At 46.0% G+C, this 288,358-nt stretch overlaps 2 protein-coding genes and 1 long non-coding RNA gene across 6 annotated transcripts; all 3 read right to left on the reverse strand.

The window, feature by feature from the left end:
* Nucleotides 1-64,247: 64,247 nt before the first annotated feature.
* On the reverse strand, nt 64,248-94,573 carry CD101 (CD101 molecule). 3 transcript variants are annotated; one of them, XM_037906487.2, is made up of 10 exons: nt 93,481-94,573; nt 91,061-91,441; nt 89,368-89,781; nt 86,501-86,887; nt 83,798-84,178; nt 81,684-82,100; nt 70,671-71,084; nt 69,676-70,068; nt 68,880-69,287; nt 64,248-67,020 (listed from the first exon to the last, which is right to left on the reverse strand). In XM_037906487.2, exons 1-10 carry the CDS (start codon nt 93,524-93,526, stop codon nt 66,752-66,754), a joined length of 3,510 nt encoding a protein of 1,169 aa, XP_037762415.1. In that variant the 5' UTR covers nt 93,527-94,573; the 3' UTR covers nt 64,248-66,751. The 3 variants fall into 3 exon arrangements, with proteins under 3 accessions (XP_037762415.1, XP_027675842.2, XP_043394362.1); XM_027820041.3 differs by having other exon boundaries at nt 91,061-91,438; nt 93,481-94,572; XM_043538427.1 differs by lacking the exon at nt 68,880-69,287 and having other exon boundaries at nt 93,481-94,567.
* Nucleotides 94,574-103,987: 9,414 nt separating this feature from the next.
* PTGFRN (prostaglandin F2 receptor inhibitor) lies at nt 103,988-205,614 on the reverse strand. The gene is made up of 9 exons (XM_037906503.2): nt 205,364-205,614; nt 162,279-162,644; nt 160,742-161,161; nt 153,622-154,005; nt 148,194-148,619; nt 135,205-135,624; nt 123,466-123,573; nt 115,002-115,307; nt 103,988-109,045 (listed from the first exon to the last, which is right to left on the reverse strand). Exons 1-9 carry the CDS (start codon nt 205,407-205,409, stop codon nt 108,879-108,881), a joined length of 2,643 nt encoding a protein of 880 aa, XP_037762431.1. The 5' UTR covers nt 205,410-205,614; the 3' UTR covers nt 103,988-108,878.
* A 19,813-nt stretch (nt 205,615-225,427) lies between these two features.
* Nucleotides 225,428-256,404, reverse strand: LOC114018956. 2 transcript variants are annotated; one of them, XR_005226455.2, is made up of 4 exons: nt 256,270-256,404; nt 238,474-238,614; nt 228,070-228,239; nt 225,428-227,105 (listed from the first exon to the last, which is right to left on the reverse strand). It is a non-coding gene; the product is annotated as an uncharacterized LOC114018956 (long non-coding RNA). The 2 variants fall into 2 exon arrangements; XR_005226454.2 differs by lacking the exon at nt 256,270-256,404 and having other exon boundaries at nt 238,474-238,949.
* Nucleotides 256,405-288,358: the final 31,954 nt, after the last annotated feature.

The following is a 288,358-nucleotide window of genomic DNA, read 5'->3' on the forward strand; positions in this document are numbered from 1 at the left end:
CTCAAGAGGAGATTTGACCAATCAGGGTGAGTTCCGGGGCGGGGGTGTCCTCTCCAGAAGTGGGTCTTGTGACCCCTCTAACAACTCCTCCCCCCACCCTCTACCAATCAGGATGGGGTTTCGCCCTTGTAGGACTTCCCCCAAGAGGAGCTTTGACCAATCAGGGCGAGTTCCGGAGCAGGGGTGACCCATCCGGAAGTGGGTCTTGTGACCCCTCTAACGACTCCGCCCCCCAAACCCTCTACCAATCAAGAGGGGGTTTCGCCCCTGTAGGACCTCCCCAAGAGGAGATTTGACCAATCAGGATGAGTTCCAGGGTGGGGTGACCCGACCGGAAATGATTTGCGTGTGACCCCTCTAACGACTCCTCCCACCGACCTCTACCAATCAGGCAGCCAGGAGACCAGATTTGACCAAAATAGGGCACGTTCGGGGACGAGGTGAACCGCCCAGAAGAGGGGCGTGTGACCCCTCTGCCAATCAGAGTGCAGCACCATCACCCCATAAGTCCCAGCGTCGGGTGGAAGAGGCTGTCTTTTACCAAGAGCGCGTGTTTTACAAATCGTGGAAACATGGACTCCTTCACCACCCCCGTGAGAACTTCGGACTTTGTTTTAGCCCCGAGGACCTTTGGACTTGTGTGGAGAAAGCGCTACATCAGTGAGAGTTCTGAGGAGGACCCTTTGGCCCAGCCGTTGAGGGACACACCGGAAACCGACCCCGAAACCTGGCTGCTTGTGAGGCACCGCGATGAGCATGATGGCCTCTTGTTGTCCACCCCCCGAGAGGTGGAAGGTGATCATGGCTTGGGGGAGTTACGGGCGGACAAGGTGAATGAAAAAGACGTGGCTCAGGTAAATGAATGTTTAAGAAGTGATGGTGGGGGGTGGGGGTGTGTAATGCGGGGGGCTAGGAACCAGGGATTGTGTAAATCAAAAACCAAGCAGTGGGGTGCTTATGCTGTTTCTTTTTTTGAAAAAATCTCTCGACAGCTCGATGATGCCTTTCTGGAGGCCTTTGAGAACTTACACTCCCACTTACTGTGGGAGTAAATGTATCATGCATCAGCTGTTTTTGCTCATGTCTGAGACACAGATCTCAAGAGGAAAAGGACAAAATGGAAGAATGAACCAGCACAGACACCCTCATGTTAGGAGTCATGGCGTCCATTTTTACAGGTGGTTGTAAAAGGTTGTGTTAAACAAGGCGATTAATAAAACTCATTAAATGTGTTCAAATGAATGTTGTCCCCCACCCTCACTTGTGTTAGTAAAAGATGGTACCAGTAACAGTCATGTCTCCACAGGCGTCTCTGTTAAAGAAAATATATTACACCCCCGGGGAAGTTGGGAGCTTTGGCGGGGTAACCCTCTTTTTCAAGTGGCCAAAAAGCATAGTAAAACTTTAAATAGAAGACAAGTAACAGCTTGGCTTTCAGACCAGGATGCTTATACTTTACACAAACCGGCTCAAATATGTTTTAAAAGAAACAAGACCATTGTTTCGGATGTGGATGCTCAATGGCAGGCAGATTTGGTGGATATGCACCGGTTCTCCAAACACAACAGCAATTTTAAGTACATCTTAACAGTGGTAGACATTCTATCCAAATATGCCTGGGCCTTAGGCCTAAGGGACAAGACGAGCGGGGAGGTAACCAAGGCCTTTAAAGCTATTTTTAGTGAAGGGCGCGTGCCTCAAAAATTACAAACCGATCGGGGGAAAGAATTTTTAAAAAAACCCTTAAGCAGATTGTTTAAGCGGCACGGCGTTCACGATTTTGTTACTAATAATGAAGTCAAAGCAGGGGTCGTGGAGCGATTTAACAGAACTTTAAAAACTAGGATGTGGAGATATTTTACAGCCAATAACACCTTTCGCTACATCGATGTGTTACCTGACTTTATAAAGAGTTACAACCAGAGCTTTCACAGAACTATACATACCAGACCCGCTGATGTTAATCCTTCAAATTCTCTGAAGGTATGGAAAATGGTTTAATGGCAATGGTTTTAAAATAAAACCGGTTGTTGCCCCTTTTAGAAAAGGCGACCACATGAGACTATCTAAAACGAAAGGAGCTTTTGAAAAAGGTTATGAACAGACATTTACCAATGAGATATTCATAGTGGATGAAGCCTTAACCAGGGGTCAGAGACCTGTATACCGATTAAAAGACTATGAGGGGGAGACAGTTACTGGATCTTTTTACCCTGAAGAATTACAAAAAGTAAACCCCAAACGAGACAGGATTTACAGGATTGAAAAAGTTCTAGCGGAGAAAGGAAAAGGGAGAAAAAAGCAACTACTGGTGAAATGGTTGGTGTGGCCTGATAAGTTTAACAGCTGGGCAAAAGCTTCTCAACTCTGTGACATTTAGACGCAAACAAACAAAAGTTATTCCTCCCCGCAAAGACAGAGAAGATGAGCGACGGCGGGTTTTACATTACTTTGCCCAGCAACGCCAGCTCTGCAGTTTTTCCCCAAAACACCAGCTCGAACTTTACAATACGGCTAATTAAGCCCTTGGATCTCCGGGGTGCCTGGGAGGTGGGGTTAGTGGAAATACAATACCCGCACAGCTGGAACGCTATCAACGAAGACACCCCTTTTGAAGTCACCTTTGGAGATATGGCATGGAGTTTCATCCTACGACGAGGTTATTACGCGTCCATACCCGAATTACTGGATCATATGAACAGTATCATAGCTCGTCACCCCGGACCGCCTGAGATGGTCATGAACTACGACCCTGTGGGTAGAAAAATTAGACTTAAATCCGCCGCTTTTACTTATATGTTTTCTACCAGTGGGGAGCTAGCTAACATTCTGGGCTTGGGCCCCAAACACAGCATCCAAAAATTCCCTTTCTCGGCAGACATTACAGGGGGTTTTAATTCCTTGTATCTGTACACGGATATCGTAGAACATCAGTTTGTGGCGGACTTTTCTGTTCCCCTGTTACGTTGTGTCCCCGTCCAAGGAAGGAACAACGAGTTTGTCACCATCACCTACGATAAACCTCATTACGTCCCTATCAGTAAATACCACATTGACACCATTACCATTGAAATAAAGACAGATCAGAACAAAAGCGTCTCATTTTGCTTTGGCAAGGTGATCATCAAGCTACACCTGCGCCCCCGGAGAGAGCGAGTTTTCTAAAAAAGCAAAACAGTATTATGGCGATCCTAAAAAATTATGGCGACCCCAACGTCTACAGAAACTATTACAAAGCCCAGGCGGGATACGCCCTTCCCTGATATCATGGGGCCCCCGTGATGTATGGGGCAGGCGTGGGTGGAATATTCCATAGCCTCTTTCGAAAAGCCATACCACTTTTGAGGAGGGGGCTAGAGATTATTAAACCCCACGTAAAAACCGCCGCTCAAAACATAGCTAAAGACGTGGTAGGTCACGTCTCCGGTGCTGTTCTGGAGAAGGTGGGGAACACAGCTTCACAGGAAGGATCGGGGCTGATGTACATTAAAAGGAGGAAGAAGAGAAAGAGAAATGCGTCATACCTGCGACGCGCAGGTCCCCCGAAACCCTTTAAAAGAAGGGCTTTGACCTGCAGGGTCGGCCATAAGCGAAAGTCCAAGAGGAAGCCTGGGCGAAACACTCACCGGCTGATACGAGAGATATATTTTAATCAACATGGCTTTCGTTCACTGCGGGTCTGAAGAATGCACCAAATCCGAACTAGGCTTGTTCCAAATAGCCCCTACGCAGACCAGCATTGAGAAAAGCATATACATCAAGGTGCCGCCTCTGTCGGCCATTATGGAGTCTGCCCCCATTGACTTTTTTATAGCAGGGAATGGCGTAGATTATATGGATTTAAACAACAAACTGCTGTACCTGTGTTGCAAGATTGTAAAAGGAGACGGAACTGAACTCGACGCGGATGCCGAGGTGGGCCTGGTGAATTACCCAGTGGCCTCTATTTTTAGTCAGCTGGATGTCACGCTCGGAGACCGCCTTGTAAGCCAAAGCAACAACTGTTACCCTTACAGGGCCTTTATAGAATCGGTGCTCAATTACAGCAACGACACCCTTGCCACGCAATTTTCCACTGGCCTCTTTTACAAAGACACTGCCGGACAACAGGAAGACACAGACTTGGATGGCGAGAATCTAGGGTTTGTGAGGCGCGCAAAGCTGACTGCTCAAAGCAGAACAGTAGAGCTTCTGGGTCATCTACACAGCGACCTGTTTTTTCAAGAAAAACTATTGTTGAACGGAGTGGATGTGAAAATTAAACTGACGTGCACTAAAGATCCTTTCTGTTTAATGGGCAGCGGAAATGAAGGCTTTAAACTGCGCATTCTATCAGCATCCCTTTTTGTGAAGAAAGTACGGGTGGCCCTGAGCGTTCGTCTGGGGCACGCCAAGGCCCTGCTTACCGCTAATGCCAAATACCCCGTGGACTGTGTGGGAATGAAAGTGTTTAGCATCCCTGCGGGCAGCAGGGTCAGTAACCAGGAGAACCTGTTCTTGGGACAGTTACCCAAAATGCTTGTCCTGGGGTTCGTGGATAACGATGCCTTTAGCGGAAGTTACGCTAAAAATCCCTTTCATTTTAAGCATTACGATATTAATTTTGTGGCCTTGTATGTGGATGGTGAGCAGATACCGACCAAGCCTCTGCAACCAGACTTCGAGGCAGGACGCTGCGTGAGAGAATACATGAATCTGGTACAGACGGCTGGTAAACACATGAAAGATCGTTCTCTGTTAATCGACCGTGAGGAGTTTGCACAGGGTTACACCATGTTTGCCTTTGACCTGTCCCCCGACCAGGAATGCGCCGATCATCATTCCCTGATTAAAACCGGGAACCTGAGAGCAGAAATTTGTTTTGGGAAGGCTTTAACCATTACCGTCAATATGATCGTGTATGGGGTTTTTGACAACGTCATAGAGATAAATCAGAGGAGAAATGTTCTGTTTGACTACATGTGAACATGGACACCGTGCAGCTCTCACATGTCTTATCAACGGACCCTTACATGAAAAAGAATTTCTTAGACGTGTTTCCCTGCGATTGACTCCCTGGCGGCAAGCTGTCTCAGAGACCCCTAGGTTTGGTGGTCAACACGCATCCACACAACCGACCGGGTGAACACTGGCTTGCCGTGTATCTGGTGGAGCGTAACCTTGGAGAGGTTTTTGACTCATACGGGCATCCCCCAAACAGTGTGTTCTTTCCTAAAAGCATTATGAAATTTTTAAACAAAAATGCCACAGACATTGTGTTTCACAACAGACAATTACAAGACCCCAGCTCCGTCGCCTGCGGCTATCACTGCATGTTTTTCTTACACCATCGTAGCAAGGGTTTATCTTTTGACCGGATTTTAAAATTGTATTCTAATGACTTAGTGCAAAACGACCAGATGGTGATGAATTTTGTAAAAAATAAATTTAAATACTTGGCCATGCCCAGCCTTGCTCAAAGCATGTTTCAACAAGCCCAGACATGCGTATCTTGCAACGCTTTTCATAGTCATGTTACCCAATAAAGCACCCCTGGTGAGGGGTTTAAAGACAATCGATGTTTGGCGTGGTTTTTTTTTAAAAAACAAAACACAATGACCCAATTCAGAAATGTTTTATTTAAAGCAAAACATTACCAGTTAAAAAAAAAAAAATAGAACGTGAAAAAGATCACAAACTGAGCCATTCGGCTCTTTTAGCCAATTTTTGTTTTTTAGATGGCAAAAAATGGGTCACTGCTTCTTGGTCCACACCGGTGTCGGCGATTGAGGCCTTGAGGCGTTCCAAAAGATCTCTGTTGGTCGCTCTGCCCATGATGGAAGATGGTATGTTCAGTTCCGCCATGGCGTTCATAAACACATCCCATCCTTTAGGTACGTGTCTGCTAGGAACAGAGCGCATCTGGGTGACGGCCCTGATTAAGTGGAGCATGTTAGAACCATTAACCACAGAGCCTTTGTACACAAAAGACCCTTTATCGGTCCATGAAGAAATGTTTTTATCTTGGCCCAGCTTATTTAGCAATACTGGTGCATTTTTCTTATAACGCTTATTCACGTTATCCAACACCTCCTGATCAACAGACTCTGAGGTCTTTGGTGTTTCGGAGGGTTTGGCAGTCACACTCTGTTCCTGTTCTGGTAGAAACAGACTTATTTTTCTTTTGTCCACATCGCTCTGCTTCACGTACGTTAGGTACCTTTGAAGCACAGTGCTGTAAAGTTTAGCCTTTTCATATTCACCTAAGTCAGTTCTTTGAAGAACAGATTTCATTTTAGCATCCAGTAAGCGTGTTGCGGTCGTTCTGATATTTTCCTCTGCCGGAGGGGGAGCGCTTAATTGCTCCAACTGCCGGCTGGGCACCAGGTACATTTTTTCTGCATACTCCATTATCGATTAGTTAAAAGCCCCGTTATCAGAGGGATAGCAAAACTTAACTGCGGTCCGATAAACCCTCCAGACTGCTTCACCAGATGCTTCTTTCTTTTAAGTGAAACCCTTTTATTACACAAAGTTTTTATAAGCGTGTGTTTCTTTTTCAGCACACGCACTTGCGTCTGTGTTAAAGGTATGTTTCCTTTTAGGATGTTGAGCGCTATTTCTGAGATGGCTGCTACTAGATCGTCAGAGGCCGAGCACAGTATAGCCCTCCTTTGCTGCGGGGACGATTTGCTAAGTAATTTTAAAAGGCCCAGGTTTCTTTTTACGCAGCTAGACATGTTTTCAGTCAGCAACCCCGGCTGTTAAAAAGGGGCCTGCCAATAATTCATCTCTTTTTATACCGGGCTGTTGTTCTTTTTAAAGTATAAACTGCTGGCCAGTCTGGAGGGAAAAGACCAGTTCTTAGCCTGTAAGCTTCTGGGGTGGAAGCATTTAAATCCACCACCAGGTAGCCATAAGGCCTTTTGGTAGCATCCTCAAAAGCTTCTAGAAAGAACTGAGCTTTGCCGGGGTACATTTGCCGAGCGAGTGTAGCAATTTGTAATCTGTCCCTGGGGTTTTTGAACAGAACCATGTACTTTGTGTTTAGGTTAATAGTGCGACTCTTTTTTCCCTGGCAAAATACATTCTGAACTATATACATAATGCTCAGGTTCCTGTGATGCACGTACTTGGTAAAGGCTTTCTCGATTTCATCACTTTCACAAGCGGAGTTCATCAGATTGTCTATGATAATCATGTTCACTTTATTGGTAGGAAACAAACGGTCATCGTCAAAAGCATCAGGCAGACCCTCCACAAAATTGACAAAGGGGTATTTACAGAGCAGTTCTTTATACAGAGGTTGCCAACAACTGTAACACCACACAATATTTTCAGGTATAACAGACAATGTTTGTTTGGGATTATCCAATACATTTTTTATAAAGTAACTTTTCCCGCAGTTGCTAGGCCCCGCGAGAATTGCAGAAAAGGGGTGTTTCCACCTCGTATCCATTTTGCAAAAGCCGTAGGGCAGGGTTTTAAACCCTTCTCCTAGGACCCTCTTGTTGTAAACAACTTTCTGTGTTTTTTTAAGGGTTTTTGTCTCTATTTGCCACGGATTTTTGTTTCTTACAATAGAGGGTTGCTGCACCTCTATCTTTTTTGAGGGGTTTTCTCGCAGAGCCGTGCAATAGTCCAGGACTAAATCTTTCAAACTGTCAAAGTTGATCTTTTCACAGTTTGCTACGTTCAGGGTAATACCTTTGACCTTCATACAGGCCTTTCCTCCCGACAGTTTATACCCGTATGTTTTTGGGCCTGCCGACACAAACTCGGTGATGTGTTGATCTGGTGGGATCTCGCTCGTGAGGTCCCCTAAATAATCCCCCAGAGGGGGATTCCAGGCCCCCTCCCTTTTCACAAATATCACAGAGTCAGTGTCGTGGTACAGGCACCGCTCTTGCAATCCGTCTAGGAGGCTGTATAGTTCTAAGCGGGCATAAGCGGTGGTGAAACAGGCTATGAAAACATTGGTATTGCCAGAGACAGAATAACGGTCTTTTGCATGCTTCCAAGATACGCACGCTGTTTCATCGTCGATAAACTCACAGGATGAAACCTCGTAGTTGGGGGAAAATAGGTACTGAAAGAGTTCGTCAGGGTCTCTCACGATGCTGGTATTGGGTAGGTTGATTCTTTGGCCGAATTTACCCCACAGAGAATTTAAAAACAGTTTAGCAATTTGGTGTTTAGTGGGGTTTAGCCTGATCTTGTGTCGGCGTAAAAGCACGCCTGCTTTCTGGTAGAAATTGTTAACATACTTATTTTGTTTGTCTTCATCTGTGCACCAGCTGGGATACCCTGAAGCCTCTTGTTTCTGGCGGAGGTGTAATTTTATGTACTCCGAAAAGAGTTCATCAGATTTTTCATTAAAATGCCAGATTTCATAGATTTTAGCCACCACGTACCCCTTCGCTATGGCTGAGTTCAATTCCACTGTGCACCAAGTCCCCAGGATGGCCCTCTCCTTGTCAGTTTGGGTGCACGTCTCCCGCTGCTCGGTTTCCGCGCAGGTTCGGCATAGCGGGAACATAAGCTTGCCGCCCACTCTGACAGGTAACAATGGGAAAAAGAGGCCTCGTGGGGGGTACACTTTAACTTTTGCAATTCCAAAATAATTTGCAAGGGGTCCAAATTTGTCATAAACTATATCGGGGTGCCCAATAGGGTAGTCTTTGGTTTTGTTTACAAAAGGGTACAAGCTGGTAAAATCATAATAGTGGATTTCTTCGCCGGGCTTAGGTTTATAATATAGGTGGCGTTCGTCCTCCCCCCAAAAAGAGCATCCCTAGGCATGAGAGGCTGGGGTAACTGGGCTCGGTTTAAAAAGCTTGCAAGCTCCCTGTCTGTTTCTTTCATCACCACCCACTCGTGCTCCCAAAGAGTCCTCACTACAAAACCAAGCCGTTTTAGATAGCCAGTCTTGAGCTGCGTCTTGTAATAAAGAAATCCAAAAGTTGTACCCATCATAGGGTTTTGTGCTTTTTCACAATGACAGGCAACACAGCCGTGAAAAAAACACCCATTAAACTCAAAGGCTGTGGGTACCCTGTCAATATTGGCATAACCGTCTAAAAAGTAGGGGCCTACCTGTAGTTCCCCACCCTGTAAAGCGTGCCATATTTGTATATTTTCTTTTTGAGAGATATACAACAGCCACTGGATAGATGGTGTCGAATATCTCTTTTTCTGTCTGTGATAGTTGTCTGGAGGGAGAAGAGCTACCGTGTTAGGCTCTAAAAACATAAACCTGTACATAGCCATGCAGACGGATGCCAGCGTTATGTACCGGAACGGATCTATACGCAGTTTTATCTCCGTGAATTTACCGGGTTCTCTCTCTACTAGATCGATCTTCTCCGTCATATTCATAATTTCTTTTCTGTATAGGATACAAGCCTGTCTCAAAATTTTTACATCCTGCTGGCAGTAATACGCAAGCTCTTTCTGCAGGTCAAAAGTCTCAGAGCTGTGGTCTTGATACCAGACGAGAAACTCTGCTTTTTCACCGGGCATCATGCTTTCTACACTGTAGTGCTCCACACCGGGCACAGGCCCCACATAATTTTGATTTTCTAAAGTGTTAAAAATATGTGGAAAATACCCTTTGTAACCTTCAAACCCCATCGCCTGCGGGAGCTTGCTAAGCTTCATGGGCAAGAAGTTTAAAGAGTCTATAAAACAAATGCCAAGGGCCTTAACTTCCACGCACATTTATTTACTACCCTGAGCGATCAATTCTATGCACATCTTTTCCTTCAGTAACTGTCTAATGCAGAAATACGCATCATAACCTTTGGAATTGTGCGCTAGGAACGTGTAGTCCTGGAACTCTTTGCCAATAAAGGTCTTAACAAACATAGAAAGACATTCGTCACCCTTAAATTCCCAGGATTTTTCCGTCTTTAGGGACATCGCAAAAATGTAATTGGGAGTGTGCAACCCAGTCTCCTGCATGCATTCAAAATCATAAAAAATATACTTTTCTGATGATTCGGGCTTTCTAAGGCTGCCCATAAAACAGAGGTGAATGTCTACATCTCCAATGATCAAACCCTGACACTGCTTACAGTGCCTCCCTTTACACCTGTGCCGCTTGTCCACGTACGCCTGACACTTATCGCACAAAGTTTTAGACAGGCATTCAACTTGGTTTTTTGACGCACAGTTGACATGTCTGTCTAAACACTCTTTGGACCGACAATACAGTTTACAGCTAGGACACCTCCGCTGCACACCCACATTGTCAGAGCATGTTGCGCTCAAGCAGAGGCGGCAACGATACCTGCAAGAGTGGTCGTGACTGTACCCCGTGTGGCAAAACTCACAGTAATTTTTTGCTCCGAACAACTTTTTCACATCCAGAACCCCATAGTAATGTTCATCGTGCAACAGGATAAAATAAGTCTTAGGGTACACGGGGTCCCCCATTTTAAAAAAACCTCAGCCACCTTTCACCGCATACAACACCACCTGTATGTTAACTCCTAAATGCTGTTCAAACTTTGCTACGTCACTGAGCATAACCTTTTTTTGATCTGACCAACCCAGTTTCTCGTGCAACTTTCTCGCCTCTGCTAACAATTCCGCATCCGTAGGTTTATGACCGGCCATGACGGCCAAGAGCCCTCCCACAAAACAGATTGGTACCGGTGTAAGTCAGGTCTACTAAACATTGTCTCTTTTTATGAATAATCTGACTACTAAGGATAGAATTTAAAACTCTTCGAGCGCCCCCACCCCTATTTTTTACAACTGTCACAACGAGGCGCAACATACCATCGAGATGCAATCTCTGTTGCTCTGAAGCAGCTTTGAGGTCTGATTTAAGAAATCCTCAGCGGATAGCTCATCCCTAGTTCTTCTGACCGAAAACAAAGAGTTAGTTAAACAACGGCTCTCTAAACGTAACTGTACGTAATCATCAGGGCCTACCCTACCATTAACGTCATCAAGAATTAGCTGTATCCCTCTGTGTATGGCTTCAACAGCCTGTTGAGCTGAATTTATTTGCTCAAGATGGACAAAACGAAACTCCTCACAATACACCAACCCCCCAAATCTAGGTAATTCACGTTGCCAACTTCTCACTCTCTCCATATACACCTCTGCATTTTCAGGGTTACTTGGGGGTTCCTCTACGGAACCATCAATGGCATCTTCTACATCAGATACTAATTGAGAGTCAGACTCTGAGACGCCCCCGTGAGGGTCATTGGGAGTAGATGGGACCCCGTCTAGAGAGCCCTCTGGGGAATTTTCTAAACCAGAGTCTGATTTCGCCTCCCCATTTTCAGACATGCCAGTTTGAGAGCCTCTGTTAGGGGGCATCTCTTTTTGTTTTTTTTTCCCTCATTACCTCTTTAGCCCTTTTTTAAATTTTTACAGCTACCCTGGCCTGGAATTTTTTGGCAGCCATCTGTTTATCCCCCAAGCGCCGTCTGCCCTTTTGTTTACACATGAGCTGATGTGCACCCTTGAGGGTACCCCTTTCCACACCTAATCATGCCTGATCAGACCTACCCTTTCCAGCCCCCCTTTCTTTTAGGCCCCCTGAGGATTCAGTGTCCATCAGTTTTCTGAACAAAGCGTCGTATTTTTTCCAAATCTTTTTAGAATGCCATAGTTTTAGACCTCCCGAGGATAGAGCATCCATCAGTTTTCTGAATGAAGCATCAAACTCTTCCCAAATACTAGAATATGGGTAAGCACCCCACTGCTTGGTTTTTGATTTACACAATCCCTGGTTCCTAGCCCCCCCCCCATTACACCCCCCCACCATCACTTCTTAAACATTCATTTACCTGAGCCACGTCTTTTTCATTCACCTTGTCCGCCCGTAACTCCCCCAAGCCATGATCACCTTCCACCTCTCGGGGGGTGGACAACAAGAGGCCATCATGCTCATCGCGGTGCCTCACAAGCAGCCGGGTTTCGGGGTCGGTTTCCTGTGTGTCCATCAATGGCTGGGCCAAAGGGTCCTCCTCAGAACTCTTGCTGATGTAGCGCTTTCTCCACACAAGTCCAAAGGTCCTCGGGGCTAAAACAAAGTCCGAAGTTCTCACGGGGGTGGTGAAGGAGTCCATGTTTCCACGATTTGTAAATCACACGCTCTTGGTAAAAGACAGCCTCTTCCACCCGACGCTGGGACTTATGGGGTGATGGTGCTGCAATCTGATTGGCAGAGGGGTCACACACCCCTCTTCTGGGTGGTTCAACCCGTCCCCGAACATGCCCTATTTTGGTCAAATCTGGTCTCCTGGCTGCCTGATTGGTAGAGGTCGGTGGGAGGAGTTGTTAGAGGGGTCACACGCGAATTGTTTCCGGTCGGGTCACCCCACCCCGGAACTCATCCTGATTGGTCAAACCTCCTCTTGGGGAGGTTCTACAGGGGCGAAACCCCCCCTTGATTGGTAGAGGGTTGGGGGGGCAGAGTCATTAGAGGGGTCACAAGACCCACTTCCGGAGGGGTCACCCCCTACCCCGGAACTCGCCCTGATTGGTCAAAGCTCCTCTTGGGGGAAGTCCTACAGGGGTGAAACCTCTCCTGATTGGTAGAGGGCAGTGGGAGGAGTTGTTAGAGGGGGTCACATGACATACCTTGCTTCCGGTCACATGGCAGCCTTGACCCTGGAAGTAATACCCCAGATGGGGGGGGGGGGGAATTCCGGTCAAGGGGGCAGGGTCAAGGGGCGGGGTTAGGGTTTGATTGATGGTAGGGCCCCCTTGAGCTGGGGGCGGGGCTAAGGGGTCAAGGGGCTGGGTCAAGGGGCGGGTTAGGGTTTGATTGACGGTAGGGCCCTTACACTACTCATGTTAACTTATCTCCTTCTGAGCCTTTCCCCTGAAAGTGCCTCAATGCCCTCTCTTGGTGGCTACATTTGTATTTCCACAGTTGATTTCTCTACCTTTAGGAACAAGAAATCCTTCTCCCTATAGAGACTCAGAGTAAAAGGTTACTGCCTCTTTAATAATGTGTATGAGCTGGAACTAGAAGTGAGGTAGGTGTAAGGCCTGGCAAGAATCAGAGAGACAAGGATAAAAGTGCAGAGCAGTGATGTGGGGAGATGCAGGACTGTTTGCCGACAGCTGGTAGCTGAGTGGAAGCAAAGGGGGAAAATTGAGAGTTGGTTCTCCACTGCCTGGCACGTTGGGCAAGACATTTACACCTGTGCATAGTGGCTGTAAAATGCTACCATCCACAAATGGTAGCATTCCACCCACTTTGTCCAGGCTTCAAACACTGCAGCAAGTGAAAGGCAGTGGAGACCAAGTCCCTGGCTAAAGAGCACTGGGAACGGCAGCTGGAGGAACTTGGTGCAACAGGAAAGACGTTTGTACCCTGAATGTAAAGGAAGAGTTTTATCAGAGACTCATTTGCTGCTTCCCCCAGTAAAAAGGTGATGACTCACTGCCACATAGGCTTGCACCAACCCACTGCAAGGGTCCGCAGTATAATGTAATCAAAATGTCATGCTGCCAGAGCCAATGCCTTGTTATTGTCCAGACTGCTGCATCCCGGCACTTCAAGAATATAGCAAAGTTCCTTTTATGGCACTCCGTTTCCCCATAACATCTCTGAACAGAACTGGCTGGAAGCTGCCAGCAGACCTGTCTGTGAGAAGCATCAAAATCACTAGCCCTTTGTACTCCAAGATGTGGGGATATGACAATTCAGGGGTCACTTAGTTCATAGATTTCCTCTGCATTATAGATTTAGTTTACGGAAAACTGTGTAAACGTTCCATAGCATCTTCTTAATTGAGACTGGGTTAATTTGAGCAGAACCTAAGGTACCAAATAATTTGTATTAGCAGCACCACAACTTTCCTCTAGGTTGATGGGTTAAGGCAGGTGCTGTTAGCTAATTTAATCAATGGATATAGAAAGTTGCCATTTAATTAATAAAGAAGGCCCAAATGCAGAAGACAGGAGAAAAAAGAATGAAAGGGGGAAAAAAACCCTGTGTGTTAATAAAAGAGGATACAACTAAAAGTTCCATGGGTTATGATAGTGGTAGAAGGGAGCTATAGCTACCTCACAGCGGTGGGGGAGACCTTATTAATTAATATCAGTAAGGTTCTTTGAGAACTAAAGATAAAAGCTGCTACTGAAGTGCAACAAGTTATTAGCAAGCCATTGTTACTGACAATGCAACCACTACCAAGCGTTGTGCAAGTTGCAATATGCCCCTGGTGGCTAGACAGAGAACAAGACAACCCAGGGAATTACAGAACAGTCAGCTTAATTTCTGTGCCCAGAAAGATAATGCAGCAAATAATTAAGCAATCAATTTGCAAACATCTAGAAGATAATAAGGTGATAAGTAACAGTCAGCATGGATTTGTCAAGAAGTCAACGAATGGCTACGCAGGTAGTATCAGAGAGAAGGCTTTGGATTCTTTGACCATGGGATGGTGTTCCAAGAAGGAGGATTGCTAGGCAGAAAAGGACTCCACCTAACAAAGAGAGGGAAGAGCACCTTCGCAAGCAGGCTGGCTAATTTAGGGAGGAGGGCTTTAAACTAGGTTCACCGGGGGAAGGAAGACCAAAGCCCTGAGGTAAGTGGGGACGTGGGATACTGGGAAGAAGCACGAGCAGGAGAACGCGAAAGGGGAGGGCTCCTGCCTCATACTAAGAAAGCAGGACAAACAGCAAGTTATCTCAAGTGCCTATACACAAATGCAAGAAGCCTGGGAAACAAGCAGGGAGAACTGGAAGTCCTGGCACAGTCAAGGAATTATGATGTGATTGGAATAACAGAGACTTGGTGGGATAACTCACATGACGGGAGTACTGTCATGGATGGATATAAACCGTTCAGGAAGGACAAGCAGGACAGAAAAGGTGGGGGAGTTGCATTTTATGTAAGGGAGCAGTATGACTGCTCAGAGCTCAAGTATGAAACTGAAGAAAAACCTGAGAGTCTCTGGATTAAGTTTAGAAGTGTGAGCAACAAGGATGATGCCGTGGTGGCAGTCTGCTATAGACCACCGGTCCAGGGGATGAGGTGGACAAGGCTTTCTTCCGGCAACTAACGGAAGTTACTAGATCGCAGGCCCTGGTTCTCATGGGAGACTTCAATCACCCTGATATCTACTGGGAGAGCAATACAGCGGTGCACAGACAATGCAGGAAGTTTTTGGAAAGTGTAGGGGACAATTTCCTGGTGCAAGTGCTGGAGGAACCAACTAGGGGCAGAGCTCTTCTTGACCTGCTGCTCACAAACCGGGAAGAAGTAGGGGAAGCAAAAGTGGATGGGAACCTGGGAGGCAGTGACCATGAGATGGTCGAGTTCAGGATCCTGACACAAGGAAGAAAGGAGAGCAGCAGAATATGGACCCTGGACTTCAGAAAAGCAAGATTTTGACTCCCTCAGAGAACTGATGGGCAGGATCCTCTGGGAGAATAACATGGGGGGGAAAGGAGTCCAGGAGAGCTGGCTGTATTTTAAAGAATCCTTATTGAGGTTACAGGGACAAACCATCCCGATGTGTAGAAACAATAGTAAATGTGGCAGGCGACCAGCTTGGCTTAACAGTGAAATCCTTGCTGATCTTAAACACAAAAAAGAAGCTTACAAGAAGTGGAAGATTGGACAAATGACCAGGGAAGAGTATAAAAATATTGCTCGGGCATGCAGGAGTGAAATCAGGAAGGCCAAATCACACCTGGAGTTGCAGCTAGCAAGAGATGTTAAGAGTAACAAGAAGAGTTTCTTCAGGTATGTTAGCAACAAGAAGAAAGTCAAGGAAAATGTGGGCCCCTTACTGAATGCGGGAGACAACCTAGTGACAGAGGATGTGGAAAAAGCTAATGCACTCAATGCTTTTTTTGCCTCTGTCCTCACAAACAAGGTCAGCTCCCAGACGACTGCACTGGGCAGCACAGCGCAGCACAGCATGGGGAGGAGGTGACCAGCCCTTTGTGGAGAAAGAAGTGGTTCGGAACTATTTAGAAAAGCTGGACAAGCACAAGTCCGTGGGGCCAGATGCGCTGCATCCGAGAGTGCTAAAGGAGTTGGCGGATATGATTGCAGAGCCATTGGCCATTATCTTTGAAAACTCATGACGATCGGGGGAGGTCCCAGATGACTGGAAAAAGGCTAATGTAGTGCCCATCTTTAAAAAAAGGAATGAGGAGGATCCGGGGAACTACAGACCAGTCAGCCTCACCTCAGTCCCTGGAAAATCGTGGAGCAGGTCCTCAAGGAATCAATTCTGAAGCACTTAGAGGAGAGGAAAGTGATCAGGAACAGTCAGCATGGATTCACCAAGGGAAAGGCATGCCAGACAAATCTAATTGCCTTCTATGACGCGATAACTGGCTCTGTGGCTGAGAGGAAAGCAGTGGACGTGTTATTCCTTGACTTTAGCAAAGCTTTTGATACGGTCCCCCACAGTATTCTTGCCAGCAAGTTAAAGAAGTATGTGCTGGATGAATGGACAATAAGGTGGATAGAAAGCTGGCTAGATCGTCAGGCTCAATGGGTAGTGATCAATGGCTCCATGTCTAGTTGGCAGCTGGTATCAAGCGGAGTGCCCCAAGGGTCGGTCCTGGGGCCAGTTTTGTTAAATATCTTCATTAATGATCTGGAGGATGGCGTGGGCTGCAAATTTGCAGACGACACGAAACTGGGAGGAGAGGTAGATACGCTGGAGGGTAGGGATAGGATACAGAGGGACCTAGACAAATTAGAGGATTGGGCCAAAAGAAATCTGATGAGGTTCAACAAGGACAAGTGCAGAGTCCTGCACTTAGGACGGAAGAATCCCATGCACCGCTCCAGACTAGGGACCGAATGGCTAGGCAGCAGTTCTGCAGAAAAGGACCTAGGGGTTACAGTGGACGAGATGCTGGATATGAGTCAACAGTGTGCCCTTGTTGCCAAGAAGACTAATGGCATTTTGGGCTGCATAAGTAGGGGCATTGCCAACAGATCGAGGGACGTGATCATTCCCCTCTATTCGACATTGGTGAGGCCTCATCTGGAGTACTGTGTCCAGTTTTGGGCCTCACACTACAAGAAGGATGTGGAAAAATTGGAAAGCGTCCAGCGGAGGGCAACAAAAATGATTAGGGGACTGGAACACATGACTTATGAGGAGAGGCTGAGGGAACTGGGATTGTTTAGTCTGCAGAAGAGAAGAATGAGGGGAGATTTGATAGCTGCTTTCAACTACCTGAAAGGGGGTTCCAAAGAGGATGGATCTAGACTGTTCTCAGTGGTAGTAGATGGCAGAACAAGGAGTAATGGTCTCAAGTTGCAGTTTGGATATTAGGAAAAACTTTTTCACTAGGAGGGTTGTGAAGCACTAGAATGCATTACCTAGGGAGGTGGTGGAATCTCCTTCCTTTGAGGTTTTTAAGGTCAGGCTTGAAATAGTCCTGGCTGGGATGATTTAGTTGGGGATTGGTCCTGCTTTGAGCAGGGGGTTGGACTAGATGATCTCCTGAAGTCCCTTCCAACCCTGATATTCTATGATCTATGAAATCATGTCAAACCAACCTGATAGCTTTCTCTGGCAGGGTAACAAACCTTGTGGCTAAGGGGAAGCAGTAGACGTGGTATATCTTGACTTTAGTAAAGCTTTTGGTGCTGTTTCGCATGACCTTCTCATAAACAAACTAGGGAAATGCAACCTAGATGGGGCTAATATAAGGTGGGTGCAAAACTGGTTGGAAAACCATTCCAAGAGAGTAGTTATCAGTGCTTCAGAGTCATGCTGGAAGGGCATAACGAGTGGGGTCCTGCAGGGATCAGTTCTGGGTTTGGTTCTGTTCAATATCTTCATCAATGATTTGGATAATGGCGCAGGCCAAGGGACTTGCTGGCCACCCTTCCCGCAGCCCCCATTGGCCTGGAGCGGTGAACCGCAGCCAGTGGGAGCTGCGATCGCCCGAACCTGCGGACGGGGCAGGTAAACAAACTGGTCTGGCCCGCCAGGGGCTTTCCCTGAACAAGCGGTGGACCAGCTTTGAGAACCACTGGTCTATGTGACATCCATTAAACGGGCAAACAGTTCTGAGGCATGGATCCTGACTGCAGGGTACATTTAGTCAATGCATTTGCTTTTTATGGTGGAATGGTTGTAACATGATATCCTTGCTAGAATGTTAGTGGATGGATTTCGGTTTAAAAAGTAAATCTCCTGTTTAAAGCACCCTGCCACTCTTTAGTCTGCTTGTGTGGTTTGAATTAAGCTTCTTATTAACACAGTTAATTCTCCACTTTGCCTTCTGCCTCAATGTCTGTTACTCCAAATACCAACAGTAGCGAGTGACAATTGTTACCATCGGATGCTGGCCATTGGGTGTGTGTGGAAATGAGTTGTGGAGGAGGGGACTTGATGCAGGTCCAGTGGGCAAGCATCTTTGCAACACAACCATCCATCACAACTGGCTCTAGTTTTTGCCAAGGATAGCTGTCTCAGCAGAGCTCTAAATGGGCCATGAAGACTCCCCCTTAGAGGTGGCAGCTTCTCCAGAACAGAGCCAGGCAGTGCTGAGGTAGTCTTGCATTACCATGTCCTGGGTCCCTGATTACATGGACTGTAAACTCCCCCCATGTATTTTGTAAAGCACTGTGTGCACAAATGATTAATACCGAACAAAGCTTTCAGTCTCCAGGGCTTGACTGTTGCTACTGTTATGCTGGTGGAAAGTCCTGCAACACCTGTGAAGAAACTGCACTCCCCAGCTCCCTCCAAAATAAAATAAAGTTTCCCCACAGGATGTCAGCTCTCCCCGGCCTTTGTATAGCCTTAGCCTGGCCATGATGATGCAGAACAGAATCGTTTTATTGCTGTTTGGATGCTGTGCTGTTCGGTTAGGAAATGGCTTTGCCTTTTATAGCATGTGCAGTTTCCTCATAGTAAATCTGCCATTCCCAGGGGCAGAACACAGTAATTGCTGCATTTAATTTGGGCCTTCTGTGAAAGAAAAGGAGGAAAACACCAGGTTGGCAAGAAGGATGAGAAGAAATTGGGACCTCAGGCTTATTTGTAAACCATCTAACCTCTAGCAGGAGATTCTCCTGCACTCTGCACTCTCTCCAGCCTGTGTTTGGGGAAATAGCAGAAACTGCTGACTTGCCTAAGAGTCTCTAAACAACAGGACCTAGTGTAGCAGCTGAGGAATTGTCATGCTATTTCTCCATCCACCTCCTCCCCCCATACAAATGTCTCTCATTGCCTGAAGGTTCCTTATTCTCATGCTGCTGCTGCTGCTGATTAGACATACAGATGTGCTTTCTGACCAATATGTATGTAACCCTTCTTCCAGGTGTTGTCAGCAGCAACAAGGGCTGGGTTCAAATAGCCAGAGGTCCCCCTTAAAATTTACAGACACCACCATCTCAAGCCCCCACCAAGGATTTCTGGGATCACTAAATACCATCCCTGGGTACCCTGAATAGGCAATACCTCCCCGCTCACAAGCACTGAATCTGTGTATGAAACAAGGAGAACTTTAGTAGGGGTAAAGGGAACACAGCATCAACTTGACAAAACACAGCAACACTGTAGCTATATGAATAATAAATAAAATACTCTCCACACAGTAACTTTGACAATAGTCCATTAACTCTGTTCCCCACTCACCAATGTGAACAACCGCTAGTCAAATGTCTCTTCACCACATCACTTCAGTTGAGGAGAACCACTAGAGGAGAGGACCTTTGAGCAAAGCCTTTACCACTAGATACACTCCTTACCATAAGATAGGAATCTTTTCTTTACTCCTCAGTCTTTCAGTTCATTTAACTACCCACTATATTCTGAGTTTGTGTACAGTTATGGTGACACCCAAAGTGTCACTGGAGGAATTTTGGGTAGAAAACTTGTGCAAATGAAGGTCTTGCTGTAGCTATATATCCCCCTTATTTACCAATAGATGGGGGCAGAATGCTTCTTCCCCATTGGAGGGTCTGTGCATCTGGAATTCTGGGTTGCTAGCCTGTGCAAATGAAGCAGCTCAATGGCCACTCTTCCCCCTACTCACCAACAGCAAACCTTACCCTCTAGATCTTCAGGCCACAGGGCTTACATGTACATGTATTATCAATAGGCTTGGCAGAATTCAATTTTGATAATTTCAACAGATATTGGTCTTTATTTTTAAGCATTTCTTAAATTTTTTATCTATTTAAGCTTTCACAGTTCCAGAAAATTATGGTGATGTCAGACAATTATTTAATAACAGTAAAGCTTGTGATTCAAAAAGTTATAGCTTTGTAACTGTTAAAACACAAATCATCAATATCACGTGTCAAAATATACAAAGTAAATGTCCTTAAATCAAACTCAAATAAGTTCCTATGCAGCATTTTCCTTACTTTTCCTATCTGTAAGTTTCGATTATTATTGATGGAAATATTTTTTCAACAATTTGTGTGTACGCAGCGAAATCAATATTTACTGAAAAAAATCGAATCCTTCCAGCCCTCATTATAAAGCACACAGGGCACACAGCTTTTCCCCAGTCCTTTGTGGTGCCAGGTGGCACCAGCAATAGCTGCGTGGGGATCCAGGAAGCACAGACCATGCCCAATCCTTCTCACACACACCTTGCAATTGTAGGCTTGCAGTTTTAATTGTCTGGCTCTCTCCACATGTACACTGCTAACCCTTCCTGAGGCTCTTGTGATTTGGAAGCCAAAGGACAAACTGACCTGTTCTAAGCTGAGCTCCAGGCTAGTATATGGTGCCACTGCCCTGTGCTAAGAGGAGTGCCACACCAGTTACGGAGAGGGCATGCTTGTGTGTGTCAGAGTCTGTTGCCCACGAGAGGCTGGTGCGCAAAAAGAGGCTGTAAGCCCTAATATTATTTAGCCCTATTGGAGATCTGTAGTTCAAGAGGTAAAGACAAGTATTTTTGGAAACAAAGGCCCAGCCTGCTACCACCCATTGCACATGAGTGTGATTTAGGAGTTGATTAACTTTACTAGGCAGCTAAGGCTTGGTTACAACATGCAATCAATCAGTCTGTCGCCTTTTGCTTTTTCTCAAAGACATGACATGCAAAGAACTGCTTTAGTGTAACCATGACGCTGGCAGACCAGGTGCCAGCTCATGCCAAGGCCACTGGGCCTCACTGAACACTGACAAATGCATAGCTGGAAATCACTCTGGTTTGCCTGTGTGTTAGCTTTGTTGAAACAGATATTAGAGTTATGAGAGCATGTTTAGGCTTTATGAAACGGTGGTAGGATGCTGCATGTATTAAGCTTACTTATAATATCTGTATGTAATGTTTAAGTGTTTGCTCTGTAACTATAAAAATGTTTGCTCAGATTGTAAACCTCAGCCCCAGGCAGGGGAGAAGTATTACTAAGTGTGAAATCCTAGTTTACCACAAGAGGTGTTATCTCCTCCCCACAAAAAGAAGGCCTACAACTACCAGACAAGCCATTGTGGACCATCAGTGGACAAAAGACTGTTGCTTGCTTCCCCAGCACCCCAGAAGAGGGTATATGTGCAGGGCCATCCTTACCCATACACAAAGTATGTAGCTGCGTAGGGTGCCCTGTCCAGCTGCGTCCTGCTCCAGCCCCTGCCCTGCCTCTTCCCCAGGGCCCCCACCAGTGCTCCGCCCCAGCCCCGCCCCCACTCCACCCCTTCCCCAAAGCCCCCACCCTGCTCCGCCCCTTCCCCGCCTCTTCCCGCCCCTGAGGATTACAGCAGGGCTGGACCTGAAGTGGCCAGCAGCGGGAAGTGCAGCGACCTGGCCCCAGCCGCGCCGTCAATGAGTGCTGGGGGCGGTTCCCCCCTACCCCCCCAAGCCAGCCCTGCCCCCCCACGGAGGCCTGGGGCCCCACAATCCCGCACATACACACCCAGTGGTGCTGCATAGCGCCCCAGAATAGCTAGGGACAGCCCTGCGTATGTGCACAAGCCCTTGTTCCATTACAGCTTGAATGCTGGGGGAAGGGACTAAAACCCCCTGTTAAGGAGAATTTGTTAGCCCTATGCTGCTTGAACCCATAAAGGAGAAAATTTCTAAGCATAAGCAAGAGGTCCCCAGCTGTTAGCTTGGGTTAGCCCTAAAGGTCATATAAAACTTGCATATTATAGCAGCTACCATCATCTTTTGGAACCAAAGACTGTAACTCATTTGTGTGTGCATGTTTATCTGTTTTAACCTTGTCAATAACTCTCATTTCTTTTTCCTTTAGTTAGTTAATTATAGGACTGGCTACAAGTTGTCTTTGCTGAGAGATCTAGGGCGCACTTAACCTGGGGTAAGGACTGGTCCTTTGGGACTGGGAAAAATCAGAATATTGTTGTGATTTTTGGTGTAAGGAACCATCTATCACAAAGGCAGGCTTGCCTGGGAGGCGAGCTAGACCAGAGTGCCCCAGGGGACTGTCTGTGACTCCATGTTAAAGCTAGGTTTCAGAGTAACAGCCATGTTAGTTTGTATTCGCAAAAAGAAAAGGAGTACTTGTGGCACCTTAGAGACTAACCAATTTATTTGAGCATAAGCTTTCGTGAGCTACAGCTCACCTCAGCGGATGCATACTGTGGAAAGTACACAAGATCTTTTTATACTCACAAACCATGAAAAAATGGGTGTTTACCACTACAAAAGGTTTTCTCTCCCCCCAACCCACTCTCCTGCTGGTAATAGTTTATCTAAAGTGATCACTCTCCTTACAATGTGTATGATAGTCAAGTTGGGCCATTTCCAGCACAAATCCAGGTTTTCTCCCCACCCCCCTCACAAACCCACTCTCCTGTTGGTGATAGCTTATCTAAAGTGATCACTCTCCTTAAAATGTGTATGATAATCAAAGTGGGCCATTTCCAGCACAAATCCAGGGTTTAACAAGAACGTCGGGGGTGCGGGGGTAGGAAAAAACAAGGGGAAATAGGTTACCTTGCATAATGACTTAGCCACTCCCAGTCTCTATTCAAGCCTAAGTTAATTGTATCCAATTTGCAAATGAATTCCAATTCAACAGTCTCTCGCTGGAGTCTGGTTTTGAAGTTTTTCTGTTGTAATATCGCAACTTTCATGTCTGTAATCCCGTGACCAGAGAGATTGAAGTGTTCTCCAACTGGTTTATGAATGTTATAATTCTTGGCATCTGATTTGTGTCCATTTATTCTATTACGTAGAGACTGTCCAGTTTGACCAATGTACATGGCAGAGGGGCACTGCTGGCACATGATAGCAGATATCACATTGGTGGATGTGCAGGTGAACGAGCCTCTGATAGTGTGGCTGATGTTATTAGGCCCTGTGATGGTGTCCCCTGAAAAGATATATGGGCACAGTTGGCAACGGGCTTTGTTGCAAGGATAGGTTCCTGGGTTAGTGGTTCTGTTGTGTGGTATGTGGTTGCTGGTGAGTATTTGCTTCAGGTTGGGGGGCTGTCGGTAGGAAAGGATTGTCTGGCTATGTAGACTCCCTCCTCAGGCCCTACGCTACCAGTACTCCCAGCTACCTTCGAGACACCACTGACTTCCTGAGGAAACTACAATCCATCAGTGACCTTCCTGATAACACCATCCTGGCCACTATGGATGTAGAAGCCCTCGACACCAACATTCCACACAAAGATGGACTACAAGCCCTCAAGAACACTATCCCCGATAATGTCATGGCTAACCTGGTGGCTGAACTTTGTGACTTTATCCTTATCCATAACCATTTTACATTTGGGGACAATGTACACCTTCAAATCAGCGGCACTGCTATGGGTACCCGCATGGCCCCACAGTATGCCAACATTTTTATGGCTGACTTAGAACAACGCTTCCTCAGCTCTCGTCCCCTAATGCCCCTACTCTACTTGCGCTATATTGATGACATCTTCATCATCTGGACCCATGGAAAAGAAGCACTTGACGAATTCCACCATGATTTCAACAATTTCCATCCTACCATCAACTTCAGCCTGGTCCAGTCCACACAAGAGATCCACTTCCTGGACACTACAGTGCTAATAAACGATGGTCACATAAACACCACCCTATACCGGAAACCTACTGATCGCTATTCCTACCTACATGCCTCCAGCTTTCACCCTGACACCACACGATCCATTGTCTACAACCAAGCTCTGCGATACAACTGCATTTGCTCCAACCCCTCAGACAGAGACAAACACCTACAAGATCTCTATCAAGCATTCTTACAACTACAATACCCACCTGCGGAAGTGAAGAAACAGATTGATAGAGCCAGAAGAGTTCCCAGAAGTCACCTACTACAGGACAGGCCTAACAAAGAAAATAACAGAACGCCACTAGCCGTCACCTTCAGCCCCCAACTAAAACCCCTCCAACGCATTATTAAGGATCTACAACCTATCCTGAAGGATGACCCAACACTCTCACAAATCTTGGGAGACAGGCCAGTCCTTGCCTACAGACAGCCCCCCAACCTGAAGCAAATACTCACCAGCAACCACATACCACACAACAGAACCACTAACCCAGGAACCTATCCTTGCAATAAAGCCCGTTGCCAACTGTGCCCACATATCTATTCAGGGGACACCATCACAGGGCCTAATAACATCAGCCACACTATCAGAGGCTCGTTCACCTGCACATCCACCAATGTGATATATGCTATCATGTGCCAGCAATGCCCCTCTGCCATGTACATTGGTCAAACTGGACAGTCTCTACGTAATAGAATAAATGGACACAAATCAGATGCCAAGAATTATAACATTCATAAACCAGTTGGAGAACACTTCAATCTCTCTGGTCACGGGATTACAGACATGAAAGTTGCGATATTACAACAGAAAAACTTCAAAACCAGACTCTAGCGAGAGACTGTTGAATTGGAATTCATTTGCAAATTGGATACAATTAACTTAGGCTTGATTAGAGACTGGGAGTGGCTAAGTCATTATGCAAGGTAACCTATTTCCCCTTGTTTTTTCCTACCCCCGCACCCCCAACGTTCTTGTTAAACCCTGGATTTGTGCTGGAAATGGCCCACTTTGATTATCATACACATTTTAAGGAGAGTGATCACTTTAGATAAACTATTACCAGCAGGAGAGTGGGGTGGGGGGAGAGAAAACCTTTTGTAGTGTAAACACCCATTTTTTCATGGTTTGTGTGTATAAAAAGATCTTGTGTACTTTCCACAGTATGCATCCGCTGAAGTGAGCTGTAGCTCACGAAAGCTTATGCTCAAATAAATTGGTTAGTCTCTAAGGTGCCACAAGTACTCCTTTTCTTTTCATGTTAAAGCTGTGAATGTGCTTGAGGAGGTCACACTTGATACTTGGTTAGTGAAATCTAATTATGGAACGCACAACCAGTGTGGGGTTTGTGCCCTGGTTTGTAACAGTCTGCCCTGAGGTTGGCACTCATGATCATGGGCTACTCCAGACAGCAACATTACAGCTGCGATTCAAACAGCCCAAATTTCAAATGTAATTGAGCCATGGTGCCTAGTAACGTAACAGCAAATATGGAACTAGAGCCAGAGAGAAAAGGCCAGGTTCTCCAGTGTGGGGCAGCCAATTCTACCCAACCACTAGCAGGTGCAGGCCCCAAAGCTAGCATATCCAGCCCCAGAAGGATTGCCCCAGAGTTGGAGGAGCGTCTTCTGGTTTACCACTGGCATAGCTTCAGGTTGCTTTAATTTATGCAGGGAGAGTGGGCTAGTACATAGCTAACCCAGGAGATGGGGGAAACAAAGGTGAGGTTTATATCACCTTCATACCCATCACCCCAAACATGCCCTGTGTGTACCTCCACCATGGCTCTGGCCCAGAGGGAAGATAATTATGGGACATAGCTATTTTTATTTCTAAGATGTGGGTTTGAACTCTGCCTCAAACAACAGGCCCCCCCCCCCCCCGCACATGGGGTTAATGGTTTAGTCTCCCCACTTGGGATTACACATGGCCAGGAAAACTCCCTTACTGTTTGCCTGCTTATGCTGAACTATGACAAAGGCGAATATGAGAGTAAAGCAGGCATGGGACCACGTCTACCTCCCGACCACTGGTCTGTAGCAGAAAGAATTGGAGCTGCTTGTGTTTCAGTGGCTGGAGGGCTACAAGGAGAACAGAATTAAGCCCAGGTAATAGTTCAGCTAATCGAAATTCACCAGCTAGAGACCTGTGCTTTGGGGCAAAAAGGGATGAGTTCTATTTTTCTTTCTGTCACATGCTTTCAGTTTATCTGGTGGCTAGTGTGTGGGCGTCTCTCCAGGGCTCTTTTCACAGAGAGAGCTTATTAGGCAGCTGGCACAGTAACACTTTGGCTCAAGCATAACTGATGGAAGATTTATGTATTCATGGGGTGTGAAAAATAGTTTCTGGAGCCTGCCTGTTTTGATGCTAAGTCACAAACTAGAAGTGTTGGCCAGCTGCCGTGAAAAAGAGGGAGGGTAAGAACCCAAGTTCCGAAGTCCAAGGGGAGTCTCTATTTACAACTATATTCATGTGACTGTAGCCAGATCATGGGTAAAATCATTGGTCAGGCTTCCTCTAGGCATGATGCTGCAAAAGAGCTGGAGAGAGATGGAGCCTTTCACCTCGAGGCAGCTGTTCCAGCCTGCCCATATCGAACATTACCAGGGAACAATTTGTGAGTCTCAGCCCAGTTCCCGCTAGATATGTGTTCACATCTCAAAAACTGTCACAACTGATTGTGATCTCCTAAGTATTTCAGGGGTCTAGTACAGAGATTTTTAACCTCCACTTGACAAGATCACAGAGACCTTATGGACTGAATGGGCTCTAGAAACTGAACTGCCCTCTGATTTCTAGAAGTGCCCTCCAAAATAGGGCTGAGGCATGCTGGAGCAGGCATTACAGGGGAAGCTTGCACCAATCCAGTGCTGCACCATCGCTGTACAGAGAGGGGACTCCATTCTGGTAGCTCTTTCACCAGCACTACATTCAATGAAATTGAAGCTAAGAACAGAATCTGACTACAAAGCATCTAACCCCCACACGAGTTTTTCCCAGTCTCTTGTGAGTAATTGCAACAGCTGAGGATCAAACCTTCAGTGCAAGACTCTGACCCCATCCAGGCCTCCCAAATACTGGTGTACATTTTGCTTATATGGCACCCGTCATGTGAGGCTCTCTGAAGTTTTGCAAACATGAAATTCCCACAACACTCTCCTGAGACATGGGTAAGTATTGGACCCATTTTACAGAAGAGTAACTGAGGCTGAAACCACGGTCATAAAGTGAGTCAGTGGCAAAGCCAGAAAGCAGAAGCCTTGAATTCCCATCCATGCTTCTAGAAACACGGGGCCTCATTTTCCTTTGCTTTACAGCAGTTTAACACTGATGTAACTGCATTGATTTTAGGAGAGTTACTCACATCCATGGTTGTAAGAAGAAGAGAGTCCAGCCCACTGTTTCTATATACAAACCAAAGGGAACAATGTGTTACGTGTTTGAGCATATGCTTGAAGAGAAAGTTAGCAGCTACTGAATTTCAGACTGGACCCTCAGCTGGTCTAAATCACCCTAAATCCATTGGGATTCTGAAATCCTTTAAGGTGGCTACCAATGAAGTCAGTGCCGGAAAAAGCTTCCTTAGGCCAAGTAATCCCACTCGTCCAGCTGGTGGGGAGGAAGAGGAAATTTGATAACACACTTAAAAGTCAGCCAGGATCTGCTTCACAGCAAACAGCTGGTTGGGTTTTGTCCAGTGACAAAAAACTACAGCCATGGGTGTGGAGAGAGATTAGATACTACAGAAGCCTAGTGCTGACTACTGTACAGTCCTTTGTTCTGGGGAGAGATTGCTCCCAGATGCTGCTACACACCCAGCGCGGGAGGATTGTAGGCCATGGTAAACTAATGCTTTCTCCTGATTATCCTTCTCCAGCTACAGCCCAGAGAGCAGTGCAAGGTGTTGTTCTAAGGGCTATGCTGTAGAGCAGGGGTAGGCAACCTATGGCGGCATGCGTGCTGAAGGTGGCACGCGAGCTGATTTTCAGTGGCACTCACACTGCCCGGGTCCTGGCCACCAGGCCTGGGGGCTCTGCTGCCGGCCGGGGGTACCGGCCGCCAGCCCTGCTCAGCCCGCTGCCGGCCCCGGGTGCTGGCCACCGTTCCGGGGGGCTCTGCTGCTGGCCTGGGGTCCTGGCCGCCGGCCCGAGGCTCTGCAGCCGCCCCCAGCTGGTGCCCACTGGCCCCAGCCTGGAGCAGTGAGAGGTGCAGATAGAGGCAAGAGGGGGCACAGCTCAGCACCCTCACCTTAACAATTGCTCCAGCTCCACTGTACTGGGATATATAACCATAGCATCAAAGCCAACAACTCCAGGGTCCTACACTCTCCCCCTAATTCTGCAGGACATGAGAAATTCCCAGGGAGTCATTTATAGGCGCCGACTGCCTCTGTTCCCACGGGGGGGGGGCGTGTTCTCCACCCCCACTCCGACCCAGGCCCTGCCCCCACCTCTTCCTGCCCCTGCTCCACCCCAGGCCCCATCCCCCCCACTCCTTCCCCCAAGCCCCACCTCTTCCTGCCCCCACTCTTTCCCCAACCCCACAGTGCTTCCTGCACAATGCTGAACAGCTGATTGCGGTGGGTGGGGGGGAGAGGCGGAGCTGATCCACAGGGCTGTTGGTGGTGCTGAGCACCCACTATTTTTTTTCATGGGTGCTCCAGCCCTGGAGCACCCACGGAGTCAGCACCTATGGAGTCATTCATATCCTGGGTGGGGAGAATTGGGCTCTTGCACGGTTAGGCCCAAGCCCCACTGCAATGCAGGTTTGTCACAGGTTAGAGCCAAGCTCAGATTAACTGGTTATAAGAAACAGTTTACTTTTCATCTGCACAGTGGCTTTTGGGCATCACAACTGTCATGGACACACTTACAACTCCGGTTAGACAGCATGGTGGCAGTGCAGTCTGGGAAAATCTAGGCAGCTGCCCGACAGAGCTTCCACAGCAGACTGTGTCTGGAGGACAAGAGAAGAGATCTGGGCCAGCAGCAGCCCGTGGGACAATACTCTCTGGGAAGTCCTACTGCACAGAGTGGGGAGGAAGGACGACAGGCCAAACCAGTTACATTTTTAAAATTCCTTTCCCCTTTGTTTTCTCTTCTTTCTGTAGGTGGGATCCAGCTTGTCCAGACACTGTGTCATGCTGTGGTGCAGGCAGGAGCCATGAGCAGAGGGGACATGTGGTTTCAGAGCCAAGTGCTTTATCAATAACAACCTGGAAACAGAGTCTGGAAGCAGTGAGAGCTACAAGGAATGGCCAGATCTGCACAGGTCCTGAGCTACTGCTCTCATTGATTTCAGAAGGAATCATTGGTGCTCAGTACCTCTGAAAAATCAGGCCCTAATCCTTTCCCATGCTTTCCAGAACAAAGTAGAGTTTCTGCCATTGTCCCAGCAAAGCAGTAGCCTGCCATTCATTATTATTCAGCTACTCTGGATCCCTGCAAGACATCCCTCATGGATACCCCGATGGAGCATATGCCAAGTGGAATATACTCTGTGTTTGATCAGTAATACTGAGATGTGTACAAAGCTGGGCGTGTTATGGTTCTGCAAAAACAATAGCTGGCAGATTTGGGGCATTGTAAAACTAAGACATTGTCATTCAGATCTAGGTCCCATTTTATCCAACCCCCAGAGTTCAAGAGGGTCCAGAGAACGGTTTCTGGTTGTGCCCCTACATGGGTTTGCATATCAACTAACCACAACCAAACACGGGTTTGCATATCAACTATCCACTGCTCTCTCTCTTCAATATCCTAGCAGCTGAAATCAGGTGGGACACTGATGATGAAAGTCTTCTTGCTCTGGACTTGATGCGGTTCCCATCCAAGTCAATGAGAGATTTGCCATTGCCTTCTGGTGGATCCAGCATTCTGTGAAGATACTGAGCCTCCACAGACGCTCCTTCTGAAATCAATGGGAATTGTGAGCACGAAGTACCTCTCAGGCTTGGGCCCAGCGGGAAGGGCACTGGACACTCAATGGATGTCACTTTTCACTGTCCGATGCTATAGCAATGAGCTTTCCTGCCCCTCTCTCTTTTCCGATATTTCTCTTCCACTGCATGCGATTCTTCCTCCCTCCTTACAGAACTGATTTGCAAACCTTTTAGATTTGAGCTATGTCAGCTGAAAAGTGAAGCTGAAATGCTTTACATAGATGCGAGTTTTTTCTCCTCTGTATTAATTTTCTCTGGAATCTCCCAGGCCAATTGTTTGAGAGCATATTTTATAGTTGCACATGACAGTAAGCAGAGTGAATATGCTAATAAACTCTAAACAGCGAGAGGAAGAGAAACCCGGCGCCTTACTGCACAAGGCTTCAAAGAGCCAGCAGCCCAGTGCAGAAAATCAGCTTTGTGCATGCAAGGAGGGCAGCTCACATTCCCAGTTCTGTGCTATGGCATGCTAGGGAGAACCAGCCTCGTTTTTCCTATGGCCTCTCAAAACATGTGTGTTTCTCATTGAAAGGAAGGATGATTTTACGGTTAAGGTGTTGGACTGGGACATCTGGGTTCGATTCTCACTTCTGCCATAGCCCTGCTGTAGGACCTTGGCCAAGTCTTTTCATCTGTCTGTGCCAGCTGTAAAATGGGGACAACTGTGTTTCCTTTTCTCCCACCCTGTGTCTGTCTATTTAGATTGCAAGCTGTTTGGGGCAGGGACTGTCTCTCAGCATGTGTGAACAGTGCCTAGCACAGCAGGGTCCCAATCTTAATCTTTCATAATAGAAATAATAATTTAACACGATGGATGAAATTAGAGCCTTCTGTGATTCCAGGCTTTTCAAGGGATGAATTTAGCCCTATATATTTTAAAGGGCACTAAGTGGGCAGTTGGTCATATTTCAAGTCATTCTTTATATCTGGTTTTATATGCCCAGCCCTAGCATGCTGCAAACAGGAAATTGTTTCCTTACTGAAATACTTATCCTCCTTTGTACTGTCATTACTGCACAGGCCACCGAGGGGATGCCAGAGCTGCCGAGAATGGTTTCTGACTGCAGCATTGGGCTAGTGAGATTGGTTTGGTTTTAGAAAACCCAATGCGATAGCATTTGTTTTGAAAATATAATTACTAGTAAACTGCTAAATTACTAATAATGAACTTGAAGAAGAAATCAAAGAGCACTGTGGGGTTTCACTCTGATCAGGATGGGGCACTATGTGCTGTGATATGGGCGTCACAGGCCACACCTCCATCAGAGAGGAGAGTGGAGCAGGTCACACCTCCACATGCCCCTGTATTAGTTCCCCCTAGTCAGCAATGAGCATATTTCACAGTGGCCTGCAGCAAACCTGATTGCCTTGCTTGCATTAACCAGTGTTTCCCCCTGGCTTGGCTTAATGCACTGAGATCTCAGATTCCTAAGTGGTGTGCAGCTACCAGTCGGTTTTGCTCAATCTCTCTCACATTATGGGCCAAAATCAACTTATACATTGATTTATAAGCCAGTCCATTTGTGCAGACAATGCCACTGAGGCACAGCATTGCATCCTCTCTGGCTAGCTCCCTGCCCCCATTACAGTTACTAATAAGAATGAGCACATGGTGAATTAGCGATGTCTGCAGTCTATTATCTAGATGAGGTTAGGAGACCCTGCCAAAAGTAAAGAGAGAGACCCAAGAAGTGCGTAGTTTTTAACCACGGGTTCCTCCACTAGTCTCCATCTATTGCAGAACAAGGCAGTACATCAGGCAGTTTCTTATTAGACAATGGCAGAGATTCCCACACCCCGGTGATTAATACATGGGAGATTCCCTCCTCTTTTCTTCAAAGCGAGGACAAGAGTCTAATTCGAGGAGCTGGAGATGAAAAGGAACAATGACATATGTTTCTGCACCATTTTCTCCCACCCTCAGCTTGGTGTGGTTGATGCAAGCCCTCAGGGTAGGGGTGCACCTAGAGCCGAATTTGCTTACCTCAGCGTGTGTAGCTCTTCCAGTCTAGACCCTCCTTCCACAGCAGGGTAGCCCTGGGATAGGGAGACAAGGCATTTCTCCAGTGATAGGAACATTTTGGAGTTTATGCAGAAAGATGATTGGGAACAGACAGGTTAAGAGGGGTAGGAAGGACTTGCTAGCAGGATCCCAGTAGATGGCACTTCATTTGGACTAGGAAGAAGAGGTTAAGCACAGAATACAAGGGAAAGCAACACGAAGAGAAATAAGATTAACCAACCCCTTTCCGCAGGTGTGTTTGTCCATTTACACTCCAAACCAAGGGCTACAAGGATATTAGAATGAGAGCCTTGGTGGAGCTGGGTGAATCCACCATTCATCCCATCCTATGTGATTACTAGGTTCAGTGGAGCCCACCAAAATGATGGCAGGGCTGCCTCCTACCCTGAGGAGGGGGCCACCGAACCCAAACATCGACCACATATTTTGGTCATTTTAAATACTAGAAAACACCACATTTCTGACTAGAAATGGGCCAAGATCTGTAAAGCCCAGACTCAGATTTGAACTTCCTTTAAGTTCAGAGAAGGTCACGTTCAGGATTTTGCTTCAGGCCCAGCTCCACTTCTAGAGCTGGATGGCTCAGGGGACTGTTAATGAGATCTGGTGCTTGCTGGCTCTAGATCACCAGGTCACATGCAGCCCAGCCAGGTAGAGCGCCTAAGTTGCTGCCATGGGCTGGGCTAGTAGAAATGCATTTTGGGGCTCAGTCAAAGCACAAGATGTCCACAGCACATCGACTACCACCCCAACTCATTGGCCACCTTGTTGCCAGTCTCAGGAGGATGAAATGGGCCATGAAGCCCAAACTCTTTCTGGTCCCTGGAAGTCAGGATTGAGGCCCAATGATGTGGTTAGGAAGTTTGTATTGCTGGTACATGTACTCTGTATCTGCTCTCTGTAAATAGAGGCTGTCAATCTCCCAGGCTGTCAGCCTTTCACCAGGAATAAATTGACCTGAAAAGAGAAAACAATCAAGATGAAAATAAAAAAGGAAAGGATGCTCCCAGTGAATGGCAGGGAAAGCACTGTGTGATGTGCGCATGAAGGGATAAAATTAAGTGGACACACACTAATAAGTGGTATGACATGAACTGGGAGCCTTGTGTTCCTGGTGGGAAAGAACCATTAATCACTGGCAGTGGATAGCATGCTGCTCTCTTGGGGTCCCCCCATCTGATTCTCAACGGGTTTTAAATTTACCATAAGATATCCAGCAGATGGCACTGGACTGTCACACAGAAACCCTACTGTTTCCAACTGCCTATTTAAACAGCATTTTAGCACATCTGAAAATACCTTGAGCATTTGTGTCATGTCTTTCTCTTCCTGTTTGGGATGCATGGAAAGGAGGTGTTTTCTTCTATGACTTGTCCTTTTATTTTTAAAGCCCCTGAATTACTGAATCTAATAGCAGAGTATTAAACAATAGATTCAGAGAGATGAGAAAAACCAACTAGGTCATATTTAGCCGATCCCCCTCAGCTAGTGTGACCAGATGTCCTGATTTTATAGGGTCAGTCCCGATATTTGGGGCTTTTTCTTATATAGAGGCCTATTACCCCCCACCCCCCGTCCCGATTTTTCACTTGCTATCTGGTCATCCTATCCTCATCTAATATAGGACTGTTTCCAACAATATATGTTCCAGTATAGTACTGTGTCCCCCTGGCAATGGAGTTTCTACCATTTCTCTTCACAGACTGAACTGGGCAATTTCTCCCAATCTTCAGAGTAAGGTTCCTTTGAACCATTTCATCCCATTATGCCAGAATAATCAGGGACTATTTCCCTACCAAACATCAGCTGCAGAGCACCAGAAGGATGACCGTTTCAGTGCTGATAGCAAGTAAAAACAAGGTTAGAATAAAAACTATTCTTCACAATTAGAGAGGGAGCGATCCCGTTATAGAAACTATGCATCTCTCATCTACGGATCTCAAAGCACTTCGAAAATCTGAATTAACCCTCATAACATCACTTTGTTGTGAGGGTTTTGCCCGTTTTAGAGATGAGCAAACCAAGGAGCAGAGAGGTTAATGCCCAAAATGTCAATAGCTTGCACAAGCTCGAGAAGCTAGTGGAGTACCTGCTTATAGGCAGAAATCAGAATTGGGTTTACTTGGGGATTTGAGAGGCAGGCATGGGTATTAGCCAAGTTCCCTGCACATTCTGGATTGCCTGTGTTCCACGGGGATGGGGCTGAGGCCTGGCTTTTGGGGAGGAGTGTTCCATTAGCATTTTCAAAAGTCATCAGAGTGCAGAGAGGCTGCTTCGGGTGCCCCAAACTCAGGACTGGCTCTAGGCACCAGCAAAGCAAGCATGTGCTTGGGGTGGCACAATTCCAGGGGCGGCGTTCAGGTCACCCTTTTTTTTTTTTGCCTTGGGCAGTTGCGCTCTCGGAGCTTGGGGTGGCAAATTTTTTGCTTGGGGCGGCAAAAAGCCTCGAGATGGCCCTGCCCAAACTTAGCACTTGCCTCTTGCCTCAGTCGTGCCTCTGATTAGACTTAGGTATTCCAGCAGCAGCCCCTCACTGGCTGTGCACCCTGAAAATGCTCCAGGGGCAGACTGGATTCCCTTCACCACTGCCAACAAACAACTGAGCGCAGGTGAGCAAGGGACAGAGCCAGGTGTTGATAAGGGTCTGGGAGAGGCTGACAGGGACGGGGCACACACTGACTGGTGCAGGAGAAGAGGGAGTGTTGGGGGCGTGGACTTGGAGCTGGCAAAGCAGCTCGGGGAGTCCGGCAGTATTGCATCCAGCCACGCTGGGCTTCTATAGAACAAGGCATCTTAGGGAGAGGCAGAGGCTGCAAGAGAAACAATCAGAGGAGACACCTGGACCCTCCTCACAGCCGAAGCAGTGTTCAGCAGTGGTTTAGTTGTCAGCAGCACGTGCGTTGCTACATAGATCTAGATTCAAGGGCAGGGAAGGGTGGCGTCCTACTGTCTTGGGCCCACTAAATACAAAATGTCAGATCAACAGCTGGTGCCCCTGGAAGGTGCTGTATTAAGGGGGTCTCCGCACTTACCCCTACCAACCCTCCCTGGACCTGATTTACAGAGGTGATCTGTGCCCACAACTCCAGCTGAAGTCAGCGGGAGCGGAGGGTGCTCAGCAGCTTTGCAAGCAAGGCCACATTCACCCATGGCTGGGACCGCCGGACCGCCCAACACACAGGCGCAATACACGTGTGCCTTTCTCAGCTAGCGGAACGCTGTTGCCACCCGGCACAGAGCCAGCTGCTGGGTCTAGCAGCCAGAGACACGCCTGGGTTTCGTCTGGAGTGCAAGTCTTGGGGGCTCACTTCTGGCCAGGAGCCCGTGGGTCACGCTGGACACTGCTAGCAGCAGCGTCACCCCCCCTCCCCCCGCACCCTGTGGAGACTCCCAGGGCATCAAGTGGCTGTGCACACTGAAGATTTCTGACTCCACACACTGCTCTCAGATGGAGCCCTGTGTTCTGAAATTCCCTGGACAGTCCCCAGTCGCTACACCCTCTTCTGCTCAGCACCCCCCTTCCTCCCTCCCTCCCGGAGCATTGATCCAACGTGTCTCTCTACCTACATGCCATGGAGACACCGCTACCCCACACGTGAGTGCCACTCCCTGACATCGCCGTGGCACTGGCACGTCCGTAACCCTCTCGTTTGTTTGGCATTTCTGGGCCACGCGCCCGAGTCTGCATCTCCCTCTTGAGGTCTCTTGGCTCCTGCATCCGGGGGAGTCTTCTTCCCTTTGGCCCCTCTCCGCTGACACATCTCATCAAGGGCTCAGCTGTTGAAGCAGCCTCTCCGTGGTGTGCTGCACAGACCGTTTGTGCGTATTAGCGCACTCAGTCGGCTCACCGGCATTAATCTGGCAGCAAGCAGACAGCCCCAGCCAGCATGGCATGGATAGCACCCCAGCGGCGTCCACGAGGTGTTAACAGTCACCCCCATGATCCCTCATGGAGACGACCTGAGACATATGCTGCTCTCCGAGGAGAGCTGAGGGCACAGTGCTAAGCCTCTGCCGACATTCTGGCACGCTCAGAGCTCAGCATATGGGATCTCTCGACACGGAGCGATCCTCCAGCATAGGGACAGCTAGCAGACAGCCTTTCGCATGTCGAGCAGGCTTTGCTCTGGTCCCCCGACGTTTACCAGGGAACTGCCGCAAATTATTACCCGGCGTCACCTCTCCTTAGCACCTTCGAGTCACAGATCTCAAAGCACTTTACAAACATTAGCTAATCAAGTTGCACAACATCCCTACATGCCATTATTATGTATTGATTGTATCGCGGTAGCCCCTGGGAGTCTGTAAACGGGCACACCTGCCCTCTTGTGTTCCCTGCTGGCCAAGCATGGCTCTGCGACACCCTGTCTTAGTTTCCCCTCCACAGGAATAATCCACAGAGGCTTATGTTCAATAACTCCCCCTCCCTGGGGGCTGGTTTACTAACATGAAACAAACCCAAACCCAAAATCTTTTCTACCCCAGCTTCCCACGGCACAGAGCCCCTCCTCCCTGAGGTCTGTCTGGCTCCAAGCTCCTCTGCTAGACTCAGTTATTAACCCTTCCCAGGCTCTGCTCAGTCTTTCCCCTGTGGGCCAGGAGGTAGCACAGGCCCTGCTCTTGGGCATATGTTTGCTGGACTCAGGCCGCTCCTCCAGCAGCTTCCCCAGCTGCTTCCTTCCTCAGCCTTCTTGGCAGCTCTTCTCTCTCTTTATAAGGCCCAGGTGCCTTCCCTTAAGCCCAGTTGGGCAGCAGGTAGTCAGTGACAGGTGCACTGGGCCCTGCTCTTGACATTAAAGGGCCCATTTTGAACATGGGAGCATAAATTGCACCTCCAAAATAGTCCGTGTAGCCATGTGCTTGGCGTACCCATCAGATAACAGTATGCCCAACGGCGAACGTGTGCAGCTGCCCAGTCGGCATTCAAGTGCACGCTGCGTGAGCCCAGGGAACACGCACATTTCCTGGGAAGGCAAATTAGACCCCACATTTGAAAACTGGGATGATGGGGGCAATTTCTCAGCTGGTGGAAATTGGAGTGGGTCCATTAACTTCAACTGAGCGACATCAGGTTACACCGCCAGAGTGTCCGGCCCATAGCAATGGCGGTACCTGACTTTACACCCGAAATAGTTTCTCCGTAACATACATGCCAGGGACAGAATCCTGGATGGTGTGCTGGGGCACAGGGCTTAGTGACGTGTGCTTGGGAGGAGCTGCCTAACTCACTCATGGCTTCACCACTCCTGAGAAGTGCACCCGCCTCAAAGGCATGCCGCCAGTGAAGTCTTTATATCCCACACCAGGAGGGTGTCTGTGTACAACTTGACATTATCATAGAATCACAGAATGTCAGGGTTGGAAGGGACCTCAGGAGGTCATCTAGTCCAACCCCCTGCTCAAAGCAGGACCAATCCCCAATTTTTGCCCCAGATCCCAAATGGCCCCCTCAAGGATTGAACTCACAGCCCTGGGTTTAGCAGGCCAATGCTCAAACCACTGAGCTATCCCTCCCCCCATTATAAAATGAGCAGAGACTGTACTTAGCATCAAGATACACACAGAGACTACGTTAGGTCTCTATAGTCCAGATTTATAAGGAAGACACACAATCAATGTTGGCAAATATCTCTAACAGTTACAAGTGGTAAATATTTTCAATAACTAATTGTTCTTTCCCTATACCACCCTCCTCCCCTCCCCAACATACTCATTTCCTGGGACACGGGCCCTTCAAGATGTTCCTTTCCCAGAGTCTCTCCGAGTACCTTCTTTTTACTCAGTCATCCCATAATAATGCCCGACTTGCAGAGGTCAACAGAATCCCCAGCAAAGCCCTCTCAGCAGGCTGGCATTTAAACGAAGGTGTTTCAGTGCAGTTGGGAGTTTCACACAGGGTCTGATGCCAGCTTTTTCACACTCTGAACAGGATCCCTGGGGCTAGGTTTCATTTGTGTGAAATGAGCAAACGGGAAAAAAGGACATAAAGAAAACAGGCTTCAGCAAAACAAAAAAATAAAAATAAAGCAGGGACTCTAAGGCATTGACATAGAAGCAGAGACTGAGAGTAGTGCTATTGTAACCAGTTGTAACAGGGTTCACGCTGCGCCCCTGGGTATTCGGCCCCTGGGCCTCCCTCGTCAATGAGCCAGGGACACTTCAGTCTGGTGCAACACCCACGCTCTTTATTCTCAGAAGGTTTCCCACCACCAGTTCCCAACTAGATACAGGCTTCACAGCTACTTTGCCTATCACAGGCCTGGCCAGCAACAGACTAGGAGGCTCCCACTTCCTTCTGTGCCTGACCTTTCTCTTTCCCTCTCCCCACTTCTCTGGCTCCCCCCAGCCTTTACAGTTCCGGGCTAAGAAGACTGGCAGGTGCAGCCAGTTAGCAGGCAGGCACAGGGCTATTCACCCCACCCCAATCCATTCCCCTTGATTGGGGCTGGAGTGGCAGGAGCCGATTATGGGCTTCTCAGCCAGCACCCTGCCACACCAATCCATGCACTGAACATCTGTAATTGTCCTACCTGCCCTGGCGGCTCAGACCTTCATGCCAGTGGAATACAATTCAGGAGGGGAGAGGGGATCTAGTGCAGACGGAGTGAGAGGAGTCACAGACAAAGCAGGACAGCCTGCAGGTGCATTAGCTTTTCTGCAGATTTGCTCTGGGGTGTTTTGGGGTGAGAAACCAAGGCCCAGCACAGAGTATATCTGCTCTTCTGCTTCACGCGCTGTGCTGAGTAATGACCCCGTGGTATGATCCTTTAAGGTTGTGTCTACAATGAACACGTCCCTAAAATGTCCTCATTGCTGTCCCACAGGTGCCAGCTGGACAGCGCAAGACATGGCCAGCCACACCAGGCTGAATGAAGTGGGATAAAAATGCAGGCAGCTGCCAGTGTTGCAGCTGCACTCCCACCAGTGGGGCTACCACTGGAGGTGGGGCGGGGTGAAGAGTCCTAAAAAAATAATTCAGGGTAGATGCAGCATTGTGACCTCAGATTTTAGTTTGATCCTGGAATTGTGCAGCCTTCATCCCTCCCTTCCACCCACCCTACCAAAGTAATGGAGGCTTCTGCAGCCTGCAGACAATAACACTGCATCGGTTTATACTTGTTCACATCTGGAGGGTTTCCTTTGCCGTCGGTCATGAGAGCCACAAACCTGTCTTTTCTATCTCAATGAACACAGAGAGGTTATAGAATCTGACTGTGCTGGGTGGGCCACATAAATACATCCCCGCAGGCGTCTAACACCACTGTGCTACTGGGTCCTCTGCAACAGGCAGGAAAAGAGCGTAAGATGACATTTACAGCATGAGCACAGGAAGTACCCTGGGACAGGTCTGCCACGTCTGATAACGGTACGTCACAAAGCTACACCATCTTTCCTGAAGGACCTCCAAGCACTTGGACACACAGTTAGACTCAGCTCCCTTGGGAGGTGGGTATTTTTCGGTCAATTTTGCAGCAGTGTCAATTGAAGCAGAAAGGTTAATGGGTCAGATTTTCTTTGGGGCCTTTGGAAATTTTACACTAAATGACTTACCCAAGGTCATACTGAGTCAGTAGCAGAGCCAGGACCAGACACCCCCTCCCCCCAGCTCTGTACTCCCAGCTGCCTAGCCAAACCACTATACCACACAGCCTTTGTTTTTCTCAAAGTCCTTCTTATGGAACATTACCACAAGGTGGCAGCACAGCAACACTTATCTTCTCCTAAAGTCCCACACTCCATCAAGGCACAAGTGCTTCAACTTCATTCCTCTCCATGATCCTGCTCCCACTACAAATATCCAGAACAGACCGTGATCTTTTCAGAACCAAAGGGACTTCTCAAAGCACCAGGGTGGGAGGGGGCAGAGGGGAGGGAATTGATGGTGTCAGATAACAAACACACAATTGAATTCTTCTTCACAAGAGGGGGATGCTCTAAAAGCTGCCTCAACATTGGTGCAAAGTGAGGAAGCCCTGCCTCCCACCCCTGCTTGAGGGCTTTTATTTGTGTGAATTACAGAGTTGCTGTAGGTTTCAGAGTAGCAGCCGTGTTAGTCTGTATTCGCAAAAAGAAAAGGAGGACTGGTGGCCCCTTAGAGACTCACCAATTTAGTTGCTGTAGTAATTTGGATTCTCTGAGGTTGTTCTAGTTGCTCCAAGTAGAAGCGCTCCTTAATATAAATCCTCTGAGACTGACCCTGCTGAGGGGTGGTTTGGTTCATATATCTATATATGTATGTTTTGTTTTCAACCAGGGTCTGAAATATCCATCTCACAATGGCTCTGCTTAAGGCACGTCACATGCTCCAGACCTAGAGACTGGAGGTGGGTGAGGTAATATCTTTTATTGGACCAACTTCTGTTGGTGAGAGAGACAAGCCTTCATATTCCAGCAGCGGTAACACTGCATGCCCTGAAGTGAGTTGTCAACAGCAGGGATTGAACCAGGGATCTCTGCTTGAAGGGTCTACTGCCTGAGCTAAAAGACTCAGCCCTACTGCAGCCTTATTAACCACTATATGTGGCTCAGCCATGACTGGAGGGAGACAGAGCCACACTTGAGTTGCTACACAACCACCCCCCCTCCTGGCTGCTGAAAACCACTGAAGAACAACTATGGCTACTAGTAACAAAAATCAACCGCCCCCGCTGGGAAGCAAACCTGCCAGCCTCCCTGAGAAATGCAGTAGTCCACTCAATCCTCAAAAAGCCAACGCTCAATGCAGGAAAACGTACAGCTATTGCTCCATAATTTGGTTATTAGGCGCATGGATCTCCTAACTTTCTTGGTCTGGAGCTGTTTGGCTTGGTACCTCTTGAACCAAACCTTCCATAACTGGAATTACCCATGTTGTTAATATACACTACAAAGCAGCTGCAGTCACTGTTCCCCACCCCACGCCCCCAGTGATTATGTAAATAACACTCTTGGATGGGTCACTCACAGGGATGGAAACTAGAACACCTTGATCTAAGAGCATGAAATGCTGCCACTTGAGCTAAAAGGACTGGATCCATCAGCTTGGAGGCAGTAGCAGAATCATAAACCTCTTACATGGGCCAGCCACTAGAGGGGGACAAAGATCCGCACAGTGGCAGCATGGATTACCCTCGGAATAATCAACTACTAATAATCTAGTTTGGACAACGGCCCAATCAAGACCAAGTTTTAGATTCAGGGTATGGTGCAGCTAGTGTGCTACTGAGCACAGCCACCATTTTGAGCAACACTAAAAACCTCTCAAAAATAGACAAAATTCTAATCCAGACGTACAGCATTCCCCAACGTAAATGTTCATTCCCTTAAACTCTTCCCTCCCCCCAAAAAACCTGCTTTGACTCTTAGAGCTCAATGAGATTTACAGAACAAGTCACATTTAATATCTCTACATCCCTTGATATAGGGATTTGTTGTCCCCACATATGTGATTGAAACGTAAGGGAAAAAATAAGATTAGATCATGTCAAGAAAAATAATTAACTCTGCTTAAATTCTCCAGAACATAGGCTGAGACCAAGCATGGAAATTTTCAGCCAAAACTGAATTTGAGAAATTTACAAGCCACAGAAAAAGTGGAGTTGGAATGGAAATTGAAACTCAACCTTATATTTATTGCAGTCTGCCCCCGTACAGTGTAACACAGGACCCAGGAATCCTAAATCATACACATACAAAATGTAAAGCTAGAAAAAAACCAAAACCAGTTTAGTCACATGGAGATGAAATGCCAATAAAAGCAGTCAGGCTAGAAGAGGGGTAGCTGTTTAAATGCAGAAATGGGGAGGGAAAGGATTTCTCAAGGCTCCAACAGTGACACAGAAAACTCTGCTCACAGAAATAAATGCTCTTGCTATGGATTTTTGGGACAGCATGATGGCATACTCTACAGTATGTTCTTATAGTCTCACAGGTCAATAATCTGCATTTAACTAAGTCCCTTTGGTGTGTGATGGGCCATAACGCTTGCAAAACAGCTGCTACATGCTGAAATAATAATCAAGGACGCTGAGAGCAGAGCTGACAATTGACTGTGCTAATGTGCCAGTCGAGACGTTGAGTTATTGATCTGCTGCATTTTAACGGCTCAGTGAGAGCTCACAGGCTGCTTTTGGAATTATTCACTTCATCGTTACGGAGATTGGGATCGTCCCCACTTCAGATTTCCACCTGCTGCAGGTTTCTTTCTGCCCGGCTCCTTCAGCTAGAGTCCTTGAGGGCTACTAGTGCAAAGCAGCTCTCTAAGTCTCTCGTTCACGACTGCTGGTTTCCTTCACATCGACGCCTGGAGGGATGGGGGCTGAGCCTTAGAACACCAGGAAAAGCTACACTTTCTTGCAGTATATTCACCCCAAGAATTTACTTCATCCTCATTCCTTCCTCTCTTCCCCCAGCATAAGCCTCGATCCCCTTCAGACTATTGATCCCTCCCTTCTTCCCCCCTCAGCCTATATATAAATGAACCTTCTCACCTTTCTGACCTTCTACGGCTCCTCCTTTTTCCCCCCCGCAATCAAATCCTCTAGATTGGGAACTGATCGCAGGGGAGTGGGAATGTGGAGGTGTCCAAGCATCATGGAGGCTTTCTGGAGATGGGGACACAGGGACTCAGAGAAGATTTCTAATCTGTCCTTTGCCCCAACTGGCAGCTGTCCATCCCCACTTCCCTTCCCAACTTTCAGCCACCGTGGCATTTTTTCAGGCTCTTGATCATTCTCGTCACCCTTATCTTCTTAATTGCTCCCTTTTAACTACTGGTGATCTAGTGGACCCACTCATTCTTTTGCAGGCTTCCTGCTTCACATAGACTTAAAGAATCTGGTTTGGTTTTACACTTTTAGCTTTTTGCTCTTCAAAATCCATGTTGACCCTTCTGATTTCCCTTTTATATATTGCCTGCAGTAGTCAAAAAATGACTAAAAAAAGCCTTCCAGAGAGACTTCAAGAGCTCAGTCTATTTAGCGTATCAAAAAGATGGAGGGTGACTTGATGACAGTGTATAAGTACCTTCACCAGGAGAAAATACTGGGTTTCTAAAGGGCTCCTTGATCTAGAGGGAAAGGGCATCACAAGAACCAGTGACTGGAAGTTAAAGCCAGGCACATCCAAGTTACACGGTTTTAACAGTGAGTGTGACTGAGAACTGGAACAAACTACCAAAGGAAATGGCAGATTCTCCATCTCCTGGTGTTTTCATATCAAGACAGGGTGTCTTTCTGGAAGACGTGCTTTAGACGGGCAAATTTCTGGGCTCAATACAGTGGTAGCTGGGTGAAATTCTCTGGCCTCTGCTATACGGGAGGTCAACCTAAATGATCTAATGGTCCCCTAGCCTTAAAATCCATGAATTCCAAATGCAACCTCTACCCAACACACACCCATACTAACAAACAGCTGCTTCCGAGGTGTTACCCAAGTGGAGACTGTCTGGTATTCTAAGGATTAGTGTAGAAATGTGATCCCTGCATAGCATCTAGCTATCCTGAAACAGCGAGAATGTCCCTAACCCATATGCCTGAACTCATGATTAATCAAGCTTCACTGGGGTCACTCTTTTCATTGCCTCTGAATATCCAGCTGAAAGCGGGAGGCAATTCTCCACTGCTTCTCACTCTGTTATTGGTACAGCTACACAGCCAGCTTGAATTTGTGCTTATTGGAAGTAAACAATGAGGACAGGCGACTATATGGTTCTTTCAGTCTTGCGTACCAATCATCCGCCAGAGCTCCTTAGTGCTAGAGTTCAAAGAGGATGCGCCTGTGTTATGAGCAAAAATCTACACACCCACCCCTTCATGCTCATTCAACAGAAGGCACAGTAAGTACACACTTGCACACACATCGCCAACCCCAGCTTCCAAGCCAAAGGCAGAATCAGAGGGGAGGTTATTTTGTTACCCATAGTGTTGTTCCTTCATTTAATTGACAATAAAAAGCCAGGGAGACACTGGACACTTGCCTACTAGGAGACTATTAAGAGGTGAATAACAAAACCATGGCACGTTGCCGTGCGTCTGCTGACAGAAGCGGGGAAATAGTGGTGAATTTTTGAACAAGCGACATTTGGAAACCATGGCTCCGGCAAGTCAGGCTTTGTGGTGACTGCAGCTATTCATTGTCTCATGCAGTGGTTTCCTGCTCCAGACGCTACTTTGTGCCTCGATGTTAGCACACACGTCTGAGTGGCTGTGGTGGTTTTTCTGTTTGAAAAACACACTGCAGGCTTGATGAGAAAGTCAGCTCATTTGAAAGGTCACATGGTAAGAAGTTCTGATGTGACATGAATGTTGTACTGGGGTTGACATGAGAGATCTTAATGTAGCTGGGCTAGTCTAGAGATGCTGATTGGAGGCCACAATTAAATGGAAAAACTGACGTGTTTTGTGACAAGAGTAACACCGAGAGCAAGAAGACAAGTCTGCATCCTACAACTGCCATCTTGATGTCCTGAGATCTTGCCCAAAAGCGTATGTTAAGCAGGCTCAGATCTGGGCAAGACTTGGCTAGGAAAGTCCAGAAAGTGTGTGTGGCTCAGCAAGTGGTGCTTTCCCCTCTGAATCAACCCTGAGCCTGAGCCCCGCCTTTTCAATAAGACACAAGGTCAAGGTCCTGACCTATTATGCTTCTTAAAGACCCTGTGACACTTTTAGCAGGGGGAAGATGTGACGTTCCCTTCTGGTGTTACCTGGCCTGGTGATCTGCTAGGTCACTCCAATCCTTGACTCTGAGAGCCAGCCTTACCCTGCTCTGCTGTGAGAGCCCTCACTCCCGGGCTGTTCACACACAGCCTCTGGCAAGTAAGCTGCTCCTTGGATTGTGCAACTGAATGACACTAGACAATATCTCCAGTCCAGACACAACCCTAGGAACCTCTATCTTGCAGTGTCCAGTTATGCCCTCTGAATATACAAATAAAAGGAAGTTCTTCTTCACACAGCGCACAGTCAACCTGTGGAACTCCTTGCCTGAAGAGGTTGTGAAGGCTAGGACTATAACAGGGTTTAAAAGAGAACTGGATAAATTCATGGAGGTTAAGTCCATAAATGGAATGGTGTCCCTAGCCTCTGTTTGTTGGAGGGTGGAGATGGATGGCAGGAGAGAGATCACTTTATCATTTACTTGTTAGGTTCACTCCCTCTGAGGCACCTGGCATTGGCCACTGTTGGCAGACAGGATACTGGGCTTGATGGACCTTTGGTCTGACCCAGTATGGCCATTCTTATGTTCTTATTACCTCATCACAGCAAAGTTTGTCATGTTGGGTGTCTTTGGAAGGCTCGTGGTGTATTGACCATTGTTATGGTAGTATTATAGTAATCGCTGTTATAGTAATGTTATAGGTTGTAATTTCATGTATATATTGTTATGAGGCTGAAAATGTGTCCTCATGACTTAAAGCAAGCCCCGGCAAAAACCGTCAAGAAGCAGAGAGGCAGTTCACACCTCATCAGGGCATATATGGGACAAACCTAGCCCAGCCTCACAGGAACAAAGGACACTGGCCTAGGCTACAACAAAGGATCTGTTGGACTCTCAAGTGAATAACCTCCCTTCCTTTGGTCAGTTTGGGACTACAATCATATTATAAGGATGAACATGGGGGTGCTGGGAGTTCCCCCGAGGTACAGATCATCACAGAAAAGCATTAGCTTTGTTGTCTAGGCCAAACTTCAATACAGTTCAGTACATTCTGCTTCACTAGATTTCCCCTAAAGTTTCAGTTGGCTACATATTTATCTTCAATTCATTTTAAACAGAACTTAAAGTTAACCAGATACCTACGTCCCAGGACAGGGGTGCACAACAAGGTCCTGGCAGGGACAACACCATGGTTAGAAGCCCAGCCTCCTTTCCCATTCCTGGCTGTGGGGAGCTGGACCTCTGAGCCTTGTTTGAGGACTCCCTCTTTGTCACCCTCCTGTGGCTAGTAGGTGTCTGATCCTCTGAATCCACCCCATCTATCTGATGAAAAAGAGAAGGTGCTTCAGTCTCTTCTCTCCCCTCCACAACCCACTGGCTGCTACAAGATGGGTGGATTCTCCTTTCCACTACTCTAGCCCTGCCCCTTGCCTCAATTTTATTGGTTCGTCTCCCCAGTAGATAGCTCCAGTGCCAGATATTGCTCAGCTTCCTGAGTCTGCAGCCAAATAGCTCTAGTACCTGACTTTGCTGGTGCTCAGAGTTTTCACCAAAAAAAGTGCTGAAATTGCCATGGTTTTTGGCAGTGTCCCAGCTGCCCACAAGGATCTAGGTAGCTGCTAGTGAAACTGACCAGGCTCTTGTCAATTTCAGACTTCAGGGTTTGGAAAGATAATAAACAACTGGAAAGGCAGACCCTGGACTGGACTCAAGAAGATGACACTGTAAGGCTTGCTATGCAGTCATAAGGGATACATAATTGAGTCAGGGGGCGGGGGGGAATTAAAAAGAAAGCTTAAATTTTGAGGAAATGGATGGTTTAGGCCTCACACATTCTCTAGGGGAAACTTCTCAGATGCCACTGCCAGTTGGACAAATATTATTGTCCACCCCACTTCTAAATTTGCATAACACTGATGCATGCTAGTGTACCATTCCTATGTTTCCATCTAAAAGGTGGTTGCATTTCACAGAAGGGTGATGCAATTCTTGTTTATACTTGCATGTCAGATTCTCAGCTGCTGTAAACGACCATAGTTCTGCTGACTTCCACAGAGCTATGCCGATTTACACAAGCTGAGGATCTGGCCTACAATCTGTAACATAATGTGTTTTGAGCGCCTTTAGGTTGAAAAGTGCAATATACAACACGTATTTCAGTGGGCAGGGGTCTGCACCATCTCAGCACAGGCCTGTCCCAACAGCTAGTGGCAACACTGTGTCCTGTGCCACAAAAATGAAACACCATTTTGTCACACACAGTGTTTCACACCAGGCACACTTCTGCCAGTATTAAATATATGGGGGTCTGGATTTAAGATTCCTGAGCCCATTCCCAACAGCTGATACACCCTGAGACTGGAGGGAGAGCCCACAATGAGAGAATAACTCAGTGTGGACAAGAAACTACTTCGGCCTGAAAGGAGTACCGTTCCATTCTGGAGTAACAATCAGTGGAAGGTGGGTGAGAACAGGCAGCACTGACTACAAGCCCCAGGAGTGGTAAACCACAGCCAGACCAATGCTGCAGCATAAGGCCTGGGGCGCCGTCCAATCAACAAGCCAGTTCCTCAGTGCTGGAACCAGGGAGCCAGTTGCTGACTGCTGTCCTGACCACAAGCTTATGACACTTCCCTAAACTTGAAGGAACTTTCCAGTAAGAGTAGATTCACACATCTTGATACCCTCAGCTGCCTGGGTCAGGCAAGATTTTCCTGACTGATAGTGCGACTTACCTCATCCACTGTCTGAGTACAGCTGTGCCTCTGATTCCCTTCCCTGGCCACAGGCCAACCCCTGGCTAGTAGGCTGGCTGATTTAGCGCTCCAGCCAAACCAAAAACTCCTTGTGTTCAGCAAACAGAAGTCCAAATACACCTCAATGGCTTTTCACAATGGAATTAATCACCCTCTTTGGGCTACAACCCATTAGTCATGGCCCCCGTATGACCTCTCTCTCAGACAGTTCCTTGCTGCGTGACCATTTCCCCTCCAAGTCCTTGCCCTTGGTTGCAGGGGTTTCCATGCCACCAGTCAGTGGTGCTGTAGGGAAGCCCATTCCTTCCCTCTGCTACAGGCCCAGGGACCCTAAACAGCGAATCAGCTGCCCAGCCCAAACTCTAAGCCATTTTGCTTCCCTTTTCCCCAGGGCCACTTCCTCTGCCATACAGCGAAGCCCCTTTCAGACTCCTTCCTCAGCCCCTAATCAGCCGGGAAGGAGGGTGGCCTTGGTACAGACCCCTGGTCACAGCCATTGAGAAAGTGGCTTGACTTTTATCCTGGTTCCCACTTCCCAACAGGCCTTGCTTTCAGCCTACCCAGGGGAAATCAGGCACAGGTGAGAGCTGGGGCCTGAGCTCATTTAAAAGGCCCACTTCACTCTGCGGCACTGACTCTTGTCACGTGTGGGCAAAACTCCCTCTGCATGTTGTTATCCTCTATCAAAACCCTGTTCAACTGCCACATTTCTAAATCTCCTGTCTCTCATCATTCCCCATGGACCATCACCAAGCTTACAGGTCTGTAGAGAGATGCTGTCTCCTTTAGAACTGTCCTTTGCCTGTCTGATCCATTCTGTGGGGGACAGATCAGAGACAGAAAAGATCTCCCAGGACAACTGGCTCATTGGCTCCATTCAAAAACAACATTTCATGTTTGTATGGTCCCTTTCCTGTCTCACAAGAGCTTTGCATACCATATGCACATCATCTCTGACGTGGAGGGTAGCACCTAGCTGGTGCACAGCACAATGCAGAGAAAGAAATGCTGACCAAGGACACTGGATATTCTTCCAGTAGGGGCTGGGGAATCTCAGGCTACGGCTACACTGTTCTGCAGTCCACACTATGGGGGTGTTAATGGCAGAGTGCCCCAAAGTATTGTGCTGTCACTGCCCCATATGGGTGTTGCTGGCCCGGAGTAAAAGGTAACTAGTTCAGGTTAGTGTAGACCTCTTTCATTCAGGACTACATTAATAGGAACTAGCTATCTTGTAGTTCACACCAGCAACATCCACAGAGGGCAGTTACAGCACAACACTTTGGTGCGCTCTGCACTTCACACCCCCATAGTCTGCAGTGCAGTGTAGACACACCCCTAGTATCCACTCGGAGCAGACAAGAACTTGCCCTTTAGTATAATAATCCCCAGTGATTCAGTGCAAATGTAAATGTCTCAGCTGATGGGATTTGACATTTCCAGCCATGACAGCTGAAATTCCTGCTATTCCCACCCATTATTAGTGTTCTGTGATCATGTATGATCCTCAAGCCCATGTGGCTTTGATGCCCACAAGAATGGCTGCATTTTGGCACTGGGTACAGTGGTCATTTTGGTGGAATTGAGGATGCTCAGCACCTTCCAGGATTAAAAACGTGAAATCCAGGCTCAATATTTCCATAGAGACCTGAGCTTTGGTAGCTCAGTGGTTTGAGCATTGGCCTGCTAAACCCAGGGTTGTGAATTCAATCCCTGAGGGGGCCATTTAGGGATTGGGGGCAAAAATTGGGGATTGGTTCTGCTTTGAGCAGGGGGTTGGACTAGATGATCTCCTGAGGTCCCTTCCAACCCTGATATTCTATGATTCTAACTCTAAGGATTTATTGGGACACTGCAAGTAACAACTCCAGCACACACCGGTAAGATTCAGAGTTACTACAAAAAACCATTTTCCAACCATACAACATACAAGACAACACCACTAAAATAAAGATATAGCACCACCTGTTGGTGGAGTTGCTGCCTACGCTGATCATTACAATTTCCCCCCTCTAGTTAAATAAGAATTTAAAACAATAATGAAAGTTTTAATATTGTTGCAACTCCTAGGAATCCAGGCAGTCTGCCATCCACACAGGTTTCCATCTTGGTCTGCTTACTTAAGAACATAAGAAAGGCCATACTGGGTCAGACGAAAGGTCCATCCAGCCCAGTATCCTGTCTACCGACAGTGGCCAATGCCAGGTGCCCCAGAGGGAATGAACAGAACAGATAATCATCACGTGATCCATCCCCGTCGCCCATTCCCAGCTTCTGGCAAACAGAGGCTAGGGACACCATTCCTTACCCATCCTGGCTAATAATCATTTATGGACTTAACCTCCATGAATTTATCCAGTTCTCTTTTAAACCCTGTTATAGTCCTAGCCTTCACAACCTCCTCAGGCAAGGAGTTCCACAGGTTGACTGTGCGCTGAGTGAACAACGACTTCCTTTTATTTGTTTTAAACCTGCTGCCCCTTAATTTCATTTGGTGGCCCCTAGTTCTTATATTATGGGAACAAGTAAATAACTTTCCTTATTCACTTTCTCCACACCACTCATGATTTTATACACCTCTATCATATCCCCCCTTAGTCTCCTCCTTTCCAAGCTGAAAAGTCCTAGTCTCTTTAATCTCTCCTCATATGGGACCTGTTCCAAACCCCTAATCATTTTAGTTGCCCTTTTCTGAACCTTTTCTAATGCCAGTATATCTTTTTTGAGATGAGGGGACCACATCGGTACACAGTATTCGAGATATGGGTTTACCATGGATTTATATAAGGGCAATAAGATATTCTCCGTCTTATTCTCTATCCCTTTTTTAATGATTCCTAACATCCCGTTTGCTTTTTTGACGGCTGCTGCACACTGCCTGGACGTCTTCAGAGAACTATCCACAATGACTCCAAGATCTTTTTCCTGATTATTTTTAGCTAAATTAGCCCCCATCATACTGTATGTATACTTGGGGTTATTTTTTCCAATGTGCATTACTTTACATTTATCCACAGTAAATTTCATTTGCCATTTTGTTGCGCAATCACTTAGTTTTGTGAGATCTTTTTGAAGTTCTTCACAGTCTGCTTTGGTCTTAACTATCTTGAGCAGTTTAGTATCGTCTGCAAACTTTGCCACCTCACTGTTTACCCCTTTCTCCAGATCATTTATGAATAAGTCGAATAGGATTGGTCCTAGGACTGACCCTTGGGGAACACCACTAGTTACCCCTCTCCATTCTGAAAATTTACCATTTATTCCTACCCTTTGTTCCCTGTCTTTTAACCAGTTCTCAATCCATGAAAGGATCTTTCCTCTTATCCCATGACAACTTAATTTACGTAAGAGCCTTTGGTGAGGGACCTTGTCAAAGGCTTTCTGGAAATCTAAGTACACGATGTCCACTGGATCCCCCTTGTCCACATGTTTGTTGACCCCCTCAAAGAACTCTAATATAGTGTTTCCCAAACTTGTTCTGCCGCTTGTGCAGGGAAAGCCCCTGATGGGCAGGGCCGGTTTGTTTACCTGCCGCGACCTCAGGTTCGACCGATCGCAGCTCCCAGTGGCCTCGGTTCGCTGCTCCAGGCCAATGGGAGCTGCTGGAAGCGGCGTGGGCCGAGGGACATACTGGCCGCTGCTTCCCGCAGCCCCCATTGTCCTGGAGCAGCGAACGTGGCCAGTGGGAGTCGCGATCAGCCAAACCTGCGGACGTGGTAGGTAAACAAACCGGCGCAGCTCGCCAGGGGCTTTCCCTGCACCAGCAGCAGGATAAGTTTGGGAACTGCTGACCTAATAGATTAGTAAGACATGATCTCCCTTTACAAAAACCATGTTGACTTTTGCTCTACAATTTATGTTCTTCTATGTGTCCGACAATTTTACTTACTTGAGTCCTATATTCAGTTGTGGTGCTATCACTCATAGTTGGACCTAGATTATCAGTATATACAGGTTTCTTGTCCTCCAGGTTAGGCTTATCCAATTGTAGACAGACTTTCTGTTGAAGACTGCAGTGGGTTGAGGTACCAGCGACACACCAGCAATTCTTTGTCCACAACTGGTCTCCTACCATGAGCCACAGGATTCTGCTGGGGTAACTCCAAATCCTCCTCTGCATCCCCCGGGATAGCTGTTGAGCATGCTCAGTGGTTGCCCTCCCCTTTCTTTCAGTGGATCTGTGCACTAGTTCTCAATGCACCAGAAAGGGAGGAGCTCTTGCTTTTTATATCAGCAAGGATATATTGTTTGTTTTCTTAACTCTTTTGTAAGGTCCCCTCCAAAAAGGAGTAAGTATGGGATTTTTTTTTTTTAAACCAGGCTGCCTTTTCCAGTTACATAGCCACATCTTATTTCCTTCCTGGATGGGCACATAATTCTTGTTTTTCCTGGCTTCCAGTACCTGGCATACTTGCTTCCAGCTCATCTCTTGCTCCACCTTTTGGAATGCTCTCTTCAGGTCATCAATGTAAGACTCCACTGCATCACCCACCTCTGTAGGTACAGGAGGCCTAGCTGGTTCTTGCTTCCTGAAGATCAAGTCACAGGGAAGCATGGGTTTGCAGAGTCCAAAAATAATCTCACAGGGAAAGTAATGGAAGGCTGAGTGCCAGCTGGTGTTTATGTAAAAATTACAACAAAAGATGTATTCATAGAACTGTTTTGTTGGCCCTTGCTGACTAAGGGCTTGTGTACACTTGCAGCGCTCCATCGGAGTGGTTCCACCACCATAGCACTGGCTTGTCTGTACTACACAGCTTTGTTGACAAAAGTCAGCTTTTGTTGACAGAACAGTGGAGGTGTACACGCTGCAGAGCTCCTCCCGCCGATGTAACTCCCCTGCTCCACTGACATAATAAAACCACCTCAACGAGAGGCATAGGGCTTAGGCTGGTGTAGTTAGTTCCTTACATCGGCGGTTGGCTGTCATTCTTGTCAATTTCATGGCTCCAGTGAAGCTGGCTCCTGAGCTGGGCTGCTGCCCAGTCTCTGCTCCAGGCCAGGCTGCTGCCCAGGCTCCCCAGTCACGGCTCCCCAGTCACGGGGGTCACGGCTCCCCACCGGGAGCATGGCAGCCAACCGGACTCTGGGCTCACATCTCACCGCTGAAGGTGAGAAGCCCTGGGTGGCTGCCCCATGCTGGGAGTGTGGAGGCAAGAAACCCTAGGGGGCAGTAGGACTCCTGGTGGGGAGCTGCGTGGAGCTGAAAGCCTGGCTCTCCACCCCCCACACTGCCCCTCTTCAATGGGTGGAAGTTCTCCTGGTGAGGGCGCACGCCATGGACAGAAGGAAGGTAGTGTGGACATCAGCCACCGCACTAATGAATGCGGTGGCTGTAAGTCGACCTAACATAGGTTGACTTATCACTGTAGCATAGACATGAAGATGCTACCTATGCCAATGGCTGTATGCTGATGTAAGTTAGGTTGACATATGGTAATTTTATAGTGTAGACATGGCCTTGGACTCTAAACATGGAACCCCGCCCCTTTTAAAACATAGCTACCACTAACTAACACTATTTTCATCTAAAAAGAAAAGGAGTACTTGTGGCACCTTAGAGACTAACCAATTTATTTGAGGATAAGCTTTCGTGAGCTACAGCTCACTTCATGGAATGCATACTGTGGAAAGTATAGAAGATCTTTTTATACACATAAAGCATGAAAAAATGGGTGTTTACCACTACAAAAGGTTTTCTCTCCCCCACCCCACTCTCCTGCTGGTAATAGCTTATCTAAAGTGATCACTCTCCTTACATGGCCCAACTTGATTATCATACACATTGTAAGGAGAGTGATCACTTTAGATAAGCTATTACCAGCAGGAGAGTGGGGTGGGGGGAGAGAAAACCTTTTGTAGTGGTAAACACCCATTTTTTCATGCTTTGTGTGTATAAAAAGATCTTCTATACTTTCCACAGTATGCATCCGATGAAGTGAGCTGTAGCTCACGAAAGCTTATGCTCAAATAAATTGGTTAGTCTCTAAGGTGCCACAAGTACTCCTTTTCTTTTTGGGAATACAGACTAACACGGCTGTTACTCTGAAACCTATTTTCATCTATTCATTCGAAAAGTGAGAGTGCAGGAAATGAGAGCAAGACGGTGCTGAAGTATTCTGAAGGCAGGAAAACTGGAATCTAGGGACTGCTGTAGAGCAGGATCTTTTATAAGCTTGGGTCCCGCAACACTGAAATCCTAACTAGGCCCACGCTGTACTACTGGTCATGGCTCTGTGGCTCCCGTACATGGTATGAGACCACTACAATGCAGGTCTGCAGAGGCAATTCAGGATGGAGAAGGAAAGTGTTGAGTGACCGTCTGCAGGGTTGGTGAGCAGATGTGTCAGTTTATTAGGGTAAGCTGCTCTTATAAACCAAACAGCAAGTTAATAGCAATCTCATTTTAAAAGACGATACCCCTTAAGTGCACTGTTTTACTGTCCTGAGATTTAATACTGGCCACAAGACAATGTCACAGTTTCTGTAAGCGTCATGCATAAGAAAGATTGTCTATGAGACAAAGGAACTCAGAGGAAGGAAATTGCTGAGATCAGGGGTAGCTGGATCCTGAGTACATATAACCTTTTTCTACTCTTAGTATATTAAATTAAAATAAAACTGAGTCAGACCTTATTTTCCCTATTAATTCAGCTTGATATAAACAACATAACAGAGGGAAAAAACAGGTCCAACTAGCTGAAACAAAACAATTATATACAGGCACATAGTCATAATAAAAGCAATTAGCATGCACGATATTAAAAACCTATCCCATCTTAAAAAGTCTGTGGGCCATAAATAGAGATGCATGAAGGATAGATTAGGAGTAAATCTCGACCTCTTCTGCCATCAATTCTCAAGTTAATTATCTGATAATCACCACAGCGTACATTTGCAAAATAAACACCCCGTGTAAATTTAAATCTGCATGTAAATAGAGTAAGAGTTAATTAACGCAAGGATCAAAATACCCAGTGATGTGAGCACTCCAGTGACTCTACTCCCCATTAAAGGGGAGAGTCTATGAGAACTTTGTGCTCAACTCCCTGATTGAACTACTCAGGGCTGTAGGGTTAGCAGCAAAGCAGCAGGTAGCATCACAAGGAACAGGGCAGCAAGTTGATCAGTGATCAGGATTCTCAAGTAACTTTCGGCCCGGATTCAGCAAAGCATTTAAGCTCAGGCTTGGGTCTATCCCTATTCAGCAAAGCACTTTACATATATAGAAGTCACATGCTTACGTACTTTGTTGCATAGGTGTAGACATAAGCACGTGCTTCAGTGTTTTGAAGAAACAGGGGCCATAGGCTCCTGATTTTATATTAAAGCAATTAGCTTCCAGGATCAGACACTTCTTCCTAAATTCATGTTAGATGCAGCAGAGAGAGAGAGAGAGAGAGTCTATTTGGTTCTCCCTGCTATGGCAGAGCTTTTCTTCCTGCATCTTTCTTTTAAGGTCTTCTGTGGAGAGGAGGAGGGATTCCTAGGTTCTTTGTCTAACTCTGCCACTGACTCATGGGTCTTTGGCAAGTCACAGTGTCTCAGTTTCCCCATCTGAAAAATGGGGATAATATTCATGTGCCCCACCAGTGTACTGGGAAACTAAATAGCAGTTTGCAAAGCACCTTGAGATCCTTAAATGGAAGGTGCTATAGAACAGTGAAATATAAATCTCTCAGACCTTAACCTTGCCTAGTGACCCACAGACTAGGATTCCTTACCTTATGCAAATAGGATTCACATTCAAATGAAGCCTTTATGAAAGGGAGACAGCGGGAGCTGATACACCATTGCCTTACACCTTGTGTAGTTATTTATCCCCGTACAAATCCAGTGCAAAGTAGATGTAAAACGCTACCCCGACCTTACACAACAGCTCACAGGTCTGTTCAAGACATTGTGTACTGCTCTAAAAAGGAATTGTAGCCTGCTTCTACCTTAGAGCCCCTAACAGTGCAGAGTGTGGTATAAATGCCTAGCTAGGCTGTCTAATACTCTACAGTTCTGTCTTCACACAACTTGGACCTTCGCCTAAACAAACATCTCAAAAAGGTTTCACCAGCCCACCCTCTGACATGTGGCTGAAACTTATCATGCCCTCAGAGCCCTGCAAGTAGCTCTCTGTCTAGCTAGACATGCCAAACCCAGTCTGATGAGGCAGCAAAAATGACCTAGTAGCCACTGAATACCCCTGAAGCCTGGATAATCTGCAGTAATGCACACAGGCTTCCAACAACCAGACACAGCTGCTTTCACCTTGTTCACGATGCTACTGAAGTCCTAAGCCCCTGTTACCCTCCAGAAGTCTAATGAAGTGATCTAATTACAGTAAGACTGCACCAGCTGGCATTTGCTGCCCTCCAACTAGACTTAGACATTTGGGATCTCCTAACATTGGGACAATTTCAACCAAAATAGTATAAATTGAACAGAAGTCTCAAGACTGCCGCTTGGTGAATCCCCTACTGTTGAGGGCAAGGGACAAGGCAGCATCCAAACTGCCCACTCTCACCGTCACCAGAGCGTTACTCTACACCTTTCTTAATACGCTTAACAATCGAAGATCCATCCATTGGCAGAAGCTGACTCCACAGCATATCCCTACTAATACCAGGAAAAGCACCTTGAAGGTTTATGAAAAACCAATCCTACGTCCCAGATGCCCAGTGTCCTTATCAGCTAGAAACAGAAGGTGAAAGTGTTCTTGGCGGGTGAACAACACACCCTGCAAGCATGGCATGTCAGTCTCAGGTTAGGCAGCGTTGAGTGCTCAGTGCCATAGGGCACTTGTCTTTGGGGAGAGTCAGGCACCACGCAGGGGCAGCCCTGAGTACCAGATCTGTGAGAACTATGGAGGCAGGGACCTGGTTCACGAGGTGGCCGGCATCGCCTGTAATCCCCACGGTTGTTCCCTGAAACAAGGGGAAAATCTTGTTCCTCAGCCGGGACTGAATCCCCAGCCAGTCTCCTGCCAGCTAATCCACCCCACTGCAGGCAGGTTGAAATAGCGCTAAGCAGTGTTCATGCTCCGAGCCAGAAAAGCTGCATTGCCTCCCTCTGCCTACATATTGCAGCACAAACCAGTATCTGCATAATCAAGGATAAGGCAACAGGACCGTAAACTCTGAGATTCCCCTTTGGCACAATGGGATTGACTTGGTGCACAGGAGGGAATTTTCAGAATGGTGAGGGGGGGCGTCCGTGACACAGCCCACACTGATGCCAGTGAGAGCTACGCTGCAGAGTTCCCATCATTTCAGACCTTCAGTCGTTCCTCTCTGGATTTCCTGCCTCTCATAATGTTATCTGATTGAAGTGTACGTCCCACTTCGTTAAGTCCATAAGCCAGTGGCTGGATGGTATCTGACTGACAGCTGTTTGCAATTTAAAATGGGCATATGCCTCAGATCAAAGCAGCAGAAGCGGGAACAGCAATTAGAATATCTCAGTCTCTCTCACTCCACTTTCATTGCCACAGAGTGTCTCACTGAAGAAATGAAAAGTCTTACAGTTCAGCCTTTTAGCCCCTGGCCACTGCGTGAGGCATTCTTGCCACGTTTCACACTGATTGGTCATGGCCCTTCTCTTTCAAATTTGACAGCATGCCTCTTGTTGGCATTACCACCACATAAGGCGGACACAAAGAGTTGGTACCCCGGTTATCTTTCCATACCGCTCTTGGTATTCACGGATTCGTTCCCATGAGCTTTTTAAGAAATAATACAACTTTTTTTCCCCTGCCTGTCAGTTTTCATGCTCTATTGACACCAGTGGAAACGGCAGTGCTCACTCTATCTGCAGAACTGGTACAGAAAAGATAGTGCCGGCCCCATTCATCCACAGGACTCAGTCCTGACCTGTGAATTCAGGCTACCTGGTCCATTCAGTCTCCCTGGCGGCCCTGCTCCCTGGTCCTGCGGAGAGAGTGCTGACAAGTGTTCTAGATTAGCCTCAGATATGGTGCTGGTGTATTTCCTTGTTATAAGAAATCCTGCCCACTAAGAATTGGACAGAGCCCCACCAAATTCATTTCACAGGCCACTGAACAGCCATTAGATAATAACTTCTGGTCACTCACTACCACCCTGGGCCACATCCAAAACTCGGAATACTTGACGTTCTCTTCTCCCCTCCAGGCCTGCAGGCATCTGTGTTGAGCAAAATGGAAGCAGAGAAGCATTTTTTTCCTTCATAGTTTACAGTGGACATGGGATTGCTGTTTTCCTTTTGTAGAATTCTGAACGGAATTTGGTGTTCATGAAATTGAGGGGCTAACAAAACTCTGGCCAAATCAGGGCCTCACACACGTAGCTCCATCAATGCACCGCTATCCTGAACTACAACGCATGCTGCCAGAAGCTGGGCATGGACAACACTTGCTGATTGCCTGGTTCTGTTCATTCCCTCTGAAGCACCTCGACAGGATACTGGGCTAGATGGACCATTGGTCTGACCCAGTATGGCCGCTCTTATGTTCTTATGCTAGCCCAGGCCTTGGCCCTCACTCAGCTGTGCCAATGTCTCTCAGTAACTCTCACTAACCCAGGCCTGAGAATAATCATCACCCAGCCTTGTCAAGCGGACATCAGTCCAACCTCACAGTATTCTCTGCCCTTTGAGTTCTATCAAATTGTGCCAGCCAAAATACTGGGTTAGCTGGGTGATATTTGCAAATGAAGAGATTAGGGCGAGAGCACTAAACTCACTTCATGTGAACTGAGGCCTCCAGGGTGAAAGGAGAATATATAAGGCCCTTTGTGCCAGGAGCCCCTCCCCAAAACACTTTTCCTTTCGAAGCATCTCTGGCACAAAACCCGCTCCTGTAAGGTTACAGAAGTAACAAGCACATTGCCAATTATGAACACACACTTGCATTACTTTCAGTGAGGTTGCAAATGGCGGTGAATGTTTTGCAACTGTTTGTACTGCTTGCCAGCACTCTCATCATTCCAGGGCTTTTGGGAAGGAGCTGGTTTTATCTGGAAAGGACCTTTTCCTGCTGCAGTCATTTATAAACATGTAAATCTCTCTCACAATGTAAATGACAAGTGTTAGGATATAGATATTCAGGTCTGTCTGTAAAGGCCTATACTCTAAGAATTTAGGTGTATTCTTATCACTTGGCTAGTTATAGAGGTATAAAAGAAAGAATCAAAATCACTGTCTGCGGGTGTAAGGGCCTTCTCTTACTGTGATAGTCTGAGGCCTTGTTCTTAGGCTAAGGCCTTTGGCTAAGCAACAGGCAGCCATAAACTGGGAAGTGACCGGTCACATCCTCACATTCCAAACTAGTCACATTGAAAGAAGGTGCTATTGGGCTGTTAGGAATACAATCCTGTCCTGATAGTGCCTATCACCCACAGAGAAAGAGAAGGGCCTAGAAAATGTAAAAGGAAACTTAGTTTGATAGCATCCTGTCTGTCAAGAACTCACTTATCAATAGCTGGGATGTGAAATCCTCACTTCTGTATTGTTTCGTCATTACAGTTCCCACTTTGCTATTGTTTGTCTGTATAATCTCTGTCTGGTTCTGTGATTGTTCCTGTCTGCTGTATAATTAATTTTGCTGGGTGTAAACTAATTAAGGTTGTGGGATATAATTGGTTACATAATCATGTTACAATATGTTAGGATTGGTTAGTTAAATTTCAGGAAAATGATTGGTTAAGGTATAGCTAGGCAGAACTCAAGTTTTACTATATAGTCTGCAGTCAATCAGCAAATGAGTGGGTGGGGGAAATTGGAATCATGTTTTGCTAAAGGGGGAGATGGGAACAGGGAATGTGGGTAAGGAAATTGGAATCATGTTTTGCTAAAGAGAGGAAATGGGAACAGGGAATAGGGGTGGGGAAATTGGAATCATGTTTGGCTAAAAGGGGAAATGGGAACAGGGAATGGGGGTAAGGAAATTGGAATCATGTTTAGCTAAGGGCAGGAATGGGAACAGGGACACAGGCGTAAGGCTCTGTGGTGTCAGAGCTGGGAAGGGGGACACTAAGGAAGGAAACTGGAATCATGCTTGCTGGAAGTTCACCCCAATAAACATCGAATTGTTTGCACCTTTGGACTTCGGGTATTGTTGCTCTCTGTTCATGCGAGAAGGACCAGGGAAGTAGGTGGGTGAAGGAATAAGCTCCCTAACAACAAGGTGTAAAGCAACCATCTAAGTTGTGCAAAGTATAAATAGAAGCTTGTCCTCAAACTTCTCATTTGTGGTTTTGAGTTCCCTGCGTGGATTGCAGAAGCTTGTGCTATGTGGCGTCAGGGTGGCTTTCCTGTTTGCGTTTCTAGCTGGGAACCTTTGGGAGACTGAACTACTTGTGACACCTGTGAAGTGGTAGATTTTAGAATGTATTCGGTAGAGCGGGGGGGGCAAACTTTTTGGCCTGAGGGCCACATCTGGCTATGGAAATTGCATGGCGGGCCATGAATTCTCACGAAATTAAGGGATGTTACCGAGGTGTGGAGGAAGGACTCATGGGGTGTGGTGCAGGGGGGGTGCCCTATAAGGGATGTTACCAAGGTGCGGGAGGAGGAACTCGTGGGGCTGTGAATCGGGGGGCTCTACAGGAGCCGGCCCAGGGACTCCTAGGGGCTCTGCTGGCAGTGACAGCAAGGCGGCCATACTAGGCACCGCCATGGAAGGAGACACCCTAGCTGGGACAGGTATGGCCCCTGGGCAGTTTTGACAGTCTCGAGGGTGGGGCCGTAGGGGACTGGGAGGGTCTGGGCCACAGTGATTGGCTGATGAGGAACGAGGGGAGTCTCTTGGAGGAACGGTGCCTCAGGGATTGGTCGATGAAGGAGCTTGTGGTTCCTAATTGGACTCAATTAGGGGTGGCATCCTGCGATGCTGCTGGCCTTGATCATTGGCTAGTTTGGGTGGAAGCTGGCTCTTCGGGGATTGGGTGCGGTGCCGGGTAGGGGCGGGGTTCCGATCCCGAAAACAGCGCCGTGAAGTCTCAGTAAGTGGTGCCGGCGGTGCCTGCGCAGTGTGGCTCTGCGTGTAGGAAGATGGTGCTCACTGGGGGCTGGGGAGCACCAGGCAGGCAGAGTGGGGCAAGCCCCCAACCCCACTCCCTGGCAGGAGCTTGAGGGCTGGATTAAAAGATCTGATGAGCCTGCGGGCCATAGTTTGCCCACCCCTGAGTTAGAGGGCATTAGTCTAGAGATGCGGGGAGGGGCCAGAGGGTGGGGCAGAGCGAACGCCTTTTCTGGTTTGAGCTCCACCACCTTCCCACTGCCGGAAATCTTCCCAACCACAACTAGTGGCAGTGGCCCCTAACTCTGCTTATTTACGAATCTGAACGCTCCTCAAGGCAACTTTACTGCTTCCGAACCAATGCCTGGTCGTTCAGTAGGCCATGTCCTGATCTCAACAAGGCCAATGAAAGTTTTGCTACTGAGTTCAGTGAGACCAGCTAGTGCAGTGCCACCAGCTACCACAGGGAGAGAGGCAAACAGGAATGAAAACATTACTGCGCAAGTGTACTACCCAGCGCTTCTCAACGGCCAGTCCATGGACTGGTGCCAGTCCCCGAGATCTGCCTGCCACAGTTTAGGAAAGCAGCAAGCCAGTCTCTGGTATCTAAAGGTTGAGACATATTGTGTTAACCCACTCACACTGCTGCTTGCTGGTACTCAGGATGGTGCAAGGCAGGACAAAGGTCACTGGAAAACTGTCATTACCAAGCTGGCATATAAGGAAAGATCAAATCATGTTCTCAGCCTGGATGGACATGAATATCAAACCTCAGAAACGCATCACTTCTTTGACTGCCAATGTGCTCGCCCTAATCTATTGGGAATGCAGGAGGCTAGCAGCTGATCAAAATGCACCCAGTTATTTGGGCACTTCCAAACCCCGTCTTCGCCACCTGTGAGCCACAAGAGCAACTAGTACCACCAGCAGCGTTACCTGTTGGACCAGTGGGAGCCGGTATACCTGCATCAGGGCTGCTTTCAGGGCGGGTCTGGAGAACTACCAGCTGGAAAGGAGCCTAGGTCTTTGGTCAAGAGGGGGCACTCAGCAGCCTCGGAGGGGAAGCTAGGAGAGCTTGCTGTGGGGAGGGAAGATAAGGAGCTGTGGATTAGTATTCTCAGGGCTGTAACAGGAAAATCAATCAAAGGGGTAGGAGACAAAAATACCCCTTTCCCTCAGTTTTCCAGAGACCAGCGCTAGTGTGTATTGAAACGTCACAATGCTCCCATCAGGATTTCTTTGCCCTGTTCACCTGCCTTTTATTCATCTCAGAGAGACAGGTTCGCAGGGAGAGACCCAGAGCTCTATGTTACCAGCTTCCCGAAATAACTTCTCTCTGCTCAGGAGCACTTCTCAGCCCTCTCTGCCGAGGTGCAACACTATCACCACCTCATCCACTGGCAGGCATTTCTAGCCAATAGGCTCCAGTTAGCCCCCTGTGCACTATGGGAGATTATTTATTGGAATAAGACACATGGCCAGCAACATCACTGACAGCGTGGGAGCCTGAGCACAGCCACAGGGCAGTTATTTGCAGCTCGCTTAGCCGTCTTAGACTGTCACACTTGTGGCTGTGGCCTGTTCATGACTAGACAGTGTTCCTTGAGCCCCACAGGCATGGTCTCCTGACCTCTGTGTTGTTGACGCTCCACCTGACCATCAGCCTGAAAACCAGCAGTGGGAGGTAAGCCAGGCAGAACTGACCCTGGCTAGGTGGGTGGTGAGCTAGGACCTCCTGCGTGTTGTGCAAACACTAGGGTACCTTCCTGTCACTGCATCTTCTCCCCTCCTACCCTGTTTGTGTCCACCGGTTACATTGTGTCATAACCTAGATTGTGAGCTCGCAGGGGCAGAGACTGTCCTGTAACTGCATGTGCATAGAGTGCCCAGTGCAACGGGGCCCTGATCAGAGGAAAAACAAGAACATCAGGCGGATTCGTAGGGGGAAGTGACAGAGAGTTGAAATAGGTTCTTTCCAATTCTCCTCCAGCAGCAGGGAGGAAGGGATCAGCCTTTGCGAGGGGTTGAGGCACTTGCTTGGTGGCCAAGAGAGCGTTGGAGTCTCAGGAAAGAATCTACTTGCCTTGGTGCTCCAAGGTCTAATAAATGGAAGGACTCCCTGAACGACAGACCAGCGGGGGCTGAGGAAACCAAGCCCAGGATGTTGAAAGTCTGAGTAAGACCAAAGCAAACTCGAAAACATGCCCTTGTTTGTGACACTTTATCTGCAGTTTAAAACATTTCATCACAGGAACGAAAACAAACCCTATTTCAAAATACCTGGAGAGCTGATGGAAAGGAACCAAGAGACCATACTTGGCCTAGGAGCTGAGACAGGCCCAGAGGGACACACTACAAGGTGGGCAATAGGAAACCCCCTCGGCTGTTTCTGAGAAGTACCTGAAGGTTCAGCAGCTTTTCCAACAGCCCTGGATTTGGCACTGTCAGGAAGCATGCTGGTGATGTTTTCACTGTTTCCTGAATATGGCAGCAGTACTGGTGCTAGCCCACGGGGGGGCCCTAAGCAGGAATATTTTGCCTCCCCCCCATACTAAAACAGGGAAGTTCTTATAATAAAAAGTGAACGGGGGGGGGGTGGGCCTTGAGCTGCTTAAGGCCCTAAGCAATTGTTTAGAAATTATGCCTAGTGCCCGCTCTGTATGGCAGGGAAGCAAATACTGATCTATCAGCTCCAGGATGCACTACTTGCCTACCAACTCACCAACATGGCAAACTGCACCCAGTGCTGCCCCTGCTGAGAGCATAACCCTGCCCATCTACCTCCTCAGCTTTGCAGTCCAGGGCACCCCATGCCCCACAGCTCCTTTCTCACCCTCCGCAATCATCTGCCCCACCCCGAGAAAGAGCCATTGGGGTGGCAGCATGTAAAGCTGATCTCCATTGTAGCATTTCTGCTTCTCTCCAAAGCCAGCTTGCCACTAACAACTGCAACAAGGGAACGCAGCTTGCAAATCGCTAGCTGAACTTCAGGGCTGACAGCTGAAGGGCTGGGTCTGGTTGTTTGATTCAAACTGGCTCTCTCCTTCCCACTACCATTTCCACCTTGCTTCCTCGGACATCCACGCCCTCTTCCTCACACCCCATGAAAGAGAGCTTGGAAAACAGGGAATTGCTCACTGAAGAAAACCTTCCCTTGATTTCTTCTTTTTTGTGCCGACAGGCAAGTCGAGAGATAAGCTCATCAGAGCAAGATGGGAAGTGAGTGTATTTCTCTGGCAGCTTTCACAAACCTGACTAACAGCTCACTGATTTGTTTTGGCCGCACTCTCCATTGCCCTCTAACATCCCCACCGCTTTGCTGCTTTATGGTGTAAAAGGGCCATAAAGGCAGTAGATCGGCCCACCGTGTTACATCCCTAGCCCAGGGAATTCCCAAGGTGGGACAGAAAGCATGGAGGGGCAGAAGCACTGTTACACTTTCTTGATTATTCTTAGTTGCTGCAATGCTCCCTAGGGGGCAGGTGCAGCTCAACATAAGTGAGAGAAGCCTGGAGGCTAGTCTAAGTTACACCAGGGGCCAGAACAGGGGGATGCACAAAGTTGGCTCCTCCCCCATTTCCATTCCTGTGCTAAGTAGGGTTCTGGCAGCCCTCTGTCTCTTTCCTTCTCAGACAGTGCTGGGCAAAATGGTCTCTTTAAAAACAGGGAAGTTTTGGAGGTTTTTAGGAATGATAGGTCAGTTCACCCACGGAAGAAAATCAAATTTGTTAAAATAAAGTCAAAGGTTTGGCTAAAACGCAGCAAAACCAGGAAATTCAAACAGCAAGGTGTTGTGCTTCTCTAGCCCCATCTAATCAAGGCTCTCAGAGCACTTTACAAGCTTTAATTAAGCCTCCCAACCCAGGGATGAAGGAAGTGCTGTGAGGGTCGGCCTGTAGCTAGTCAGGCAAAGGCGAGGCGGCAATAAGAAGGGAATAATTCCCCCCACTGGAATAAACACGGATATACCAGGTGCAATCAGTTTTATTTTAGCAGATTTCAAAACATTTTCAACAAACATCGGACCACAGCAAAGAAGCCCACCCGGCCTGACTGTGGAATTCTCCAGGAAGCTACTGTGCCAATGGGATGTTAGGATCTGCTATTTAAATACCAGTAAGAATGCAACAAGCCCAGCGGTCACTGGGCCTCTAACGCCCTCACGTCGCTCCATTCAGAAACTGGAGATCGGAACCGGTTTGTCTATAACATAGGTATTAGCACGTGTAGCAGCAGGGCAAGCCACACCCAGTACAAGCTCCTGCTAATGTGCCTAGTCCACTGGGACCATGGCCCAGTACCAACCAAAGTTAATGCAAATTGTGATGAGGGGTTTGGGAAGCGGATGCACTTCTCCACTAACGATTGGGCTGAAAGCTCTCTCTCACACACACACATTTCATAAGACAAATCAGATGGCAGAGACTTTCAGTCAAGACCAAATGGATCTGGATTGGAGCCAGCAACCTAGAGAAAAAAGGCTCCATATTCCATTTGTACCGGTCCTCTGAGCCAGCCGGTCCTTATTTGGTTTTAATGCTGATTTGAGTGTATGGTGTGAAAAATGTAATTGTAAGGCAAATATAATAAAACCCTGTTTGTTCACTTTTAATAAGAATTAACACTAACTGTGGGGAATCAGGGCACAGGTGATATTGCAGGAGAATGAGAAATCAGCGATCACATATACGCGGGCAGTGTTCCAAGACTGTAGTTCTGCGGGTCCATCTGTCCATTTGGTGTAAAGAGCAGACAGACATTCTCTATATTTAGGTTAGAACCTCTGGGATCCCTCACTTTCTTGTGCTGCAGGGCTCTGAGGCATGCCTGACTGGCTCTGAATGCTGCTGTCCAAATAACCAGTGTAGCCTGGTGGGAGTAGCCATGTGGTAGCAGAATCACAGTTAAAACATTGCCAGATAGCTCCAGGATCTCCCGATTTGCCACTTATGTATTAATTATGTGCTCAGCCCCTGCCCTAAGCAGCTTACAGGCTAGTCTGGACACATACAGTGCATTGCATTGAAAGAACTGGAGATTAATTTTGCTGAAGTCATTGCTGAAAGGTGCTGCATCATCCCAGCCATCCTGCCAGCCATGGGGAGTTATATGCAGCTTTCTCCAGAGTCAACCAATAAAAGGATGGAAACAGAAAGTCTGGCACAGCAAAGTGATTACATGAGTGACACAGAGCTAGCCTGGCAGCTGTGGTTTCTTTCTGTGATCCCCAGCTCCATATAACTCCCTTGCTGGGACAGTAAGACCTTTTCTTGGACACCTTTCCAAGGTGCTGGGTGTTTTCCACATGGACATCTTTTCAGTCTCAGCCAGCCCTCACCTAATATAGAGCCTATCAGCTCTGTTCCGGGCCAGAGCTGGTACAACTGGAGTTTTAATTAGCAGATGGGGCAGGGCACTCAGGTCGTTTTGCACTGAGCGGCTAGCGGAAAGAGGGGTATTCATAGCATGCATTGGACAGAGGTGTTCCAGTGGGTGAGGTGGAATGGAATGGGAAATAGAGGGGATTTTTACATTTATGTTTTTGGAGTGAATTTAATGCTGGTGAAATACACTAGATGGACAGCGTTGGAGAGTGAAGGCCTCTACTTACGCACTGCAGAGGCCCAGCAATAGGAGCGACTCTAGATTTCCCCCCTACACACACACACTGTTCTGCCACTGTGCCTCCCTCCTGCCCTGAAGGGACCACTCTCTGAAAGGGGAGGGGAGTCCAGGCTCCAGGGCCCACTCAGATACGACTGCCAACAAGGAGGCCAACTGGTGGCAGCTGGAGCTGTGATTATTGATGCGAGGACTCCTTTCCCCTGAGAACTGGATTAAGACCCACCAACTCATCTCTCATAGACCATTCAAGCGTAAGTAGTTGGTAATGACTTTTGGCCCCTAGCCACTGACCACTGCACTAGAGCCAGCCAACGTAAGATGAAAATTGGTCTGGTGGCTAAGGCACTGGACTAGGACTTGGAAGATGTGAGTTCAGGTCGCAGCTCTACTACAGACCTCCTGTTGGACCTTGGTCAAGTCCCTTAGGCTGAGATTTTCAAAGTCGAATCTCGAATTTAGATGCCTTATTCCCATTAAAGTTAACAGGAATTAGATGTCCAAGTCCCTTTGAAATCTCAGCCTTGATCTCTCACTGTCTCAAGGCTCCATCTGTAAAATGGGCATCGTACCTTCCTTTTTCACAGGGCTTTTGTAAGGATAAATTGATTAATATTATGAAGGCCACAGAAACTACCATTATGGGAGGAGAGTCACATAAGCACCTATGCAAGTAGAGAGGCAAGAAAGCTCCAGTCCCAATTACCTTAGCCATCCAATCTGTCTCCTATCACTTTCTTACTTTGCTACATTAAGGTGACTGAAGGAAAATGCAAATTTTCAAGGTTCAGAGCATATGATACTGAACAGCAGCACACAGTCCCTTTCCCCCTGCATGCCACCTCAGCATTCAGTCCATTTTTTCCTCCTTCAGCTTATTCATCTCTTCCTCCAGATTACTGTGGTCAGAATAAGTGGGCTCAACATCTCCAGCCCCTTTCAAATCCACCCACAGCTCTTTTCCTTTCCTTTGATAGATCGATTCTTTGTGGGTCTGCCTGTTCTTGAAATACAAGTAGAGGAAAGCAGCTATCAGGCCAAGGAACAGAATCAGGGGGTAGATTAGGATGAAGTGGAGCAGTGACGGAGACGAACAGACCCTGGAAGAAATTGTTGACTCTGCAAAAAACAGAAAACAATTGAACACAGCAGCTAATTGTACTTACTCCTCCTGCTGTTCAATATTCATAGCACTAATGGGGGATTATAGCTAACAGCCCAGTGGTTATGGCACTCACCTGGAATGCACAAGACATGGGAGAACTACATTCATGTCCATGTTTTTCCTTATTCAGAGCAGGGGCTTGAATGTAGGTCTCCCACATCCCAGCTCAACCAATTGTGTGAGTCTCTCTTTCCCTCCCACACCCTTCACAATAAACTTTCAGGTTTGGCAAATCAGCAGTTTCCAACGATCTGCATAACACAGGCCATAGAAACGTCATCTCTGGCCTGCTTTAGCACAGACGGTCAGAATGGTCCCTTGGTGTATTCCTGGTATCTTTGTTTGTTTCCTTTAATTTTCCCCTTTATCCCATAAACACCCAGGCATGCTGCTATAGGGTTGTTCATGAGTTTGGGGCTGTACGTGTTGGTTTTTTGATCTAGGATTGTTCAGGAAGTGACTAGCCTGGAAGCCAATGTGGTCTAGAGAGTTAGGCAGGACCTAGGAGTCAAGCAACCTGATGTCTAGTCTTGGTGCTGACACTGACTTTCTGTGTTTCACTGGGAAAGTCACTTCATCACTCTGAGGCTCAATTCTCCCATCTGTAAAATGGGAGGAATTTACCCTACCCCATAAAAGTAAAAGTACTATATAAGAATTCTTCAGGCCAAGGAGTGTTAGCAGAGGGTCGAGAATTTAAGATATCATTCCTCTAGATCACAAATCCTGTGGGATGCATCCTCACCAGGACACACATATTTTTCGAGTGAGTGGCACTTCCAAGTTTGTGTGCTTCACTGTGAAAAACATCCAGTCTCCTGGAATTTTATGGAAATCAAAACACCAAGGATGCAAAACTACTTGGCAAAAATATATATGCAAATTCCATGGGAAATTTTCAGCAATTACTATTTCACTCAGCAACAACAACGAGGGTTAATAAATAATCCACACAAAGGAACAGCTAGTGAAAGAAACATCCCAGTACAACAGAAAGCTAGCATCCAGTTACGAGGATGACTGAGATCCTAACCGCAGATGGGTGATGACAAATCTTCAGCACCTCCCTAAACACACTAAATAAGTTTGAAATCTTTGGTTCTGTTTATTCAGTTTCATTGCTGCAGAATCCCTCTGCATTTCCGAATTTTGTCCAGGCCTTCAACACACCCCAGTTTACCCCCCAAAGGAAGGTTGTTCTCATAGTTGGCCCCCCTGGAAACAAACAGGACTGGAAGCATCACCAAGAAAGCCTATTCCCAGAGGATTTCCAGGGGCTTTCTGCAATCTCTAGAGATTCGGATGACCATCCAAGAGTTTATCCAAGCTGAATGAAAGCCCTGGTTTTTCTGAGTTTTTCCAAAAAAACTAAGCCTAATGAGAACACAGGTTCAAGCTCCAAGATTCAGGTTAGGACTGTGAGGGCTTGATCTCACAAGGCATTGAGTGCTCGGTCCCAATCCAGCAAAGCACTTAAGCACAAGAATAGTTCTTTGGAAGTCAGTGGGGTTGTTCACATGCTTAAAGCTCAGCATGTGCTTAAGTGTTTTGCTGGATCGGAGTCAGTGCTCAGCACCTTGCAGGCCAAACCCCAAAACCCCCTCCCCTCCAGAGTTTGAGGTACCCAGCTCCTGGGTCTGGCCCACTAGAGAGCTAAGGGACAGCTGTGGGACTGAGTTCGGATCCCCCCTTAGTAAATTCCAAAACATTCCGTTCCGGGGTTTGGTTTGGGCCCCATCTTCACTCCTTCCCCTGCAGGGCTGGAGGCAAGGGAGAGGTTTTGGAAGGACTTAGAAAGTTGCTCATTGGTTACCTGCTGGAAGAATCAGCACAGTGATGTTCCCTGAGTGCCTTACACTCCTCTGATACCAGCCGCGCCCAGGGCTGAACACCCACATCTCCCCATGGCACTGATAGTCCCCGCTGTCAGACGCCTCAGGCCTCAGCAGCGTCAATCTGTACTGCAGCTCCCCAGGCCTCTCAAACCGCAGCCGGTTCCTGACAGTGCTGGTGGTGGCAGGGCCGTACTGAAACACAGAGCTGTGTTTCACACTAAATAACTCTTCTCTGCCTCCCCCGGTCATTCTCCACCAGGTGACGGAGAAGGCGGTGCCGCTGGTGCCGGGCGATCCCAAGATGAAGTTGCAGTCTAGGTGGAGGTCCCCCTGGTTCTCTTGCAGCACAGCTGCTGAGCTTGCAACCTGCACCTGCAGGTCACCAGCTATCACCACAAGGAGAGAGAAGAGAGGCTTCAGGGAACTGGGTGGTTGTTGAACAAAAGCATCGTGAGGTATATTTTCTGCTGGCAGGCACTCCTCCCTTCTTTTCTATTCCCTGCATACCAACCAGCAGCACTCCATGCACTTCTGGCCCTCCCTCCCCAACATAGCTCTGCCTCCCTTCCCTGCAGCAGGCTATTCCTGCAACTGACAGCGCAGCTGAACCCTAACTTGCAGTCATCTCTGCTATTCCAGCTGTGCTCCCCTTTCCAGACCCTGCAGTGCCCCTCGACCCTGGCTGCATGGGAACATTGCAGAGACACAGCAGATGTTTGCTGGAGATGGGCAACGTCATATGCAGGGGAACTGGGAATGGCCCGGGAGCGTTACCTGGAGGCAGCGCAGTGAGCCTCGTGTACCCCGACACTTCCGACGCCCGTTGAACCCAAGTGCCACTGCTGTCCTGCTGCCACTCCTGCACCTGGCAGCAGTACAGCCCTGCGTCGCCCGGCTCCACGCTCCGCAGTATCAGGCTGAAGTCACCGAAGGATGGGCGGCGAAGGTGCAGCCTCCCCACCATCTCCTCGTCAGCATACTCCACCATGCCGTTGATGTGCACTTTCACCAGGGTTTTCATCCCAGAGTGCTCCAAACCATGGAACCAGATGGCAGAGAAGAGAGAGGCCGGTTGGGAAGGGCCCTGCAGGAGGCAGCTCATGGTCACGTCCTCGTTCTCAGTGGCTGTGATGTTGTGGTTTGTTTTTTCAACATGGAGTTTGTTTTCTGGTGTGGGAGGCAAGGGGAAGAGGCCTTCACTTAGGGACTGTGTTCCACAGCACAAAGAGACACACACAGGCTTGTTCGAGGCTGATCTGACTCTCCATACAGTATGTGTGGGGGGGGGGGTGGGAGGGCAGGGGGTCAGTGTGGATGGCCTGTTAAAGGGCCCCTGTTTAAGAACTGGAATCACATTCTTTTCAGGGTTGATGGGAAGTCATATGACTGGCTCCTGTGTGAGGCGCTCGGGGCTCCTTCTACCGCAAGTCCTAACTCCCACCCTTACGGCTCAGTCAGGGCTCTAGCCCCTGCCTCCACAGCCCCACCGGCTCACTTGGGCAGGTGACCCCCGCACCACAGTATTCAGAGGCTTCCTAATCACTCACTCAGGGCTCCGGGCTGCAGGACGCGCCAGGCCAGGGAGAGGACAAGATGGGGGTTGGAAGAAGCAATCCCTAAGGGACCATTCCAGCCTGCATAATTGATCAAGGAAGGCCTTCCACCACAGCTGTGTCTAGCATGAGCTCAGTGCAGCTGGAGATCCAGCCTTTGCTTCTTACGGACATCCATGCTGTGATAAAGGATCCCTTCTAGGACAGCATAGTTACCTGAAACCTTGAACTCCAGCATGGTCTTTCCTGATTCCTTCTTTCCAAGTTTGTACCAGCCACGGTCTGGTGACCACAGCCACTCCTCTACCAGGCAGTAGTACCTGCCACGGTCACCATGATTCACAGACTGAATACGCAGCCAGAACAGGTTGCTGGAGACCCTCTCACTGTGGAATTTCGATTTCTGTATAGCAGAGCTGAACTCTGAACCGTAGTCCAGGATATTGCTATAGTTGGCCCTCACGATTTGCAGTGGGGGAGCATCAGCTGGAGAAGGCGGTAAGAAGTACCAGGTAATGGCTAACTGAGAATCCCCCTGGGTCAGTGATGTGACTCTGCATTCGATTTCTGTGTCTGCGCCACCAGAGATCTCCAGGGATCTATCTTCTGTGTTTACTCTTAGCTTGCTCTCTAAATCAACAGGAAAAAAAAAAGAAGAATTTACTATGGTAGCTACCAGTACTAGAACACCAGCAGGAAAGGGATAGATTTCTTGAAATGATGGCTTACGAAGCCTTAGGAGAAGAGAAGCTGGAGGGAACAAGTCTGAAATTACACATAAAAGGTTCTGTTCAGGTGTTAGAAACCCCGCATTCTGAAGGATGCCCGGCCCCAATTTCAATCTCCTTTCTTTTAGGAGTCCTTGCAATGTTTCGGTAATTAAAAAAAAATCTTTGGACATGTTTTTCCTTTGCAGAGCCCCCATGAGCAATCCTACAATAACAAGATGTGTGTCCAACTCAGCCTTCACAAGCAACCCTACAAGAACAAGCCTGCGCACACACGTTCAAGCACTCAGGAGCAATCCTACAGCAAACCAATCTGCACAGACCTACCCATCCGACCACCAGGGCTAAAGGAATGCACCAGTGAGAATCACAGAGTCAGAGATAGAAGAACTCCATGGTCACTGTCAAAGGACTTGCCTGACTTGCAGCACCTCCTGCTGGCCAAGTGTGGCTCCGCAGCACCCTGCCTCTGTTCTTTCAGACCAGATCAGTCAGTTATCCAGACCACAGGAGTTCAAACATATACCACCTTTGTGGGGGCTAGTTTATTAACTCATTCTACAGAGGGTAACTTCTTTAGTTGCTGAAGTTCACAGCCACTCTGGGCCCATGAGTCCTGGGGCCAGTTTTCTTCCCTGCTCAGGAGGCTCTCACCCTCTTCCCAGAGCTGGCTTATACTTCAGACTCTCTCTCTCCTTAACACAGGAGCTAGAGTTATAATTTAGGCCAGCTGTAGCACCACAGCCAGCTTCCCCTCCAGCTGGCCCTTCCCCCAGTCAGTCCCTCCCCCCGCAGGCTAGGAGAGTTCAGCAGGCACTACCTTCTGCCCCTGGTAGAAACCGAACATATACAATCCTCTTCCCAGAGCGCGTCCCAATTCACTGGGAAAGCACAGAGCCCTGCCTCGCCCACTCTGTAAGGCTCCTGGTCCTAGGCCCTTAAAAAATGACAGCCTGGGTTTTCCCCAAGCCTTAACTATCGTCCCGGGACCATTTTCCTTCTCCCAACAGCTAGCTCTGTAGAGTGGATGAAGACCTAGGGAAGGCAAAGTCCCAGAACTTAAGGGTCACACCACTGAAGAGGTGTTGACTGACCACTACAGGCCCTACTACCCTTAAGGGGACGGTCACCCTGTTACAGTCACCCAGCCAACTCCCTGCCCAGGCAGGATTGTTCCTTTCCAGGCATATTTCCCATACTTTAATAACGCCAATACAGTTTAGTTTTAAATTTTCTCAAGCGACGGGGCTTCCAGTCCTTCCCTTGGGAGACTGTTCTGCTATCTCACTGTCTGAAAATTTCCCCAGCCAGTTAATCCCATTACTTCTAGTCAGACCCCTGTGTACCATCCCAAACAATTCATCTGCCTTCTTGAGGTTTACTCCCTTCACACAGCAGTAGGTGGGCCCTCCAAGCAGCATTACTGGCATGGGATTGATGCACGAGCTGATAATGGAGGGGGACAAACCGGGAATGAAGATCCCACTGGTGCCAGTCCTCTTCGGTGAAGCAATGGGGCAGGGAGGAGAAGATGAATTAACACAAAAGTGCAGCTTTGGAAAATGAACAATGAGGTCCTTTCATCTCAGACAAACTAAAGAGTCTGCGTGGGTTTCACTAACACTTCCTGCCTCATCTGTCTGCCTTGGTTAATAACTAGAAATGTGGTAATGTGTTTCTGAATGTCCCTAGTCATTATACCTGGTAATTGTTCAATTAAGTGCTGAATGGCTCTAGTGCCAACAAAAGAAACATCCTAATCCCTCTTCAATTCTGCAACCATCTCCCATTGGAATGATACTGAGGTGTATCCTGCTAATGCAGTCTCTGTTTATGGGGCTTAGTTCCGATTGCATCACCTGTTGCTAAATCGATTGGGAAAGCAATAAAAAGCATGTGAACATGCAGGTCTCTCACGTAATCCTCCCATCCCCCATGCATACATACCCCACATCCTGCTTTCTAAAGGCCCGTTTATTTTAGATGGAGAGACTAGCCACGAAGCAGGGAGATCACGTCTTTGGGGACTTTCCTCCTTCTCTTCTTTCCCTTTTCAGGCTCTCATTCACCCTCTTAGACAGCAGGTGCTGAGGATATAGAAAAACTATCCCATCCCAGAAGCTGCAGGGCTGGATGGGTTGGACTGGGGAGTTGTTGCCTTAGAGTTGGGATCTGATCATCATTTTGGGGTGGGATTGAGGAGCTGGCAAGGGAGAATCTTTTGTCCATATAGATGGTTCCTGCATCCTGTCCTAGAGGCCCCCCCTTATGCATTCAACTGGGACACTATTCTCTTTGCTGGCCACCATGGCAGAGAGAACTGAATGGCATTGCCATATACTGAACATACAGAGGACTGGGGAGGACAGAAATTAGCTCTGGGGTCTTTAATCCCAGCTATGATGGTCAGTGGGATCTCAGGAGAGGCAGAAGAAATTGCCTGTGAAGAGGTAGATGAGGTGCATGGCATTCAACATCCTGCCACCCTGGGAACAGGACAATTTTACAAACACACATGCATGCACTTCAGTGAGAGTCAGGAACGGTTGCATCAAGGAACTATTAATTCACGAGGTAAGAATTATGGCTCTGATCCTGTGAGGTACTGTGTCCCCTCAGCTCCCACTGATGTTACTGGGAGATGTGGGAGCTTGGCACCTTCCCCTATTCCTCAGGAGCAAGGCTTTTTGCCTCCTCCCTTCCTTCCCCACTGCCCTGAAGGCTCCTCTAACATCCCTCTCTACATCTGGTGTCCCCCACAGCCTATCTTCTCCCTAGAGGTCCCTCACTATTCAGAGCCCCCCCACATTTCCTCTTTCCTTTGGGTATCCCCTCAGTACCCCTATTCCTTCTCAGAACCTATGGACATTCCTTGTCTCCAGAGGGCCCCTCACGTATGCCAGCACCTCATGTTTCCCCTTCTCCTCTTCCTTCCCTCCGAGAGTTCCTCTGCACGTCTGCCAGTGCCCCCAAGAGCCTCACATTCCCCCCAGCCCCACTGTGTGCCTCCCCCTTCTAAACCTAGGTGTTACAGCCCCTCAATTCTCCGGCCAAAGACGAGTGTCTCCCTTCAGAGCTCATCGTTGCCGCTCCTCGACGCAGATAGCCTCCCTAACCCCTCTTGGGGCTTGAGTGGTGCCTTTGCCTCACTCTCACATCTGCTAGCCAAGTCTCTCTCGCCTTTATCCCTGTGTTCCTTTCCCTATTCAATGCATCTGCGTCCTCCCTTTCCCCCCCAACTCTATGTCTTACTCTCTATTTCTCACTCTCCCTCCCCCCCCCGCATCTCAAATCCCACTGGAGACATTAGAACATGTCGCTCTCAAATTGAAAACGCAATACACGGGGATCAGCCTCATAAATGTTTCAGGCAGGTGGAAAAGGCACGTTCCGCAGCCCGACTCTTTGCAGGCTGCTGCATCAGAGTGAGAACAGCAGCGAGGATTTGGGTCCTACTGTGACAAGAGTCACAAAGGGGCGATGGAAAGAAAAAAGACAGCTGCTTTAAATGGGGTGGCAGGATGCTTTGCTGCTCTGTATTTCCCAGCAGATGACATCTGTGCTTTGAAGCTGGGCTGTGAACGCAGGGACGGTTCTAGGGGCAGGCAAGCAGGGCAGCTTCTCTGGGGGCACTGACTTCCAGGGGGGTGCCATACCACTAGCCTTCCTCCCACCCCGCATTTTTTGCTCCACTCCGGCTGGCTGACCATTTTAACTCTGATTTTTTTGGCTCGACTGCTGAGGGGGAGAATTGCAGGGAGAGGAAAGAGGCATAGTTGCCAAAAAACATTTTCCACCCTGGCCAGCACAATAGCTAGGGCTGCTCCTGTGTGAATGCACAGAATGGCTAGGAAGCAAAGAGGAGCAAATGCATTTCTGTCTCAAGGGTCACCCACTTCAGTCATCTGTCCTGCTGCCATGCACCCCTCTGACTGTTCCATATCAGATCCCATGGGCTAAGCAGAGCTGAGCATGGGCAGGACTCGGATTTGACTTCATTTGTTTATTTCTCCATCCTTAAAATGGCACCCATCAGAGCCAGCTCTGGGTATTAGCACAAATCTAATGCAGCATAGATTAACTCTTCATAACCTAAAACGGATTCAACCCCAGAACCTAACTGCTAAATATAACTGAAATGTCACTTGCCCCCAGCCCAGATCCGGAAGTCTTATTCTGTGCCCTGAAGGCCAACGCAGACTCTGCCACCGTCTGACTAAAAGTGGAAGGAAATTCCAGGGTTAAGAGGCATCCACTGAGAATACCTTGCCAGCAGGCTTTTAAATCTAGACTTGAGCACCAGTGGATCTCAGCTCTTATGGCAGAGCAGAGGGAAGGTGTTGCTTCCTCAGGAAGCTAGGACCCAAACCATAGGGCTTTCAAAATTATGCCACCGTCAATGGCATGAGAACACCTGCATATCAGAGGAAGTGGTGTGATGGCTTAATAGAGGGTGCTGTTCAATACTGAGCTAATCGCCTTAATCTCAGAGGAATAGTGAGCCATTTCTTAGATGAGACAAAGGCAAAGGCCGTGATATCACTTGTGGTCATTAAAGATACTAGGCTTCCTTATTAGAATAGGGCTATGAATTCCAGACTCCTAGCCTATTTATACAATCACATTCTGATTCCATTTATTTCCACCCCACTTTCAAAGGGTTACACTATTCTTCTTCATTTCTTTTCCTGAAAGGCTGTGACTTTTGTATCCTGCTGGTCAGTGTGTCGTGTCCCCTTCTGTGTCTGATCCACAGAAGATACCATTCTCAGCTCGAGAGACAGGCTTTTTAGCTCAATGTATAACAACTCATGGTTAGCACTGAAAGTCCCTGGTTCAATCCCCTGCGATGGCCACCATAGCTGTGGTCTCATAAGAGTAGGCTCATCATCTGAGATTCAAACTCCTTGTGGGCTTCAGACATTTGGAATAATCTTCCTCTAGATGGCAGCCTTGAGCATGGTAAAACAGCTGCCTGTGACCCACACCAGAGTGGATGCTATTGCAGTAGTGGCAAATTGATTGTTGAATACAATTTGCAACGCACTCTGAGTCCTTTGGAGACAAAGAGCTATAGCAGGATCAATAATCTGAACTGAAAGAAGGGAAAAGATGGATCACACTGTAACACAGATTCAGGCTAACCTGCATGGTGGCCTCAATCATTGAACATCAGGGTTGGAAGGGACCTCAGGAGGTCATCTAGTCCAACCCTCTGCTCAGAGCAGATCAATCCCCAACTAAATCATCCCAGCCTGGGCTTTATTAAGCCTAACCTTAAAAAACCTCAAAGGAAGGAGATTCCACCACCTCCCTAGGTAACGCATTCCAGTGCTTCACAACCCTCCTAGTGAAAAAGTTTTTCCTAATATCCAACCTAAACCTCCCCCACTGCAACTTGAGACCATTGGTTCTTCTTCTGTCATCTGCTACCACTGAGAACAGTCTAGATCCATCCTCTTTGGAACCCCCTTTCAGGTAGTTGAAAGCAGCTATCAAATCCCCCCTCATTCTTCTCTTCTGCAGACTAAACAATCCCAGTTCCCTCAGCATCTCCTCATAAGTCATGTGTTCCAGTCCCCTAATCATTTTTGTTGCCCTCTGCTGGATGCTTTCCACATCCTTCTTGCAGTGTGGGGCCCAAAACCGGACACAGTACTCCAGATGAGGCCTCACTAATGTCAAATAGAGGGGAACGATCACATCCCTCAATCTGCTGGCAATGCCTCTACTTATACTTAGCCTTCTTGGCAACAGGGGCACACTGTTGACTCATATCCAGCTTCTTGTCCACTGTAACCCCTAGGTCCTTTTCTGCAGAACTGCTGCCTAGCCATTCGGTCCCTCGTCTGTAGCACTGCATGGGATTCTTCCGTCCTAAGTGCAGAACTCTGCACTTGGCTTTGTTGAACCTCATCAAATTTCTTTTGGCCTAATCCTCTAATTTGTCTTGGTCCCTCTGTATCCGATCCCTATCCTCCAGCGTATCTACCACTCCTCCCATTTTAGTGTCATCTGCAAACTTGCCGAGGGTGCAGTCCACGCCATCCTCCAGATCATTAATGAAGATATTAAACAAAACCGGCCCCAGGACCGACCCTTGGGGCACTCCGCTTGATACCAGCTGCCAACTAGACAAGGAGTCATTGATCACTACCCGTTGAGCCCGATGATCTAGGCAGCTTTCTATCCACCATTCATCCAGCCCATACTTCTTTAACTTGCTGGCAAGAATACTGTGGGAGACCATATCAAAAGCTTTGCTAAAGTCAAGGAATAACACATCCACTGCTTTCCCCTCATCCACAGAGCCAGTTATCGCGTTATAGAAGGCAATTAGATTTCTCTGGCATGCCTTTCCTTTGGTGAATCCATGCTGACTGTTCCTGATCACTTTCCTCTCCTCTAAGTGCTTCAGAATTGATTCCTTGAGGACCTGCTCCATGATTTTTCCAGGGACTGAGGTGAGGCTGACTGGCCTGTAGTTCCCCGGATCCTCCTCCTTCCCTTTTTTAAAGATGGGCACTACATTAGCCTTTCCAGTCGCCCAGGACCTCCCCTGATCTCCGTGAGTTTTCAAAGATAATGACCAATGGCTCTGCAATCACATCCGCCAACTCCTTGAGCACCCTCGGATGCAGCCCATCCGGCCCCATGGGATTCAAGATGAACTCATTGAAAACTGGGACCTTTCCAAAAAAAGTCAGGATGGGTTGTTAGTCCTAGCTAGTATTACAGCAGCCTGAGAGGGGGAGGGGACCTCACTTTAATGTGTGTGGCTTGGCAGTCTCCTCCCAGGAAATGTTCCAGAGAAACGGATGGGGGTTCAGCAGAGCTCACACAGGGAATTTGCTCACATAGCCTGCTATTAACAAGGGACACTTGATTCCCATGAGAGGAATTTTTGTTGCAACTCCTCTAAAGATCAACCCCAAGAGGCAGCAGAGTGCTTGCTAAAGCACCCCTTTTGCTTTAAGCTTCTGTCTCTCACCACCACATTGCTAAAGTTCAATTACTATAAAAAACAGACAGGCCGCTTCCCTCTATAGAAAGATGAGAATGCAAAAACAGAACCAATTTCAATTTAATTAACTAAGCAGAATCTCCCATTGACGGTCTCGTTTTTGAACCCTGTCTGCTGACAATGCGCTTTCTGCTCTGACAAGCTGGGGAACAGCTGGAGTATGCAAAAGAACCTACCTGCTCTCTCTCTCTCTCTCAGACAGACACACACACACACAGCAGCAGCACCAGAAGGGCATCTCTCGGGGTTCTGGAAGAATCCATTTGGGCAAGAGCTAGAAAGGAGCTTTATCCTTCTCTCCAGTAGAGTGTTAAGGTGCATTATGGGTAGATTTAAACTTCTTCTGAAGCAATGGGTATGGGCAACCCTAGGGAGGTAGGATGCTGAACTGTCAGGGCCTAAATTAGATATGGAAGTGATCTCTTGTTTTATAATCTAGCCTCCTCCTGCAAAGGAAGGATGGTTTCTTAGCCTTCGTTTTCAAGGGGATTTTGCCCAGTCTCCGTTTAAAGTGTCCCAAACAATGGGGCTCCCATCTCCCACCTGACAATATTATTTAGCCTAGTAGGTTTCATTGTAAAAGTTTTTCCTGATTTGCAGTCTCCTTCTTCCGTTACTCAGTTTCATTCCGTTATGCCTAGCTTAATTTCCCTTCCCCAAGCCCCTGTACTATCCTCTCTGGTACTTTTGTCCACCAGATAGAATCATAAGCCGATGACTTTCTTACCAAAGCAGTACACAGCTAGCTTTCCAATCAATCCCTCCATCCCCGTGATCATTTTTGTTGTTCTCCGCTCAACTTTAGTATCTTTCCAGTACTGCAGTTTCCAGGAAAGAACACAACATCCTGGGGGCATACAGAGCAAGCCAAGCCTCTTCCTGCTCCATGACCAAGATATGTCTGCATAAGTAACCTACAGCCTTCCACTGGTGTTTTTTGCAGCCATTTTAGATTAAAAAATTTAAGTTTGCTTCACTATCACCCCTTGTTCCCCTTCAGTGTTACTGTTTCCCTGGGTCCTCGTGCTCACTGAAAGTCTGTATTCCAGATGCAAACCAGAGAGTCACAATGGCCAAATCCTTGGGGAAAGGAAAGGGGCAGCAATGATGGATGGTGGGAGCACTAATAGCCTCAGTTTGCCAAGCTGGGAATGAGCAACAGGGATGGATCATTTGGTGATTACTTGTTCTGGTCATCCCCTCTGGGGCACCTAGTATTGGCCACTGTCAGAAGCAGAGCCGTCCCTTGGGTACGGCGAATCAGGGCAACTGCCCCAGGCCCTGCACTTTAGGGGAACCCGCGCTTCAGTAAAATCGTGAGGAGGCAGGCGGGGAGGTGAGGCAGGCGGGTGGGCGAGCGGGGTGGGGAGGTGAGTGGCAGGCAGACAGGCAGGAGGGGGATGAGGAGGCAGGCAGGCGGATAGCGAGGAGGAGAGCAGCAGTCGGGCAGGGGAGAGAGGAGATTGCCAGTGGTCACTGGCAGCCCCCCTACCAGAACCTCCTCCTCCCTCTCAGCACCTACCGCCTGCCACGGATCAGATGTTTTGTGGCATCAGGAGGTGCTGGGGGGAGGGGAGAGGAGCGAGGGCGCAGCGCGCTTGGGGGAGGGGGCAGAACTGGGTGGGAAAGAGGTGGAGCGGAAAGTAGTAGGGTGAGGGTGGGGCCTGGGCGGAGCACCCCACCCCCCTCAGATTAGACACTCGGCGCCTATGTCCTGGGCCCGGCAGTCCCGTAGGAAGCGCCCTGGTCGGAAGACAGGATACTGAGCTAAATGGACCTTTGGTCTGACCCAATATGGCTGTTCTTGTGTTCTAAGAAGTTATGGACCTATAGGGAATCATGGCAGTCGGGCTGAACAGGAGAGGACATATTAAAATACACTACAGCAAGCCCCTCACTTATGACCGCAGAAAGCTCAAGATTTCAGTTCATGGGACTGCATTCCCTATAAGCCAAAGGCCAGGTCTACGCTAAAAAGTGGATTGACCCAGCTATGTAGCTTAGGGGTATGAAAAATCTACACCCCTGAGGGACATAATTAAACTGACCCCACCTCCTGTGTAGACAGCGCAAGGTTGATCAAAGACGTCTTCCATCGACCTAGCTGCTGCCTCTCCAGGAGGTGGATTAACTATAGCCATGGGATAATCCCTCCTGTCCGCACTGAAGCGGTGCAGCTGCGATGTTGTGTAGCAGTTTAAGTGTAGACACAGCCTTAGGTTAAGTGGAAAAATTAGAAATAGTTCAAGCAAAAAAAGACTGATTTTTCGTGAACAGAACTGGTACTAGGAAATCCCCATGGCAACAGGGACACAGTCCTCGACTTGGGCTTCAATGGCCTAGTGGATCAGGCCTGGACAGTCACCATGTATTCTCAAGGGGCCAGATAATTAGCTGCTGTAAGTTGATGTAGCTCTATCCATTTCGATGGAGTTACACAGACCAGCTGAGGATCTGCACAAGGAATTAAATTCACTAACAACATTCAATGGTCCCATATGGGGAATTTCAGTCTGTGACTCCCTACAAGATACTGGGAGACTCTCGAGAGATAAGACACAGAGTACAGATCCCTATCAAAGTTCTGGTTACTGACAGAGAATCAGATATACAGATGCTGTTTAATCCAGGATGTACCATGCCTCAGAGGGATCCTTCCCAGCCACTGGAGTCAGAAGGGTAAAAAGTACAAAACACCCAGATCCACTCAGCTTCTTTTTCACAAGCCCTGACACCTTCCAAGTAGGCTATGTTGACCTCTAGTGTATATAGGCTGGTAAGAAGAGAAGAATGTGTTGTGGATACATTGGACAAGTGGAGACTGGAAGGCTCAAGGGACTGGTAGTAGGGAATGGAGCTTTTTACATCCAAGTCACTGGTTCCTGTCCAACCCAAAGCAGTAGTGACCATATGGTAGCCATTCGGGGGCCTAGTATAGATATGTAGCCTAGAAGAAACCTCAGTAGGTCATCTAGTCCAGTCTAAGTATTATCTAGTGAAATGAGGTGTTCATGTTTCAGAATCTCCTCCACTGGCCCCATTTTGTGACAGTGTGAGCAGAGAGGCCAAAGACTGAATAGGCCACGGAATGGACTCTCACTTTGCCTCAGAGGTTAGGTTTAAAGCCCACCAGCAAGGCTGTGTGTGTGTGTGTGTCTCTCTCTCTCTGTGTGTCGGGGGGGAAGGGTGGGGAGAATCTTCAACAGCCATTCCCCACATTGTACCCATTCTATGGATAACCAGAGGCTTGCACTCACCAGCACTAAGTTCACTTTAACATGCGTAACAGCCACACTGGATGAGGCAGAATTAATACAAGCAGCACCTGCTGCTGTGGCCTTGGTGTATGATCCAGCCCGGAGGAATTCTAGCAGCTTTAGGACCATGGAGACAAAGTAACTGCTAATTACATTTTTGGATTTATGCAAGTCGCACAGAAAGAAGCTGCTCTGGAGGAAAGCATTTGCTGCAGCTCACCTGGTGGATGGACCTTTATCTCCACAACGTTAGACTTCACAGCAGCAGCTGCTGCTATCGCTGGGTGTCGTGCTTGCTGGCAGCTTCTCCTCCAGACCTCCACCTCACACCTGTACCTGCCCGCATCCCGCTCTGTGGCACTGTGGATTAGAAGTTCGGAGGAAGATGCAGATTTTGTGACTCTGGTCTTCCTCTGAAAGTGAGGTTGGGCAGCCCCCCACTCGATGGTGCCACAGGGCATGATTTTGACCAGCTGTTGATAACCATTAGCCTCTGGGATGGTCTCGAATTGCCAAGTTACCGATATTGGCACTTGGGAGATGAGATGGGTGGCAGAGACCTGGCAGAACAGTTCAAAATCCTGAGTAAATTTGACATTTGCTGTTCGGCTTCTCAGTGTGGCTCTCAAATTCAGACCTGTTAACAAGGAAGCACATCATTGGTACTGGGTTTGTAAGATTATAACAGAGATTGTACAGTCATTCTCCCTGCTTTTATCCCTTCACATGCAGCACTGTCCTCCCCTGCCAGGAGCTGTTCCCACACTGATTGGGTGATTTGGGGTTTAGCTGTTTATTTTACAAGTGAACTTTGGGTTCGTGATACTGGGAAATTAATAGCTCTGTCCTGATCATTATGCAGGAAGCGTTGACCCAGCTTCCCTGCCATTCCACAGCTCTGATAACACACCTTGCTCCTTTCTTACCCCTCAATGCTATTTCAATCTGGGCTGCCCCTCGCTGTCAGTGTGCCTCCGTCATGACACAGAGCGCCCAGGCTATTCTGGATCATACAAACATTGCCAATACAATTCAATCCTGATTAAAGTCATCCATCCCCTGCTCTCCCATTCCTGTGCCCCTCAGTTCTCCGAATGCATCTCACTCCTGACGTGCACCTTGCTATTCCACTCCTGATCCCATGCGCAGCTCTGGCATTGTGCCTAAATCCTGAGCTGCAGCATCTCCTGCTATTCCCGACTCAGGCCTGAGCTACACTTTTATACAGGTAGAGTTGTGTGGATCAGGATGTGAAAAACCACATCCCTTAGTGACAGAGCTACATGGACAAACCCCCAGAGTAGACACAGCTACGTCAACAGAGGAAGGCTCCTGTCAGCACAACTACCGTAATAGGGAGATGGCATTCCTGCACTGGTAGAAAAACTCTGTCAGCATACACTGCATCTACACTAGGGGGCTCTGCCAGCACAGGCTCCTCAATGTAGATAAAGCCTTGGGTCCCCCATGCAGCTCTGCCAACACCATACTTCAATCCTGCCCTGCAGGACAGTCTGGAATTCCATCACAGCTCTGCTAACGGAAGGGTCCGTTTTTGAGTAATGATGAATGCTTCATTTTGCCAAGCACGCTTTCCCCACTGATCATCCGCAGTATTTATTTACATATTTATTTTGTTTTTTAAAATGCAATGGCCCATCCAGTGCTACAGGCACCTAGCCCATACTAGCCTGTAAACTAAAAGTCTAAACTAAACTAGCCCATAAACTAAAAGTCACCACATGGACAGAAAGAAAGGTGCCTAAATAGATGCACGTCAACCCAGACCCTCCTCAACAGCCAAACGGGAAAAAAGAAAAGGGGCTTGCCTGGAAAAGTTAACCAAACGAGGCTCTGGGGGGCAAAGAGTGTTCCAAAATCAAGGACCCCCCACCAAGAACTCTTGTCGTACAACTCAGCAAGGCCTTTTGTTCAGTTTCATTTCCATATACCATTGTGGCAATAGATTAATCCCTTCTCGTTTCAAGAAGCTGAGGATCCAAAAGGGTTCCTGCTGAGTAGTAATTGGTATTTACACAGTGCCTGGCATTCAGGGGTCTCAGAGCACGTTACCAGTGTTCATTGATAACCTCTCAAAACAGCTTGCATGGCCGGCAGGCAGGTAGGTTGTATCCCCCCCATTTTACAGGTGGGGAAACCAAGGCACACAACTGTTAAGTGATTTCTCTGCAGTCACATAGTATGTCAATGGCAGAGCTTGGAGCAGAACCCAGGTCTCTTCCTTCGCAGGCCCGTGTTTTAACCAGTAGACCACCCTACCTATGATAGAAGGTCATCCAACTGTAATGTAAGGAAGGGATTCTATCAACTTACTGAGAGGGCTAATGGCTACTGATGTTTCCTGTGCCTGTTTCCAGCTCCTGTCCATGGACCACTCTGTCACTTCACATTTGTAAGACCCTCCATCATCGGTGGCTGAAGTGTTGTAGATTGCCAGAGTGAACGTGGTGGAGTTCATCTTCTCTAGTCGGAGGTCCCTATTAGCGCTGCGTTCCTGGTAGGAGGGGCCTGGCCTCAGCATGCCGTCCTGTTCCATCCCAACTATGTGCTCCGGTTGATCTCCGTTCTTTCGCAGGTGCCACCAATTCACCGAGAGTGGGCTTGTTGCTCCGCTCACCTGACAGTGAAGGATCAAGGTGTCTCCTTCCACTATCTGACTTTCGCCGCTGAGCACAGACACGTGCATGTGGCTTTCTGTGAACAACAACAGCAGCAGTTATCTTTCCAAGCTAGTCAGGAGTATTCTCGTGCCAAGATAAATCTCAATGTAAAGGGTAGGGGGAGTTGTCCTGAAATTTGGAGCCATCTTTTCAGTACCCTGAAGTGCGTTTCTTTCTGCCCGTGGCATTCCTGGAGTGGTAGCATTAGGGCATGTGTCAATGAATACACTCAGTTGGCAGAGTCTTGCCTGTTGCATTGAGACAGGCAAATTCCGGGCTCCAGTGGGGACACATCGCGTCAGCTCTTCACAACTGAGCCAGATGCATTTAACTTTCATTTTAAAAGGGTTTTGTTTTTTTTTTAAGACACAAGAAGAGTTGTGACAAATATATTAAAGAAAACAAATTATTCTCTTCAGGTTCTTGTACTATGCCCATCACCCTGGCATTTGAGCACCTGTGGGTATTAAATAGAACGTATGAGCTGTCATGGCTACAAGAGGCCTGCAGTAAAACACCTACTCCACACGCCAGCTTTTACCTACATGTCACAGTGTGTGTAGCACCCTCTGAGGAGAGAGCAATTGCCTCTGTTTAAAGAGCATGGGTGAATTGGAACAGAAAGTGAGGTGTCCTCTGGAGAAGGAGCTGAGATAATAGGGAAGGACAAGTCGGACCAAGCCATGATGAGGGAAAAGTAGTCAATACTTGCAGACACACCGAAGGATGAAAAGGAGTAAAGGGTGCATCCCAAGCACGACTGGATGGTCAAAGCAAAATCAGTCAGTCAGATACCTCTTTTCACCTAGCACAGTTGCAAAATTCACACAAAAAGAAAAGGAGTACTTCTGGCACCTTAGAGACTAACAAATTTATTTGAGCATAAGCTTTCATGAGCTACAACTCACTTCATCAGATGCATCCGATGAAGTGAGCTGTAGCTCACGAAAGCTTATGCTTTGTTAGTCTCTAAGGTGCCACAAGTACTCCTTTTCTTTTTGCGAATACAGACTAACACGGCTGCTACTCTGAAACCAAAAATTCACACAGCATCATTGTATGAACAAAACCAAGTAATACAGAAACAGTAAGAACTTTTCTAGCTTGGATATTTTTCTAGAGTGGACTCCTGACTTATATGTGCATGACCTTCATTATTATTTGTGTTCCAGTAGTACTAGAAGCCTCAATTAAGACAGGGGCTTCATTGTGCTAGGCACTGTACGTACGTGTACGTACACACGCATACACACACGCACACAGACAGCATAAGAGACAGCCCCTTCCCCAAAGAGCTTCCAATCTAAACAGGCAAATGCAGGGTGGAAGAGAGTAGTATTATTGTCCCCATTTTACAGATAGAAAACTGAGGGACAGAGAGATTAAGTGACTTGCTTAAAGTCACTGTGGCAGAGCTGGGAATTGAATCCAGATCTCCTGAGCCCCAGTCCAATGTTGTAACCACCCCTGACAGTTTATTCACAGGGACACCATGGTGATGGTTGTCTCCTTTGCAATGTTGGGTAGAAGAGCATGCCATGGTAGGAGAAGTCATTGGGAGTGTCAGTAAAGCTCATTTAGCCATCCAGGCCTTAAAAAAAAAATACTGCAGTATTCTACAATAATAGCCCCAACACGGCAGTATTAATACTGGAAGCTGTCCGACTTTGGACCATTACCGCGTAGGCTATTGTAGCCAATGCTTAAAGTGGTCTGCGAAAAGTATGTGTATGGGGTGGGGGGAATGGGTTGGCTCAATCTGGGAGCAGGACCTTTGGTAAGACAGTGCTTAAAGTACATCTCTCAACAACCCAGCTTGACCTGAACTTTCTTTGGGGGGGGTGGGGGATTCTGCCTTCTCCCCCCACATCTCCCCACATTTTAAGCACTGACTGTACCATGCATAAGCATAGGCAATAAAAAAGGCAGTAAGTAGAGAGCCCTGATGAAACTGGGACTGATCCTACCAAATGTAGGATCTCAGTCACTCTGGGTGCACAGGCAGCTGCCTCAGAAGAGGTGGTGGAAACTGCAAGAGGGATTGTAGGTGAGAGGCAAAAGACTCTTATGCCTACTGGAGAGAGGAAGCAGGTCATCAGGACACTCTGTGGAGGTGACCCGGTGAATTGGTGCAGACAGTGAATTAGAGCGCACACTTCTCTTGCTACAGTAGAAGTGTTACGTGTGCCAGCGTGAATACCTTGGTTTCTATCACTGTACTGAGCACTATAGCCCACCTGCCCCTTTTAGGGGACAGCTTCCTTGTGCCAAGGCAGGAGGCCAAATAGCAGTGGAACCCAGACCAGGGACCTTTTTCAGATTTCACTTAGAAGAAAGGGCATTTAGTTTCACTGACCTATTGGCGTCACATTGACATCAATGTCTGACGATGTCTTGAACTGGGTGGTGGAAAAGCCTGTGGAAGCCTTCTCCATCTCTGAAACCTTACAGCTGTATGTGCCTTTGTCTTTTAACTCCACCTGGTATACTTTGAGGATATACAGCTCATTGCTTTTCTTCACCACTTGGAGATGTCCCAAGGCAGCTCTCTCTTCATACTCCTCCTTCAAGGCCAGTACCCCATGTGGGTCAATCCTAGCTACTTCTACTCCTTTGAAGAGCCAAACCACTTGGAACCATCGGTTTTGGCTATTCTGGGCTTTCACAGAGCAATTTACCTGCAAGGGCTCCCCTTCTGCAAGGGAACTTTCAACAGCAGCAATATTAGCTTGGAAATCTCTGTCTGTAGAAAAACAAAAGCAAGGTAAGTGTATGTCAAGAGGCCCTGTTCAATCATCCCTTCCTATTACTAGCTTCATTGGAGTCAGAAGGGACCTCTATCAAATGGGTCCTTTAGTCCATTTCCTTTGGATAAGATTCTCCCTTCTTGGAGGGCAAAGTATTTTTAGGTCTAGTACAACATAGACCAACTTCCACCCTTGCTGAGGCATCTCCCAGGAATTCTTAGATTTGAACCAAAGCCCCAAAAGGTGATTCAGAACAAGATTTTAATAGAAACTGGTCACTGCTGAGTGAGCAGGGAATAAGATCCCCTACCAAACTCCCATGCATGGAACTCATGAAATCAATGAGAATTCTGCGCAAAAATCAAACACAGAACATATCTCTGTCTGTATACAGGTCGCATTTTTACATGACCATTGCACTGACTACTTAGATCAATACTACACAGACAATACCTAGCTCCAAGGGAAATACCATATATTATCGTCCAAAGGTAAAAATTCAGTAACTCCTAAGATTTACAGCTGCTTTAAGTATTTATTGCAAATAAGTCATCCTACAGTTTTAAATGGTTGGTTCATAAACAATTCAAGAAGAAACATCCTGATTCCTGCACATATGCTTGGTATTCCCAAATATTGGCTGAATAGTTTATAGGCCTCCACGTTCAAACAATGGTGTAAACTGTTCAGATACCTCGGTGATGAGTATAATATACTAATCTAAGTAGAATAGAATTCTCAGCCTATAGGGAGTTTCAAAACTCTTTACTTTGACTAATCCCTATTCATGAATCATAGCATGTGATTGGTAATTGAAGTTACGTGGTATTGTTTCTGCTTTCTGATTGGATGACGAAACTTTAAACAGGAGAATAATGAAAAGCAAATATTCTTGTCTGCTATGAATGTTCATATGAACTGCAGCTGTTCTCCAAACAATGGTGCACACAAAAACCTCTCCTATGAATGGGAACGAGGGTTACAAACGTTGTCAAACCTGCCAGCCATTCCAAATTAAAATCTATGGCCATGAAGAGAGAGTTTTTGCAGTGTTTGACGGGTGCACAGCATGGAATCTTGCCCACAGCTTAATGAACTGTTCGAACCATTTAGCTCAGTGGGTTTCAACTTGTGGTCCACAGACCTCTGGGGTCCTCAGACTGTTTCTAAGGGGTCCGCAAAAGGTTGTTGTTACCATATAACAGTGGTTTTCAACCTGTGGTCCGTGGACCCCTGGTAATGGGTCCACACTTCCATTAGAAATTTTTTAGGTGTCTGCAAATGAAAAAAGGTTGAAAAACACTGATTTAGCTATTTGTTTCTTTGGTTTCCTGTTCTGAATCAGGGTCTTTACTAGATGCCAGCTTCCTTTACCACACACTCTAAAACCTGATCTTTCCTCTCCACCCAGGCCACTAACTTTGGCCCAAACCATGGTCATTTCTCACCTCAACCATCAACATCCTCCTTTCCTCTGGCCCCCTTACATCTCAAATCAGCCCCCCTTTCCCAAAATATTTCTGTGATAGCCTTCCTTGTGCACCGTTCCCACCACATCACTTCCTAGTCAGACCTCTTCACTGCATCCCCCAGCTCGCTCCAGCTCCTTGTCCTCGCCTTCCAGGGCCAGTATCCTCCATTAAGCTCCTTTCTCTCTCACTGCTTTAACTTCCCTACCCCACCCCAGGCCTAACCTTCTGCCTTTGCTCCCTTCCCACCTTCCTCCATGCTACCTCTGTGCTTGCCATAATCCCCTTTGTCTTGGTCACCAATGCCTCAATGCTGTACCCACTGCAGTCAATGGGAGTATTGCCTTCATTTGAATCTGGGAAGGTGTTCGTGTTGCCAACTCTCACAATTTTATGAAAAGTCTCACACTATTGGGTGTTTTTAATGGAGTCAGGTGATTATATGAGAATCTCAGTTTTCAATTAAAAAAAAAAAAAGTGTTTCTAGCCCTCATGGTTGCAGAGAAAAGCTTGAAAACTTGAACCCTAAAGGCTCAGATGCCCAAAGAAAAATAAGAACCCAAAATTTGTTTTAAAATGTCATGATTTCTAAGATGATCTTAAAATCTGTCAGGGATTAACTAATGATGGGAGAGTTGGGCCAGGCAATATTGAGTCATCCCTCCCTCAAGCACTTCTGATCATCAAACACAGGATTTGTGTACATCTGGAGCCATTCTGTCTCCTGTCTAGAGCCCCTGTCAGTCAAATGTGACAGGACCTACACCTTCAGAAATCTCATTCACATTAATGCTGTTGTATAAAATGACATTTTGTGCAGTGGCTTAATGACTGGGTGGATGAAGAGGCTTTAGAGACACACAACAAGCCTGACTCTCATTTACATAAAAGGCATCTTTGTAGAAAGGGTAAGCACATGAGTTAGGATCCCTCTGCAGCCCCTCAGATGGGAGCGGAGGTATTTTATAACGACAGTGCGTCTCACCAATGGGCTGTGTGCATCTTACCATGGCTTCTGATGGTCAGCGATGTCTTTTCCGTTTGTTTCCGAGCTATGTCTTTCCAAGTTCCACCAGGATCCTGAATCCACTCAACCGCCTCACAGTACACTTGGCCCTGGTCAGAGGGCTGCACTCTGCCAATAGATAGCTTGTATGTGGTGTCCCCAACCTTGTCCAACCGGACATCTGACAAAAACCTCTGCGTGTAGGAGGAGCCCGGAGTCAAGATGAAATCCTTGGACAGGGAAAGGATCACCATGGCCTGACCATCTCCTGATCCCTGGAGATGGTACCAGGCAACAGAAAGGTGGGTGTGTTGAGCTGTGGATTTTGACACCTCACAGGTGAGCTCTAGTGGATCTCCTTCCACTTGGATGAGGGCCTGCGGTGTCATGGTGGCGGAGAGGGTGTCAGGGATCACTAAACACAACAAAAACACAGCCATGCTGGTCACAAATGGAACAACTCTCTGTCTAGACATAGATACCCTGCTTATCAGCCACGCCCTCCTCCTGGTGCAGGGATTTCCACTCTGTGGCATTAGCAGCTTTCACTGCTGATTGCCACCGATACATAAAGGGGCTCAGCACCTGGGTGGGCAGAGTATGTCTCCTTTGCTGCAACGCTCTCTTGCGCCCTCTTCAGTCAACGTGAGCCAGTGTTAACTGACTCCAAAGAGAATCAGGTGTAGGCCAAAGAGTATGGGCTGGTACACCCCAAGGATAAAGGGAAAACATGTATGTAGGGGAGGGGGAGGTACCCCAGAGGCCCCACCAAAGTTACCACAGAGCATCTCCCTCTAGGGAATGCTGCACCGTCATTTACATAGGAGAGTTCAGAATAAGGCATTTTCCTTTGCCTCTCCCATCCGGTCATGCTTCCCCCTCCTAGCTCTCTCCCCCTTCCCAAAGATGTCTCTTAGGATGGTCACCCTTTCCGGAACATCTATGAGCATCCCACGTATGTCAGAGTGACCCTGTGTCCTATAGGCATGGCCTGAAGGATGCTGAGGGTCAGTTTTGAGGGCCTTTGTATCCATGGAGATATTCTGATGTGATCTGCTAGAGCTCTGTCATGACTAGGGATTCAAGAAATGAGGTGTGGAGAACACGGCTCCCCTTCCTCAACTAATAGCAGAGCGGCAGCTCCCCTTCCTTTCTCCTTTTCTGGCTGGGGGGGAAGCTCAGCTCCTCCTCCCTAGTGGAAGTGAGGATCCACCAGGAAAGGAACATGAAGTGGGAGCCGCTGGAGGGGTTTGTGACTGGCTGAGGGGCCCCCCGGGTGGAGCAGCAGCAAAAGCCCCAGATGGGGAAGAAGGAAAGGCCTAGCTAAGAGACCCTATTCACCTCCTCTCCCAATACCACACCATCTGCCCCTTCTCTTCAAGGAGGAAGACACCTGTCCCCGCCATCTCCCCATCCCCTGCCATCTACTCTGAGGAGGTGGGGAGAACAGCCATCTGATGTCTCTGTGCTTTTTAGACCCTGCACTTCACTGGCCTCTCCCTTTACTAAATGGGATGCTGACATACAGGGTTTCACTGCCAACTTGGGACCGCCACAGCTGGACAGCTTCAACAGCAAAAGAAAAGCAAAACCTGAACCGTCCTATCTCGCCACCCTCACCCAGTGCCTCAGAGCAGCTGATAGAAGGTGGCCGAATGGCAAGTGTGAGGCTAGCAACCTTCTCTAGCTCTTACCTGAGAGGTTCATCTTGGCGCTGTAACTCCCGAAGTACCTCTCGTCGGTGTTGGGTGTATGGCACTCATACTCGCCGGCGTCCCGATCCTGGAGCTCCCTGATGTGCAGCAGGGCAGAGTCCCCCTGTACCCTCTCTACATAGATCTCTCCACTCCGCACACGCTGGGTGTAGATGGCGTAAGGGAAAGAGGGATCCATGGTGCTGATAATCTGCACTTCCCGCTCTGGGGCAGATGGCAGGTAAATGGACCACTGGAAATTCTGCTCTGAGGGCCCCTGGTAGCCACTGACCTTGCACCAGATGGTGATGTGATAACCTCTAGCCCGGTAAAGACGTCCTTCCTGAACCAGCACTACTCTCTGGCCAACGCAGAGGCCTGCTTATAAATAATGAAACAGCAGTAGTGTTATGTGGCAATGCAAGTTCTTCTAGAGGCACATCCCAAAAGAGGGGATTTGGGATTTAAAAATACCTGGAATCTCAGTTGTAGAAGTGGGGTGCTTGCAGTCACAGGCTTAAGTCACTTGTGCATTTACCACAATTGTGAGAGCAAATCAAGTATCAGCGCAACTGCCATTTACAAGTGCGGATACCCAGGTGGCACATACAGCTGCAGTAACTGCATGTTCAAACCGAGAGCCTCACATTTTAAGGAGCGGCATCCTTTTAATGATTATTCTGCCCGCCTTGGTGCTGCTTAGATCTCTGTTTGGAGGGGAGAGCAGAGTGACATGGGGTTGAGATGGACGCCCCACAGTTCTAATGAGACCAAGCGGGGCCAGTTCAGAGGAGAGCACCAAAGAGGATAACAGGTTTCAGTAGGGTCCTATGAAGAGGTTAAGAGAACTGGGCGTGATTAGCCTGTAGATAACACAGCTGGGGTGAGTGGATATCCAAATTTCCTATCAGTATCATAAGGGATGTTAGAAAGAGGGCAGAAAAAACTGATCTCACCAGCCAGCATGCACATCTGATGGGCTGCAAGTGCAGTGGGGGATAAGGCTGGTTTGCCATTAGAAAAACAGTTATAGGAACATGTCAGGTGATGAGCTGTGCCAAAGGAGGCCTCATCAGAGCAGGCAGATAAGGACATCCCAGCAGAGGTGAATAGTCTGCAAGGGCGGTTCACCCCTCAGCTGTATGGCCCATCCTCCTTCTGTCTGCATGCGGCCTGAATGGAGTGGGAAAGGGAAGCAACAGGGTCGTCTACTCAGCTGGTAGTTTTTCTCCCCTCATTACAAGTGGAGTTCACAGAGCAAGTTGTTTTAATCTACATTTTATTTGAGAGTCCCAAAAAGGGCTTGTCTACACAGAGACATTGACCAGAATGACCATTAAGTAGATTACACTAACCCAGAGAAAGGCATTTGTATTCTGGAACACAGTGTCCACCTGGAGAGTTATATCAGTATAACTACAGCCCTTATAGTCACACCCTGCGCTATACTGGAATAGCTTCCCTTGGAGATAAGCCCTTAGTCTCCTGAGTAAAGTACAAACAACAACATAAGCAAAAGGACCAATAACAGCAGGTGCAGCTCCCTAGGGAGGCTGTGGGCCAAATTAAGTTGGGATGGAATTTATGGTGCAACACGCAGGTCCAGTGTAAGCTAGTGATAAATGGGGGTATGCAGTAAGGTGATGTAACGTGTGCCAGTCAGGCATTCAGCAGTTGTACAAAATGGAGTGAAACAGGCAGGAGTTTTTGCCGTTTATTTTGGAGAGATCATCATCATAGTAATCAAGGGCCAACGAGGAACAAGGCCCCATTGAGCTAGGCACTGTACAGAGAGAGTAGTAGGGGGTCTTGCCCTGGAGTGCTTCCAGTCCAAATAGCCAAGCCAGGGCAGGGGAAGGGCTGTCATACACAAGCAGCGTGAATGATGGGATGGCAACAAATGTCATGTCAGCGCCACAAGTTTTTGGTTTGGCTTTTTCAGTTGGGAGGGGACCAGGTAAATGGACAGAAAAGGGAAGGGAGCAGGAACATTGGAGGGGGAGATCAGGAGTAGCTCAGCCAGGGGAGCATAGCAAGAGGAAGCAAGTAAAAGGAGAGTGACAGAAAGCAGCCCCACCTGTCCATGCTAACATACCTCCACAGTGCTCTCAGCACCCCTATGGGCCATGCTAAGCCACTGAGAGGGGGGCATCTCTGTCCACGACTGAGCCCTAGCGCACCTCATTGCCAGCTCAGTGGCCAGAGTGACAGAGAACCCCAGACACACCCAGAACCCCAGGGGCCGAGTCCCCTCCCTGAGAGGAGCCAAAGGAGTGGGTGGCTTTGATGAAAATCAGCGAAGGGGGATGGATGGCTTGCACGTCTAAGCCCTCCCTTTGGTCTTTGCCTACTCTCCCTCCCACCCCCACCCCCTCAAGTGCTGAACGGAGAGGAAAGCCAACAAGCTCCACGACACTCACCGAGGACGAAGAGAAGCAAGGCGGCCGAGTGCTGGACGGACCCCATTACAAACAGGTGCAGACGGGTCCTTCCCCTGCAAGTGGCAGGAAGTTCTCCTCAGACAGCTGCAGCCACCAAGCCCTGCAAGAGCCACCGGATGGAAGGCAGCCGGCTCAGGCCGTGGTTTCCCTTTTTTCAAAGGAGGGGGCAGAAAGAGGCTGGCGAAGTGACTTATTTCAGAGCTGCAAAGGCAGGGTCCCAGTGCACAGACACAAAACCAAGATGTTACGTGTCAGATGCCCCCATTTCCTTGCCCTGCTTTGTGATGCATCTCACCCAGTGCTGAGGTGCAGCCTGCTTAGACTGTAAGCCTCTCATTGCAGGGACTGTGGTTTCTCTGCTGTCCATACAGCACCTAGCATGCAGCAAGTGCTCTGCAACGGATGATAGAGATCACTCCCCTCGTTTGTCACTGTGGCCACCATTAAAATGCTCACCATATAGCCCCATGTGCCCAACACTGGGGTTCACACCGCTGTGCTTCATTTTGTTATTAAACAAAAATCTAAAGAGACCCCCCAAACAAACCAACCAAAACAGACACACCCCCACACAGCAGAGGGAGAAGAGTTAGCAATTCCATAGGAGACCACTTCGGGATTTGGGTACTGCCCCCCTATTGTGCATGGAAGGTGCTGAGGAGCAATACAAAACCCTTACTTAGATCCACGGGGGTTCACATGATCACGTATGGCCAAGAACTTGGCATCACAACTTACACAACAGGCAGCGGGGCACCTCCATTACAGTGTTGGGGCACGGACTCCATACTAACTCCAATTAAGACCACGTTTGATTGAGTCACCAACACCCCTCTTGGCAACCACATTTTCCAGCGGGAGAAGAGAATCTCTCTCGTATCCAGATGCTGAGTAGGCCCAACCTGTGCGGCTTATTAGCGCTCACAGGATGACAGCCCCTTAGCGGGACAGCTGAAGGCCCGCTGATGTACTGAACTCCACCATCGGCCCCACTCTGCTTTAAATCTCAACACAGATGTCGTTGCATGTGTTCCGGGGCCTCATTGATGGAAGCCTCCCCTCCACTTATCTGCCCTGCAGCTGGAAAACAGCTGCCCACTTCCCCACCTCCACCCCGCCAGCTCCCTTTAACACCATGAGGTGGGTTAACGGGAGACCGGAGCACCTGCCCCACGGTTCTCTATGACCTTATTAGAGGCTGCGTGCCAAAAGCGGGCGTTTGCTTCAATTAACTTTTATGGCCAGGCATTGGAAAATCCCTGAACAGGCCTCCTGCTTCCAAAGCTTCTGGGATCCCTTTCTGCAGTTGCTGAGGAAATGGCAGCCACAGAGTAAAACGAGACCCCCCCCCCCGCCCCCAGCTCAGCAGTTTGCACACACCCACAAAATGCGGGTGAGCAAAGCAAGGCTGGTGGAAAGGCAGCCACGTGCAAGAGGCTCAGCAGCACCCAAGGCATCTGCAAACATTTGAGGAGACCCGGAGAGCACTGAGGCGGGTGGGGGGACTGCAGTGGAAATTGAGACTCCTGGTTTTTGGAGTTGCGGCAGCAGGGTCTGACACATAGCTACAGAGAAGAGCACTGCTGCTCCTCTTTCCTTCTGTGAGAGGCGAAGAGTTGCATCCTGGCTAGTGCTGCTTTCCCATTCATTTCAACGGGACAGTTTGGAACACCATGACCTCTCTGGCTTTCAGCTTCAAGCTGCCCCCTACAGGGCATCCTGGGGTCTGTCCACGCCATCTCTATGCACACCCGGAACCTGCAGGAGAGCAACACAGCCTGATGCACGGCCCAGCCAAGGGGAAATCCAGCCCCCCCCCCCCGGCATCTGGCTAATCCACAGAAAATGGTTTGAATTGGAGGGACTTTCTGAAAGGAGTTTTCCGTAGGAAGAATGTCGACACAACATGGTTAGTCGAGAGTTGTGCAGCTCCGCGCAGCACGGCTGGGGTAGCAGCTGAAACAGAGCACTGGTTCAGGGACGTGCCGTTGGAAGGCAGATTGTAGAACAAATGCTGTTAGCGTGAGCCCACCGGACTGGGAGAGGGAGCAAGGGGCATTTAAAGAACAAAACCAAACATCAGATCTCTATTTTCTCCTTTTAATCAACTGATTCACGTGACAGAGCCTGCAGGTCTGGGAAATAAAGACAGAGACTCGGTAGGTTATTCGCTCCTACTCAGGCTGCTTGTTAGCCTGCTTGAATGATTTCAGTACAGACAAGCAGCCCGAGCGACAGAGACCAGCCTCCATCCTTGGTGACACACACATCATACAGAGCTCCCCGCCAGGATGTTGCCTGTCTCCTATGTGCAACCATATAAAAACAGCATGTGCTTTCAGGGATCTGGGGGAGTACAGGGCCTAATTCTGCTCTCTGGTTCCACAAATGGCAGGAAGCAGAAAGTGGCTGATCATGGCAAGCAGCGGCGTGTCTCTCTATAGGTATATGTATATAGGGGAGGGAGTAAGCTCTGTGGGACCTTCCCCAATTGCCCTGCTCTGCAAAACTGCAAAAGCCCCTCATTGAGACAAAGCATCATGGGAGAGGACTGGCAAGGCGTGGGGGTCAAGCAAATGGCTGAAGCCCATGGCATTGTTCCTGGACTAAGTCAGTGCTTACCACATCTGCTTTAGCTTACTTTAGTTCCTCCTCCCCAGCATGAAACCCCCTTGGGCGGGGGTTAAGGAACATTCTGGGAGCGGTCTACTGTCATGGGCTCCCTGTGGATGACTCTGGCCTCTCCTACTTGAAGATCCCAGGTCAATCCCCCTACCAGGTCCATGGGAGAGTAAACTGCCATTGCTACCCCAACAGAGCAATGGAAAGGAAACACAGAGGTCAGACTCACTGAGTTTCCTACAGTCAGTGTGGAAACAATAACACTGGGACAATTTGGCTTTGAGTCTGTAAGTCAAATGATGTGTTAACTGACCTTTGCATTTGCAAAAGAAAAACTGGATACACTTGAAAAAAGAGGAGGACTTGTGGCACCTTAGAGACTAACCAATTTATTAGAGCATAAGCTTTCGTGAGCTACAGCTCACTTCATCGGATGCATGTAGTGGAAAATGCCACAAGTCCTCCTGTTCTTTTTGCGGATACAGACTAACACGGTGGCTCCTCTGAAAAGGATACACTTGCTTTATCCAGCCCCACAGGTGTGTGTATAGAGCTCTCTAAACAAAGAGAAACAACAACTCCCAGCCTGGAGGAATTTGCAGTCTTTAAAAACACTCCTCCTCCGAGGGAAAATGCTAAAACAAACATAGGGGAGGGCTAGCAAAGGCAGAAAGCAGAAAGAAGGGAAAGGATCAGAGTCCTTTACAAAGCTGGTTAAAAGTTGCCAATTCTGTTAAAAACCATTTCAGCAAAGCCAGATCAGTGGCTAGAGGTTTACCAATTCTATCTTTCAGGTACCTGGACAAAAAAAGGAGGGATGGGGAGGGGGAAGAGAAAGAGGAAAATGAAAAAAAATCAACTAAGACCAGGATAATATATAGACCCAGCTATGCACTAGCTCGCAGGGAATTGATTAGATGGAAATTAGAGCTGGAAAAAAAATTAGGGCACAAATAGACACTTACTTGTACCTTGAATGATGTGTTACGAGTGTTACTCTAGCACCCTCTGGGGGCAGATGTTGTTACCTCTCATCGCTTTCTCAGGGGAAGCTCGATCAATGTAAGAATTGGAAGAGTGGAGACTTTTTAAAATCTATAAATACCCCTGTAACACACACACTATGTTAAAACAACATTAAGGTTTCCTATTCTAACTTGAGTGCTTGACTTTGCCACAGTAAAAGCTGCCGCTACAATCTTCATTCAGCCCCTTTGCGCACATGCATTATGATACAGTTTTAATCACATGATCACACTCTCTTTTCCCTCCTCCTCTAGGCTCCCTGCCAATGCCTCTTCCTTATTCTCCTTCTTGGACATGGCCGAACCATTTTGGCTGAAATTTTCCAGAAAAAATGAGCCGGAGAGAAAGTTCAACGCGAACAGTTAAAGGTTGGTAAAGTTATAAGCAACTGAAAGTAGGGTCTGATAATGAGATGCATCAGGGCCACCTTAATATGTGGTGCTACCAGCTGGGCCTATAAATGTTAAACTTTCCAGAGGACAACTCATACAACACTCCGTTTAGGATCAACATTTTAAAAGCACTTTGGGACACTCATCCAAGCGGATGCCTTAATTGGCCTGAGAGAACAGGGGCCTCGCGTTTGTGGTGCCACGGGTGGCCAAGCAAGATGAGCCCATTCCACCATGACTGCACCGGGCGAGGCAGTGTTTGAGAGATAGGAAAAGCAGGGCTACATCTTTCAAAGGGTGAAAAAGAAGCCATTCAAGCCGAGGCAAGAGGATCTGTGTTCGATCACTGTTTTAAGGGGGCAGATTGATTTTTAAAGTTGAGTCATTGATTTCCACCCCCTTGCCTGGTATAGGCTCCTGGTTACATTAGAGAAGCCCTTGGCCAGGTGAGGATCTGTAATTGACAGCACCTGCCTATTCAGAGTACTGCCATTCTTCCTTGCCAACAGCTGACAGAGCTTTTGCTGGGGTGGTCCCCACTCCTTCTCAAACATCTAGCACAGCCTGTTCCTCCCAGCTTTTAAAAACCATGGGCAAATCCAACTTTTCCCAAGAAGTGTTTTCAGCTTCAATTCAGGGGACTCCCTACATAGGACTCACCCCTTTAAAAATAATGCTTCTAACCCTCTTGCCTTGTGTATGCAGCATAACTAATGACCTTGCTGCGTAGTACCTGGATTGATTATGGTGGGCGCTGTAGCTGCTATAGCAGCGAACCCTTAATCCTGACCTGCAGCACCTTTCTCCTTCCAGTCCTGGTCCTTCACACAGCTCCCCCAATGCACCACCACCCTGTTCAGATGCACTTCTTGCTGTTCTGCTGAGGAGTGAAGAATGCGGATGCCTTGAAGTTGGAGTCTCCAGCGTGAAGAGAGGAGCGAGGGAAGTGCCCCACTCCCACTTTGTTTGTTGGATGGCAGCAAACCCCATCTAATGTGTTTTTGTTAGGCAAGATGGTCCGGCAAGTAGGTCCCATCTCCTGCATCTCAGGGCTTGGTGCAGTTTGGGCTGAAAGGGGCAGTGAAGGCTTTTCGGTTGACAGCATTATCACGTTTAGCAGCTCTTAGAGGTATTTAATAATTGGCTGCAGCAGTGGCTGTTTAATTCTCTCTACCATTTCAAATGTAACCATTTAATTTAAAAAACCCTCGGCCACTGGAAATCCTGTAATCGAATCCAAGCCTCTGTCAATCTAATTAGTTTTGAAATACTGTATCTCCAGCACTTGGAGACCTAAATAAGCAGCTTAACATTAAAACCCAGCTTCTTTCCCAAACACTTACTGCTTATTTCTTTTAAATTCCAAAACAGAAGCCTCATGAAACAATAGTCAGCTGAAATTTTTATTTCCATTCCCCGCTTGGGACCCCCCGCCAACTCCCAGCATTTGCCTTAAGAGCTTAGGTCAGGAAGCTGGAAGGCAGGTGAGGCGCGATGTGCATCACCTCTGCCATTCTGTCCATCAGGCATTTTGAATCGTGCTGCACTATTGCTACAAAGAGGCTCGTGTGCCTTCACATCCCAGCGCAGACAAGGTTTAACCAGGTTATGTAACAATTTACAATGCCCTGCTGTAGCCTAGCTCAGCAGGACCAGCAACCAATGAGACCGAGGCTATCACCTGCTTTTCTCAGCCGTTTAGTAACGTGAGTAGGTCCCATCTGTGCCGGAATAGGGGTCACATTGCTATTTAAAAGAAATTAGGCTGCACTGTCCGGGGCCGGGCTGCTCTTCCTATGGGGCATGGCCAGGAATGGAGTTGTGAAGGGCTATCTGTGGGATTGCACCCTCTTGGCTGAGACAGCAGACCAATCCCATGCCCCATGTGTTCCAGCAGGGAAGAGAAGCAGGAGCTTTCTTTCTGCCCTCCCTGCTGCTGTTTTTGCTCTTCCCTTCTCTGCCCATCCCGGGCAGCAGAAGTGTGCTTCAAAGGGTCACGGGGTTGGATTAATGGTTCCCTGGAGCAAGGAAGTCCCAGAGCTGAAGGATGTGCAGGCAGGAAGGGGAAAGGGAGATGGCCCCCTGCACCACTAGGTCCATTCTCCACAAGTCCCTCAACCCACAATATATCCAAAAAGAACTGTGATCCAAATCCCATAGTCCTTTAGGATACACAGAGTCATGGAATAGGATTTCCCCCAGGCCCCAGCCATTTCATCAGTGGCAGACAAAAGGGTTGAGAGACTTGGTTAGTGGGACAGGGCACAGGGCGAGGAGACATGGGCTCTATTTTTGCCTTAGTCACATACAGTGTGACCTTAGGCAAGTCACTTAATCTCCCCATGTCTGTGCTTCCCCATATGTAAAACTGGCATAATGATACTTAACCTCCTTTCTGAAACAGCTTATGATCCAGAGGTCAATAATGCAGGGGCTTGATGGTGCCATTATTCACCATGGGTCCAGTCTGATTTGAACAGCGATTGACTTGATGCACACTATTCCCTAAATAACTTACTCAAGGAATAACAGCAAAACTGTGAACACGATTCATTGACTAACATCTGAGTAGCTCTATTTATTTTGGCTATCACAGCTTGCAGTCTAGGTCCAAGGAGGTGACAGCATCCCGCCCCCCCCCCCCCACACACCCCCGTCACTCGACGACTTTAATTTTAGTTTAAAAACCATGGGTTTTTAAGCTCGGGAATCAATAGCCTCCTTGCTGCACAAACCTAACCCTCACACACACCTTTCTGCTTTCAAAGCTACCCAGGTGGTTCATCACTACACCTCCCTTAACTGAACCCTTCTTCTTATCTGAAACCAAGTCACAGCCCAGGGGGGCATTAGACAAGTGAGGCTCAGATAACAGTGGCTGCACTCAGAGCTCCCTAGGCAGCTACATGCTGTAGGAGGAATGGCAGTTTCATTTCCCTTGCTTGGTACCTTCCCCCCCACACATCAAGTCAGGGCCAGATGGCTTCCCTAAGGCTGGCTGGCTCAGTGGCATTCGCTGCACAAGCCTTTATCCACTGAAATCTGACTTGACTCCATTAAAACAGCAGGAAAGAGCTTAAGCGACTACAGGCCAGCCGCTCTATTGAAGTTAATGGGGAGTTTGGGCCACGCAAGGACTGGAGGATTCAGATCTTTGCGCTCCAGAGTGAGCTTTCAGCACACGAATACATGCACGTGGGAGTGTAGCTGATCTGGCCAGCCTTAGGGCAGTCAGCCAGTCAGCTCGCTCTCTGTAATTAGAACTAACTGGCAGGCTTTGAAGTCTGCGATCAGGGCTGAGAAAACCTGACAGCAGACTTCAAAGTCTGCTGCGCCAGCTCGCCTGATTATCTGAAGGCTGCTAGTGTCCCCCAAGACTCTGAGATAATCGTGGTAGCGCTGCACTTTTCCCCTCCTCCCCTCCCCAAATTGCTAGGATTTGAACTCAGGATTATATTTCCTCTGCTCCTCTTGGTGTGTGAGAGCTGAATCCTCCCAGAGGAAATATGTGGGTTCTGCTGAAACATTTCAGTGAAGGGCTTGAGGAAGCTGGAAGTCTTGGAGTGAATTCACCACTAATTTTTGCTGCAGGTGCTGAAAGCCAGACAGGCCGACTGCAATCACAGCATGGAGTGCTGGGCCTTATTGTGCTGTGACTGACTGAGCTGACACCAGCTACTGAGATAAATGCTGACTCAAACCACACATTTTCAAACCTGGCTGCCTAAAAGTGGGCTCCTGCTCTCTACTGCCAGCCTAGTCACCCAAAACCCTGAGCTTTGTTGTCAAGAGAGCCCGGCTTGTAACCACAGAAGGTGGCTTGTTAGCAGGCACTGGCTGAGCAGCTCTGACACTGGGTGAGGCGCAATCGTGCAGCAGGGCTAAGCAACCAGGCTGCAGGGAGACAGCTGCTGGGCCACTGTATTTATAAAGCGCCCTGGCTCCGTGGAGGGATTGGGGTGCTGTACAGACACGCTGAAATGGACTGCAATGAAAACACCCTGCTAAGAACCAAGGGTTCAGCACTGGAATATCAGGGGATTGCACGTCCTCACCAAGAGGTACTGGCAGAGCTCTGGAGAGCTCACAGCTCCTGAACCCCAGGCTGGGGGTGACGCTACCCAGTCCTGTAGCGCCTCACTCTTGTCACCGTAACACGTACAATATACCCACCAGGAATGTCTTTGGGCATGGCCAGTGACACTCCACTCTAAACAGAAATTCTAAAGCGATTCTCTCTCTCCTCCCTCCCCACCCCCCATCCCCTTGAAATTGTGTATGTCAGACAGGCAGCATCCACAGAAGCTGCTCAGATTTCACAAGGTCCATTAGCAGAGTCAAAGTGGGTCCAGCTGAAAGCCTGGAGCTGCAAACTCTAGCTTACCGCAGGCTCCTAAAGCTTCCAACCTGCTTCATAGTGATTTATAGCTCCTCTGAAATGAATATAATCTGCAAACTCGGGATCATGCATGGCTCAGCAGAGCGTGGGGTGGGGGCAGAACCTTTCACTTCCAGTTTAAATACAGCACTGTTTGGCAGTAACTGAAGAGATACCAACTGATGGCTATTCTGCGGGCAGGGCGCAGGTGGTCTCTGCTCACCTGCTAGCAGACAGCTCTTCATATCAATACAATTGCTGCCCTCCCACCCCTTTGACAGTCTCAGCAAAACAGCCACAGACTATGTAGGCTGACCTGCTCTCCCCTGAAGAGATGGTCCCAGGAGATCAGATTGCAGGACAAGTGTAGGTAACACCTGTCCTGCTGCCGCCAATGCTCTGCCATTTGTATGGTGAGAGGCTGCTCCAGCATCTTTCACCGTTACTACATTTACTTGAAAAGAAACCCTCATTATGCCAAGTCAGACTTTGTTTCTTAAAAGCAGGTGGGGCTAAGTAAAGGGAACTTCTTAGACATGCCGTTTTTGTGACACAGATACATTCGTGCGGGTGCTGGATAAACCATATTCTACCTCGCCTCTCCTGTCGCACAGAGGAAGCAGTCACCCCTTTGTTATGCCAAGGGGTGCAAATGGTTCTAGAATGAGAAATGATTTGAAAAGTACCTGGATAAATGAGCCATCAGGACCAGCACTACAACATGGTGAGACCGATCTTACATTGACACAGCACCTTTCATCCAAAGGACCCCAAGCACTACGCCTATTGTACATACCCAAGGGAAACACCTTCCACTAAGGGAATGCAGCTCCCATTTGAGTGGGAAGTGGTGACAGTTTAACAGCACATGGCAGCACTACTCAACAGGACAGGACAGCACTACCCAACCTCACTGCGCTCAGACACTACCAACATTTATTTCAAAAGAGACCCTGCCCCAAAGATCTCATAACTTGGAATCTGGGAAATCATGAAAACTCCATACTGATTGTCATGATCTTTTCTTTCAGGCATGGCTGCCAGACCTGAGCTGGGGAGGGAAAGAAACCAAGGCATACACTTCAGTGGGAGCTGCCACACAAGCCACCACTCAGCAGTTCTACATGCTACCGTGAGGTGGCTTTGGTACTGCAATCAAGCAGGATAGCATGAGTGACCTGAAAGACTGACCTTGCCAAAGAACGAGTACAGGAGTTCCCAGAGGCTTTTGCACCAGCAGACTTAAATACCTACAGAAGGACAAATTACCACCCTTACTGCATCAGAGCAGGGAGGTGCATTCTTTACCCTGCTGTAGGGGTTGGTAATGTTACCAGCTGTGACAGGAAGAAAAAAAAAATCCCAGTCTGGGAGCACATCTTCACTGGCAGGGCTTTAACATGGCTTGAGTGGTCGTGGCAGAGCACTGGGAAAGAGCTCTTCCAGCGCTGTAAAAAAAATCACCTCCACAAGAGGCGTGGCTCTGGGGCACTGTCTACACTGGGGCTTTATAGCGCTGAAACTTGCTGTGCTCAGAGGCGTGTTTTTTCACACCCCTGAGCGAGAAAGTTGCAGGGCTGTAAACTGCCAGTGTGGACAAGCCCTCAGACGCCGGCAGATACAGTAGGCGAAACACAGATTTTCCGCTCCAGTACCACTGACTTTCCTGATGGCTGTTTGGCAGAGTCAGGAGAGCCAGCCAGCAGGCCTGATGCACTGGTTTCAGAGGATACAATAGGCATTAACTCATGGCCCTTGTGCAACCAACAGACTGGTTCAGGGTGGGCAGGAGGAGAAAGTTGCTGCTATCAAGAGTCCCTGTTGTATAGCGGGCAGAGCATGGAATCAAAGTTTAGACCTACCTCTGACAAGGATACACCATATAACCATAGACCAGTCATTTAACCTTTCCATAAAACCAGGAGAACACCTACTGAATTGGAGGGGGCGGGGGGAAGAGAGAAAAAAGGGCTGGAGGCTCAAATCTGATGTCTGTTTGAGAGGAGCTGTGAGTGCAAAGTCGATGGGAAGTGCTGCCTGCAGCGTGAACATTCTGACCAGAGAACAGTTACCAAAAGACTTGCTCTTTATTTTGAACATAAAAAGAAACATTACATAGCATCACTAGAACCGTTCAATTCCGACATTCCAGAATTGTGCCAAACACCTTATTCTGTACCTTCCACCAATTCCTGTCTATTTCATAAAGTCATTTTCAAGCAATGCCTGGTTCAGAGTCCAAGTAGAGAGGAATTTCCCAGCTGTAACCGAGTAGGAAACACATTGCAAAGTGAACAGAGTAAGATCAACAGGAGCCCTTAGCATACTTGGCTATTGGTTTCAATCCCAGGAGTTGCAGCTTAGATGGTACTGAACCCTTGCATCGCACCTCATGCAGCTTAATCCTTAATCTCCTCAGATACCAACCACTCCTAACACACACAAGTGGGCACAGGGAGTAAAAAAAAAATCATGGGAAAAGGAGTGACTAAGAGACACAGGTTCTTTAGTTAGAGACAAGATTCCCATTGTATAAAAAGAGGATAATACAAAATTGGCACACTTGGAAGACCTGCTGGGGAACTACTGCCCCAAGGATTTCAGCCTTTGAAAATACAGCAACAACAGGGAGTAAGGGGGAGGGAGCACCATCTCCCAAAGGGCTAGCAGCTGTGCGATGTAGTGGCCAACTCCTTTCACTTGGAACGGGAAGGAGATGTGTTATGGGCTATGATGGAAGAAGTGGTTACTCACCCTGTGCAGTAACTGTGGTTCTTTGAGATTTGTGCCCTTACAGGTGCTCCACCTAGGTGCACGTGTGCCCCAGAGGCCCTTGGAGATTTTCAGGAGCAGTGTCTGTTCAGCCCTTGCATGCATCATGGTTATCCTTGTGCCTGGCCCCAAGGCTGTATCAGGCTACATGGGTGAACTGTCCCCCCAGTGCCTTCTGCACCACTGAGTCTCAGAGGAAACTGAAACAGAGGGGAAGGAGCGTGGTGGAGCACCCACAGGGACACACATCTTGAAGAACCACACAGTTACTACACAGGGTAAGTAACCTCTTCTTCTTCTTCAAGTAGTGTCTGTATGGGTACTCCACTCTTGGAAACTCCTGAGCAGTATCCCCCCATAGGAGCAGGGAGCTTAGGATTGGAGTCCATCACAGAAGAGAGAACTGCATTGCCAACAGCCGCATCTGTGCCTAGAGAAGCTATGTATTGAAGACTATGTGACAGCTCTGCAGATTTCTGCAAAGGGAACATTAAGGAGAGCCATAGATGTAGATTGTGATCTAGTTGAGTGCACCAAAACACTGATAGTGGTGGAATGTCAACAGCCTAGTAGCAGGCTATAAAATACCCGGAAACGCATTTAGAGCGTGTCTCTAGGTAGAAATGGCAGAACTCTGTTTCAGTTGCAGACAGGTCAAAAACGTTCTAGTGGATTTATAAAATGGCTTAGCTCTGTCCAGATGAAAAGAGAATGCCCTCCTGACATCCAGAGCATGGAGAGCAGTCCCCAGGTTAGAAGAATGTGGCTTCGGAAAGAAAACTGGTCGGTATATGCTCTGATTCAGGTGAAATTCGTATGCTACTTTAGGAGAAACCGGAGACATAGCCGTAAGGGCACCTTATCCTTGTGGAATGTTGTGAAAGGAGGGTTAGCCGTTAAGACCCTGATCTCTCTGACTCTGCAGGCTGAGGCAATAGTAGTTACTAGGAAGGCCGTTTTCCTCAATAAAGTCAATAAGGAGCAGGTCGCCATTGGTTCAAAAGGGGGCTTTGTGAGGCTTTTGGGAACTAGGTTCAGGTCCTACACAATTACCTGTGGGAAGGTCTTTGTGTGGGAGAAGAGGGTCCCCAGGCTTTTTATGAATCACATGGGTGTGGGGTGAGCAAACAGAAAAGTCTTTGATCTAAGACTGGACTCCACCCTCTATAATCAAAAAAAAAATTCTTTTTCTTTTAAACAAATACTAATCTAACTACTAACAACTAAACTAAACTAGCTAACTAGGAGAAACTCTGTAACTACCGAGGTAGGCAAGAGGCGGACATGCTAACTCCATTGTGCCGACGCAGCCTGATATAGCCTCGGCCGGGGCACAAGGATACCAACGCGCAAGTGCAGGTTGAATAGACGTTGCTAATGAAAATCTCCGATTGAGGGCATGTGGGGTGCACACGCACCCAGAGGGACACTACTCGAAAAATAAGGTTGACGTTAGCTAAGGGCATTGGGACCCTTCACTAATGGGTAAGGAGCCCCCACAGCCAAAATAACCCTGAGTTTCTTTCTGCAGGGAGAAAATGCCAGCATGCAGTGTGCGCTTAGGAAGAGCTGCCATTCCATATTACTGCATTCCAAGCTTGGTTCTGTTTCCCCCAAACGTAACGGACAGCAACAGAGATGAGGGTTAAACCTGCAAGGAGAGCGAGTGACTTGTGCTTTGGATAACTAATCCCCACCCCACCCAACAGAGAGACATGCTAGGAACATTTTTAAAAGAACATCAATGATGTGAGGAAAGCAAATATTAAAGCAGGAAAGAGAAGAGTCGTTTAGCTGTGTGTGGGAAAGAGGACATCAATGCAAACTCAGTGCCCTGCAAGACCAGCAAGCGAGTGCCTCAGTGTGGTAAGGCAGCGCAGGAGAGGACAACAAACATTCTGTGCTGGTTCTGGAAGAGGATGACATCCTGCTCTAGCAAATCAACTCCTATGCTTTCCTCTTTTTGGAGAGTATAGATGCAAGTTCTTCCACTTTAACACGGGGAACTCAGGTGTGCCATGATGGCTATGCATTCCTCCCCCACCAGCTTCTTGCTGTGTCCACCTGCAGATTCAGGAAGGGCACTGAAACACGAGGCTCGGCTTCAGGAAAAGCTAGCAATAGGGGAAGGCTGCCGAGAAGACGCAGGTCAAGATTTTCCAGCTGTGACGAGTGATTTTGGGTGCCTCCATTTCTGGATGGCCCACATGAGACACCTTAAAGGGGCCAAAGTACAAAAAATGACGCTCAGCACCCCCTCTGAAAAATCAGGCTGCTTTTGAAATGCACACATCCAAAATAGTCACGCGAAAAATCTTAGCCCCAGTTCCCTTTCAGGGACAAAGTCGTGTGCCAGTGCTGGGGAAAATATCAGGACAAAAGTAACTGAACACTGAGCATCTCAAATAAATGCCGTCTGTAGCGGTTACAATACAATGGCGTTAAAGACTTCACTAGCTCAGCTGTGAAATGAAGTCATGTTAATAAAAGGAGGTTAGATCCTGCAGTACCCTGGAGGGTACGTGCGAATGGACTACTAGTCACAGAGAAGGCCTAGAATGTAATGAAAGTCTCGAGACGGTTAACAATACAGCAGGGCCTCTAGCTTTTGCAGATGGTCTCATCTGTCATTGGTTCTTTATTCCTAAAGCATAATGGAGAAGGATGGACCAATGGTGGTAACTCAATTTCCTATCTTTGTTGATTTTAGCCAAACCCAACATGCGATATCAGTGTACTTCTTTTGTACACAATGTCTGACTTTTATTGCTTAAAAACACCAGCTGTGCTAGAAGACAGAGCTGCCCGGATAACTGAGAGCAGCTCCTTAGGAGCCATGCCAAGGGAGTGTGGAAGACCAGAGCCGGGCTTTCATACGATAGCACCTATGAATATGCCTCAAACCCCCTGGAGAGATCTGCCCATGTAGTGCCCAGCAATGGAGAGGACCCCTTGAAAAGACAGGGGTCACTGCAGGTACAAAGAGACAGAGACCTGCTTTAAAAAAAAACAACAAAAAACAAAAATCAAACTCCCCCCTATGATGGCCTGATTTTGCACCCACACAGCCACAATCTGGCTGCTGTCGATTGTGGACACACTGCAGCCAAATTAGAGATTGCAGAGATGTGTGTTAGGTGGCTGCAAGGAAACAAAATGGAAATTACTTTAGAACCTGCTCTGTGTATAGGTAATAGCTGGTTCCCACACCATTTCCAGCCAACGGCCAGTTGACCATATACCTGAAAAGAGCTGGTGGTCTCCATCCTCTTCCTAAAAGGACGGGTGTTCCTCTGACGAACACATCACCACCGCCATGACTGGTAACTGGCGCCTTGCTGGTGGTCTCAGCAGGGAGGCCAGGGAGACTGACTCTCCACTCAGGAAGAGTAGCACCCCCTATGGGTCAGGGTAGAGGCACAGTGGGAGGGGCTGTGGTGGGAAGGAAGGCCTGCACTGTGAAGTACTTGGTCTGAGCATTCAGCCTCTAGGGTTGCCAAGCTAGCACTTGTCACCAGAACAAAGACCAACTTTAAAAAAAAATATATTTAAGAAAATTGTCACAGACACGTCCATACATGCTGTATTGTGGAGTGAACTCCAAACCCCTGAAAATAGGGGAAGAGAGGGCACCCTGACAACCATAAACCCACCCTTGACCATTGCATCTTTACCAAACAAGTACTAGAGCACCCCATACGGCTGCTTCCTTCCCAGCACTGGAGATAGGAACAAAACCCTGGGGGGAGAGGGGGGGGAGTGGGGAGGAGGGAAAAGACAGAGAGAACAGGTCAGCTAATTTTATAAAAGGCAAAATATTTCTCCCAAGCCCCGCCCACCACAATAACCCTCCCCCCCCCGCCCAACGATGTTCACACACAAAGAGAGATCCTAAAAACAAGACAAAAGGATTTAACAGTGAATCTTGTCTGAAGGCTGCTGAACAGTTTGCGTGTCAGAAGAAAACATCCCCACAGTAAGTGTCCCTGGAAGAAGAGCTCTGTGCTGGTGCACATGGCCTGTGCTCTCAGCACTTAGCATGTGGAGCGGAGAAGCTCTAGGTCCTGGCTTAGATCAGAGAGAAAGATACTGTCCATTGGGCATTTGTGTGTCTCACACACACACACCTCAGTCTCAGGCCAACTGCCCACATCTCTCCCAAAACGTGCATAGTCTCATTCCCACACTCAGTCCATCTCCATTGACATTAGCCGGCGTCGCTCCCGTCTGGTTTCTTGTACTTCCTTCTTGCAACACCAGCGGGAACTGCAGTAGCCAATGAGGCAGGATAAGAGTCCGATGATGGTGGCTAGACCAATGCCTATCAACAGTGGATATTTCAAAGCGTTCAGCACTAGGAAGGGGGAGAAAAAAAAGCAAAAGCAAAATGATTAAATACAGCGTATAGAGAAATGCCAAACTCGCTCACTCTGTCTAAGAAAGGGAAAATACACATCAGCCAGGGACAGATGAAACCATTCAGAAAGAAATTCTAGTTCCCCCTCCCCATTTCGAAGGTTCTGAAAAAATTCAGCTCTCACTCCCCTCTGTTTTGCTTCCATAATTCTCAAGCCCATATAGAAACAAGAAGGACAGGATGCAAATCTCATAAGAAAATGTCTCATTGTGAGATTCCCAGCTCCAGTCTGACAGACTCCAAAGGTTAAGCTAGTCCTGAGGAGCATCCACATTTTGGGTTCTTATCCAAACCAGATTAATCCACCAACAATTTAAACAAAGATGGATGGAAACCCATTCCTTTTACAACACAGCTTCCAAGTGACGAGTCAAGGGTTCTGACTTTTTGAAGGACTGTATACGTAGATTTAGAGCTCGTTAGGAAGCAAATTCATTCTAGCCACCTAGCAGTTTCCAGTCAAGTCCATATTTAGGTGCCCAAGAAGTGGCCTGCTTTTCAGAAGTGCTGAACATCCTGCAGTTCAGTGAAATGGAGGGTCTGGAATGAGGACCCATTCAGGGGATTAGGCAAATCAACTCAAGAGGCACACTGCTCCAGGAGGCTCATGCAGAGTTTGAATCAACTGCAGCTCTCTGCTATGGCTGGTATGGACAAGCAATATTAATTGTAGGATTAGCTCCACCAGGGATGGGAGTGGAGCATTAGAAAATTAGGGACATTTTGTCCCTGAGGTAACTCACTAGCTGCACAGAAAGCAGAACAAAGACTTATGTTTCATTTCATCTTCTTTGGGGCTCTCAGTGAGGCCATTCCTTGAATTTCTGGGAAGTACTTTGGTAAGTACTTGGCCTGACATGCCCCCTAGATTATCACTAAATCACAGTTTTAACTATCTGCTGGATGTATACACCTAATGTTAAGTACATGCAGCAGTTATCAAAATTAGTTTCTCATACTTCAGGAGATTTAAGGGTTGCACGTAACATGCAGAAAGGGCTGAAACATAGGTCAAGAACCATGAGCACAGGGAGCAGTGTATTCGTTGTGTTTACAACAGGGGATTAGGAGTCAGACTCCTGGGTTCTGTTATCGATTGAGATACTAATTGCACCACAATTCACTATGCCTCAAGTCCCCTGTCTGGGAAATGCAGCTAAGGCCTGGTCTACACTATGAAGTTAAGACGACTTACGTCAATCTTTGTTGACAGTGATGCCACCTCTCCTAGTGGCGTTGCACCATGGTCTACATACTGAGGTCAGTGCGCGTGCAGACACTGTGACCTGTATCAATCCTAACAATCCTCCAGTAGCTGTCCCACAATGCTAGACAGTAATTGCTCTAGTCACAGTTGTGAACTCCACTGCTCAGACGCTGGAAGCCACCCACTTCCCTTTAAAACCCACAGATACTTTTGGAATGCCTTTTCCCGATTGTTCAGCTTTGACAAGTGCACCCAACAGCTCTCCACTGTTGCGTACAACTGCCCAACCAACCATGCCAGCTACACACTATAGACATGCTCCTGCCTGGAGCAGACAGGAGATATTGGATCTCCTGGGCATCTGGGGAGAAGAGGCTGTGCAGACACAGCTATGGATCAGTCATGGAAACATGCACATCTGTGAAAAGACTGCACAGGGGATGTGGGTGAAGGGGTATGACAGGGATCAGCAGCAGCGCTGCATGAAAGTGAAGGAACTAAGGTAGGCATATCATGAGGCCAGGGAGGCCAACCGTCTACCTGGTGCTGAGCTGCAGACCTGTACAATGAGCTGCAGGCCATACTTGGACCCTGCACATCACCATGGATACCCAGACAGAGACCCTTGCCTGGAACAATGAGGAGGAGGGATATGCAGCAGGAGGTCAAGTTAGGCCACAAGCCAGGAACTTGGAGACTCCATAACCATCTAGCCAGTCCCGCCAGCCAAGCACAAATGAGCCCGATCCAGTAGAAGGAACCTCAGGGTAAACATGGGCATGCATTCTCCCTTCACGTGTTTCGATGTGGAGATGGCGCCTGGCCCAACCACAAGTTAGCAGGACACAGGTATCTACGTTGCACTGTTTTACTCTACAAGAAGAGGTAAAGGTACCACACACACACACACACACACACACACACAGGTAGTGTTTTCTGCATTTCAGTCTCCTGTAGAGTTAGGCAGTGGGGGGCATGCATGATGTGGAGCACTTTGTTTATGTACATAGGGACATCCCTTGTATTGTCCTGAGAGATCTTGATGAAATGCCCATGGAGGTACTCTTCAATCCTCTTCCGAAGGTTTTTAGGGATGGCTGCCTTATTTCTGCCTCCATGGTGGGACACTTTCCCCACGTCACTCCATGACGACTTTGGCAGGCACCGTTGCAGTAAACAGGCTAATGGCATATGGGCCCAGATGGCTTCAGGATGCCAGAAGTCACTGTGTTCTCTGGGCCTTCGTGACCCTCAAGAGCAAGGTATCAGCTAAAATCATTGCTGCCCGTGGTAAATAGTGCCAGTACTCAGTGCCATTGCCCTGTCCTCATGCCCACGGAAATAACTGCTGAAATTTTATTGTTTTACGCAACCAAACAATTCCCTCCTGATTCCCCACCTTGCCCCTAGTGGCCATAGTGACTGTGGCTGCTGCTGGAGAGCAGTGCTGTGCAGAGGTACTCCAGAGGGTCAATAAGCAGGTCTTGTTTAAAACTTGTAGGGGAATAAGGGAAGGGAATTCTGAGATCTTCTGCTTTCTGTCGTGACTGTAAATAGGATACATCTGTCTGTTTTATCTGTGGCTGCTGCCACTGCAGCCTTGAGGGGTGCCCCCTCCACACCCATCCCCTGATGAGGAAGAGAAAGAGGACATGTTCATCGAGATAATGAAAGTCAGTGGCGCATCAGACTGTGAACAGAGGGCCAGGAGGGTGAACATAGCAGACAGCCTGGAGAAGGAAGGAACGGGCAGGAGAAAGACACAGGAGTCCCAGCAGGAAAAGGAGAGGAAGATGCACCAGGACAATGGGGTTTCCCAGGCAGCAAACACAAATGCTGCAGACTCTTGTTGACCTATAGCTCCAACAGTCATGGGCTCACCTCCCCTTACAGTCAATCGAGACTTCCACTTCAGCAGCTTCTTACCTCTTGCATCAGGGGCCACATCCCTATCCCCCCACAGCAACGGACAGTAAGGAAAAACCACAGCTTCACATACACTGACCTGTGAGAGCCAGCATTGGTGCATGTTTGGCAGAAATGGACTGGCATGGACATGAATGTTTTCCACCGTTCTAATTTTAAAGTTCTGTTCTGTTAATTTACAATTAAAATTTTGCACCATCTTGGTTTTTCTTTGCACATTAATGTTTGGCACTGGTTTGGGTATGCAATACATTTTTATTTTTTGGACAAATTCATCTTTATTACTTCATTACATTCTGCGGTATGTCTGTGCTTCGAGTGCCACTAGATTATTCATAAGAGACCAGAGATACAGAATTCATAGGTTGAGTGAAAAACCCAGTGTAATAATTATAAATGTACAGTGAGCACTGCACAATTCATTGGTTCATTAAAAGATGAACATAAATGTACACCAAGCACTACACAATTCTTGACAGCCACCAAAAGGTCAGGGCCAGGTAAAGCACAGCCTACCACACCACAATGCTGTGGCTGATGGTTAAAATGATCTTTCAAGGTGTCCCTCAGCTGCACAGCTCCACACTGAGCTCTTCTAATGGTGCTCGTGTCAATGTCAGCCAACAGCTGTTCCACCTCCATCCTACCCCTCAGCAACTTTTCCTTCTTTGCCTCATAGATATTATGCGGTACATAGCAGGAAGCTATAACCATTGAGATGTTTTTCTCACAGAGATCTAATCTAGTGAGTAAACACTGCCGAAATCCCTTCCATCTGCCGAAAGCACATTCAGCTGTCATTCTGCACCTGCTGAGCCGGTAATTGTATCTTTCCTTGGAGCTGTCAAAGTGGACAGTGTACGGCTTCATAAGCCAGGGGAGCAAAGGATAGGTGTGGTCCCCCAAGATCACTATTGGCATTTCAGCATTTCCAAATAGTAATCCACCTGTCTAGAACAAGTGTCCCTGATGCAGATTTCTGAACAGCCCTGTGTTCTTAAAGATGGAAGCACAATGTATGTTCCCTGACCAGTCCACATTGATCTCAGTGAAGCATCTCCGGTGATCCACCAACTCTTGCATAACCATAGAAAAGTAGCCCTTTCTGTTCATGTGCCAAGAAGGGCTGGGGCCAAAATAGGGATATGCGTGCCACAGTTCTGGAAACCCACAGCTGAAAATCCATCCATATCGTCCTGCACATTGCCTAGAGTCACAGCCCTGTGTACCAGGATACAGTTAATGGTCCTACACACTCGCATGAAAGCAGCCCCCTACTGTGGATTTTCCAATTCCAAAATTATTTCTCACTAACCAGCAGCAACCTGGCATTGCAAGTTTCCATGGTGCTATCATCACTCACTTCTCAACCATTAATGCAGCTCTCATTCTGGTGTCCCTGCACTGGATTACGGGTGCCAGCTCGGCACACAGATCCAGGAACGCAGCCTCTCTCACCCGAAAGTTCTGCAGCCACCGCTCATCATCCCAAACCTTCGTTACGATGTGATCCCACTAGTCAGTGCTCAGCTTTCAGGCCCAGAAGTGGCACTCCACCGTCTGCAGCTGCTCTGTGAATGCCAACAACCTTGCATTTTTTTTTAATTTTTATTTTTTTCCCCACTGTGTTCCCTAGTCATCTGTCCTCAAAGAAATCATCAAGTCCCCCGTTGTTGCGGTACTTCCTGCAGCTCTGCAAATACCGGAGCACCATTCTCCCTGAGTTTGTAACGTTCATGACAACAGTACACAGCTGGGCAGGCTCCATGCTTCTGTCAGAGATGGCAGACACTAACAAGTGTGGGTTTGTAGGGTTTTTAAAAAAGACACAAAAACGTGATAGGATAGAGATGGCATTATGGGATGAGAAAATTGCCTGGTGGGAACTTGACCCCTTGCTCCCCCTTCCCGGCGACTCGTGTGTGCGCAAGCACTACAGCACGTTCCAAAAATTTCCCAAAAGGTATCGCGCCAGAGGGCAGCGCATGACGTACTGGGATACCTACCTACGGTGCACCGCATTTTACATTGACACTAGCTCTCCTGGTGTGTACGTGCAGCACCAACACAAGCAGTCGTGTACGCACAAGCGATGCAGTAACTGAGGTGGCTTTACACCGGTAGAACTTACATTTACCAGAGTTTGTAATGTAGACATGGCTTAATACTTCCCTTGTGTGGTCAGCATCAGGGTTACTTTACAATGTAAATCACGTGGAGTGTCTTGATTAAAAGATGCTATAGAAGTATCAGGCCACTCAACGGGCTGGGAAAGGGGAAAGCTTTGCTTTTGTAAGCACGATACATTGCTGGGCACATTGTATGATCAGGAATTAAAAGTTTAACATGCAACAGAAAATGCAAAGTTTAACTGCAGATAGAACTAGCACTTTTCATATTTAGAGGCAGTTGCAGAGTACTTAAAAAGCTTTTCTAGTTCTACGACAACACACATTAGACCCATAGCATTACATGTGTTCTTAACATCAATATGGGGTAAAGTGTCATCACTGGTATTCCTGAGCCTTAGCATCCCCACTGGCAGAATACAGCAGGTGTACAGATGGGCTATGAAGTACCCTGTGCAGTCACCTTCAGAAGAAAGGAGGCAGCTACAATGCAGGGGCCTCTAAAAGTGGGGTGGAGGGGGTGGAGGGAGGGGCGCGTGCAGAATGGGGACAGTTGGTACCTGAGGGCTCCAACAGGGGTGTGGCAAGTACATTCCCCAGCCTCAACAAGAAAAGTATCTAAAACCCTTACCATCCATTTTCACAGATATGAATATGGGCTTGGATTTGATCTCCGGTTCCCGCTGCCAGACACCCGTGGCTGATCGCACCCAAGGGGTTATTGAGCAGTAATGGTTGCCGAAATCCTGGCCCTCACAGCCATGCACCCGCAGCCGGAACTCCATGGGGCTGATCCTCTCCAGGCTGACGTCGCTGCTCCAGTTCCTCCTGGCCTGGGTCACGATCCCTTTCCGATCCAAGGAAGCTAGCAAGACAGGGGCTCTGTCCAGTGCAAAGGAATGCACAGCAAACCAGGAGACGTCGAAGGACATATCATCTGAGTTTGAAAGCAAACAGAATTTGGCAAGGACAGTGAGCTCTGAAGGATATTTACAGCGTCACTTAGGCAGCAAATGGGCAGAGTCTGGTGTCTCTGAACATACAGGAGCATTATAACCAAATGACTGAAAATACAGCATAGATTTAAAAACAAAAAACAAAACAACAACAAAAAAAACACTCTGCTCTTTGACAACTCAGCTTTCCAGCACAAACCAGGTAAATCACAGAAGGATTACAATGCAGGTGGTATCATGAAAATATGAACTCTTAGGCAGTTAACCTTATTTCTGAATTGACCAGACACACAAGGAAGATTATGACTGCAGGAAACTAAGTAGGCCGGATCAATATTTGGCATTAACCCTTGGAATGCTACCTAATTATGACAGAGATGTTGGGAGTCGTGGGCACTTACTAAAGCAGAGGAAGCAGAAAGGGAAGAGTCCCTAGGACACTTAGTGGGGTGGTTGGGTCTTTTTTTCAGGGATGGTAGCAAGGGATTTTTAGCACCTGGGAAGGGCTGTCAGTGGGAGCATAGGAAGGGTAGTGAGCAGAGGTGAAAGTAAGCCGGTGCGCCGTACCGGGGTGGCCTGGCTTCCGCAGGTGGCAATTTAAAGGGCTTGGGGCTCCCAGCAGCGGCTGGAGCCCCAGGCCCTTTAAATTGCCGCCAGAGCCCCACTGCTGGAGCCCTTGTAGAGGACAGCACATGAGTGTTTAGCAGCTGAAGAGGACTGGGATTAAGATGTTGTCAAAACACAGCTTTAGCAACTAGGGGACAGTGGGTAAATCGTGCAGGTACTTGTTGGGAGGGTAAGTGTGTCATGAAGTTGGGCTGGGGTACAACAGTAGGAAGGCTATGGACAGTTGGGAGAGGGACAGGGTTACCTACTGGGGACAGCAGAAGATCTTCTATTATGTCTTTTTCCTACTATTTTAGACTGAAATCCCAAATTTAATTTCATAGGTGAGTCTTTGCTAAGCAAGCCTAGAAGCTGGGTAAGACAGTTGTAATTCCCACATGATTAAACTAAAGCGCAAGGCCTGAGGAGCAGAATGCTAGAAGTTTGCTAGTGGGCAATAGTTTCCAAACACCATCCTTGACCTTGTCTAGTCCCTCGTGCTTGCAGAGAAGTCTCTCCTCTAAAAAGACAGCCTCCCAGCTGTAGTTAGTGTGCTGTGTGCTCAACATAAAAAGGCAGGCCCCCAGGTACTACAGCGATGAGCATGCTAGAATTGCTCATAAAACACCACACACACAATGATATCACTAAATATTTGCCTTCACATCCTGCCCATGAAACAGCCTACCTTTCTGCCATAGTTTTTCTTTAATTATGTGTCAGAAGGAACTATGCCTCACAGACATTGCACTTGCAAGGAGATAATCTACCAAGTGTCTTTGTAGTGACTTCCACCTCTAACACCAGTTGACAGGTAGTCAGAGTCCATCAGTACTACCGTCCCTTTCCGTGCTCATACAAGATCATATTGATCCATTCAGCAGATCTGCACCTTTAACCCTATTAGGCTGGCAGCTGAGGATGCAGTTTAATCACTGCAACATCCTCTGTGTTAATACCCCAATTCACCGCACAGCGGGTTAGAAAACCAACATGGATGCTATTATATATGAGTAATATACAGAAAGCTGCTAAAGAAAGAGTCCATAAAAAACTATGACTTAACACAAACTTGTCTAAACTCCGGCTGAAGATGGATTCCATCTGACAGCAATAATAAGATATTCTCATAATCTGTGTGTAGGGATGATAGGGGTGGGATGGACCATTCTCTATCTGACCTATCCACAATGTCAGGAAGATAAGCAGGAGGGACCTAACACTATTTCCTTGATCACCAGAGTCGGGGACTTTATCCTGAGGAGTGCTAGCCTGGCCACATTGTAGTCAATGGGCTCTAATAATACACAGCACACATATAATACTGTTCTTAACTAAATAATCAGTGGCCCACACTGTCCAAGGAAAACTGTGTTGAGCTCTTCTTACCACACAAGTGCCTCAGATGTAGTAGTGGCTAGCATGGCTTTGAGTGTAATGAGGACACAGCCTTAGACACAATTCTGCTGCTTCTATACATTATCTGCATCTCTGATTCCCCTACACATTAAGCACACAGATGGGCCACAACTGACCCTCACGTCCTTATGAATTTTGGATACAGATTGGTGTTGGCGGGGGTGGGGGAAGGGGTGGGGGGGAGGGAGGATGCAATACTGAATATGAATTAGTTGAATTCCCATATCCAAGCCAGCCTCTACAATTTTGGATCCACATCAGATCTAAAACTGGAAAGGGTCTATGTTTTCCAATTCTGAATAAGGTCCAACCAAAATATCACTAACATTTTGCAGGATATCAGCACCGTCAGTCCTGAATTGAGCTTCAATCTCAGTACCTAGCCCTACCCTACACTTGCAGGGGGTATCTCCTTGGCTCATCTGTAGTTAGCAGGTGCCACATCTACGTACGTATGCAGAGCTGTAGCCGTGATGGTTCCAGGAGATTAGAAAGGCAAGGTGGATGCGATAATATCTTTTATTGGACCAAATTCTGCTGGTGAGAGAGAGAAGTGATCGAGCTACACAGAGCTCTTCATGTTTCAGGAAGGACCTGAAGAAAAACTCTGTTTAAAATAAAAGATATTACCTCACCTACCTTGTCTCTCTAATAGCTATGTATTGCACTTCAAATTTTGTTACTTATTCCCCTACTGGAGGGGATAATTCTGTTTGTAATATCATTAATTAACCTGGAAGTACCCATAAACAGGATTGAAATATGTAGCAGGAGCAGATAAACGCTATGGAATAAAATGTCCTATTTTCATGTACATCTTCTGTAATGAAAAGAGGGAAAGACAGCAGATGGGGCACACTATATAGCAACAGAGACACTGGCATCTCCAAATAGTCCATTCACCCAGTAAGTTAACTATCCTGACTGCAACAATGGCCAGTACCAGAGGATGCCACAGAACCCCCATAAAAGTACCTGGTGTATTTTGCAGTTCTGGAGAAGGGAAACATTACCCAACCCCACCTGGGGATCAGTTAATGCCCTGAAGCACATTTGTTGACAGATAGTCCTTGTAGATCATTCCTACTGCCTGTAACTGCAGAGGCTACTTTTAGTTACTCAGGGTGACATCCTGGCTCCCCTGAAGTCAAGGGAAAAATTCCCATTTGTTTCAACACGGCCAGGATTTCACCCTCTATCTTGCCTGCTCCCTTCACCACCAGTGTCCCTCATTCTGCACCTGGACCAATCACTTCTAGGGGAAGAGTTCCATCTCCATAGCCCAGTCAGTTCTTGACTTCTGTGGAGACTGCTAAAAAGGTGGCCTGTTATGTGGTAGTGGGCACCAGTCCACAAGAAGCCAGATTGAAAACCACCCACTCATTTCAAAGATCATTAAGACAGCCATTAGCTTTTTTGTCTCCACCAAGCTGGGTTGAGTTTGAAACTGTGACCCGAGGTACACACCCTGGCTACACCCAATCTCTGAAGACATACATTACCTATAAATTCCTCTTACCTCCACATATTCTACTTCAGACAAGCTCGATCCAGTTATAGTAAGAACACTTGGACATTCTCCAGGATAAATGACATCAATGATGACACAGCTCTGACCCATTGCCTCCCCCAAATCCACAGTCACACACAGTTACACTTGCAGAATAAAATTTTAACAAACAAGTCCTTTTAACGTCTCAGGCAAATTCATACCTTTGAAGAATTGTTTTCTGTTTAAAATTATACTGTTAATTTGAGGTTCTCTTTTTCCTTCATACAGAGATAATGAGTTGAAAGTTATAAGATCTTGCTGTCATTTTGAGAATGCCAGATCTATCTTTTATAATTACACCATGGCATAATAGTATTATGCCAACATATCTTATTAATCAGTATACACAGTGTGCAATTAGTGACTCAGTACCGACACACAGAGAATCAGAGGGAGATTTTGTCTGCCTGAAAGATTTCCTCGTTATTATATCCCTTGAAGGGGCTGTGTGCCAAAGTCATTTGCTTTATTGCTGAGTTTTGTGTGATTTTTCACATTACAAAATATTAGAAATTTAGCAACAGCAGGACATGAATTTGGTGCTCTATAAAGATTAGTAGCAAATACGTCCAGCTGCTCCCAGAATCTGATCAATTAAACAGCATATTTAAATATTTGGTTATCCACTGGTATCCCCAAAAGCAAGAAAAAAAAAATCTTTCCTCCATCCCCGTTGTTCATACTAAGTATCAATTTTAATTAGGGAACAAAAAAAAAGTCTCCATTTTTGGATCACTGGAACAGATCATTGTCACCACAAATTCATTGCTATTCTTCCCTGCCCCTACCATACAGTCTTATATTAGTCAATATCAGGCACCAGGAAAAGAGAGGCTAAATGCTCCCTGGGATATTATGAGGGAGAAATATAACATCCCAGTGACAAATCCAGGGGGCTGCTGATCCCTTTGGGTGATGAAACTCTCAGGTCCTCTCTACACGCAGACTAACGTGGTGGTGGTCCTGCTTTCTCTCTCCAGGCTGGCTAGAATCATCAACATGTAAGGCACATCTTTATGCATATTCCAATTTGACACACAGGACTAAGCTGTCTGGGTTTTAGCTACTTTCCTGGCCACTCAGTCCTCAAGATAGTGAATTCTATTCCCAGCCCACCTACTAGACACCATGCACTTCCACTCGACAGAATGGAGCTCTTTTAGCATCTTGTGATTGTGCTGAATCACAATTTTGAAACCCCTTTTTGTTTACTAAATTGATATGAGGTTGAACAGGGCTTCCTAGAGAGCTGAGAGTACCACTCTTCAAGATAGGGTAAAGAAGCTGGCTTTGTTAATTTTCCAGGGCACTCACTGGGTCTGTCTGGAGCACATAAAACTACTTTTTCAGAGAGAGACACCGTAATACTCTCAAGGACCTGAGAATACAGGCCTATGAAGGGGACATTTGAGAGACATTGTTATCTGTTCGAAAAAGAATTTTTACAGAATAGAAGAGACTCTGCCCTTGAGGCACCGGAGACACTACCTTACTCAAAGAAGTAAAATTAAAAAAATTTCATTTGAATTCAGCGCACTAATCACAGCTGTTAAACTAACAGACTGGCTCTCCCAGATGAAGAATCTATAAGGGACAGATGTTCCAGTGTCCCAACCCTCCATAACGCACACTCCATTCGGGGCTCAAAGCAGCGACGGCACTCCTTTGAACAGTGTTGCAGCCAGAGCAGAGCACTGCGGGAGACATCCAAAAGTGCCTTCAGTGATGGATAAATGTACAGCTAGGTAAGACAAGTTACTTTGCCCCACCTAAGTCTGACCTAGAACCAGTACTATTATAAGTACTCTAAATTGATTCTGGGCATAACAGAAGGAGGATAAGCTGACAGATAAAGAGAAAGACATTGTCTTCTCTCAAGCACAGCAAATATTTCAAAATCTTCCTATAAGTACTTTGCACAGATGGTTATGAAAATTAAGGAGTGTGTAAACAGATCACCCCAGATGTTTCCCTACCTTACTCCATGAAATATAAACATCTATTAGAATTGCACACTTGTGAAGGAGAGCTGCAAAGCTTAGATGAAAATAGTTCAGCACAAATCTGGGCTTAATGCCCTCAACAACACATCTGCGGACTTAAAAAAAAAAAAAAAAAAAAAAAAAAAGATCCTCTCAAATCCACTGGCTCGTCTGTGTTCATGAGAGATAACCTAGAATGAACAATTCTGGAACATCAGAGACCAAAACAGCAAGGATTTAATATGGAGACTTGACTTCTATGATATTCCAGAAGATGCAGGTGGGCCAGGGTGGTGCTACCTCTCTGTGCAAGTTAAGCAGACAGTTGGCAGAGCAGTGATGTCTGCTCTGCCTTCACTTAACTTCCCACATCCCGGGGGCAGAGGGAGACCTGTACTACATTGCTCAATCAACCCAGAAAGTACATCAACTCTTGCTGTATATATTCAGTTGGTGCAAGCTTTCCCCAGTATTGTGTGTCAGTTCCAATTTGGGGGGAGTTTCCATGGTCTGTTCATTTCCTTGGCGCCTCTGCTAAGTTTGGGTTATTAATTCCAGTTGTGAACTAAATTTTGCGATATGGAGAGATGTCTCACTAAAAACAGGCCAAGCCAGCAACAGGAGAAATAGATATCAGACTCCCATCCACAGGTCCAGCAGAGGGCTGGAGAGGTGCCAGTTTCTCTAGCATGCCTGAAGGGTCCAGATGCAGCTTCTCCATGAGGACACAGATGGGGCTGGTTTGAATCTCAAATCTTGTTAAACAATGTTTGCACAGACCACTGACTAAGTTACTTGGACACCTGTCACAATTCCACACTTAGTCATTCCCTGCTGTGCACGTCCACTGTACAAGCTGAATACGGGTCTGTTTGCCCAGCTGTTACAGACCTAAGGAACTGTGGAAGCAGAGATCTGCCAAACACAATGAGACAATTCCCAGAAGCAGAATCGATTACAAAAATCTTCAGTGCTATGATAATGGAAACTGTGCACTGATTGCTCTGGGTGACAAGGACATTTCTAATTCTCAGCAGTATCAATGCTTTCAATAAGCATCTCAACCCCAGTGAGACTGCACTATTCACACCTTGGCCATAGGGATTGGCAGTTTCTTGGAGAGGTCACCTTTCCAGTGTAAAACTCTGCTCTCTATCATCCTTCCACCCCTTGTCTGAATACCTCCAATCTCTTGTTCTCCACATACCCCCCAGAACAGTCATATAATAAACCTCACTACAATGTACACTGAGTGGCCTCCTTGTTGGAAATCTCAGAGGCATCAAGAGCTGAAAATGGGCCATGGAGACTAAATTGTCTGATGATTTCTAAAGGGGTCTTGTGCAAAGCACACTAAGGGCAGATTGGGGCACAAAGAACACAATTATATTGCTGCAGACCATGCCCATTCTCCAGGGTTATGAATCTTGTCGACATTAAAGATTCCTCAACTTTCTCCCCACCTACCAATTCAAATAAGACACTCAAACCAGATTTCCACCATTCTCACTACAGTCTTCACTCATATTTTCACAGACAGCACAGAGCAATAATTTAGCAGACTACTTCCCTACTGCATTTGCCTCTGCAGCACAAACTGCTTGACTAACTCTTGGTATGTCATGTTCTACGCTTCTATAATAAAAGATTTATTCTTCTTTTTTGGAGAAGCATCATGCTTACAGAGGTCATAAGTGCCACATGTACTAATTTACATAACAAAGAGGGACAAATTAAAGAGAATATAAACCAAACTAAACCTTCATCCAAAACTCATATCAAGCCTAGGTTTTTTGTTTGTTTGTTTTTGAGTTCTCAAAGCACAAATATATCATTTAAAGCTATTTCATGGTATTTTTACCCCAAGTCAGGATCAGCCAAGCTAGTGTCAAGCAGGAATCTGAACTTTTGGTGCGTCTCTGAACCTCACAACCTTTTAAGGTTTGCATTCAGTGTGCATCCTACCGTGTTAGCAATGAACAGAATGCAACATTTCTTCTTGGTATTTCATACAAAAGCTCCTGAATCTAGAAGCAGGCTCATTACTAAAGAGATCAGCAATGAGAAAGGATTGTTGGCATCTTGGCTAAATTTTAAAATTGTAAAAACAAGATATAAAGTAAGTTTAGTGTTGGACAAACAGTGCTAAGCTGACAAGTGGAGATTTAATGACTATCCACAGAAGATACACAGCTTTTCCCCGGCACTCCCTGACAATGAATCTCATTCCTAACTAAGGGTGACTGGGCCCACAGTGCATTCAATCTTTGGCTCTTTGCTGAGACTGCCAGCAATGGGGACTGTTAGCGTGAACAGTAATGGAGGTTTGTCATGAGAACACCTCTTCACTAGGATATGAAATGAGAACCTACCAGTTTGTTTAATATATACACATATAACCTTTTGGCCTATATTTTCCTATATTCTCCATTGCTTTGACTAGTACTATGGGGCTTTGTGGTGGTTCTTGATTTCTAGACCTATTCTAATAGTGTCCCAATTGCCAGTGTTGTACAGTACAGTGAAGGTAACGGAGTTTTTTCCAAAAAACAAAAAATGAAATAAAGTTCAGCGGAGTACCTGGCTCAAGTGCCACTCTGTCGATGGTGACAATGCAGAGCAGATCTGCCAGCTCGCCCTGGTAAACCGTCGGGTTGTCCGAATGCACTGAGACATTAAACACGGGACCTAAAAGATAGCAATTTAATCCCATTATTCATTCAAGGTTCCTTCTTTGTGTTACCCAAAAGCTTTTAACCAGTGCTTAAGACAATCTAGGTTAGTTTGTGAAGCACTTTGATGTCAGATGACTAATATATTGCCTCTGCTCTCAGAGTGAAGATTTATGGAACCACCTGCATATTCTTTAGGACACTAAATTTCATGCCAGTGGAAAGTACCAATCACCAGCTCTGAAGTCCTCTACTGATTCATAGAACAGGCACAGTATGGCAGGAGGAGTTTACCACACACTGTCCTCTGCCAATATGCCATCCACTTGCCCTGGAGGAGGCCCCTATGGGTGTCTTTCATCTGTTCAGTCTTGGGAACCCCCCCGCTTTGATTGCGGAGCCACTGATGTGTGTGATGTGGACATTTCTATTAGGAGCTGAACAAAGACCAACTCACCTCTTAGAACATGTAACCTTTATTATATGGCCACAATTCCATATGGTTTTCATATGGGTCCTGGCTCTACCACATACAACTTCTTCTATGATCCTAGGCAAGTCAAAACATCTGTGTCTGAATTCCTCCACCTATACAATGGTTATAATATGGATATACCCTCACAGGGGTATGGTGAGGTGCTCAGCTACTATGGTGATGTGCACCACAGAAAAGCCTTTAGATCAAGACACCCACTTTTGACCAGTACCAAATCCATGGTGCAAAATTAATGACAGAGTGATGGTACTTCACATAGGTTTACATGGCTAGTACTGTACCTCTTTTTTAGGCAGAAGACTGAAGGACAGATATCTGAATATCCCATAATTTGAGTCCTCCACTAAAATAAGGATTCACCTACCAGAGAGGTGAGAAACAAGACAGCACTGTTTATGGTTGTCTCCATCATTCTGAGGTCTAGGCCCTACTTTAAATCCAAGAATCTTCATAACTCTTGCAGAGTCCCATCAGGCTTCTGACGGGAAACCTCCAAGGAAAATCCAGGTTTCTGTAGGAAGCTGTACTAGCGACTGAGTAGATTGTACTTTTTCTTCAAGTGACTACTGAACCAATGTTCTGGAATGGAATTAGGGCATTGTGCCACTAGCTGTAACCTATTGGTTGAGATATTGAAGACCGCAGGGGGATGACTATTTGTGGTCCACGGAGATTACAGAGCACTTTTTACAAGAGCCAAAATTCCAATTAAGAGGAAGCAATTACTTTGTGGCTTCCTAAATTCGCCTGATGATTTCAAATGGGCATAATTTTCTTTACTTTCTGTTAAACTGTAGTGCAACGTGCTTGTTGCAGTTAAATCTCCCATCCCCCCCTCAAAATGGCTGCATTTTGGCAGTGATGAAGCAAGGTCTATATATGTAAGTTTATAAAATCACTGTCACATGAAAGGCATTATATAAAATTGTAAGATGTCCCTGAAAACATGGAGATAAATGAATACCAAAGATGCCTTAGAAGTTGTATGAACTATTGGTTTAGACTTGAAGAGTCTGCTAGAACATATTTATGGAAATAAGAGACCTAGAATATTATGAAGTTCAGATGCTATGGTGATGGGTGTCTTATAAATGCATTAAAATTGGCACACATTTAAAAGTTGAGCCCTCCCCCTCAATCCCTTGCAAGGAAAGGGGAAGGAATATTAGCATGACCAGTTCCTCGGACTCTGTCCAAGATCTTCCTATGAACATTCATTTTGTTTCCAAAGATAGTCAGCAACCTCACTGTCATTAGAGGTATTGTTATAAAGTTTATCCTTCAAATAAAACAAATTAAGCTCTTTCCTGTGAGTCTTCAGTGAGTTGTGCAGCTAGAAATTAAAGATGTTAACACACTTGTTACAAAGTCAATGTTAACCAGCACGTTCAGGCCAGCATCCCTTCATTTGATTTTATTTAGATTTATAGAACATCAGTCTCAATGCATGAGATTGCCATGTTTGCTTGCAGTGCCACTGCCCTCCCAGAGTCTAATGTGTTGCAGTGTAGACGGAATGTGAATGGCACTGTAATCACAGACTCCTGTTTTACATGCACCCCATTTTACAGTAAGTAACTGCAGCATTTCAGAATCAGTGAGTGAACTCTCACATCAGGTGAGGAGAGAATCACTGCATTCCCACAGATCCTGCCACTATACTGGTAGGGAGAAGAGAATCAAGCTTGCGTTCCTGTACATACCTCCCTAGAGACCATGGACAGAAAGCGTGAGAGAATTGTCTGATCCTTGTCAATGTCACTTTGCCCTGCTGAGTGTTTCAGAAGCACCGCCTGGATACTGTGTGTGTGTTGGGGGGGGGGGGGGGGGGCGGGCGGGGAGGAGGAGAGGGGAGAGTTATCAATGCAGAACATTGCACACTGTGACCTGTAGTTTCTACAGGTCATGTCTCTATATTAAAGATGAGGTCATCTGTGATTTACTCCATTTTATAGACACTGATTGCAGCCATCAAGGCCCCAGCAAGGTGCCAGTGTAGCTTCTCAGCTGGGCAGAATCTGAGCACCCTTTACCATAAAAGACCTTAAAAGCAGAAGTCAGTGTGCTTAGGTTATTATCAGATCAAATTTTTTCATCTCTTATAAAAGAGAATTTCTGCTTTCAGACCATCAGCTGCATCTCCCGGCTTGCCATCAGCATGCCCAAGTTTCTAGGGCAATACTGATGCAACAACTAGAGCAGCTGCTTCCCTATGTCCATCATTTAATGATCACACTTCCCCTGGGTAAACCACAGTAACCAGCGGAAAATCGTTAGTTCCCTTCCAGAGTACACAACTCCTGCAAATCATCTCCACGCTGGGGAAAATTGTTCCTGAAGCACAAAGAAAGTTAGGAGGAGAGAAGAATACCATCATCCTACGTCAGAAGTGCTGGACTTCAACAGAAAGTCCTGAAACATTTCCGGGGTCACCATCCTCTCCCTTCATCCAACAGACTATAAATCTTGGGCTTCCTCTTTTAAACAATGTTTTAAGCAAGCTTTGTTCTAGTAAACGCTGCTAGGCTGACAATCTGGGAAACTCTACCCACACAATTATAGCTTCGGCGGGAGCAGTTTCCCAGTGAGGCATCATTCCACTTCTCACACCATAGTGCCTCACCCCGGCCTGAAGAGACCACCTTCAGACATAAGCTCATGGCTCATTCAATTCTTTGTCCCTCTGCAGAAGTTGCAAGTACCTGAGGACAGTCAATACTCATGGTTATGATTGTTTGTGATGTGGGCACTTAACCAGGAATTGGACTCTATTTCACACACGCCACTGAAACGCCATCAAAAAGTAACAAGTTTTGATCACTTGCCACCTGGGCAGGATTTGTACTAGTGACCTAGCTGTGAAGTGCTCCATAACTCGCTAAAAGCCCCTGCAGCCACCAACTCCCCACTCCTTAAAAAAAAAAGAAGGGCAGCTGAAAGTAATCTTTATTTTCATTCAGAGTGCTATTGCCTTGATTTAGGTCTCCGTTTAAATCAGGTTTCAGAGTAACAGCCGTGTTAGTCTGTATTCGCAAAAAGAAAAGGAGTACTTGTGGCACCTTAGAGACTAACCAATTTATTTGAACATAAACTTTCTTGAGCTACAGCTCACTTCATCGGATGCAAGCAAAAATAAATTGGTTAGTCTCTAAGGTGCCACAAGTACTCCTTTTCTTTCTGTTTAAACCAGTTGCCCTGACTTCAGCTAAAGCTAATAGGAAGAGATGAGCAGGAATGAGCAGTGAACCACTACCACAGAAAAACAATGTTGTGATCTGTCAGCGAAAGCATACATAGCAAAAAACCTGCTAGCTAGGCATTTTCTTTCTGAGGGCTCTAAGAAAAGCATCTTGGCAAGCACTGGTATCAGTGCAACAGCATGCAGCTTTCAGGCATGCCTCTTAGCACAGGGCACCCAAGTTAAATGAGCAACAATAAAGACTTCTGGGACATTGATGCAAATCAGGTTGGTTTTCCCTCACACTCATAGCTCCATCTTAACCCAGGTCCCTGTACTTAATACTTCAAAATATGGACAATCACTACTATAAACTACAAACAGAAATTTCAGTTACAGTACTGACAAATCACATGACTTTTTTATAGATCTCATTGAGACCTAAATCAAGCCAAGTTTGAAAATATTATTCAGTAGGTTTAAAGTCTGGAACATTTAAAGCTGAATGACCTCGAGTTTGGCTTAGGCCTTGATTTCTTCCAATGTAGCTTTGACTCAAGCTAAGAAATCCAATGAAGAAGCTTGAACATAAACTTTACAGACAAGCATTATTAAAGGAAAACTGATTTCCTAGTTTTGAAATTAAGTTGACATTTTGTAAATCTCATTGAAACTTAAAAATCAAACCAAGATCGAAGTCAGACAGTAAGCTGTCGTACGTACTCAGGTAATAAGAAATACCTGTTTTTATTCTACTATATTATGCATCCAATGAAGTGAGCTGTAGCTCACGAAAGCTTATGCTCAAATAAATTGGTTAGTCTCTAAGGTGCCACAAGTCCTCCTTTTCTTTCTGCGAACAGAGACTAACACGGCTACTACTCTGAAACCTGTATTATGGTTGTAAAGTTAAAAAGTTGTTATATTGAAAAGCTATAAACATAATAATGGCAAAGGTAAAATAGATCTTCCAACCACAGCTCTTCATCTCTTCATTTTTGAAAGACTGATTACTCAAGTCCAACATTACACCACCTTGATTTTGGGAGTGGGGGGTTAGGGAGGAATTAGGTTAAGCACAATTTTAAAAACAACCAAGAGTAAAAGTTGCTAAATGGGAATTTGTAAATTCCAGAACCAGGATTTATTGGTTTAATTCCTTCTGAATGCTGCTATTGGTTAACTCTCCAGGCCCAAATTCTGGGCCAGAGTTTAGTTCAATCCAAAAAATAGAGTACATCTCAGTGCCTAGCAGTTTGAAGTAACTTAGCTTTAGATTTAAAAAAAAAGTTACAGCAATTTCTTCTGTGGATACACGGAAAAAAGCTAATGGTTCAAACGACATCAAGCTTGATTTATTCCTTATACCTCAGACATCTACACAAGAAGCCAGGCTTGAACAAAATTGGCTTGGTTGATAGAGGTTTTGTGCAAGTATAACTCAGAGTTTAAGGATTGTTTTCCTTTTACTTTTAAAGACTCATACAGAGAATTTAAAATAAAAACAGCTGAATTGATAGCAATCAATCTTTCTAGATCGCTGGATCAAGACCAAGTAAAGCGCGGAAAATTTCATTCCCAAAATAAACATTTCAGAAAGTTAGAATTAATGGGGAAAAGGATTTATAATGGAAGATGGCAACCTTAACTTCTGGCCTCCGTTACTTCATTTTAGACTGTGTTCTCAAAGCACTATACAAAAATCAAATTTAGTTTCATGTAGACAAGTATTATGCCTATTTTATAGATGGGAAAAGTGGGGGATGGAGAAGTTAAGTAACTTGCCCAAGGTAACAGTGACTCAGAATCAGAAGTACAAACAAGGAATTCTGTCATATACTCTCTTCCTCAATAGCCAGACAGCAATCATTGTAGTGTGCCTTGTCTACTTGAAATCAAGCAGTGCCATAAACCATGTGAGGAAAAATTGATGCAATCTGCAAATTCTCTCTATTCAAAAATATTACTCATAACTGCCCTGGCACCAAGCCATCCACTATTGCACTGAAGAGACCATAGTCTGCTCTTCTCCAAGTAATAAACTCCTTCTCTCAACCTCCTCCACCGCCTTTATTCTTTCTATATAGATTTCCCTAACCAGCAACATCCCAAATTTCATAATAGTTATTCCTGGAAAGAACCCTCTGTACTTTAATCTGTGGTTTACATTTCCAACTACAAATTGACGAGAGGAAAAAACTATGATGACTAAGCATATTTCTATCCACTAATAAAGGGTAGAAAATACAGGGCTTTCTTGCCAGGGAGTTTCTGCTGTATTGCTCTTCATTCACTTCCCTGATTACGACAAATATATTTGATCAAGTGAGTGAGTGACACATGAAGAGAAGGCAAGGGAGAAGTCAGATCTCCAGGTCAGCAGGGGGCATGGTTTTATTTTAATCTGAAGTTTAACAACAAATATTCAGCTCACATTTCAACATTTCTTGGTTTATCTTTGCTCCTTCCAAAACAAGTGAAAAACATTGCTGTGTAATGAGCTCATACACAGATATCATCCAGAGTTGAAGATTACACCAAGAAGCTTCTTAAATTCCCTTTTGTTTCTGACTTTCACCAGCTTTCACCTTTTGCTGGGGTTTCTCTGGAGGCAACCAGCAGAATGAAGCCAAGCTCGATTCTTCTCTCTCACACATCTTATTTTAGAGAAGCACATTATCACACACGCACGCCCCTCCACCCCCACCAAAGCACTTCTGTGGAACAGAAAAACTGTACTGGATCTCTGTGTAACCATGCTGTGGGAGAAGCCATTCTAAATACTATCTGGGGGGATGATGGCAAAGAATTTAACGCTATGGGATAAGCCACCTGAATTGCAGGCTGACTGGGTGCCTCTGAGTACAAGGGTAGGAGGCTTTTCATGTCAAGGTCACCGGCTCAACTGCGGTCCAGCTGGGAAGAAAATGAACCTATTACTATCTGATGGCTGTACAACGACCTGTGTGAAATGAATGTTTTAGTCCCAGTCTGAGGCCTAGCAGATAGGGGTCTGCTTCACAAAAACCACACATGCAGTTAAGTGCTAATTAGACCTTTGTTACCCAGCTCAGCAAGGGGATGAAAAGGACTATGAGAAAGAGAACACTCCTCTCTTTTAATGGTGATCCCGTGTGAGTGCAGTGAAAAGACATATTGTGGAATAAGTAGTTAGCACTGCTCAGAGTCTTAGTAATCGCCAGTCTCCAGGGTTGTTGATTTAGCACCTTTCAGTTGCCAAATAGACCTTTGCCCTCAAAGGACTCGGAGAGTTTCTCCAAGTGGGCTAACAACAGGTCCTTTAGGCCAGAGAGAACTGAGGCACTGGTCTAGCAAGAGGCAGCCTGGGTGTTTCACTGTATCAAGGAGCAGCTCTAACATCACCTAACTTGCATGGTTTATACCCTGAGATGGAAAGTATTCAACATGTTACAAGTAGTTCTAATTTTTAAGAAGCCTGGTCTGAAGGAGGGCTAGGAAGGATCATGAGCTTTGGGTTGGAGGAGTATGCTCTATGAAAGGGACTACCTTGTGAGGAGTTAAAAGAACTAAACAGATACACAGTTTGGCCAGATTAAGAGAGGACACATGTACACATATTTGAAGAGTGCACGCACTAAGGAGGGAGAAGACCTGCTTAGGGTTGTGCCAGGAGATGTCACTAGGAGTGGTGGCATGAAATTAAGAGAAGGAGATTTCAGGCTGGATATCAAGAAACATTTGTCAACAGTGAGAACTATTAGACTGCAGAATAATCTCCCAAAGGAAATGACAGTTCTTCCATTTCAGGATACTTTTCAAAGTAGACTAAAAAAGAGCATTGGATAATCACTGGAAATCTTTAAATCAAGACTGGACGTTTTTCTAGAAGACATGCTTTAAATCAATCGCAGCTATTGGACTTGGAGCAGGAATTAAAACAAGTCCTGTGGCAGGTTATGCAGGAGGTTAAACTAGATGATCACAATGGTCCTTTCTGGCCATAAAAAAAAAAAAAAAAAATCTATGAAGCTATCCACTAGAGAACAATCTCCAGTCGACTCAGGTTTTGGGAGTACATAGACTATACCTAATAGTTCCCTTCCGCTTCTCCCCCACAAACTTCTAATTTATGGGATTCTGAAATATAGATTGTATCACATCTTTCAATTAATGAAATTTCAAGTAGGTTTTTCCCTTTAAGTTTCAGACCACGAATTTACTGTAGTAAATTCATTTTTATGCAGCACTGAGCAAAGAAACAAGGTTGCCTCTGCCTGCAGCCAGCAAGTCGTGCCACCACTGGACAGAATCTGGAGGGAGACATTTTCCCCACAGATATTCATGGAAAAACTTTTCATAACAATGCCACATTTCAAGATTATTATTGGTGGAGTTTGTGTGTGCAGTCTCCAGCTCGTATATAAAAATCTTACAGGCCTCCTTCACTTTTCACAAGGTGTATGTGCAATAAAAAAAAAGTTTTCCTTGAAACACCCAAGCTCAGACAAAACAGATCTGGGAGGAAGCCAGGTTACAGGAAAGGACTTCCAATCCAACAAGTCCCCCAGCTCCAAACAGAAATCAATAAAGACACAGAAGGATAGTCCTACAACCACTAAAAGCTTTCATGTAACACTCATTAAGGACTTCCTTTGCCGAGAGAGTTTCTCTATTTTCTTATTTATTCCCCTCCCCCCACCCCCAAAGCGTGGACTCAGGATACGGTCATAGTTTGAGCTTGTCAAATTGGAGAAGATTGGAACACTACAGTTGTTAATTGTTTAGATAAATAACCTGATTGTAAACCACCAGCAGCAGTTAAAATGCCTTGCTGGTCAGCAGTGACGTTTCTAAATGGTCAGGAATTCCAGATGGTGAGGCAGCACTATTACCGAGCAGAAGATGGAAGCATCGCTCGGAGCAAGTCAGAGTTCACCCCCATCAGGCCTCCACTCAGGTCAGGATTTACTGCAAAGTGGCACTTTCTAGCTTTTTCAATCCTCCATGGACTTCTTCCAACCTATGTCAAGGACCTCATCTCACTACTCCCCACCCATTGGCTTTTGTTCCCTTCACACCGTCCTCATGAGTGCCTTCCCTTTTGCAGAGTCTGCCATGTGGAATAGCCTACCTTACCTTTCTGCCTCTTGACTTTGACCTCGATCAAGTCAAACTCTGTGCATAGGCTCTGGAACTAGGGATGCTGCCGCACTCCCTGGTGTGAAGTGGTTTCCATTATATAAAGGGTTTACAGTTTGGTTCAGTGGCTCTCTGCAACCTCACTATACAAACTGTTCCAGCACCCCTGACTCTGTGCCCATTTTCTCATCAGTAAAACAGGGATACCACCTCCTGTCTGACATGGAGGAGATATAAGGGTAAATTAATTTGCATAAGCACCTTTACCATTATTGGGCACCTTCTGTCTGAGGCCGGTGAGATATCTTCAAATCTTAGTCGAAACATTTCTCCTCAAACTATGCTTTTTAATTTCTCCCTACCTTTGTTATTCATCTGTGTAACTATTACTTCAATCCATACTGTATCCTGAATTTAAGTTGTATTTTAACCCATCTTTCACGTAAGCCAACCATAGATATTCATTCCCCCTAGAAAGCTAGGTGTGTTGTATCTGCCTGTAATCATTCCTCTAAATTTCACTCGCCTGTCTGAATCCAAGAACAGAACAAAAAGGCACAGGGGATAGGAATGGGGCTAGAGGAAGGCAGGTGTGGTATGCACTCTCATGTGTGCCCCTATTCCTAATGATAAGCAGGAAGTCTTTTTGGTTTGGCATGTTTGCCAACGTCCCTTCTAATTGAGCTTGACGAGTTCCTTTTTCTCCACAGATGCTTCAGTCTGGCAACACCAGCATTTCCCATCCAAACTGTATTAAGACAGTTCAAGAAAAGTTCCCAAATAAATAACCTGCAGACAAATAGGATTTTAAAATGTCAGCTAATCACTCAGTCAAAGTGAGGCAACAGGTCGAGATGCAAGAGAGCTTTTAGAAAAGCTACTACTCGGGTGGACTGGGAAGGCCAGTGCAGATGATATTACAATCAGAACCAGATAAGACTGTGAAATTTGTTCATGTGCCATGAAACTTGAATTGCCAATGTGAAAATTTTAAATCAGCCTTTGCTATTTGCCAGATTTATTTTGGGAAACAGCTTTTTCTTCTCTTGGAAGGACTGAAAAGGGAAATAAGATTCTCTTTTGGCCAGGAAAGATGGCAATGCAACAAACAGACCCATCCCTTACAAGCTCACAGGTTTTCCTCCATACTGTGGAGATTAATGGAGTGCCTTTTTTGTCAAACTGTTTGGCATGAATACAAAGTGACACCATATGAACACATTCAAAAGAGTCGTATTAGTGACCCCCCCACCCCCTTCTCGGGGGGAGAGGGAGGCTCTGGGTAGGGGAAAAAGGCTCGCCTTTTCAGGCTTCTCGTAGTACTCGTTGTACACTGGCAACACAAGCATTCAGGTAACACGCATCCTGCTGGAGCGATAAGCCACGAGCCGTGGTACTCTGAATGGGACCAGAGCATGGGTAATGTCTGCTTTTAGAATGATTGTTTTATGGTTAGAAGCAAAAAGGGAAGAGGGAGTAAAGAGTAATGCCTAGCAGTGCTAGTTTCTGAGCCCTGCACAGTTGCAGTGGAGGACATCGTTTTATGATGACTGCTTAAGGCTTAGCCAGTGGCCCTTGCCATAAGATGTTTCAGATTTAAATACCGGCTGGTTGAGGATCATTTCATTACTATTTGGACAACTGGAAATTAACAGATCCTAGTTTGTGCAAATGTTTGTCCTCTCACCAAACCCAGAATTCCTCTTCCCCCAAAGCTTCAGATACTGTGCACATAATGTGACTCTGGGCTGTGCGTGGGGCCACAGAGAAGGAGTAAGATGGTGCAAGGGGAAGGAACACATGGGGAACAGGAAGAGAGATAAAAACAAAGTTGCTACCTGCATTGATACATTAAAAAAAAAACAGGGTCAATTTGCCCGTGGAGCCGTTAACTTTGATGGAAATGCTCTTGGGGAATATGAAATATGTAATCACTAAAAATCCAGTAAATTGCCAGTTAAACCAACATCAACATCCAGAGCAGCCTCAGCTCTTGTATAACCACTCAAAACCCTCCCAGACGGTTCAGCACCATAAAAATGTAACAATGCAACATATAACAAATCAGAAACGCACTGATGCCTCAGTCACACTCAAGTACACACAGACATCATACCCATGTACAGACAACATCCATGGAAATAGTTTAATCTAGCAGCTAAGGCTGTGAGTTTGAGTGTAATTCTGAGGAACAGATGCATGCACTGCAGTTGTGTATTTGCTGAAATTCAAAATACCAAGTCACACTTTGGAGTCCAAGTATGATTGGGTTTCAAGATGTTTGGGTAGTGGTGCATGCAAGCAGAGGCTGCTGCAATGTAAAAGTTGGCTTAACTGGCAATTTCCTGGATTTTTTTGCAATTATATTGATAGGAAATGCACTTGGGCAATTTTACTCCAAACTAATTAAGTTTGCTTTAGAACAGAAATAGGATTCTCCATGGCTTTTTAGCGTTAAAGCTCTCCCAAAGCAATCGTTATATACCAGCAATATAGTGACTGAACTAGCAAGCGTAGTAGCCATTCTTCACTCAGAGATAGGTCATGCCATGAGAGACTTTAAAGCCTGTATTAGCGAAGGAAGGAATGTGGGCCAGGACTCCAAGGTCAGACACAGTTCATTTAAAGTATTCCAAGATATAACTAGGCACAATGAACAGCAGAGAAGTGCCAGGGGAGTGCAGATACGCAACATTCTAGCAACCATACCCATCTCAGCGTGGAGATGCTCTCAGATTGAGCTAAGGAATAGCAGCAATGACCCCAGAGATTAGGGACACTAGCACAAGCACCATGCAGCACTCAGCTCCCTCCCAAAGCACATACACGTACACATTAAATTCTGTACTGACCTGAGGTTTGGAAATCTATCTGGATGGGATTGGATAAGCCATTCACTGCCTCTCGCCACATGCCACTGCCGCCTGGGGACCAGGCGGTCACCACGCAGCGATACAGACCAGCGTCAGACATCTGCGTTTGGTACATCCTATAGCGGAACTCGTTCTCCTGAACCTTCTCCAGGACCACACCATCCACTCGGGCCTGGTCTGTCCAGTCTTCCAGTCTTACCACCGAATCCTGGTTCAAGGAGATTATGCGAGTGGTTCCATTAGGGTTTGACTGATCAGGCAGTGGCTTTTCTGCTGTAATGAGAACAGAGTAACGCGGTGTCTTGATGTTTTGGGAAGACACCTTGCATATCATCTCAAAGGTGTGTCCTGCCATGAAGAACGGCTTCAGTTTCACAGCCTCCACTGTTAGTGTATAATCTGAAAGAGGGAAGGAAATCAGAAGCAATAAATAGCAGTCTGCATTTATGTAGCACCTTACAACCCAGCAGATTTTCAAAATGCTTCACGAACAAAGTAGACACAGTCCTAGAACACTTTGCCTATTGCTGGTGTAGTGTGCAGCTTGCTATTTAACAGCCTACACTGTTACATAAACAGCTTAGGATAGGACATGAAGAACATTATTCCTGATAGACACTGCAGAGAAACTGTGACAGGTGGAACTTAATTACTCAAGTCAGATGTGGCCAGAACATCAAGGATAGTAACCCTACATTTGAATAAATCCCTAAAGGGATCAGGGCCTCAGTTTTATGTTGCTATAGGAAGTGCCATTTCAGATCAAAGTGCTGGGGCATTGGTTCAGCACCAGTGACTCAAAATGAAAATTACAGCCTTTTGGATCAACACCAATTCCTGCAGCACTATGGGTTTGCCTTGAAGATCCATTCAAGTAGTGTCCTACCCTTGCAAGATCAGCTGGGATTAGAGAATAAGGAGGGTTGGTCACAAAAACAAAAAAGTCCCCCACACACTTCTACATATAGGAAAAAAATCCAGGATATATCTTCCTCCACCTCTGGACTTCTCACCTGTACTCATTTGTCTACATCAGTCATAACTAATATTGGAATGTTAGAAGTTGCATATTTGACATAATTAACTACAATAAAAAAAAAGAGCAGAGGACTTGCCCTACATTTCCCTGCTCCTTCCCAATCTGTGGGAGCCTGAATCCTAAATATCCCTTATTGACAGGATTTTGGAAAGTTCTGCATGTAGGAGGGGAGCAGAGCCCCCAGACATTGAAAATTTGAGCTTAAGAGCAAAGAATCAAAAAAGTTATAGGCAAAAAACAAAAATAAAAACCAACAAAAACCAAAGACCAGAGGTAGATAAAGGTAGCGGAGTTGCAAACTTAAGTATATTGTTCACAACTGGGAAAGATCACACACTTGAGAAGAGTCCTACTTATTGAGGCACTTAAGACACCAAATGCCATAATATCTATGTCCTGGTCTGCACACAGAAATTGCACTGGTTTCACTAAACTCAATTTATAAAAGTCAGTTAAATAAGCTATACAGATGCATCAATTTACAACTCTCAGTTTAGCTTCCACCAGCACATTTTACAAACAAGGTGAAATTTCCACGTTTAGATAAGAACTTTGTACTAGTTACATTTCATAGAACAAAAGAAGTTATATGAAGGCCTTGTGGCCAATCTATGAGACAAAGAGCAACTAGGGCTCCAATTCATATCCCTTCCATAAGGAATACAGAGTTCTCTTAACTTCCAACAGTGTCCTAGGTTGGCGGAAGAGGGTGGGAAAAGATGACCCCAATATCATCTTTCCAGCTCTCATTGCTGGGATTAATCCTCCATCTATCTCATGAGCTATGGCTCCTTCCAGTGGAGAGAGTACAACATACCCACCCACGCATTATAAGCTGAAAAAGCCTCTGGATTGGCATTGCCCGTCCCCTCTAAACAAAGCAAGATAGTTCCCTAAAGCATAACCCCCTGAGCCATTTGGGAGACCATATTAACATGGTCTGCGTGAGCATGCTTTCTGTCTAACCTTTGCCTGCGCCACACAATGCCAGTATATTTACCTTGTCAGTCAACCCAAACGAGTCAAGGTATCTATTGGTTATTATGGCAAGAAAACACAGAAGTGCAAACAGTAGACTGGAGTCAGCTCAGTGTTCAGTACTGGTTTTGCTACAGTGAATTTTCTTCCAGTAATGAAAATGACTGCATATTAAAACACAAACCCAGCCACGCTGTGCAAGACAAAACTTTACAGGGCAACAGGGAAATAAGCTAGAGTAAGACTGCAACACATACCCCCCAAATTGAAATAAATACTTCTGCCTTCCCCAGGAGAGCAACAAGATACTAGTCATGATTACATTTTGCAGTGTTTTGCCTTTAAGCAGTAGTTTGCCCAATGAGTAAACAGTGCACGAAATGAGAAACTGGGTATGACAACTTTAAAATCAGCACTGTACAAAGTAGATCACTATGCAATGCTACATAAAGCATCAGCAGGAACAGAAAAGGAATATGGTATTAGCAGTGGTCTCGGTGAGCATGGAATTAGATATTCCATATAACAAAATTTGAGAATATTAGGATTGCAGTTAGGTGCTCAAAAGTCAGGAGATCCCAAAATTGCGGTTGCATGCACAACCAAGTCTCTGCCCCCTTGTGCACATTAAGCAGTAACAGTTTAACTAACAGTCAGAGGGAATATAATGAAATCCAATGGACAGTAATGTAGTTATTAAAATAGTTACCAGTGCAACTGGATTCTGAATGCCTATAGTAGGCAGCAGTGGGCATGCCACAGTTTAAGTTGGAACCAAGTTTCCATTGTAAGACCAATTTTGGCAGGTTAAGTCTGAAATGGGTAGAATTATTCTATCAGATTTAAGTAAATCAGACAAGGGGTTGATACATTAGGAGTTGAGGATGAATTAGAATCATTAACTATTTCATCACTTTGTAGCCAGAAAATAGAAAGAAGAGAAAACCTAGTTTGCTGGACTCGCCTAGTTGAGATCTAGTGACCAGGACCTGGTTAAACAACCAATAACAATGGTAGATGGCATATCAACTCTGGTGTGCTAGTGCTCAGCAGAAGTTCAACAGATCAAGCCTGAAAGCGGCAAGAGTCAGGCTAGGGGAAAGAGTAGGATAAGGGTTTGCCCACTTCCTGGCTCTCCTGCAAGTAAGAAGGCACGCAAGATTGGGGATGGGGACTGTCCCTGAGGTAGGCTGTCCCCCAGGCTCTCCGTGCTTGCCCAGTCCCCTCCCATAAGGCAGTGATACTCACACTGTGGCTCGCAAGACACAAGTGGCTCTTTAATGTGTCTCATGGCGCACTCTGCAGCACATATTAAAACAATGTGTGATTTAATTAATAACCAGTTTAAGTTATTAACCAATCAGGATGCTTTTACTACTGAGGTCTGAGCATCACTACTATAAGGTCTACTGAGGGGGCTTTGGGAGATCTGAGGAGGAAAGGGAAGCAGCACAGAAGGGGACTATCACCTCCCTGTTACCACCTGGGCCTCATGCAGGGAGCCTGAATGATCTCTTTCCTTGCCTCCCTTCCTGCCCCCGCCCTCACCTTGTCCTCCTGGTCCCAGTTCTGCTTCCCCCACCCTTGCACAGGGTCCAGAGAACAGAGAGGGGACAGCAGGGAAGAGGTTCTTCATTCCCTGGGACCACAATCTCCACCCTAAAAACCCTTATTGAGCCCATCCAATGAGCCTACTTAGGCTCCTCAACCACGATGTGCTTCCTGGGGATTGTCAGGTGAGGAGAACAACAGAGAAATGGAAGACAGCCCACCAACTCTGTGGAGGATTAGAAGGCACCATGGAGGATGAGGAAGAAGTTCTTCACATGACCTGCTCCAGAAAACCAGACAACAGCAAGAGGCAAGGTAGGGGAAAGTTCTTCCACTGGATTCTGACCACCTTTGAGTCTCCTGCAAACTCCATACATCTCCCTTTCCTGCAGACCTTAGGACAGCCCCAGGCCTGTGAACCGTAGGAAGTTGACAGGACTGTGGCTCCCCTCCTAGGCTCTTTAGGAGAGGGGCCCCTGACCCTTAGGGCCTACAGGGGGTTCATAGAAATGGGACTCCTTTTGGCAGGCCACAGGCTTATAGCATCAGGACTCCTTTCCAAAGGATGGTGCATAAGGACTGTGGTTAGCAGATGATTTATGACCAGTTACTGATCGTTTCACATATGCTGGCAATGACCTCCTTTTAAGGACTGCTTGATCAGGGCTCCTCTCTTGTAAAGATTCTAGGAATTACAGAGACAGGGCTCCTGTCTAACAGAACTTGGGGCCTAGAAAATAGAAACTAGCATTCCAAATATCTTTTTACTGAAGATGAGGTGGCCGGTACATATCAGGATTTTGACTGACTGCATATATCAAGAACAGGTGTTACAAAACCACAGAGTCAAGGCTGTCCCAGTGGAGTTGCAACTATTCTGTATTTGCAGGTTAATTTAGTTACAGAGTTGGGGGTTTTTTGGCTTTCAAAACAGTTCATTTCCAGAAATTATGCATTCAACTGAATTTTTTCAATTAAGAAGTCAGTTAAGAGTGCTGGTGACAACTCACAGCTTGATTTATGGACCAACTGTCCAACTCTTGCTCATGAACATCTTGCCTGGAAGGTTATTTTTAAGTAGTTTTCCATCATAAATACAAGCACAATAAAGTCTGCGGTCCATGTATGTAATAAACAGAGGAATAGCACCTTCGTCTATTTCCATCTTGATGTATAGCTTTACCCAAGCATTTATGTACTCAAACCACAGGCTCTGAAAATGGCTTTAATAATGTAAGGTATCTTTATATACGTTATATAAAGTGTACCTAATTTAATTAAGTATATGCTATATGTCCCCATTTTAACTCCTAGCTCTTGAGAGAGGAACTGAGCACATTTCTGAATTTAAAATGACTCGTTTGCTATGTAGTGAAAAGCAGAATAGATAAACCTAGTAATTTCAATGTCTACAATGCAGAGCATTTTGAAATAAGCCAGTTCCTACTGCAGTATTACAGCTAACTTATTAGCACCTCCGGAGGACTGGTTACAGTAATGGAATGTTCTGTTCCTTTGAGGTTCTTTACATCATTGCCATAGTACCTGACTGCCTCCACCCCTGCCCCCCAACCTCCCCAGTGGGAGTTTTGGCATTTGTTGGCCAAATGGGACAGAAATTAAGATTGTGATGGATGTTTTAAGTGGCTGTGGTTAACTCTAGACTTATATTTTTAATTCTGAATTTCTTATTTGTTTAACACTAACATTCTTGAAAGTTTATACATATTTGAAATATTTTTGCCATCCACCTTACCTATTGCAGGGGAGGGCGGGGCTTGGCCGGAAATTTTTGCTATTTTCTATTTACTCTGTAATAGGAGTGGCGTATTGCTTCTTGTTCCCAATTTTCATGGCCAACCTGGCATAGCTGGCATACTCCGAAGAGAACAGAGTATTGTAAGATGGCCCAAATGGGTCTGTAATGTTTATAGAAAAAAGCGGTTTCATGTTTTATATTTCATTTGAGAAATACTATCACTTGTGATCATGTAATTAGGGGACTATCATGATGCATACACACAAGGCGGTCGAGTTACTGTTGCATGTGGACACCACTCAGCTCCGTATCTCCTTTTCACTGCCCCCAAATGGTGCTCTCTTGACTTTCCCAATGCCTGTCTGAGACCAGGGCCTGAATCAGAGACAACTGGCTGTGGCTCAGTCCAGATAAGACAGGCGTGGTGCCGACTGGAGGAGGGAAGCAGTCAGATGGCAGAGGCAATATTGGTTCTCATGAGAGAAGGGATACATCTGCTTTTTATTAATGTTCACAGCCTGCTGATCCTACTGAACCTTGAGTTACTTCTGGAATTCCAGGAACCAGTAGTATCTGAGCGTGCTCTGATCCATCTGCACTTTACAAACACATTGCTACAGCTATCCACACCTTTCTCCCCTTCATATTAGATTACTGCAGCGAGCTATTCTTGGGGCTACACTACTTAGTGTTTCATGCATGGAGCATATTACACTTGTGCTTCACAAACTGTGCTAGCTTTCAAGTTGTTTTTGGGTACAATTCAAGATTTTAGGTTTAAACTAGAAAGCCTAGTATGTTTTGGGTCCTAGCTGTTTTATAAATGCTTCAGCTGATTTCAGTTCCCAGCATGAAAGACTCAAGTTGACAATCCACAGTTTATGTCTTGAGGGCTTACTGTGGAAAAGCATTTTCAGCAAAAGGCCTTACTCAGATTCACTTCTCCGACTCATCTGATGGAGCTGGAGTGGGCTGACAGTCAGGACATGCTGCAAATCCCACATCTTCAATCAGGCTTTTGCACACATGGGATAGAGTGGGAGGAACTGATTTTCAAGGATGGGTGGGAAGCTTTTTGTTTTGCTTTTGGAGAGTCTGACGTGTCAATTCTAGGACCTAATACACAGAGGGATTTTTCATAAACATGCCTAAGATGCCAGTAGGTACAATATATATTTGTAATATAAATCGGAGGGCCATGGTGATTTAACATGCAACCCCACTTTGTCTATGAACAGCCCCCTTCATGAGAACATCTGACCCTCCTAGAACAAGATCACTGTAAAACCAGTTCTTACAATGATGCTCTGATCCCAGAAGTGACAAGGAAAGGTGTCATACATATAAAGGGAAGGGTAACCACCTTTCTGTATACAGTGCTATAAAATCCCTCCTGGCCAGAGGCAAAACCCTTTCACCTGTAAAGGGTTAAGAAGCTAAGATAACCTTGCTGGCACCTGACCCAAAATGACCAATGAGGGGACAAGTTACTTTCAAAGCTGGGGGGGAAGGGGCGGGGGAGAAGTGTCTGTCTGTCTGTGTGATGCTTTTGCTGGAACCAGAGCAAGAATACAGGTAAGAACTCCTGTAAAGAGAGTTAGTAAGCAATCTAGTTAGTAATGCATTAGATTCTGTTTTGTTTAAATGGCTGATAAAATAAGCTGTGCTGGAGGGAAGGTATATTCCTGTTTTTGTAACTTTTTTGTTACTTTGTCTTTTTGTAACTTAAGGTTTTGCCTAGAGGGATTCTCTATGTTTTGAATCTGATTACCCTGTAAACTATTTACCATCCTGATTTTACAGAGGTGATTCTTTTACCTTTTCTTTAATTAAAATTCTTCTTTTAAGAACCTGATTGATTTTTCATTGTTCTTAAGATCCAAGGGTTTGGGTCTGTGTTCACCTGTACAAATTGGTGAGGATTCTTATCCAGCCTTCCCCAGGAAAGGGGGTGTAGTGCTTGGGGGAAGATGTCTCCAAGGGGGCTCTTTCCCTGTTCTTTGTTTAAAACGTTTGGTGGTGGCAGCATACGGTTCAACGACAAGGCAAAGTTTGTACCCTGGGAAAGTTTTTAACCTAAGCTGGTAAGAATAAGCTTAGGGGGTCTTTCATGCAGGTCCCCACATCTGTACCCTAGAGTTCAGAGTGGGGAAGGAACCTTGACAAAAGGGTAGAGAACAACCTCTCCAATTGGAATGACCCAGTCATCCCCAGGACTCCAAGAGAGTCATTTCCCCTCCCAGGAAATGTCCTATTTAGATTTCACATTAAGGTAGCACTGTTCTGTTCTATAGGGCATCCCGGCCTGCCTTTATCTACATCCCACTTCATAGCCTTTGTTACCTTGCTGCTGTAGACGGGGGCATGAAGCCAGTATTCTCAATCTAGCCAAGATTTTCCACCTTCTGATTCATCCAAGCCTAAGGATCAAAAGGGGAGTGCTTCAGAAGAAAGAGGAAAAGAAAGCACAGCATGGATCACCAGTAAACATACATGTGCTTAGACCAGTGGTGGGCAACCTGCGACCCATCAGGGTAATCTGCTGGAAGGCTGCGAGACAGTGTTTACATTGACCATTCACAGGCACGGTCACCCACAGCTCCCAGTGGCAGCGGTTCGCCGTTCCTGCCCAATGGGAGCTGTGGGAAGCAGCAGCCAGCACGTCTGCCAGCAGGTTACTCTGACGGGCCGCAGGTTGCCCACCACTGGCTTAGACAGTTATTGCTGAACAGGAGTGAGGAAAGGTCACATAAGGAAAAAGAGTGGGCATTTCTGCATCTCTAATACACAACATCAATATTTTTGGCACTAATTTATGCAACTGTACCCCACACACTACCATAGCTGGGATCATCCATGTAGCAAGATATGGATTTAGGCTAAAATAGGGCTCAGATTGCCCTATTCTAACTGACAGAAGCTGGATCACTGAAAAACTGCCCTGTTCTGTTCATTCCCTCTGAAGCATCTGGCCCTGGCCACTGTCAGAAGACAGGTTTCAGAGTAACAGCCGTGTTAGTCTGTATTCGTAAAAAGAAAAGGAGTACTTGTGGCACCTTAGAGACTAACCTGTTTATTTGAGCATGAGCTTTCGTGAGCTACAGCTCACTTCATCGCTCACGAAAGCTCATGCTCAAATAAACTGGTTAGTCTCTAAGGTGCCACAAGTACTCCTTTTGTCAGAAGACAGGATACTGGGCTGGATGAACCATTGGTTTGACCCAGCATGGCCGTTCTTATGTCTTTAGTGATCAAAACAGAAAGCTCTCCCCAAAACCACACTCCATCAGTTGCTACTGGTTAAAGAACAGCGGGCCCTCTTAATGTGATCTGTGAAATATGGCTTTTCTCTCTCATTGCACACAGCACACAAGCTACAGAGCAGCACCACCATCAACATTTCCCTCTGGACAGGCCAGCCAGTGGTAATTGTGCAGATTACAGAAAAATCCAAGATTTGATACTTAGAAAGAGAATGCTTCAGAAGTTAAGTAAAGAATGAAATGGGGAAAACGTTTCTTCACATTTCCTAATACTAAGCAACAGTGCAACTTATTAACCTTTAAAGAAAGACTGGCCAGAAAGGTTAAAAAAAGAGGCGCTTTCCTCAAGCAATGTAACCTGAATCCTTCTAGGGTATGCATCTCCTCCCATCTGCAGTAGTCCCACAAAGTCATCTTTGGAGACAGACTCCTGGAACCTCCAATTAATAAAAAGGGTCAAAAGTGCAACAGAAATCCACCCAATATCTACATATACAAAAGGGCACAATGTTGGCAGCAGAAAAAAAACAAAACAGATAAGATCCCGGAAGGAAACCACAAGAATACACCCCCAGCTTACCGTCAGTCTGGGTGTTACTCCAAATAGACCAAGGCCAAAGACAAAAGAAATCCTGGCCAAATTATTCCTTTTGGTCTTGCAGTACTTCCTGACTTGTATGACTGGCTGTTTCAATTCTATAAGTTACAGTATTCCTCTGTTGCTCCTACTATTTAATGCACACTTTTTCAAGGCCTTAGCAATCAGTACAGAATATACTTCTGGGTGATGACTGAAGACAAGTTTTCAAAGAAAATCACCAATTCAAAATGTGGCCATGACAAATCACTGAAAAAAAGAGATGGTTATAACAGAGGAAGAGTTTAGAAACAAATGTGGAGAGGCGGGGGGGAATGCACTTTTCCACCAATTCCCACCCTGACAAAACAGAAAAAAGGGAAATTGTGGCTAGAATAGATGTTCTGACAGGATCGGCATTTAATACAGTTACCTTAAGTAACACTACCTCAATATCTGCACTATCCCCTTCTAGGTAGTGCTGCAAACACCAAGGTACTCTTATTTAAGGCAAATTGGAAGTTTAAGAGTAAGGAAAATCACTATACAAGCATCTCCAATGCACAGTCTCCAAGCAAAGAGTATCAACTCTTAATTCTCATGAATCTGTCCTGCACTAGCAAGGGTCAAGAAGAGTTGTGAAAAAGGGTCACAATTTCTTTTCACTTCTACTTTCAGTTATTTCTGAAGCACAAGAATCATTCAGCTTCTGCGCACAATGTAAACCAGGGTAATCGCTACATGGGACTTCAGGCCAAGCGAAACTAAACTAACTTTAGGCCAAATATTTAGATACTGTATAAGAAATGGAGAGTTTTACAAAGCCTTTGAAAAACGTGTGGATGTCTAAAGAACAATATAATTGAAAGGAGAAGTTCTCTCTTATATGAACATTCCCAGACAGTGCTGCAAACCCAAATGCAACAGCATTGGGTCAGGCATGAGACCCAAACCAGCATGGAATCTCTATGCAAGCAGACAACTTTGTTTTATATGCAAGCATCAGTGATGAAAGTAGTAAATCAGACTGTCAGATTTCTTTGATATTAAATAACCTCAGGTACCATTAGTAGCACTTGTTTTTGTTTGTTTTTTTTACACAAGAGTTATGTTCGGTGTTGAAGTAAAAAAAATAAACAAAAGTGAAGCAAAGTTAGATCTAGCCAAGATGCCTTCAAAACAAACAGAAGAACTTTACACAGACTACGTCAGAAACCAGTCACGACATATCTTAATGACTAGCTGTATTTGCAAAGCTGAGCAAGCAGAAAAGCCTTTAAGCTATATTGGTCTCCTGAGAATGAACAAAATAGATTAACAATCTCACATTAATGGACAAACGATACAGTTACCGCATAATACAAGCCAAAAGACGACTCCTCAATCTCTACATGTGGCTTTTACATTTCAAGCAAGAAACTGAACACCTATGTATCCCAACAGATCAATGAATGCAGTACAAAGTCTTCCCTCCTTTCTGTAAAGCATGGTTGGACACTGGCCTTGCCCAAACTGTGGTTTTTCTCAAATTCTCTCAATGTTGCACTAGCACCAGTGTGGCATTGCTAACCGTGAGAGAATCTCAGAAAAACCGCAGCGTAGGCACAAGCTGTATTTAGAACAGGCCAACTTTTGGCTTCGAAGGGGACATGCAAAAGCTTCTCTCCTTAGACAAGTACACGGGAAGCAGGCTGCGTTCTTTTTATTAGGCTTGGGAGCAGTCAGGAACTCAAAATCACCAAAGATTCTTGTTAAATCAATCATCACAAGGAACAGAAAAGCATGTGGCAGCTTAACTCTTTCATGGCTGCTGGCGACAATGTTGGTGCACACCAGGTCCTGGAGCTTTGGGGTAGGGAGGAGGGGAGAACCTTGCCACTTGCAAAACTGACTGGGTGGGGGAGAAGGATAAGAAGGTTTTAGTCAAATTGCTGAAAAATAAGTGGAGATGGAGTAAGTCAGTCCTAATATGTTCACACCAAATTTCTCATCACATAGGTGTTGTGTGTGTGTGTGTGTGTGTGTACAGAGTTGCCTTTCATGTCAGCAAGTGCTCCACTCCTTTCCAGTAAATGTCTTTTTCAGAAAACCCTCTGGCACTTGGGCTACAATATTTACACTTGCACATCAGTGAATATTGTGGAAACTAGCACAAATTTTGGAAGAGTACCAGAAACAGGAATATTTACACCTGTCACAATTTTTTCCACAGAAATGAACATGGGCAAAGACATCTCATAGCTCCACATTGCCCCAGCTGAACGGAAGACTGTTATACATGGCACACATACACGCGGCATGTTGTGGCATACAGCAACATCCCTTGTATCACAAAAGCAGATGTTTCCATCTTCATCAGATGTTTCCATTAACATGGTGCTTGGTATTTCTGTTTGCACCTGCTTGTGATCAGAGTGAGTGCCAGCCATATTAGTGATTGGACTGACTGCCATGTGAGGTCTTTCCTATGAATGAGATCACATCACTGCTGGAGAAGCAAGCTTCAGAGAAACATAGTAACTCATTTGATCTTGCAGGGATTAAACCTCTCCATTCCCAGGCCAAGTTACAAATCGTGCTTTGAAGTTATGCATGATTCTTATAGATCTTCTCTTTGCTGGAGCTGAATCACTGTAGGGAATCCCTTTGGTCCCTCTCTAGTCTGAGGCTGTGACCTGAGCAGTTTTACACTGGTTCAAGCTAGCTGGGTTTTAGACATGGCTTTGTCCACCAAGGGTGGAGGGGATCAGACTGTTTAAACAAATATATTTTGGAAGATGCACACATTAAACAAAGAGAAAGTTTATAAAGCCTTTTGCCTAAATGCTATGTTCTAGTCTAATCCCCCACTCAGTAACCCTACATCTAAATTGTAACACTGTTGTTAAACTCTGTTTTAAACATATTTTGGAGCGACCCAAAAGTACCCAGCTAGACAGAGTCAGCCTGAATCCATTTTAAACTGGTTTTTAGAATTGGTTGAGGTAATTTTTTTTAGCCCCTGCGTAGATGGGGTGATGAACGGTTGAAGTCTTGCCCATCCATAGTTACCCTCTTTCCAGCAAACTAGCTCTAAATGGGATTTCAGCACTGTATGGCTCTCACACTTGGTCATTAATTTTTCAAAAGCCAGTTCCTTGCATGCCTGCAAGTTTCTCTGTGGCGCCTTCTTAAAGCCAGCACCTACAGGTAAAGAAAGGATGGGAGGGAGAAGACTACAGCTTCTGAGTTGTAGGCTTGTCCAGGCATGGACTGTCTTCATTTTGGGCCTTACAAAGTACCAAGCACAGGTTACCTGCTTAACAGTAAAGGCATTACAGAGGCAGAGAGAATGTCCCACTTGTTGGCAATGAGATGCATCCTGGAAAAATCCTTACGTGGGAGACAGAGATCCTGACCGCTTGTGCTTTGTGTACCATGACATTTTTCTTAATAGAAGGCACAATAACCTCAGCGCCCTGGCCTGATTCCAGTTCTGAAAGTTACATTCTGCCTCCCTAAATTCCCACTGCAGTTTGATGGATACACTGTTATTCTTCACTTCCTTTCCAAAATATTGCATGATACTGTTAGTACCATTAAGTAGTTGCTACCTTTCACTTCATAAGGGGCTACAATTCTGTAGTGGATTAAACAAATCCAATATTTTATATTATATATAGAGAGAGAGAGAGAGAGTGAGAGCGAGCTTCCAAAGCCCACTGGAATGCTTCTGGCTGAGAGGTGCTATATAAGAGAAAGCTGTGAAATCAGCAGCTATCAGAAGCAAGAGATTTAAACCAGTAAGTGTGAAGTACCTACCTTGGATAGCCCAGAAAACACTGACCAGCGCGGATGTCACATCCTTGCTCTTTACCCAGCTGTTGTTGTGGTGCCTGCTCCAGGCAGAGACGACACAGTAATAATTCCCTCTGTCTGCTTCAGAGGTCCATTGAATTCGTAAACTGAAAGTATCCATGGCCTGTTTAGAGAAAATTATTTCCCCATTCTGGGTCCTCTGTCTGCTCTTATCCCCAACCAGCAACGTCCAGTCTGCATCCATAGTGGCAAGAAGTTCATCCGTCACAACAGCGTCATTGCGCAGGCGCATTCTGTAATACCAAGAGACGGTAAAACGTATGTTTGCTTCTGTGTTCTGCGCATTCACGATCCTGCACTCCAATTCTGTGGGGTCGTCTGAAAATTTAGGCGTTTTAGAAGCATTCAGAACTATCTGGTAGTCCAGCTCTGCAAGGGAATTGGGAAAGCGGGAAGAAAGCCAAGAGAACATGTTAAAAGTAGCAAGTAAAAAGCAAACACCCAGGTAACAGTGAAAACCAAGTTTCAGAGTAACAGCCGTGTTAGTCTGTATTCGCAAAAAGAAAAGGAGTACTTGTGGCACCTTAGAGACTAACCAATTTATTTGAGCATGAGCTTTCGTGAGCTACAGCTCACTGCAGTCCTGAGATCTGGAGCTATCAAACACGACACAGAAAAAGCATGTGGGCCAAATATAGAAGACTTGTAAAATCAAGGGACTGGGAACCTGGACTCAGGCTCTGCCATAGATTTGTGAGACCATCAGCAAGTCCCAGAGGTCAAAATTTTCATAAGTGGCCTTTTATTTTAAGCATCCAACTTACTCGTTGAGCTTGATTTTCAGCTCTCATGGACTTTAGCGGGAGTTGCCAGAGTCCAGTACTTCAGAAAATCAGGTCCAAAGCCTCTCAAGATGATGTGGCCTCTGAGAAATAACGTTTCCTTCCCTGGCCTGTTCTCTGACATCCAAGTGTGCAAGTTTCAGTCTCAGATTTTAAATCACCTTTTGTGTTTCCTCAGAGAGTTCAGGATGAATGTACGACTTGGGACTCTTCATTCTCAAGTTGCAAACTGATCAGTTGAGACTCTAGTAAATGACAACCCATCTCCTCTCCCTCTCCAGGATAAAAAGGCCATCCCCAGACATCACCCCTTCCCACTTACAGTCCCACGCCCCACAGATCCCCAATACCAACTCCTGCCTCCACCCTGGACAATGCCAACACCTTGTCAAGGTTAACTCCAGCAAGCATCCTAGAATGTTTAGCTGGTTAACATGACAACCAAGGATGCACGTACCAAAAGCAATTTTGAATTTGAATTGTGAAGTGGTATGACCTGTATGGAGCTGGAATCTCTCAAGGTTCATAGTTTAAGAGCTGAGCAGCCGAATCGAAGGTTGGAATAGCTGGTTGTCCTGACCCAGGAAAGGATGAGACAAGGGTGCATGACTTTGTTCTCGACTAGATTACAGAGACAGCAGACTACAGGCTTGTGAACTGAGCTACTATGGTAAGAATCTCTCAACACTGAATTTTAGTTATGGAAATAAGTGCTTTTCTACCAATGATAAGACTTATTTTTCCTGAATTACTTTTTTTAATGTTACTTGAAAAACAACTTCCTACTGTTTTCTGACTACATATCCCAACATTTTGTTTTTGTTTTCAACAAATTTATTCTTTATCCCTTTATCTTGTGGTTGATGTATTAATCTCAGAAACAGGAATTGTCTATAACTGGGACAAAGAAGGAAATGCAAGTCTAAAATGTAGCCATCTCTCAAACATGGCACTAGAACAGGAGCGGGCACACTTTTTGGCCTGAGGGCCGCATCAGGTTTCGGAAATTGTATGGAGGGCCGGTTAGGGGAGGCTGTGCCTCCCCAAACAGCCAAGCGTGGCCCGGCTTCCATCCCCTATTCCCCACCCCACCCCCCCACCGCTTCTCGTCCCCGACGGACCCCCCCGCGGACTCCTGCCCCATCCAAGCCCCCCATTCCCTGACGGCCCACCCCCCCAGGATCCCTGCCCCATCCACCCCCACCCCCCTGCTCCCTGTCCCCTGACCGCCCCCAGAATCCCCACACTGCCCCCTGCCACCCCATCCAACCCCTCCTCTCCTTCCTGACTACCCCCCCCAGACCCCTACCCCTGACTGCCCCCTGCCGCCCCATCCAACCCTTCCCCCTTCCTGACTGCCCCCATTCTACCCAGCTATTCCCCACCCTCTGACCGCCCCGCCACCTGTTCATCTCCCCCCCCTGCACACGCCCTACCCCCTTACCGTGCTACCTGGAGCGCTGGTGGCTGGCGGAGCTACAGCCGCGCCCCCCGGCTGGAGCCAGCCACGCACTGCGCAGCACAGAGCACTGAGTCAGGCCGGGCTCTGCAGCTACGCTGCCCAAGGAGCTCGCAGCCCCCCAGCCCAGAGCATTGAGCCAGCGGCGCAGTGAGCGGAGGCTGCGGGGAAGGGGGAACAGCAAAGGAGGGGCCGGGGGTGAGCCTCCTGGGCCAGGAGCTCAGGGACCAGGCAGGAGGGTCCAGTGGGCCCGATGTGGCCCATGGGCCGTAGTTTGCCCACCTCTGCACTAGAACATGTTAGCGGAAACGCGAGGAGGTCAGCCCTAGCGCCTTTTCTCTCCGGGTGCATTTGATAGTACAATTCCACTTAATCTGGCTACATCTACGCTGGAAATTTTAAGGGAATCTCCCGTAGTTGCTATCTCTAGTGCAGTTTCATCAGTGCTAGTAACCATGGGAGCACTAGTGTAGACTAGACATCAGTTGTTTTAATCATTGGTTTTTACAGGATTAGATGACCAGGGTAAAATGAAAGAAGCTAGTTTACACTACTGCTTCCATGGTTGCTAGCACCAGTAACAGTGGGAAATTTCCCTAAAATTCCCAGTATAAACAAGGCCTTAAAAAAAAATGCACAGAATTCTGGTTCCACCTTCAAACAACAGGGTCTGTGTGGGAGGTCATGAGACTCAACATCGCGATCCTTGAGAGAACTAAATCCCCACAGATCCTAGACAACTATACCACTCCTCACATCCCGTTTACACACAGCAATAATCTTCAAGACTGGAAACTGAAGGACAAGTTAGTTAAACCATACTGCAGTATTCTGACCCCTCCAAAGCCAGAGGGGTTATGATTCAAGAGTGGTAGCTACAGAAGGTTGTGTCCTGTGACTGCTTTAGCAGCTTGGTACAAACATGGGAGAGTTTGAAGGCTGAAGTTCTTCTCAGGCCAGGAACAGGATGAGAAAAGAGCTGAAAAACAGTTTTCAGGTAATCACTTTGGTATTAGTATTAATTATTTATTATTAATAATAATAATTAATAATTATTGAGGAGGAGGAAGGAATGCTAGGGAGTGTTTTGGCTTTGACAGCACCACTCTGGCTAGGCACATCACACTGACAGACACTCTCAAATAGAGGATTTAAAAGGAATAAAAGGCTCCCTGGATAAGCCTCATTCCTCCACTCTGTCAGCTGTCAACGAACAGCCTCACTGGCAGTTCAGTGACTTAATACCACGTTTGCACTGAACTTCAATCAAGGAGGAGGGGGTTAGTGGCGAGTTTAGGATGCAGTTTAGAACCTCACATACTGAGAACTCTTCTCCCACTCCCTCCCAGCCCTAGGCAGCAGTATTGTATGAGGAGTAACATTTATACACTCCTGTATCTCAGGCAACCGGTGAGAGATAGGACAGGAAATTTCTACCAGCCTAAGGGATGCTTCAGACCAGAAACAAAGTGACCTGCTGCAGCCAGGTTTTGAAGCCCAGAAATGTAACAGGAAGTTGGGAGTGGCCAGATGATGGTTTGAAAGGAAGACGGGGACCAGCACAGGATAGCAATGGCATCCCTCTCCTAAAGCATATTGGGAACATTTTTTAAAATGTTAATGGCTATTTACTGTTTTGGAGATGGAGACAGAAGTGTGTCTATTCTCCCTACAATGCATATGGGAAATAAAGAGTAACCCAAAGGGGTCTCAGTGGGACGGTCAACCTCGTGACTTGGCCATTCGCTTCCAAGTACCTGGGTTCAGACCCGAATTTAGGCTTGTTGGCCTCCATTCTAATCCTCAGACCAGCACCACAGTTTGGCATTACTGCTAGTGTCTGATCAGGAATGGCTCTGAACAGGAATAGTAGGAGGCTTCAAGACACAACTGAGTGCACTGGTAGAACTGGGGGGAGTGGGGTACCTTGCACATTAGCCTAAGCATTAACTGGTACTAGGCTCAGGTAACTCTGAAAGATAATCAGTACTTTCTGGATTTTAGCATAGAGAGTAGGTAGAAATGCCCCCCCAATTCCTCCAGGTTTCAAATGCTGTCAGAAGTAATTTAGATCCTAAATGCAGAAGTCAAATAAAGAAATTGTTTTAATCATTCGTTGAGAGAGGCTGACATGTCATGGCAAACTGAAAAATACAGCTCTTTAGAAATTCTGCTTAGGTTTGGTTTTCTGGATCACTCCAGCGTGACTGTTCGCTTCTCAGGATATTTACATAAAAACAGGATCTTTGTAGCTTAAGAATTCAAGGATTTTTAACATACCATATGAACTGGAAAACATGACATACTCCTAAGTGACACATGGCATGACCTTTGACTTGTAAAACAAGTCCCTTGATGTCATATGGTATTAAGGGTCTCTATAATAAAGAAACATAGGGGAGACCACTAAAAAGTAACTATAAGGTCAGTAAATTTACGACTAGATTAGACACTTGTGTTTAGTGAGTGGAGCCACGAGAAGTTACTGTATGAAGATTGCCTGGCTTGGTAGTCCTGTGTACAGCCAAACAGACAATTCTTTGTTTATTTGTACGGTTAAATTAGAAAAATTCACTCATTTCTAAAATTTTAAAACTTATTTACAGTGAATAGAAAATTCCGCTAGTCCAGGTCAACTTACATTAATGGTCACCTGCAAACAAATACCATCTGTCTTAATATTGAGGTATTCAGTGAGTGCAGTATAAAAACCTTTACAGAACAGATTACTAAGTCACACTTATGGAACAACCGGTCATAAAAGAATAAAGATAACCACCCCCATAGGGACTTATCAGGCTACTAAAGGTGTGGAAGCTCCAGAGTTCACCAGTTCCTGTAGGTTGTAGTACAAAGCCCTTAGGCTCCTGGCAAATCTCCAGCATGCCTCTCTTTCCTAAAATACATGACAACAGAGGCCAGAAGAGTGGGTGTGAATGGATCTGTATCGCAAGGGGCATGGATAAAAAGACTCTGGCATAGGAACATTTTTCCATATCTGTGGTCAATAGGATAGAGGGGTGCCCAGAACAGACCCTGTAATGTCTTTGCCCTGCATACTCCATAGTGGACTTGAACACAGGAAAAGAATGGCTCATTATCTGTTGAGCCTCAGGATGGAGCCACTCACCTAATGCTGTCACCATCATGCTGACTGGTGAAGAGGTCTTCTCCACCACCTTGTGCCAGCTCCCATTGTGCTGTGGCACCCAGACAGATGCTTGGCAGAAATAGTAGCCAGAGTCTTCCATACCCACATCACGCACCAGCAGGTGATAGGAATTTCTATCCATGTGACTCAGGCTGATGAGGGGAGAGTTGCTGACCACAGAATCACGGTCCACACTCAACAAAACCCGGGCATCCGACAAGGTATCATCAAGTGACTCCCTGAAGTACCACGTCACCTGAGCTTGGAAGATGCCACTTCGGTCTGTTGTGATGTTGCAGGTTAGGTCCAGGGAATCCCTTTCAGTCACAGACATGTTGCTTGTGGCAATAAGCACATCCAGAGCTTGAATATTAAAAAACAAGACAAGACAAGACAAGTATTCAAGAGTTTGTCACAAACTATTTAGTGCCTACTGCTCTGGTACTGCAAGTTCTTAAGTAACTTCAGCTCTCTGCTTTCAGTGCTCAGTGACTTGACTACAGGTTTGTACCTATCTATAAAAGTTGCAAACTATGAGTGTGTATAGCAGTTAGGACATGGGAGGGAGAAATCAAGACTTAAGTTTTTATTCCCAGCTTTGCTACAGACTTCCGGTGTGTCTTTAGGCAAGGAACAACCTCTGCACTTGCTTCCCCATGAGAAAAAGGCAGATAATATTTCCTTATCTTACTGTGGTGCTGAGACATTTGGGGTCTAATTCAGAGAAGGCAGAACTCCTACTGAAGTGCACCCATTTATATCAGAGCTGAATTTGGTCTCTGTCTAAACAATTTTGAGCTCCTATGACCAAAGAATGAATGAATAAATAAATAAATAAAAAAGAAAAGATAAAAGAAAAGCAGCAGCAACAGCTACAGAAAGTTAAGCGTGACTTCATGTAAGCAGCCATGGCCAAATCTTGAACTCCTGACTCATCTTAAGGGGGCTGCTGAGACCAGAAATGAAAGTGCACAGAGGGCAATGGTAGTTCCATAGACTGCTGCTTCTTCACATACTACAGAGTCCAACATACGCTATAGATTTTACAGCAATGCAAATGGCTACTCAGTGTTGTTGTCGCTATATCAGTCCCAGGATATTAGAGAGACAAGGTGGGTGAGGGAATATCATTTGTTGGACCAACTTCTGCTGGAGAGAGAGACAAGCTTTCAAGCTACACAGAACCCTTCTTCAGCTCTGGGAAACTTACTCAGAGCATTTAACAGGCTCCTCTTCCGGCCAGTGGTTTTACTCAGTCCACAGAACACATGGTCACAGGCAGCATTCAGAGAGGACCTTTGTGATCAGTAGCCTGCACAGCTGATAAGAGCATCAATTTAGTTTAGTTTAAATTAGGGGTGTTGATTACTCGCAGTTAACTCACATGATTAACAAAAGAATTAATCGCTATTAATCACTGTTTTAATTGCACTGTTAAACAATAGAATACCAATTGAAATGTATTTAATATTTTGGATGTTTCTACATATTCAAATATATTCAAATACAGAATACAAAGTGTACAGTACTCACTTTATATTATTTTTATTATACATAATTGCACTGTAAAAATGATAAACAAAATAAATCGTATTTTTCAATTCATCTCATATAAGTACCATAGTGCAACTTACAAAGGTAGATTTTTTTGGTTATATAACTGCACTCAAAAACAAAACAATGTAAAACTTTAGCACCTACAAGTCCATTCAGTCCAACTTCTTGTTCAGCCAATCACTAAGACAAACAAGTTTGTTTACACTTACGGGAGATAATGCTGCCTGCTTCTTATTTACGTCACCAGAAAGTGAGAACATACGTTCACATGGCACTTTTGTAGCCAGCATTGCAAGGTATTTACATGCCAGATATGCTAAACATTCATATGCCCCTTCATGCTTTGGCCACCATTCCAGAGGACATGTCTCCATGCTGATGATGCTCGTTAAAAAAAATAATGTGTTAATTAAATTTGTGACTGAACTTCTTGGGGGAGAATTGTATATCTCCCACTCTGTGTTTTACCTGCATTCTGCCATATATTTCATGTTATAGCAGTCTCAGATGATGGCCCAGCACATTGTTTGTTTTAAGAACACTTTCATTGCAGATTTGACAAGACGGAAAGAAGGTACCAATGTGAGATTTCTAAAAGATAGCTACAACACATGACCCAAGATTTAAGTGCTTTCCAAAATCTGAGAGGGATGAGGTGTGGAACATGCTTTCAGAAGTCTTAAAAGAGCAACACTCCAATGCGAAAACTACAGAACTCGAACCACCAAAAAAGAAAAATCAACCTTCTGCTGGTGGCATCTGACTCAGATAATGAAAATGAATATACGTTGGTCTGCACTGCTTTGGATCATTATCGAGCAGAAGCATGTCCTCCGGAATGGCAGTTGAAGCATGAAGGGACTTAAGAATCTTTATCACATCTGGCACGTAAATATCTTGTGACACCACCTACAACAATGCCATGTAAACACCTGTTTCAGGTGACATTGTAAACAAGAAGCGGGCAGCATTATCTCCTGCAAATGTAAACAAACTTGTTTGTCTGAGCGATTGGCTGAACAAAAAGTAGGACTGAGTGGACTTGTGGGCTCTAAAGTTTTACATTGTTTTGTTTTTGAGCGCAGTTATTTTTTGTACATAATTCTACATTTGTAAGTTCAACCTTCATGATAAAGAGATTGCACTACAGTACTTGTATTAAGTGAATTGAAAAATACTATTTTTTATTTTTACAGTGAAAATATTTATAATAAAAAAATATAAAGCGAGCACTGTACACTTTGTATTCGGCATTGTAATTGAAATTAATATATTTGAAAATGTGGAAAATATCCAAAAATATTTATATAAATAGTATTCTATTGTTTAACAGCGCGATTAATCATACAATTAATTGCGATTAATCACAATTAATTTTTTTAATAGCTTGACAGCCCTATTTTAATAATGAAAAGCATGTATTAGGAGGGACTTCCACACTTTTCATCCCTTATGCTTTGTTAAACAAGTGCTATTTACCTCCTGCTGCAAGACTTTTCAGGTGTCTGTTACCCTGTCCCCTCTCCTTCATTTGTCTATTTGTTTATGCACATGTCCAAGGACTGTTTGAGCTATTGTTTGTACACTGTCTGGATGAACTGGCTCTAACCCCTGATTAGCATTCTAAGGGACCTAAGGATCCCAAGGACCCGAATCAAGGATTAAGAGCCCAATTCTACTAGACCCTGTACAAGCAGAGTTGTTACATGTTCCTTAACAGTGACCATGTGCTCACCTCAGAAGGTGGTTGGGCATTTTTATGGTGGGTGAAGTGATTTCTGCTCAGATGCTCATTCCTGTACATATTGCCTATCAGCTTGTAAAGCATTTAGGGATTCTTGGGAATGGTACTATATAAATGCAAGAACCTATGGGCTTATCTACACTACCGGGCAGGATTGATCTAAGATCCAACAACTTCAGCTATGTAAATAGTGTAGCTGAAGTCGACATACTTTAGATCTACCCACCGCAGTGTCTCCACTGCAGTAAGTCGACAGGTGACGCTCCCCCGTCAACTCCCACTTGCGCTCCTCGTTCTGGTGGGAGTACCAGAGTCGACGGGAGAGCGCTCAGTGGTTGATTTATCGCGTCTATACGAGATGCGATAAATCGACCCCCACTGGATTGATCGCTGCCTGAAGATCCGGCGGATAAAGTAGACAAGGCCTATGTGTTTTTTCTCAATTTTCAAAGCCCTTGTCTTTAAAACCAAGAATTACTCCTCTCACAGCTTACCACTGCATCTGACAGCACAGAAAAGCGAGAAGGCTCAAGCTGACACCACAATACAGGAGTCTTGCAGAGTTGCAGTCACCTACATGCCCCAAGTACCTCCTCACAGCCGACTAAGGGGTCATTAGTTTTTCTTGTTAGGATCATCATGATATGAGTAGAGAGGACAGTAAAACCTTCACAGTAATTATTCAGGGTTGTAATAGACTAACATTACAACTCCACTGTAAGGTGAAGGGAGCCTCCAAGAAACTTAAGTATCTTCACACAAGCCAGGGGCACTCAAACATTTATAAACCAAGAGATACTTTTGTAAGAATCTCACCCCTCCCCACATTCCTGAGCCTCCTTTGTTCTATCATCACCGAAGTGCCTGAATGCCCCATTCAGGATTACAGGCCCACTATGCTAGATGGTGCACTTAACCATAGGAAGAAGACAAATCCCTGTGCCCGAGATCTTAGAATCAAATTTAAAACAAGGCAAGCAAATGTGACAAACAATAGAACGGAAGGTAGCAATAGGACAAGGTTAGCAGCAACGAGTTCATGAAGTTACATAGCCTATGTGCACAAATTAACAGAACTATATCAGTTTTGCAGGTTCACACCTCCTTATTTACAGAAGAGATTGTAGTGTCCAGGATGGCCAAAATAGCCTGGAATACACTGCATCCACCTTTGTCTTTAATATGGAGGTACAGTCTACAGAGGCTAAAGGACCCAGTACAAAATGCTCTCCAAAGCCAAGCAGTCAGGCCACGTTGCATGATGGTATATACAGCATGTACAGGCCACACCGGACCACCCTCCATTTTATATATAAGGAGGAGGCTGTGATCTACTCAACATTATGCAATTTAGGACAGGCCTCCTGCTCCTGACAAATTGCTAGTGCTGCCATTGACCAGGCTGAATTTAGAAGCCTGTAACAAAATAAAAAATATCAGCAAAAATGCAGTAAAATATCATGCACAGCGTTGCTGGTCCCTAGTGCCCTCTCCTCTTTCATTCAACCACTGATTAAACCCCACCTACATAACCAAGCTTCTCAAAAATTTAAGGACTTGACAAGGCAATGCCAGAATTAGAGCCCTTACTCAGTACTGTACCCCAGGGCTCTGGAGAGAGCATTTGAGAGCTTTCCTGTCTAGCAGACATACCCTAAGAGAAGAGGGAGCAGATTGATCCAGCAGAGCTCACAACTAAGCCCCACCAACCAAAATTAGCTATCTAACCATAAGTTCTGGGTTCTCTCTCTGGCAAAGGATTTCACATGGCAGATGCCTCTACTGCCTGAGCACACTGTCACAGTTCAGGAGAACTTCACCTGTATTTCCCCTCAGAAATCCAGCAAGGGCACCCCCTCTCAGGCTTCCAGCTCCCCAGCTGTTGCCTTTCTTGGGTGGAGACAAACACCTCACTTCTTTCTGATCAGGGAACTTCCAGGAGGCCCAGCTCCCTGCCTACACTGTGTTATTCCCAGCACAAGCAGGCTGCCCAACCTCACCTATTTGCTTTCCCTTCAGAGACTGATAACAGAGGTATAAATGACTACACAGTTCTTCCTGTGCAAGCCTATTTTATTCTTAAGATAAAAAGCACTATAGAGAAAACACTAAAGAATCTACATGTGTAGTGGTAAGCTCACCGGAGAATCTCCCAACCCTAACGCCGCCTCTAGCAGAGTAGTCCTTCCACACCCCATCCAGATTTCACAAGTTCATCACAGCTTCAGCTCACAATCAGGACCCTCATAACGCGTTTAGTCCATCTTTTATACAGTTCAGGGGTCTTAGAGCTGGAGTTTCCAGGAGCAGGTTGTTAGTGGACAATAGGTTTTCCTCCCCTGGTTGAATTCTCCCTTTTGAAGCTACAAAGTGGATAATTTGCATTCTCCTCACACCACCGCTCCCCATGCCCGCCCCCCTGCCCGTATTTTCTAGGAAATCTATTTTACACACATTGTCTAAAAAAAAAAAAAAAAGTCTTTTGAAGTTCCCAATGTTTACATTAGACAAGTCCCTAGAAAAGTTACATGCAATTCTACAGTAACAGGAACAATTGCATTTTCAATACAAGAGACCCCAAAGGCACCAAACCCAATTAAATAAGGTTTAACTTCATTCAATAAAGTTGGTCTTAATTCCATAAGGTTTATTCAGGATATTGTCAGTCTGTCACACACACATCCTAAAATACTATCACACTCTCATTTCTGAGGGGACATCATGCCTGTTCTTCCACCAACTACATGATAAGATGCATCACTATTACAACTCCCCCAACCCCACACTTTGGCAGGGCTAGCACACTTATGTGCTCAATGTATCTATTCATGAAGTCTGTGGGAAAGAGGTATTTGGATACTCAACCCAGCACCAGGAGTCTTTTTATTTCCTAAACACATGTAATTTACAGTGCCTAAACATCAGTGCTCAGAAATACTCCTTGCTAAACAGCTGCCAACATTACAGAGCAAGCAGTCCAATGGGCTGGGGGCAGCAAAATGAACATAAGCAGAGCTAAACAGTTATACTTTGAAATTATATTGGTCTTTACCCTGAAAAGCTACATACAGCAAACACTACACACCTGCCACTGAAGCACAGACACTTCTGGGGAGGACTGAGGCAGCTGTTTAACACCAGAGGACAGAAAATAGAGGAAAAGGAGAGAGGAATCTGGGGACAGAAAAATACAAGTACCCAAGTAGAAATGTCACCAAGACACAGTAACAACCCTGCCCTCGGGAGGTGCGACAGGAAATTAAATGACCGTAAGGGGTACGTCTCCAGTGGAATATAAAGACCCGCAGCACAGCCACGGCTGGCTCGAGTCAGGCTCACGGGGCTCAGCATGCAGGGCTAGAAATTGCTGTGCAGACATTTGAGCCTGAGGTCTGGGACCCCGAGAGCGGGGAGGCTCCCAGAGCCCAGGTTTCAGCCTAAGCCCAAATGTCCACACAGCAATTTTACAGCCCGGTGAGCCCAAGTCACCTGACCCAGACCAGATGTGAGTTTTTAACTGCTGTGTAGACATACCTTAGTGATTTGAATCTGGATTTTATACCTCATTTAGAAGACAGAGCCCTCAACAGCACATCGCCCCCAGCACTATGCTGAGGCCCTGTCCCAACACTGACTCAGAAAGAAGAGAGCCACCAGTATCACCTCCTGCAGCAATCTAGGTTCTCCCAGGAGTACTGACCCCAGCTTTCCCTGCTTCACTTCTGCTCTCATAAGTTCTCCTGGCTTAGGTGTGGCACGGTTACAAGTCATAAGGAGACCCATGCACCTGAAACTCACCAGTCTGTTGGATTACCACACTTGCTACTTCCACATTCTTCTCCTGGATCTTCTGCCAGGAACTATCTGCACCTTTCACCCACTCGCTCACAAGACACCTGTAGAGGCCCTCATCCATAGGCAGTGCCTGGGATACAGACAGTCGGTAAATGTCATTTGCCACTGTGTCCAAGCGCACATCTCCACTCAGGTAGCGCTCTTCATACTCCGGGCTGGGCTGGAACTTGCCCTCGTGTGTCAGAGAGAGGATTTCCTGCCAGGCTGGGCCATTCTTGAGCTCCCAAGTAACTTGCAGGTGAGTGTGTTCTGAGGAGGTGGTGGAAGCTGAGCAGCGTAATTCAAATGAGTCTCCCTCAGACAGTCTGAGAGGTTTCGAGGACCGAGCTTTGGATCCACTCACAGTTAAGCCATCGGCAATCACTATTTAAAGAAGAAAACATGATAAAACAGAGTAATATATGTGAGTTTATGGAAACGGTAAAGAGAGGGGATGGGAAATGCTGTTGGCTGACTGACCCAAATGTGCAATTATACTGAATTCTCACAGCAGGTCTTGGACAATCACTTTCATCTCCCCCACAACCTTCCTGCCCCCTCAAAAAACAAAGTCACATTAAACCCCAGGTATTTTATCAGAGCAAGCCACCCACTTCAGGAATCAGGATTGAAGTCCTTAATTTTATCATCACCCCTTTCCCTCTAGTTCGGCTCTCTAGGGCAAGACCAAGGCAACACCATTCCAACCTACTATACATCCCCAGGGAAGGGCCTAGCTGTTTTTGTGGTATTTGGAGAAGAAACACCAAGTGAAAAAAAGCTCCTTTTCTAACATCAAAGGAGATAAGCCAGGATGCTGCTGCTGCTGAAGGAACACAGCATGCTATCTAGAAAAAGGGAAACTATTCCTACAGCACTGGGAAACCCCTAGATGACATTACCTCAGCTACAAAACATCCTCCTTCTCCCACTCCTCAGTTATCCTCCCTGCCTCCACATCAACCAATATTTTACCAAGGGTTGTGGTGGATTCTCCACCACTGACCATTTTAAAATCAGGACTGGATGTTGTTCTAAAAGCTCTGCTCTAGGAATTATTTTGGAGACATTTTATGGCCCATTTGATACAGGAGGTCAGACTAGATGACCACAATGGTCCCTTGGAATCTATGAATCTGGAAAAATTGTAAATTTACAGCATCCTGGACTCTAAGAACAAACAATTTTTAGTGTGTTATTGGTTTTTGGCAGTTGGTAATATGAAAAAGTTTGGTGTCATTTACAATAATGTGCCTCCTTCACCTCTATCTTACTTCCCTCTGCTGCTGCCACCCTTTGAATAGCATATTTTTGAAGGGTGGCTTTAGGAAAGGACCTGGAGGGAGGGGGAACCACATACAGATAAGCAGAAACAGGAATTTAGACAAAACAGGGCTATGCCTATTCTCAGGACTGTACAGATGCACAACATGATGAGAACACCCAGCAGAACATATTTGTCTGGTACTGATTACAAACACCCCTCACCCTGTGGAAATACCTTTCACTTGGACTGTAGCATCGTAATTTCCCTGAACAGTGGCATCTGTGCTGGGGGTGATGCACTTGTATTCTCCTTGGTCAACTGGCTGGATACTTCTGATCAGAAGTTCCACAGCATTATTGCTGCTCCGCCTCAGCACGATTTCTTTGCTGCCAACCCTCTTCTGGTATTGCTGGGAGGTGAATGTTGAGTCCCAGGTACTCACTATCCGCACAAAGTCAGTTCCCTGGGAAAATTCCCAGTCAAAGTTCTGCTCACTGGGTCCATCATAGTCAGTAACATTGCAAGGGATCACCGTCTCTGTACCTTCGACTCGAATGAGTGGGCTTTTGGGCACCCTCACAATTCGCCCTTTGCAGAAAGCTGGGTGGGAGAAGAGAAAACAGATAATTAGCACAGGAATTATCATGCTGGGTCAGATGTGATGTCCGGCTAGTCCAGCATTTGGCTTCGGACTGTGCCAAGTATCAGATGCTTCGGGGGGGGAGGGGTGTGAGAAGCCCAAATAATTATGGAATGGATAATTATGGAATAACCTGACAAGTTTTTCCCTTCTAACCTTGGTCAATTACAGGCTGTCATACACATTAGGTGCTTTATCCTTTATCTGCACATCATGTCTAATGTAACTATGGATCATGAATAGCCATGTCTAATCCTTTGAATCCTGTTAAGCTATCACAAGATATTACTGAAAATAAGTTTCACCTGTTAACTATCTGTTGTGTAAAAAATAATTTCCTCTTTTCAGTTTTAAGTTTGTTGCCTTTCAATTTGCATTTGAATGTCCCCTTAACTTTATGAGAAAGGGTAAACAGGAGTGTCTTATTTACCTTTTCTACTCAATTGAGTGTACCGATTATCATAGTCACTCCTCTTTCTAACAAACAGTTCTATATGAGCACAGTGTGAAAAGACTGGAAGTCTTCCCATGTCTCTAATCATCTGTCACCCACCAATTTCAATGCCTGATAAAATATTTGAGATGGGTTAGTCATAAGACAACACAGTATTCCAGGTGGGTGTGCATCACTGATTACATAAACACTTTGTAATACTCTGAGCATTATTCCCTATCCCATTCTGTATTCATTCTATTATTGTTTGCTTAGTGACCCACTGTCTATTGAGGGAGTTTCCACCTTCCTCTGGAGTGCCAACTGAGATTCACTCATTAAGATCAGATGAGGGTATCCCACAAAATCCATTTCCTTCAGACTTAGATCTCCGCCTTTCCCCTCTTCCATGTTGCTGGATTAGACACACAAGTGGCTTTACATAGCACAACTAAGAACTGAACCAAGAACTAGACCCTTCTACTTTACCACCCAATCTTATTGCCATAATCCTTTTGCCTCCAGAGAATTTCAACTAAAACACAACCCTTTGTATGTAGAAGGTAGGGTGACTACACAAGAGAAGCAACTAATTGGCCAGCCATCCAAAGGTGAAAGTCTGCAGTTACTACAGGATCTGAAGCCTGGACATACTGGGCTCCTTTCCCCGTCAGGCTAGTTGCCATGTGACATAATGATCAAAGACCAAAACACTCATGGGCTCCCCCAAAGCCTCTAGAGCAGATGTGTCAAACAAGACCCAGAGGCAGGATCTAGGTGTATAATTTATTTATGCAGTATGTTCAGAATTTGCAGAACTTAAGTTTTCATGCTTTTTAAAAGTGAATTTTAGCCCTTCTGGTTGCAAAGAACCTAAAACCTAACCCCACTAATTTAAGCATTACTCTTTTATTGTTTAAGTTAGCATTAGAATATGCAGAGAGAAGAAAGGAGAAGAGAGAAGACAGGAAGGAGGATGAGGAAGGAAGAGAAACCCAGGGTGGAAATAGCAGGGGGCAATGCTGAATGCAACAATAAGGTACTAAACAAATAGCTAACAGTTTAGTTTCTACACAAAGGACATTCTAACCTGATCTCTCTGAAAACCTCCATGAAGTCTTACATTTTTACTCTGCCTTGACAACCAAAATTAAAAATGGTATTTAGCCTTCTCCACAGAATAGAGTTCAGAACCTCTGCTCCAAAGGCTAGTGGCTCTAAACACTTCTGTAATCCTATGTATTCCCTCTCCACACAGTTTACTCCCACAATAAAATTAAAACAAAACAAACTTTTCATTTACTTAAAAGATCCCCAACTTCTCTCACTTCTGGGGCACACTTTGAGACCACTTGTTGACTGCACCCTCAATCCTCCTCTAAAATCTTCTGATAGAAACCCTGATATGCCAGGGTTTCTATCCATGATAGGTAAACACTGTAATTGTGGTAAAAGGTCACTAATACAATATGAAAAGTGTGCATCTTGCCACTTGCAAGTCTTTTGTGCACATTCAGTTTCTGTATCCAATCTGTAGAAAATCAGCACCAGTCATCATTTGCTGGCTAAGGGACTATTACCCAAGGAGTCACAGATATTTAAGGTTCCAAAGGGCAAGGTCCTTTCACCCCTTGCACACCACATTTCAAAAAGTCACCTGGGCTCTCCCTCTTTTCTGCCACAGAGCAGTTCAGTAAAGAATGTGGTCTTTCCTTTCCACACCAGAAGAAAGAGCCTGATCAAGATTAAACTATCCAGCCTGAATTGCTGACAAACAAATTCCAAAACAAATAAAAGGAAGTCTAGAGAGTTCAGGAGAAACAGCAGCTTAAAATACAAGCACAAAACTCAAAACAGAGAGGAAAGGCAAACACTCCCCACCAGGCACCCCAAAACCCCAATGGAGACCATGGCACAAAGGCTCAGGGTTGGTAGATCAGGATTCCTGTACCACAAGACTGGATAATATTGCAAATATTTATTGGAAAACCAACCATGCACAGAGCTGTAGAGAAGATCAAGAAAGACATGGTCCCATATAGTATTCCTTAAACCCCACAACCATGCAGGCACAAAGGAAGTGTTAATTCTCTGCAGAAGACTGGAGAAGTAATACATTATGCTAGGGCCAAATGCAAACTACTTAATTTAGCCAGATGACCTGGCAAAGAAACAGTAGTGAGACTTTTCCGGTGGGTTTGGCTCTGTAGCCAGAGAATAATCTCTGCAGCTGCAGGCTGGCTTTGGCAGGTTAGCTCACTTCCCCAAGAGAGAACGAGAGCTGCCTTGATTCACAACCCCAGCCTTTCCACGAAAGAAAAACATGTTTTCAGCAAAAGACGCAACCTTTCAGATTCAGTCGCTCAACAAAATCACTTACACAAACCTGTAATCCTGCTCCATCACCCCTTGCTACACATCCATTGCAAGACATATTGGTATAGTGTTTGGGAGTGCCGAGGGGCAGGCAGGATGCTGAAAGGATCTGTCCTCCTGAGACCACCCCAGCTTCTAGGACCACAAAGCAAGGTCAAGTGGATCTAATATCCAGAGTCCTCTGGAGAGCACTCACATGAACTCTGAGCACAGATTTTAAAAAATAAAGTTTAACAACTTTTAACCACTTCACCATCACTAGGGAAGCCACCCCTTATAGACATGGAAGAACAACATATTTGTCCAAGAAAAGGTCCATTAAACTCAATGATATCCCTGTTTGCAGATCAATGACACGCACAGGATACAGGGGGACTAATGCGAGATGCTGGCCACATCCAAGTTTAGCTATAGGATTTCCAACAAAAACATCCCATTGGTTAAAAGTCATGTTGTTGTCATATGAATTTGAGCCCAGTAAGAATGCCAGGATTTATCAATAGGAACCTCTCTCTCAGGGAGGGGCCCCATGTCACTCCCCACAGGGCATGCTCTGCCCATCCACACTTCTTTCCCATAACCTGCACCAGTCAGAAATATAAGTACTTACTTCAGTGCAACGTTAGTTGTAACAATTAAAGCCTCCACAACAATTTTAACATAGTTTTGTGCCCGAACATTAAAATAAATTATCTGGTATGATTGTTTATCTTCTGATCACAGGTAGCATGACCTAGCAATTCAACTAAAAGATTAATGAAGCATTGATAGGTGGTCCTCTTCACCCCTGCTCTTAACTCCTATAATGCATTTTCTCACAGAATCATAGCCCACACTCAACCCTTCATTTTGTAGTACATTCATTTCTACTGGGCATATGCATGATATGGCAAAGAGAACATTGTGGTAAGCCTAGCTAATTTCCTGACTTTCATGCTATTAAGTTTCCAACCTTAGTGCTCCATTAAATGTAGGTTTTTACTTTTAACATCTTTAAGAAAAACAAAGCACTATAATAAACCAAATGAAATAACAGCAGGAAGACATAATTACATGATAGATCAAGTCATTTAGTTTACTAGTAAGGAAACTGGACTTCTCTGCACCACCCAGCTATGTTTCTTCCACTTTCTCCAATTCAGTTTTAATGCAGGAGCCCACCCAGCGAGAGGCAGAATTTACTGTCTGCAGTGTAAGGGTGGAGATGAATATAATAAGCACGAAGATGTGCTCCTACAGGTTGCTGAAGACAAAAGCTAGAGGAACTAGTTTATTGCTTTACAACGTGTTTATCTCCTCTCTCTACACACATGCACACCACAAAGTTAAGTTAAGTTAGTAATACAAACTGACCCAGTGTTAAAGGACTCAAGCCCATTTAAACCCCAGTAAGGCTCAACTCATATCCTTCCCTAACCCTCTACTCTTTTCTGAAGGGTGAGAGTCATAAGCAAAGGATGAGCCTTGCCATTTGCCCTGTAGGTCAAAACAGCCTTCGACAGACCAGTGAGTGGAGTGAATTCCAGAGTCCAGGATACTTCACCTACAACACTCGGCCAGGAGCCCCCGGACATTAGAATCTGGAGGCTACCAATCACAACTGTTGAGAAATAACATGAGGAAAAGCAATATCGAACGCCTTAAATACACTAGAAAAGCTGCACGGGATTAACGAAATTGATTTAGTTAAGGTAGTGCAAGCTCCCTAACATAGGATGAACTTTTTTTTTTAAAGTTTTCACCCTTACTTAAACTGGTTCATCTTACATCAGTAAATCATGGAAAAGCTAACCCTATATGGTTATACATGATAATCCACTGGTTAGGAAAGAAGGTCCAAGTGCAGCTTCCTGAACAGTCCTATTTTCTTAAAGGAGCAAGTGTCATGAACCTTCCCTGAGCAGCTCCATGTTGATATCCATGAAGTGTCCCCAGTGATCCACCAACACTTGCATAACCACAGATTTCTGTGGATGTACTCTATGGCAAGGTGGGGTGGTGCCAAAATAGGATGTACATGCCATCTATCACCCACCACAGTTTGGGAATCTCATTGCTGCCAAGCCATCTACTATGCCCAGGGCATGGCCAAGGATCAACGTCCTGCATAGCAGGAGACAATTAATGGCCCTGCACACATGCATGACAACATACCCCTGCCTCCCTCTTCCCCCCCCCGTGGATTTTCCAACTTCAACAGGATTTTCCACCAACTGGTAGCAATGCAACGTTCCAAGTTTCCAGAGTATGATTACCACTCGCTTCTCCAGTGTCACTGCAGCTCTCATTCTGTTGTTCCTGAGCTGAAGGGCTGGGGCAAGCTCAGGACACAGATCCAGGACCGTGACCTTTTGCATCTGAAAGTTCTGCAGCCGCTGCTCATCATCCCAAATCTGTATTACAACACGATCCCACCAGTCTGCTCATTCTTGGGACCGGAGCAGTGCTCTGCCTCCCGTAGCTGCTCCATGAGTACCACCAACAACCTTGAATTGTTTTTCCACTCTGTCCCTCAGCAAACTGTCCTTGAAGAAATCATGTCCTCAGTTGTTGCGGTACCTCCTGCGGGTCTGTAAATTCAGGATAATCATGCACCCTGTATTTGCAACCTTCATGAAAATAGTACAGAGTTCTTTGGACTCCGGGCTTCTATTACAGATTGCAGACAAAGTGCAGCATGGGTTTGTGGGATTTTTTTTTTTTTTTTTAAAAGGCATGAAAATTATGGGATATGGATGGCATTATGGGATGAAGAAAATTGCCCGCTGGGAAGTTAACCTCTGGCTCTCAGCAATCCCTAGGCAAGTCATTACTATCCCACAAAACATTGCTAAAGTGTCCCAAAAGGCACTGCGCCAGACAGCAGCACTTGTCATACAGGGATACCTACCCATGGTGCACCGCGCTTTGTATCGACACAAGCTCTCCTGGCGAGAACGCGCAGCGAACACACAAGCAGATAAGTATGCACATGCCTGAGCAATGTACAAACTTTGGTGGTTGTATGCTACCGTAACTTGCATGCATCGAAGTTTGTAATGTAGACATGGCCTAAATAAGAAGGTAACCATGTTTTCCTCTAGTCTTCAAGTGTAGCCCCACATACAGCGTACTGCACTAACCCAATCTAGAGGTGACAAAGGCATGGCTAACGTGGTGGGGTCGACACATTTGCACTGTGAGTAACAGAGTTAATTCAGCACCTTATTCTTTCAAGGTCACTACAGATCCCATTGACTTAAACTGAAGGCGTGGGCATTTAGCACCTCTGAAAACCAGGTCTCTGGACTCTGTGGTGAATTTGTTGGGCATGCATCCTGAACACCCCTACAGGTAAAGCACAGACTAACCCCTCCTCCTTAGGGCACAGTTTTGGCAACAGGGGATTGATCGTTCCATTCTTATGTTGGGGGTGGAAGAGAACTGGAGGAAAGAAATTTTATTTTCTGAAAACACTATTTGCAGCTGCTAATATAAACAGGGTCTCTCTCAGTGCCGAGATTTTACCTCATTCTCTGATCAGCCAACACATAAGAGCACAGCTTCACCTGATAGGGGCATTTGATGTGCCTCAAGTTGTTCAAGGTACCCCATTACTGGGTGACTCCTGTGACAGATGACATTCCATGATGTTACAGGTGACCTGGAAAGCTGGATATTGACCAACCCCGGGAATTTAGGGTTCTGCTTTTATTCCTGCTGCAGTCAATGCCATCGCTATCCCTAAAAACCAAGTACAGTGCTGCGTTCTCTACTGAAGTTAGTGATGCACATGGCTTCTGCATCTCCTGCTACAGTTATGAACTCTGGTCTTGGCAGAAGGACAACTCCTATTTGCGTTAGCAGATACATGGAGACAATTTATTAATATTTGGTTTTAAAATGCATTGTTTAAAACGCATATTTTCCCCATCCCTAAGAGCAGACAGAGTTCAGCTTTTGTGATATACAAAAGGTTTCCAAACTATTGGTTTATTGGGAGCATTTATCTCCCAAGGCATCTAATTCATTTCAGTGTTAATACAGGGTGGCACGCTCGTAATGAATTCACTTGAATCCCATTTAACTGTAGAAACAGATGGCGGAGAAGATAAGACACTGTATATGTTAGTGACAGAAAAGCAAGAAGGATATTTAAAGTTTAATATTTTATACGATTACAGAGACCACCAATGTTTATTTAGCTTGGACTTAAAGACAACTGTCTTCATATAACAAACAAGAATTAAGACACTGAACCTGATTGAACAGAAACCCTGCATAAATGCTAACCTCCTTTAAAGACTTACCAGGCCACCAGCTGAAGAACTGGAGTTACTTTAAAAAACAAAAACAAAAGGATCTCTGTAGTGAGGCCAACACATATACAATAGACAAGTGAACATTCCTCAGCCTTGTGATACAAATGACAGGACTAGGTAACTTAGGGTATGTCTACACTACGAAATTAGGTCGAATTTATATAAGTCGGTTTTTTAGAAATCGGTTTTATATATTCGAGTGCGTGTCCCCCCACAGAAAATGCTCTAAGTGCATTAAGTGCATTAACTTGGCGGAGTGCTTCCACAGTACCGAGGCAAGCGTCTACTTCCGGAGCGTTGCACTGTGGGTAGCTATCCCACAGTTCCCACAGTCTCCGCTGCCCATTGGAATTCTGGGTTGAGATCCCAATGCCTGATGGGGCTAAAACATTGGCGCGGGTGGTTCTGGGTACATATCATCAGGCCCCCGTTCCCTCCCTCCCTCCGTGAAAGCAAGGGCAGACAATCGTTTCGCGCCTTTTTTCTTGAGTTACCTGTGTAGTCGCCATACCACGGCAAGCATGGAGCCCGCTCAGGTAACCGTCACCGTATGTCTCCTGGGTGCTGGCAGACGTGGTACTGCATTGCTACACAGCAGCAGCAACCCCTTGCCTTGTGGCAGCAGACAGTACAATAGGACTGGTAGCCGTCATCGTCATGTCCAAGGTGCTCCTGGCCACGTCGGCCAGGAGCGCCTGGGCAGACATGGGTGCAGGGACTACATTAGAGTGACTTGACCAGGTCATTCTCTTTAGTCCTGCAGTCAGTCCTATTGAACCATCTTATGGTGAGCAGGCAGGCGATACGGATTGCTAGCAGTCCTATTGTACCATCTTCTGCCGGGCAGGCAAGAGATGAAGATGGCTAGCAGTCCTATTGTACCATCTTCTGCCGAGCAGCCATGAGATGTGGATGGCTTGCAGTCCTTCTGCACCGTCTGCTGCCAGCCAAAGATGTAAAAGATAGATGGAGTGGATCAAAACAAGAAATAGACCAGATTTGTTTTGTATTCATTTGCTTCTCCCCCTCCCTCGTCTAGGGGACTCATTCCTCTAGGTCACACTGCAGTCACTCACAGAGAAGGTGCAGCGAGGTAAATCTAGCCATGTATCAATCAGAGGCCAGACCAACCTGCTTGTTCCAATAAGAACAATTACTTAGGTGCACCATTTCTTATTGGAACCCTCCGTGAAGTCCTGCCTGAAATACTCATTGTGTAAAACCACCCCCTTTGTTGATTTTAATTCCCTGTAAGCCAACCCTGTAAGCCATGTCATCAGTCGCCCCTCCCTCTGTCAGAGCAACGGCAGACAATCATTCTGCGCCTTTTTTCTGTGCGGACGCCATACCAAGGCAAGCATGGAGGCCGCTCAGCTCACTTTGGCAATTAGGAGCACATTAAACACCACACGCATTATACAGCAGTATATGCAGCACCAGAACCTGGCAGAGCGATACCGGGCGAGGAGGCGACGTCAGCGCGGTCGCGTGAGTGATCAGGACATGGACACAGATTTCTCTGAAAGCATGGGCCCTGCCAATGCATGCATCATGGTGCTAATGGGGCAGGTTCATGCTGTGGAACGCCGATTCTGGGCTCGGGAAACAAGCACAGACTGGTGGGACCGCATAGTGTTGCGGGTCTGGGAGGATTCCCAGTGGCTACGAAACTTTCGCATGTGTAAGGGCACTTTCATGGAACTTTGTGACTTGCCTTCCCCTGCCCTGAAGCGCATGAATACCAAGATGAGAGCAGCCCTCACAGTTGAGAAGCGAGTGGCGATAGCCCTGTGGAAGCTTGCAATGCCAGACAGCTACCGGTCAGTTCGGAATCAATTTGGAGTGGGCAAATCTACTGTGGGGGCTGCTGTGATGCAAGTAGCCCACGCAATCAAAGATCTGCTGATATCAAGGGTAGTGACCCTGGGAAATGTGCAGGTCATAGTGGATGGCTTTGCTGCAATGGGATTCCCTAACTGTGGTGGGGCCACAGACGGAACCCATATCCCTATCTTGGCACCGGAGCACCAAGCCGGTGAGTACATAAACCGCAAGGGGTACTTTTCAATAGTGCTGCAAGCTCTGGTAGATCACAAGGGACGTTTCACCAACATCAATGTGGGATGGCCAGGAAAGGTACATGATGCTCACATCTTCAGGAACTCTGGTCTGTTTCAAAAGCTGCAGGAAGGGACTTTATTCCCAGACCAGAAAATAACCGTTGGGGATGTTGAAATGCCTATAGTTATCCTTGGGGACCCAGCCTACCCTTAATGCCATGGCTCATGAAGCCGTACACAGGCAGCCTGGACAGTAGTCAGGAGCTGTTCAACTACAGGCTGAGCAAGTGCAGAATGGTGGTAGAATGTGCATTTGGACGTTTAAAGGCGCGCTGGCGCAGTTCACTGACTCGCTTAGACCTCAGCGAAGCAATATTCCCACGGTTATTGCTGCTTGCTGTGCGCTCCACAATCTCTGTGAGAGTAAGGGGGAGACGTTTATGGCGGGGTGGGAGGTTGAGGCAAATCGCCTGGCTGCTGGTTACGAGCAGACCCAGACACCAGGGCGGTTAGAACAGCACAGGAGGGCACGGTACGCATCAGAGAAGCTTTGAAAACCAGTTTCATGACTGGACAGGCTACGGTGTGAAAGTTCTGTTTGTTTCTCCTTGATGAAACCCCCCGCCCCTTGGTTCACTCTACTTCCCTGTAAGCCAACCGCCCTCCCCTCCTCCCTTCGATCACCGCTTGCAGAGGCAATAAAGTCATTGTTGCTTCACATTCATGCATCTTTATTCATTCATCACACAAATAGGGGGATGACTACCAAGGTAGCCCAGGAGGGGTGGTGAAGGAGGGAAGGAAAATGCCACACAGCACTTTAAAAGTTTACAACTTTAAAATTTATTGAATGCCAAAAAACTTCTGTTTTTTGGGCAATCCTCTGTGGTGGAGTGGCTGGTTGGCCGGAGGCCCCCCCCACCGCGTTCTTGGGCGTCTGGGTGTGGAGGCTATGGAACTTGGGGAGGAGGGCGGTTGGTTACACAGGGGCTGTAGTGGCAGTCTGTGCTCCAGCTGCCTTTGCTGCAGCTCAACCATACACTGGAGCATACCGGTTTGATCCTCCAGCAGCCTCAGCATTGAATCCTGCCTCCTCTCATCACGCTGCCGCCACATTTGAGCTTCAGCCCTGTCTTCAGCCCGCCACTTACTCTCTTCAGCCCCCCACCTCTCCTCCCGGTCATTTTGTGCTTTCCTGCACTCTGACATTATTTGCCTCCACGCATTCGTCTGTGCTCTGTCAGTGTGGGAGGACAGCATGAGCTCACAGAACATTTCATCACGAGTGTGTTTTTTTTTCTTTCTAATCTTCACTAGCCTCTGGGAAGGAGAAGATCCTGTAATCATTGAAACACATGCAGCTGGTGGAGAAAAAAAAAGGGACAGCGGTATTTAAAAAGACATTTTATAAAACAGTGGCTACACTCTTTCAGGGTAAACCTTGCTGTTAACATTACATACATAGCACATGTGCTTTCGTTACAAGGTCGCATTTTGCCTCCCCCCACCGCGTGGCTACCCCCTCAACCCTCCTCCCTCCCCGTGGCTAACAGCGGGGAACATTTCCGTTCAGCCACAGGCAAACAGGAACGGGCAGGAACGGGCACCTCTGAGTGTCCCCTGAAGAAAAGCACCCTATTTCAACCAGGTGACCATGAATGATATCTCACTCTCCTGAGGATAACACAGAGAGATAAAGAACGGATGTTGTTTGAACGCCAGCAAACATACACTGCAATGCTTTGTTGTACAATGATTCCCGAGTATGTGTTACTGGCTTGGAGTGGTAAAGTGTCCTACCATGGAGGACGCAATAAGGCTGCCCTCCCCAGAAACCTTTTGCAAAGGCTTTGGGAGTACATCCAGGAGAGCCACGAATGCCAGGGCAAATTAATCATCAAACATGCTTGCTTTTAAACCATGTATACTATTTTAAAAGGTACACTCACCGGAGGTCCCTTCTCCACCTGCGGGGTCCAGGAGGCAGCCTTGGGTGGGTTCGGGGAGTACTGGCTCCAGGTCCAGGGTGAGAAACAGTTCCTGGCTGTCGGGAAAACCAGTTTCTCCACTTGCTTGCTGTGAGCTATCTTCTTCGTCCCCAAAACCTGCTTCCGTGTTGCCATTGAAGGAGTCAACACGGCTGGGTAGTGATGGCTGAACCCCCTAAAATGGCATGCAGCTAATCATAGAAGCGGCATGTTTGGGGCTCTGACCCGGAGAGGCCGTTCGTCTCTCTGGTTTTCTGGTAGGCTTGCCTCAGCTCCTTAAGTTTCAGGCGGCACTGCTTCGGGTCCCTGTTATGGCCTCTGTCCTTCATGCCCTGGGAGATTTTCACAAAGGTTTTGGCATTTCGAAAACTGGAACGGAGTTCTGATAGCACGGATTCCTCTCCCCATACAGCGATCAGATCCTGTACCTCCCGTTCAGTCCATGCTGGAGCTCTTTTGCGATTCTGGGACTCCATCATGGTCACCTCTGCTGATGAGCTCTGCATGGTCACCTGCAGCTTGCCACGCTGGCCAAACAGGAAATGAGATTCAAAAGTTCGCGGTTCTTTTCCTGTCTACCTGGCCAGTGCATCTGAGTTTAGAGTGCTGTCCAGAGCGGTCACAATGGAGCACTCTGGGATAGCTCCCAGAAGCCAATACTGTCGAATTGTGTCCACAGTACCCCAAATTCGACCTGGCAAGGCCGATTTAAGTGCTCATCCACTTGTCGGGGTGGAGTAAGGAAACCAATTTTAAGAGCCCTTTAAGTCGAAATGAAGGGCTCCATCGTGTGGACGGGTGAAGGTTTACACCGATTTAACGCTGCTAAATTCGACCTAAAGTCCTAGTGTAGACCAGGGCTTAGTGTCTGCACTCTAGGGGGATTAAGCAAGAACCACCAGAATGTAGGGAAACCAAAGAGCTACGCTAATCATTTATCAGAAACATTTAAATGGAGCACATTTCACTTGCTCACAACTTTTAATATACCCACTGGAATCCACAAGTCCCAGTATACAAATGCTTCATCTTGATCAGAGTGGCAAGCAGCTTGCATCAAGATGGAATGTTGCATACTGGGACCTGTAGTCTTCACAAGCCTCATTGCTGTATTTAAGATGAGGTTAGCTTGAAGGCACTCTGTACTGGAGGTCACACTTCAACCACCGCTGGACTAGTGCCTATTTCCCCTTTAATCAAGAGTTGTGTAGGTCCCATTATTGCCCTCTTCACTGTGCCTGCTATACAGTACACACATTCACCTGCCCCCTTGGCTTTTCTCTCAATCACTGGTACGCGCTGTTTATGTGTTATCCAATGATTAAATAAACGCCAGAGTAGAGATTGGGGGTGAGTGGGTTTGAGGTGAGGAGAGGAAGAAAGATTGATTGGACAGGTTAACCAGACTATCTGCAGAGCAGCTCATGGTTTTTAGATGATGAGGGACAGATGAAGAGAAGTTTAAAAATTATCTCACCTCTAAGTTTTGTATAAATGTATTCTCAATGACAAGGAAATTCCCAAGCCAATTATCCCCTCCAGCACTACCAGTTTTCAGCTCGTCTCAATCGATATGAGAATACTGCTGATAGGAAGTGACGAGCATCCGATACTAAAATATTTTAGATGCTTCTTGATTGCTCAGGTTTTACATATAGGAGAAGAAAGTAGAGAATCTTTAGAGTCACCTACAAGGCCCAAAAACCTGGAATGCTGTAAGCAGCCCTTTTTCTTATGACACAGGCAGAGTGAATTTATTCCTAGAGCACAAGAGACCTGGAGACTACATTGGGAGAGTGCTCTGGTTTGCTAGCATCATAGGATTGCACACTAATGTTAGTTTCCAGAGAAGAATGAAGCTGCTGTAATGTGTTGTATTACTCTGGAGGTGAAATGTGTGTACTCAAGGTAATAAGGGAATCTTCCTTACCACCCTAGCTAGTCCGTTCATGTCTCACCACTGGGACTTGCTAAGCATGCCCCCTGTAGAGTCACAACAGAACAGACCACTGTTTTGGAGACCATTCTCTTGTAAGAAGTTCCTTCTGTGGCCTAGACACATCCACCTAATAAAAGGAGAACATGGTTTCAACAGCTAGGTCAACTCTTCATGTCAGCTGCTCAAAGGTAAGTGTGATGTGATAAGCAGTGGGATGCCAATTAAAAAGCCATTCAATAGCCAAAAAGGGTTGAAAGACGAGCAAACTGGCTGAGAATAAGCACCTGCCTGCTTCAGGCAGGCAATGATAGTTGAAACATCCAGGTGGATTCTTTCAACCAAGGCAACCATATGAAATGATATATGTCTGAGATCCTTCAGGGATGAACACACTAAAGTGCTTTTCAAGCAGATACACAATGGATGCTTGATTTGCCAATGAAATGCAGGCACGTCTGGGGTGAAACAAAGCATCTTTTTAAACAGTGTACAACAATGTATGACAAGAAGAACACGGCAGCCAACTTTGAAAATAAATGAAGGTATTTAGGAAGGGAGAATCATTACCACAGTTGCAATCTGGGCTTTGATTCAGTGCAGTATTGTGTCAAAGGAAAGAGTCCCCTTAGTGTGTCATCAGCTGCAAACATCCAGGAATTGCTTCCACCGGCAGCTAGCTGACACGTCTCCTATTTCTAGCAAAGTGCCAGATCTCCTACTTCCATGCTGCAACTGAAAATGCACTAAACTTGTGGTGCCCATTGTAGTTCTACAGAATGGTAACAAGCCCTGTTCCTTACACCCCTTTTGCACTCCCAAGGAAACACCCATGCAAGTGCATCAGAGCAGCTTTCTTTCCACAGGAAGACTGGTCAGACCACTGTCAGAAACCATTCGCCTGCCTGTCATCTGGGGAAAGAACAGCGACTGAAGAGACAGGAGGTCTACCATTCCTCTGGTAGCTCTCCTCAGCAGCACTACAATTCTCCTTCCCTGGGAGTGAAAGACAATTTGGTCCTCATCTCTGATCCCTTCACGCTGGATTGCCATGAGGCAGCTCCAACCAAGAAACAAATGCAGTAAGTGACAGAACCACCACTGGGAAGGGAAGGGGAAAATGAATATACCCATATTGTGTGTCAAAACCCCCTGACAAAATGTATGTAACAGCAATAATATTTTATAATATAACCTCCCTAAAAATGACATGTTTACACCAACATCTTTTAAAAAAAAAATCCATCCAATAATAACCTTTATCTCATACTGCGCTTTGCAGTCTGGCAAGAAGTAGGTTAAGCAGATTGAAAGGAATTTCTCTGGGTGTCAGAAATTCAGCTAGCGACTTTAAATAAATTACTTTACTCATCTTAAATCTAATTAAGGGAAATCTCTTTCATTTTCCCTCCATACCCCCACACCATACTCCTCTCCCTAATGCAGACCCAAACAAAGGGACGGGGTTTTGGGGGTTTATACTACATGAAATGATAGGCTCAGCGACAGCATTCAGAGCATCTGACATCTCATAATCAGAGACTACAGGGACAGCGCTGGGGGCTTCATGAAGAGAGGCCAAATTTGAGACTTTGTGGCCAAGCTGTAATCATCCTACAAGCACTGGAGTATCTGAAGCATGCAGAGCTCTGTACCCTGTCTCCTGATAGTGCTGTTATACCTCTCTTATTGCGGCACCCTCTAGATAGAGCACTGAATTGTAGATTGTTATGGCTCAACAGATCTGCAGCATTATCATCCCAAGACATCAGTAAGGAGTGAATAGGAGAGTGCATGAGAGAGACATTTACATTGTTCTTTCCCAGTTGGTTGGGGTTCTTTTTTTAGATAATGCAGAGTGCTTATCTAAAGGAATTAAGCCAGGGTGTAATTGCTTAAAAACCATTATCTCCATCAGGCTGAAGAAACGCATATTGCATTTTAAGTGAATCCTCAAACGTGATCAGAGACTAATTCCATTAGATATTTTAGTAACTCAGATGTCAATGAGATCAGAACAGAGACCTGCAGGTTCCCACTGCTCAGCCCATGCAGAATACCTCCTGGATCCCACTCCATAGCATGCTCCATCCACAAGCTCTCACGTCCTGCTCTACATACAAAGCAACCAAGGTGAAAACCTCACATTTCTTTCTATACAATATTGGCTTGTTATCTCATCCATCTCTCCTTCCCAGGAATGGAGTTTCAAATCACCCGAGCAACCTGTAACCCAGCTTTTCTTAAGTGGGCAATAGGAGACCTGAAGTCCTGAGAAAAAATTCAGACGGGGAGGGCTAACTGGGCCCAATATTAATACCTGGAGAAAGGGGTAAACCTTTCCACAGGAAACTGTGTTCCACACTTCCCAGTTAAGCTGCAGTATAGATGAGGTCTCAGGGAGGCTAAACTCCCAAGCCAGAGGATTTTGATACATTGCAAAAGTTGCTCTAAGGCAAAGGAGCTCTGCTGGAAGGGCAGAAACACAGCCAGCCTCCGCATGATGTGTCAGATGAAAATTCAGATCTGTCTCTCCACCTGTCCCATACAAGTGCCCATATGCTGCCACCATTGAGATATATACGGTGGATGGGCAAGATCAGGACCTGCAGGAACAGCAATAGGAAGGCCAAATGACTATGTCAGGGGTGACCAAAGCAGAGACATGAGAAAAACTCTGTGCTCATAAGCTAGCAATTTCACAGTGCAAGACTAAAAATAGTTGCTTACCACACGTCTGATCACTGGCCACAAGTCTGCATTGGAGTAGTTCCTTCTACCTGCCAACGAGGAAGGAAGGATGCCTCCGACTCCTCCTTCCCAGGGCAATCATCAGTCAGTTACCCTGATTCTTTTCTCTGCTGAAGAGTTATGGGACAGGAGTTCCAGCCTACCAAGCCACCAATCCCTGGTAGAGAGAAGGTGTCAAGGTTCCTCCCCCACTCTGAACTCTAGGGTACAGATGTGGGGACCTGCATGAAAAAAACCTCCTAAGCTTATCTTTACCAGCTTAGGTCAAAACTTCCCCAAGGTACAAAATATTCCACCCTTTGTCCTTGGATTGGCCGCTACCACCACCAAACAAATACTGGTTACTGGGGAAGAGCTGTTTGGACACGTCTTTCCCCCCAAAATACTTCCCAAAACCTTGCACCCCACTTCCTGGACAAGGTTTGGTAAAAAGCCTCACCAATTTGCCTAGGTGACTACAGACCCAGACCCTTGGATCTTAAGAACAATGAACAATCCTCCCAACACTTGCACCCCCCCTTTCCAGGGAAATGTTGGATAAAAAGCCTCACCAATTTGCATAGGTGACCACAGACCCAAACCCTTGGATCTGAGAACAATGAAAAAGCATTCAGTTTTCTTACAAGAAGACTTTTAATAGAAATAGAAGTAAATAGAAATAAAAAAAAATCCCCCCTGTAAAATCAGGATGGTAAATACTTTACAGGGTAATTAGATTCAAAACATAGAGAACCCCTCTAGGCAAAACCTTAAGTTACAAAAAAGATACACAGACAGAAATAGTTATTCTATTCAGCACAATTCTTTTCTCAGCCATTTAAAGAAATCATAATCTAACACGTACCTAGCTAGATTACTTACTAAAAGTTCTAAGGCTTCATTCCTGGTCTATCCCCGGCAAAGACAAAATATAGACAGACACACATACCCTTTGTTTCTCTCCCTCCTCCCAGCTTTTGAAATTATCTTGTCTCCTCATTGGTCATTTTGGTCAGGTGCCAGCGAGGTTACCTTTAGCTTCTTAACCCTTTACAGGTGAGAGGAGATTTCCTCTGGCCAGGAGGGATTTTACAGGGGTTTACCCTTCCCTTTATATTTATGACAGAAGGTAACCCCTGCCCCTTGCACTTCCATCTTTTAAATGACCCCTCTATACAATAGTTCCTCATCTCCTAAAAAATTTGACAGTCTATTTCTTCTGGCTGTCAGGCTGAACCCTACATTACCCAAGATGCAGAGACTGGTAAGAGAAGTGGCAGTTTGTGGAGAAGCAATGACTAGCAGATGATGTTCCAAAATGGAACACTAAATATGGCGATAGTATTTTATATCACAGCCTGCTTGAGAGTACAGGTCCCAAAGTGCACTGCTGTATCTTGATCACTGCACAAAGCAAATCAGATGAAGATAGTACACCTAGTGTTAAAGATGAATTCACAAGGGAGAAGACAACTTGCTGTAAATTGTTAAAGCGGCCCTTGTTCTAAACAGAGCACTGATTGCTAGATGTTTACAACACTAAAGGTTGTGTTGTTAGCTTTCTCAGAACATTAAATACAACTCTATTAAGTGCTGGCTCTGTATTTCCTTTCACTGCCACTGATAGTTAAAGGTAATAATAGGCTGCAGAAAGCAGTGAAGAAATCTATAAAATCCAGAAAGAAACAACTCTGCTTTAACATGGTCCTATCTGAAAGACCCTCACATAGCAATCTGCATGGAACTCAGTTTACCTACCTCCAAAGGATAATGGGCTGAGTTGCCCATATAGATTTATACTCTCTGGTTCCAGGAAGTTAAGTTATTCCAAAATTGATACTTAGACCTCTAAGCAAGGGGGGAAATTATCTGCTCTTCTGCCTGAGAAACTGAATTCCAAGAGGAGCGTTTTAATACATTAAATTTTAAGGAAGAATAAGCTGAAAAGTTGTTATAGCAGCTCCAACAAAAGAACAAGTGGAAGAGCTGGCACGGATGGAAGCAAAAGCTGAAATGGTTTGTGGAAATATTAGTTCCAATTCTCACTCCTAATTCTTGGGAAATACAAATGTCAAACCAAACTGTAAATATTTGTATAAAATTTTTCTGACGTTAAGATGTCTGCCAACTAGAATTTACAGGATTAAAATCAGAGCTGTTCAATAATAGCTAGTTTGTTGTATTTATTATCCCAGTTCTTTCCTAAACAGTTGTGTAACTGAGGCTATGTTTACACTAGCACTTTTCTTGGTAAAACTTTTTGTCAGTCAATGGTGTGTTTTTTCACACCCCTGACCAACATATGTTTCATCAACAAAAGTGCCGGTGTGGACAGCGCTAGGTCAGCGGGAGACGCTCTCCTGCCGACGTAGCTACTGCCTCTCTATTGGGGGCGGTTTAATTATGCTGGCAGGAGAGCTTTCTCCCAATGGCACAGAGCAGCTACATAGGGGACCTTACAGTGGCACAGCTTTGCCGCTGTAAGGTCTATAGGTAGACATAGCCTGAGAGGAGCAGTCCCAATGCATGTAGACATGTATGTGTATCTTTCGGAAGCAAGTGACTATTTTTGTGGATTGTACAGCACAGAGCTTTGGCACTAAATCTAAGCCATTGTCCTTATTTAACATCAAAGGACAATTCTGAGATTGGAAAAGACCATCTGGGCCAGTGTAAACACTGTAGTTAGGTTCTATCTGTGCGTGTGTAGATAAAGAAATGGTCATTATTTAAGACATTGACTCATACATTTTAACCAACATGATTTTACAAAGGACTTTACACCTAGCATAGACAGGGAAAGTCACTTTTAGAAACACAACAGCTGTCAACCCTTGGTTCCCCCCCATCACCCAATCGATACTAGGTGGAAGGTCTCATACAGTAGAACCTCAGAGCTGTGAACTGACCAGTCAATCACACACCTCATTTGGAACGGAAAGTACGCAATCAGGCAGCAACAGAGACAAAAAAAGCAAATACAGTACTGTGTTAAACGTAAACCACTAAAAAAATAAAGGGAAAGCAGCATTTTTCTTCTGCACAGTAAAGTTTCAAAGCTGTATTAAGTCGAGGTTCAGCTGTAAACTTTTGAAAGAACCATAAGGTTTGTTCAGAGTTATGAACAACCTCCTTTCCTGAGGTGTTCATAATTTTGAGGCACTACTGTAAAGTCATGTCAACTAAAATGTGTCAGCTAACATGTCGGGAGGAAAAAATACTATAATTTTTCCTGGTCTATACATGCCCGTAATTTCACCTTCCCCCTTCTCTTCTCCAATAAGTTTTCAATCCTCTTTTGAAAAACCATTCAAAATCAGTCTCTGGGTAGCCTGATCTTCTGGGAAGTTGCACTTTGGGTGACAAAAACTGTCATTATAACAAAACAGAACCATCCAGCAGAGCCAGAATATGGGTAACAGCAGCCACAACACTGACCAACCCAAAACATGCATATCAGGCTCTAGCCTCTCCACTTTGCCTTGGGTCCTGACTCTCTTGAGCAGCCGTTTCTTCCCCGTTTACATAATCTGCATTGTTGATTGGAGGTAATGAGAGACTGGGCAGTGCAGTTGCTGGAGGTACTGAACAAATAGTGAAACAGACAGTGCAGGACCACCCCGGTACCAAGTTTGAGAGTGCATTTGCAAACTATTTGCCATGAGGCAAAACTGCAGTGACAAACTGGTGATGAACTAGCGTTCAGACTGTAAATTCCTAGAGAAGATTTTATTGTCTAGGGATCCATCTTCATTGTATTAGCTCGGGGTCCATTTTCACTGTAAAAACAACCATGCTAAGGACCAAGTTAAGGCACAAACAATGAAAACAGAGCATGGTTTGCATGGCATGATGATAAAATTTCCTGAGCCATCTCCCCACAAGCAGGTCAGGATACACCACTACTGACTGACAGAATATGGGTATGTTGCTATCCAGGGGTATTAACTGACTTGCCCAAGGTCATGCAATAAATCAGTGACAGTCAGGAATAGGAAACCAGGTTTCCAGCCCAGTGTTTATTCCACCACATCATGCTGTCTCTTCACTGGTCAAGAAGATTGAAAGCCATGCACTCTGGCAAAGAAGAAAGCAAATGTGTGATTACTAATTTTAGTTTATTTCCTACAAGATGTTGTTCCTGTAATTTAAGAGCCCTTATCGAAGGGCATTTGGTCATCTTCCTGGTGCAAGGCAAACTGCGACCTCATGTATACTGTGACAATCTGGAAAACCAACAAAGACTACTGGTTTCAGGCCCATTCTCTCACAACCAGTGGATCCTAATCAATACTTAAGAGCCAATTTCAGGTCATGCAGAGCAGAGCAGCACTATTTAGTATGCTAATCTCCACAGAGTCTGGATGTCAGGAGCACTGATATCTCTCTTGTCCCGAAACTCCAGGCAAGACAGAGACAGACAGACAGACAGACAGACACAGACAGACAGACAGACAGACTCTCTCTCTCTCTCTCTCTCTCTCACACACACACACACACACACGTGCTCTTCCTGCTTTAATCTAAAGATTTTTATAACCATTCCGTAACTTAAAGTGGGGGCAAAAGGTATTTACAGTCGTCACTGCTGAGCCTTTCCTATTTGATATAATCTTGATAAAGAGCAACCTTCTCTTGTTGCAGGATAGGCACCTATTCCAGTCTCTGGCAAGATAGATACAATGAAACCTCACTGCTTAGCAAGAGACATTTTTAATTTTAAACACAATGTGAAAGGGGTAGGTGAAGGACAGAAGTGAGCAGGCTCATAAAAACCTTTAAAAAGATACACAGAAACAGGTCAATAGCTTTAAAGAGTCTGTGCTCCAGACCCCACTGCCTCATAGCACATTTCTAAAGTACTACCAGATGTTTTTGCAAACCAGCCTGTTTTAGGCTGACTATGCCCCAATAGTCTTCACTGTGATCAAGGGACTTGGGAGCACAAAATTAACTTGGTGAGGTAGAGCAGAATTCTCGTGTTAGATTACTAAAGATTGAGGGTAAAGCTATTTAAATCAACAGGTATAACCCAAGACAGTATTCTTCCTTACTTCACCATGGGACCAGAAAGTATAAGGGTTCTACCTCTTTATGCATATGTGACACACTAGTGTATTATTTATGGAGGCTTAAGGAGTCATACTCACATTTTAACTCTAGAAACCTGGGTTTACATGTCAAGGTTCTCCTTATACCATAAAGGAGAGTTTAGTCCTCAGGGGCTCTCTGTCCACATCACAAAATTCACCATGCAGTTTGGTATAATTAGCCTTCTCTTCTCAAGAGGTTGTATGAATAAGGGAAAGTGTGTTGGCATATAAAGGCTCCCAAAACTATACAGCTAACTTGGCTGCAAGCTAACTGCTGCAATCCCTGAATTGCACCTATGGAAGGCTGTGCTGATGGTTAAAAGAAATGCATGCCATGAGCTGCTAACTTAGTAAAACAGATGGAAAGAAGAGTCTTTCAGTTGTGTGGGGAGACATGGAAAATGCAGAAGTCCTGCAAGGGAGTGCTAAACTTTAAATGAATGATCCTTACCTGAAGCACACTCCTGCTCCCTGCTATTTCAGTCTTGGAGAGACAGAAATAACAGTATACACTGAAGCAGAGTTTCAAAAACGACTAGTGATTTAAGGCTACCCAACTTGAGACATCTTGAGGCCTGATTTTCAGAAAGTGCTGACCACTAACTCTCTCAAAAATCAGGCAAAAGAACGAGGAGTACTGGTAGGAGGAAGAGTACTTAGAGACTAACAAATGTATTTGAGCATAAGCTTTCGTGGGCTAAAACCCACTTCATTGGATGCATGCAGTGGAAAATACAGTAGGAAGATATTATATGCACGTACACACACACACACAGAGAACATGAAAAAATGGGTGTTGCCATACACACTATAATGAGAGTGATCAATTAAGGTGAGCTATTACCAGCAGGAGAAACAAAAACCTTTTCTAGTGATAATCAGGATGGCCCATTTCCAACAGTTGACAAGAAGGTGAGTAACAGTGTGTGTGTGTGGGGGGGGGGGGGGGGAGGGGGCGAGAATAAGCACGGGGAAATAGTTTCTATTTCCCCATGCTTATTTCCCCCCCCCGCCACCCACCAAGGAAATGGGCCATCCTGATTATCACTACAAAAGGTTTTTTTCTCCTGATGATAATAACTCACCTTAATTGATCACTCTCATTATAGTGTGTATGGCAACACCCATTTTTTCATGTTCTCTGTGTGTGTGCGTATCCTCCTATTGTATTTTCCACTGCATGCATCCGATGAGTGGGTTTTAGCCCACAAAAGTTTATGCTCAGATAAATTTGTTAGTCTAAGGGTATGTCTACACTATGAAATTAGGTCGAATTTATAGAAGTCGGTTTTTTAGAAATCGGTTTTATATATTCGAGTGTGTGTGTCCCCACAGAAAATGCTCTAAGTGCATTAAGTGCATTAACTCGGCGGAGTGCTTCCATAGTACCGAGGCTAGAGTCGACTTCCGGAGCGTTGCACTGTGGGTAGCTATCCCACAGTTTCCGCAGTCTCCGCTGCCCATTGGAATTCTGGGTTGAGATCCCAATGACTGATGGGGCTAAAACATTGGCGCGGGTGGTTCTGGGTACATATCGTCAAGCCCCTGTTCCCTCCCTCCCTCCATGAAAGCAAGGGCAGACAATCGTTTCGCGCCTTTTTTCCTAAGTTACCTGTGCAGATGCCATACCACGGCAAGCATGGAGCCCACTCAGCTCATTGTCACCGTATGTCTCCTGGGTGCTGGCAGACACGGTACTGCATTGCTACACAGCAGCAGCAACCCATTGCCTTGTGGCAGCAGACGGTGCAACAGGACTGGTAGCCGTCATCGTCATGTCCGAGGTGCTCCTGGTCGCCTGTGTGAGGTCGATCAGGAGCGCCTGGGCAGACATGGGTGCAGGGACTAAATTTGGAGTGACTTGATCAAGTCATTCTCTTTAGTCCTGCAGTCAGTCCTATTGAACCATCTTATGGTGAGCAGGCAGGCGATACGGATTGCTAGCAGTCCTATTGCATCATCTTCTGCCGGGCAGGCAAGAGATGAGGATGGCTAGCAGTCCGATTGTACCATCTTCTGCCGAGCAGCCATGAGATGTGGATGGCTTGCAGTCCTTCTGCACCGTCTGCTGCCAGCCAAAGATGTAAAAGATAGATGGAGTGGATCAAAACAAGAATAGACCAGATTTGTTTGGTACTCATTTGCAAACCCCCGCCCCCCCGGCCCCCGTCTAGGGGACTCATTCCTCTAGGTCACACTGCAGTCACTCACAGAGAAGGTGCAGTGAGGTAAATCTAGCCATGTATCAATCAGAGGCCAGACTAACCTCCTTGTTCCAATAAGAACAATAACTTAGGTGCACCATTTCTTATTGGAACCCTCCGTGAAGTCCTGCCTGAAATACTCCTTGATGTAAAGCCACCCCCTTTGTTGATTTTAACTCCCTGTAAGCCAACCCTGTAAGCCGTGTCGTCAGTCGCCCCTCCCTGCGTCAAAGCAACGGCAAACAATCGTGCATCTGAGTTGAGAGTGCTGTCCAGAGCAGTCACAATGGAGCACTCTGGGATAGCTCCTGGAGGCCAATACCGTCGAATTGTGTCCACAGTACCCCAAATTCAACCCGGCAAGGCCGATTTAAGCGCTAATCCACTTGTCAGGGGTGGAGTAAGAAAATCGATTTTAAGAGCCCTTTAAGTCGAAATAAAGGGCTTCATTGTGTGGACGGGTGCAGGTTTACATCGATTTAACGCTGCTGAATTCGACCTAAAGTCCTAGTGTAGACCAGGGCTAAGGTGCCACAAGTACTCCTGTTCTTTTTGCTGATACAGACTAACACGGCTACCACTCTGAATGAAACCTGTCAAAAATTAGGCTTCTTTAAAGATGTCAAGTTGAACACACAAAATCACTATTACTTGGTTATATTTGATCTGTACTAAACGTATTATTTCATACAAACAGGATTAATGGACTGCCAGGCACACACACAGTACTGCAGATATTATACATGTATTGCTATGGTTGTTGAAAAAAAGTATATATTCGAGAAACAGTATGTGACCATGTAATTTAAGACTGCATCATAAAGCACAGTCACAAAGGGGCTTAGAAGAAGTTGGATGTTCACCCTTAAACTAATAATTTTTCAACTTGCGTGCTTAATAGCGTGACCAGATGTCCCGATTTTTGGGTCTCTCTCTTATATAGGCTCCTATTATCCCCCCACCCCCGTCCCAATTTTTCACATTTGCTGTCTGGTCACCCTAGAGCTTAAATATGCAACAAACGTTCTGCTCAAAGTTAAAGTTGGATTTCTCTCTGCTGCCTGCCTCTTCTGGGAACACACGGTATGCTCAACATAGATGACAATAAGGGAGGGAGGAAGGAAAGAAAAACTCACATTCAGATGCCCCAATTAATTCATTTAACTGGGTATTTATATGGCCACCAACACTATATAGTGTCTAAGATTGGGAACCTGGAACAGCAACCTAATGCAGTACACATCAATTAGGACCAACTCATTCGCATTCTCTGGGCCAAGAGGGGAGCGGAGCACTGAGGACACTGCACTTTCAGTGCATGAGTCAGCGGGGAGGGTGAAAAAGGAAGCAAAAGAGAACATGGAATTTTAGAAGAACTCCTTCAAGAACAAAGGGAATAGAGAATCTCAAACAATGTGGGAGACAGACAGGGTGAAGACAGAGATTGAACCAAAGGAGCAGAAAAAAATGTACAGAATCTTGGACCTTGGGGCCAGCAGAGGAATTGTTTAATATTAGGATGGAGATCTTGTTATTTTGTTTGGCTGCTGATATAGTTGTAGGATTGTTCTAGGTTGTACTAGTTTGTTTGCCATCCTGCAAATGGAAAGAGAATTCTCTTTATTACAAAAAGAAAAGGAGTACTTATGGCACCTTAGAGACTAACAAATTTATTTGAGCATAAGCTTTTGTGAGCTACAGCTCACTTTTCTTTTTGCGAATACAGACTAACACGGCTGCTACTCTGAAACCTCTCTTTATTACAATTAGCAACTCCCATATACCTAACTTTTGCATTATGTAAGTACCTGAAATTGTTTAGTAACTAACACTGAGAATCAGCTTATATGTTTATAGGAATCAAGACAGTAACAAAACAATGCTATTTGCTACAGACCAAAAAAAAACAAAAAAACCACACTTTACTGCGGGGGGGAAGGGGGGGGAGGAAAAGGAGGGGGACCGACTGGATATGACCCAATATATCTTGTTCATCTCTGTCACCTAAAGTCTAAGGCATCATAATGCCTAGAGCTTTCATGAGCAAAAAGCTCCAGAACCAAGCTTTACCCAACCACAGAGCATGCTACCAACTGTTCAGGAGCCAGAGGGGATGCACCTCATTTACCTAAAAATTAACAACAAAATCAGCAGCAGCCCCCCTCATCACCAGAATGAAGGTGTGGGCTATGAATACTTCAGATCTTGGCAGCCTTATGCTAATCACTGTATCCATTTCTACAAAGGAATCACTTCACTCATCACTGAAAAGCAGCCACTTCTGACCATAGTGTGGCAGCTGTTTAACAGTGCAGATAGAAAGTGAAGCACACCCCATTTAAAATCAAGGGGAGGGGGGCTGAGTTAGTAATTTTCTGCAGTATTCAAACAGAATAGGGGAACAGAAAGGGGAACAATTATACCAGGGTCCTGAGCTCAGGTCCCTCCACAAAAGTCTTTAAAAATAAAGTGAAATGGGAGGGGGTGGGTACCCAACGAACATCATGTACTATGGCCCCAAATTTCTCTTAATGGTCCCCCACCCTTATAAAAGATACTATGAGATTATTAATATATATATTCTGTAAAGCTCTTTGAGACCCTTCTGAATGAAAGATGCTACATAAAAAACTAATATACAGCCATTATAATCACCTCTCCTAGCTGGCCAATCTGACTCTGAGTAGCGCTCAAGTTACAAAGGAGTTACACAGTTCTATTGGAACCAGATTTTCAGAAAAGTGTTTTTGATTAGATCAGCCGACAAAAGCATACATCTGTGCCATCAAACCCAGGGCTAGTTTCTGATCCTTATCAGAATATCATAACAATCATACCAAGTCAAGGACTCCCACTCTGGCCTTTGCGACAAAGAGAACAGGGAGTACTTATGTCTTTCAAAACATGAGGCAAACAACCTCCCACCCTGCAAAAAGAGAAAAACAAAAACTGATTTGCCATAGCATTTACCCAGCACCAACTTAAACCCAAGAGTTGCCTAGCTGCTTCTGATCCTTTGACCTCCCATGCACAAAAAGTTGAAAGCTCTGACCAAAAACATTAACCAAAAAATAAAGGATGAACAAACAAGAGACACTGAAATCCACATGATGTGAGAAAATGGCCCCCTCACTCATGTCCCATGATAGTATGTATCTGAGGTGTTAACACCCACAAAACCCAGTAAGCAGGAGGAAAGGAACTATGATTTAATTATCTCTTAGAAACAGCTGCAACAGAAAAACTACCAAGTTATCACAGACTTCTGAACATTTAAAAAAAAATCTTTATTTTTAAGCAAAACAACAACTTTGCATCTATGCCAAGTCTAAAGCCAACAAGATACATGTTGATAGATTTAAAAGCCACAACAAAAAGGCTGACAGGTCCTTCCTATGTAAACCTATTAAAACAGGTATTTATTAATTCTTCATTGTTTGCAATTCCTGCTTGGAAGCTTGAAAGTAAGATCCCTGTTCATTTTCTCTGGTAAATGATTTTTTATTCGATTGTATCTCAAAGTTATTTGATTTTACCTCTTTGTTTATACCCCGGAATCAGTCATGTTAACAGCACCACCTTGCAATAAAGTTTGTTTAGTTAATTATTAAACAGTAAATCAGTTATTACGCTTATAAAAAGCGATCAAAAAAGTAACTAAGGCACTTATCTTGCCTCTTGAGAACTAACAAAAAGCTACATTTGTGGGGTCCTAATTAACAAGTCAGTTTTTTTCTTCCCTAATTTCTCAGCAACAAGAACTGAATTTAAAAAAAAATTAGTGATCTGAACAACACTTCCCAGGAGATAATACCACCATCAGATTAAGACATTTCAAAGTACTCAGATAGAACAGGCTTCATACTGTAAAATATTTTAAGCAAGTGGTACACTTTGTAACCTACTAATTGGTAGGTTTAACTGTAAATCTATACACAAAGTATGTGCTCATTGCACCAAAAGAGTAGAAGTGCTCACACTTAGCCCTGCATTGATAGACAAAAAGGAGGTATTTTTTCCAATCATGTTAGCTTAAAACATTAATAATTTAAAAAAAAAAACACCCCTTTTTCCCGTCAAGACACACATCTTGCGTTTAACCAGTTTACAAGTACAATTACCTGTAGTTTCAGTTAGGATATTCATCACCTTCTGTCCTGTCCTGATTCATTTAATGTTACTTGTTTTTTCACTCTATTGGTGGATGCATTAATTTATGGGAGATTCATTTCCTTATACAGCATATATAATTTGCAGTCAGTGAAAGCTTCTAAAGTTCTTTGGGATCCCACTGGAAAGCCCCTATATAAAATGTAATGAATTAACTGTTTGTGATCTATCTGGCAGGTATATCTGTCTCTCTCATTATTACATGTCTTTATAAGTCTCTAATGAAGCTGTTCTCACACTGCATTAGTCAGAGTTAGATTACAAGATCTTCAGAACAGGCTGTGTTTAAGTTTGTGAGAATTACCATATACACTCTCTACTCAAGTTTATAAGTTCTTTATGGCAAGAACTACATACTTCTATGCACTTGTGCAGTGTCTAACACACCAGGGCCCTAATCGTGACTGGGCATCTGGCTGCTACTACAGTATTTATAATATAAACAATTTGGAAGAAAAGACTTTTGGCCTTAATGAAACACCTTTACTTATACAGTTTGTTCTCAACTTGAGGTGATAGTCAGAGCCCTGTGTTTATGCAGCTGCAGAATCCACCCTCTGACAGAACCATGCTCCAGAATCTAGTTTTTAAAAAGTTAACATTTAGCTCATCTGCTTAGTGAGGCTACCCTCCCAAATACAGACTTAATGTAAACCAGTGCAGTCATGAATCTATACATAGCCGGAGACAGCAAGCTCAGGCTCAGTCAGTTCTAGTGGGTCTGAACACTGAAGCTAAAGACAGCAAATGTAGTATCCTCATTAATTATTTCATTGCTAGCTTTAGCAGAAATATCCAACAAATGTACTTATTTGCTTTTGTTGGATGCAGATTTGAGGGTGGAGTGAAGCTGCTGGAAGGGATCAAGGGTTGTTGGAACAGGGCTCCAGAAAGTTTTGAAAGGGAAATGGAACTCCAGGTCACTTCCACCCCTGCCCAGAAAGAGGAAGGGAAGAGGAGAAGCCTCCCAGTGCCACGAGCTTAGCTGAATCTGGATGGCACTGACACTAGGGTTGCCAACATTGTATTTCAAAAATAAGGGTCTATTTTCTTCGCACCCCCACCCCACCCCTCCTCCCAATATTATTATTATTAATAAAATAATAAACAAGCAGTACTCCCCTACATTTGCCAAGGGTATTCCTTGTTGCTTTTTGCAGCACTCAGCAACTCCCGATCTTAATGTACAGAGATGAAAAAATAAGGGACGTTCTTTGTAATAAGGGACCGTTGGCAACCCTCATGGCAACATGCCATACATTTCCCAATCCCTTCTTGCACGTCAACAGCCCCCACAACCAAAGCCTTCACCTCATCCCCGTCAGCAGCTTCTGAAGTTCATATCAGAAATACAAATTTATGCCACAGATTGAAAACTCGGGGGCATTAAGTTGAGATAGTCTAAAAGGAATGGAGATTTTGAGGAAACTGCACATCAAAATAAATACAAGGCATACTGTACTATTACCCATTTTCATGGCTAATTAAATTAAAAACCTCTGGTTTTGAGTTTACTTGAAGTTTATGCAGAAACTTCTACATGCTGCCTATTTCAGCATGTATGTGGCAAAAAATATCATAATTGTAATAAATCAAAATATAATTATGGCATAATTTAGGTCTAGTGAGACAGGGAGTACACAAGACACTGGTCCTAATCCTCCATCCACTAACAGCTTAAATTCAGCACAGGCCCATGGCCGTCTCATGACTTCCCACTTCTCACATTTTAAAGACAGAATATCACTCTGCTGCTGCCCATAGCAATTTCCCCAGGAGAAGGCGCACCCAAGAGAGATCAATAAGAGCCTCATCAGCTTGCAATTCTGACACTGTGAAGAAAGCACTTTGGACAAAAGCAGTAGATTCAACTGGAGGAAGAAAAGGGAAGCAAGCATAGAAGACAGGATTATGTTTTCAAGTGTAGAAACAGAAATTCTAAAAAAGCCAGATGAGATGCCATTTTCCTACAAGTGCCTAATAATAAAGAGAAAACAGATGAAATTTCAGAAAGACAGAATTATGTGCCAGATAAGCAAAATTATCACTCTAAATAGAAAGCTATTCAAGTTTCTCAGCAGGCATTATCAGCTTTTTATAAACTCAAGTTCAGCGCACTCGTGTCATCTTTTTCAGAAATAGTAACGCAATTTCAGTACCACCAGACTGGAATAGATCTGCACTGTATTACATTTATTGCAGAAACTGCTGGGACTCCGCAGCTACGGAGTGACACAGAGAAACTAGAGATCTCGACAGGTAACATACTACCTTGATACAAGTGACAATTATGCGTAGGAACCCGTAGTCTCCATGGACCACAACAATATATCTGAGCTGCATCTGCTCTATTTTACACCACTCTGGAGAACTTGTGAAGCTCCTGCAAGTTGCCACTGCAGTCTTCTACCGGGCAGAGTTTGGGCACCTCTCAATATGGGAAATTATTAGGAGCACAACGGAATTCTCCACACTCGCTATTAACCTCCAATAAAATCATGCACCTTGGAGACCAAGTCTTGAACCTTCCCTTTAAATAGCTTACATGTGCTACCATGGCCAATAGCAGCTTTTAAACAGAGTTAGAGAAGAAAAAAAGTTTAAGGATACAAAACACAGAATGGGCCACCTGGAATGGCTTACTGGGGTCTCTACCCAGAGTCAAGAACATCGTCAGGTGAGTTTTATATCGTAAGATGATGGTATATGACCAACATCTCAGGGAAGTTCTTGGGTTTGGGAGTCAGTTACCCCACATGCTTGTTAAAGTCACCCTCAGCTGCATTTAATGGAAATAATTGCCAATTCAGTCTTTCAAATTACTGTATAAATATATAGAAAATAAAACTGGTGGGAGGAGGGGAAGGTGAAGTGCTAGTAAGAGGTGCTCAACTCAGTCTTGGACACCAAAGTCCTTTATTCACCCACAGAACAGACAGCAGGGACAACAGAAGTGCAAGCTTTTCCCATGCTGTCCTCAACCATAGCCAAGAGAGACTCTCTCTAATAGCTGGGAAAGAAGTACAGTCCCCAGGGACCATTCAGCCCTTGTTTTGAGTTAAAGCTTATGTTCTGAAGAAATCCATTAGATCCCTGACTTCCTAGGGAAAGTTTCCTACTCAACACTGGTGAGTAATAGGCAAGGTGACTTCAAGATCTGATGTTTCAGGCTCCCTTCCTAGTACTGCATTAAAGCAGTAAAGCTTGAACATGCTCTCTCTCATCTTTTGCAAGGACTATTCCTTGGTGCAGGTTTTCTTACCTCATTCTTCACTTGCAGACAGAACTCCCCTTTCTTTCTGACCTTTGCCCGCTCCCCTTCCCCCCCGCCCGCCCCGTCTTGTTTCTGAAGCAGCCTATCACCTCGCTACACCTTTTGTTCTTCCCAGCATTCCCAAACACACATTTGTCAGTAGCTGTGTACTGTTGACAGACCCCTATCAATACAGCTTCCTGTGCCCAGCACTTGGTCAATAGCCCAGACAGTGACTATTCAGCCCCCCATTTGTGCTAGGTCTCCCAAAGATATAAGGCAACCAAAACTCCCTCACCCCCAAACAAGCACTGTTTCTAAACTACCAAAATAAATTGTCAGGCTTGCTTGCTTGTTGTTTTTTTAAAGCCGAAAAGAAGGTTCTGTTCAAGAAATGTCACTGGTCAGAGCTTTGTCACCTGAACAGTTGGTCACCAAAGGAGCAAACACACACATGGTCGAAATCTCCTCATTGGCCTTAAGCAAGCTAAAGTTAAGGTCCCACACGCCTTGGGCCAAATCTAAACCTGCAGTTTGAGGCAAGTTGCCTAGTTTCTGCAGCAGACTGGAAACTCTGTAGCACATTCAAGTAAATATGATTTTTTTAAAACTGAATTAAACAAGAAATGCACAATATTAGCAGTGCAGCACTCTATGTTACTTTGACACTAAGGTCCATTTCTTTTATGCTGACCCCAAATATTCATTGTGGCATAGGGATATAGCACTAAAAATACAATTCTTGTCTTGGAGAAAAGCTAGAGGTTTTGACATCTGGGTTGGGGACATTCGTGGTTTTTTGGTGCCTAGGAGGCAGAAGAAGATTTTGCCAATGGGGAGGGAGATGCATCATCTCTTTCCACCCTCCACTCCTCATGTTCTGGGTAGGGTTAGAGCAGACAGGAAGGAACCTTGAACACCTCAGTCCATCCCAGCAGTTCTCATTAGTAAAGGGCTATCTCAGTGACCCACCCCTCAATACCAGTCACTGTATTCAACCACAGTGGATAAGTACGTTAGCTGGATATATTGCTATTCTAATGATCAGCAGTGATAATAGTTAGTGTTGGGATTTAAATGGTCATCATTAAGCTTCAGAGTTAACACCCAAATGAGAAGAAGAAACAGGGCACTTCTCTCTAAACAACTTAGGGTTGTCTGAAAATCCAGGAAGAATGCTGGATTAGTTCAAGTTTGCTACATATCTGGCAGATATTCTTTGCCCACATATGGGCCAGGAACATGTTTAGAACAAGAGTTAAGATTCTGCTGAACAATTCCTTTTTAGATTAAGAAAAATGTCACAGCTAGAGGATACACTGGTTATCATGAAGGGTAACGTGTCAGTACAAACTACTGAACAGGCCAATAACGACAGACATTTACTGTCATTAAAGATTGTCTGACCCTCCCCTTCATAATTTCCTATAACTATGAAAATTTAAATTGATAGAAAGCTAAAGAAATGCTTGAAGTGTAGATGTTAGCCGTCAAAATTATGAAAAACTGAAAAATCAAATTCTGCCAAGCTTCATTATAAACTAAAACATAGAATCACAGGGATAGAAGAGACCACAAGGGTCATCTAGTCCAGTGGCTCTCAACCTTTCCAGACTACTGTATTTCTGATTTGTCTTGCATACCCCCACGTTTCACCTCACTTAAAAACTACTTGCTTACAAAATCAAACAAAAAATACAAAAGTCACAGCACACACTTACTGAAAAAACTGTGCACTCTCTCATTTTTACCATATAATTATAAAATAAATGAATTGGAATATAAATATTGTACTTACATTTCAGTGTACAGTACATAGAGCAGTATAAACAAGTCATTGTATGAAATTTTAGTTTGCACTGACTTCGTTAATGCTTTTTATGTAGCCTCTTGTAAAACTAAGCAAATATCTAGATGATTTGATGTACCCCCTCCTGGAAGAACTCTGTGCACCCCTGGTTCAGAACCACTGATCTAGTCTAATCCCCTACCAAGATGCAGCAATTGTTGTGTCCAAACCGTCCAAGAGAGATGGCTATCCAGCCTCCTTTTGAAAACCTCCAGCAAAGGAGCTTCCACAACCTCTGGAGGCAAACTGTTCCAAACATAGTCTTATACTGGAAAGTGTTAGGCAACCTGAAGTATAGGCATTGCTAGCTGCTCTGCGTATCAACAGCTGTGTAGTTTGTCCCTTTGATAGTCATAGAGTGCCTTAGAATTCGATCTAAGTAGTTCCTCAGCTGCTTTTCCTGGTACTGAACTTCACTGGTCAATTAATTCCAAAAAACATCTTTAGATCCATTTTAAAAGTAGATTACAATATTGGCCAACTTTCAGTCTTCTACTTTAGTAGTTATTTTTGTTAGTAGCGCAGTTAATTCTTCAGTTCTTTTAGAAGACCCACATAAATATCATCAAGTCCAGTGAAATTTTGACTTGTTTCATCACTTCTTGATACTTCTCTCTGACAGTATTTCACCTTCACTACCTGAAAATAAGAAACTCCCCGATAGTTATTTTCTCATCATCCTCTTTGGTAAAGCGTGATGCAGTCTCCTTATAATCTCAGATTATACCTGGGGATATTATGAACCAACTGAACCTCCCACAAATTTCCCATTTCAAATGAAACGGAAAAGGTTATATTTGGCTTTGCTTTTTCAAATTTCCTCTTGCCACTTATACAGCCCTGTATTCCCCTCCAAGGGAAGAATTACCAAAAATTTCAATGGCACTTTTCCCTGGGCAAGTGCTTTGGATCAGGTTCTTAATCACCAGTTAACTGTCAACAATTATTCTGGGGGGCAAGGTGGGAGAGATAATGTCGTCTATTGGACCAGCCTCTGCTGCTGAAAGAGATAAGCTTTCAAACTTACACAATTCATCTTAAGCTTGAAAGCTTCTCTCTCTCTCTCATCAACAGAAGTTGGTCTTGTAAAAAAAATACTACGTCACCAGCTAGTCTCTCTAATATTGTGGGACCAACTCGGTTACAACAACACTGCATAGAACAATTATTCTGTTCTATTAGCATTGCTTAGGCTGGATCTCCATCTGTTAAAGGACTTTTTTAGGGCCTCGATAAACTCCTATTCATTAATACAACCATGCTAGGATTCTTCCTCCATTTGTTTCCTTTTTATGTTCTGGAATAGAAAAGTCTTCCATGATGCTCTACAGCAGGGGTCGGCAACCTTTCAGAAGTGGTGTGCCGAGTCTTCATTTAGTCACTCTATTTTAACGTTTTTAGAAGGTCTCTTTCTATAAGTCTACATACAACAATAGTTTAGTTATATATTATAAAGTAAATAAGGTTTTTAAAATGTTTTAGAAGCTTCATTTAAAATTAAATTAAAATGCAGAGCCCCCCCGGACTGGTGGCCAGGACCCAGGCAGTGAGAGTGCCATTGAAACTCAGCTCACGTGCCGCCTTTGGCACACGGGCCATAGGTTGCCTACCCCTGCTCTACAGTATGTCTTAAGCAGCCTCCATGACACTGTACTGTATTTGATTCTAATTTACTAACTTCCCCTTTCAGGCTCTGACTACTTTAAAAAAAAAATCCCCTTCTTGAAGTTTAGTGACATTGCCCCACCTCTTAGTCAAATCTCCTTTAAGGACATTAAACTTAATTATAGCACCACAGAAGTGACTCCATAGTTAAGGTTGTGAGACGATTTCCATTATAAGCCCACCTTTTGAAACCTCATCTAACTCTGAAAAAACTCTATCCTGTTTGCTTTGTCCTGCTTACTCAGACCAGAGCAGATCTTTAAAAAAAAATTAATAAAAAAAAATAAAAAAATTGAAGTCCAAGTTGAATTAGATAAGCCAGTTTTGAGATACGGAATTTCTAAAATTTAGTAGTTTTTCACTTTCCAAATGTCTTAAGTTTTATCTATTAAGATTTAGAAAAGAAAGTTATGTATTCAAGGCTCTAGGTGCCCTCACACTGTTATCTAGAAAATCCTATCTCAAAAGCATTTTGGTCTAGAAACTAAGTTTGTTTTATTCTTTTGACCTCAATGTAATCTGATTCATCAGGACTTTACAGTTAGCTGGTTACTTTTAGAATTCTTCTCTGCAAACATATGAACCTCAGAAGGTGTCTGAAAACTTGGAACTTTTGGACTGAATTAACTTTTTAGTGAACACCAATATGGTTGGGAAAGCAGATTTTTTTTTTTTTTGCTCTTCAGAGCACAAGTTAAGATGTACACCTATCAATATCCTGACCAACTCGCTTATACATAACATCCCTTTTCCCAAAACTTTTGTCAGTCTCTTTTTATAAGTTTCAGAGTAGCAGCCATGTTAGTCTGTATCCGCAAAAAGAAAAGGAGGACTTGTGGCACCTTAGAGACTAACAAATGTATTTGAGCATAAGCTTTCATGAGCTACAGCTCCCTTCATCGGATGCATCCGATGAAGGGAGCTGTAGCTCACGAAACCTTATGCTCAAATACATTTGTTAGTCTCTAAGGTGCCACAAAGTCCTCCTTTTCTTAAGGGAGACAAGTTGGAAGAGGTAATAAGGGTGGACAGATAAGGAGTTAACATGTTGCAAGAGACCATTCAAGGTGAAGCAGTCAGTTAACACCTCTACAGTCAGGGGACAAAGGAGAGTTAGTGGGTTACAGATTGTTGTAATGAGCTATAAATCCACTGCCTTTATTAAGACCATGATTTTTGGTGTCTAGTAGAGTTATGAATTTAAGATCCTAGGCTCATCTTTTGAGGGCATCGTACAGGTTTCCTTTCACGCCGAGGACTGAGAGGTCAGATATGGAGTGATCATTTTGTGAAAAGCGTTTGCCCACAGGAAAGAGGGTGCTTTTGTCTTTTATCATTTTTCTGTGTGAGTTCATTTGAATGCATAGTGATTGTCTCATTTTACCCACATAGTTGTTACTGGGGTATTTAGTGCCCTGGATGAGGTATGCCACATACTGTGATAAGCATGTGTAGGACCCATGGATCTTGAAACGTGTATTGTGGGTGGTACTGATCATGGTAGCAGTAGAGAGATGTCTGCAGATTCTGCATCTGTTCTTGTGGCAGGGGCTGCAGCTGCTTGAGTTGGTGGGTCCTGGTCTGTGGGGAGCTTGCTTCTGATGATGAGCTTGGGGGACTATTTGAAGGCCAGAAGAGGGGGTTTGGGACAGATTTCTTACTGGATGTGGTCCCCATTGAGTCTGAGTTGTAACTGTTTAATGATACCCCGCATAGGTTCCAGGATGGGGCAGTAGGTGACAAGTAGGGGTACGCAGTGGGAGGGGATTTTATTTCTGTATAGAAGCAGGTTCTCTCAGGGTATTTGGGTGACCCGTTCCATGATGTGATCTACTTCTCCCATGGAGCATCCTTTTTTGGTGAGGCGGTTTTAAGTGTGAATCCCAGACTTTCTCTTTAGATTATATTCTGTGGTATCCGAGTGCCTAGCCGTAGATCAGTGGTTCTCAACCAGGGGTACGTGTATCCCTGGGGGTATGCAAAGTTCTTCCAGGGGCTACATCAACTCATCAAGGTATCTGCATAGTTTTACAACAGGCTACATAAAAAGCACTAGCAAAGTCAGTACAAACTAAAATTTCAGAGCAATATAAACAAGTCATTGTCTGCATATATACACTATATGCTGAAATGTAAGTACAATATTTATATTCCAATTAATTTATTTTATAATTATATGGTAAAAATGAGAAAGTAAGCAATTTCTCAGTAATAGTGTGCTGTGACACTTTTGTATTTTGATATCTGATTTTGTAAGTAAGTGGTTTTTAAGTGAAGTGAAACTTGGGGGTACACAACACAAATCAGACTCCTGAAAGGGATACAACTAGTCTGGAGAGGTTGAGAACCACTGCCATAGATAACATTTGTTACTGTGTCTGGAGTGGTTACTAAACCTGTGAAAGTAAGTGTGGTGATCTGAGGGTTTCTTATATATAGTTATCTGTAGAGCTCCATTGTTGAAGCTAATCATGATGTCCAAGAAGTTGATTTTCGGGTGTCTTTTTATAACTTTTCTTCAGAACTGTGTCACATGTACTGGCAAAAGGCCTGGTGCTCTTGGAGTGCTAATGCAGTTTAGATGACAACCTTCGCTAAACCACCCCAGCCACCAAAAACACTCAACAAATACAATTTACCAAAATGAAACATTCAGCATCCATAAGCATTTTTGTCTTACAAAGTGTGCCGACAATAAACTCCATGACTTCTCCTGTGGACCCCTCCTGGCTCTTATAAGTTTGGGTATAATTGTAACAGCCCTCTAATTTTTTTTTACTCTTAAATTACTGATACATATTTTTAATCTTAACTCCATTTTAATGTAGGGGTTTTTTGTCCATTTGTTTTGGTTTTGGGGAATTATTGAGCTAGAAAGTAGTGACTGTTAAGATTATGAAATATTCCATTATAAGCCTGATTCTGACCCAACAAGCTTAATATATATAAATTATTTCTGACTGGAATTTCTAATGATTGGTCTAGACAGATCAGAATAATCTGTACCCTTCCCCCAATATGCAACTTTACCAAAAGCACTAAAAGACTTCTCAAATACTGAAAAGACAATTAAATTTTCCACTTTCTAAAAATGAGGTCTTGTAACTGCATCTCTGTAAAGAAAACTTCCAAAGTTTGTTTCACACATTTGTGGTTAACAAGAACTATGGAACAGGACTATTTTATTTGATTTGGGTGGAAAATTTTTAGAGTTATTAGAGGTGAAATCTGGATCCTGTGGGAACTCTATGAATGTCTACGAACATTAAGGAGGTACTGCAGAAAAGATAGCCCTTCAACAGCATCTACAGAGTTCTGTAAAGTCCATGAAACAAATCATAGAAAAATTGACTTTTACATGCACATGTACCATTTTTAAAGGGGTTCATCTCTGTAGAGCATGGCTGCAATTATTTTTAAATTGACCCTCACTTTTTATCCTACCTCTTGCTCAGGCAGGCTTATATACATCATCAAAAGCAGGGCACTGAGCCAAACACAGCAGTAGCTGCCTGAAGACAACAGACTGCTGCTTCAAAGAGCAGCAATCAAGGGTGGCATGGGAGGGAGGGGGGAATTCTAGAAAACAAACACCTGTGCTACCTACTTTCATGCTGAAGTTTTGAATAGGCTTCTGAGAAACATCACACCAAGGATGGGAACGGGCTGGAGAAAGGATGAGGATAAGCTACTATTTGCCAGCCTGTCAGGTGGGGTGGGAGGGTATAAGCAGATATGGGAGAAAGCAGCACTCCCCCCCTGCCCCAGTGAAAGTCAGCCTGGAGTATTGAGGAAGAAACATCTTACAACCCTGTTGGGGCAGATTGTGGAAGGGGGATGAAGAAAAACAGCTGTGCCTCCCACCTCTTCCTTCCACCCCTGCTTCCCTAACTCCACCCTCCAAGAACATAAATCAGACTGACAAGATTATGTGGAAAATACTTCCCCTTCCTAAAGGCGACAAAAGACTGGGCTGGATACTCCCCTCCTGGTGGGACTTTCATCCACCTCTGGGGGGAAAAGGAAAGGAACTGGACTGATGTCTCCCACCCCTCCAAACACCAGTCAGGGAACAGCCCTTTCCCGCTCTCTTACTCCATGTGGTAGAATAAAAGGCCTGCCAACAGAAGCATGCCAGTGATGTGGAGGAGGATTAGGGAACTCAGTGCTGGTTTCACTGTACTATGTTTGGTAAGCTTCCCCCCAGCCCTGTATCCCTCTTATCTCTGCCATCCCATCCCCTAGAACCTCAAGATTCTACCAGTTTCTGTTTTTTCTAATGCTATCCGTAGTGTAACTGCAGCTGCCGAAAATGACTAGAAAAGGCTTGTGGTTGACAACAACAACAATATACAGGCAACTAATTATTGGAAGCCTTTAATTGCCAAGTTTGAATTAAACCTTGATTCAAAAATTATTAATTGTTGTAGCACCTGAGAAACCAAACAATTTCAGAGGAAAGTCATAACAAATAACCCGAGAGGTCCATACCAGAAGGTTTCTGGCAAGGATCTGTAATGCTGGACAGATCTCTGGAATTACAGAGGAGAGAAGCTGTTGCAAGGGCTTCTGTGCCAATGAAGAACGTTGTACATTTGGAGGCAGAGCAGATGTGCCAGTAATGGGACTTGACTATTGTCTCCATCTGCTTCTCCCAAGTTCCTTCTCACTCAAATAAGAGCAAGCTTTGTTTTTTTAAATTAAGTTTAAATACTTATCATGATACTTTTAAATAATAAGAAAGAAAAAGAAGGCAGTTATTCGGGTTGCTGATTAAATACACATCATATGCCAGCAATAATAAAATAATCACTAGATCATTATTTTTAAAAACAGAGTCCTATCCTGGATGTTTTGTTTTCTGAGTGATTTTCATACTGACCAAATGTGTTCACTTGACAGCCCTGCAGATTGAAGACATTGGCAACAGCAGAGCAATTTTCCCCTCCCACTGTCCCAGAGAGACCTAAGCCAGGAGAGAGGAGAGTTCAGACCTCACAGCCTCTCTGCTGAGACTGGCACTAATAGGCCCCTCCATGGCAGCTGTGATGGTGGTTGTTTTCATTAAATAGCTATTGGCTCTGCTAAGAATATAAGAGTTATTCCTAATCTGACAGACAAGTGCTTCAGCCACACACATCCTGAGCTGCACTACACCAGTGTGCACAGTACAAACCCCTATGAAGGGCACATAAGCAGTGAACAACTTTTCTGAACTCCAAAATCCTTTCCCCACCCCACTTACACAAAAGCTCTCACTGAACAAACAGAATGTCTACTTAAAAGACAGTTGTTTGTCGCAGGGGAAAGTTACCTGGATTTGTTACACATTTAACTGCTTGAAAAATGCACAACTGGTTAACGAAAGTAGACTCTGTTCACCCCAGTATGAAGAGAAGTACTTCCCCAAGTGAAGCCCAGCTTCCACCCTGCTCTAAGTTACTTCAGCTCTGAGCAGTTTATACCAGAAGAAAACCAAGCCTAAACACTTATACCTTCTCACCAGGCAATGTTGGCAGGCTCTGGAGCTTCTGGGTAACAGCAGCATTTGTAGCTTTAATAGAACAAACCCCAACATAAGGGAAAAATCAACAAGCAGCTATAACCATCCAGAGTACTCAAGCAAACCATGCTACGAACACAGCCTTCTAGTCTGCTGGCTGGCCATTAGGTCACACTTTAAAGCAAAGGTGGGCAAACTCCGGCCCGCGGGACCGTCCTGCCCAGCCCGAGCTCCTGGCCGGGGAGGCTAGCCCCCAGCCCCTCCCCCACAGCCACACCGCCGCACGGACAGCACTCTGGGCAGCGGGGCTGTGCGCTCATGCAGGGCAGTGCACCTGGCTCCAGCAGGGTGGAGCAGCGCGGCTCCCGACATGCTGCTCTGAGCTGCATGGTAAGGGGCCCAGGGCTGGGGGAGTTGGATGTGGGGCAGGAGGTCCCGGGGCAGTTGGATGGGGCAGAGGTTCGGGGGGGGGGAGGGGGAGGGAGGATCAGGGGTGGGGTCCCGGGGGGGCAGTCAGGGGACAAGGAGCAGGGGGGTTGGATGGGTGGGGGGGTTCTGAGAGGAGCAGTCAGGGGGTGGATAAGGGACAGGGGCCAGGGCCAGGCTGTTTGGGGACACACAGCCTTCCCGACTCGGCCCTCCATACAGTTTCGCAGCCCGATGTGGCCCTTGGGTCAAAAAGTTTGCCCACCCCTGCTTTAAGGAGATGTTTCATTCACGTTTTATCTCCTACAAGGGTAACACTACCCTTCGAAAGTCTTTGGGGCTTATCTTAACCTAAGATTTAGTTCCTAAAGCATCATGTAAATTCAGTGTTACACTCAGGGATTTATTTATTTTTGGTAAACCCAGACTCCATCTAGAAAAATGCCTACACAAAGAAATAGGGAGTCCCTATGAGGCCCAGAAACAATAGCCTGTTGAGAAGCCCAGCCGACACCTCAGCTACTTGTAATGCTGCTTGTAATGCGGAGCATACTCTGTCTGCAGCCTCAGGAAGGCAAAACTAAGAGCTTACATTCAGGAGGTTAACTCAGCAGCCATGAAGGCTAGAAAATTTGTTTTGTTTAAATGAAAGGTTAAATTCTGTAAAAATTGATGCCTTAGCACCCATCTGCTACTAGCAATTAATGAAATAGACTATTCAAACCCTGCCTATAACAACAATGCAGCAACACCTCTAGTACTGCTATCCAATTAAATGGATATAATGCAGCATCATTTAAATAGTGTGTGTAATTCTGTTCTTACTTGCGCAATCTTTGGTCTCTACTTAAATATACCCCTACTCCAATACTACTGTCAGCTGCAAAACAATTATTTAATACATCTGCAGAAAAATACTTTTAGATTGTATGATCTTCAAGGCAGGAATCATCTTCATTTTTGCCCACTGTCAGTGACAGACTGTGAAAAAAAAAAAAACAGTGCTACAAAATGTAAGTTAACGAACCTCCCAGGGAGCTCATATGTTGTTACAGGTGAACAGAGGAACATAACATTTGATGTATCAGACAAAATCATTGGACTATCAAGTCCAGCATTCTGGCTCTGGTAGTAGCCAATATCCAGCATTTCAGAGGAAGCTTGAAACACTCCTATAATGCATCTTGCCAACGGCGCTTGTACACGAGAAAAATCTCTTCCTGACTCTGAAGTATAAGATTTCGTTACCCTTATCTAGAACAGATAATACCAATTCTACTAGGCTGTAGAAAAGTAAGTATTACTAGAATGTCAACATTATCCCACTTCCTTATAAATTCAGCTACACTCTCTATCCCTGACCTCCTATGAAAATGAATTCCACAGGCTGACTATCCACTGTGTGAAGTGGTATTTCAGTCTCTTTTTAAAGAGGAGGAAAAAGCAGTACTTTGCCTGTCTCAGTTATTTTATTGAAGCTGTAAGAGTCATAGGGAGCATTTTATCTCATCTTTAAAATGCCAATACAGCTAGAGATTACTGACCCCAATTAACTGCTCTGGGGTTATTTGCTCACACACACCTTATTTGACAATTAAAAAGGTGTCATTAAATCTACAGAGAAAACACAGCACAGCATTTAGAGACCAGGGCACAAGCACAGATTACACCTCCTGTCTTGTCTAGCACTGTCACCCATACCTAGCATAGCTACTCAGGAGATTTATACTTTAATAAGTAATTACAGATGTGCCAAGAGTTAATCAGTTTGGTACATTCAGAATGGTAGTTAACAAGGCTAAAATTAGTGCCAGAGAGCCTTTGAATGCCAGTGTGGGAGCTGGATTCCCTCCTGAGCTATGCCAGCCCTTTCTACTGTTACCTTGCCTGGTTCCAGTAGAAGGATTCTGCATTTCTGTTAGCCTAGCTGTCATAGCAAAGTGGAGTAAAAACAACTGCTGGAGACATTGCCATGGCAGAGTCAATAACCAAACAATGAGAGAAAGGAACCTGGCAGAGGTTATGGAGGGCTGAATCATAGCCATGTGCACAGGGCATGAACGCACTGAAGCAGCAGCTTTACTTTGAACTACAATACTGAGACTAACAAGAGACTGGGAAGTTCAGGGACTTCCTAACCCCCACCCCTTCCAAGAAACACAGACGCACCTTTGGGAAGCAGGGTAAACGATTACAGGCCAAGCCGTGCCAAGCTCCCTAGCCCAAAGGGAGGGGCTCAAGGTGAGCGTCCCTCAGGCCCTGCCAACACGCAAGGCGGGAGAGGAAGCCAGACGCGCTCTCAGCAACATGAATCGATACAAACGGGGGGGGATTAACTTCTCGGGGCTGTGCGCTTTTCTGGGAAAGAGAGGGGGTCAGCTCCAGCTGCAGAGCAAATCCAGGGTAAGTGCCTCGGCGCTGCAAACGTGCTGCCTCGCACAGCTGAGCCCACGGCGGAGGGGGACACTCCGCGCTGGCGTGGCCACCGCAAGGAGCCGGGACTCCCCAGAGGGCACCTCGCCCGAAGCCCCCTTGGCTGGGGCACCTCCTCCCCCGCAGCTACACGGCGGGGGGGGGGTGCAATATCCCCATGGGGAGCCAGCGCTCCCGCCCCAATAACCCCCCCCCCTCAGCCCCTACATTGCTCCAATAACCCCGCCCCACTGCCCGCTCCCCCCGCGCAGGGGCTCACCCAGCAGCAGCAGGAGAAGGGGCGCGCTCCGCACGCGGTGCCCCATGCTGGCCGGGCTGCGTGCGGGGCGGAAGATGCTGCTCGGAGCCCCCCGCCCGGCCCCAGCGCTGGGGAGCTGCTGGACCCGCCGCCGACCCGAGAGCGCCGCGCACCAGCCGCCCGCCCGCTCGCTGCCCTGGCTGGGAGCGCCCGGGAGCCGCCCGGCCGCGCGGCGCAGCCAACCACAGAGACAAACTTTGCCAGCCCCGCCCCCGCTCCCCCTCCCGCAGGTATCGGGGGGAGGTGCTGGGGTCCGGCCCGGCCCCCGCCCCCTTAAAGGGGAGGAGAGAGCCGGCCCCCGGCCCGCCCTGGAGCCCCCGCTCGCAACACATCCCCGCCCACCCCGGAGGGGCTGCCCTGCTCCGGCAGAGGAGATTCCCCGCCCGCCGGGGTAACCTCTGCCCGGCGGGAGGCCTGGTCACATGAGGGGAAGGGAAATCCTGCTCCACTGAGAGATTCCTCCTCCTCTCCTCCCCACGTCCCTGGACATGATGGGGGAGCTCCCATGTAAGGGACAGAAACAGGGGAGACGGATCCCTTGGTCCCAGACATGGGGTAAGTGGTGTACCCTGGTCAGTGGGAGGTGCTCGTCCTCCTGCCTACACACACATCCTCCCCCTGCCTGAACACACACTCATCCCCTCCCACCGACACACACACACCCTCCCCTGCCTCCACACACACACAGAGGAATTTCCCTGATCTCAAAGAAGTTTCCCTCCTCCTCCACACACACACACCCTGAGTGACACCCCCTAGACGCAGAGGGGTCCCCATCCTCTCTCCTCTCACCAAACATGTCCACGTCTGAAACAGTGCGTTCGTCCGTTCCATAATATTTGAGCCACAGAAGTGTCACCGTGACAGACCCTCCGCTCCCTGTGACAGGTGTCAGGAATCTGCCCCCGCAGGACAGGACTTCACCATGTGTTTGCGGGTTATTCCCCAACACCGTACACCAGCGGTTTTCAAACTGTGGGCCGGGACCCAAAGTGGGCCATTACCCTGTTTTAATGGGGGCACCGGGGCTGGCGTTAGTCTTGCCAAAACCCGAGCCGCACTGCTTGAGGCTGAAACTGAAGCCTGAGGGCGTTAGCCTGGGTAGCGGGGCTTAGGTTACAGGCCCCCTGCCTGGGGCTGAAGTCCTAGGACTTTGGCCCCTCCCCCGCCTGGGGCAGCGGGGCGCGGGCAGGCTCAGGCTTCGGTTTCCCCTTCTGGGATCGTGTACTCATTTTTGTTGTCAGAAGGGGATTGCAGTGCAATGAAGTTTGAGAACCCCTGCCATACACCAAGCATCTCCTCATGAGCTTCTACAGTCTTTTGGGAGTTCAATCAGTACTTTGACGGTTCCTTGCAGATTCAGTGACAGACTTCTGCACAGCCTAGTGCTATCTCTGCCGTCTCTCTCCTTTTTCCCTGGGTTAGTTAAATTTTTTAAAATTTTGGTTTGGTTTGTTTGTAATGGAAAGCCTTTGATCATTTCGGATTATTGGGGAAACCTGATTGAGAAAATATTTCTTGGACTCTAGTATTTTGGACACTATCTTCTGTTTCAGTTCTTCTGCCACATTACAAGTTGTTTCTCATCTCTCTTCCAATTATGCTTTATGCCTCCTGATCCCCACCTGGGTTACTGATTATCAATTGTTTGGTAAAAGGAGCCTGCCTCAGGTTTGCAAGTTTGACTGTGCAAGGATCTTCAGCAGTCTAGCTTGTTGGGTTTGTTTTTTATTTCCCAGTGCTTTGTACAATCAATTGGTGTTTTAGGTTTTGAGTATTCTTTGGTTTGGTGCCAAAGGGTTTGCTTCTCTGCTCAGGACGTTAGTATTGTTGAGACCCGGGTGTGATTATAGGAATGGATTTTGTTTTAGTTTGGTTTAGTTTTTAATCCTCTGGTGCTTTGCAGTGGAAGGAGCATTTGCTGTCTTGGCCGATATGGATTCTTCTTGTGAATTGATTAGGAAGGTGAATTATGCTGTTTCTGCCCTGCCACCAGTATACCTTGGGTTCCTCCGCACATGTAGAATTTGTTTGCAGAACTGTACGTGTCCAATTTCTGTTGGGTTTTTAGTCCCATTTAGTGAATTTGGTTGGCAAAGTTGGGCTCCAGACTTTGCTTCTGGGTAAGAGAATTTTTCAGTTCAATTGAACAATGGTTTGTTGACATGACAAACTAACCCAGTGCTTCCAAAGTGTAAATAAGACAGAAGCCACAAACATCTGTCTGAAGAAGGGCTATCCAGGATGGGACTTCACAGTATGTTTAAGATATTATCCCATGTTCATCTGTCATTACTGCCTACTCCTGATTAGCTCTGCTATAGCTTTCCTTTCTCTTGGGGTTATGCTGTTTTTCCCCCCTAATCAATTACTTTAATCTGATAATTTGCGGACTCCTGTATTTTGGAAAACAGACTAGAAAATCTCTCTCTATCTCCACTGTCCTCTGTCACATTGGTTTAACAGGCGTTCCTCTCTCAAGCATTGGTCCAGCAAGTACTTACCCATGTGCTTAACTTTACTTGAATGTGCAGTCCCACTGATTTCAATGAGATTAGCCATGTACATAAAATTACGCTCATGTGTGCCAGTATTTGCAGGATCGGGATCTCAGTTTTCACTGTGCTTTGTGTCTCTATTTCCATCTCTAGCTGACGAACACTGATTCATAGCCTGAATTCTACTGTTGAATAGTTTTAGCAGTAGTTTTATCAGAGTTGTGGTTTCATTATGTCATAGGAGGCCTGAATAGCTTTTCCATGTGATACTTTAATAGCCAGTTTGAAACTTCCAAAGGCATTTATTATAAGGCCCAGCTGCAAAGGCCCAATTCAGAATTGCCCTATCCCTTGTGTAGTCATTTACACCAGTGCACAGGAAGTGAAAAACACTGCCATTCTGATTTGTTAGTACATTGCATTCATTTTGCACAGGTGTAAATGATTGCACAAGGTGAAAGGCATTGAAGATGCAGATCCTTTAACTTTGCATTTCGTGGAAACCCTGAATTTGGGAACTGTTTCCATGAGATTGATAGTTTATTGATGTATAAGTTGCAAAGAGCATGGCTGAGTTTGTTTCCCAGTTTTACTTTTCTTTTTTGCTTGAAAGATTGTTTGCTTGTTTATTTTTATCTCATCTTTGATGGATTGTTACATGGATTTAAATATGTCAAATTTTCTCACCGATTTTATTTTGTAGCATCTTAAGGTTCAGTCTTGAGAGCCAGATTGAATCAAAAGCTTTTTAAATGTCTATAAAGCAGACAAATATCTTCCCATATTTGGCTGGTTGGTTGGTTTGTTTCTACATGTTTATTTATGACATGCAGAGTAAATATGTGGTCAGTGGTTTGTTTCTCAGGAAGGAATCCAATTTGACTTTCATGCGTTACGTTGTTGGTTAGATACTGTATTATTCTTTCACTGATGCTGTTGCAGAATAGTTTACTGACATTTCTTCAAACACCAAGTGCTCTGTAATTATTGGGCTGAAGGCATCTCTCATTTTATCCAACCATATCTCAGGGAAGTGTCCAGACTTGAGGGTTAGGTTATAGTATACAGACAGACAGACACACATCCAGTGATCCTGAAACACCACACACACACACACACACACACACACACACACATCCAGTGGTCCTGAAACACCACACACACACACACACACACACACATCCAGTGGTCCTGAAACACCACACACACATGCAGAGCAGATGCAGCAAGACAAAGGGCTCCACATTCACACCACTCCACAATTGCCAAGTTTGGTAAAGCCCCATGCGTAACATTTTGCATGGACAAGAGTCAGTTATTCTCCCCACCTAAGCAATAGAGGGCAGGGATGGTGTAGATCATTGGTGGGCAACCTGCAGCACACGGACTGCACATAGCCCATCAGGGTAATCCGCTGGGGGGCCGCGAGACAGTTTGTTTACATTTGCACGTCCACCCGCAGCTCCCAGTGGCCACGGTTCGCTGTTCCTGGCCAATGGGAGCTGAGAAAGCGGTGCGGGCCACAGATACGTGCTGGCCACCGCTTCCCACAGCTCCTATTGGCCAGGAACAGCGAACTGCAGCCACTGGGAGCTGCGGGCAGCCATGCCTGCAGACAGTCAATGTAAACAAATTGTCTCATGGCCCATCAGTGGATTACCCTGATGGGTCATATGCGGCCTGCAGGCTGCCCACCACTGGTGTAGATACATACAAACTCACCTAGAGCATTGGAAGCAAGTGTGAGTGGAAGCTCAACACTCCCTAGAAGCAGGTGGCAGAAGGGCCCATGCACAGAAGCATCCAGCAACCCTAGCTTGGGGGGGTAAGGGAGGGGAATATCGTAGTAGTGGTGGAAATGCAGGAGAAGGTGGGGGAGAGCTTTGGGTAGGGGAATCCCTTGCCTGGCCCTTTGTCTTGCTGCATCTGCTCTGCTCAGCTTGCTTCTGGCAGCTGCTCTGTGGTGGCTACCAACTCTGAGGGGGAACAGGGACCACAGAGACAGAGAGATGCTTAGCCACCTGTTCAGCAGGCACCACAGTGCCTACCAATAGCAGGAAGGAGCAGCTTCTGGGGAATACCTGTTGCCTCCCAGCTGGATGCGTGAGAATCCAAGGGGAGGGGCCCCTGTCAGTTTGAGTGTCCTGTGAGATGCCTAACACTTGGCAGCCTTGCCCCCAAGCCCTAAGCAATCCCTCAAAAGCCTCAATGCACATTCTCTGGAGCCTGAAACAAACTCACTGTCTCTGCCCACTCAAACATGTGACATTGAACTTTTTTGCAAAAAGAAAAGGAGTACTTGTGGTACCTTAGAGACTAACCAATTTATTTGAGCATAAGCTTTCGTGAGCTACAGCTCACTTCATCGGATGCATACTGTGGAAAGTACAGAAGACGTTTTTATACAAACAAACCATGAAAAAATGGGTGATTATCACTACAAAAGGTTTTCTCTCCCCCACCCATCTGATTTGTGTCCATTTATTCTTTTACGTAGAGACTGTCCAGTTTGACCAATGTACATGGCAGAGGGGCATTGCTGGCACATGATGGCATATATCACATTGGTAGATGTGCAGGTGAAGGAGCATCTGATAGTGTGGCTGATGTTATTAGGCCCTGTGATGGTGTCCCCTGAATAGGTATGTGGGCACAGTTGGCAACGGGCTTTGTTGCAAGGATAGGTTCCTGGTTCTGTTGTGTGGTATGTGGTTGCTGGTGAGTATTCGCTTCAGGTTGGGGGGCTGTCTGTAGGCAAGGACTGGCCTGTCTCCCAAGATTTGTGAGAGTGTTGGGTCATCCTTCAGGATAGGTTGTAGATCCTTGATAATGCGTTGGAGGGGTTTTAGTTGGGGGCTGAAGGTGACGGCTAGTGGCGTTCTGTTATTTTCTTTGTTAGGCCTGTCCTGTAGTAGGTGACTTCTGGGAACTCTTCTGGCTCTATCAATCTGTTTCTTCACTTCTGCAGGTGGGTATTGTAGTTGTAAGAATGCTTGATAGAGATCTTGTAGGTGTTTGTCTCTGTGTGAGGGGTTGGAGCAAATGCGGTTGTATCGCAGAGCTTGGCTGTAGACAATGGATTGTGTGGTGTGGTCAGAGTGAAAGCTGGAGGCACGTAGGTAGGAATAGCGGTCAGTAGGTTTCCGGTATAGGGTGGTGTTTATCTGACCATGGTTTATTAGCACTGTAGTGTCCAGGAAGTGGATCTCTTGTGTGGACTGGACCAGGCTGAGGTTGATGGTGGGATGGAAATTGTTGAAATCATGGTGGAATTCCTCAAGGGCTTCTTTTCCATGGGTCCAGATAATGAAGATGTCATCAATATAGCGCAAGTAGAGTAGGGGCGTTAGGGGATGAGAGCTGAGGAAGCATTGTTCTAAGTCAGCCATAAAAATGCTGGCATACTGTGGGGCCAGGATGGTGTTATCAGGAAGATCACCGATGGATTGTAGTTTCCTCAGTACAAGCCATTACCCTCTGATCCCACTGTGAGTTACCAAAAGAAACTACAGCATTTGCTCAAGAAACTCCCTGAAAAAGCACAAGATCAAATCCGCACATACACACCCCTGGAACCTCAACCTGGGTTATTCTATCTACTACCCAAGATCCATAAACCTGGAAATCCTGGGCGCCCCATCATCTCAGGCATTGGCACCCTGACAGCAGGATTGTCTGGCTATGTAGACTCCCTCCTCAGGCCCTACGCTACCAGCACTCCCAGCTACCTTCGAGACGCCATTGACTTCCTGAGGAAACTACAATCCATCGGTGATCTTCCTGATAACACCATCCTGGCCACTATGGATGTAGAAGCCCTCGACACCAACATTCCACACAAAGATGGACTACAAGCCATCAAGAACACTATCCCCGATAATGTCACGGCTAACCTGGTGGCTGAACTTTGTGACTTTGTCCTTACCCATAACTATTTTACATTTGGGGACAATGTATACCTTCAAATCAGCGGCACTGCTATGGGTACCCGCATGGCCCCACAGTATGCCAACATTTTTATGGCTGACTTAGAACAACGCTTCCTCAGCTCTCATCCCCTAACTGGGGTCTGACTCATGATTTTTGAATGCATGGGGTTCACAGTATTGCATATACACACCTTAAACCAGGGAGCGGCAACCTTTGGCCCACGGCCCACCAGGGTAAGCCCCCTAGCGCGCCAGGCCAGTTTGTTTACCTGCCGTATCCGCAGGTTCAGACGATCGCGGCTCCCACTGGCCCATAGTTCACCAGTTCACCGCTCCAGGCCAATGGGGGCTGCAGGAAGTGGCGGCGAGCACATCCCTCAGCCCGCACCGCTTCCCGCAGCTCCCATTGGCCTGGGACAGCGAACCACGGCCAGTGGGAGCCGCGATCGGCTGAACCTGCAGACGCGGCAGGTAAACAAACCAGCCCAGCCTGTCAGGGGGGTAACCCTGGCGGGCCACGGGCCAAAGGTTGCTGATCCCTGCCTTAAACCAAGCCCCATTTATTCCCACACAGCAAAAACAGCACTCATTCATCTTCAGTGAAAGAAGAACCCCCACATACACATACAAACAACTCACTCTCCCTTCCCCAGCAAATCCCTTTCTGTAGTAGTTCATGGAGGGCACGTTGGCAAAAAATAGTTGAAGGGGCTATAGCTCTCACTAAGTGTCCCTCTAGTTTGTTACCTCAGCACAAATCTTATAGAGCTGGTCACATTTTTTTTTATCAAAATGATTTTACAAAAAAAAATGCCCTTGTTGAAAAACCAAAATTTTCTGCATGAAAGTTTCAGTTTTGCCAAAAAATTCAATTTTCCATCAGAAAACTCCAAATGACAGCTCACCAGCTGCTTGTCTGGGAAGCTCCTGTCAATTTCACTTTCTGCCAGTGAAACTGACAAAAGCATTCCTGGAGGATGCCTCCCTGGCTCTTACCTGCGCCCCACAGTCTGGGGCTGCAGAAGCCTCCCTGGCTCTTACCCCCACATCCCGGGTCTGGGGCTGCAGAAGCAGAGAGCCCATGAAACTGACAAGAGCCTTCCAGCCAGACAGCTCAAAAATTCTGTTTAAGTTCTTCCAAAACTCAATTTTTCTTGAAAACTGTTCATGTGAAAAATTTCTCTTTTTTGTTGTTGATTTTGTGGCTTTTTTTACATTTTGCTCTTGTTCTGGGCAAAGTCTTTATTTTCAAAGACCTCTGCACCAAATCCACGGTGCTGTAGGAAGTGGAGATGGCAATTCATTAGTTGCCACTCTTCGCACTGACTCCATACTGAACCAGAGCCTTACCATTGTACAGGAAGATACATTACAGGTAGAAGTGCTGTCTTGGTCTTGACCATGTATCAAGGTTCCTTCCCCACTCTGAACTCTAGGGTACAGATGTGGGGACCTGCCTGAAAGACCCCCTAAGCTTATTCTTACCTGCTTAGGTTAAAAGCAGCCACCACCAAAGTGTTACACAAAGAATAACAGGGGAAGTGCCCACTTGGAAACGTCTCCCCCCCCAAAATATCCCCCCAAGCACTACATCCCCTTTCCTGAGGAAGGCTTGATAAAAATCCTCAGCAATTTGCATAGGTGAACGCAGACCCAAACCCTTGGATCTTAAGACCAATGAAAAAGCAATCAGGTTCTTAAAAGAGAATTTTAATTAAAGAAAAAGTAAAAGAAAAACCTCTGTAAAATCAGGAAGGGAAATACCTTACAGGGTAATCAGATTCAAAACATAGAGAATCCCTCTAGGCAAAACCTTAAGTTACAAAAAGACACAAAAACAGGAATATACATTCAGCACTACTTATTTTATCAGCCATTTAAACAAAACAGAATCTAATGCATATCTAACTAGATTGCTTATTAACCCTTTACAGGAGTTCTGACCTGCATTCCTGCTCTGGTCCCGGCAAAAGCATCGCACAGACAGACAGACCCTTTGTTCCCCCTCCTCCCACCTGCAGCTTTAAGAGTAACTTGTCTCCTCATTGGTTATTTTGGTCAGGTGCCAGCGAGGTTATCCTAGCTTCTTAACCCTTTACAGGTGAAAGGGTTTTGCCTTTGGCCAGGAGGGATTTTATAGTTCTATATACAGAAAGGTGGGTTACCCTTCCCTTTATATTTATGACACCATGCCTGATCATTAAACATCCTTTGGCATTTTTCTCAAGAGCTGGAGGGATGACCTTCACTGTACTGACCAAATTCCATTTTGGTTGATTGCATTCTTCCTCTAGTTCCCCTTGTAGTTTCAGTTGAGTACAGTAGTCTTCACTTCTTGTCCTAAACTGCTGTGGTGTTGCCACGCAATATTAAACAGCTTCCATGTTCTACCCCAGAAGTTGCTGCATTTCAGTGGTGGATGACATGATTCCTACATATAGTACATTCTACAATCAGTTTTGTAAAATGCTTGGTATCCATTTGGATGAAAAATGCATACCCCTGTTGACATTCTGATCTCAGTAGCTGAACAGAAAGATGGGGAACAGCAGACAGTTCACAAAGAATTGTGAAAAGCTCAGTTTTCCCACTATATAATACACATTAAAACTTGTCTCTATTGAGCTATCCATGATAAAGTCATCTTGGCATTTGATAAAGAGAACAGGGATTTCGTTGATTTGTCCTGGCTAGAGCTGGCCAGATAGTATATAAAAAAAAAAATTTGGAATATGTTATTGCTGACTGATGGGAAAATGTGTGAGTAATTTGTTTAATAAATATTGTTCAACCATCTGTAGTTAGCCAAATCATGAAGAAAAATATTTGTGAATGATTTATTTGAAAATTTACAGAAGAAAGTGGTCAAATAAACAATTTGACAATATTATTCAAACAGCACTAGACTTGGCCAACATTCCCCTTCTCAGTAAAATAAGCTCCAGTACATACTGTACTTAAATGCTTTCCTGAATTGGGGCCTAAGTGCTGTTTATTACTAACCGTAGAATAGATTCTATATTTGGAAAAAATGCCCAATGTAATAAAATAATACTTGTAATAATTCGGAATACCTTTTACTTCTCTAGCACCTTCCAGTTGAGGCTCTCAGAGCACTTTACAGACTTAATGAATTTAGTGTCACAGCTGCTCTGCAAGGCAGGAATGTATTATGAATTCAGAAGAAGTCTGGGTCCTTGGCAGGGCCGGCTCTAGGCACCAGCTAAGGAAGCTGGTGCCTGGGGTGGCAAATCAGAAGGGGCGACGCTTCAGCTGTTTTTGGGGTGCCACTCCAGCGTTTTGTTTTTTTTTATTTTTTCCTTCCTCGGCTGCACTTCGGTGGCAGCTTTTTTATTTTTTCTTCTTGGGCGGCCGCTTTTTTTTTTTTTGCTTCTGTAACCCTTCTGCCAGGCCAAGTGGATAGCAGCAAGGGCCGGGTTCAGTACACAGGGGTTCCCTCTCATCAAAGCAAATACAAAACTGGCTCGAGCCCCCACCCAGTGACCTGGGAAAATCTTACACACCCCCTGGGCGCCTCAAAGAGGCAATACTTCCCCTCTCGCAAGCACAGAGTCTCGGTGTAGTAGAGAATCTTTAATAACATGAGGTAAACGACATCAGCATTAAATTGGGGAAACACCACAACTAGTGTTCATTAACCAAACCATGAGCAAAGGCCCACCCCAGAAAATTGGGCCACATCCTTTCCCTCGGGTTCTTGAGTCCCAGAACCCAAACGTCTCTTGAGTCCAGCAATCCTCAAATCACCCAAAATCCAAAAAGTCCAGCCCCAGAGTTCAAAAGTTCATCTGCAGAGTGTTACTCCCCAGTCTGGCTAAAATGTGCCTGTGTGTGGGGGAAAGAGGTAAGGGGTACCTTACGTGTCCTGAAGCTGACTGCCCCACAGGGCTCTGCTCTGCTACGCTGTCTCACGAACGGCTCTGCTCCACCACGACCAGCTCCGCTCTGCACAGCTCGCCGTCTCACGAACAGCTCTGCTCAGCTCGCCGTCTCACGAACACACCGCTGTCTCACGAACGGCTCCGCTCCACCACGACCGGCTCCGCTCTGCACAGCTCGCTGTCTCACGAACAGCTCTGCTCAGCTCGCCGTCTCACGAACACACCACTGTCTCACGAACGGCTCCGCTCCACCACGACCGGCTCCGCTCTGCACAGCTTGCCGTCTCACGAACAGCTCCGCTCTGCACAGCTCGCCGTCTCACGAACACGCCGCTGTCTCACGAACGGCTCCACTCCACCACGACCTGCTCCACTCTGCACAGCTCGCCATCTCACGAACGGCTCCGCTCTGCACAGCTCACCGTCTCACGAACACGCCGCTGTCTCACGAACGGCTCCACCACGACCGGCTCCACTCTGCACAGCTCGCCGTCCCACGAACAGCTCCGCTCTGCACAGCTCGCCGTCCCACGAACAGCACCAATGCACTCTAGATCTTCCGGCTCCCCATTACTTGACACAGTGCTCTTAGTGATTTCAGCTCTCAGTGATTTCAGCTCATAGTAGTGGGGGCCTTAGTGCTGGTGCACCATAAGGCCAAAGTGAATGCAGCACAGTATCTGCAGCAAGACTCTTAATAGACCCAAAATTAGCTCTGACATTCCACAGTGGAGAGAGACAGAGGTGCAATTGGTGCTTCAGGCCCTCACAAAGGGGCCCACACCACCAGGTACTAATACCTGTCTCAAGTCTCTCTCAATTCACAGAGTTTTGGAACCCATGTCCCTTGCCTAGCGAGTGCTACTCAGTTGATGGTGAGTCCCTCCATCATAACAAAAGGCCAAGTACAGTTCCAAGCACAGTTCCCATAATCAGGGTAATAACAATTTACTCTTCCCGCCCCAATAACAAAGACACTGGGGATCCCACAACAGCCAAAGTGACCATTTGGGCAGTTATGGCCTCATTCTAGGCGGGGTGGGTGTGCCTATGCAAATTGAGATCAGCCCCTGAAGTTCTTTTCCACTACTTGCCACACCTCACCACCAGATGTCAGGGTGGAGCCCATCCTGACTCTGCTTACACTTCACTGCTTGGGGCGGCAAAAAAGGTAGAGCCGGCCCTGGTCCTTGGAAAGGAGCAGGCAGACGTTGTTTTCCGCAGGAATCATTACTTCATAAACTCTTTCTCAGACTTCATGACCAACGACATGCTAGACTCTTTACAAGATTCCTTGACACAGCATGTAGGCTAAATTTTCAAATCTGGGTGCCAAAAGTTAGCCCTGGTCTATACTAGGAGTTGAGGTCGAATTTAGCAGCGTTAAATCAATTTAACCCTGCACCCATCCACACGACGAAGCCCTTTTTTCGACTTAAAGGGCTCTTAAAATCAATTTCTTTACTCCACCCCCAACAAGGGGATTAGCACTGAAATCAGCCTTGCCTGGTCGAATTTGGGGTAGTGTGGCCGCAATTCGACGGTATTGGCCTCCGGGAGCTATCCCAGAGTGCTCCATTGTGACCGCTCTGGACAGTACTCTAAACTCAGATGCACTGGCCAGGTAGACAGGAAAAGGCCCACGAACTTTTGAATTTCAATTTCCTGTTTGGCCAGCGTGGCAAGCTGCAGGTGAGTGCAGAGCTCATCAGCAGAGGTGACCATGATGGAGTCCCAGAATCGCAAAAGAGCTCCAGCATGGACCGAACGGGAGGTACGGGATCTGATCGCTGTATGGAGAGAGGAATCTGTGCTATCAGAACTCCGTTCCAGTTTTCAAAATGCCAAAACATTTGTCAAAATCTCCCAGGGCATGAAGGACAGAGGCCATAACAGGGACCAGAAACAGTGCCACGTGAAACTTCAGGAGCTGAAGCAAGCCTACCAGAAAACTAGAGAGGCAAACGGGTCAGAGCCGGGTCAGAGCCCCAGACATGCCACTTCTATGATGAGCTACATGCCATTTTAGGGTGTTCAGCCACCACTACCCAACTGTGTGCTTTGACTCCATCAATGGAGAGGAAGGCAACACGGAAGCAGGTTTTGGGGACGAGGAAGATGATGATGATGAGGTTGTAGATAGCTCACAGCAAGCAAGCAGAGAAACCGGTTTTCCCGACAGCCAGGAACTGTTTCTCACCCTGGACCTGGAACCCAAACCCACCCAAGGCTGCCTCCTGGACCTGCTAGGCAGAGAAGGGACCTCTGGTTAGTGTACCTTTTTAAATAGTATACATGGTTTAAAAGCAAGCGGGTTTAATGATTAATTTGCCCTGGCATTCATGGCCAGTACAGCTACTGGAAAAGTCTGTTAACGTGTCTGGGGATGGAGCGGAAATCCTCCAGGGACATCTCCATAAAGCTCTCCTGGATGTATTCCCAAAGACTTTCTGGGAAGGGCAGCCTTATTCCGTCCACCATGGTAGGACACTTTACCACACCAGGCCAGTAGCACGTAGTCAGGAATCATTGCAGAGCAAAGCATTGCAGCGTATGTTTGCTGGCATTCAAACAACATCCATTCTTTATCTCTCTGTGTTATCCTCAGGAGAGTGACATCATTCATGGTCACCATGGTTTCTTAAGGGGACATTCAGATGTGCCCGTTCCTCCTGGGCCGTTTGCCTGTGGCTGAACAGAAATGTTCCCCGCTGTTAGTCACGCAGTGGGGGGAGGGGGGAGGGGTTAGCCACGCGGTGGGGGGAGGCAAAATGTGACCTTGTAATGAAAGCATATGTGCTATGTATGTAATGTTAACAGCAAGGTTTACCGTGAAAAAGTGTACCCATTGTTCTATAAAATGTGTCTTTTTAAATACCACTGTCCCTTTTTTTTTCCTCCTCCACCAGCTGCATGTGTTTCAAGGATCACAGGATCTTCTCCTTCCCAGAGACTAGCGAAGATTAGAAGGCGAAAAAAACGCACTTGCGATGAAATGTTCTCTGACCTCATGCTGTCCTCCCACACTGACAGAGCATAGACGAATGCGTGGAGGTAGACAATGTCAGAGTGCAGGAAAACACAAAATGAATGCGAGGAGAAGTGGCGGGCTGAAGAGAGTAAGTGGCGGACTGAAGATGATAGGTGGCAGCAGCGTGATGAGAAGAGGCAGGATTCAATGCTGAGGCTGCTGGAGGATCAAACTAATATGCTCCAGCATATGGTTGACCTGCAGGAAAGGCAGTTGGAGCACAGACCGCCGCTACAGCCCCTGTGTAACCAACCGCCCTCCTCCCCAAGTTCCATAGCCTCCTCACCCAGACACCCAAGAATGCGGTGGGGGGGCCTCCAGCCACTCCACCCCAGAGGATTGCCCAAGCAACAGAAGTCTGGCATTCAATAATTTTTAAAGTGCTGTGTGGCCTTGTCCTTTCTTCCTCCACCACCCCTACCGGGCTACCTTGGCAGTTATCCCCCTATTTGTGTGATGAATTAATAAAGAATGCATGAATGTGAAGCAACAATGACTTTATTGCCTCTGCAAGCGGTGATCAAATGGGGGAAGCGGAGGGTGGTTAGCTTACAGGGAAGTAGAGTGAACCGGGGGGGAGGGGTTTCATCGGGGAGAAACAAACAGAACTTTCACACCGTAGCCTGGCCAATCAAGAAACTGGTTTTCAAAGCTTCTCTGATGCACACCGTGCCCTCTTGTGCTCTTCTAACCGCCCTGGTGTCTGGCTGCGCGTTACCAGCGGCCAGGCGATTTCCCTCAACCTCCCACCCCGCCATAAAAATCTCCCCCTTACTCTCACAGATATTGTGGAGCACACAGCAAGCAGCAATAACAATGGGAATATGGGTTTCGCAGAGGTCTAACCGAGTCAGTAAACTGCGCCAGCGCACTTTTAAACATCAAATGCACATTCTACCACTATTCTGCACTTGCTCAGCCTGTAGTTGATCAGCTCCTGACTAATGTCCAGGCTGCCTGTGTACGGCTTCATGACCCATGGCATTAAGGGGTAGGCTGGGTCCCCAAGGATAACTATAGGCATTTCAACATCCCCAACGGTTATTTTCTGGTCTGGAAAGAAAGTCCCTTCCTGCAGCTTTTGAAACAGACCAGAGTTCCTGAAGATGCTAGCGTCATGTACCTTTCCCGGCCATCCCACGTTGATGTTGGTGAAACGTCCCTTGTGATCCACCAGTGCTTGCAGCACTATTGAAAAGTACCCCTTGCGGTTTATGTACTCGCCGGCTTGGTGCTCTGGTGCCAAGATAGGGATATGGATTCCGTCTATGGCCCCACCATAGTTAGGGAATCCCATTGCAGCAAAGCCATCCACTATGACCTGCACATTTCCCAGGGTCACTACCCTTGATATCAGCAGATCTTTGGTTGTGTTGGCTACTTGCATCACAGCAGCTCCCACAGTAGATTTGCCCACTCCAAATTGATTCCTGACTGACCGGTAGCTGTCTGGCATTACAAGCTTCCGCAGGGCTATTGCCACTCGCTTGTGAACTGTGAGGGCTGCTCTCATCTTGGTATTCTGGCGCTTCAGGGCAGGGGAAGGTAAGTCACAAAGTTCCATGAACGTGCCCTTACGCATGCGAAAGTTTCACAGCCACTGGGAATCGTCCCAGACCTGCAACACTATGCGGTCCCACCAGTCTGTGCTTGTTTCCCGAGCCCAGAATCGGCGTTCCACCACATGAACCTGCCCCATTAGCACCATGATGTATGCATTGGCAGGGCCCATGCTTTCAGAGAAATCTGTGTCCATGTCCTGATCACTCACGCGACCGCGCTGACGTCGCCTCCTCGCCCGGTATTGCTCTGCCAGGTTCTGGTGCTGCATATACTGCTGGACAATGTGTGTGGTGTTTAATGTGCTCCTAATTGCCAAAGGGATCTGAGCGGGCTCCATGCTTGCCATGGTATGGCGTCTGCGTGGAAAAAAGGCGCAGAACGATTGTCTGCCGTTGCTCTGATGGAGGGAGGGGTGACTGATGACATGGCTTATTGGATTGGCTTACAGGGAATTAAAATCAACAAAGGGGGTGGCTTTATATCAAGGAGAAACAAAAACAACTGTCACACAGAATGGCCCCCTCAGGGACTGAACTCAAAACCCTAGGTTTAGCAGGCCAATGCTCAACCTACTGAGCTGTCCCTCCCCCTGGTATTCCAGACAGGACTGAATCTCCATTAAACTTTTCAAGGTGCCACTGACAGACCTCACCAAAACAATTGTCAGCCATTGATTTCACGGAGGGAGGGAAGGAGAGAGGGGGGAGCAAATGAATACAAAACAAATCTGGTCTATTTCTTGTTTTGATCTTTTACATCTTTGGCTGGCAGCAGACGGTGCAGTAGGACTGCTAGCCATCCTCATCTCCTGGCTGCTCGGCAGAAGATGGTGCAACAGGACTACTAGCCAGCCTCATCTCCTGGCTGCTCGGCAGAAAACGGTGCTACAGGATTACTAGCCAGCCTCATCTCCTGGCTGCTCACCAGAAGATGGTGCAATAGGACTGCTAGCAGGACTAAAGAGAATGACCTGGTCGAGTCACTCCTATTACAGTCCCTGCGCCCAGGTCTGCCCAGGCGCTCCTGACCGACCTTACCATGGCGGCCAAGAGCACCAAGGACATGATGACGATGGTTATCAGGCCTATTGCACCGTCTGCTGCCACAAGGCAATGAGCTACTGCTGTGTGGCAATGCAATACCACGTCTGCCAGCACCCAGGAGACGTAGGGTGACAGTGAGCTGAGCAGGCTCCATCCTTGCCATGGTATGGCATCTGCACAGGTAACCCAGGAAAAAAGGTGTGAAACGATTGTCTGCCGTTGCTTTCACGGAGGGAGGGCCTGACGACATGTACCCAGAACCACCCGCGACAATGTTTTTGCCCCATTAGGCATTGGGATCTCAACCCAGAATTCCAATGGGCAGCGGGGACTGCAGGAACTGTGGGATAGCTACCCACAGTGCAACACTCCAGAAGTTGACGCTAGCCTCGGTACTGTGGAAGCACTTCACCGAGTTAATGCACTTAGAGCATTTTGTGTGGGAACACGCACAATCGACTATATAAAAACGATTTCTAAAAAACCGGCTTCTATAAATTCGACCTAATTTCGTCGTGTAGACATACCCATTCTTAAGTCTAGATGTAGACAGCTCAATATAAATTGCCTGATATTCAAACATGCAGACTTAAATGGGATGTGTTAGTGTTCAGCATTTCTGAAAACTCAAGCCACCTAAATTTAAGTGTCTACACATGGATTTAGCAGTGTTTATTTTAAAACCTAGGTGCCTAAAATTACACTGCTAAATCCATATGTAGACTCTTAAATAAACTGTAGCCATAATAGCTCGAGACATGCAGGTTACAGACACAAATGTCAGGATGCTGGCTGGCCCCAAAGCATGCCAGGAACCTAAAAGGCATCTTGTCTGACCCCGCAGTGTGGGTAGGGGGAGGTGAGGACCACTGGTCATCTCCTGCCTCAAAAGAAAATGGAGTGGAGCTCAGGGCCATTACGAACCCTGCACCCTGCGGAGCAGAGATCCTGTTACAAAGGCTGCTCCAGAGACCAGAATTGTGGGGATCTTCCCTCTCTGCTGAGACCAGAGGAGGGGATGTCAAGGAGAGCTTTCTGGTTTCAGATGAAAACTAAGGAAAACTTGGCAGCTTTGGTGGAGTTTTGATATGTACTTTTAGGTTCATTTTAACTTGAAACTTCAATCATATAACAGAGGATGCAAATGCATGCAAAATAAAAACAACAAAGATTCACAGACAACATGGCAAAATGAAACCTCCATTTTTCACACAGCTCCAGAGAGTGTGATGCTTAAATAACAACAGTATACAAGACAACCTGTGTATGCATTTCCCTTCAATTCTTTCTAGGTGCCTCTTCATGCATCGGCATCTCTTGCTCATTGTGATTTGGTGCCTCTCTCTCTATTTTGCTTCCCCATTGGGTGACCAATTATCTAGTTATCAAGCCAGCAGGAAAATGGGTCAGGAATTGCAGATGTCTCAGTCTTCACTGCCAGGGGGCATTTGATAACAAGCTATTGCAGGCTGCGCTGCAAATCTATTGGTTGGCATGTCATTCTTGAGTGTTTGCATAAGGACTCATTGATTCCAGAGTCTGGCATTTTGCTCTTGACCCTGCAGCTGTTTTGGGTATCTACGATGCAGCAGCCTTGTCAGCTCATCCAACATTTCTGGCGCGAGTCTTGGAGAATTTTCAGAAAGGCAGCTTGCACGATCACTTCTCACTGTAGCCATATCCGTTACCAATCCTTCCAATTAGCCTTTTGCTGGGGAATTCTGAAGAACTTTATGATACTGCCCAGTGCAGCTGTGCCTTTGTAAATCTTGTATTCCACTTCAACAACTGGTTTTGAATGCGGCCATTTGGCAGAACAATAAGCATGTCTGGTGACTGAGAGAGTCCAAAAGGCCAAATTATTAGGTACAAAAAGGACGGTGCATTATCATAAGATGAAATATACTGTGAGTGAGCTTGGCAGAGGAGTAAGTGCCCACGCTATGATCTGCACCAGTTGCCAGTAAGAAAAGAGATTCATTTCAAGGTCTTGCTCTTAGCACATAAAGGCCTTAATACTGTATGCCCAAGTTAGTTGAGCAACCAACTCTGCCTGTGGCCTTCTTACACCAGGGCAGAATTTAGCTCTAAGAGAGACTGTAATGCGATAGGAAAAGCCTCAAAGGGATGCACATATCACAGGCATCAAAATTAATATCATCGTGGAATGGTTAGCACACACCAATCCAAGATGTGGGTTACTTGTTTTAGGAGAGAAGGTGATTGGTCTGTAGAAACCAAATTAATAAATAATGTTAACATTGTTTTAAACAATCCCCTTAGCTAGGCTTCGAACAGTTTGGAGTGTATCACAAAAGCTGTAAAGTTCAGGTCTGCACACAGAAGCTACAGGCAAGGAATCATTATTCCTTTACGTTGTTTTTGGAGCTCCATTCAAGTTAAATGAAGTTACAATGTACAAACGGACAGAAGAATCAGGCCCAAGCTTTCTCTCAATCATTGGAACATATAGGAACCTTTGGCTATCCCATATTCTCTTGCAATTCATACCGCCAGGAAGGCTCTCAGGCCATGGGATCTTTAGATTGGCTGTTGTTCCTCTATCCTGTACAAAAGTGAGGTTCTGAAATATTGAATCTAGCTGAGAAGGGGAAGGGGGAACAGTGTATTTGCCACAGGGATGGGGTGGGGAGTAGAAGGGTTGACCCCTTGGAAGGGGGCTGGAAACTTGTCAGATCATGAGATGGAAGGGAGTGACACCTTAGAACATCCAGAGCTTGTCATGGGGGATCAGGCCAGCTGGGCAGCCACTGAGACAAGGGATGTAGGTTTGTTATGGGGGTTTGGTTACTATGAGAGAGCATTAGGCCCTATTTTTGGAGGCGTTATGTGAATCTGAGATCATTACTGGCATGTGTGAAAGCCTTCAGGAAACTGGCTCTTTCTAGTTAGACTCTACACAAAGTCATGTGACAAGTCCAGATGATCAGCAACAGAAAGTCTCTCCATTCTTGGAATAAAGTTTGATGAGAAATGGCCACTGTAGAGAGGAAGGTGCAGGCCTTTTCTTTCAGCAGTGATTTCCCAGCCAGCAATTGTAGGGGCTCCTAGCTCTCTCTTAACAGCCAGTAAGCAGGTGCTGTGCTTGCTGGGGTGAAATAAGTCAGGAGGAGGCTCTGCCTGGCAAGATTTGCTTTAGGGCATGCTCAGATGGTGACCATCCCAGGCTGTAAATCTGCACGGAAAGAGCAGGGAGTTGCTGCAAGGACATGTTTGGATCTGGAAGTGCGAACATAGAGGTGATGACTGTTTCCCTGGCCATGATAATAATTCTCACAACTAAAATAGACGCTTGGCCATTGGAAGAGTTGCTCCTAATGCCTAGAATAAAGGTCTGGAAATGTTGGCATTTCACAAATGAGATCACTGAATGGAGGAGTCTAGTTCCAAAGGTTAAAACTCCTTCCTCCACTCTTGGCTACAGACCTCTTTTCAGACCCACGCCCCCCGCCCCGCTTCAGTTGGAACAGCCTCCCACTTCCCAGCACCCTGTCTTCTTACAAATCCTTCCTCAAAACCAGCTTATTTTGAAAGGCTTTCCTACGTTCATCTCCTCTGTGATTACGTGTCTGCACCTTTTCAGACCTGAACAGCTGTTTCCTGGCTACGACTGGTCTGAGCTAGACTGTTATTTGGGGCAGTGACCCTCCCATTTATATTTTCTGTAAACCACTACATCCCCTTTGAATAACTGTAGCCCAGGTGAGCTAAGAGGGCACAGGAGAGGGAGAATTCTAGTGTCATCTAGTTGGTTCTACAGACATTCTACCCATCATAAATCCAGAAGCAGGTTATCAAGTTACATCCATGGATCCTCAGAACAATTTGTCACTGGGTGCTCAGAAATGAAAGGGCTCAAAGAAAAAATGGCAGAAAAGAAAGGCCCAGGCTGGGCAAAACAAGGTCTCACAAACATCTTAGATATCAGGGAGCTCCTGTTTAATTAGTTAATGTATCTAATCTTTTTAGATTACACCCATCATACTTATTAAAGCCAACACAAGCAAATCTCTGAATCTCACTGTGTTATTTGGGGATGGAGACTCTATTGTTGATTTTATTTTTATTGCTGTAAAATAATAGAAAGCTTCATGAATGAAAGCTGACAAAACACAGTAAGAGTGTTATTTTCCGTACAGTAATATAAATGGTAACATAACACTTAAGCAGATAATGAATGAAACCAGAAAAAAATGAAACAAAAGAAAGAGAAAATAAAGGAAAGGAATAAGTTCATCAACTTTTCTCTTGAGGGAACATTCTAATTTACAGTCTTATTTTGTTTTTGTTAAAATAATTTGGCACAAGCATGCCACATGTGCACAAATATGTACGCCTTCTCAGATTATAACTGCGCTGATCTGCACAGAATCACAAGGTTCCAGGCCTGTTGGACACATTCCAATATGGAGGAAGAGTCAGAATTTTTCCATTGCTTACAAATGAGCACCAGTAGCAGAAGCTGTTAACCCCAAGTTCTCGCCGTCACATTCCTTAGAGTTTAATACCCAAATATACAAGATTCTGGAGTGGTGGGCACCAAAAAGCCAGGGATTTCTTTCCGTGTAACACAAACCAAGCGACCCATCTGAAGGTAATTTTGGACAGGACCAGAGAACGTGAAGCAGGGGTTCCTGTGGAATGCAATGCCTACAGCATCTGTCAGAGACTTGCCACTTGTCCATTTTCACTTATATCTCGCTGAAACAGAGCAAAGGTGTATGAAAAGCGCTCTGGCATCCTACATCTCTGGCTTGACAGGATAATGGGAGGGGGGGTTCTTTTTTGTTATCTAAAGAAAAGTATTATTTTGGCAAGGTTATCAAGGGAAAGTTAGATTGAAGAAATGCATTTAGTTCTGAACACACTGAGGTTTGTGGATGTCAAGCTGTGTAGAGTAGCTCATGACCATGAGTGCCAACCTCAGGGCACACTGTCAAAGGAACAGGGCACAAACCACAGACTAGTGGTATGTTCTCTAATGCGATTTCACTAACGAAGTAACAAGTGTGAACTCCTAAAGCACATTAACAGCTTTAACATGGAGTCACAGACCATCCCCTTTGGCACTCCAGACATCTATCATGCCCCCTAGGTGAGCCTGCCTTTGTGATAGGTGGTCCTTTAAACCAAAAATCCACAACAATATTCACGTTACTCCCAGTCCCAAAGGACCAGTCAGTTACCCCAGGTCAATTGTACCTTAGATCTCTCACCAAAGACAACGCTTGTAGCCAGTCCTGTAAGAAACATACTAAAGATATATTAACTAGGAAAAAGAAATGAGAATGGTTTACAAGGATATAGCAGGTAAACCTAGGACTGTCCAAGGTTTCAAAAAGTAACAGAAGTTGCTTTAATGTACAAGCTCTATATGTCCTTTGGGGCTAACCCAAGCTAAACAGCTTGGGGATCCCTGGCTTATGCTCAGAAATATTGCCCTCTCCAAATTCCAAGCAGCATAGCGATACATTTTCTTTACAGGGATTTTTATCCCTTTCCCCCAGAGCTCAGTCTGATGTAACAAGGATTTCTGCACAGCTCCTCTTCATGTGTGGTGGTGGTGGGAGAAATCATGAAAGTCTTTTATGCACTGATGTCGCACAATAGTTTGTCTGGTGTCTGTAGGTCTTCTTCTGTTGAGCAGGAGGGGATACCTCGTGTGGCAAACTTCTACCTCCATACTTGGTAATGCTTCGCTCCTGACAGTGGAGATCTGCAGTTTTAGAGCAAACACTTTTATAGTTACAAAAACTTAACTATTGTCTTATAACATACAATACAGATATTATAAGTGAGATTAATGCATGCAGCAATATACAAGCATTTCATAAAGTCTAAACACGCAACACATTCTTTTCACTTAACATCTATTTTAACAATGCTAACACAGATGAGTCAAACTCATTCCCAGCTATGCATTTGTCATTGTTCAGTGAGGCTTCAGAGCCTTGACATTAGCTGGCACGTGGTCTGCCAGCATCACAGCGGTTGTCACAGGGTGATGATCCTTTAAGAGACTGGGCTCAGCTTTACCCATGCCTTGTCATCCAGTCATAGGTGATGCAGTTGGACCTGGTCATGGACTCAATAATCACATGATGGTAACCCGGGGCAGGGCTTCCTAGAAGGGGGAGCCTACTCCATAGGAGAGCGAGAGAGATCAAAGATTAGGAAGAGTTTGGGGGAGGGCTTTCCAGAAAACTGTCAAGTGGGCCTGAGTTCCCCTGTTCAGAGGAATCTGGGATGCAAAGAGCAAGCAAGCTGTGTGTGAAGCCCTAATACAAGGGTAACCGAGGAGAGAGACTTATGGAATGCTTGCGCAGAGGTTCCAGAAGGGGCCCAAGGTCAAAGAGAGCTGGAGAAGGGACTCACCATACCAGCAAGGTGAAAAAACCCAGCTCAAGCTACCTGAAGTGATGGACTGGAGCAGAAACGTGAAGCAGAGAGTCTTTAGGAAATCCCATGTAGCAGAACCTGAGCGCTTGGAAAGAACTGTTCAGCCCAGCAAAGGGCTGAAGATATTGTGGAGCAGGGGAAGACTTGTTTTGGTTTAAGTTTGCATATGAATGGTTATAATAAATTGGATCCTAAGAAGTGGGAAAATGAATTCTGCTTCTGGAAGTTAGGTCCACAGCCAGTTGCGGAGAAGTTCTGTCTCCCATCCATGTAAGACTCACTCTTGAGGTTGACAGTTCCGAGCTGCCATGGGGACATCATGCTCTCTGAAAATCCTGCCAACTTCTCCTCCTCTGGCCTGTACAACAGGAAGATTCTTCATACGCGCTCTCATTGCAGTCAGGCCTGGCATCTCTCTCAGCCGGGGCCCTGAGTAGCGGTAGAAACATTCCTGTTTGGTGGTAATCATAATGAAGGGTCAAAGGTGAATGAGAATAATAGAATAGCATGCGAGAGACAATTCTGTGCTTTTCCAAAGAAGTCTCCCCCTCCAACTTTCCAACGGGATATCTGCTGACACCACACAACTAATAAAATATCAAGTAGAAGTATTCCTTCATCGGAACTGAATGTCATTGGCTAATCCATCCTAAAGGTAAGACTTTTAGACGATTCTGAATTCTGACTCTCCAAATTGACCCTTCCATTGATGTCACCTGTACCACCATTCCCTCATACTCCAAGGTGGAAAGCAGCATGGTTTAGCAGGGAATTTTCAATAAATTAAATAGGCCCCTTAAAGTAACAAATTATTTCCCCCCTTATTACATGAAAAACTGGTTTCTGAGTCTTCTATAACCTTCTGGGTTTATTCTTCCCCCTATTACGTACTTTTAGATGAGCATATTGTCCGAATATAATGTAGAAGAAAGAAGATAGTCCCTGCCTCCAAAGAGCTTGATTCTGTCAAGTCACATTTGAAGAGCAACTAGGAACTTCTCAGTGAATCTTTCTGGAATATTTCCTAAGCAGCTGCTGATTCTTTCAGACAAAAAAACAGAAAAGAACTCAGAGGAGAAACTGCAGCTGCTGCTACAACAGAGAGAGCTTATTATGAAATATTGAACTCTTGGTTTTTCTCCCCTTCATTTGTTTCTTTGTGTTTCTGCCTGAGTGATGAATTACTAAGGAGAAACCACACTAGTAAATTGATACGTAGCCCACCAAGGGGCCAGTTGCCCTACTACCGCAGAGAACGTAGAGACAGGTTTTATTTAGTAACAAATTAAAATGCCGTTTTCTGTGTGTGTTGGGTTTTTTCCACCACTGCTGCACTGTAGCAGGACAGGAAGGACTGGTTAAGTCACTGGGCTGAGACTCAGGTGACCGAGTTCATTTCCTGACCCTTTCCTGTGTGACCTTTCCCAAATCACTTAATCTCTCTGCACCTCAGTTCCCCATAAATGGAGATGACACGCCTTCCTTTCTCCTCATCTGCCTTGCCAATTTACAACAGTGATACTCAGACCTCAGTGGTTCAGGAGCCAAACTGGTGATCAGCATTACCCCAAAGAGCCACAATAGTGTGAATTCCTTGTTTCATTTACTATTTTTGTATTTATATATAATTCTCACAGCAGAATGACTGACCAAGTATTCTACAATTGATTAATAACATAGTAAAAGCATCCTGATTGGTTAATAATGTTTTAATATTATGTCCTGCAAAGAACCGCAGGAGACAGATTAAAGCGCCACTTGCAGCTCCTGAGCCTCAGTCTGAGTATCACTGACTTAGATAGTAAGCTCTTCAAGGCAGGGACTGTCTCCGTGTGTATGTACAGGGCCTAGCACAATGGGAACCCATCCTTGGTTGGGCCTCTTAGGGCAATGGTTCTCAACCTTTCCAGACTACTGTACCCCTTTCAGGAGTCTGATTTGTCTTATGTATCCCCAAGTTTCACCTCACTTAAACTATTTGCTTACAAAATCAGTCCTAAAAATACAAGTGTCACAGCGACTATTACTGAAAAATTGCTCACTTTCTCATTTTTACCACAGTTATAAAATAAATCAATTGAAACAAATATTGTACTTACATTTCAGTGTATCGTATATATAGATATATATAGAGAGTAGAATAAACAAGTCATTGTTTATATGAAATGTTAGTTTGTACTGACTTCACTAGTACTTTTTATGTAGCCTGTTGTAAAACTAGGCAAATATCTAGATGAGTTGATGTACCCCCTGGAAGACCCCTACGTACCCTGAGGGGTACACGTACCCCTGGTTGAGAACAAACTGTTTTAGGGTATGTCTCCACAGCAAAGAAAAACTCACTGCCTGCTTCTTATTTACAATATCACCTGAAAGTGAGAACAGGCGTTCACATGGCACTTTTGTAGCCGGCGTTGGTATTTACATGTCAGATATGCTAACCGTTCGTGCTTCAGCCACCGTTCCGGAGGACATGCTTCCATGCTGATGATGTTCGTTAAAAATATAGTGTGCTAATTACATTTGTGACTGAACTCCTTGTGGGAGAATTGTACGTCTCCTTCTCCGTTTTACCCACATTCTGCCATAGATTTCATGTTATAGCAGTCTCGGGTGATGACCCAGCCCATATTGTTTGACTTACGAGCACTGTCACTGCAGATTTGACAAAACATGAAGGTACCAATGTGAGATTTCTAAAAGTAGCTCCAGCACTCGACCCAACATTTAAGAATCTGAAGTGCCTTCCAAAATCTGAAAGGGATGAGGTGTGGAGCACGCTTTCAGAAGACTTAAAAGAGTAACACTCCGATGCAGAAACTAGAGAACCCGAACCACCAAAAAAAATAAAAATAAAAAAATCAACCTTCTGCTGGTGGCATCTGACTCAGATGATGAAAATGAACATGCATCAGTCCGCTCTGCTTTGGATGGTTATCGAGCAGAACCCATCATCAGAATGGACGCATGTCCTCTGGAATGGTGGTTGAAGCATGAAGGGACATAGGAATCTTTAGCGCATCTAGCATATAAATATCTTGCAACGCTGGTTACAAGAGTACCAGGTGAATGCCTATTCTTACTTCCATTGTAAACGAGAAGTGGGCACCATTATCTCCTGCAAATGTAACCTAATTTGTTTGTCTGAGTGATTGGCTGAAGTAGGACTGAGTGGACTTGTAGGCTCTAAAGTTTTATATTATTTTATTTTTGAATGCAGTTATTTTTTGTACATAATTCAACATTTGTAAGTTCAACTTTCATGATAAAGAGATTGCACTACAGTACTTGTATTAGGTGAATTGAAAAATACTATTTCTTTTGTTTTTTACAGTGCAAATATTTGTATTAAAAATAAATAGAAAGTGAGCACTGTACACTTTTTACTCTGTGTTGTAACTGAAATCAATATATTTGAAAATGTAGAAAACATCCAAAAATATTTATATAAACGGTATTCTATTATTAACAGTGGGATTAAATTTTGTAATTGCTTGACAGTCCTGCTCACAATGCTGCTGTCTAAATGACCTCAGTAAACCAAAAATCCAAAAAGAGCTGAAATCCAGGCAGCTGCCTTCTGCATCTCCAAAAAGGAAGCCTGACGTGACAAAGATTGGAAGCACAGGAGTGTATCCAGTAACTCTGAGCCAGGTTAAATAGACATCAGTTTGCCCTTCCTCCTGCTCTGGTGTCAAACACGCACAAAAAACATCTGTAAAGGTTATGTCCTCTCTGATTCAGTGGAGCCACTTCAGCTCAAAAGTTAAGCAGAATTTGGATTTAAAGTTATCAAATACTTTATAACAAATGGGAGAACTTGATGTGGATAAAATAATCCGTCTTCCAAATTCTCTCCTTTCTGTCTTCCCCCAAACTTAAACCAAGCCCAATCTGACCTTTTTTCAGAGGCTTGACAATATTATACTTGATTTAGCATTGCTGGGGTCTAGCCAGGACCAACAGAGAAAGTAGTAGGATACCATGAAACAGGTTGGTCACTTGCCATTTCTAGTCCAGTTTTGCACACGCAGCAGATGCAGATACCCCAAAAGTTAAGTTTATTTATTTGAACTGACACTTCAAATATTTTGAGTTTCACTCATCACTGCTTCATGTTCAGATTATGGATCCAGGTGAACTCTGAGGCCTAGAACCTAAAGGAGGAAGAAATCCTCACATTGTGAGCCAGGGGGACCTTAATTTTGTTAACTTCGGATAGTCATCCAAGGCCCTGCATGCAGCTGAAGAAACAATCCACTAATCAGCAAACTTGTGGGAACTAAATCTTCAACCCCTCTTTCACCACTACTATATACCTGCAGTAGCCAACTAATATTGAGAAGGGTGAGTTATTTGCCCAGCAGACAGCTTGCTACTGTTTTCTAGATTGCACCCTCTTCTTCAGATAACATGCTATGTGCTCCAAAGAGGTCAGCTGAGAAAGTTGACTTAGGCATTTATCAAAAAGTGGGGTTGCTTAGCAAATCTGTAAATGCTGAAGTGTGATAGAAATATACCTCCATTCTTGGGTTTCTACTTGGATTAATTGCACTATCAACCCACTTTCTGCTCACACACAGTCACTGTGCATGATACATTTTGGGAACAAAGAGGAAGGAAGCACTGGACAATGGGAGGTTACAACCATTTTTAATCTATATTTTTCAACATATCTAAGCAATTTGTCAAATTATGGACTAATCACTTACTATATTATAGTTTTTAAATCTAAAATCTTAGACAAATGCCACACACAAAAAGCACCATAGGCTGTTTTGTTTATTTTTAACAGTTCTTACTTCTTAAAAAATGATCATGTCTCACATACTCAAATCCCTAAAGTGTTCCCAGATTCAAGTGTGGTTACAGCCAGCAAAGTGACTTTGCAAAATAATGGCCCTTCCTTATTTGGCATTTCTGTTCATTGTGAGTCTTGGAATCACAACAGCTCAGTGACATAAGATAAGTTTCATAACGACTCAATATGTTTTAAATTCCTTGTGGCTCCACACAGCCAGCACAGTTCACGTTCACACACACACACACACAAAACTGGAGTCTCTTCAGGCTTGTGCAACAATATTGTCAACTCAATTCCAAGAGCAGAATCTCTATTTCATTCAGTCTGTAATAGATAGAAAGAGCCCAGCTAGATTAAAATTTGCAGCTTTGCCAGTTACAAAAATTAGCTTGGATTGTTGTTTTTCCTGAACACAAAGAGCAAAAGACAAGGGGCCAGCTCCTTAGCTAGTTTCAATCCTTGGTGTCCAGGGAACTATGCAAATTAATAATGATTGACAATCTGGCCCATATTTTCAGATTAAAGAAACAGCAAGCAAGCAAAGAACAAATATGAAGTCTCCATACAAGAAAGTGAGTGATTAACAATTCGGTATCTTCTGAACTGAACACCAATGGCAGCTGCCCTTGCAGGCAGACGGATGCCCTAGAAACACAAAGGTGCAGTAGGTAGGTAAGTCATATAGCTATATGTATACCACACATTCGATCTGCAAATTAAGTAAAACAATGTAAACCAGGAACTTCAGGGTGCGATTTTGACAGAGCTCTTTTCCTGCTACTCACTGCATTTGGGGCTTGATTCTGCTCCCACCGACATCGGGGCCAAGTCTCCCAATACTTAACAGGGAACAGCATCTGCTCTTTCATGCAACTCCATAGGGGATTCCGGTGATTCATACTTTTTTGTACGTTATGGTGCCTGAGCCAATGCCCACTAAAGATGACAGGAGTCTTTTAATGGATTTGAAAGGGCATTGGCTGTTGGCTCAAGCCCTAACTTATCATCAGATCTTTTTGAATGTAATTACAGCCATGCTGTGTGTAGATGAAGATGGACACTTCCTCAGCTAATGCATTTTTCTATCATTGGTAGCTGAGTAAGACCAAGGATGATATCAGTAACAGAAACATCCACTTTCTCTATGCTGTGAGTTGGCCAGGTATTATGTGGTTTGAAGAAAAGTGCATTTTCCTCAGGCCACTTTTATAAAAATTCCAAGTGATATTTGTAATCTCTTCTCCGGTGTCTGCTCTCCTAAAAACAGCCCCTCACTCACTCAGTCTGTTGTCAGATTGTTTCTTTTCTGCTCGAATTCTAGATGATAAACTCAAGTGCACTTTACAACGTTTTTAATTCCAATTGATGGCAGTTCTGCACTTAGTCTAGAAGCAGCCCTCTTGCTGGAAACTGATGTTATTTGAGATGCTGACAGCAGGCAAGCCCTGTGAAAGAGACTGGGGACCAGAGTTCCCATGTGCTTTGAGAGACTGGTTTAACAGTCACAAGAAAGGGTTTCATAAAAGGGGAATGTGGTCAAATAGTCCGTGCACAGGGAGCTGGAGCCAGGAACTCCTGAGCTCTAATTGCAGCTCTCACTGACGCCTATGGCCTTGGCCAAGTCATTGAGGCAAAAAAAAAAAAAAAAAAAAAACCCAATAACTCAAGAGCAGCCACTGATTTTAGCCTCTCACTTTCTGGGTGCCTTATTTGAGACACGTAGTGCCTGATTTCCAATGGTGCTGAACACCTGCAGCTCCCGTTCAATTCAGTGAGAGCTGGAAGCGCTTGGAACTTTTAAAAATGATGCCCAAGGTAGTTGGAGTGCTCAACTTGAGATGAGACACCCAAAATCAGAGACCACTTTTCAAGTGTGTGTGTGGGGGGGGGGGGGTGAAGAGTAGATTGAGACAGTGAGCCTGGGGGTGGAGGGTAAGGGTAAGGGAAACAGAGATTGGGAGTTGTGGCGAGAGAAGAGATTGGGACTGGCTGGGCAAAGAGTCTGGGACTGAGAACCATTAGGGTGGGGGAAGAGGAGACAGATCTGCCAGGGTTCAGAGGGAGAACTGGCACTGGCTGGGTAAAAAAAAGACTGAGACAAGGAACTAAGGAGGTGGGGAACTGAGATTGGAGGAGGATCTTGGGGAGGAAAAGTGAGACTGGGAGCCAGCCAGGACAGGAAGTGTGGGCAGGGCAAAGAAGCAACTGAAGGCCAGGCTGGGGGAGAGAGACCAATCAGATGGGGAGTCATGGGAGGGAACAGAGACTGGCTGGGCAAGGAAACTGGGTCTGGGATGAGAAGCCTGAGAAATGGAGAGTAGGACTGGAGAGGTGAGGAGAATGGTACTGGGACAAGGACAGATTGGAGGAGGCAGAGCAGAAGGGGTCATACTTGGAGAAAATGGGCAGAAGATTCAGTCCCCACTACAGCACACTAGAGTCTGAAATGTAACCCTTGGTTCCTGAGTCTTAGCATTCCTCGGATATCAGCAAATATCTGTGGAACCCAATGGCAAACTGCCCCATCCTCCCCTAGTGCTGGTCCACAGAGAAGATGACAACCTACTACTGCTATCAGTTACTCTATTAGCTCAAATGCAGAGGTCCGTGCAACGGACCTAGAGGTTCCAACCTTGGTGATGATCTATGTAGGTGGCAATATGATGCCACATGACTTGGATTTATTTTCTCAGCTTCCTTTATTTAAAAAAAAAATACACTAGAAAATTCCCCACACACCAGCCTACATTAAAAGAATATTACTAAGATTGCAAAGTCAAGCAGTCAAAAGTTAGGACATTCCAGAATTGATTGCCTGTGCAACGTTAATTCAGCCCTCTTGTGCATATGCATTATGATACTGTCTTCAATTACCTGATCATACACTATATTTTCCATAAGACTCCTGCCTCCTTCAGTGCACAGAATGGACCGTGCTCATCTAACAATCAACTATTCAATAGTTCGTTTAATCCTCATTGTTCAATATATGGTCCCAGGCCTTGTTTACAGCACACTATTTCTGCTCTGGAAACAGCATTATTAATTTCCACATGGGCTTTTCTATGGTGCTCATCACTATAAATATCTGAGTGCTTCTCAGACTTGAATTAATTTCCATCATACCCCTGTGAGATATTATCCCCATTTTACACTTGGGTAACTGAGGAACAGAGGACGTAAAGCCAAAAGCGTGCACTAACTTTGGATGCCCAATTTGAGACACTTAAGACCTCATTTTTCAGTGTATTTAGGATTATATGGGTTCAAAGCTTAGCTCCCATTGATTTCAGTTGCACTATGAATGCTCAGCACTTCTACAAATCAGACCCCAGTGTCTCAAATTGAGCACCCAGAAAATGAGGGACACACAATTAGTGACCATCTGGGAGAAGTCTGGTTTAAGTGATTTGTCCAGCATCGCACAGGAGCTCTGTGGCAGAGGAAGGGATAGTATCCAGTTCTCCAGGGCGGCATTCACCTGCCTTAGCCATGAGACCATCCTTTCTCTTCCTGCAATGCCCTGCCTCATTCACACATCACATTCCTGGCCCCATAAAGTTGCGAGACCGCCTCATCAACCTCCTCCTTCTGGTGCTGGACAAGACAGACATCCATCACACCAGGAGGAGGAAGCTGGATGGTGAGGTTGTTCTGCAATTGTGGGACCTATTTCTGTTCCCTTGTTCAATCGCCTCTGCAGGCGGATTCCTCTGGGTGGCATCCACTGATTCCTTAGATGCCTCTAAGGAGCAGTGGGCACTGTCAGGGGTTCTCTGCTCTGTGTCCCTTTAGACCCTATGACCTTCACTCCCGTCCCTGTTTTATTTGTTGTCCTCAGTATCCACTGGCCCCTCCCCCTCAGTTGAGGGGAGGATGGGCTTTAGCTATGGACAGGCACTGTCTCCCAGCAACCACAACAGGTGCACACCTTCCAAATTCTGCAAGAAACAAAGTAGGGGTCTTCCAGACATCCTCCTCCTTCACCACACAACTCTGAGTCATGCCCAGAGCAGGCCAATCCTATGCACTGAACAAAGCAGGGGTCCTGTAGAGGAAAAACCATGTACTCATGTAATTTAAAGACTATCATAATGCATACACACAAGGGGGCTGAACTGAGGTTGCATGGGCAACCTCAATTCTGGCATTTTCCCAACGTCGGAGTGCTTGACTTTCCAACTCTAACAATGTCCTTTTAATGTAGTTGTGTGTATAACATTTTTACTAAGTTAAGCATCTTTATTAAGGAATTCCAAATGGGTGCTCTAGAGAGGAAGGATGGTCCAATGGTTACGGACTAACATTGGCGTTGGGAGACCTGGGTTCAAGTCCCTGCTCTGCCACAGACTTCCTGTGTGACCTTGAGAAAATCACAGAGTCTCTCTGTGCCTTTGTTCCCCAACTGTAAAAGGGGGATAATAGCACTTCCCTATGTCACACGGGCCCTGGGGTTGGGGAGGATAAATACATTAAATGAGAGGTGCTCAGAGACCATAGAAGGATGCTAGATAGCATTGTAAAGCACTTAATTTAATATTTAAAAATCAATTTTAAAACTTCTAATTCTTCTTGAAAACATCTAACTTAGCCTCAAACCGGTTGCAGACGGATTCACAGTTGGAGCTGTATTGCTGCCGACGTCACAGCTGGGCTCACCTTCTAGCCAGTGGGTCACCCTCGCGCCTCGCGGAGACGTGTCAATTGGAATCTTAACCTTAGAAGCAGAGTTATAGATTTCACACTCTGTTGGCAGTGCCTCGTGCATTTGACTCAGCGAACACGTTCAAACTGCTGTGCTGAACAAAATGGGGGCAATTTTCCTGTCTACGAGCCAGCTATTCAGCTCTCTAATAGCAATGCTGCTGAAGAGCAGCTTTTACATGCTCCTCCTTTTTGGGCTCATTATGTTTCTGGATCAGAAATTGCGAAGCAAGGAAACTAAGGGTCGAGGCCTGTGTTTTCCTAACACTTGGAAAGACATTACCATCTGCAGCATGATTCAGATCAATGGTTTAGTGAAATCCCGTTGGCAGGGAGACATTCTCTAGATTAATTTTTTAGAAGTTCCGATCTTTCTAAAAGGATGTTTTGTCTTCCATCTGCCTCTTTTGCTCTTTTCTTATGTTCCTGTGGGATGGGCTTGTCAGATCACACAAATGCCTCCTTAGCATGTCTGGACAGGTTAAGAAATACAGTCTCTGTCGGCAAGAAACATGACACACAACCGAGATCCTTCCCCGCTGTCTCTCTGAGTGAGAGCAGCAAGCTGCTGAACTGCCTGCAAAGTGCACATCACAAATACACTGTAAGCATCCTGTACAATCATACTGCGAGAAAGCCAGCCTTAAACTGCCCTCAGTGTAGCACTGGGGAAAGGAAATGCCATTTTAATGATGCCCAAACTTTGTCCAGCCAAAAAATAAACAAAACAAAACCCACCATAACAACAAAACCCACCATACTTTGGCAGCATCCCAACAGCCTGTGAGATGCAGCTAATTTGCATACATTGGAACAAATTGCAGGAACCATTAATTTTAATACAATCTGTGGCTTATAGAGACTACAGGTCTCAGCATGTCATCTCTCCCTTTTCAATTTGCAAGCAGCCAAGATATTGTCATTATTCTTTTGTACTGAGATCGCGCTCAGAGCCCCAGCCAGCACCGGAGCACTGTTGCGCTAGGTGCTGCACAAACGTGTAAGATGTGGTCCCTGCGCCAAAGAGCTTGCAATCTAATGCCACATTCAAAACATACTCTATTAAAAATCAGAGAATTTAAAGATGGTAAAGATCTGTTAGGTCGTCCCTGCCAACTGTTCCTTGCTGTAAGATATTCTTATATAATGGCAAAGAATATTTTAACAGAACTCATACCTCAGTATGGTGCTGGGAGGTGCCTTCTTACTAACCATCTGGTTAAAACGGAAGTCCTTATTATCTGTGGTCACTAAAACATCCGGAGCACTTTCTGTTACAGGGTTATTGTGCTGGGTATGGCGTGCTCAGGTGTTCCCCCTGTAAAACAGAAGAGATATTTGTAATGGGAATTAGTGGTTAGAATAAGTGTCATCACCACCACCACCCACCTTGACAAGTCACCACTGCCATAATATAGGAGCATTGGAAACCATTGAGATTTATTGAAAAGTGTCTGATATGTCACTAAAAAAAAAAAAAACATTAACAGTGATATTGGAAACCACCGTCGTGGCAGTCTGATGATGTAGAGTTGCATTCCATGTATGAGGCTCAGCAAGATACAGGCATGAAAGAGGCAGAAGACTCTCACGGAAACTGTTTGGTAAAATAGAGTATTTTTAACATCCGCATTTTGTTCCTATTTGGATTAATTTAACAGTGTGTTTGGTCATTTTATGAGTAGTAAATTAAACAGAGCAATTAAAAAGAATGTAGAAAACCTTCCTTTCCAACAGCTTGGAACGTCTCCTGTTTTTGTAGTGCATTTACATAGAAGCTGGTTTTCCCATGTCCTGCTCTACATCATACTGGAGCTCCTGTTAGAAAGTTTCAGAGAGGACCAGCAGCATTCACTGACTAGAGACAATGAAATAGCAAAATGTTTCTAAAAGTCAGAGCATATTGAATGTTTTTAGGTCTCTGGTGAATAATCATAGCAGTTTTCCCATGAAGAAAGTATTGTGAATATCACACAGAGTGATCTAAGGATTCACTGATACAGTAGGGCTGCATCAATTAGCTTTTGGTTGTAAAAGACATCAGGTTTTGCTTGTCTTTTTAAACATAAGCCCTCTCAACCAAGAGCTATTACCATCTTCTGGCTGTCTGGTGGGTCACTGAGTGGCACAAATTGGTGGGGAAAGGGATGGATGGTCTCAATCCCATTCCTAGTGGACACGATTCACAACACAGAACCAGCCACCACAGCTGACCACTTCTGGGTGGTCACAGCCCAGAGGCCAAAGACTGAATAGGCCGTGTAGACCACAGTTCCTCTTTCCACTGTAAGTACTCCCTCTGGATCAGGGTTGCAGTACATCATCAGACATTTATATTGTTGGTAGCACCTCAAAGCCTCAACCATGTTGTGCCAGGCTCTGTATCAACACACAATAAATGACAACCCCTACCTCAGAGAGCTTACAGACTAAAAGGTGAGATTTACCAGGTTGATGGAGACAAACAGGTGGGCCAGATTGGGCGAGAAGGGGAAACAAATAATAGGATTCATGTAATTGATGGGTTTGTACAGGGCAGGCTGTACTTCCCATGCCCTTAAAGACTGTGTTCTGTGGAAACACAAAGCTTTAAAAAAGATGTCTAGATACAGACGGGGCAACAGGGAAACTCAGTGTTATTTTTCACTAGCTGCAGTCCCAACTACCACACTACCACTTTTCCTTCCCCTAAACCTCCTTTCTCCCATGGAGGAGTACTGGGCAGAGCTCCCATCATAGCCATTAAATGGCAAAGTTGAGTTGTTATGGTTATAAAATATTTATTTAGGACTATAAATATACACAGAAATGTGCAGTCGCCAATAAGCCACATTCCCTGCCCCAAAAGGCTTACAGTCTCTGAATAAGGTAAGAACTCAAGAGAAGGGAAGTGCGGGGGGATAACTGATGAGAAAAAGAGAGGAGGGATTGCTTGAAGAGGCGAGTTCTGAGGAGGACTTTGAAGGATGAGAAAGAGGGCCCTTCGTGGATGAGGGCAGGGAGAATGTTTCAGGCACAGGTAACAGAAGGCAACCAGGCAAGAGTGGGAGGAATAAGGAGGGAATATTGGGGGGGAGAGCGAGAACAGGAAGAGGAATTGAGAACAGAGATAGCGGCCCTGATTATGTAGGGCTATGAAATGAGGAGGAGCTTGAATCCAGTGCAGTAAGAATCAGGAAGGCCGTGGAGGGATTTAAAGAGGGTGAGAACATGGTCAGAGCAGGGGGGAGAAAATGTCAGCAGCAGCACTTGGACAGACTTGAGGGGGAGATGTGAGAAGCTCCAGGCAGGAGAAGGCTAACATAGTCAAGGTGAGAGAAGGCCAGTGGGATGAAAGGGATTTCAGCAATTCATCGAGGACAGTGAGAAGAGAGAATGGATTTTTAAGATACTAGAGAGAATAAAATGACTGAACTGGGACCCTGAGATGGGTGGGACAGGGGACGGGAACATACATCAAAGGATCTCTCCCAACATAGGCCTACCCTTGAAACTATTTCCTCACTGGTCCCAGATCTAATCCAGGAGTATACAGGGTTTGAAGCATGTCTATGTCTCTCCCCTGTTTCACCTGGCAGTGTAGGGTTACTGCAAGATCACCAAGCCAGTTCCAGCCTACAGAGGAGTACTGAGCTAAGCCTCTTACTGCCCCTTTAACTCCCTTCATTCTGTGTAACACATGATCTCTTGCAGCAGATGAGCCACTGCAGTATTCAGATAAAGCAGCATAAGTTCTTTTCTTTCAGCAGAAACCTAAACCCAAACTTCTGGCCACTAGTGGAAAGTGCCAGAGACTTTTTAGTAAGTCCAAGCACTGGGGCGTTAGCTCTGGTCTTCTGGCTAACCTCCAAAATGAGGTAATTAGGATCTGCCTCCAAAAATTCCCCACACAGTTTCATTGGAGACTTTAGGCTAGATTTTCAATCTGCAGCAGAAAGTGGCCTTAAACTAGCCAGAGATAGCAGGAGAAAAATCCTCCCCGTGCAGCAGAACTGCTGCTGCAAGTGGCTCTACTGTCTCCTACACCAGCTACCTCTCTTTTCCCACAGCTAAGAAGTTGAAAGGGGCATGTTAGGGGCATTCCAGGGGACTGGAGGGGGCATGGCAGGGCAGAACTCTGCCACACCCAATCCTCTGCTGGTGTAAAATTAGAGCTGCCCTTGTCTTAACTTGCAACAGGGACACACAGCTCTGGATTAGGGAGACACAACCGATTCTCCGCTCCCACCCATTTGTGCAAAAGGAGCAGAGAATAAGGGGCATTATTTTCACTTCTTTTCAAAACTGTCCTGTAGTGTAGATGTACAGAGTAGCTAGCTCATTCCACCCCAGAGGAACCAGCATTTCACTTCTGGGCAGACCATCCTCATATATACAATCTATAAAGCGCTTCAAGATTCTTCAGGATACAAAGCACCTATAAAAGGATTTATTATTATAGAGTTTAGGAAGCAGAGGGAATCTTCTCTCAGAATCTCACCTGGCTTTTGTCACTTGTGACATGACCTTAAGTAAGTGGTGTTTAAAAATACAGCACTTTGCATTAAGTCCGTTTGTTTTGGTTAACAAGGGTATAATCCTTGCATACTTCAGGGCGCGCGTGCACACACACACACACACACACACACACACAGCGCTTTGTCACTGCCCATCAAAGCAGCTAAGCGTATATATTTCAGATTTATATTCTAATTACTCAGCTCTCAACAAATGCTGCCTTTAAAAATTGGCTGTACACTCAAGCCAGTCAAACTTTCCATTTAGTCATAACCTCAGAGATTCCCTGACCAAGAAGGAAACATTGGCCTAGTCTGGATACATTTAAGTAGGGAAGAAAAAAAACATGCATCAATTTTGTCTTGTTAAATGGTGCTGATTTGAAATTCTACCTTCCAGTTTTGTTAAACTTTCCTATGCTAGTTGACATCCTAAATCTTAAAGCATAGATACATTATATTTATAGAAGCAAATATGGAAATACTAAATGTGAATAACTACATTACAACAGCGTTCAAGTTACAAACATAGGCCCTGATCCTGCAGTGAGCTCCATGCAGAGCCCCTGCGCAGAGCCAAATTAAAGTCAGTGGGGTTCTGCCTGGGCACTGGGGTGCGTTCATGTGGTGGCTGTTGCAGGATAGAGGACTTATGTGTGCAAAACTCAGAAATGCAAAAGCTAAAAGGCCAGATCATTGCCCCCAGTACAGTTCTATAGTGCAACTCCGGTAGCACCAGGGGGCTGTAAAGCTGCCCTGACTGAGCAGAAGAGGATTCCCCAGGTAGAGTAGAGACAGCTGGTTCTACACCAGCCCCTCCCCTGAACCAGTCTGTGCTGGGGGCATGTATCGCTCCAGTGATCCTTTGCTAGTGTAGCTGACCTTTGGAGGCCATTAGCCACGAATGTAAGTTACAGCAGCCTTGGGGCATGGGGAGAAGGAGGAAGCAGACAGGAGGGACTGGTGTAGAGCTAGCTATGATGACTTTGCCACCTGGGGGTTCCTCCATGCCACAGGACTCCTCACAGCTTTACAGCTCATTTGTTCTGCTGGAGGGGCCATACTGGAGGAAAGAGCCGGAGTTCATTTTTGGTCATGCTAAATTTAAGTTTAAGGAGCAGCTGTCAAAGAGAAATGCAAAGAGGTGAGACTGCGGTCAGCAACGGAGAAGGAGAATTGCGAGTCATCCATGTATGGACGGGAACTGAGACCAAGTCAGGGTTGAGCACTCAGCAGCAGAGTGTAAAGAGAGAGCAGGCCCAGAGCAGAGTCTTGGCAGGATCCCAATGGCCAGTGGGGGAAGGAAGCAAGATGTCTCACCAACAGAGATACTGAAAGAACAAGCAGAGAGGTAGGAGGAGATTCAAGAGTGCATGGAATCACAAAAGCCAGCAGAGGACAAGACACTGAGAAGGAAAATATGATGGAGAGCATGAAGAGCAACCAAGAGGTCAAGGAGGGTGAGATCCGAGGAGTATCAGTGCAATATCAGACTTGTGTCACCACTCCAGATCATTTTTACTATGGTATCCACACTGGGTCAGTTCTTGCAAACTCTCCCCCATGCCTTTCAGAGGAACAAAGATTTTTAGAAGTCTTATTTGAACAAGCTGCCCCAACCATAACAGTGTTCGAGTAAAGCTATTCCATCATAGGGCAGCAACAGAACTGGCCACTTGAACCACTGAGAAGCATTATTACCCCCTTTCTCCTCCAAAGGATACCCCCCTGAACAGAGCCCAGAATAGCAATAGCCATTCAAACTGCTGCATCACATTGCATTGACAGTTCATGACTGGTTCGTAATCCACCGTCACCCCAAATCCTTCACTGCCTCTCTCCTCTCTAATCTCCATTCGTGTTTGTGCTGGGAATTTACTTCAAGTGTTTTATTGTACATGTATGTAAATTAAATCCCACATCTCAAATGACAAACTCCAGATAATTCTGTAAATTAACTCTCCCTCCATTGAGTCTGCGATAAATCCTAGCTTGATATGACCAGCAAATATGATCAGTGTTCCACTTATCTTCCAGATGGTTGATGAAGTTGTTATAGTCTCAGTTCCCATACTGCCCCTGTAATAGCCCTACTTTTTACCTCCCCCAAAGCAGTGTTTGTAGCATTTATGATTTTTCTTTGTTTACAGCCGGCTGGCACATTCTGTCTCCATGGTACAGTATTCTTAACCAGACATGGTGTCTTAATCTCTCTATTTAGTTTTTCCACACAGGACTGTATCGAAAACCTCACTAAAGACAAATCAGTGCCCAGGGGATTTACATAGGCAATGCCCATTAGCGTTAATGGGAGTTGCATACATAAATCCTTCAGGCACTGGTGGAGAACAGATCTCAGGATATACAAGCACAGCAGCACAGTTCCACCAGATACAAGGAGGACACTGTCATACCCATTTTAGTTTTTTCTTGGCCATGCAGAAGAATCCTATCACATAGGGCAGCCTATCACATAGGGTGGTGAGACATGTTCAAGCCTGTCACTGAACAAATTCCAGGGTAGTCAGATGCCCATTCCATGACGGCAGAGTTCAGCCCAGGATTTAGGAAGACGCTGTGCACTGATGCTAGGCAGCGGAGACTGTTAGTCTGGGATCTAGGAAGAGCTACAGGGCTGTCTGGCTCTACCAGCCTCCATGGAGCATCACCTTTGTATTCAGTACAGTGAAGTCTTGTATCTCCTCTACCATGTGGGACAGATACCAACAGTATCCCTCAGCACTACAGCAGAGATGCCTAAACTTTGCAAAGGGTTGCATAGAATGTACCTCACTATACCCATGGAATCAATTGGAGTTCTCCTCAGCCTTAATGATGATCTGTGGTCCAGAGACTACAGGCCCCAGCATAGAATCAAAGAATATCAGGGTTGGAAGGGACCTCAGGAGGTCATCTAGTCCAACCCCCTGCTCAAAGCAGGACCAATCCCCAATTTTTTTTCCCCCAGATCCCTAAATGGCCCTCTCAAAGATTGAACTCACAACCCTGGGTTTAGCAGGCCAATGCTCAAACCACTGAGCTATCCCTCTCCTCTGAGGTTCTCCATCTCTATTAGAGCAGCCAGGCTGCTTTGCATGCTGGACCCAGTAGTCTTTCAGGACCGCACCTCAGTATTAAGAATGAGAGCCACCTTGTAGAACTTTGAACAGATTGCATTTAGCGCATGAGCTGCACTTTGTCCACCTTTGTGCTGATCGTAATGGGAGAGGCTGGCATAAATCCTTCTTGCCCCCAACTCACCAATGCCATGAGAGGAGAAGACAGGCTCTTAGGAAGGACTTTATTTCTCAAGTGGTATAGAATTCCTTTTCCCTACAAGAACTGAGCAGCAAATGGGGGCATTGTGGCCCTGAGAAGAGAGCGAGGGGAGGGAGGAAGGGTCTGATTAGCATTGCTGGTTTCATTGCTGCCGTGAGAGAGGCTGCCGAGTACAAAGCCGTACTGGAAATAAAGTGTCCACCCCTCCCATTATCCATCAAAGCAATGACATTATTGCATGGTGGGTTTACAGCTCCCTTGCAGTAGTAACAGCTTTCCAAGTAGGGCTGTTTTTAAAACAAGGCCCGAGTTAGTGCACTGCTGCTCCGGCATGGACAGACAGGGCCCTTTTTCTATGCATAGACATTTCCTGGCCACTAGCAGCAACTCCAAAATTCATTTCACCCTTTAATTTGATTTCATGGAGCAGTATGAGGAGGTGGGGGGGGGAGGGGGAAGGAGAAGAGGCTGGGGGATGGGATATGGGGGTATCAGACATCCTTCAGCAAAATGCAGTAATGCTCTTGATCAGGGAAGGGTGGGACAGTGGTTGCTATGGTAATGTATTCACACACACATACATGCTCTGTAATGCATCTTTTCTAGCAAGGAAAGAATCTAGTGCCCTATTTTTGGTATCAAATTTCAGCAAACACAAGTCACTTTCATTTCATCACACTCAAACTGCTGGGTTTAACTAGGTCACATTTTCTAACCGTATCGGAGGCTAAGACTTGTCTTGCTTGAGTGGCTTAACCACCCTAGAAGAATTTCACTAAGCAATGCCATATATGCCAGTGTTAACAATGGATTCCTTTCCCCTGCTCTGGAAGAGCGAAGACGACCAGGGAAAGTACTCCAAAGCTGTTTCACAGCTAAATCAAAACTGCTTAAGATCATAGACAGGTGACAGATTCCTTGGCAGTGCAGCGGTCAGTGTAACAGAACAAAATATTTGGAAACCACTTCCTTCTACACTAACCTGCATGGGCCGGGGTCCATTTACCCTACAACCATTTACAGCAGCACAGGAAAATACTTTGCAATTGAAAGTTATCAACTGGTTGCCGAGAAACACAAAGCTCTGAGCTCAGCTCCTGACAGATAAACAAAAATATGAAAATATTCTGATGTAAAATCTAATTTGCTTTTATATTTTTGGAGGGAGAAAAAAGAAAAAACAAAGACACACACCACACACCACCTTATGCCCGAGTTATTCTTTGAAGAGAACAAGAAGCTAGAACCCAGAGGTCTGGCCTTGTAAGCAAAGCAAGTGATTACTCAAGGCCTCACTTATTTGAAAGCCACACTGTTGTGTGTGCTTATGGGAATTGCCATACCAGATCAAGCCAGTTGTCCAGTATCCTGTCTCTGACAGTGGCAAGTAACAGCTGCTTCAGAGGAAGGTGAAGTAAACCCCAAAGTGGACAATTATGTGTAACCCTTCTGCCAGGCCAAGTTGATAGCAGCAAGGGCCGGGTTCAGTACACAGGGGTTCCCTCTCATCAGAGCAAATGCAAAAGTGGCTCGAGCCCCCACCCAGTGACCTGGGAAAATCTTACACACCCCCTGGGCGCCTCAAAGAGGCAATACTTCCCCTCTTGCAAGCACAGAGTCTCGGTGTAGCAGAGAATCTTTAATAACATGAGGTAAACGACATCAGCATTAAATTGGGGAAACACCACAACTAGTGTTCATTCACCAAACCATGAGCAAAGACCCACCCCAGCAAATTGGGCCACATCCTTTCCCTCGGGTTCTTGAGTCCCAGAACCCAAACGTCTCTTGAGTCCAGCAATCCACAAATCACCCAAAGTCCAAAAAGTCCAGCCCCAGAGTTCAAAAGTTCATCTGCAGAGTGTTACTCCCCAGTCTGGCTAAAATATGCCTGTGTGTGGGGGAAAGAGGTAAGGGGTACCTTACGTGTCCTGAAGCTGACTGCCCCACAGGGCTCCGCTCTGCACAGCTCGCTGTCTCATGAACAGCTCTGCTCAGCTCACCTCGCCATCTCACAAACACTCCGCCAGCCTATCCACGAACAGCACCACTGCACGCTAGATCTTCCGGCTCCCCACTACTTGACACAGTGCTCAGTGATTTCAGCTCATAGTAGTGGGAGCCTTAGTGCTGGTGCACCATGAGGCCAAAGTGAATTCAGCACAATACCTGTAGCAAGACTCTTAATAGACCCAAAATTAGCTCTGACATTCCACAGTGGAGAGAGACAGAGGTGCAATTGGTGCTTCAGGCCCTCACAAAGGGGCCCACACCACCAGGTACTAATACCTGTCTCAAGCCTCTCTCCATTCACAGAGTTTTGGAACCCATGTCCCTTGCCTAGCGAGTGCTACTTAGTTGATGGTGAGTCCCTCCATCATAACAAAAGGCCAAGTACAGTTCCTAAGCACAGTTCCCATAATCAGGGTAATAACAATTTATTCTTCCCGCCCCAATAACAGAGACACTGGGGATCCCACAACAGCCAAAGTGACCATTTGGGCAGTTATGGCCTCATTCTAGGGGGTGGGTGGGTGTGCCTATGCAAATGAGATCAGCCCCTGAAGTTCTTTTCCACAACTTGCCACAACTCACCACCAGACGTCAAGGTAGAGCTCATCCTGACTCTGCTTACATATGGAATAACCTGCCCTCACCTATCAATCAGAGGTTGACTTAGATGCTAAAACATGGCAATATATAACCCTTATTGTATCTAATTAATGATAGATTATCCACGTAATTATCCACGTAATATTCAACCCTCTATTGAATCCTGCTAAATTCTTGGTAGCAATATTTTGTGGCAATAAGTTCCATAGGTGGATTATGCATTGTGTAAGAGAGCTTTCCTTTTATCAGCATTAAAGGTGTTGCCATTCAATGAAATTGAAGCCCAGTCTACACTACACAGTTAGGTCAACACAAGGCAGCTTACGTCGACCTAACTAAGTAAGTGTCTACATTAAAATTTCGCTCCCACCAGTGTGACTGCTATACGGACTTAACTCAACCTCCATGAGAAGCATAGAGTCAATGTCGATGTAGTTAGGTTGACACAGTGTTAGTGTAGACACTGCGTCGCTTACTTAGACTGTTACTGGCTTTCAGAAGCCATCCCACAATGCCCCACACTGACAGTACAATCAATACAAGCACTTCTGGTGAGGATGTGCACCGCCAACACAAGGAGCGTAGCTGGACACGCAAAAGTGATTTAATTACTGCGGCGGCTGTATGCCGACGTAATTAAGTCAACATAATTTTGTAGTGTAGACTTGCCTTGAATGTCTCCTCGCTCTTGTATTATTAGAGGGTAAATAGGATTCACCTTCAATCATTATTTTGAATACCTGTCATGTCCCTTCTTATTCATCTGTAAATGAAACAAACCAAATCTTTTCAGTCTTTCCTCATTCTGAAGTCGATGCCTGTGATCATTTTCATTCCTTGTCTCTGGACACCTTATATTTCTGCTCTTTCTTTTTTGAGATAGGGAGATCAGTGCTGCCCACAGCCCTCCAGGTGGGCATGTTGCGTTGATTTATATGAGCAATCCTCGGTTTTCACTTATTTTCTATCCCATTCCTTACACAGCCAGCCATTTTGTTCTCTTTTTAGATCACTGCTGCAGTGTGAGCAGATGTTTTCACTGAACTATCCACAGCTCTCTTTCCCAAGTGGTTACAGTCAATTAGAACCCAGCAGCGTGTAAGAGTAGCTCAAACATGCATAACCCTGCATTGTCAACAATGGATTTCATCTGCCTTGGATCACCTAGCTTGGATTGGCCCCTCTGGGGTTCCTCACAGTCCTCTCTAACCTAACACGTTGTGCCATCCACAAATGTTCCCACTTCACTGCGCCCCCTCTTTTCCAAGTCATTAATAAATATTTAAACACCACCAGCTCACATGCCAGGAGCAGTACCAGAGGAACAGCAAACCCATGCCTCAAAGTCAAAGTCCGCCTCAAGCCACATTTGGCTCATTGAGTGGAGGTGGTTCAGACACGTCAGTTTCCATAGCCAACAGTACATGGACAAGTGATGTGGCTAGCACCATCTCTGACTCCCCTAACCAAATGGATCAGGTACCCATCTACAGCTCAGTGGACTGGAGGTGGACTTTCTAGATCAGGTGAGTCTCCCTCAAGCTTATGCAGAAATCCATGGCTAGCTCATCAATATTTGTATTACTATTTAACTCCCAGCCCACAGGGCGAGGTGATTCTCCACTGGAAGAGGAAGGAACTTCGTCTCAATGTCATTGCCCGCTGCCCACACCCCGATATCAGCTTCAAGCCTCACTGTTGCTTGAATCACTCAGCACTGCTGCAGCCTCGATCTAGGCACAGCCAGTATGTGTGTTTTAAGGGTGAATACGGGTTGCCCAGCCTTGGAGGGCAGATTGTGCTCGACTCTTTCACATCACAAGGCACTCAGTAATTCAGAACATGAAATGGACCCTTCAGTGCAAACTGAGCTTCCCAGCCTATAGGAGAAAATGAAGCCTGGAAAAGCTTCATCCCCTACAGCACAGCCATCCCCAGCCCACTCACATTATTCAAACCATCCCATAATTGGGCCCAGCTGGTTGTAGGCGAGACAGAAACCCCTTGACTGAACTACTACAGGGGTCAAGTTACTGCTCAGCCCAGGAGAAAAATTGGTCCCTCTTTGCATGAGGATAGGACATGCACAGGGAGGAGGCAGTGGGAAGGCATGGTGGGAGCTGGAAACTAAATTGTTCACAGAATACCCACAAGAAAAGCATCTCGTAGGGAGTGCTGTGCCTGTAACTAAGTGAGGGAAGCACAGGGCAGACTGAACTAGACAGATACACCGAGAGAGACTTATCACACTTCTCTGCATAAATAACGGGACAGTCAACTTTCTCTGGGATCTTAGAGCAGATCCATGTGCACCTCTCTTCTCACCATTCCTCCACCAAAGCCATTCCATGCAAGACTGCCTTCTTCTGATCTACTGCACATGATAACTCTCTGCATTCTGGAAACCCACGCACTCGGATTTGAACCCTCAACACTGTTGTTCATATGGTGATGGTTCTCGTTAGCACCCCTGGCTCTAGCTGCTGTCAAAGAGAAGCTGCCTATCAGCCTGTGGGATTTGTCTAGGCTGGTTTGTTTAATGAAGAGTGTGACCAGTGTTGATGCATGAGGGCTTTTGCAGAGAGAAACCTCCTTTTGCAGCTTAAAAGCTTGTGCCACTGAGTGATGTGCCACTGTGAGTGACGGGAGGAGAGTATAACAATAAGAAAAGAAATAATGGAGAATTTCTCCCATAACTTTACATTGGTCTGAGGCACAATATGCAATGACTAGGTCCAGCATCTCACAACCCATCTATGCTCAACATCACCATCTCACAACCCATCAGTGCTAGAAATCCAGCTGTATCCTATTAGAAAGGTGCTCAGTAATGTTCTCTTAGGGTAGTTTTGTATGGTGCTTCTTGAAAAGTGAAAAAACAAAAACTCCCCAGGTAAGGGATAGTAAAAAGAAGTTCTTCAGGAACTGGCTGACACTGATCCAATTGTAGGGCATGCAAGCCTGGAATCTTTTAGTCAGTAGTGATTGTTAGGGCTGTGTATGCACCCTGCGCACACTTGCAACCCTTACAGTGAAGGTATAAAGGACAGGGCAGCCCCAAACACCATTCAGTTCCTTCTGACTGCACATGGCAGAGCCTACAGTGTCCTCCTGCTTTCTCATAGCCCCTAGATAGGTTTAGAATGTATCGTTAGTCTTGTTGGAAACTTAAGACATTTTATTGAAGCCTCTTTATTTAAAATAAAAACCAAAAGCCATCGTTTTCTTCTGAATCTCACCTCAGTACTGAAAAGTAGAGTCTGATGGCTGAGAATAGGTCTCCTGGCTTTAAAATCTGCCCTGCCTATGCGGCTGCTATGACTGCCAATGATATACATAGGAAAAAGGTTTTGTTTGGCAGAGAGTCTCATATCCCAGACAAGCATCCTATTTGTAATTCTTCTGTCAAACTCTTTGCCAGAGGATGTTGTGATGGCCGAGACTAACAGGGTTAAAAAAAATGCTAGATAAATTCATGGAGGATAGGTCCATCAATGGCTATTAGCCAGGATGAGAAGGATGGCATTCCTAGCCTCTGTTTGCCAGAAGCTTGGAGTGGGCGACAGGGGATGGATCACTTGATAAGTATCTGTTCTGGTCATTCCCTCTGGGGCACCTGGCATTGGCCACTGTCGGAAGACAGGATACTGGGCTAGATCGACCTTTGGTCTGACCCAGTAGGGCCGTTCTTATGTTCTTTATGTTCTAAGCACCCATAGAAGACTTGTGAGGCCCAGTTACAGTTATTTCTGATGGAGAAGACAATGCACAGTATCTCTGATGCCAGCATTACTCCTCAGAAGCAGTCTGCTCCTACTTAAAAACCAACTTCAATGAATGCTCTGGCTACAAGAGACACCCCTTTTGGGGCTAAGAGGTCTTCTGGCTCAAAGAGACCTCATGCTTTCCTCAAGCACTCAGAGCCTTCTCGCCAGTCCTTCTTGGCTCATCCAGTGGCTGTAGATAGAATGGCTGTACAGGAATTTACAGTCCAGAGCAGAAGAGCCTCTACTAGGAGGACATACCACGATGAGTGGAAATGATTTTCACTGTGATCCATTCAGCCCCTGGATTCAATCTATTTTGGATGATTTATTGTCATTGAAACTCAGGACTCTTGATTAATAATGTTGGAGTTAATCTCACCACTGTGTCTGCATATCCCCCACCCTACAATTTTCCCCCACTTAACAGTCTATGTTTTTAGTGGGCCCACTTCATGCATTCTACCAGTTAAAGAGCCATTCCCTACCTGGGACTTGACTATAGTGCCCCTATCTTTAATAGACCCTTTCTTTTTAACCCTTTACATCAGGTTCACTATATCTCCCCTCTGTTAAAATGGCTTTTTTTTTTGGTCGCCATCTCCTCAGCTTGCAGGGTAAGTGAAATGCAGGCTTTGATGGCAAGTGCTCTGGATACCATTTTTCAGAAGGATAGGGTTACTGTCAGGCCACATCCAAAGTTATTGTTATTATTAAACCAGAAGTGGTCTGGGATTTTTCTATAGATCAATCTATGCATTTACCAGTCATTTTTTTCCTAAAGCTCATGACTCTGCTACAGAGACTAATCTCTACACACTAAACGTTCTCAGGGCTACCTATGGCTATCTTTCCAGAACAAATCCATATCGTAAATCATCCAGACTTCACCTTTTGGTGATAAGTCTACAGGACAGGCTATTTCCCCTCAAAGACTCTCAAAAAGGGTTACAGACTGCATTCAACAAACTACCTCTTCCCTCTCAGGCCAGAGGCTTTCTGCTAGCCTTATTTCTGAGATCTGTAGGGCAGCTACTTGTAGTTTGGTTCATACGTTTACCAATCGCTGTTCTATTAAGGCAGCTTCTAGAGCAGATGCGCGGTTTGAGAGGGCTGTCTACAGTTATTTACATATTTCCTATTGCCCATCTGCTAGCCATTCACCTACAGTGGGATCCATGTGTATAAAACTTCAAGACCATCTACTGTAAGGCTAGTAATCTCCCATGTCATTCTCCAGGACTTTAATACTCCTACACAAAGTTACCCATAACGCATATAAATGCCAGACTTGGGAACTATGACCCAGAGCCTCAAAGGTTTTTAAGCACCAATTCCCTGGGAGTTAGCTGCCTAACTACTTTGAGGATCTGGGCCTAGCTGGCTAAACTCAAGAGTTCTGTCCCATGCCCCTAATGCCTTGCCCCTTATAAGCCCAGGAGAAGGGTCCCATCCTGTGAACACCTGAGCAGAGAGTGCCTCACCTGTGAGCATTAGCAGCTGCAGCTCTTTAAGTGTATCAGAGCAGTGTGCTCTCCTGTCCACCTTGCAAAGTACGCTCTCCATCTCTTTGCTCCTTACAAGGGCCACAGGAGTAAGGCCAGGGCTCCACTTTGTGTCTTGCAAAGTCCATAGTACACTTTCCTAGACTTGTCATTATGCAGTGATCCCAACCACTAACGCAGCAAAGCCTTCTTCAGCTTTGCACTTTGAGCTTAGCAAAAAATACTGTACATGCTCAGTGTGACTTGAGAGAAATCAAAATGAGGCCAAACCAAAACCAACTTTCCTGGGGCAAGCCAAAGCACTTCTCTTTTGTGAGCACCTATTTCCCTGCCAAGTTTCAACTTTCTGTTCTCAGCTGCTTTTGGGCTGCAAGGCTGTTAAAAGAGTTGCAAGAATTTTGTTGATGAAGGAGAAAGTATTTATACCACTCTCCTCATTCTGAACCACATTTCCTCAAACTTTCCAGAAAAATGCACATTCCAACAGAGACCAACCCTGGGAAATTACAGCCTGAAAAATGGAAGTTTCAGTTAGTTCTGAGCAACTGAAAATGCGGGGCTAGAATGAAAACTACTACACAACCTTAACATTACAGCAGTCATTGCTGCTCCCAGTAAAATACATAAAAACACACCTAGTTTCATTATCTTGTTGGTCTTCTTGCTATGTCCAATCCAGTTTTAAATGACTTCAGTAATGGAGCATCCACTATTTTACTGGAAAGGCTCAAAGTCCTCAGCGGTAGGGGTGTTTTCCTCCCAATATTCTAACGCACCTTCACTCACTTTCATCATATTTCTTCAAGTTCTACTGCATTCCTCACCCCTATCCCTTCTTGGTGTCACCCATACTTATGTAGCCTGGCTCTCTTTCCCTTCTAGGGGATGGCTGGCACTGGCAGGCATTTAAGAGTCTGCTGGGTCTTTCAGTTCAGGAAGTGGAAGCTCATGATTTTAATATATCCAGGGGTCACTGGTTAGATCCCTGCTGTCGACAACCCACCCGCCCACAGGCGCTGCATTATATCAGTGTTTACACTCTTCAGATACTGTAGTTAACATGCCACCCACTTTATCATCACTTGGCCAAGCTGTAGCCCCAGATCAGGAAAGCCTTTAAGCATGTACTTGACTGCTGGGAAAAATGTTTTCTTAAAGAGTGGGGCCTAAACATTGTGCACAGCCTTCAGTTATTTAACCTGCAGAGAGAGAGAGAGAGAGAAAATCGTGCCAGACCCATTAATCATTTTAGTTGTTCTTCGCTCAGTTCCTCCCAGTTTATCAATGGCTATTTGGCACCCACCACTGAAGCCGGTATGTGAGGTGCTGTGTTATCTCAGAGACAGACTCATCTTCCCCCCAGTAATGCAGTCCTCTACATACTGATCCATAGTCCAGAATCTGTTGGGAGGGGGGTTTGCTAGCATATCAGATTGCGAGTTTGCTGTCCACTCCACACAGCTCTCATTCAGCATTACTGCTTTCCAGCTATTGCCCTCCCATTGAAGATCCGTTTCAGATTACTTCCCCCACCCTGCAGCCCCGATTGAATAGCTTGCATTTGTCTAGGTTATTCCCTGCCCCTATTGTAAATCTTGTTGATCTGGTCAAAAATGAAACATTTTGGCTGAATATCTGAAAGGAAAACTCACTGACAACACAATTCTATTGCACTGTGTAACAAGGAACACCCTAGCAGTCCAGGCATACAAAATTTGACCAGATAAAACACTAGGAAATATTCACTAAGGAGAACATTGCAAATGACCAGAGGTAGATGATGTATATCTCACTTAACAGCTCTTTTCTAGCTCTACTTTTTATGATTCTGCACGATACATGCTCATATAAACAGAAATGCAGGCTATTCTAGGGAGCTATGGGCATGTCTGTGGACTGGGGTGAGGGGAGAGGATGTTGCTGCTGGTCACAGGATGAGCAAAGAAATAACACAGACCATCCTTGAACCTTGGTATAGTGACATGACAGACCCACCCCCTAGCAGAAGAGACTAATTCAAATATATTGACCAAAACAGCACACTCCAAGTTGCTGTCACATATGATTAAAGCTGGTTAAATCATTCACTGCAGATAAATTATCTGACAAACGGTCTCTTTTTCTGTTCCTGGATTATCCATGAACAGGTTGAACGTTTACAGATGTGATTGTTATTCACAATGGGTTGACAAATGGGTTTGTGCGGACAAATTTTAGCATATGGATTATTTGTGAACTGCTTGCTGAGATTATTTTTTTCCTTAGTCATTGTTCACACCAAGCGATGGCTCATTTAAGTCACATGATAGAATATCTGTTCCCTGATTGGATGCCTTATGTTTTGTGAGCAGAAGGAATCTCCTTTTCTGGTCGCCAGTTATCTGTGAACATATGTAACTGTGAGGAGTCTACTGTGCAGCTTGGAAAAAGAGCTCCTCAAAATGGCCATGAAAGCACGGCCAATGTGAATACTCTCATGCCTATTTATTCATGTTGGTACGCATGACAGCTTCTGTTCTGTGAGCAGATTGGGGAGTCAAAGCCAGTTCACCTACATGTGTGTGAATAAAACAGATCCCAATCACCAGTGAAGTCCATGGGCAGGCATTAGTCACAAGAACATTCATGGCTACTTTGTTCTATTTGCCCAGCTCAAGTAAGAATGGGCACAACCTTGTTTTCAACCAGATTTGTCTCTGACCCTCCAGGATGTGCTCTTATCTCAGCCCATATTTATTAACCGCTGACATCAGGAATAGTGAACTGGAGAAAAACGAGGCTCCAGAAAACTTCTGTGAGAAAGCAAGCAAGCTTTTCCCTCATGCTCACTCACTCGCCTCTCTCCCAGCCATGGTAGCCTGAAGGCTAAGTACATAATCAATAGTAAACACAAGGAGGACAACATGCCACGCTGGACAGCACAGTTGGAGTCCAATAAAATCTCAGGCATTTTGGTGGGGAGCAGAGTCTGCCAGTCTCCCAGCAGGGAGTGGAGCCAGCTACCATGCCCCTTAAAAAACAAACCTTGGGAGCAGGAGGTGGAAAGAGTGAGGAAGGAAAGAGAACCCCGGGGCTCCCCATTGCCATACCAAGAGCGTCCACCTGAGTGGACTGCTTTCCAAAGTCAGGGGGAGATGACAATCCAGAGCCTCCCCCAAAAAGATGGAAGGGGAGGGGTCGAACTAGGGAAAAAGTCCATCAAATAAACAACAAATACAGCTCCCATTGAGGGCAACAGCAACAGAAAAAAAATATTCCTTCAGATAAAGATAGTCCCTTCGCTTGCACACACCACCATCTCAGCCACGAATCTTACCTTTGTTGGAATCCTTTATTGCTGCTGCTCAGGGAGTCACTCAATATTTGTGATAGAGTGGGTGTGTCTGTTATGGGACACATAGGTGTGCACTGGTTTTCCACTGTGAGTCAGAGAAAGGCTACAGACAACTACACACTCAGGGTATGGCAGGGCCAGGGAAACAGCCCATTATCACCAGAATAGAACTGATCTCACATGCCTGCTGCTGTAGCTGCGAAAAGCACAGGGCTCCATTCACAAGCAAAGACGCAAACACGTGTCAGCCTGTCGCTGTGTTCCAGTGACAGACAATCCCCGACAGGAACAGGCCACTTAAGTCAGAAATAGGAACTCTTACACAAATCTGATAGGAGCCCTTGGAGGCTGCTGCATTGTTATGGACAGATGAGAACATCTCTCTCTGGGACTTGTTGAAGCTGATACAGAGTTAAAAACATCATGCAAATTACAACCTGTTTCTGCAAGGAGTAATAGCATTTCCTTTTTACTACTTGTGACGGGTTCGGTCACAGAGACCCCCTTGGGACTGTCACCTGATGTGCCGAGACTACCTCTGAGCCCATTTTCTCTGCCAGTTTGGGCCTTCAGAACCATGCCCTGTTGAGTCAGGCACGCTAGTCTGCTGCGACACAGACCCAGGGTCTGACCCATGCCCCAAAAGCTACAGATTTAACTGAAAATGGCTTAGCAAGTGCTCCTGTCTCTAGCACCCAGACATCCACCTCCCAATGGGATCCAAACCCCAAATAAATCTGTTTTACTGTGTATAAAGCTTATACAGGGTAAACTCATAAATTGTCCGCCCTCTATAACACTGATAGAGAGATATACGCAGCTGTTTGCTCCCCCAGATATTAATTACTTACTCTGGGATAATTAATAAGCAAAAGTGATTTTATTAAATATAAAAAGTAGGATTTAAGTCGTTCCAGGTAATAACAGACAGAACAAAGTAAGTTACCAAACAAAATAAAACAAAACACGCAAGTCTAAGCCTAATACAGTAGGAAACTGAATACAGGTAAATCTCACCCTCAGAGATGTCCCAATAAGCTTCTCTCACAGACTAGACTCCTTGCTACTCTGGGCCCAATCCTTTTCAGATAAACATTGTGGCTTATGGCCTGGGTCCAGCAATCACTGACACTCCCGTAGTTACACTTTGTTCCAGTTTCTTTCAGGCATCTCTTTGGGGTGGAGAGGCCATCTCTTGAGCCAGAAGAAGACAAAATGGAGAGGTTTCCAGGGCCTTTTATATTCTCTCTCTTGTGGGTGGAAACCCTCTTGTTCTTCTGTGCAAAGTCACAGCAACAAGATGGAGTTTTTAGCCACCTGGGCAAGTCACATGTTCATGAACGAGTCAGCTTTTTACAAGCTGACGCCATTGTTTACATGTTAGTTTCAATGTTCCCAGGAAAGCTCAGATGTGGATTGGCATCTCCCAAAGTCCATTGTCAGTTAAGTGTTTCTGATTGGGCACTTACTGAGAATAGTCCTTTCTCAAGAAGCTGTCCAAATGCTTCACTGAGGCTACTTAGGCCATGTCTACACTACGAAAGTACTCCGATTTTACAGAAGTCGATTTTTGGGAACAGATTGTATAAAGTCGAATGCATGCATCCTCACTAAGCACATTAATTCAGCGGTGTGTGTCCACAGTACCATGGCAAGTGTCAACATTCCGAGCGGTGCACTGTGGGTAGCTATCCCACAGTTCCCGCAGTCCCCGCTGCTCATTGGAATTCTGGGCTGAGCTCCCAATGCCTGATGGGGCCAAATTTTGTCGCGGGTGGTTATGGGTAAATGTCATCAGTCAACCCTCCCTCCCTCCATGAAAGCAACAGCAGACAATCATTTCACGCCCTTTTCCCTGGATTGTCCGAGCAGATGCCATAGCACAGCAAGCATGGAGCCCATTCAGCTCACCGCAGCAGTTATGACCATTGTAAACACCTCGCACATTATCGTGCAGTTTATGCAGAACCAGCACCTGAAAAACCAGGCGAGGAGGCGACGGAAGCTCGGTGATGAGGACATGAACACAGATTTGTCTAAAATCGCAGTCCTCAGCAATTTGGAGATCATGGTGTTACTAGGGCAGGCTCATCCCGTGGAACGCCGATTCTGGGCACGGGAAACAAGCACAGAGTGGTTGGACCGCATAGTGTTGCAGGTTTGGGATGATTCCCTGTGTCTCTGAAACTTTCGCATGCATAAGGGCACTTTCATGGATCTTTGTGACTTGCTTTCCCCTGCCCTAAAGCACAAGAACACCAAGATGAGAGCAGCCCTCACAGTTCACAAGCGAGTGGCAATAGCCCTGCAGAAGCTTGCAATGCCAGACAGCTACCGGTCAGTCGGGAATCAATTTGGAGTGGGCAAATCTACTGTGGGGGTTGTTGTGATTCAAGTAGCCAGCGCAATCATTGAGCTGTTGCTATCAAAGGTAGTGAGTCTGGGAAATGTGCAGGTTATAGTGGATGGCTTTGCTGTAATGGGATTCCCTAACTGTGGTGGGGCTATAGACAGAACACATATCCCTATCTTGGGACCGGACCACGAGGGCAGCCAGTACATAAACCGCAAGGGGTACTTTTCAATAGTGCTGAAAGCACTGGTGGATCACAAGGGACGTTTCACCAACATCAACATGGGATGGCCGGGAAAGGTTCATGACGCTCATCTCTTCAGGAACTCTGGTCTGTTTCAACGGCTGCAGGAAGGGATTTACTTCCCAGACCAGAAAATAACTGTTGGGGATGTTGAAATGCCTATAGTTATCCTTGGGGACCCAGCCTACCCCTTAATGCCCTGGCTCATGAAGCCGTACACAGGCACCCTGGACAGTAGTAAGGAGCTGCTCAACTACAGGCTGAGCAAGTGCAGAATGGTGGTAGAGTGTGCATTTGGACGTTTAAAGGGTCGCTGGCGCAATTTACTGATTCGCTCAGACCTCAGTGAAACCCATATTCCCATTGTTATTGCTGCTTGCTGCGTGCTCCACAATCTCTGTGAGAGTAAGGGGGAGATGTTTATGACAGGGTGGGAGGTTGTGGCAAATCGCCTGGCCACTGAATACATGCAGCCAGACACCAGCACGGTTAGAAGAGCACAGCAGGAAGCGCTGCACATCAGAGAAGCTTTGAAAACCAGTTTCATGACTGGCCAGGGTACTGTGTGACACTTCTGTTTGTTTCTCCTTGATGAAAACCTGCTCCCTTGGTTGCCTCTAAATTCCCTGTAAGCCACTCACCCTCCCCCTTTGATCACAGCTTGCTTGCAAAGGAAATAAAGTCACTATCATTTTAAAAACATGTATTCTTTATTAATTGGTTATAAAAATGGGGAGATAACTCACAAGGTAGCCTGGGTGGGGTGTGGGAGGAGGGTAGGAGGGAAGGAAAAGGCCACTTCAAAACTTCTTGAATGACAGCCTTCTGTTGCTTGGGCTGTCCACTGGGGTGGAGTGGTTGGGTGCCCGGAGCCTCCGCCCCCGTGTTCTTGGGCATCTGAGTTAGGAGACTATGGCACTTGGGGAGGAGGGAGGGCGGTTAAACAGGGGCTGCAGCAGCAGTCTGTGATCCTCCTGTAGTTCATGAACCTCCACCAGACGCCAGAACATGTCCGTTTGATCCCGCAGTCGCCCCAGTGTTGCCTCATGCCTCCTCTGATCTTCCTGCTGCCACCTCTCCTAACGTTCATTGGCCACTTTCCTGTACTCTGCCATTGTGTCCCTCCACACATTCTGCTGAGCTCTGTCAGTGCCAGACGACTGCATAAGCTCAGAGAACATTTCATCACGCATGCGTTTTATTCGCCACCTTATCGGAGATAGCCTTTGGGACGGAGGAGGGAGGCTTGAAACATTTGCAGTTGCTGGAGGAATAAAAGGGAGTGAAGTATTTTAAAAGATACATTTTACAGAACAATGGCTATACTCTTTCATGGTGAACAACACTATTCGCATTACATAGCACATGTGATTTCGGTACAAGGTCGTATTTTGCATCTTATATTGAGTGCCTGTGGCTTTGGTGTTAGAGATCACACACGCAGTGCCGGGCAACAGAATTCGGCTTGCAGGCGGCCATGGTAAACCATAGTCTTTCGGCTTCTGTAGCCTTCATAACATCAGCGCCCTCCTCTCCCATACCAAGCAAAGCACGTTGAGTTGGCCATTAGGTGCTGCAGTTTTCATGTTAACGTGCAGCAGCAGAAACCAAACTAACCCCCCCACCCATCCAATTCTCTGGGATGATCACTTTACCCCTCCCCCCACCGCATGGCTGGTATCAGGGAAGATCCCTGTTAGCCAAACGCGAACAGCTCAGCACCAATGGCCCCCCCCCCACCGTTTGGCTAACTGCGGGGAGGATTTCTTTTCAGCCACAGGCTAACAGCCCAGTAGGAACGGCCACCTCTGAATGTCCCCTTAATTAAATTCCCGTATTTCAACCAGGTTACCATGAACGATATCACTCTCCTGAGGATAACACAGAGAGATAAAGAACGGATATTGCTTGAATGCCAGCAAACACCGGGACCATACGCTGCCAGGCTTTGTCATGCAATGATACTGGATTACTTGCTACTAGCATGGCGTGGTAAAGTGTCCGACCATGGAGGACGGAATAAGGCTGCTCTCCCCAGAAACCTTCCGCAAAGGCTTTTAGAGAACCTCCAGGAGAGCTTCATGGAGATGTCCCTGGAGGATTTCCGCTCCATCCCCAGACACGTTAACAGACTTTTCCAGTAGCTGTACTGGCCACGAATGCATCCCAAGTCCTCAGGGCTGCTTAATCATTAAAAAAATGCTTGCTTTTATAACATGTATTATATTTAAAAAGGTACACTCACCAGAGGCCCCTTCTCCGGCTTCGTTGCGTTGGGAAGGTATTTCAGTCAGGGAGATAAAAAGATCCTGGCTGTCGGGGAGAATGGTGTGCTGTGTGCTCTCTTCAAGCTCCTCCTCCTCCTCATCTTCCCCGTCCACAAAATCCTCAGGCATGGCGGAGAGTACCCCATCATCGGAGTCCACGGACAGGGGTGAGGTAGTGGTGGCGGCCCCCCTAGAATTGCATGCAGCTCAACGTAGAAGTGGCATGTCTGGGGCTCTGTCCCGGAGCGTCCGTTTGATTCTTTGGTTTTCTGGTACGCTTGTCTGAGCTCCTTAAGTTTCAAGCGGCACTGTGTTGCGTCCCTGCTGTAGCCTCTGTCCCTGATGGCCTCAGAGATTTTTTGAAATGTTTTGGCATTTCGTCTTTTGGAACGTAGTTCTGATAGCACGGATTTCTCTCCCCATACAGCGATCAGATCCAGTACCTCCCGTTTGGTCCATGCTGGAGCTCTTTTTCGATTCTGGGACTGCATGGTCACCTGTGCTGATTAGCTCTGCGTGGTCACCTGTGCTGATGAGCTCGCCTGGCCAAACAGGAAACGAGATTCAAAAGTTCCCAGGGCTTTTCCTGTACACCTGGCCAGTGCATCCAAGTTCAGAGTGCTGTCCAGAGCGGTCACAGTGGTGCACTGTGGGATAGCTCCCAGAGGCCAATACCTTTGAATTGCTTCCACACTAACCCTAATTTGAAACGGCGATGTCGATTTCAGCGCTAATCCCCTCATTGGGGAGGAGTACAGAAATTGGTTTTAAGAGCCCTTTATGTTGGAAAAAATGGCTTAGTTGTGTGGATGGGTGCAGGGTTAATTCGACTTAACACTGCTAAATCCGACAAACTCGTAGTGTAGACCAGGCCTTAGAATCAAACACACGGAGATACAAGTACATAGCCAATATTCATAACTTCAAATACAAAAATGATACACACTTACAGACAACATAATCATAACCAGCAAATTACAACCTTTCTATAGACACCTTACTTGACCTCCTTTGTACAAGCTTTGGTGCAACTATAGGACCTTGGTTGCAACAATGATCTATTCGGTCACAGTTCATGTCAATAATGTCACACTACTGTTACTGAAAAGGCAGATTTACTAGATATATGAAATTAAAGATCCATTACCCTCCTATAGCACCTTCCATCTGAGGTTCTTAGAGCACTTGACAAATGTTAATGAATTAAGCCTCACAACCCCAGTCCAAGGTAAATAAGTATTATACCCATTTTACAGACAGGGAAACTGAGGCAGCGTGCGAGTAAGTTATTTGCTCAAGATTACACATTCACTGTCATGAACCTCTGCGTTTCCTGGTTCTGGCCTGAGCTGAGGCAGAAGTGCTGACATGCCATCCAATGTTTGTTCTCATGATACTTCCAGGCCAGCCAGAAGCAGGCAACACAGGGAACTCTCTCAAGGAGCTTATATGTAAATGTGGGAGGTCTGATAAATGAGCTGAATCAAAACAATTGAACATTGAGGCTTGGGCCAGCACTAATTCTAGGCCAGAAATATTCACCTCTGGTGGACACTGTGGCATGGACAAGAAAAACCTCCTTCAGAAGGACATGGCATGACACTGTACTGATTCTGGTGAGAAATAAGACCCTCTTTAAGGAGGCAGAGTTCCAAGTAACGTAGATCCTCTCTCTTCCCTCCCTCTATCTGATTACAAAGTGGGGGGGGAGGGTGCGGGGGGAAGGAAAGATCAGAAAGCAAGCAAAAAGACATAGGAAGAAGCCAGCAGCAAGGGAAAGGCCACCGCCCAATCCAAGCTGCTGGATGTCCCTCCGGAGCCTCTCTCCAACTACTTCAGCTTGTCTCTGCGTGTATGCACATTCCATGTAAGCTACATCAGGAACTTCATGATAACGATTTACATTCCTCTAGTCTCTTTTGTTTGGAAGGATCATAAAGCACTTCACAAACTTTATGTAACAGTCACTTCAACTGCTACTCAAATGTAGCCACCTCTGAGGAGGAAAGGGGCAGTTATTTACCAGTGCAGAGCATCACTGAGCAACTACTTTGGACAGGAAGCGAAGAGTACTGTAGCCAGTTGACAGGGGCATTGAGGGAGACAGAATATAAGTACCTGTGATGGAAGTGGGGGATGATGCTTGGATTAACACTGTTACTCTTAAGAGAAGTGGCATAGGAATTTTAAAGATCACAGGGTAGTCAGAATCTGGTGTGAAATCCTGGACTCTCTGATGTCAATGGAAAAACTCCCATTGTCTTTAATGAGACCTGGATTTCACCCCAGGCTTCGCTCCTCATGCATAACATGATCTCTCCTACAACAGTGCCCCTCTCATGTCATCCTGGTATGTTCATTCTGTACGGATTCAGAGGAGTCAGCTTAGCCTGGTTTATCCTTAAGAAGCTGTGTCCTGATGGTGTCTGAGCAGCAGCCACATTAACATGATTGGTCACCCAGAAATCCATAGACACACCAAATGGAGGCTTCCATTTCACTTTGAGATGAGGACCCACTACGTGCTGTATCTCTCTGCACTTAGTCTCAGCCTGGAAGCCAAGGTTGTGGTAGGACAGGGAAGGTCGTTAGATGAAAGTTTAGATCTCCCCAAGAAGAGCCCTACCTTTGCAATGGACTTTTAAAACTGAATATCCTCCAGGATTAATGGAGTGGTGAGGGAGAGTTTTTCCCCCCTAGGCCAGCATACTGGAAACAGTGTGAATGACTGCCCTTGTTTTCCAAAAGGTCTCAAAAATCTGCTTCCAAAACAAGGATAAGACTAAAGAGTAACCTAGTATGATGGTCCAACACATGTTTAGGAATTTAAATACATCCACCCCACTGCTCTTGGGGAGGTTTCAAGGAACTCTCCTCTAGAATTTCTATGTGTTTGTCTCGGTGTTACTGAGACCAGTCCTGAAAATATGGCCAAATGCCATTTACCTCAGAGAACTCGTCAGTAAGGGAGAGAGGGCTGCATCAGTTCTCCATGAACGTGATCATACTTAATTTATGCACAGAGCTCTCTAGTTACGTTAGCCTCAGTGACTGAGGATTTGAGTCATTACTCTACTATATGTGAGATGCTTTCAGCTATTATCTTTGGTTTGGCTGGAAATCCGTTGGACAAAGTGAATGGAGCGCTGGGATAAAGGGGACTGGAGAGGCCCCTCTCAAACAGGAACAGATGAGAAAGCTCATTACAAATAAAGTTATCCGCTAAATGCTAGCTATAAAACTTAAACGTGGGCCTATTCTGACCTAACACAAAGCAGTACACAGGTACGAATGCCTTTATGGGACGCTACAGTTAGGGTGAAGAGGTCAACTGCGGACGAGGGAGTAATCCTGACTTGAATAACACAGGGCAAAGAACCTCACTGTTATGAACCGGGGTATAGACCATCGGGCCCAGTGGTCAGAGCAGGCGGCCAGGCTGGGGAACGAAGCTGAGGGTCAGCACCAGAGTAAACTGCAGATTACTAGAGCCAGGTGCCAGAGCTTGTTCAGAAACCTCAGTCAGGCACTTCCCGTAACTCAGGAAGCAACCAGCTCAGAGAAACGTCTCATGACATTGCTAGATGCCAGTGCCTGCCTAGCACAGAAAGAGCAGGTGAGGTAAGAGTAATTAGCTCAGTAGCAGTTGGGCTCAGGGAACAGAGGGCAAGCAAGCCTGACCATTAACCCTTAGAGCACGGAGAGGTGAATGCTCAGCCTTAGCTTTCAAGGCCCTACCCCTTCCCCGCACCTAGCTCCCTTACCCTTAAAAGCCCTCACCCCAATATCACCCCATGCTGCCATTCCTCTCCCACTTTCTACTCCCTGCCCCACTGCTTTCACCGACACGGGATGCGAGCCAAATCACATACACACCCCCAGTACTGCCTTCCCACCGAATGGTCACAAGAACAGCTGGCAGCAGGGAGGCACATCACACAGGCAGAGGGTTTCCAACAGGAGAAAGACGAGGCATGCTAGGAATCAATGCAGGGAAGAGTTCTGCCCTGCCCTAGCTTCCCACTGCTGGAAATCTTTGCTGATCCTAGCAGGCCTCTGCAGAACTCTTACATGCAATCTATTGGCAGGTGTCCTTCACTGTAATTTGCTGCACCCCCACACAGCAACACCTCATGCAAATGGGGGGTGGGAGGGAAAGAAACTTACATGACATCACACTCAATCCTTCATGCCTTAGTAATGCACAGTCTACTGCTAGTGTGTCATTAAACGCAGACCCAGAATGCTCAGGCAGGCCTGGGCAAGCTGGCGGTAGTAATGCAGCCACCCAGTGTTTGTAAGGGAGAGTTTGCTAGAGCTGTTCAGGAAATTCCAATAGTTCCTCATAGGTTTTTCATCGCAAACTGTCAAAAAGAGTCAAAATATTTTTCTTGGCCAAACAAACTGTTCTGAAAAAAATTCTGATTCAGAAACGTCCAAAGGAAAAGGTTCAGCATTTTCCAAACAAAAACATTCTGAGTGGATTTCCACCCCCTCCAGCTAAAAATTGGAAATTTTCATTGAATGTATTTTCTTGCAAGAAAAAAAATAAGGGAGTGGAGGAGGGAGTTCAGCTGAAAAGCTTTTTTGGTCAAAAACATTCAGCCAGCTCTGTTGTTCATGAAGAATCAGTTGTAATTAACAACCTGAATGAGAGGGAGGGGCAGGGAACAGGGAAGTAGGGAGAAAAAAAATAGAACAGGTCAAAGAACAGAGCATAGCCACAAAGGGTTGTCTGTTGAGGAGAAGGTATGTGTGCATGCTATAGGTACACGGCATGTGCACCTGTAGGAGAGGTGCTGTGTGTACAGGGTTCACAGTGTGAATTTATGCTAGAGCAGTGGGGGTGGAGAGGGAGAAAAGGTGCACGAGCATGGGGAAAGTGTTAATGGGTGTATTTATGGTGTACAGGAGAGTGGTGCACGGGAGAGTGCATGGGCACACAGCAGTATGGGGACAAGGGCATGAGGCAGTGCATGTAAACGTGAGTGGTACGTGCATGAGACGTACAGGTGAGTGCATGAATTAAGGAAAGAAACAAGGGAGGTTCAAGTATGGGGGAAGTGCATTGTGTGACAGTTGTATGTATGTGTATGTTGACGGGCTGCCTATATGCTATGAATGTCACTATTGGTAGTGGACAAAGCCCCACAATTTCAGAGTCTGAATTAGATTTGAATTTGCACTATGTGAGCTTCCTGTGCCTGCTAATTTAGCTTTGAAAGCTCATGTGCACAGCCTCTTCCCCAGCACTGTAGCTCTTTCAGGTCCAGTCTGGGCCAGAACTCAGGAGTAAATGCAAGCTTTCCCAAACATGTCATCAATTCTGTTTGAACGCAAGTCTAGGAAGCCTGAGGTGGTGCCTAGCAGAGGTGGCCAAAACCAGGGCTACTGGTGGATTGAAAATACTGGACAGCTGGAGTTGTGCTTTTGTGAAACCAGAAGCTGTTTGAATCCAGATCCCGTGTTATTCAAATTGCAGGGAGCATTTCAGCTAAACGGTTTTTGATTGGGGCCGTATCTAGCTCTGCTCACAGTTGCCACCAGCCATGGTTGTTTCGGCTGTATTGGGGTGTTTTTATACCAGGTGTATATTTGTAGATGAAGTGTTAGTCCCTGCAGGTATAAGTGCACATGTGTTTAGACAGTATGTGTGTGAGTCTCCCAGTTGTGCACGTGGGATAGAAGTGAGTGGAGAGGACAAGGAGAGCTGCATGTATATGTCTGATGGAAGGAGATGAGAGAGTGTAAAACAGGGGGTTTTAGCGGCACAGTAAGTACACGTCAGTATTTTCCTTTTCAAAAGTGTCAAAGCAGTTCATTCCCAGGCGAGACAGAAACTGCTCAGAATTTGACTCCAGGCTGCTCAATGGCCCATGGTAGTTGTTTTCAGAAAGAACAGTTGTTACACGCCCTCTTCTGGCCTCATGGCTGCACCACATCTGAGAGCAAGCCTCCCAGCCCCCAGCCACAGACAGACTCATGGTAGCAGGGCTTGTGCTGGGGCAGTGGTTCTCAACCAGGGGTACGTGTACCGCTGGGGGTACTCAGAGGTCTTCCGGGGCTACATCAGCTCATCTAGATATTTGCCTAGTTTTACAACAAAGCTACATGAAAAGCACTAGCGAAGCTGGTACAAACTGAAATTTCATACAGACAATGACTTGTTTATACTGCTCTATATACTGTACACTGAAATGTAAGTACAATATTTATATTCCAAGTGAGTTATTTTATAGTTAGATGGTAAAAATGAGAAAGTAAACAATTTTTTGGTAATAGTCGCTCTGACACTTTTGTATTTTTGTCTGATTTTGTAAGCAAGTAGTTTTTAAGTGAGGTGTAACTTGGGAGTACGCAAGACAAATCAGGCTCCTGAAAGGGGCACAGTCGTCTGGAAAGGTTGAGAGCCACTGTGCTAGGGCACTAAAAATATCTGTATAGACACAGGGGCTCGGGCTAGTTCTCAGACTCTGAAGCCTGGGGGTGGGGGAAACCCAAGCACCATCCTGAGCCGCAACAGCAACACCCTGTCTACACAGCTATTTATAGTGCTCTAGCTTGAGGCCCACCAACACAAGCCTGTGGACTGGGCGGAGAGGCTTGCTTCCAGAGGCAGTGTAGACGCACCGAAGGAAGTTTAATCTTCAGGCTGCTTTAAACTCCACAAGAGCAGCTATGGAAAGGGAACACCACATGTTGCCTTCTGCCCGTAAACAGGCCTGGGGTGACAGGGCTGCTGCCGCTAGTTATACAGCGCTATAAGGAACACCAGACCCCATTGCCTGCAACACCTTCACCTCACTGTTTCTTCTTGGCTCTGTGCTAGCCAAGTTGCCTGGCTTTTTTAACCTCACCCTCCAGGTTTCCACTGCAGCACGGCACTTGGAGCATAACCAAAAAGCTCTCCCCAAGGCAGCTGGGATGTAGACTTCCCCTGGGCACAATTGGGCCACATATTGTGCGTATGGGCATTCAGTACCGGCAATTTCATTCTGGCTCAGCTCACAGCTAGCCTTCATAGCTCCCCCTCCCTCATCCTCTGATGGGCGTTGACTGAGCCCCTTCTTGGAGCACTGCTTTGTGAGCACCCTTGTGCTCGAGGGGAGAGACTAGCACGGCTGCTTTATCTGAGTCAGGTCCGGGTCACTCGCCTGCTCATGGTGCACCTTCCATGTGTGCTGCCGAAAAGGATGCATGTGTATGTTGGATGGAAGTAGATCAGAGTGTGTAAAATGGGGTTGTCGCGGCACAGTAAGGACACGTCTGTATTTTCCATAGGTGAGCAGCAAGAGCTAATAGTTCCCCATGAGATCAGTTTCCTGTAGCCTAGCTCCTTCGCCCTTAGATGGATTATAGCCACTGGTAGCTAATGCCTCTTAAGAACATGAGTGGAAGCTCAAAAACTAGCTGAACAGGTCCAGAACAAGCTCCCCCTCCCACTACCCCCCTCACATGGAGACTAGCTTTGTGTGAGTGAGACACGGCTGCATGGGTTTCTCAACATGCATGTAAGCTTGAGAAATACTTCAGTTACCCTATGGAGATGACCTGCCAAGGACCAGTTTTGTGACTGTGCTCTTCAAGCACTCTTTGGATGTACATCTTAAAGAGTGGGCCAGCTTCTTTTCCATGCTGGTGTAGCCCCCTTGAGTCCCTTGCAGTTGCACTGGTTTTAATTGAGCAGGGAATTTAGCCATTAACTTAATGGTAGCACCTGTTAGCTATAATAGGGGTCTTCTATTGACTCACCATTAGTGAGTATTGGAAGGCTGCTGAGAACCATCGATAGCTGCTGCTGACTCATTGCAGTAGCTAGGATTTCGTTATATCCAGCATGGTTGTGGGCATGGCGCTCTGGCCAGAGAGGATCTTGGCTGAACAGTCCCCTGGGAGAAATCCCAGGTACACTCAAGGTTGGGGAGTAGGCTCAAGCTGGAATTTATGTTCTAATGCAATGGTCCCCAAACTTTTTCAGTCTCACCCTCCAGAAGCCAGAGAAGGATGGGGGAGGAGGAGGAGCCAAGCTGGGGGCAGGACAGGGGAGCTGCTGGTACCTCTCTCACTGGCGCAATCCCTGAGTGCTCCTCCAGGCTCCAGCAGCAGCTGCTGCTCTTCCCATCCCCCGGTGGCAGAGGCCAGTTACTGCGGGTAACTGGACTTTCAGTGTCCGGTCAGCAGTGCTGAGAGGACACTGCCATATCCTCTTTCCCACCAGACTTTTTGGTCAAAAACTGGGCACCTGACAACCCCGGGGCCAAGGACCATGGCTGGGAGCAGAGCCAGAACTGGAGCCAGAGCAGAACTTGGTAGCACTCCTTCCCCACCCCCTGGGGCTGGCCCCAGCTGTGCCCCCCCAGGGCGTTCTTCTGTGCCCCCCTGGGAGGGGCATGCCTCACAGTTTACAGACAACTGTTCTAATGTTTTTCCATTTCTCAGTATGTTAACCAAACGCCTGTGTTTTGAAGCCATACCCTATGGGGTTGAGGTTTGGAACAAGGGGTGAAAGCCACCAGCTTACAGTAAGCTGTGTGAAGTGGGCTCTCTCCAGTTCCTACTGGCTAAGTGTCCACATCTCAAAAAACTTCTCCCACAGATGGAAGTAATTGGTTCCTTTGTTAATAGCCTCAGCAGACAGGACAAGGAATGAATAGGCCATGAACACTGAGCCCTGGTCTACACTACAGAGTTAGGTTGACGCAAGGCAGCTTACTGACTTTTATCATTCGGGATGGTTTAATTATGCTGACAAGAGAGCTCTCCCATCAGCACAGAGCGTCTACATGGGAGACCTTACAGCAGTGCAGCTGTGCCTCTGTAAGGTCTGTAGTGTAGACATAGCCTAAGTGTCTACACTAAAATTTCACTCCCACTGATGTAACTCACCCCCTATACCCACTTAACTCCATCTCCATGAGAGGCATAGAGTCAAGGTTAGTTGCAGAGTTAGGTCATCACAGTGTCAGTGTGGACACTGTCGCTTACATCAACTATTACTGTCTTTCACAAGCCATCTCACAATGCCCCACATGGACAGTTCAATGGGTGCAAGCGCTCCTGGTGAGAATGTGCACCGCCGACACAAGGAGGAAAGTGTAGACACACACAAGCAAAGTATTTATTACAGTGGCTGTATGCCAACCCAAGTTAGGTTTCAGAGGGGTAGCCATGTTAGTCTGTATCAGCAAAAACAACGAGGAGTCCTTGTGGCATCTTAGAGACTAAGACATTTATTTGGGCATAAGCTTTCATGGGCTAAAATCCACTTCATCAGAGGCATGGAGTGGAAAATACAGTAAGCAGATCTAAATACACAGCACTTGAAAAGATGGGAGTTGCCTTACCAAGTGGGGGGTCAGTGCTAACAAGGCCAATTCAATTAGGGAGGATGTGGCCCATTTCCAACAGTTGACAAGAAGGGGTGAATATCAACAGAGGGAAAATTACTTTTTGTAGTGCTAATGAGGCCAATTCAATCATGGTAGATGTGGCCCATTCTCAACAGTCGACAGTTTTGCAATGTAGACATACCCTAACCTACCCTCTCACCACTAGCTCTTTTCCCTGAGTGAAGATCTGATACTCTGGCAGGTGGCTGCGGGTATGAAAGTTAACTACCTGGGCTCTATGTGTTGTGTGGTTAAGCAGAGGACTTCTGCCTGAGATATTTCGAAAGCATATAGGAGATCCAAGATGCCTAATTGCCCTTAGCATTTAAAGGGAATTTAGTAGCCCTATCTCAAGTGACTGACAATATCAGCTTGTGTCAAGAGCGGTCACTGCAACATCTTCCATCTGTGCTCAGTTTACTTCAAGCTAAATATTTAACTAAGCCGGACCCAGACTTCCCCATAAGTACACAGACCCACCGTCTCTGCCCGAAATGGGCAAGCTGCTTAGTATGCACCATCATCCAGGAGGGTATGTGTGAGATGGGAAAAACACGTTCTTTTAGCCCACCATCCAGGATTGAGTTTTTAGGCTCTCCCTACCTGAACACATAGAACAAGGCCTCACACGCTGTCCAGCAAGCTCAATCTAACCGCATGGATGAGCGGGAGGTTTTGACATTTTTGCTCAAACAACGGGCAGTGAAATAGTTAATTTTGGCACATTGCTCCAGAGTTAACATCCTACTGAGATTATGCCATTTTCCCTTCTCAGAGCTACTGAATTTAGGCTCTCTGCAGACATCACTGTTTCTTCACTGTTACTTCATTCAGGGTCTAAAGGTTCTTGTCAAAACTGTGAGAGTCTAGAAACCGGTTCTTTTTTGAAAGATAAGCTTAGATTCTGGAGCAAGCTTTCAAAAAGCAATTGCATTGCTGTGATACTTGCTCTGTACACAAAACCTTGGCTAGGGGGCTTTCTTCGGGGCTTTGTCCATTCTAATTGTGAGTGTTCTAGGGGATGAGGACCTAGTGGATTGCATGGTCAAGGAAGGTCCCGTTCCTAATCCCATCACTCCTAGGGTAGTATGGGGGGGGGGATATGAGAAGGTTTTTTCTCCCTCCTGTTATATCCTGCCTGACCCCCACACCCACTCAGCACACAGATTGGGTGCCTCACACAGGGGTTTCTCCCTGTCAGCTGTAGATCATTGATTATTTCAGTTTGAAGGACCTACAGCCTGTCTCCAGCATCTCCTGCTGCCTCCCCAAGAGGGGTTGGTATCATTGGCTGGCACCATAGGCTGGCATAGTGCGGGAACTAGGTATGCAGGGGGGGTGCCGCCAGCCCCGTGCCCCTGCACCCCCAGCTCTGGCGTGGGGTGGACAGGAGTAAGGGGGCTGGCTTTCAGCACCCCTACTATTAAAAATGTTCCAGCGCCACAGTAGGCTGGCCTGGCTATAGGGTTGAATGAGCCTTCTTCATACAACCAAGAACAAAAGGAGAAAGTTAAGTGGGGGTCTGTGACCCAGGGACCCCTGGGGGACAACTGGCAGAGGGCACAAGGGGATGCACAGGGTTTTACAGGGATGCCCTGGGTCTGGTATCTACATAACAGTTCTCCAGAGTAGCATGTGAGGTCTCCACCAAGAACCAGTAGCCCATTGGTCATCGTAATCATTGCAAGAAGTTTGTATGGGATATAGTTTAAGAGATATGCATAGTGGAAAATATTAGGTACCAAAATTATTGAAGGCAAGGCGAGCCTCAGGGCTAAGTCAATCAGCATACAAAACAATGGGCATCCATGGATACAGGCTATGTTTACTGTCTGGGCCAGGTGCATGCCTAAGGATGATTTACAAAGACAAAAGAAGCCCAAGATACCCCAGGAGGTCCCCTAGCCAGAACTGAAACTGTAGTCTGTACCTGCATTAAAAGGGGTGGGGGTAAAAAGGAGGGGCCAAGATTTTATCCTTCACTGAGGAGGCATGCTATGTGTGTGTCACGTCTTATGAAAGCGGAATCACAGACAGCCTGGCCATAACGCGCTGGTGACCAATACTCTACAACAGTGGTGCGCAAACTTTTCCAGTCATGCCCATGACTTGTAATCAAACTGTTTTTCACACCATTTGTTTCCATTACTTCTACTTGCTTGAATCTCTATGCTTTGTCAGATAAACGTATACCTGATTTCACTATAGACATCTCTAAGTGCTGTGTGTAAAGTGGAGCGGTGATCTGTGGGGGAACTGGTAAGCTGGAGTATACTGCTTCTTTGGAAGCAGCAAATCTGTGAATACTGTGAGTGTCCGGTGGACCAGGGGCTGGGCACTCCAGGGAGATGCTGGGAGGGCTTGGGGCTCGGAATGTGCCTATTGCCAACCTGGAGCGTGGCAGTGGGGTCTGTTCAGGCCGAGAGGGGAGTGCTTGTGGTTGCTCATGCCCAGTGGAACTGGGGAGTTGATCCCCGGGCTGGCAGCCACAGACAAGGCTTCCTCATGCTAAGGGCTGGTGGTAGTGAGGTGCCTCACAGCCCCGTGTACCCTGGGAAGTGTCACAGGGTCCTTTAAGGATCAGAGATTTGCACTTAAACCACAGACAAAGGTCAGCCTCTGATCCAGGCCCTGGACAGCTACACAATAAAGGACAGTGGAATAGAGAGTTCAAAGTTTAAGCAAGCCAGTCAATCTCCCAAGTCAGAGAATCTCTGCAGCCTTAACCAGTACAAATATAGTTACATCAAAACATTGCATTTAATCAGTTCATTCTACTTGCCAGGGGTTGAGTTTCATAGTCTGTTTCCCCTGCAGGAGCTAATGGCATTAGTGCCTAAGGAAAAACACTTTCTGACACTCCCTGTGCTACTTTAGGATTGAGAGGCAGCATATCTAGTGGTCGGAGGTAGGGACTGCATTTCAGGACTTCTGGGTTCTATTCCCAGCTCTACTTCTGACTTGCCATGCAACCTTGGACCAAAATCACAACTGCTCTTTCTCCATCTGTAAGATGGGGACAACAATACTGACCCACCCTAAAAGGGAGGTGGAGAGGAGCAATTAAAGGGGGTTTGCAAGGTGCTGCGCAAGAGCAAAGTTAGTAGTAGTAGTAACCGTAACTGCTACAGGAGTTCAGACACCCGAACCCAGATTCTGGCAGGTGAGTGAACGAAACTGATGGTCAAAGAGCATTTCAAAATGCTGAGTCCAGTGTTCTAAAGTAGCTTCTAGCTTTGTGACTATACATTTTTACACCTGCAAAACCTGAATTTGAGCAATTATAGAACTAAATTATGCCTGCAAATCATGTAGGTGAGTTATCTGCTACCTTATCTGTGTGTTCATTTCCTTTTTTTGTGCAAGCAAAAATAGCTTTTGCAGTCAAAAAAAAATGTAGATTCTCGGAACTGCATTTGCTAGTTAATCTGATTTGGCCAATTTGTAAATTTGGCTCAGAATATGCTAGTCTTAAATAGTTTATAAAGTGGTTTTTACAATAGCTTTTCCATCCCCTCTCCTAAGAAAGGGCTCATCATTCAGGGACCCCGAATGATGAGGACGAGAGCTGTAACCAGTTTATAAATAAATCTGAGGGAATAGAAGCAAATGAGAAAAAACAAAAGATTCTGCAATGTGCTAGTTATGAATGAAAAGGGACATCTCTTGCATTTGTTTTGGTCCACTAGATGGCAGCATGAACATTCTTCTGCACCAGTGAATGAGCAGCAGGAAGGTGAAACATGATGTGATTGGAGTGCAAGTCCCTAATTAGTCACAGTGAGCTCAGAACTATGCAATACTGTCATGTAGAAAATACAGTTGTTGCCAGCAAGGTCTTGGCACTGTTAAATGAACTATTTGGTCAAACTCTTACTACGGAAGACCCCATAAATAGTCCAGAGCATGGCGGTATCAAATGGCCCTTAGACTAAGTGTCCCGGGACAGAGACCACGCTGGGCCTGGAACCTGCTAACAGTGTTTAAACAAGGCTGTAGAGAGACTGGTTCAGATTACAATCACAGCTTGGTGGGGGCTCAAAAGCTCACCCAGGCAGAAGGATAATCAATGATCAGCTAAGGCACTGAACAGCACCAGGCAGAACAGGTGCTTGTTAATTGCGTTCCAGTCTTAATTCTTAGTTCCTTCTGCAGTTCACCACTGCTGTTCACAAAAGCATGGTAGCAGCTTTCTAGAGGACAGTGCTGCTTGAACGGTGAGTAGAGCCAGCCTTAGAGGTTAGCAACCAAGCTACCAAAAACTAGGGGCTATTTCTATAGCTAAGTGTCTCCAGTGGGGACCATCATAAGGGCAAGCAGTACATTAGGGCTCCCGCTCTAGGGGATGTTTGACCAAAGACCAGCCCTGAAGGTGGCTGCTGACTAATATCAAGTCTTATTGTGCCTGCCAGCAGATTATCAGGCACTAAAGTAGGGATATCCCATTAGCCAGATCCCAGTTGTGGCATAGCTATTGGCTACCAATCTGTAAGCTAAGAGTCTCCTTCCAGGGCACCCTGGCATTGGAATGGCATAGCTTTCCATATAACTACATACCTGGCAGCAGGGAATGAGAAGCTTTGAAGTGGGAGAAGATGCAGAACGGTCAGCAAGGAGCTCTGGGCAAGGAGAAGGCATTGAAGCAGACCTCATTATGGATGTTTAAGTCCCATCCAGACCATGTCCATCGTTCAGCCAATAAAGGATTTTTGTCTACAGTGCATTCTCCAGTGCTCTGCTCAGCCTAGTTTTTAGAGTCCCAAGTGAAAGGGTCACTTCCAATTCTCTCAATTGCATCCCAGCCCGCTTGGTTATACCAAACCGCCTTGTGCCAGTCAACAATCTGCCTCTCGCGTTTACACCCTTGCAGACAGTTCTCTTGTCCTCCCTTAGTTCCTTCTTACCCAAGCGAGACCTATGTAGCTCTGTAAATGGTTCCTCTTGAATCAATTCCTTTAGAAGGTTCCTAGGTTTTGTAGGACAAACAAGTCTTACAACTATTTCACATCTAGATGTATGTCAGGGTCAGTATGGACAGCTGCAATGCTCCTCAGTCACACTAATGCAGCAGTCATATGAAGCTAAAACTAGAACATCTGAGGGAAAAAGCAGCCCTATCATTCCTGTCTGCCCACTTCTGGGGGAGATACTCAAGGAGAGAGGACATACACTGGAAATTCTCTCATTCTCTATTTTAAAGAGACAAACATCCTTTCTGTACTAGTCAGTTAATGCATCCTCCAGTCCCCCAGTCCTTTGTTATTCTTCTGAATTGAATCTTGTCCTCTTTCTGGAAATGAGGTTTCCAAAATTAAACAATGGTTCCTAATGGGATCTCACCAAAGCAACAGAGCAGGATAATCACCTCCCCACTTTGATATGCTCTCTCAGCATACACAGCCCAAAAAAACCTACATTCGTTTTTCCCTGCAAGTGGCTTTTTTAAAGACAAAGATGAATACTCTTCCAGCTTTCTACCTCTCCCCATCTTTGGCCATCAAGCCCCATACATTTCTTCCACATAAACCTATATCAAGGGTATCTTTAACACATACATCTCCATCCACAACTAGGTGTCATTTTTTGATCCTACCCCATACCTGCCTGACTGCTTCTTCTCAGAGATGCTCTCCTCCTCACACATACATCCAACACCCTCTCCCCTCTGTAATAATATGTTCACTTCAACTATATTATCCAGCCACTCCATGTCCGTGTGCAGCATGAAGTTCCAGGCAAGATTCAGTCTCTAGTAAACAGAGACACAAAGCTGAAACTTGAGCTGTGTGGAAGCCTGTATTTTTACTGTTTACCATTGTGCTTGCATAATAAACACCTGCAGTTAAAGACGGGATGGGGGTGTCATGACATGTGGAATCACCTCAAACATGAGGCATCTGGTTTTCACTCAACATACATCTGATGGTTGCCTCTTAAAGATCCCTTCACCCCCATCCTCCATGCAAAGGCTGTTTCCCTCCTTGTGCTTTTAAATTTTTTTTTTTTTACTTTGTCCTACTTCATTCCTCTGCTTTTGGTGGTACCTTTCACATTGAGCTCTTCTCCTCTCAAAAGGAAAGAGCACTGAATTGTAAACTCAGCAAAAAAGGAGTTAATAAAAATACCTTCCCCATAGTAGGAATCAACTCCCGTCTATCTGTCACATACCATTGCCGTCCAACCTCTCCCTCAGAGAGAACAGTACTGAGCACTAGTATCTCCACTGGGGCCTACATGGTTACCCGAATAACAATGCTGAGCAGTGCTGTCATGCTAACATCCCTGATAGTGGATACACCCACCTCTTAGTTCTTAGTCACTGTGCCCGTTACTAGTAATATTGAAATAGCACCTAGAGCTTCAGCCAAGAGGAGGGCTCCATTCTGCATACTAAGATACACTAAAAAGATATACTGGAATTGGAAAAGGTTCAGAAAAGGGCAACAAAATGATTAGGGGTATGGAACGGCTTCCATATGAGGAGAGATTAATAAGACTGGGACTTTTTTAGTTTGGAAAAGAGATGACAAAGAGGAGATATGATTGAAGTCTATAAAATCATGACTGGTGTAGAGAAAGTAGATAAGGAAGTGTTATTTACTACTTCTCATAACACAAGAGCTAGTGGTCACCAAATGAAATTAATAGGCAGCAGGTTTAAAACAAATAAAAGGAAGTATTTCTTCACACAACACACAGTCAACCTGTGGAACTCCTTGCCGGAGGATGTTGTGAAGGCCAAGACCATAACTGGGTTCAAAAAAGAACCAGATAAATTCATGGAGGATAGGTCCATCAATGGCTGTTAGCCAGGATGGGCAGGGATGGTGTCCTTTGGAACACGTGTTTAGGAATTTAAATACGTCCACCCCACTGCTCTTGGGGAGGTTTCAAGGAACTCTCCTCTAGGAGTTCTATGTGTTTGTCTCGGTGTTACTGAGACCAGTCCTGAAAATATGGCCAAATGCCATTTACCTCCATCCAGTTTGACTCATTCATCTTTGCAGCCTTGGAACAGGTTAACGTGCTACAGCTCTCACTCATCTTGCGCCTCCGTCATCTGTGTTAACCCCCTCTCCTCTCTACACAGTCCTGTTCTGACTCACCGGAAGCAACTCACCGGGTCCTGAAGTGATTTCAGAGAACTTGTCAGTAAGGGAGAGAGGGCTGCATCAGTTCTCCATGAACGTGATCATACTTAATTTATGCACAGAGCTCTCTAGTTACGTTAGCCTCAGTGACTGAGGATTTGAGTCATTACTCTACTATATGTGAGATGCTTTCAGCTATTATCTTTGGTTTGGCTGGAAATCCGTTGGACAAAGTGAATGGAGCGCTGGGATGAAGGGGACTGGAGATGCTCCTCTCAAACAGGAACAGATGAGAAAGCTCATTACAAATAAAGTTATTCACTAAATGCTAGCTATAAAACTTAAACGTGGGCCTATTCTGACCTAACACAAAGCAGTACACAGGTACGAATGCCTTTATGGGACGCTACAGTTAGGGTGAAGAGGTCAACTGCGGACGAGGGAGTAATCCTGACTTGAATAACACAGGGCAAAGAACCTCACTGTTATGAACCGGGGTATAGACCATCGGGCCCAGTGGTCAGAGCAGGCGGCCAGGCTGGGGAACGAAGCTGAGGGTCAGCACCAGAGTAAACTGCAGATTACTAGAGCCAGGTGCCAGAGCTTGTTCAGAAACCTCAGTCAGGCACTTCCCGTAACTCAGGAAGCAACCAGCTCAGAGAAACGTCTCATGACATTGCTAGATGCCAGTGCCTGCCTAGCACAGAAAGAGCAGGTGAGGTAAGAGTAATTAGCTCAGTAGCAGTTGGGCTCAGGGAACAGAGGGCAGGCAAGCCTGACCATTAACCCTTAGAGCACGGAGAGGTGAATGCTCAGCCTTAGCTTTCAAGGCCCTACCCCTTCCCCGCACCTAGCTCCCTTACCCTTAAAAGCCCTCACCCCAATATCACCCCATGCTGCCATTCCTCTCCCACTTTCTACTCCCTGCCCCACTGCTTTCACCGACACGGGATGCGAGCCAAATCACATACACACCCCCAGTACTGCCTTCCCACCGAATGGTCACAAGAACAGCTGGCAGCAGGGAGGCACATCACACAGGCAGAGGGTTTCCAACAGGAGAAAGACGAGGCATGCTAGGAATCAACGAAGGGAAGAGTTCTGCCCTGCCCTAGCTTCCCACTGCTGGAAATCTTTGCTGATCCTAGCAGGCCTCTGCAGAACTCTTACATGCAATCTATTGGCAGGTGTCCTTCACTGTAATTTGCTGCACCCCCACACAGCAACACCTCATGCAAATGGGGGGTGGGAGGGAAAGAAACTTACATGAAATCACACTCAATCCTTCATGCCTTAGTAACGCACAGTCTGCTGCTGCTGTGTGTCAATGTGATTTGATTGGGGATTGGTCCTGCTTTGAGCAGGGGGTTGGACTAGATGACCTCCTGAGGTCCCTTCCAACCCTGATATTCTATGTAACCCTTCTGCCAGGCCAAGTTGATAGCAGCAAGGGCCGGGTTCAGTACACAGGGGTTCCCTCTCATCAAAGCAAATACAAAACTGGCTCGAGCCCCCACCCAGTGACCTGGGAAAATCTTACACACCCCCTGGGCGCCTCAAAGAGGCAATACTTCCCCTCTCGCAAGCACAGAGTCTCGGTGTAGTAGAGAATCTTTAATAACATGAGGTAAACGACATCAGCATTAAATTGGGGAAACACCACAACTAGTGTTCATTAACCAAACCATGAGCAAAGACCCACCCCAGAACATTGGGCCACATCCTTTCCCTTGGGTTCTTGATTCCCAGAACCCAAACGTCTCTTGAGTCCAGCAATCCTCAAATCACCCAAAATCCAAAAAGTCCAGCCCCAGAGTTCAAAAGTTCATCTGCAGAGTGTTACTCCCCCGTCTGGCTAAAATGTGCCTGTGTGTGGGGGAAAGAGGTAAGGGGTACCTTACGTGTCCTGAAACTGACTGCCCCACAGGGCTCTGCTCCACCACGACCGGCTCCGCTCTGCACAGCTCACCGTCTCACGAACAGCTCTGCTCAGCTCGCCGTCTCACGAACACACCGCTGTCTCACGAACGGCTCCGCTCCACCACGACTGGCTCCGCTCTGCTCAGCTCGCCGTCTCACGAACGGCTCCGCTCTGCACAGCTCGCCGTCTCACGAACGGCTCCGCTCTGCACAGCTCGCCGTCTCACGAACGGCTCTGCTCTGCACTCTAGATCTTCTGGCTCCCCACTACTTGACACAGTGCTCTTAGTGATTTCAGCTCTCAGTGATTTCAGCTCATAATAGTGGGGGCCTTAGTACTGGTGCACCATAAGGCCAAAGTGAATGCAGCACAGTACCTACAGCAAGACTCTTAATAGACCCAAAATTAGCTCTGACATTCCACAGTGGAGAGAGACAGAGGTGCAATTGGTGCTTCAGGCCCTCACAAAGGGGCCCACACCACCAGGTACTAATACCTGTCTCAAGTCTCTCTCAATTCACAGAGTTTTGGAACCCATGTCCCTTGCCCAGCGAGTGCTACTCAGTTGATGGTGAGTCCCTCCATCATAACAAAAGGCCAAGTACAGTTCCAAACACAGTTCCCATAATCAGGGTAATAACAATTTACTCTTCCTGCCCCAATAACAGAGACACTGGGGATCCCACAGCAGCCGAAGTGACCATTTGGGCAGCTATGGCCTCAGTCTAGGCGGGGTGGGTGTGCCTATGCAAATGAGATCGGCCCCTGAAGATTTTTTTCCACAACTTGCCACACCTCACCACCAGATGTCAGGGTGGAGCTCATCCTGACACTGCTTACATCCTCCCCCCAGCCGAGAATTTGTCGTCCCGACAAATCACACGCCCTTTATACCAACTCATTGGTTTCCTCCAAAGGGCCTCAGGAAGCCCACTTTAGCTTCCACAAGCCTGTGTGCTAAATGTATTGGCTCCTCACTAGTCACCCCAGGTGCATCATAAGTCAACCGTTTCACTGGTCTTATCACCCTGTCTCATCTATTGAGACTCTCTGTTGCCGAGGTAGGGGGAACATCCTCTTGAGTGACGGATGGAGAGGCTTCCCTGGAGGGTCCCTCGGCTACTGGCGTAGGCCCCTGCACTCCTAGTTCTAACGCTGGAGGGTCCAAGGTGCCCAGGGCATCCTCTACCTGTGTATCTCCATTGTCCAATAACCTGTGTGTGTCATCACAGGGGGGTCTCATCAGCGCCACCGGGGTGTCAGAAAGGAGCCTAAATAATTCCGCCATGGGGTTTAGGGCGGAAGAGGGAAAACTCTCGTTTGGTTCAGCTGATCGAGACTGAAATCTTGTCTCCATCCCAGGATACACCAGGATTGTGTCTTCCTCCTCAGACTCACTCTCAGATGTGCAGAATGGGGGTAAGTTAGCTGCAGGGGGCCCGCTGTCTGTGTTGGATGGCGGCTTTGGTCTAGCACCTCTGTTCTGCCCAGGTGCCCTGTCGTGGCCCATCTCAGAAGGGATGCTTACCAATTCCCCCACAGGGAGCAAAAGGTTTCTATGCACCGTCTTTATTTGCCCTGGGCCATCTTCAGGTTTGATCTTGTAGACCAGCAGATCTCCCAGCTTTTCCATCACCAGGTAAGGTATTGCCTTCCATCTGTCAGCTATCTTGTGTTTGCCAGCAATACCCAAATTTCGCAGCAGGACTCTGTCCCCCGGCTGGAGCTCCTGCGAACGCACTCTAGCATCATATCGATGTTTGTTGCGGTCTGCGTTCTTCCGAGCCGCAGCGGTAGCTAAGCGATAAGCATCCCGCAGCTTTTCCCTTAGTCGGGATACATATTGCTGGTGAGTTTCATAGCTATCTCCATCCTCTGATACACCAAAGCACAAGTCTATGGGTAATCTTGGTTCTCGCCCAAACATCAAGAGATACGGGGTGACTCCCGTAGCATCGTTCTTTGTGGCATTGTAGGCATGCACCAGAAATGCGACATGCTGGCTCCAGGTTGCCTTCTGCTCTGGTCGCAAAGTTCCCAACATATCTAATAGGGTTCGGTTGAACCTCTCTGGCTGAGGATCACCTTGGGGGTGATGAGGCGTTGTCCTAGACTTTTTAATTCCTGCTATCTTCAGCACCTCCTTCAGAAGGTGACTCTCAAAGTCCCGCCCCTGATCAGAATGTATCCGAGCCGGGAATCCATAGACTGAGAAATATTTGTCCCACAATACTCGAGCGACGGTGGTGGCCCTCTGATCACGTGTGGGATATGCCTGTGCATACCGTGTAAAATGGTCAGTCACTACTAGAATGTTCCCAACATTTCTCTTGTCTACCTCTACAGACAAGAAATCAATGCATACCAATTCCAAAGGTTTGTTGCTGGTGATGTTCTTGAGATATGCAGCCCTCGTGGGCAGAGTTTTCCTTTGAACACATCGAGCGCAAGTCTCACATTTCCTGCGAACATCTTCAGCCATTCGGGGCCAATAGAACCTACTACGAATAAGTTCCAGGGTCCTCTCCATCCCTAAATGCCCAAAGTCATCATGCAGAGCCCTCATGGCCAGGGCTCTGTACTTTTTTGGCAGCACTAGTTGTGCTCGTTGTTTTTGTAAAGGGTCAGTGGTCATTCGGTGTAGCACTCCCTGAATCAGTTTTAGTTTGGTCCATTCTCTCAATAGTAGTTTACCCTCCGGGTTAGGTGGGACAACCGCAGCTGGGCTTCGCCCCTCCCTTTTGGCAAGTAGTGTATCACGAATGTCAATATCCTGCCGCTGGGCTTCTTGCCAGTCAGCCGCATTGAGCATGGAAAAAGGAGATTGGTCCAAGGCAATATAGTTCACTGAAGCAGAATGATTCTATGATTAAACGCAGACCCAGAATGCTCAGGCAGGCCTGGGCAAGCTGGCGGTAGTAATGCAGCCACCCAGTGTTTGTAAGGGAGAGTTTGCTAGAGCTGTTCAGGAAATTCCAATAGTTCCTCATAGGTTTTTCATCGCAAACTGTCAAAAAGAGTCAAAATATTTTTCTTGGCCAAACAAACTGTTCTGAAAAAAATTCTGATTCAGAAACGTCCAAAGGAAAAGGTTCAGCATTTTCCAAACAAAAACATTCTGAGTGGATTTCCACCCCCTCCAGCTAAAAATTGGAAATTTTCATTGAATGTATTTGCTTGCAAGAAAAAAAATAAGGGAGTGGAGGAGGGAGTTCAGCTGAAAAGCTTTTTTTGGTCAAAAACATTCAGCCAGCTCTATTGTTCATGAAGAATCAGTTGTAATTAACAACCTGAATGAGAGGGAGGGGCAGGGAACAGGGAAGTAGGGAGAAAATAAATAGAACAGGTCAAAGAACAGAGCATAGGCACAAAGGGTTGTCTGTTGAGGAGAAGGTATGTGTGCGTGCTATAGGTACACGGCATGTGCACCTGTAGGAGAGGTGCTGTGTGTACAGGGTTCACAGTGTGAATTTATGCTAGAGCAGTGGGGGTGGAGAGGGAGAAAAGGTGCACGAGCATGGGGAAAGTGTTAATGGGTGTATTTATGGTGTACAGGAGAGTGGTGCACGGGAGAGTGCATGGGCACACAGCAGTATGGGGACAAGGGCATGAGGCAGTGCATGTAAACGTGAGTGGTACGTGCATGAGACGTACAGGTGAGTGCATGAATTAAGGAAAGAAACAAGGGAGGTTCAAGTATGGGGGAAGTGCATTGTGTGACAGTTGTATGTATGTGTATGTTGACGGGCTGCCTATATGCTATGAATGTCACTATTGGTAGTGGACAAAGCCCCACAATTTCAGAGTCTGAATTAGATTTGAATTTGCACTATGTGAGCTTCCTGTGCCTGCTAATTTAGCTTTGAAAGTTCACGTGCACAGCCTCTTCCCCAGCATTGTAGCTCTTTCAGGTCCAGTCTGGGCCAGAACTCAGGAGTAAACGCAAGCTTTTCCAAACATGTCATCAATTCTGTTTGAACGCAAGTCTAGGAAGCCTGAGGTGGTGCCTAGCAGAGGCGGCCAAAACCAGGGCTACTGGTGGATTGAAAATACTGGCCAGCTGGAGTTGTGCTTTTGTGAAACCAGAAGCTGTTTGAATCCAGATCCCGTGTTATTCAAATTGCAGGGAGCATTTCAGCTAAACGTTTTTTGATTGGGGCCGTATCTAGCTCTGCTCACAGTTGCCACCAGCCACAGTTGTTTCGGCTGTATTGGGGTGTTTTTATACCAGGTGTAAAGCTGGGAATGAGCAACAGGGTAATCACTTGATGATTACCTGTTCTGTTCATTCCCTCTGGGGCACCTGGCACTGGCCACTGTCTGGAGGCAGGATACTGGGCTAGATGGATCTTTGGTCTACCCAGTAGGGCTATTCTTATGTTCCTCCACCGAAGAGCTTCCCAGCTAAACAAACAGAAGGGTTAGAGGGAGAAAAAGAGAACCACAGGTGGTGAAGGGACTTAGAGCAAGGCACAGAGCTCAGGTCTCCAGACCCAAAATCTATTGCTCTATCTACTAGACCAAAGTGTGGCAGAGCTAAGATTTCATCCAGTACAGAGTACAGCAGTCTAGCTTTCCTGATGTCTAAAGCTAGCTCCTGAATGAGAGCAAGTTGGCTGAAGTTCAATCCAGAGTCAATCCTGGTGAGTTGGATGGACACATGAAGGAGTCAATAGCGGACATCTTTCTAAGGAGTTCATTCATGTTAGTGTCGTTTGTAGTATAGGCATCCTTTTAGTTTCTCTTTGGAAAACTCAGCTAGTTAAAAGTGCAGTTATCTGCTTCATAAATAACAATACCTCTCACATGGAGCAGGTGGCTGCTCCATGGACAGAACAGCGCTGACTTCCTGACTACCCTGTAGACGGTCATAGCTTCGTGTTTGTTTATGGTAAAACCAGTGCATTGAGTCAAGTCATGTATAGTTTGGCTTTAATAGCTGCCTTTCTCCTGAAACAGGCAAGAAGACCAGCTAGGACAATCTTCCTGACAGTCCTGTAAGCACACCCCTACTTCCCCCTCACTAACAGAGGCACCAACCCTCTTGGGTAATAAATACCTCAGGTGCTTCTTTTAGTTTAAGGCTCTTAACAGAACAGACTATATCATAAGACCCACCTTGGCTGTCAGGCACACTTTTACATTCTAACAGCAGCAAGGTTAGCTATGTCATCTGATAGCAGATACCCTCACTTTCCAAACTGGAGCTAGCCCCTAGGGGCGCTCAGCAGCCTAGATCATGCCTAGTAATTGGCAGGTTACAAGGCCCACCTGCCAAACAAACCCTGTTGTTTAGCCCCTGCTGCTCCTGGATTAAGGGAGACAGCTGTAATGGGGTTTGTTTCACAGATGGGGTATTGTTGATCCAGAAGGGTTCCTCCTCTGAATCCCAGAAAGTGAGTTCAGCCCATCACTAGTATCCAGATGTGAACTCTGGGGACTGGAGAAAGGGCATTGTACTGTTTGCAGGACCCTCAGCTCTGGAGTTCCTGTCCACCATTAGTCAGACAGGGCCCAAGTTTGTTATCTTTCCAGGCACATTGCAAGCCCTATCTGTCTCAAAACTTTATACTGCCACCCAAAACCATAGTTTCTGAGGGCCAGATCCTCAAAGAGTTTAGGTGCCTGACTCACATTGACTTAAATGGGAGTTAGATGCCTGCCTGCCTTCCACTTATAAGTGTAAGCAGAGTCAGGATGAGCTCCACCCTGACGTCTGGTGGTGAGTTGTGGCAAGTTGTGGAAAAGAACTTCAGGGGCTGATCTCATTTGCATAGGCACACCCACCCCACCTAGCATGAGCCCATAGCTGCCCAAATGGTCACTTTGGCTGCTGTGGGATCCCCAGTTTCTCAGTTATTGGGGCAGGAAAAATAAATTGTTATTATCCTGATTATGTGAATCAAGGACAGTGGAACTGTGCTTGGCCTTTTGTTATGATGGAGGGACTCGCCATCAACTAAGTAGCACTCTCTAGGCAAGGGACATGGGTTCCAAATCTCAGTGAATTGAAAGAGGCTGGGTATGAGTGTTAGTATCTGGTGGTATGGGTGCTGCAGTGAGAGCCCTGCATGCTAATTGCACTTTCTCCACTGTGGAAAGTCAGAGCTAATTTTGATTCTATTAGGAGTCTAGTTACAGGTTGCTGAGCTGAATTCACTTTGGGCTGATAGTGCACCAGCACCGAGGTTCCACTATTACAAGCTAAAATTACAAAAGAGCTGATATTACTGAGTGTTGTGTTAAGTAGTGGGGGAGCCTGAAGATATATTGTGGAGCAGTTTGTGGGATGGCTGGTGGAGTGGAGCAGTTTGCGGGATGGCTGAAGCAGCTCGGGGGGGAGGGCTGGCAGAGTAGAGTGATTCATGGAAAGTCTGGTGGAGCGGAGCACAGCCCCAGGAGAGGTGGGGCAATTGGCTTTATACCACCTAAGGTGCCCCTTAACCCTCCACCCAGGTTGGGAGGTAAAACTCTGCAGATAAATTTTCAAACTCTGGGGTTGCACTGACCAGGGGCAGAGACTTTTGGGTTGTTGGACTTTTGGGACTTTGGGTGACTTTTGGGTTGCTGGACTCAACAACCAAAGGGAAAGGACATGGCCCAATTTGCTTGGGATGGGTTTTTGCTCATGGGTTGTGTTATGAATCCTGTTGGTGGTGTTCCCCCAACATGATGACACATTGTTTCTCTCTGTTATTAAAAGGCTTTTGCTACACTCAGACTCAGTGCTTGCGAGAGGGGAAGTATTGCCTCTTAGAGGCGCCCAGGCAGGGGTGGTATATATCTGTCCCAGATTACTAGGTGGGGGCTCGAGCCGGTTTTGCATTGTGTTATTGGAATGGATCCCCTAGATACTGAACCCAGCCCTTGTTGCTGCCAACTCTGACGGGCAGAAGGGTTACATAAGCAATAGCAAAGGCACTAGTGGATTTCACGGAGTCTCTGGCATGTCTCCCTTTTTGGGGTCAAAACTGTGCTTAGGGTAGGTTTTGGGGAGGGGCTTTGGGGAGGAGTTGGGAGGGGATTCGGAATAGATGTGGAAGGTTGTGTTGTCAGCATCACATATGGCGGAAAGGCTCTCTCAAAGTGGAAGGTTTTGTAATGATGGTCAGGCTCTGGGTTCACCTGATCTCCTCTGGCAGTTTGTGCCATAGCTAGAGGCCCTTGACTGAGAATGCTCTGTCCCCAGCTCTCACCAGCTTCAGTCAGGGCTTTGTGATCTGCGCTGCCCCAGAGGAGTGCAGCTGTTCAGTGGTTCATAGATTGAAATACAGGCTTTGATATAGCTGGGAACTGATCCATTAATTGCTTTGAAGATTAGGACCAAAGCCTTAAACTGGCATCAGAAACTGCCTGGGAGTCAGTGGAGAGACGTAAACACTGGCCTGGTATGCTCACAGCAGCCTGAGCCATGGAGAAGATGAACAAATGCATTCTGTACCAGCTGGAGCCTGTGCATTTTCTCTGGGTTTTATTTGAGGGGGTGGTTACAATAAGAGCAGCCTCTTTTGTAGGAATTTTCACTGTATTCACTTTTTGCCAGGTTGTTTATTTTTTTCATTGATGATGCTTAAAAACTGATGCAAGTTATCCAGCTTCTGCAACTCTGATAAATCACGCAATCAACTGTACTACAGTTAGAGTCTGTGCCTTTGCCGTTTGGTTTCACTGCCAGCACCAGCCTACTCATTGGCAAAGGAGAGAGCAGTGTCCAGAAGTTATGCATTTTTCATTCCTCTTCCTCTTTTTCATTTCGAGCTCCATTTGGACATGGTGCTATTGATCTAAGCAACACCTAGCAGTACAGAGGGTATAGAACCCAATCGAATCAGGTGACTAACCAAATCACGCTTTGAGAACAAAATAAAGCTACATTTCATTACGCTCATCACTGCAGACTGCTGGGAAACAAAGACAGGAAGCAAGTCTATTGGAGGACACGCAGGTGTTGTGGTGTATCACTAGCAACTTGTCATGTGGTTGATTGGTTGGCAAGTGCCCACCAGGTGTTTACATGAGCTAGTTTCCTTGGGAAGGCCAGAAGCAGTTGTATCGCGTGTTATGATCTTTAGTAGCAGTGCACAATGTGAACAGATGTCTTTTAGTTCAAGTTCCATATTTCCTTTACAGAATAGTATTTCATTCAAAAGCCTCCCCAAATCACTAAAGGGCTTCAGAGCCCCAAATACTTGGGACCTTGGTGGACTGGCCCCACTGTGCACCCGATTCCTATTCTATTTGTGTTCTACCAGGAAAGTTTGGGAGTAGAAAAGCACCATCCGCTCCAATAGGGTTCAGCATCTCAATCTTTGCCCCAGTTGCTAGAGAATCTTCTCCATAGTATCCATCCTATCCATTGACAAGGCCCACAGCTCTCACTGGGCTTTCTCTCTGAACTGGCCAGTCCAAATCCCAAACTTCTGTCACTTGTGGGGGCTGTTCAGATCAACCCTGGTCCCAAGCGTCTCTTGAAGCATGTCTTTCAGCCTGTGTCTGCTTTTTGGGAATACAGGACCACAGTCTATTTCAGATTAGACTATTTTAAAGCCAGCTAGGCTGGTACCCTGGCTCTGGCAGTGGTCTATGCCTGGTGCTTCCAGAGAAAGTTTAAAAAATCCCCATAATGCACCTAGCAGTTGTACAATGTTGTACATAGAGGGAGGGGAGAATTCCCTCCTGAGTCTTTCACATGCCCTAAAGCATTCCTTTCTGTCTGTAGTTACCGATCAAAGATGGGATAAGACAGAAAGTTCATATCCATATCCAAATTTTTCTTAATTTTAGGGTGCTCCTGAGGATCCAGGCT

The sequence above is a fragment of the Chelonia mydas genome, chromosome 1, assembly GCF_015237465.2.
Source record: "Chelonia mydas isolate rCheMyd1 chromosome 1, rCheMyd1.pri.v2, whole genome shotgun sequence".
Lineage (NCBI taxonomy): Eukaryota > Metazoa > Chordata > Testudines > Cheloniidae > Chelonia > Chelonia mydas.

Excerpts from the sequence above, each read along its gene's own strand:
- CD101 (XM_037906487.2), bottom strand. The coding sequence starts at position 93,526 with ATGGGGTCCGTCCAGCACTCGGCCGCCTTGCTTCTCTTCGTCCTCG. Across the intron at positions 82,101-83,797 it reads AGTAGCCATTAGCCCTCTCA|GTCTGAATTTGAGAGCCACA; the intron begins GTAAGTTGATAG and ends CCTTGTTAACAG. Across the intron at positions 70,069-70,670 it reads GCTGGAGTTCAAGGTTTCAG|AAAACAAACTCCATGTTGAA; the intron begins GTAACTATGCTG and ends CTCCCACACCAG.
- PTGFRN (XM_037906503.2), bottom strand. The coding sequence starts at position 205,409 with ATGGGGCACCGCGTGCGGAGCGCGCCCCTTCTCCTGCTGCTGCTGG. Across the intron at positions 161,162-162,278 it reads TGCTACAGTCCAAGTGAAAG|TGATTGCCGATGGCTTAACT; the intron begins GTATTTCCACAG and ends TTCTTTAAATAG. Across the intron at positions 115,308-123,465 it reads CAGAGTGGCACTTGAGCCAG|ATGATATGTCCTTCGACGTC; the intron begins GTACTCCGCTGA and ends TTTCAAACTCAG.